This window comes from Equus asinus, chromosome 2 (assembly GCF_041296235.1).
Source record: "Equus asinus isolate D_3611 breed Donkey chromosome 2, EquAss-T2T_v2, whole genome shotgun sequence".
Taxonomy (NCBI): Eukaryota; Metazoa; Chordata; class Mammalia; order Perissodactyla; family Equidae; genus Equus; species Equus asinus.
In genome coordinates, this window is record NC_091791.1 from 125,446,608 (window position 1) to 125,730,519 (window position 283,912).

Consider the following 283,912-nt stretch of genomic DNA (forward strand, 5'->3'; position numbering starts at 1 on the left):
GGGCAGTCTTTTGTGATCCTCAAACCTGCAGTTACCCTCTCTAGGCTCAACAAGCAAACTTTCCCTTGCCCATCATACCCTTTAAAATTCTGCCTAGTCACCTGCAAGTATTTGCTTGAACTGAATATAATTTTGCTAAAAGGATCACAGCTTCCCAAATGAGAAAATAGCAAAGGCTGAGTTGCCTTCATTTCTGGGAGTCAATTAAGAAAGTGGTAAGAACACCATCTTTATTTATAACCCTTAGGCCCAGTGACAATAAATGCTTTTTAGAGGTGAGTCACTGAATCACGGAAAAGAAAATATGGGACTTGTAGGAGATCTTCCTGTTGAGAAAAACTGAGCTTCCCAGAATATAGCTCACAAACAATTTGGGGGAAGATTTAGGCAGCCAACAGTGGCATGGGGAGCAGAGCTTCTTGACAGCCTGTTTCTCCTGTGCTCAGCAGTCGAGCATCTCAAAGGAGCCCATCCAGTTCCCCTGCTTTGTTCCCTGTGTGGAGCATGTGCCCCACTACAGAGACCTCTGGGTGGTGGAAAATGCATGGGATTTGGGGACAGAAGATCTGGGTTCAAGTTGAATTTCTGCTTTATGCTCACTGTATGTTTTTAGGGAGGATCCCAGAACTCCATGAGCCTGAGCAGCCCCATCTCTCAAACATCCTTATGGTGGGTAAGAGGGTGAAATAGTAGGTAGGAAAGCACCCTATAAACAGGAAAAGCACTATTTATGTTTTTATTTTCTAAAATTTAGTTTTTCTAGGCCATTTCTTCATTTAGAGATATTGCATGCATGAGAAATGAGGACTCTTTTTCCTCTGGCAGTGACCCAGAAAAAAGGAGTTGGACCACAAGAAAGAGTGCCCCTGTGTGTATAGGGTCTCCTGGTAACATGTAGCCCCAGAAGTCATTTTGATCCCTCGTTTCCCCTCTTGTAGGTAGATGGACTTCTGTTCTACCACAAGCAGACCCACTATAGCCCTGGAAGCACTCCTCTGGTGGGCTGGCTGCGCCCCTACATGGTGTCAGATGTTCTTGGAGTAGCTGTGCCATCTGGCCCACTGACCACCAAGCCAGAATATGCTGGACACCAGCTCCAGCAGATTATTGAGCACAAGAGGAGCCAGAAGGAGGGCGTGAAGGAGAAACTCACACACAAGGTCTCTCAGAATGGACACTATGAATTGGAGCACCTGTCTACCCCCAAGCTGAAGAGCCCTCACCATACCCCAGACCACCCTAGTAGCCTCATGGAGAACTAAAGAAGGCAGCCTCCTTTGGGAGTCACGGGATGGTGCTTGGTCCCAGAAGGAAGGTTGGGGAGGAGGACAGTGACAAGAGGGGACTTCATTTTAGAGTGGACTTTCCAGAGCCACTCCAGCTGGAAACAACTTGTCTCCTACCTGAAATGCTGGCTCAAACAGTTGGGGGAGATTCCCAGGTTGGGTGGTCTTTGGATTTGAGCAGCAGCTTCTATGAAAAGTGTATCCCAGATCCACAATGTAAATATATGTAATTCTTAAGATAGAAAGTTGTTTGTGGTCCTTAAACTTTAGGCAGTCATGAATCTCCCCCGCCTTCCCCCCAGACTACCTAACCATGACTGTTCAAGTCTTGGCTCATTTCACTCTGTTTTTAGCACTTAAGCATTCTGCTGAGTTTCCAGTTGCTGCTGTTGGTAACGTCATTTTCTAAAAGGTCTTACCAGGAACTGCAGTTCTTGGTATTTAAATATATTCCCTCCTCTGAAAGACAAGTGTGATTTTCTTTGGTTTAGACACTGCCAGAGATAAAATACAAATGGAGTTCATTCACTGCTTCAACAAATTTTTGAGCACCTTCCAGAAGATAAGCCTTGTCCTAGGCCCCTGTCATGTAGATTGGTTTATGGAGATGGACAGGACTTGGTCCTTGCCCTTCAGGAGCTCACGATCCAGTCAGAAAATAAACCCACCAGCCTATAGAGTGTGTCAAGACGGTGAGATGATTGCTTTAGTGCAGAAAGATGCCTAGAGCACTGGGGCCGGAGAAGAGCAGAGGAAGGTTTCACAGAGGAGGGACAGAAAGGTGCTCTGCAGATGAGGAGTGGAGGAGTTTCTCATAGAGGCAGGAGGGTATGTAGTTGCACCCCTCCAGAGCAGGGCAGAACTTGCTTTGGGACCTGAGGTAGCTTCAGCATGGCTCAAGTATAAAGTAGGATTAGAGAGCAATGGGAGAGGTGGCTGGAGAGAGAGATGGGCCTGATCATGAAGGGCCTGTGTGTTATGCAGAGGTTTTAGATTTTATGTCATGGGTGAAAGGGAGCCAATGAAGAGCTTTGAGCAGGCAAGATCCATTCAGATTTGTGAACAGAGCTCTTTGGCAGGAGTGGAACATGGTGTCTAAAACTAACCAATTAGTTTCTGTTCTGTGTTCAGGAAATGTACCCCATTTCCTGTGGCCTCAGTGTGCTGCCTACACTGCTTCCCACCTTTCTATGACTTCTCTTATTGGACAAAAGGACTTCACTATTCCACTCCAGTGGTACTAGTGTCCTGAGGACAAAATTTCAGAGGGATCCAGGTCAGATCTTGTCTGACATGTGGTTCTTCCTTTATGTTGATTAATTCTGGGAACAAATCTGGGCAGAAGTTGTGGTTAAGCAGTGCTTAATTACACAAATTCAGCCTACGGATGGAACTAGCCTTAGGGCTGGGCTCTTAGAGAGCTGCTCAAGCTGACTCTGTAAAATGGAAGAAGGAAGAAACTCCCATTGCCCCCACCCAATTACGATCCTGCTGGCTGCAGATTTAAGCATGCCTACATCTATAAGCTCTTTCCTGAATTTAGGTCAATTCTGTAATAGGAACATGATGTTCCTCTTGCCAAGAAGCATGTTGTAGGCTGCCTAGACATTTAGTCTCTGTTTGATGATCTTCTGAATGCTCTAGTCTGTGCTCTCAGCAGCCAAGTGTGTCATTTCAGGAGCTGTGCATACTTATCAGTAGAGACTCAGCTTGTTTCTGCCCAGAAATAATCAGTCTGAAAGGACTACTTCCCCAACGACACTCTCTGGGGACAGATGCATGAGTCAAAGAACATAGCCAAATTTATCACCATGCACAACTTGATATTGTTAAATGGTAGCTTGAAGGATGTATCTCAGAGGAGTGCCCCTTATATTTTGAACTCAGGAGCCAGTATTACAGACCACTGAAAATATCTGAATAAGCTCCTGGTCATATTTCTTTGTGAATTATAAAACCACCTCCTGCCACCTGTTTCAAAGATGGTTGTTTTAAAGTTGCTGTAATTGGATATTAGTTTTCTGGCCACCCTTTTGAACAGCTCCCAGTTTCTTTTTTGTGGAATTAACTCTTCCCCATGCAATATAGTCTGGTGGGACTGTAACCTGGGGGAACTGCCTCCTTTAGTCAAGTGTCAGGCTCATGACTCAAGATGGGCCAATCACATGCTCCTCACCAAGAATCTGTGTCTTGAGCAGAGGAACAAAGAGGTGAATCAGTTGGAATTCAATTATTTTGCCCATGGAAAGGCAGGAGGTGTTGTTCTTGCTATGAAACCTGTGAGCATCCAGTAAATTCTATGTTGCTTAAATTAGCCAGAGCTGATTTCTGGGCTGGCAACCAAAACATCCTAACCAATACTATTGCCCAGTGTATCTACACTCCTTGCCTTGGCTGGAGGGCCAGCTCGTCATGAGTTAGTAAGGGACTATTAGTTGAGATCACCTGTTTCATCTCAAGTGCCACTGGAATCCATGTACCTAGAGCAAACCAGGACTTTTCAACCAGTCAATGCAAAATAAGTAATCTTGGTTATTTCAATGCTAACTCCGAAAAGCCATGCTGGGTTCACCTGCATGGAAGAGTTGGGTGTCCACTTGATCCACTTGTGTTTGGCAGTGGTTTCTCTACATTCACTATTTGTCCACTAGCTCACTTTTCGCTCATGTCTCAACCCACTGAAATCTGACTTTTGTTCCTATCACTTCAAGTGCTCTCATCGAGGGACTGGTGGTCTCCTGTTTTCCAAATCTAAGGGACATTTCCCAGGCTTTCTATTACCTGACTTCAGCTGCCGTGTATGTGCAGACGCCTTCCCTGAGCTCCAGCCCTGTATATATATATAACTACATACCAGTCAAACTCCCAGTCACCTCAAACTCAGCATATCCCAAACTGAACTCATTATCTTTCCTCCTCAGTCCCCCTCAATCATGCTCTTCCTGAGATTCTTGTCCTTGTTAATTGCATATAGTCACCCAAGCTAGGAACCAAGGAGTCATTCTGATGATTCCTGTCCCATTTCTTAGCTTTCATGGCTAGTGAGTCACCATGTCCTTTAAATCCCACCTCTCTCTTCTCCATTTCCTCTATGACCTAAGGCCTTAATTCAGGCCTTCATCATTCCTCTCTGCAACAACAACTAGCAGAGTGATCCTTTCCATAAAGGCAAATCTGATCATGTTACTTCAGAGACTTCCCATTGCTTACAAGGTAATGTGAAGTTTCTCAGCTTGCCATGCAAGTTTCTTCATGACCTGGCCTTAGTGTATCTGTCCAGCCTCATAAATTACTTTGCTTCCTGTGCTGCCTCCTCTCCAGCCATGCTGGTTTACAGTTGTCTGTACAAACACCTGTGTTTCATACTCTTTTTTCCCCCCTACACCATCCTCCACACTCTGATTTCATTCACCTGCTGAATATATCTACTCATCTTTGGAAAACTTCATTCAACAGATACCTATTTGAACCTTGACCTCTCCATGTAGAGTTAGCCATTCTTGTCTTTGTGCCCTCCTCATCCCATTCATATCTATTTCCCAAAGTTATCAATAGTCCACAAAATCACCCTTTGGTTTGATAATTCACCAGAAGCACTCAACTCACTGAAGGCTGTTATACTCACGATTACAGTTTAACACAGTGAAAGGAAACAGATTAAAGCTGACCAAGGGAAGAAATGCATGGGCCAGAGTCCAGGAAATTTCCAAACATGGATCTTCCAGTTGTCCTCTCCCAGTTGTGGACAGCATTAACTTTCCTGGTAACTGTGTATGACAATACTCATGGTGTAGTGCCAACCAGAGACTCTCACCTGAGCCTTGGTGTCAAAGTTTTTATTGGGGCTTTGTCACCTAAACCTGGTTGGTTGACCTCAGTCTCCAGCCCCTCCAGAGTTCTAGCTGATAACACATGATCCTCTCCTTCTCCCCCAGTCACATTGCTGGACTATCTGGTGTGGCCAAAGACCCCCAAGTAACAAAGACATTTATTAGGCAGGACATTCCAAGGCCTTAGAGGTTACTTCCCAGGAGCCAGGGGCAAAAGGCCAACCTTTCTGTGCGCAAGGTTGAATTCTTTATACCACATACTCCCTCTATTAGATTGCAAACTCTTTGAGGTCAGGGACCTGGTCTTATTCAGCTTTGGATCCCTGGTGCCTAGCATTATGCCTGGCATTTGTTGTATCAATAAATGTTGGTTGAGTGAATGAAATGATGAGCTGTCTAGAGGAGAGCCCCTCTCCTCTCCACTGCACAGAGGAGTAACCCTGGAGAGAAGGCTGAATGGAGGTGTGGTGGGTTGCTAACAGGTGGCTGGATATACTGCAGACTTCTAAGAACAAGAACTATATTTAGTTCTGTGAATGCAATTAGGAAAGCCTAAAAACTTCTCACTACATTGGAGGAGGGAAAGAAACAATCTTCCTAGCTATAGAATTCCTTTCTAAAAAGTAAATGAGTAAAAACCTCACTATATATATATATATATATTTTTTTTTTTAATGAAGGGTTTATATTTGGAATTATTTTTTTAAAATTCTTTCTTTTTTTAAAAAAAGATTTTAGTTTTCCTTTTTCTCCCCAAAGCCCCCCGGTACATTGTTGTGTATTTTTTTAGTTGTGGGTCCTTCTAGTTGTGGCATGTGGGATGCTGCCTCAGCATGGCCTGATGAGCAGTGCCATGTCCGCGCCCAGGATTCAAACCGGTGAAACCCCAGGCCGCCGCAGCAGAGCGCAGGAACTTAACCACTCAGCCACGGGGCCGGCCCCTGAATTATTTTTGTTTTATGATTTTCTGAGGAAGATTCACCCTAAGCTAACATCTGTGCCAGTCTTCCTCTGTTTTCTATGTGGGTTGCCGCCCCAGCATGGCCACCAACAAGTGGTCTATGTCCACGCCAGGGAACCAAACCCAGGCCGCCAAAGTGGAGTGTGCTGAAATTAACCATTAGGCCACAGGGCTGGCCCCCACCATATTTTTTTTAAGTAAATGTGGTCTTCTGTTTTATGCCTTCTGATGTACAGGGCAGGAAAAGTAGATAAAAGCTTTGAGATGTTAGCCAGAGTATGACTGCTTGTTTTGGTAAGATGAGCTGATTTTTGAGTCCCACCCTGTCTTGGGATTCTGTGATTATACTCAATCTATAGATCAAAGAAGAAACAGATTAATTTTAAAATTTTGTTTCCCCATCATGTCCAACTGAGAGGTTTGATTTTGGGCCTTGATTTAATTGTGACTCACCCCCACCACCTGTATCCCCCATCCCCACCCCAGCAGAGGGTCCAGCATCCAATGACAAGGCAGAGGTGAAGAAGAAAGGGCCTGGGCGAGTTGGGAGGCTGGCAGTAGTGAAGGTGAATTAAGAATGGGCTCAGGATTCTTCAAGGCAAGGGAAAACAGGATTGAAACAAAAAACCCACTAATTGGGAAAAAATATTTACAAGTTATATATCCGACAAAGGGTTAATCTCCATAATATATAAAGAACTCACACAGCTCAACAAGAAAAAATCAAACAACCCGATCAAAAATTGGGCAGGGGACATGAACAGACATTTCTCCAAAGAAGATATATGGATGGCCAATAGACACATGAAAAGATGCTCATCATCGCTGTGCATCAGGGAGATGCAAATCAAACTACACTATCACCTTACACCTGTTAGAATGGCAAAAATAACCAAAACAAAAAGTGACAAATGTTGGAGGGGTTGTGGAGAAAAAGGAACTCTCATACATTGTTGGTGGGAATGCAAACTGGTGCAGCCACTATGGAAAACAATATGGAGATTTCTCAAAAAATTAAAAATAGAAATAGCATATGACCCAGCCATCCCACTACTGGGTATCTACCCAAAGGACTTGAAATCAGCAATTCCAAAAGTCCCATGCACCCCTATGTTCATTGCAGCATTATTTACAATAGCCAAGATGTGGAAGCAACCTAAGTGCCCATCAACTGATGATTGGATAAAGAAGATGTGGTATGTATACAATGGAATACTACTCAGCCATAAAAAAGGATAAAATCGTCCCATTTACGACAACAGGGATGGACCTTGAGGGTATTATGTTAAGTGAACTATCATAATCTTAAAAAAAAAAATGGGCTCAGGAGCTAGCCCTGATGGCCTAGTGGTTAAAGTTTAGCACTTCAGTGGCTCAGGTTCACTTCCCAGTCATGGAACCACCTGTCTGTCAGTTGCCATGCTGTGGTGGTGGCTCACATAGAAGAACTAGAACAACTTACAACTAGGATATACAACCGTGTACTGGGGTTTTGAGGAAGGAAAAAAAAAAGAATGGCCTCAAAAAAAAAAAGAAGGTAGCAAGTATCTGAGGGAAGGGACAGAGTCCCCTAATGTGGGATATATGCATTTGTTTCTCACATCCATTCCAAGTGATGGTGATTGTTTTGAGGAGGCTAAAAAGTGGCCAGAGACAGCCTAGGGAACTGGGAGGTATGCTTCACTATTGGGCCCAGCCCAAAGGCCTTCTCACCATCTTGAGGGACAGTGTGGAGCCGAAGAGGCAAATTTTGAAACCTAGAGAGATCTTCTGGCTAGGGCTTCACACAGACTATCAGCATTTGTAGCAAACTTCCTCCCTTCCTCTCTCCCAGTGGGTTGCGTCCTTCATGACTTCTGTATCTCCCTCTGCTTTTGCCCTTTAGGTTTTCTCTGCAGCACATAGAGGAAATAAAAGATGGAACTCAAATCTGTCAGTTCTGCTTCTCATTGGCAACTTTAACAAAAGCTTTTATAAAGGAGGAAGTTAAAACTGGCTCAAACAAGGTTCTATCTGTGGACTTAATTTATCCATTCTGCTCTGGCCTTCCCATTAACACAGATAAGTCAAAGTGAGTGAGAGCAATGTAACTCAGATGTAATTCATTCTTATATTGAATGTTTTCTCACAAGCAACTAAATATCCAAGGTAACCAAACCTGTTTGACATTCTTTGGCAAGAATTAGACCTTGTTAGCCAGAAAAGGACAGATCCATTCTTTCAGCAAACATTGATGGAGCACCACCTACTGTGTACTGGATATTGTGCTAGGTTCTGAAGAGAGCAATGATTAAGACATGGTCCCTGCTCTCAAGGAGCTCATGGTTTAGTGGGAGAGACCGACAAGGAAGCAAATAATTATAATTCAGAGGGTTAGGTAAACTCTAGACAAAGGTATCGGATATAATAGTAACACAGAATAGTGACTGATTAACCTGTGATTTGGGAGTGGTGAGTAGGCGTACCAGACAAGAAAATTGTGTGAGACAAGAGCCAGATCATTTTACTTTAAAAAAAAAAAAAAAAAAAAGGCAGAAAATAGCAATGGGTATGCACTGGTCCCTAGAGTATTGAATAATGGGGGAAATGTAATCTATGTGGGATAAGATTTTTCACCTTCCTTACCAGCTCACCTCTAGCCATCCTGGTGTTTATAGATTTGGCTCATGAGTAAATAAGCAAAAAATTTTCACCCTAGACTTTGGTTAGAAGTATGACCTTATTTATTCTGTATCTGTTTGTCTTTTAGAAAAATGGCAATAAGAATGTTTTTGGATCTTTTATAGCCAAAGCATGTCTTTAGCACTACACATCTCATTCATACGCAGTAGATACTTTGGAGCAATGTTTGAGAGGAACTTTGGATTTTAGAAGTAAAGGTGTTTTGGGGGAGAAGTTATAAAATTCCAATCACAGCTTTGGAAGTATCTCTATACTTAGACCTGAACAAAAATTAAGGTAGCAGAAAATGCTAAGATAGAGGTCTCAGAGTTAAGGTGACAGTCTTCACTGATTCAGTCATTCAACACCCATTTATTAAGGACCTGCCTACTAGGTACTAGGCTCTAGTCCCTGAAGGTCCAGGGGCCAAAAAGACAGATGTGGTTCCTGCCTTCCTGGAGCTTACAGTCTAGGAGGGCAGTCAGACACTAGGCTGATGAACATAGAAACAAGTGCACACTTATAAACTGTGATCAGCTCTGTGATAACATAATAAACATAATAACAACATAATAAAGGCCATATATGACAAACGCAGAGCTAACATCATACTCAATGGTGAAAAGCTGAAAGCTTTTCCTCCAAGATCAGGAACAAGAGTAGGATGTCCACTCTTATTCAACATAATATTGGAAGTCCTAGCTACGACAATTAGGCTAGATAAAGAAATAAAAGGTATCCAAATCAAAAAAGAAGAAGTAAAACTGTCATTAATTGCAGATGACATACTATACATAGAAAACCCCTAAAGACTCCACCAAAAAACTGTTAGAACTGTAACCACAAGCCCTCCAGGACCAGTCCAACTGACTCCATCTCTTATCAACAGAGTGACTAAGAATTGCCTTTCAGAAAACATGCAAAGTCATATAGCCAGAGCATGCACAGAAGAAATCTTGACCTGAAATGACTGCAAAACCAAAGATCTTCCTTCCTACAGAACCCAAGGACTGAGACATGACCGGAACTTGACAGTTGGGCTCTTATCAGAAGCAAGGGTCCCTCATTCAGTAAGATCCGGTGTTGAAATTCTTTCCCCACCTGATCATAAATGCTTAGAACCCTATCATAAAAGTTTAGAACCTCATCGTAAATGTTTAGAAGCTCACCAATCAAAACCTGTCACATCAGCATTTCTGTGTGCCAGCCTGCCCTTCCCTTCCCTCTTAAATTTAACCCCAAATCCTGAATCGAGGAGACAGATCTGAGGGCACATGCCCCCTGTCTCCCTGCAGATTGATCTCACAAAATAAAGCTGATCTCTTTTCCCAAAGGCTGATGCTGTAATTAGTTGGCTTTTTATGGGCATCAGGCAAGAGAACTCCAATTTTGTGTGGTAACAGAACTAATAAATGAATTCAGTAAAGTTGCAGGATACAAAATCAATATATGGGGGCTGGCCACAGGGTGTAGAGGTTAAGTTTGGTGCTCTCTACTTTGGTGGCCCGGGTTTCTGGGTTCAGATCCTGGGCACAGATCTACACCACTCGTTAGCCATGCTGTGGTGGTGACTCACATACAAAATAGAGGAAGACTGGCACAGATGTTAGCTCAGGGCAAATCTTCCTTAGCAAAAAAACCAATATACAGAAATCTGTGGCATTTCTATACACCAATAATGAACTATCAGAAATTAGGAAAACCATCCCGTTTCCAATTGCATCAAAAAGAATAAAATACCTAGGAATAAATTTAACCAAGGAGGTGAAAGACCTGTATACTGAAAACCATAAGACACTGCTGAAAGAAATTAAAGAAGACACAAATAAATTGAAAGATATTCTGTGCTCATGGATTGGAAGAATTAATACTGTTAAAATGTCCATACTACCCAAAACAATCTACAGATTCAATGCAATCCCTATCAAAATTCCAATAGCAGGGGCTGGCCCCGTGGCCGAGTGGTTGGGTTCGTGTGCTCTGCTTTGGTGGCCCAGGGTTTCACTGGTTTGGATCCTGGGCACAGACATGTCACTGCTCATCAAGCCATGCTGAGGCGGCATCCCATATGCCACAACTAGAGGGGCTCACAACTAAAAATACACAACTATGTACCAGGGGACTTTGGGGAGAAAAAGGAAAAATAAAATCTTAAAAAAAAAAAAAGTGCTTTAAAAAAAATTCAAATAGCGTTTTTTGAAGAACTAGAGCAAATAATTTAAAAATTTGTATGGAACCACAAAAGATTTGGAATAGCCAGAGCCATCTTGAGAAAGAAGAACCACAAGCTGGAGGCATCACGCTCCCTGATTTCAAACTATACTGCAAACCTGTAGTAATCAAAACAGCACGGTACTGGCACAGAAACAGACACACAGATCAACGGAACAGAACAGAGAACCCAGAAATAAACCTACACATAAATGGACAATTAATTTATGCCAAAGAAGCCAAGAACATACAACGGAGAAAGGACATGTCTCTTCAATAAATGGTGTTGGGAAAACTGGACAGCCACATGCAAAAGAATGAAAGTAGACCATCATCTTACACTATACATAAAAATTAACTCAAAATGGATTAAAGACTTGAATGTAAAACCTGAAACCATAAAATTTCTAGAAGAAAACATGAGTGGTAACCTCCTTGACGTCAGTCTTAGCAATGTTTTCATGGATCTGACTCCAAAGGCAAGAGAAACAACAGCAAAAATAAACAAATGAGACTACATCAACCTAAAAACTTCTGCACAGCAAGGGAAACCATCATCAAAATGGAAAGGCAACTTACTGAACAGGAAAAGATATTTGCAAAATATACATCCAATAAGGGGTTAATATCCAAAATATATAAAGAACTCATACAACTGAACAACAAAGAAACAAACAACTCGATTAAAAAATGGGCAGAGGATCTGAATAGACATTTTTCCAAAGAAGATATACAGATGGCCAACAAGCATATGAAAAGATGTTCAACATCACTAATTATTAGGGAAATGTAAATCAAAACCACTATGAGATATCACCTCACACCTGTTAGAATTGCTATTATTGAAAAGACAAGGGGCTGGCCCTGTGGCCAAGTGGTTAAGTTCTTGAGCTCCACTTTGGTGGCCCAGGGTTTCCCAGTTCGAATCCTGGGTGTGGACATTGCACCACTCATCAGGCCACACTGAGGCAGCGTCCCACATCCCACAACTAGAAGTACCCACAACCAAAAATACACAACTGTGTACTGGGGAGCTTTGGGAGAAAAAGGAAAAATAAAATCTTTTTTTTAAAAAAAGATAAGAAATAACAAGCATTGGATAAGACGTGAAGAAAATGGAATCCTTGTACACTGTTGGTGGGATTGTAAATTGGTGCAGCCACTATGGGAAACAATATGGAGATTCCTCAAGAAATTAAGAATAGCACTACCACATGATCCAGCTATTCCACTACTGGGTACTTAGAAGAAGAATATGAAAATACTAATTCGGAAAGATATACATACCCTTATGTTCATTGCAGCATTATTTACAATAGCCAAGACACAAACAACCTAAGTGTCCATCAATGGATAAATGGATAAAGAAGATGGGGTGTGTCTGTGTGTATAAATACTACTCAGCCATGAAAGAGAATGAAATCTTACCATTTGTGACAACATAGATGGACCTTGAGGGTATTATGCTAAGTGAAATAAGTCAGAAAAAGAAAGAGAAATACTGTATGACTTCACTCATATGTGGAATCTAAAAACAAAACAAAATAAATGAACAAACAAAACAAAAACTAATAGATACAGAGAACAGATCCGTGGTTACCAGAGGGGAAGGGGGTGGGCAAAAGGGGTACAGGGTCAATTGTAGGGTAATGGATGGAAACTAGACATTTGGGGGTGATCACTTTGTAGTGTATACAGATGTCAAATTAGAATATAAACTGAAATTTACGTAACAAACAAAAAAACCCAGAGTGCTGTGAAAGACAGTAACAGGGAGTCTAATTCAGTTTAGGGAGTAGCCAAGGAAGATATTGCTGAGGAATTCACTTTTGAGCTGAGACCTTAAGCATGAGTCAGATTTGTCTGGTGAAGGAGGTGGGAGGAAGGGGAGGATAAGCTTTCTAGACAGAAAGCTGAAACCTATGCTTTAAAAGCAAAAAACAAAAGTACAACCCATAATACCCCTTCCTCTAAGGTTCCCTCTTTCTAATTTATTTTCCACTTTCTGATTTCAGTTCATGTTAATTTAATAAAAACGTGATTTTGTCTGTCACTTACACTCCCCCAACCCTACCTTAGCCTTTCTTTTGAGGCCTTGCAGCCACGTATTCAAAAATGCAAGGAGGCTATGTCAATACATATGGATCCACGTAATATATATATATATTTTGTAAAATGAGGATCATAATTTCAGCCATCTCATACTGTGATGGTGCGATTAGATGAATGAAAATCATTTGGAACAGTGTCTAGCATGTGGTAAGGACCCAATAAATGTGAACTTATTATTTAAGTGTATGTGTGTACTAATTTATTTACTGAGTTTCCTATTGATGGCCCATTATGTTGTTTCCAATCTTTTGCCATTACAAACCATTTTGCAGTCTCTAAGATTTGATGGAGCAGGATGACAGTACCATACTTGATTTTGTTGGTTTGGGCCTGCAGTTAAAGGCAAGTCTTTGTACTCTGATTCTCCTCAGATTTACCTCCTGGAGCAAAGCCAGCCAGCTGCCTTGCATTTGGTTGTGTTACCCACATCTCTGCTCCGAAACTTCCAAACATTGTCCTGTTAGGACCGTGATAGGCAACAGTTCTGGAGAACTGTTCCCTTACACACCCACACACACAGCTGTGCCTCTGAAAACACTGCTGAGTTCTCTCTCCTAGCACATTCTGTTAAACCTCTCCCTTTATTAATTCTCCTCACTCAATCCCTGCACTACGGGTTAGAATGCCTGGAGTCGTTCTAGCTCAATACTAATTAATTAGCTGTGTGACTTTAGATAAATCACCGACCCTTGGTGTCCTGAGGATCACTGGACAAAACAAGTGTAAAAGTGTAAATAATGGATTGAGAGACTCCATCCTCTCCTGTGTCCACTCAGTGGTTTGTACTATTCAGGACCTGCCATTTTTTACTTCAGTTTAGTCCTAGAGACATTTACTTGCTTAGAGAGAAAAACTGTATTTAAGTTACTATTTGAAAAATTTTTGGTGGGGCTGGCCTGGTGGCGCAGGGGTTAAGTTTGCACGTTCTGCTTCGGTGGCCCAGGGTTCACAGGTTCAGATTCCAGGTGCGGACATGGCACCGGTTGGCAAGCCATGCCGTGGCAGGTGACCCACATATAAAGGGGAGGAAGATGGGCATGGATGTTAGCTCAGGGCCAGTCTTCCTCAGCAAAAAGAGGGTTGGCAGCACATGTTAGCTCAGGGCTAATCTTCCTAAAAAAAACTTTGTGTGGGGAAAAGGTTAGACATCCACATGCAAAATTTAGACACACACTATGTTGTTAGAAGCTAAGGTAGTGGTTACTCTTGAGGAGAGTAGTGACTGGGAGGGGACATAAGGAGGGCTTTGGAAAGTTGGGAATGTTCTATTTCTGTTTTTTTCTTCTTCTCCCCAAAGCCCCCCAGTACATAGTTACGTATTCTAGTTGTAGGTCCTTCTAGTTCTGCTATGTGAGACACTGCCTCAGCATGGCTTGATGAGTGCTGCCAGGTCCCTGGGCCACCGAAGCAGAACATGGGAACCCAGCCACTCAGCCACCAGGCTGGCTTGGGAATGTTCCATTTCTTCATCTGTATGCTGGTTACATGGGTGTGTTCAGTTTATCAAAATTCATCAAGCTGTACATACACATATATTTTCACTTTATGTCTGTTATACTTCAATAAAAAGTTAAAGTTAAAACTTAAAATGTACAAAAGAGCATATAGGGAAAAGTCTTCCTCTCCCTTCTGTTCTCCAGACTCCCAGTTCCCCTCCTGGGAGACAATCACTGTTATCTTTCTTGTGTATCCTCCCAAAGCTTTTCTATGTGTAAATAAGTTTACAAACATATGTTTAGTATTTTTTTCTTGTACAACTGACACCATATTATGCACATTATTTGAGTCTGGCGTTTTTCACTTCATAACATAGCTCAGGGATCGTTCCATATCCTTACATGTGGAAGAGACCACTGTCTTGTTCACTGCTGTAACTCCAGTGCATAGCCCAGTGCCCGGCATATAAACGTACTTGTTAAATAAACGGACTGTCTTCCGGAGGAGCGTCTAGTTGCAATATTGAAACTGTAACTCCGGTGTAGGGTGATGAATTCAACCCAGAGTCAGCCTTTTTGGTGCAAAGGATAAACTAACCTACCTGACAAACAGATCCAACCACCAGGGGTTTCTTCTCTAACCAAGGGCAGCCTGAAGTTCCTATTACAACGACGCAGAAACACGAGGTGAGGTCAGAGGTTGCTTTCATAAAATCCTGCAAGTAGCATCAGAGCCCAGAGCACCTTCCTCAGTAGTCTGAAGACTCCTCGCTTGGGTCTCTCTCCCTCGCTTGGGTCTCTCTCCCAGGGCTTCAGCTCTTGTGACTAGCTGTGGCACGCGTTTGTTAGTTGGGTCCCTTTTGGAATATTTATTTTTGGTCTGGAATGATGCAAAAACATACCAGACCCAGCTCTGACTTCCCTGTGCTCCCCTCCCCCAAAGTGACTCCAAGACTGTACCCCGTAAAACCCCTAAGCTCTTTGCTGCGCCGGCGTGAGTGAAAATCAAGGTTTGCAAAAGCTGCATGATTCCTGAATGAGGTTCGAAATCAGATGCTCCTTTTGTGAAGGACTAAAATTAGCTACACTGGTGATGGATTACAGGATGCGGCCGGCAAAGAGAGAGAAGGCCGCGATTATTGGGTCTGTGCCTCCACTTGAGCATCCTGGACCTCGCAGGCAATCTCTCCAGGGTCTTTCACTCAGCAGTGACAAGGAAATAGATGAAGATCGTGCATTCCTCACGTAGGTGGTAGCAGCAGGTAACCCCCGGCGAGGTGCCCGTCAGCAGCTAGTTTTCAAACGAATGTACTGTCTTCCTCCTTCACCGAGCTTAACCTCATAAAACTCAGACTCCTTTCTTCCTTCTTCCTCTCCGCAGTCCAGAGACGCCCGAAGCCCCTCCCCCGCCCTGGTTCCTCTAGGTCCCCCCTTCCCCCCGCCGGACCGCCCAGCTTCCCCCACTCACGCTCCTCTCCCTCCCCTCCCTCCCCCTCCGCCCGCGCCGGGTCCCTCTCTGTCTCCCCCTTCCGGACGGCGTCCTCGCTCCGCGGGGCCCTTCTCGCCGCCTGCTTGTGAATGAGACTCTCCGTTTCTCAATGGAGCCGCGGGGGGCTCGGGCGGCCGCGAGGCGGCCGCAGCGTTGGCAGTGAGCCGGAGTGGGGCGCGTTTCCCTCGCTCCCTCCCGCTCGCCGCCGCGGCTTTTGAGGAACCGGGCTGAGGGGCGCCGCGCAGGTCGCGGGGCCCGCATCCCCGAGGCCTCCTCGTCACGCTCTGGAGGAGCGGGAGCGCCGCCGAGGAAGCGGGACGCCGAGGCCGGCAGCCTTCAGGAAATTTCCGCCGCGACCCTTCGCTCTGGGCTTAGAAAGTTCTTGATTCCCTAGTTCCTTTTTTGATCCCGATTGACTGTTAGCTCCTCTTGCACTTTTTTTTTTTCCGGGAGAGGAGGCGGAGTGTGAGGAAAGGAGCGAAGAAAATAAAGGATTTCCGCCCAGAAGAGAGCGACAGTTCGGAGAGCTTTTTCTTAAGGGAACGAGCGGCGTTGGCGGCCGCCAGCCCCGCGGGCCCACCATGCGCGAGCCGGCCTCGGGCTGCTGAGGCGCCGCGACGCGGAAGCGGAGGCCGCCAGCCCCGGGCTCTCCGCGCTCCGGACCGCGGGTGTCCGCCGGGCGGCGGCGGCGGCGGCTGCATGGAGCCCGCGACCGCGCCCCAGCCCGCCATGCCGCCGGAGCTGACCCCGGAGGAGGAGCAGGTAAGCGGGCCTGCGGCCGCGCGGTGGGTGTGTCCGGACCCCCGAGGCCTAGGCGGCGTCTGCCGCCGACCCGCGCTCCTCGCGCCTCCGGGCCGGCGCGGGCCTCTGCCCGCCGCGACCGCGCCCCAAGCCGTCGTCCCCTGAAACTCCGGGCGCCGCTGGACGCTGCTCCTGGCCTCCTCTGTCCCTGCGGCTGACGGGCCTCCTCTTGCCCCCTCCCGCTCCCGGGTGGCAATTAAAGTTCCTCGAACTGGGGGGCCTCCCTTTCCCTCTGTCAAGCCCTCCCCGACATTTGCAGGACACCTACTTGCCTCTGGCCCGTCTACCCCTATAAATTTTGTGCTGCTTTCCGTGAGGGTTTGTGATTAAAAGGGCAGGGAAAGCCCCTGCTCGCGGAGAGGGTTCCTGCGGGGACTGTCTCCTCTCCCGAGGAGAGTGGCGATAGGCTCTGGTGCACAGATGCCCCAGACTTCCCGACGAGCCCCTCGGGCTTCTCAGAGGGCCGTGGCAGGCCTTCTCGCACAGATGCTGCAAGGTCCCTGCTCCCGAAGTCCCTGGCGGTGACTGCCGTATTCAGCTGTCGGGCTGGGCCCATCCCCTGACCCCCACTTCCATTCCCCCCGTCTCATCTCCCTGTCTCCATCTTTCTGAAGCCGGGATTGAGCTCCATTGTCCCCTAAATCTTATGACCCTCCGTTCCCAGAAGGAAGTGGTTTGTTGTGTCATTCTGGGGGCTTGGGTGAGGGAAAAGCCCAGGGCCCTTAGAACTTTCCCTCTCCCACATTCCTGCTGGGAGACATGGACCGCTCCTTGTGAGGAAGATAGGAAAGTCTGCTAGCTAAGATTGGGACCCCTAAAGGCTTTTTGCTGTCTCTTCCTTGGCGCTCCCATACCTGGCCTAAGCTATACTCAAGTATAGCCATAGTCTGATTCCATGTTTTTAAAAAAACACCTGAAAGAAAAAGATGAACCATGCTGGTAACCCATTTTAAGCTCTCCAGCCCTTGCTCCCAGGGACCACATTCGGTAGCACAGTCTTTGGTATGAAGACAGTCTGGTTTTACACGCTAATATTGGTTAATGGGCTTAAGACCTGATTTTTAGAAAGTCCTTGACTTTTCTCTTCATTTGCGGAGATGACATTATTCATATTTGGCCTCAGACCTCAGTGTTGTCTTTTGATGCCTTGAGATAAAATCAGCATGGAAAAAAAACAAAAGAATTCTGTTGCTGTGTACAAGTGGTGGTAGCATCCTGGTAACTGCAGTTGTGTGTTAATAAAATTTGAGTTAGGGCCTAGTGCAAGCAGGTGGCCAAGGAGGCCATCCTGCCAGAATTAGGGAATTACTTCAGTACTAAGGTGTGATGTGTTAGGTTGCTATTAAAGGGGCAAAACTCTTTCTTTCACTTACTTTCCTTGGGCTAGTCAGATTTGAAGTTTCTGTATTTCTAAGACTGAAAGGCATCCAGTATTCCACTATGAAAGTGACATTAGGTTGCAAATTAAAAAGTTAAAACTGAAGAAAGTAAATACTACAGTGTTGGCTTTACTTTGTATATAGTGTATACATACATACACACACGTGTGGTTAGTAAAAATCTTTTACCTTGAGTGAATGTGATCGGCATTAACAAGAACTGGATGGAAACAGTAAAATAGTTATATATTAAGATGAAGACTTTTTTTTGGGGGGTTTTTTTTGGTGAGGAAGATTGACCCTAAGCTAACATGTGTGCCAGTCTTCCTCTATTTTGTATGTGGGACGTGGCCACAGTATGGCTTGATGAGCAGTGTGTAGGTCCATGCCCAGGATCCAAACCATCGAACCCCAGGCTGCTGAAGAAGAGGGCGTGAACTTAACAACTATTGCCTGCTGGGCCAGCCCCTGTATGGTTTGTTTTTAATCATACCTTTTCTTCCAAAATGCCGAGTTTTCTACAGGCATTTCAGAATGTTGAAACACAAACATAAAAGCAGCATAGTTCCAGTTATTGTAATGCCTGATAAAATTTCATATTTTAGTTTAATATCACATAAGAGTACTCTAAACTGTCAAGATTTCTTAAAATATTTAAATTAAACAGCAAATTTGTGTTAGTCTTATCAAAATAGTTCGTCATGGGGAATGACACATTCACTCCATAGTGCTGCCCCATTGCTCACGCCAGTTTTAGAAGTCACTTGGAGTTGATTTTGAAGCTTGTGGCAGAATCTTTGAAGTATCTTCAGTGTTGGAAAAATCTTGTACTTTTGAGAGTCAATTTGATTTTTGGAAGAAGCAAAACATCTTTTGGAACCCTGTTTCATAAGTAAAGTAAGGGACCAAACTGAGTTGAAACAGGTTCAGGCCAAAGTGAAATGCATTTAGGCCCTTTTTGGGGTGTGTAAACTGCTCTAAAGATGTTTCTGGAGCAGATCCCTCCTGAATGGTATCTCCTTCTATATGGTCATGAAAATCAGAAACCTCGAAGTTTCCTTGGATACTTTGTTCTCCCTTAGCCCCTGAATACTATACATCAGGTTTTCCTGAATATCTCTTGAATTCATCAACTTCTTCCACCATCCCCATCCCCATCCCCTTGGTCCCTCAAGCTATTGTCATACCCTGAGGGAATTTTTGTTTCCTACCTGATCCATCTACCTTCTTTAGCTCTTATTGCAGAAGCCAAAGGCAAATTGCAAATCATCGTCCTTCAGCTTCAGCCTACCTGCCCCCCCCCCCCGAAATAAGCATTCATGAAACTCTTCAGTGGCTTTTCTTTGCTTTTGGGATATTACAGCTCTTGAATATGGTCTATAAGTCCTCGCAGTTGTGTAGTCTAGAGCCCTAGCTAATTCTCACAGCTCTTGTCTTTGCTCCAGGCACACTGGCCTTTTGGTCTTATATTTTTGCTTGTTTCCTCCTGTGGCAGGATCTTTGCACAAGCTACTTTCCTCTATCTGGAAACACCGTCCACTGTTAACTCCCTCTTCATTCTTTAGCTCTCAGCTTTCACTTCCTGGGGAAGCCCTTCCTTGGGCTCCCCAATTAGGTTAGATCTCTGTTACTGGCTCTCAGAATACCACTTACTGACCTTTACATCATTTATCACAAGTTTACACTATTTGTGCAGTTGTATGACTGAAAGTTCCATGAGAATTGGAACTGTGTCTGCTTTTGCTCACAATCATATGCACATTGCCTAGCATAGTAACTGACACTTAATGGACAATCAAGAAATACTTGTGGAGGGGTGGGCCTTGTGGCATAGTGGTTAAGTTTGGCGTATTCCACTTCATCGGCCTGGGTTTGCGGGTTTGGATCCTGGGCATGGATGTACACCACTTGGCAGCCATGCTGTGGCGGCCACCTGCAAATAAAGTAGCGGAAGATTGGCATAGATGTTAGCTAAGGGCTAATCTTGCTGAAGCGAAAAATGAGGAAGACTTGCAACAGATATTAGCTCAGGGCTAATTTTCCTCAGCAAAAAAAGAAAGAAAAGAAATATTTATGGCACGAATGAAGAGTAGTTCTGTGTGTGATTTGAATACAGACAGCATCATCTCCTTTCAGAGTGGCTTATAAAAATAAGGACATTGTTCATTTTGATATATGTTTTGAAGGTCATCATTATTACTTCATAGTCTCATTTCCTATCTAGGTATGTGTTGGACTATTATACCAAATCCTCGTTTGTAATTTTGATGTTTCTTTTATTTTTTCAGTTTTCAGTAATTATAGAGCCTACAATTGAGTTACAAGGAAAAGTATGATTTGCCTTTAAGGAGCTTACATAAATGACAACAGAGTAATAACAGTAACTGTTTCCTAATCTGCTGCTTTGAGTCAGGCTCTATGCTGGCATTTCACATACGGTTAATCCTTATAAGATTGGAGTTATTACCTCATTTTGCAAATGAGAAGACTCAGACTGAGAGAAGGAAATTGCCCAAGGTCGTATACTAGCAAGCGATAGAGCCATGGTTTCCACTCAGCTCTAGGTAATTTTGCCTCCACTGCAAATGTTCCCTCTATTATATTACATAACTTCTCATGAAGCAATTAGCCAATTTAGTAAGATGCCTACATGGGTATATAATAGCTAATTTTATGAGTTTTAGTATTGATATACATGTTTGGTTTTTTTTTTAAAGATTGGCACCTGAGCTAGCATCTGTTGCCAATCGTCTTTTTTTCTTTCCCTTCTTCTTGCCAAAGTCCCCTAGTACATAGTTGTATATTCTAGTTGTAGGTCCTTCTGGTTGTGCTATGTGCTATGTGGGACACCACCTCAGCATGGCTTGATGAGTGGTTGCAGGTTTGCACCCAGGATCCCAACCAGTGAAGCCCTGGGCCGCTGAAGTGGAGTATGTGAACTTAACCATTCAGCCACGGGGCAGGCCCCTACGTGTTTGGTTTTGATGATGTTTCTTAAAATATGGTTTAAAAAATGCAGACAGAGGGGCTGGCCCCATGGCCGAGTGGTTAAGTTTGTGCCCTCTGCTTCGGCAGCCTGGGGTTTCACCAGTTCGGATCCTGGGCGCGAACGTGACCCGCTCATCAAGCCATGCTGAAGTGGCATCCCACATGCCACAACTGGAAGGATCCACAACTAAAAGTACACAGCTATGTACTTTGGGGCCTTTGGGGAGAAAAAGGAAAAATAAAATCTTAAAAAAAAATTGCAGACAGAGAAAAAATGCGGAAAACCTTTACTCAGACCTATGTATTGCCACCAGAAACATATCATACAGTCTATGCAAGAAATTGTGATGCAGTTACTCTTGGGAAAAAAATTTGTTCCTTAAGGTAGAATTGACAACCCTCCATTTTGAGGTGTGGTGACAATAAAAATGTAATTTTTCTATATCTTCTTTTTCTTTTGTACAAGAGAAATAACTATTCTTGGAGACAAATATGATGAATATTATCTCTGCAAACTATAAAGACCAAGCTGTTTTTGTGTCAGGAATATATTCTTTTTTTTGATATGTTTATGTGTAAATATAAAGTCCTTTCTTTCTTTCTTTCTTTTTTTTTTAAGGAAGATTAGCCCTGAGCTAACTACTGCCAATCCTCCTCTTTTTGCTGAGGAAGACTGGCCCTGAGCTAACATCCATGCCCATCTTCCTCTGCTTTATACATGGGATGCCTACCACAGCATGGCTTTTGCCAAGTGGTGCCATGTCCGCAGCCAGGATCCGAACCGGCTGAAACCCCGGGCCGCAGAAGTGGAGCTCGTGAACTTGACCAGTCGGCCATGGGGCTGACCCCTGCTTATTATTTTCAAAGGCTCTAAAGAAAATGCCTATTTTGGAGTTGATGTTCTTTAGCACTTATAGCATTGTTGTAAGGATTAATAAACTGATGCATGTAGAGCACTTAGCCTGATGCTTACATAGTAAGCACTAAGTAAAGTTAGCTGTCATCGTGATATTCTCTGTCTTTGCATAGTGAAAGATTTTAGAGCCAAGTTAGTTTAACCCAATCCCAAGGGGAAAAAATATTCATATTCACGCTGGGGACCATCACTTAGCATGGATTCTCATGAATGACCGAAAATAGTTATTTTGCAACTTTATACTGTAGTTTTCAAAAACCTATTCTAATTCCGTTCTGTGGTTTGTGTTCTTATAACGGAATCTTGTAAAGCTAAAAATTTAACTGCCCTGCAGTGGACTTCAGAGATTTTTAGCATCTTTTTAAAGTAATTTTATTGGGATTATAATGGTTTATAACATTGTGTAATTTCGGGTGTACATTATTGTTTATCAATTCCTGAGATTTTTGGCATTTTTCCCAAGGGCAGGGGTTTTATCCTGGTTCTTGTGGCCAGGAACTTCCCTTTTCCCACAGCCTCACATGTCCTGTGCTAAATGTCATCTGTCCCCCTGGAAATAACCATACATCAAGGACTAAATGATTCATAATGTTGGGTTGAAGCCTTCCAGAGAGGGAAAAATGAAGAATTCTCATTATTTTCATTATTGCCAGTAACTAATGATATTGTTGTTGGCAATTAGGTAAAATCTCATTTGGATGTGAGAATTTTACTCGCTTAAAATCTCTGAGCATATCAAGAGTCTTGGACTTAGTTTTGTGAATGTTAAGGGACCTGGAGGGGCCAGCCCTGTGGCCAAGTGGTTAAGTTCACGCTCTCTGTTTTGGTGGCCCAAGGTTTTGCTGGTTTGGATCCTGGGTGTGGACCTAGCACCGCTCATCAAACTACGCTGAGGCGGCATCCCACATAGCACAACTAGAAGGATCTACAACTATGTACTTAGGGGCTTTGGGGAGAAGAAGAAGCAAAAAAAGATTGGCAATAGATGTTAGCTCAGGGCCAATCTTTAAAAAAAAAAAACAGGACCTGGAGGTTTTTTTGAAGTAATTTGACCTTTATTACTTATTAATGAATTGGAAAAGTAAGACAGACCCTGCTTTAGAAGGGAGCTGAACTCTTTTACAGAGGTAAAAGTTAAAACTCATTGTAGGTCAGTACATTTGAGCCTCATTTTCTGATTTGTATATCTTTATTGTCTTGGAAAAGACATAGTAATGTTGGGATATTCCAAGTTTGTCTTCTAAATAGTAAGCCCCATTTTATAGCAGAATAGCTGGTCCACTGCAGTGTCAAGATTAGGTGTCATAGCCCCTGACTCTAATAATTTGTTCAGATACTAAAACCTCCAGTGCAATTTCAGCCATTTCATACCTGTTCTACCATCCTGCCTTGATGTTTCAGACAGTTGGGGGTACTTTATTTTCCAAGTCAATCACTATCACATTTCCCCCCTATGTACACCTCCCCAAGAGCTCCTTGGTTGCCCTTTCTGGCCGCTAGAATAGTCACCATTTTTTATCCCTCTTCTTTTGAAGTAGGGGTAGATGTTCCTAAACAGTAGTTTAGGCTGTGCTCTTCAGTGCTGGAGCGCCTGTACCTACTGCACTGAGCTCTTTCGTATGATTTTGAAAAGACCTCTTGAGACCCTGACTTAGATGGCATGAGGATGGGGAACCGGGGTGGAGGCAGAGGAGCTCCAGAGCCCATGGGAAGAGTTGTTTGTTTATTAAGAATTGGTTATCTCTTAGGTCCAAACTATAAAATGATGAGACCAAAACAGTAGAGTAGAGGTGACGTTTTCTTTAGTTTCTGCTTCTGAGAAAAGCATCCCATTTTCCTCTGGGAAAGACAGTTTCTTTTTTTTTTTTTTTTTAAGATTTTATTTTTTCCTTTTTCTCCCCAAAGACCCCCGGTACGTAGTTGTATATTCTTTGTTGTGGGTCCTTCTAGTTGTGTCATGGGGGACGCTGCCTCAGCGTGGTCTGACGAGCAGTGCCATGTCCACGCCCAGGATTCGAACCAACGAAACACTGGGCAGCCTGCAGCGGAGTGCGCGAACTTAACCACTTGACCACGGGGCCAGCCCCAGACAGTTTCTGTTATATGTACAGATTTCCTCTGAAATACCAAACCTGTCCAAAACACATGTGCATGGTTCTTGTCTTTTTATCCAGCACAACTGGCACACATCTGACTAGGCTTATAGAATTTTATGAAACCAGAATTTATTCTCAGAATTGATGGGCAGATTCTAAAGAGAGCCATCTATGACTTTAGTACTGAAGTGTCTGGGGACGTTAATAATCCATTAATTACTTATTCATTGCTTGAACTATTGGCTAATCTTTATGTTTGCGTTTGCTTTTATATATATCATTATTACATGATATACATCATTATTAAAATCAATCTTTAAAAAAATAGGCTTTTTAGGGCTGGCCCAGTGGCACAGCGGTTAAGTTCTTCTGTTCCACTTCTCAGCGGCCTGGGGTTCCCCGGTTCAGATCCTGGGTGCAGACATGGCACCACTTGGCAAAAGCCATGCTGTGATAGGCGTCCCACATATAAAGTAGAGGAAGATGGGCATGGATGTTAGCTCAGGGCCAGTCTTCCTCAGCAAAAAGAGGAGGATTGGCTCAGGGCTAATCTTCCTCAAAAGAACAAAACGGAAAACCAAATATTTGGGGCCGGCCACTGGGCCGGGTAGTTAAGTTCCTGTGCTCCGCTTCAGTGGCCCAGGGTTTCAACGGTTTGGATCCTGGGCGCAGACATGACACCACTCGTCAAGCCATGCTGAGGGCATCCCACATGCCGCAACTAGAAGGACCCACAACTAAAAATATACAACTCTGTACTGGGGGGCTTTGGGGAGAAAAAGGAAAAATAAAATCTTAAAAAAAAAGGCTTTTTAGATTCTCTACAGTGACCATAGACATAGACATTGACACTGACATTTTGGGCCAGACAATTCTTGGTTGTGGTGGGCTGTTCTTTTATAATTAAAACCAATAACATTTTGTAAAAAATGCTGTGTGCTCTATACTTGTTTAGGATTATGTATATATAAATATGTATGTATGTATATATGTATATGTAAATAATATGTATATGTAAATCCCAGTATTTAAGATTAATGCAAATCTGGCCTTTTTGTAAGCAGAACTATTTATTTACAAGTCAAACCTGGGACTTCTGGGAGGTGACGGAAATGAGTCTTAGGTAAACTTTGGGAATGTCTAGCTTCCTTTGTGACTCCAGGAGTTTCATTTAATAATTTTGAGTCTGTTTTGTCATCTTTCCTTCAGAAGCTTTTAGGAGATGTGCTTAATTTAAGTAAGCAGAATCCCTTACAGTTACAAAATGCTCAATAAATAGTTGTGATAACAGTATTCTTGCCTTCCTTGCTATAGGAAACCATTTTTTTTTGGATAAAAATAGGAAGAAAAATTAAGAATCTGACTTTATAGCAATGAAATGGAAGATTTCAAGATAGCCTAAGACTTCTAACAGTTATCAGGCATGAGTAATGTATCTAGAAGATGATAGTAGGCTACTTGTAGCTCATGTTATGCTGTTACCACTTTTTGTACCATTCATTGGTCCATTGGTTTATTTCTTCTTTCTAGGTTGTAGATTACCTTTAGGCGCACTGATCATCATCATCTTTTTTTCCACATAAAACTATAAAAGGTTCTGGTGATCTAAAAATCACTCATAGAGTGCAAAGAATGACAGTTTATATCTTCCATATCTTATTTAAACAGACTTCGTGAAAAAATTCTCATTCCATTGTTTATCTCAGTGGTTCTCAACCAGGGTGATTTTAAAACAACCCTCCCTCCCCTCCCCTCCCCCAGGGAACATTTGTCAATGTCTAGAGCTATGTTTGATTGTCATGGTTGGGGGGGCATGCTACTGGCATCTAGTGGGTGGAGGCCAAGCATGCTGCCAAATGTCCTATAATGTATAGGACAGCCCACCACAACCAAGAATTGTCTGGCCCAAAATGTCAGTAGTGCTAAGCTTGAGAAACCCTAGTTTATATCTGAAGAATTTTGTAGTTCTTAGGAACAGAGTTACAAGTTCCTACTTTTTAGTTAAAGATAGGTCTTTGGTTAACACATGTAGTATTTATTCAAATATGTGTCCCCAAATACTGGTTTCAGCAATTTGACTTCACGTACTGAAAACCTCTAGTTTAAAACTTAAGTATCTTGCAGCATAACCATCATAGAGGATAAAATGAGCCATTTCCACAGCCTTTGCAGAGGTTTTCAGAGATGGGGAGATTTTCTATGACAAGAAGAACGCTACTGAGCCCTGCCATGGAATGATAATAACGGGAAGGGTTGTCTTTGCTTTCCCCTCCACGTGTTTCTGAGTGTTGCTATGAAGTATCTGTGTTCCTCTGGTGAGTGAGCCGATTATTATGTATCCCTTTTTCCTTTAATTATGTAGTCCCTTTTCCTTTTCTGAGAGGAAAGTTTTACAGATAACAGCAAAAATAGTTCATTCATTCATTCAGCAATCATTCATTGTCTGTTGTTATTTGCCAGGGTCTTGTTCAGCATGGATTGGGAGCTCTCAGTCCTTGCCCTCTAGTAGTTCTATCTAAATAGTTCTTGAATTGTGGGCTACCCACCAAGGAGGAGGACCTCTTAGGCACAGTGAGGGCAGGGACTTGATCTTCTTTGCATCCTTAGTGCACATTGTGAGTTCAAAATATGTTTGCTGAAGAATGAGTGAACTGTATTGACATTATTTATTCCTCACACAACCCATGAAGCAGGTTTTGTTTTGCCTAGATTGATTATCTTTATGCTATAGGAATGAGGTCCAGAGGCTTTCAGTAATTTACTGAGGAAGACATCACTGAGAATCAGACTCTCCTGACTAAATGCAGTGCTCTCTCTAGTAAACTTCTGTCTTAACCAGTGTTTCTGTGTGTGACACAACTTTATACATATCTTCTAGAAACAGCTGTCTCTTGGCATTTGTGGGTTGAACATATTCCTGGTTTCAGCTATTTACAAGTTTCCCTACAGAGATTTGGCTACATTGTTCTTAGTTGCTTACTGCACATTTACTTGTGAAAGAAATTATATGCTTTAATGGGATTGATGGACTTGAGGGTTCATATGGGTCTCTGACTGTACCTCTCAGAATGTTGTAGGTCTGTTCTTTGCCTTTATAAAACCAGTCTTTAATTTTCTAAACGGAGAATTTAATCTTTCAAATATTATCATCAGCATAATGGGGAAGTATATACGGTATATTTGCTGATCAACAACTAGGATGAGACTGCAGTTTAGAAAATTTTTTTTCTATGATACCTTCACTTTACCCATCTTTTTGTCCATTCTTAAGCTACTAGATTTTCTTTCTCAACTGTTGGGAAGTATAAAAGTTGAGAGAGAAAATTTTTCCAAAAAAAGGTTTTTTTTCCTACTGGTTTTTACTTGCTATACTTCCAAAATTTCTCTTTCTTAAATTCATAAAGGGAAAAAAAGAGTTACTGAGAGAAAGGCCTGTTTGAACATAATACAAGAGCAGAAGAAAACAGTTTTATTTGTGAATGGCCGTTTGTGTCACTGAGACTTTCGCTCTTCCATGCCTGGAAAACTCCCAAAGTGAAGAGAAAATGGTATTTCTCGCTAGGTCAGGGACTTAAAGGTGATTTAGCTAGCAAGATTAAAATATATAGGATTTTCCAACATACTTTTTAAAAATAAATCTTTTTAGATTAGGATTTTAAATGTTTTAGAGAAACTATTTGACATTTCTTGAACTGAATGCCAGTGAGCCATTTGTTTATAGGTAAAACTGAGCATTATTATGAAATTAAGTTATCAGAGACATTAAAAAAAAAGGGAAAATTATCCATTCTTTTTTCCTTTGGCCACCCAAAGCATCATTTTCTTTTTTAGTTGTTATCAAGGTAGGGAAATGCTAGTTTTGGAGGTGATTTTGTGAGAAAATTGGAAGCAACTGGAAACTTGTGTTTTTGCTCTTCTTTTTTTAGATTTTATTTTATTTTTTTTTCCTTTTTCTCCCTAAAGCCCCCAGTTACATAGTTGTATATTCTTAGTTGTGGGTCCTTCTAGTTGTGGCATGTGGGATGCCGCCTCAGCATGGCCCGATGAGTAGTGCCATGTCCACGCCCAGGATCCGAACCGGTGAAACCCTGGGCCACCACAGCGGAACCTGAGAACTTAACCACTCGGCCACAGGGCCGGCCCCGAAACTTGTGTTTTGAATGAAACTGTTAGGACCACTTGAATTTGGAAACAGGTCACAACCTCTAATTGTTGTCGTGCTGTCCTTAAGTACTACAAGTATTGGTAAAAGCCCACATCAGAACTTGTGATGATTAATGTCGCTAAGTGCTACCTACTAGGATGGCTATAATTTAAAAAAAGGAAAAAGGGAAAGAAAATCAATATTGGCATTATTGCTGGTAGGAATGTAAAATGGTGTGCCACTGTGGAAAACTGTTTGGTGGTTTCTCAAAAGATTAAACATAGGGGGCCAGCTTGGTGGCATAGTGATTAACTTCACGCCCTCCACTTCGGCAGCCCAGGGTTCACGGGCCTGGACCCTGGGCGCAAACCTATACACCGCTTATCAAGCCATGCTGTGGCACCATCCCACATACAAAATAGAGGAAAACTGGCATAAATGTTAGCTCAGTGACAGTCTTCCTTACCAAAAAAAGGATTAGACATAGAACTACTATATGACCCAGCATTTCACTCCTAGATGTATATCCAAAAGAATTGAAAGCAGGCACTTGAACAGATACTTGTATGTCCATGTCTTAGCAACATTATTCACAATAGCCAAAAGGTAAAAGCAACCTGAGTGTCCATCAACAGATGAATAGATAAACAAGATATGGTATATACATACAATGGAATATTATTCAGCCTCATTCAAAGGAATTAAATTCTTTTTTTTTTTAAAGATTTTATTTTTCCTTTTTCTCCCCAAAGTCTCCTGGTACATAGTTGTATATTTTTAGTTGTGAGTCCTTCTAGTTGTGGCATGTGGGATGCCACCTCAGCATGGCCTGATGAGCGGTGCCATGTCTGCGCCCAGGATCCAAACCAGTGAAAGCCTGGGCCTCTGAAGCGCAGCGCATGAACTTAACCACTCGGCCACGGGGCTGGTCCCAGGAATTAAATTCTGATATATGCTAAAATATGGATGGACCTCAAGAACGTGCTTACTGAAATAAGCCAGACACAGACGAATGTACAATTCCACTTAGATAAGGTACCTAGAATAGGCAAATTCATTGAGACAGAAAGTAGAATGCCAGGGGTTGGGGGGAGATGGGAAGGGAGAGTTATTGTTTAATGGGTACACAGTTTTTGTTGGAGATGATGAAAAGTTTTGGGTATAGATAGTGTTGGTGGTTACCCAACATTGTGAATATATTTAATGCCACTGAGTTGAACACTTACCAATGGTAAATATGATAAGTATTATGTATCTTTTACCACAATAAAAAAAATAATGGCTAAGCACTATTCTAAGTGCTTTACAGGTTTTAATTCATTTTAATGAATAACGCGACTAGTGAGGCAAAGGAAAGAGAATAGATGTTTCCACTCATAGTTGAACTGCTGATCTTGAGCCTAGAATCTCTTACCATAAGTACCATTTCTTGGTTACTGAATGTTATCTATGCTCATAATTCGTTAGAGTGTGAATTGTCATCTGTTTTAAACTCCTGTGAGATGCAGTTGAGGTCTACTATGTAGGAAAATAAGGAGTTTTCTGTGTAGGACAAACCACGAGTGTTATGATACAAGTGGACCCATGTATATAACATCTTCCTCTCCCTTACCCTGTTCCCAGGCTTATGGGGTGAATGACTTGAAATATTGTTGATTTAGAGCAGTGGTTCTCAAACAACATCAGCATGCCCTGGGAGCTTGTTAAAAATGCACATCTTCAAGTCCCACCCTAGACCTACTGAATCAGAAGCCCTAGGGGGTAAGGTCCAATAATTTGTATTTTGACAAACCTCCAAATGCAGGCTTGAGTTTGAGAACTAGTGATCCAGAGAATAACTAGGGTGATGTGGTATTGGTTGGTGAACCATCTAGAAGTGAGTTTAGACATTCAGGTTCACTTCAGGAAGAGAAGGCCTGGATTTACAAACTGGTTCTGGAACTCTAGGTATAGAGGTAGTTTGAACTGGATGAAAGCTCCAGGAATCTTCTGATTCTAAACTGTAACTGTGCTATTCCAAGGGAGAGGAACAGCAAGGCAAAGTTCTCAAAGACTAGCATTTACCATGGTTTCTCTCATCCAATGAACGAGCAGAGCCTCTATCTACTTCAGAAATAGAAATGGAACCAGGATGTCTGCATGGTTGAAAACAGGGCATTGAGGGGCCAGCCTGGTGGCACAGCGGTTAAGTTCGCACGTTCCACTTTGGCGGCCCGGGGTTCACCGGTTCAGATCCTGGGTACAGACATGGCACCGCTTGGCACGCGATGCTATGGCAGGCGCCCCACATATAAAGTAGAGGAAGATGGGCACAGATGTTAGCTCAGGGCCAGTCTTCCTAAAAAAAAAAAAAAAAGAAAACAGGGCATTGAGACACCTGATGTCCACTGCAGATGCCATTCCCTAGAGAGATGCTTGGCTTCCAAGGGAGTATTGAATGAAAGGAGACACAGGCTGTTCTGATTCAGCCAGGAAAACCTGCCAACTTTGACAAGGCTATTCCATAGGGAAGCGTGTGTTGCTCCAATGTCAGTTGCCCTGAGAATCTGGAACTAGGAGTTACCAGATTTTACTGTCTGGGTCCTGCCAGGGAGCTGAGCCTGGTTCTAATTAGAATTGAAAATGGGGCACTGTATTGAGGACAGCCAGATTGCAGGCAGCTTTTCCAGGCATTTTTCTTTGTAGGTTTTCAAAGGTCTTCTTAGGTACAATAAGCTAATCTACTTGTACTATTTTATGGGCATGAATAGCTTTGTCCCTGAGTTTATCTGAGAACCTCCTTGGATTTGGAAGTATTGTTTCAGAGAGTTTGAAGTGGTTGCGGTCTGATGACTGATATTGCTTAATTGCAGTCTTCTGGCCAGCTATACCCTTTTGAGCGAGGAGCGGAACTGTGGGTCATGTAGACATTTAGGAAGAGTCCCAGTTTCTTGAGTATGTAACAAAGACTCAGGATTCAGTTACCTAGGGTACAAGTTGTGGGGCTGGGTCTCAGGAAGAAAGCAGGGAGCCAGTTAAATTTGGTGTAGATTAGCAGCATAACTGAACTAAGTGGGTTCATCTCTTGTTGAGTGTGGAGCCAAGAAACGCGACCAAGGCAGAAGTAGGTGAAGAAAAGGTTTATTGCTTACACAAGCAGTGGAGAACACTGGCAGTAGCTCCCAGTGCAATGTTCTCCTTGAGCACAGTGCTGGTAGAGACTTTATGCACAAGAGAGCAGAGGATAACAGGTTTATTTGTAACAACTGTGTAACAAATGTGCTCATTCAGGGTGCAAACATAGCAGGTAAACATGCTACTACATACGTTGCACCATCTGAAAATGGCTGCTTGCACTTTCCCAGAGAAGGAGAATTTAAGATGCTAATAAGTTTAAGGTAACTTTTGGACGCTTGGAGCTGGAACATCTTGCAAGGGTCTTGCTGCAAACGTGTGAGTTTCTCTGTGATAGCAACATCTGCAAAACAAAGCACATAGTTTCTTGCTGTCTGGAAAACATTTGACAAACCATGTTAGTTATTGATGAGATCCTCAGTAACCCTTTCCTTGCCTGGTTCCCTGGTCATAGCAGCAGCAGGTCTATTCTGCAGGCCAGGGCCAGATTAGCAACACATCTGACATGCCAGGTCCTAGAGTTTTGGACTAGAAGTCATCAAGTCACTCCTGTCAGATCTATTTGACATTGGCATTGGCAAAAATGAATTTGAGGCGGGGCGGGGGTTAGGGGGGAGAGGGAGATGAAGATCAAGGGAGAAGAGAGGTGAAGAATGTATTAGTTGTTAGGGAGTGGAAGCAATTGTCAGGTAGCTTCAGTTGTGTGAAGGAGAGGGAATATAGAACCAGGAAGGAAAGAGCTAGTTACTATGTTTTCAAAGCTTCTCGTGGTTTTGATTTTTCTGGACTGATTCTAATTTTCCAGTTACCTTAAAGTTTAGCAATTAGAACTGAAGACAGTATTGCAAATGAAGTCTGATAGACCTTCTTGTTTTAGACTTACTTGTTTTGGACACTGTGCTTCTGTAACGTGCTCCAAATTCACAATAGTAATTTTTGGCAGTCTTAGCAAACTATTGACTCGTAGATTCAAGTCCACATCTGACATGCTTCTGTTAAATTTCATCTGGTGCTTCTAAAATTGATTTTCTTGCACTTACCCTTCTTAAATTTCATTTTATTACATTTAATGTTCACTGCCATTTGTTGTCTTATGTGCCAAGTACTTTACAAGTATTACCTTTTCTCCCCTCTTGCAACAATCCTATGGGGTATTATTCCCTTTGTATAGATGTAGAAATTAAGGTTCAAAGAAGTAACTTGCTTGCATTCCAAATAGTAAATGATAGAACCTGGTATTCAAACCCTTGTCTGACTCCAAAGCCTCTTGCTTTGGAATACCATTCGCCCATTGTTCCATCCTGTTTTGATCTTTTAGATCCATGTTCTGTTTTATAATATATTTGTTCTCTTAGTTAAAGGTCCTCCTGCTTTATGGTCAGCATGACCCAGTTCCCTTATCTCAGGCATTTGTAGCAATGGGATGGCACCAGGGACGGATGCAGAGCAAATCGTGGGAAAGAGTGTGGGCTTTAGAGTCACACTTGGTTTTGGAATCTTGGTTGTATCATTATAAATATTGTGACTTGGTAAGGTCCTTAACTTGTCTGGGCCTCCATTGCCTCATATATAAGTCATATATATATATGTTTTGATACTTACGAATGAGCCTATTGGAAAGGTTGAGTAAAACATGGATGCCAAGAGCTTGACTCATGGCTCAGCATACTGTAGGCTCTCAAATAAACATTAGTCTATTTGACTCTCTCCTTTCAGGGAATTCCTTTAAAATCCTTTTATTTTTTATATCCTTTAAAATATTCCCCTGCAGATCCTATTCATTTTTTAAAAAAATGTCTTTGGGTATAATTGTTTATTGTTTCCTGCATGGCTATCATATGCCCCACCAAGTATGGCAACATGCTTGGCTATAAAAAGTAGTGGTTAAAAACTGTACCACAAATTTCTGTGTGATTATTATGGGTGAGTTACTTAACCTCTTTCTGCTTCAGTTTCATCATATGTAAAATGTAAGTAATAATAGTACCTACCATAAAGATTTGTTATGAGGATTAAATACGTTAATATATATGAAGTCCTTGGAACAGTGCCTGGCAGATAGTGCTGTCTAATCTTTGCTACTATTAATATCTGTAAATTACAGATAATAATAACTACTTTGTAGATTTATTATGAGAATTAAGTGTGTAAACTGCCTAACATTTTACCTGGCAAAAATATAACAAATTAATAGAAGGAAATCTTACTGTCCACAAAGATATCATGAAATGCTCATCAAATGCCTTGCTGAAGTGTAGATCTGTTCTGTGTATCAGTGATTTTCAAACTTTGTCATGCACAACAATCACCTGGAGATCCTGTTAAAATGCAGATTCTGATTCAGCAGGTTTGTGGTAGGGCCTGAGAGTCTGCATTCCTTACAAGCTCTTAGCTGATGCCAGTGCTACTGGTCTGCAGACGTTACTTGGAGTAGCACTCTTGTATAGTACACTCCTTTATTTTCAGTCTAATTATATTCTTTCTTGAAAGACTTGTTTTCAGTAAATCTCTTCTGGTGATCACTACTCTCTTTTCTAAAAGCTCAAAGCCCACCTTTTTAAAAAAGAATCTATTGTGCAGGGCTAGGTATATATCAGTCATGCGGTTTAACAAGGATTGATGTCAAGGTTCTCAGTGACTGGGAATTTCTGTAGCCCTCAGTAGATGCCCCCTCTTTGAAATTAGGATTGTGTTTGCTCATCCTCAGGCTTTGACACCTTGCTCATCCTTGAAGTTCTGCAGCAGGGAGTTCATCAGGCTCCCCTGGAGTTGTCAGGATCATCAGGTTTTACAGTTTTGGAGGCCTGAACTGATTTGGAATAATTAGAGGCTGTCCTATTTTGAGCTTCAGTTCTTGCTTTCCATAAGGCTTCCTCTCTTCAAGCTGAAGATTGTACTTACTGGTAGAGAAATGGAAGAAGTAGGAGTTGTTCTAGACAGTTCTGACAAACCCTTTTTGTTATCCTTAGCTTTATTCACAGGTCTTGGCTCATTCTGGACTGTGACTTTCCCTGTATTTTTCCTTTGGGTCAGAACCACCGCTCTATTATCTTTTTTACTTCCCTCTTCCCTTGTACATGTGTGTTAGTGGCTGTCCTTTTAATATCCATACTCCTTGGAGAATGCTATACAACTATACTAGTCTCTTCAGATTTTTCCCTTTTAAAATTTGAATTGCTATCATTAGTTGCATAATTCATTGTCAGAATCTCACTTTTGAAGACTTCTTTAAAAAATACCAGCATCTCATATATATATATATATATATATATATATATATATATATATACACAATGGAATACTACTTAGCCATAGAAAAGGATAAAATCGTCCCATTCACAGCAACATGGATGGACCTTGAGGATATTATGTTAAGTGAAATAAGCCGGATAGAGAAAGGCAATCTCTGTATGACTCCACTCATATGTGGAAGTTAAACATGTAGACAAAGAGAGCAGATTAGTGGTTACCAGGGGAAAGGGGGTGTGGGGGGTGGGCACAAAGGGTGAAGTGGTGCACCTACAACACAACTGACAAACAATAGTGTACAACTGAAATTTCACAAGGTTGTAAACTATCATAATCTCAATAAAAAGTAAAAAAAAACATACCAGCATCTTGGGGCTGGCCAAGCAGCATAGTGGTTAATGTTACATGCTCTGCTTTGGCAGCCTGCAGTTTGCAGGTTCTCATCCTGGGTGTGGACCTACACACCGCTCGTCACGCCATGCTGTGACAGCATCCCACATAGAAAAAACAGAGGAAGATTGGCACAGACGTTAGCTCAGGGACAATCTTCCTCAAGCAAAAAGAGGAAGATGGGCAACAGATGTTAGCTCAGGGCTGATCTTTCTCAACAAAAAAACCCCCAGTATCTGCCTTCTCTTTAGTTTTTAGATTATGAGACTTTAATTTTGTGAAATCTACATTTTTTAATTTTTATTTTTTGCTGAGGAAGATTAGTGCTGAGCTAAATAACATCTGTGCCAGTTTTCCTCTACTTTGTGTGTAGGTTGCCGCCACAGCATGGCTGATGAGTGGTGTAGGTCTGCGCCTGGGATCTGAACCCACAAACCCGGGCTACTGAAGCAGAGTGCATCAAACTCAAGCACTATGCCATGGGCTGGCCCCAAGTCTACATTTTTAAAGCACTCTAACACAATGGATAAGAAGGTGGGCTCAGAGCCAGCACAGTGGCATAGTGGTTAGGTTCACATGCTCTGCTTTGGTGGCCTGGGGTTCACAGGTTCATCCTGGGCATGGACCTGGCACCGCTTATCAGGCCACACTGTGGCAGCATCCCACATAAAATAGAGGAAGATTGGCACAGATGTTAGCTCAGTGACAGTCTTCCTCAAGCAAAAAGAGGAAGATTGGCAACAGATGTTAGCTCAGGAGCAATCTTCCTTACACACAAAACAACGTGGGCTTACCAGAGTCAGAAAACTGGCTTGTGATGCAGCCTCCACCACTTTTCTTGTTTTGGACCTTGAGCAAGTTACTTAACAGTTGGAAATTTTAGTTTTCTCATCTGTAATATGGGGATAATAAAGAGTATCGACCTCCTAGGGCCATTGAGAGGACCTGACAATCCCATAAAACTCAGTATCTGACTGGTGGTTAGGACTCAATACCCAGTAAATATTAGTTATTGTTAATAGCTAATTTTGTTAAAAGTCTGGTGTTATTTTAAATCAGCGTAGTAAGGTTTACATAATACCTTCATAGATAGCCAGTTATTTGATCATGTGAAGTAGGTGGGTGCTCTCCTTTTTTGGAAGAGGAAACTATGGTGTGAAGAGTTTTGACTGGCCTGAGGGCACATGGCTGTGGCAGAACTAGGTCATTAATTCAGGATTACTGGTGCCACATCTAGAACTTGCTCTCTTAACTGCCTTCTGACAACACTTAGCTATTGGCTATCACGTTTTCAAAGATTACATGATTACTCTGTCTTTGACAGCCTTTTAATTTTTCAACTATTCTGTCTTCTTGGTCTGGATTAAGAGTGCAGTATAGTAGTTCCCTCATCCTTTTAGGATGAAACTGTCAACAAGAATTTATCAGATTTTCTGCCCCCTCCACACTTTTAAGATAAATGTGACATCCAGCAAATGACGACGTGCCTGAAGTTCCCTATCTCTAACATCATTATCACCATGCCAATTTTAGGATATGAGTCAAGAAAACAATCCATATTCTCCATTATTGAGCAGCCTAAAGGGTACTCCAACAGCTGGATCATGTCCATTACTCTTTCATCCTCATTCAGAAATTCTCTGGTGTGGTTTGTGGATTTCTACTGGGGAATATCATTTTAAGACACACTGCCGTCCCACTTCCCCTTTTAAGATTTGAATGAGATTTGCCCAACTATTGGCATACTGCATTCTCACATCCACTACACTGAGGTTTTCATGGGTAGAGACCATGTTTAATTTATTTTACAAAATTCATAAACTTTATTTCGGATATCCATGTTTGAAGTTAAGATATTGGCAACTTAATTCTCAGATATTTTCTTTTGTGATTTAATAGTCACCTCTCCCATTGCTTTTCTTATGTCATTCCTGATGTTCTTTCCCAGTTTTATCCAGGAATTTTTCTCTTTCTCTGTTTTCGTTTTTTTTGAGGAAGATTAGCCCTGAGCTAACGTCTGCTGCCACTCCTCCTCTTTTTGCTGAGGAAGACTGGCCTTGAGCTAACATCCTTGCCCATATTCCTCCACTGCATATGTGGGACGCCTACCACAGTGTGGCTTGCCAAGCGGTGCCACATCTGCACCTGGGATCTGAACCAGCAAAACCCAGGCTGCCGAAGCAGAACATGCGACTTAACTGCTGTGCCACTGGGCCAGCCCCTCTGTTTTAAATTTTAAGCTCTTGTAATCAGATTGACAAGTGTTCAGACAAACATCTTCTTCCTACTCCCTGTGAACAGCATTCTTTTAGCAGGCCGAGAGCCCATCATCATTCATAGGTTTACTCATCAGAATGATGCCGTGAGCTGTGCTTGGTGTTGAGTATGCAGTTGTGACCATGGAAGACTTGGCCCCTGAACCTCCCCAAGCTCACAGTCTAATGGGAGCAGGTAGACAATTATACAAGCTTTTATAATACTGTGTGCCAGACTGGAAGGCAGTCAAAACTTTCAGGATGAAGTGGGATTTAGACTGACACCTAAGGGGTGAATACGAGAAAACCAGAATTGGGAGTAGAGGAAGGAGAAGAATATTTCAGCACGTTATGGAAAATCAACTCCAGTTTATTGACAGCCATTCATATTCCTCCTTTTTTCCTAAAGTCTCAGCCATCAATTGGAAGAAGAGATTAAAATTGTCCCCCTCCTCCTAGGTCCTCCAAATCCTTTAGATTTTTTTCCCCCAGAAAGACTTTCCTGGTTTCTTCTGGTTGTGTGGTTCACCCCCTCATTAGCCAGCTGGAATGGGTAGCAGTTGGCAAGCTGCTTTCAGGTTCTTCCTTATAGAGGGTGACCAACTACACCCCACCTCCCTTGTCTCCCTCTGGGAACCTGGATGACTTTGTTCTTGCTGATGGTAAGGAGCTTCCTGTTTATTCTCCAGATTTCTGCTTTTTTCTATGTTTCTCTTCTGTTACATTCTTCTGCCCCTCAACCTCTTGACATGAATTTTCTCCTGTGACAATTTAAAAATGTTTACTTCCCTGTTTTCTTGTTGAATTATTTCCTCCATTGTCTCTGGGAGTTCTTCATTCTCTTTGATAACCTTTGGAGTATGGATTTTAAGCCTGAGAGGAGAGATGCCAGCTTTTGTTTAGTAAATATGCTGTTGGCAAATGCCTCCAGAAGGAAAGTGAGTGTGGCACAATTCCTCCTGTGCCGTGGAGCATCCCGTTTAGGGCTTGGGTTTTTTAAAAGCAACTGTAACCTTTCACCCTTTTGTAGAGCTCCCTAACTCATTCCCTTTAGCCCTGATAATGAAGACTATCAACAAACTTATCATTGGGTGCCATCATTTAAAATACTTTCTAAAGCATTATGTTCAGATATCCCTCTTATATATGTTTTAGTTAAAGACTATATAAAACTAATACCATTTATTTTTGGAGTAGATAGTATAGTCACATGATTTAAACTTTAAAAAGTACAGAAGAAAATCTGGTAAATATTCTCCCTCTTACCATGTCTCTTAGCCACCTAGTTCTTCTTTGAGACACCAATATCATCAGTTTCTTGTATATCCTTGCAGAGTAATTTTGTGCATAGACAAACACATAACATATATGTTATCTGATAAGGTGAATGATGTGTGTCTTGTATTTCTTAAGGCCACTTAGTAGAGTGGAAAGACTATAGATTTTGAAAAGACTTGGATTCAAACTTCAAAGTGTCAGCTCTGCCTTTATTAGTTGAGTGACCTTGGGCAGCTTGCTTAAGTTCTGTGTGCTTTAATAATACTTAGCTTGCCAAGGCTGTTGAGTATGATGTATTTACAGTTCCTTCTTTGGCTCATTTTAAATGCTTCACAAATGGTTGCTACCTTTATTATTTCTTGCTGGACCATATTGTTTGACCTAAGTGAACTGGGAGGGGAAAAGTCTTGCTCTCACAAGTGAATGGATTGAATTGGCTTCTTTACTGTAATATGTGACCAGTGCTCTCTCGCACATGAAAGGGAACCATGAGCCAAGGGAGACAGAAATAACGTTTTGAAAGGAATAGAACATTTTTTGTTTGTCAGGTATTGGAGACTGGCTATTCCTGGTCTAGGGCCTTCACACTTGGCTGGTGGGGTGCCGATAAACCCTAGCCCTTTACTTCTGCTGGTAGGAAGTCATTAACACTGAGGAGCTGTTCATGTTTAATAGCTCAAATTAACTCTGGCCCTTGAGTATTGCTTAAAGCTTTGGACTCTTAGGGGAAGCTTCACTTGGTCAGCCCTGCTTTGGGTTTCCTGCTGTTCAATTCCCAGTGTGATGTCAATCCTTTTGTAGCAGTTAGCTTGCTTTCTTTTTGCTTCTTGCACAATGCTTGATGTAATAGATGGAAGAGTCTGGAATTTCGGAACCATTCCCATTTGGTTTCATCAGGAGGATGGTGCTAGGCCTTTCTTCATGGTTATCTGGCTTTAGTGTTTTTGATGGGATTGGTAGGGCTTTGAGTTTGAAGTTCACTTGGTCTCTTAATGGATGGAAGAAAGAGATTTTATATCTTGCAACACATGGATACCAGAGTAAAGAGAGCTGATAATGTGGGGATATATTTTAAAGTGAGAATTTTTTTTTTTTTTGGAGGAAGATTAGCCCTGAGCTAACATCTGCTGCCAATCCTCCTCTTTTTGCTGAGGAAGACTGGCCCTCAGTTCACACCTGTGCCCATCTTCCTCTACTTTATATGTGGGACGCCTACCACAGCATGGCGTGCCAAGCGGTGCCATGTCCACACCCAGGATCCAAACCGGTGAACCCCGGGACCCCGAAGCAGAGTGTGCACACTTAACCAGTGCGCCACCGGGTCAGCTCCTAAAGTGAGAAAACTTTTGAATACTTATTGTGCAAGGTTCTGTGCTGGTTGTGAGTTCCCAAAATACTGTTATCCAGATTTCTGGGAGTAGTCCTTTTAATGATTTATCTTTCATAGACAAATTACATTTGCTATACCCTCTTTGAAAGGACTTGATATTATTTATTTATTTTGAGGAAGATTAGCCCTGAGCTAACATCCGTGCCCATCTTCCTCTCCTTTATATGTGGGACGCCTGCCACAGCATGGTTTGCCAGGCGGTGCCATGTCTGCATCTGGGATCCAAACCAGCGAACCCCGGGCCGCCGAGAAGCTGAACGTGCAAACTTAACTGCTGTGCCACAGGGTCGGCCCCAGGACTTGATATTTAGTATATTGATAGAGAAGACTTAATTGGGGAACCAATGGAAGGTAGAAATGTCTACCCATTTGAATATGTGAGTTTAGGAATTGTGTCATGTTTCATTTATTATAGGAACTGTGAAATACAGAATTTCTTATAGCCAAGGCCTGCACAAGGAATCAAAAGAAGTTTTAGAGACATTAAAATACTCCATAGGTTCTCTTACTTTTTGAAGGAAAGCATTAGAAATCAAAGACTAAAGTGAAATAATTTTTAAAAAAGTTTAGTCCATGGAAATAGAGTGAGTAAATAGAGACAGTGAAGGACAGGTGAGTTGAAATCAATTAGACTTAAGCGCACTGTAAATACTTAAAAAAAAATAAAGTGAAGTGGGTCTGATTGCTGGCACTCTCCACTGCCTTCCTGTGTGTATTTTTCAGCTGCTTTATGAGCCAGGAACTGACCCCAGCTGGAGGTAGACTAGGAATGCAGATGATAAACCACTGAAATGTTAACAGGTTTTTTCTTGGTTAATTGATCTGTGGTATACTCTTTTAATGAAAAAAATTGTTTTTCTTTTTTAAAAGTAAATGAAAAAGGCAGTTATTGCCTTTAAGATGACAGCCATTTATTTACAGTTAGAAATGGCTGCACAGATTTGGTTTTCATTTCCGACTTTTTTGGATTAGAAGTTTGGAGGGCTGCACATTGGAGGGTTTTTTTTTTCATTTTTAGAAAGTTTTAGTGGTGGTAGTAAGTATAATTTAAGTAATATTTGTGGTAACTTAAGTAAATAGAACTACTTTGGATTTAATTTGAAATTCATGTATATTTTTCCATTTTATTTTTTTCTAGAAGAAAAGTAATAAAAAATATGGAAACAAAAGGATAAAAGATTTTTGGTTCTATGTTTTACAGATTAATGCTATGGTTAGGGTCTCTTAGTGTTTTTAACAGAAAACTGTCATGTACTTTGATGGCTGCATAATGGTCTATTGTATGGACATTCCATAATTTATTCATTTCCCTATTTATTGTTCGTCATTTAGTTTATTTCTAATATTTTGCTGTTAGAAACAATACTACAGTAAATAGCTTATATCCAGTATTCATTGCAGCATTGTTTCTAACAGCAAAATATTAGAAATAACATGTATCTATCTCTTTTTTTTTCCCTTTTTTTTAAAGATTGGCACCTGAGCTAACATCTGTTGCCAGTCGGTTTTTTTTCCTTCTTCTTCCCAAAGTCCCCTGGTATATAGTTGTATATTCCAGTTGTGAGTGCCTCTGGTTGTGCTATGTGGGACGCCACCTCAGCATGGCCTGGTGAGCAGTGCCATGTCTGTGCCTAGGACCCGAACCAGCGAAACCCTGGGCCGCCAAAGCGGAGCACGAGAACTTAACCACTTGGCCACAGGGCTGGCCCCCTATCTGTCTGTCTTTTTACCATCATGCTGATATTTTTGTACAGTAGATTCCTAGAAGTGGTGGTGTGGGTCATAGGGTTTGCACATTTTAAACTGTGCTAGATAAGTGCCAAATGAATACAAAGAAGTGATATGAATTATATAGTTGCCACATTGTGTGAAAGCGCACATTTCCCATATTGTTGCCAACACTGTATATTATCAATCTTTTAATTCTGTCACTTGATACAAATGATATCCCTTTTATTAATTTGTCTTTGTAAATATATACATTTCATTATTTAGCTTTTGACTAGGTTGTACATGGACGTGGTTTAAAAGACATAAAATTTATAGTTTACTCTCCCACCCTGTTTCCCAGCCCCAGTTCAGTCCTCAATCCAGAGGTGACCAGTATTACCAGTTTTTTGTGTATCCTCCTATAAATATTTTATGCATATACAAACAAATTCATGTAGTATACTTTTCCTATTAATTGGCATATCACTTGTATCATATATATACACAAAGGATTGTATACAAAAATCCTATGTATACATAGGATTACTTCTGGATTTTATTCTCTTCTTTAAAATTCCTGTCTTTATGCATCAGGTTTCTTTTTATCTTTTTGCATTATATGACCTTCAATACAACGTTACATAGTAGTAGTAATAGAAGGCCTCCTGGCCTTCCCATCTTTAATAGGAAAAAATTTTTTTAGTGTTTCACCATTTAATATGATGATTGCTTAGGTTTCTGTTAGATAATCCTTACTAAATTAAGGTAGTTCCCTCTATTCCTAGTTTGCTAATTTTTTTTTTAATCATAATGAGTGTTGAATTTTATTCAATGCATTTGCAGTATCTGTTGAGAAGGTTATATACTTTTTCTCCTTTAGTATCTGTTAATATAGAAAATTGCTTTGATAAGTCTCCTACTGTTTAACTGTCTTTTAATTCCTGGAATAATCCCTCTTTGGTTATGGTGTCTATTTCCTCTATTACACTGCTCTTTCTATAACATAAGAGTTGTCTATACCGTGAAGATTGAATAGAACATGGTGTAAAAGTCATCTGAGCCTCTTGGCTTTTTTTTTTGTAGGGGATATTTGACAACTCTTGTTTTTTAATTTACATTTCTTTGATAGTCAGTGGCCACTAGTAGTTCCAAAAGTAAATCTTTAACGTTCCTTGGTTCTTTCTCCTCTTGTCTGCCTTCTAAATGTTAATGTTTTTCAGAGTTCTATTATTCATCATTCACTCATCATACATATTTATTAGGAGATATTATTAGAGATATTTATTTGTGCCAGGCACAGTGCTAGGAGCTAGGTGATTAAAATAGACATGATCCCTGCCTTCTCAGAACTTCCCTCCCTGCTGCTAGGTTGTTCCCTTCTAGTCTGGCTTCCTCACTGCTAACAGAGTCATTTTTAGGGGAGAAGGAAGGAGCAAACTTTTCACCTCATTGCTTTGCTTAAGTATCTCTATTGAGTCCTTCATATCTATAGGATCATGCGTGGAATCTGGAGCATAGCATACAGGGATCTTCCCAGTGTGGCTCAGCCTCCATTTTTCTCATCTCCCACCATTCTCCTGGACATACCAGCTACATTGTATCTCCAATAATCCCTGTTCTTTCATCACTCTGCCTTGATAACATTTTGTTTTTTCTAACTAGAATGCTTATCTCTGCCTGGCAAATTCCTACTTGTCCTTCAAGGCACTCCTCTAAAAAGATTTCTTTCTAAAATTCTCCTAGAGAGAGTTTGAATCCTGTAGCACTCTGTTCATAGATCTGTCCTAGAATTTTTCAAATTATATGATGATGGCGTATTTATACATCTGCCTCCATATTTAAATGACTGTAAACTGCTCAGAATAGAGTCTTTATCTCTAAATTGTGTCTCCTCAACAGCTACTATACTCTTAGCACAGAGTAGGCCCTAAACAAATACTTGTTGTGAATGCTTTACTGACTGACTACATGACTGGATGCCTGGAAGAGCCCTGCTGTCCTGCTGCCTTGAAGGGGAGTGCTACTGCTGCTGGTTAGGAAGCTCGCCAGAGAGGAAATGACTCTCCAAACTAGAACAGTGTATACTTGAATAGTCCCACTTTCTTCTCCCCTTCCCCCAAGATTTGTGTGTGTGCGTATCTGTGGTGGTTGTGGGGACATTTACTTAGAAATTTATATACATATATTAGTATTTTTTGTTGACTTTAACTTTTAAATTATTAAAAACGTGAGGACAACTGTGTAGGATGATGGGATTGTGGGTGACCTTTTCCTTTTTTGCAAATTTCTTTTATTACATTGTTCTATAACGTGATAAAATCAGAAATTTTTCTTAAAACTTTTTCCTTCCCAGATGCATTGAAACCCTATTTAACAAAGCATTGGCTCTTATAAAATCACATTTTAAGAAAAGGCAAAATTTCCCTGATCAAATGAAAATATTTGAGATAGACCAGTAATTATTAATTCAAAGGGACTAGGTTTATTTCCATGTTTGGCACAATAACAAAGGGCTAATGGAAAGGTTGTAGTTTTTAGTTTGAAAATTGAACAAACCTTACCTTGCTGCATTATAGCAAGCTATTGTGTCTTAGTTCAAATTCTGTTTCCTAGCAGGTTGATATGGACTAAAGGGATTAATAGACATAACAAGGTAACAATTCACAATGAAGGAAAGATAGGAAAACAGGCATTAAAAGAAGGTAGTTTACTAATGCGTCTGCCACAGAAATTAATGGGGAAATGGCATATTTGCTGAAATACAGAGGGGACTTCAAATTTGTTAAAAGGCAGACACTGAGTCTTACGTTGAATCATTTTCCTTATTTAGGTATTCAGTGCAGAGTGACTGACTGCATTTTTTGCAAGGTGTTTGTCCTGCACAAAGTTCTTCCTTTATTATAATGAGAAATAGTCTCTAGTCAGTTTGATGCTGTTAAAAAGGACTTGTGCTCAGGATGGCAGTGTTAATCCCCAGAGCTGCCAGTGTAGTCTGAGGTATAAATAATTCTGGACCCTGCTTCTATATTGATACAGAGTCCTAAATGAGGAGGAGTTGTTCCTTTAGAAACTATCATCTTGCAGTTGAACACATACTGGAGGTTTCTAATTTAAATTTATGCTTTTGGATAAAATGGATTAGAGAGATTTGAATTGCTACAGGCTAAAGAGGAACAACAGATGTAACTTGATTCTGAGGAACTTTGTTTGAAAGAAATTTCCATGCGAAATGACTGGAGTAAGGAAAAAAAAGAGAATGACTGTTCATTCAGAGACTACCTTCTGCGTACCAGGTACTATGGTAGATGCTTTTCTTTCATTGTCTCCTTCAAGCCTTATCTTTTCAGATGAGGAAATTGAGGCTCAGAGAGGTTAAATGACTTACCCAAATATCACACAACAGTGAGTTAGAGGATGGGTTCTTTCTGATGCCCAAACCTACTAGACTGCTAGAGATGTTCCTTGGTGGTTAGGTGGCTGACATCCCAGGAGTCTTATTTTTTTTTGCTGAAGAAGATTCTCCCAGAGCTAACATCTGTGCCAGTCTTCCTCTGTTTTGTATGTGAGTGGCCACCACAGCATGGCTGATGAGTGGTGTAGGTCCACACCCCAAATCTGAACCCACCAACCTGGGCCACTGAAGCAGAGTGCACTGAACTTAAAGCTATGCCATGGGGCCAGCACCCCCAGAAGTTTAATTTAAGAGCGAGTTTCTTATAGGTCTGGCTTGTTACTTCCTCCCACATTGTCTTGGAATCCAGGATTTAAGGTACTGCCTGTGGAACTGAATGTGCCAACACATTTTACTTGACGTTTTGGAAGGCCAGCCCCTTGCCTAGAGCTCATCTCAAAATTGTAGCTGCTCTTGGGAGTTTGATGTAACATGAAGACTATGTTGTTGTTTTTTTCTCCCTATGCTGTATTTTAACAGCAGTGAATGGGGTCCAGGGTGTAATCTACTTAACCGACAGATTTCTCAGCCGTTTTATAGCAGGTTCTCTAGTATCTTTATCCTCATGACCATAGGCAGAAACTTGTTTTTATTTATTTAAACATGATTGTGGGAGAAGTAATTACAGTAAGCTTTTGACTACGCTGAAACAAATCTTACCCATACCTGAAAAGCTGGTTGTGAGGAGGGTTGTAAGTGGTAATGTTAGTTTTTCTGTACATCAGTTTAGATCTTTTCCCAAAGGAAGGTGAAAACTGTTTGAACTGTGACTACTCTTTAGCTGACAGGTGTTAACAACTTGTGGTTACTCGTAAGCCTAGATAGATTCAAACTATTGACTTTGAGTTGAAGTATATTGTAATTTGGCTTATTCTTTCACCAGGAAATACACTGATTATTAATTTCAGGAATTTCAGTTATCCCTTTTGTTGAAGAGTTTATTGCTCATTAAAATATCGGGGACTTGTTTTTTTGGTAACCAACAGGACCACAAATTGGTCTCTACTCTGGTTGTGCCAAATCCATGTGTAAACGGGGAGAAATCTGATTAATTGTGTAGAGAAAGGCTTGTCTAGAGAAAGAGCATCCTTTCTGACTTCTTTCAGAGGTTTATCTCTTCCACCAGAGGGATGGGGAAGCAGGAGGGTGAATCTGAGGCTGAACATAGCAGGTGGCGTGTTGTGTGTGTGTACTTGTATCTGTAAATATCACATCACTGTTTATAGTACACTGGACTCTCTTCATGTAAGGCCTAGTCAGGCCAAATCAGGAGGAATTGTTCCCGAGCTTAAAGCCAAGAATAACATCCTGACCAGCAGGGGACAGAGGTCAGCTCAAGGCAGCAGCTCTTGGGGGCTGTAGGACATTGAGAACCTTGAAGGAACTGAATTTAATAAGAAGGGAGCATGGAGCTGGCCTGGTGGCACAGCGGTTAAGTTCACACGGTCTGCTTCTCGGCAGCCCAGGGTTTGCCAGTTCGGATCCTGGGTGCAGACATGGCACCGCTTGGCAAAAGCTATGCTGTGGTAGGCATCCCATATATAAAGTAGAGGAAGATGGGCATGGATGTTAGCTCAGGGCCAGTCTTCCTCAGCAAAAAGAGGAGGATTGTCAGCAGTTAGCTCAGGGCTAATCTTCCTCAAAAAGAAAAAAAAGAAGGGAGCCAATATGTACTTTGAAGGTAGTATGTGAAACCTGCATGTCTCTTAATTGGGGCATGTCTTATTTATGCGAAATGAAAAATCATCTTAACAGTTGGATATTTGATGAGTTCATATCACCTCCTGGTCATTTAACTATATTTTCCCCTCATGCCTGCATTTTGATTTGTCTGTTTGTTGTTTGCGTTAGAAAAAGGGGAAAAGTGTGTTCTGTTCTTCTAGTGTTTTATTCTACAAGCAGCTTCAGAGAAGCCCAGGAGAGGGCTGGATTTAAGAGATCATATGTTAATTTAAAAAACAAATACCCTTTACAAAATCTGAGGACCTTCCGGACTGGCTGAAGTTTTGTTTCTGGGATCTTTCTGTGCTCACTTCTCTTCTTTTCCCTTCCATCTTTCCTCATTCTGATGCTGGCCACTCACTCCACAGAGGCAACTCAGACTGTTTTCTAGTGGAGCATTCCACTTTGTCCTGTTGTCTTCTCTGGAACTCATTTCTCTGGTCTGACTTCAGTTGGTTTTGGGCCAGAATGATTGTCTGAAAGCTTTTCTTCATGGCCTTTATTTCTTGGCTCTTTTAGTGCACTTTGCCTGATTGTTTTTGCTGGTTCTCTCCTTTTCTGGTGGTGTAAGTTATACTGCCTCCATTGGAAGGTTCTAAAGCTCAGGTGCAACCTCAGGCCTGTTAGATTTTACTCTGGTTTATAAGTGCCTTTTTCCTTTCCTAGAAATTGGAAGATGAATCAGGTGCTCTGTCCTGAGATATTGCTGACTCTTCTGGGACTCTAGTTTACTACTTGTTTAAACACATATGTAGCAATTTGAATTGTACTTGTCAGATAGGACTTGTTGCCAAGCTTCTGAAGTAGGTCATTGCTGTTTTCTCCTTTTCTTTTTCAGTAGAAAACTAGAGATGAAGAGAGAATTACCTTGTCCGTGGTCACATAGTAGGTTGGTCTTACATCTTTTGAAGCAAACATCATTTTTGTATTATACTTCTTAGCACAGATATTAACAAATAGTTAATAAATACGTCTTAACTGTGAGTTGATTGATTGATCAGTTACATTTCAGAATTCTCATCAAGTTGATCACATTTTGGACCAACATGTGAGTAAAGTTTCTAGATGGAAGGAACCTAATAGCCGTGCAGAAAGTACTTAGCAATTTAGAATATGCGTGAAAAAAATCCCAATGTAAATCTTGTTCTAAAATGAGGAAACAATGGGGGTAGTTTGGCTAGAGCAGAAACTGGTTATAAATGTAAGGAAGAATAGGGTGAGAGAGGGTGAAAGAACATGGGTTAATCAAGAGAGAGGAATAATTCCAGAAATGGACATCTTGCCAGCTTGGGATCAGACAGTGAAAATGAAAATTTCCCACCCTTTCCCCAATGTTAGGCTCTCTACTCCTCTCAAACCACTATCCAGAGGGGCCGTTAATGACTGTCTGGGCACTAGTATCCGGTTTTTGGGTCTTTCGGCTGCCATGTGAAGCATGAGGAAGTCCTGTGGGATCAGTCTTTAGAAAAAACAGTTGGCCTTTTGATTTGTTAAATTCATCCTAATAGTTTTGCCTCTCTCAAGTAGTACTGCTAATGCCAAAGCCAAAACCATTTTCTTTATGGAGGAAGATTAGCCCTGAGCTAACATCCACCGCCATCTGCCTATTTTTGCTGAGGAAAATTGGCCCTAGGCTAACATCTGTGCCCATCTCCCTCTACTTTATATGTGGGATGACTGCCACAGCATGGCTTGATAAGCGGTCTGTTGGTCCACACCCGGGATCCGAACCGGCGAACCCTGGGCCACCCAAGTGGAGTGTGCGAACCCAACCAATATGCCACCAGGCCGGCCCCCCATCCACCTTTTTTTTTCAACCTTAAAAAAATCAAACTCTGCTGTTTTTTTGTTTTGGGGCCAGTAATTTGCATCTCATTTGAGAGCCTTGGTTTCCCCCCTCATTATTTCTTCATGTATCCCTGTGCTAAGCCCTGCTCTCTGAACCTGTCTCTGGCTTCTGGCCTCATTGAGTTTTATGAATTTTAACTATGTATTTCGGGTTTCAGACCTGTTCCCAACTCTTGTCTTCCTCTGCTCCCTGTAGTAACTTTGGGTTGAGACTTGCTTGGGGAAAGGATGGTATTTTTTTTCTTGTCTTTTGTTTCCATAAGTATGTTCTCAACTTACTAATTACTCTTTACTTTCTTTGTCAAACAGGCCACCAAGCAGTTTCTTGAAGAGATTAACAAGTGGACAGTTCAATACAATGTTTCCCCTCTGTCTTGGAATGTGGCTGTCAAGTTCCTCATGGCCCGGAAGTTTGATGTGCTCCGTGCCATAGAGTTGTTCCACTCCTACAGGGTACGTAACTCAGGGATGGACCAGACCTGTGGCAGCTGGGCTCTCTATGTTGCTATTCTCTCTGCCATACTCTATACAAACAGTGGTTTTCTGAGTGTTTGCCCCACTCCCATAAAAAAAAAGGTGTGTCAGTATCCAAGAGCCCTGCTTTGGAGTCAGAAAATCCTTCTGAAGAGATACAAAATCTCCCTAAATTTAAAGATAAAAAAAAGGAGAGGGGGGACAGAAAGCGCTAGGATTAGTTTAAGAGTGAGGCTCACACCTATCTTGTGGATCACTTCATTCAGTGTTCGTTCATTTATTCGACATATATTTATAGTATACATACTATGTTCCAGGTGCAGAGAGTATCATTTAGAAAGAGAGAGTAAACAATTATAGAAATGTTACGATAGGCCAGTACTGGGTTCTATGGAAGCACATTTAGTTAAGAGGAAGCCTTCTTGAAGGAAATGACTTCTAAATTAAGATATGAAGAATGAGTAGGAATTGGACAGGTGGGGGAGTATGGCAGAGAGAACAGCATGTTCAGATACCTAGTGGCAAGAGAGAAATTGAGCTGAGTAGAAATGCTGAGTGGGAATGGGGGGCATGGCAAGAGATTGAGCAGCAGAAGTGAACTAAGCTAGATCAGAGAGTATCTGCTTTTTAAGGGCAGAGAAATTCGTTGAAGGTGTAAACAGCAGAATGACTCGATCAGACTTACATTCTAGAAAGATTTTTCTCACTGTGCTTTAGAGAATGGATCAGAAGGGCTATACTGGAAACAGACCCATTAGGAGACTGTTGTACTTACCGGGAGAGAGACGATTGTGGTATCATTAAGCATGGTGTCAGGAAAGATAGAGAAAGAGTGGGCAGATTTTAGAATTAAAATCAGTTGGACAGGGTTGCTTAAATTGGAAGGAAAGAGGGGTCAAGGGTTTTGGGTCTCTGACTTGAGTGGCAGGGTAAATGGTGGTGGCATTCACTAATTTAGGAGACACTGAAGTGTGGGCAGGTCTGTGGAGAGAGAAGGCCATGAGTTCAGTTTGGCCATGTTAAGTTTGAAGTGCCATTGGGATATCTATGTCCTCTAAGCAATTGGAATATGAGTCTAGGGTTCAGAAAAGAAATCTGGACTGGAAGTAGAGGTTTTGGAGTAACCAAAGTAAAGCTGACTATTGGAGCCTTGCCAATGAGTGAGATCATCCTGGGAGAGTGTGACGAATAGGAAGATGTGTAGGGCAGAACTTCACCTCAGACTTTTTGCTTTGTTTGGTCCAGTATTATTTTAAAAATTGGATTTGAATGCTTTAGGTAGAGCATGCACTCTCTTGTGATCCAAGTACTAAATGCTGTCTTCACTTGCCACTGATCTCAAAAGGCATTTGAATTTGATTTTAGGGTTAGATTGAGGAAGAATGTACACAAAGACCTATCTTATTTTATTCACCAGCATGTTCCTAGTACTCAGCTCAGTGCCTGACAGGTAATAGTTACTCTACAGATATCTGCAGAAGGAATGAATGAGTCAGTGAGTGAATTGAGTGAGCAAATAAATGAAAAAAAAAAAAAAAAAACGCACAGAAGAAACTTAGAAAGAGTAGTTGAAGAAATAAGAAAACCAAGGGAGTATTCTCTATCAAAGGTAGAAAATGTCTCAGGAAAAAGGGCATGTGAATGGTCAACCTTGTCATTTAAAAGGGGGACTGAACATGCCCGGTGGATTCGGTGACAGGAAGGTTATGGTCACTGGAGCAGGAGCTCTCAGTGGTGTAGTTAGATTGGGAGTAAATGAGAATGCAGTAGATAGAGTGTGAAGGAACTGAGGGTGAGCTTAAAGAACCTAGCCATGGAGAATGAGAAGAATGTGATCATGGTAGTTACTGTTGGGAGGATGTTGAGGGAGAGATGGCTCCGGCTCCTATTTAAAATAGGAGAGGCCTCTGCAGGGAGGCAGTGTGAGGATGTCTGCTTCCAGACAGTTTTCGGGTACATGTTTTAATATCCTGGTGCAATACCAGTGCTGCTGCCTGTTTAAGAACTTTGACCTTGCACCCTAATGGTACATACTGGTTGGTCTTCAGGGTCAGGATTCTCACTGATTCAGAGGAAAATATCCTACCTAAAGGGCTGATAAGATAGCATTGGACAAGAATTCTGATAACACTCTCTGTTGACTGGAAGGAGGGTTACAAAGGAATTCATGATTCAATTAGTTAACTCTAAAGTCTCTTATCTCTGAGATTTGGTGGTTACATAAAGCTGTCCTGGATATACAGTATTTTCATATTGATTCATCTTGCTGTGCTTTGTTTTTAGGAAACACGAAGGAAGGAAGGCATTGTGAAGTTGAAACCTCATGAAGAGCCTCTTCGTTCTGAGATCCTTAGTGGAAAATTCACCATCTTAGTGAGTCTTTATGGACCTCTCTTGTACTCTCCTTATTTCCTTTTGTAGCTGTTGTCCTCTTTGTACTTTGTTCTTGGATACCTTATCCTAAATCTAGAGTCTCAATAGTCAGGAGCAGATGTGAAGCAGTTGTGCAGTTTGACACAAAATTATTCTAGTAATAATCGAAATTATTAAGAATCAACTGTACAGTAGATTTAGGAAAGTTTCTTCATTGGTTCATTAAGGTTAGTCAAGGCCTTTGGGCTGAGTATACAGTGTGTCAGAGGCCCATCCTTCCTTTTTTAATGCAAGCTCTCCCCACTTAGAGACCACAGCCTTTCAGTTGAGTATACAGTGGTACTTTTAAGGCAGAGCATAGAAACCATGGTCAGTTGTATTCCATTGTTTTCTCCTGCTGTTTTTTTTTTTTTTTCCCATCCTGCTTGGGAAGTTAGCTAAACTGCCAGTGTAGACCATCCTTTAATCTCTCTGCAATTGAAGAGTTAAGAGAATGTGGTTTTTTCCTACTACAGGAATATGATCCAGGGGGTGCTGAGAGTCAGACATGGGATGATATGAACTTTCTTCCCTTTTTGGAGCAATTGATGCAAGTCAGAGAAGTATTGCCAGCATCTGTTTTCTTCAGATCAAACCTTTGTCCAGAATATAAGAAGCCTTAGTGACTGTTGTCATTTTCTATTCAATTTCTAAATGTTTCTTGCTTTTTATTTGCTCTAGAATGTTCGGGATCCAACAGGAGCCTCCATTGCCCTCTTCACTGCCAGATTGCATCATCCTCAGAAGTCAGTCCAACATGTGGTACTTCAGGCTCTGTTTTATTTGCTAGACAGAGCTGTGGATAGGTGAGCATAGACACTATCTTTTAGGCATTCTGTATCCAGATGGGAAAGCGGCAGTCCTTGATTTGATTAAACTCAGCAGTGCCTTCACTGTGCTCCTAGGATGTTCCCTGGGCAGTGCTATGAATAGAAAACATTCCATGTCCTTAAGGGCTTGGCATGTTTCCAGGTACTATCAAGATGGTGGGTATGCTGTATGTTTACCTGCTTGGCTCTATTTTAGGATAACAGAAGCTGAGAAAACCAATTAACTAGCAGTCCTCAGTGTATTGAGAATTACTTAATTGAAAGAGAGTGAAGGGGAGATGACCTGTGCTGGTTCTTTTTGCTCATTCTCCCCTGAATGTTGATTTTTGAAACCCCCTGGGGCCTTAGTTTCTTTGTCTGTAAAATAGGAATAATGCCATTTATCTCAGAGGATTTTGAGAATCAGCATTCAGGAAAGAAGAGTCTAAAAGTATAAAGTTAAGCAAAATTATAAACAGGTGCATACGCAAAAAGAACTAGCTCGGGTCATTTCTCCCTCCCCCTCTAAGGTAAATGATATTATTACTGTTCTACAGACAAAGAAACTGAAGCCCCATGAAGTTATGTGACTCTTTTACAGTCATCTCATATTGGTGCAAATAGGTCTAAGACCCTGGTTTCTTCAGTGTTGGCCAAAGCTATTTGTACCCTACTCTGTTGGCTTTCTGCCATACTTTCTTTCTTCTCTGGTGCTTGCCATTTACAGTTTGTTATTGCTCCACATGTCATTGGTTGGTCCTCTGGGTTAGAAGTGATATATCGAGAGCCGAGACCTGAGATAGTGAGAGACAGCTGTGCACAACTTTAGTCATGCTGTGGACTTAGTGGATGGAAATAGTCAAAGGATTGTCTGAGGTGGGGTTCTCTGTCTAGTTCGCTTGTTACTGCTTCATTAATGTTACTTTGATAGTACTTAGCTTCTGTTTTTGATGCTCAGTGGGAGATATATCCGAACCACACACACAGCATTATTATTATTATTATTTTTTTTTTTTTTGAGGAAGATTAGCCTTGAGCTGACATCTACAGCCAGTCCTCTTCTTTTTGCTGAGGAAAATTGGCCCTGAGCTAACATCTGTACCCATCTTCCTTTATTTTTTATATGTGGGACGCCTGCCCCGGTGTGGCTTGATAAGCGGTGTGTATGTCCACAGCCAGGATCTGAACTGGTGAACCCTGGGCTGCTGAAGCAGAGCACATGAACTTAACCGCTACACCACTGTGCTGGCCCCAGCATTATTCTGAAAAAGAGAAGTTACTAAGGAGAAAGGACCATTGGTCTCAGAGGCCCTGTACTGCCCAATCAGAAGTGTAGAATTTCTCAGATTGGTCTTCAGGCATAATTGCCAGAATATAGGTTCCTTTGAAATGCTTCTTTAGCTCAGAAGAATGAATGAAAGCCTCCTTTACCAGAAAATTCAGTATTGGCCTTTCTCCTTGCGGAGCTTAGAGAGTCAGAGCTCTCAAAGAGGCATGGCAGTGGCCAAAGCTTGCTCTTTCTGGTGTGACTATTGGATCTCACAGGAGGACCACACACATAAACATAATTAAAACTTTGTTTTCATGATGTCCGTTCCTTTCTTAAAACCCTGTGACTCCTCATTATTCAGAGGGTACATATAAAATAAATAAATATGAACCCATTTTTCCAAACAAAATATTCTCACTAGTAAGGTTGTTGTCCCACGTTACCTTGAGCCAGGATGAAAGAGGAGGAAACCCCTCCTCTTTGCTAAATCTTGCCCTTTCTTTAAGGCCCAGCTTCTATGACTGGCCCACTCACCACTCCAACCTGTCATAAATAAAATTCTTTTTACTCTGACTTTAATAACACTTATCAATAATACCAATCACTTTGTATTTAATTATATACAACCTTATGATGTCATTTATCTTAGAGTGTTGTGTTTTTCATCTACCTCTAGATGTAAGCTCCTTGAGGGCAAGGAACCTTCTTTTTTACCATTACATAATGGAAAATTCCCAAATCTCCATGGGTGGAAAGGAAATGGTATCATAAACTTCCACATACCCATCATCTATCTTCTTCAAAGTGATCTATTACCAGTCTTGTTTCATTGATAGCCTCCCTCCTCCCCCTTGATTATTTTGAAACAAATGTCAGAACTTTATTTTAAACTTCTTGGTGTTCCTGGTAGCATCCAGTTCAGGAATCAAACTCAGTAGGGAAGCAATTATTACTAGAGAAATAGCTATTAATGTAAACCTCATATTCTGTACCCCCAAAAATGAAAATCCTATTGCATATGTATTTATTTCATGTGCCTTCACAGGATGAGTGATTTTTAGGAATATAGATCCTGCATCATTATGCACCATAGCTTCTATTTTATTAAATTCTATTTCCCCTTGCAGTGACTTCTCTGTTTCAGTTCCCTGCCACAGGCTGGAGCTGTGAGAGGAAAATCTATAAATTCGGTAAATTTGGCCCTTGATGAGCTTGTGGACAAATGGGAAGTCTCTAGATCTGGATAGTTTACTCAATAATTGTGCCACTTGTTTAAGAACGTCTTTGATCTTGGTGAATCATAATCTCTCTGGGGTTCTGAAAAAAGGAGTCAAGATTTAGCATTAACTGTAACACATTAGGGGTCATTTGAAACCAAATCTGCTGGAGAAACTTGGGTCTACCTCAGAACTAGAGATTTTTGAAATGCTACATCATGGAGGGGATGCATCTGCCTTTGATTTTGTTGAAAGGGTGAAGATATGGAGGCTTCCAGGAGGTGATACAAAAAAGTTAAGATAGAAAATAACATTGAGACCCCTGATTGCAGGATTCTGTTTTGTGCTAAAAAATTTTCTCAATTGTAAATAGATATGAAAACTTGCCATCATCTGTGAATAGTCCAATCAAATAATTTATTTTGGATGTGCAGATCAGAAGCAGATAAGCATCTGGCTTGGTGGAAGAGTGCAACTTTAGAAGTCTTTAGGCATTAAGGAGATTGGACTGAGGAATACTTTTCATATCTTCATATGTTCTTAACTGCATTCTGAGAACAGACTCATCACCTCTTAATTAACTTTTTAAGATGCTTTCCAAAGACCATTTGTGGGTTTGTTTTCTTCCTTCAAGCCATAAGAGACAAATTCACCATCATTGAGCTTAGAGTTTTGTTTTTCAGTTTCTCACAAGGTCTTAAAAATATTTTCTTAGTGATGGGATTCCAGTCCACTGAATTACTGTTCAGTGACCATTTATTTTATACCTATTTGCAAGGACTGTGCTAGGGACTGTTGAGGGTAATGAGGTGAACAAAACACATTTTTGTCCTCTAGAAGAGAATCAGATGGCCGCACAAAGTGGGAGTACTTTAAGAGCCTCAAGAAAAATCCACAGGAAGATTGATGGGGCTTCAAGGAGATGAAGGATGGTAGTACATTTGATTACAGTTATCAGGCAGATCTTCTTGGAAGAGGAAACTTTTGAGCTGAGCATGGAATGTTATAGAATTTGGATAAGCAGATTCAGAGACATGGGAGAAAACCGTTCCAATTTTGATAACCTAGATGCTCTGGAACATTCTCAAACCTAAGAATTTGAGACTTGATAAATCTAACTAAATATGCATCAATAAGTATAATTCTAATTCTAATTCCAACCCATAGGGTTTCCTCCCACACCACTAAGCAATTCTCCAACACTAGCTCGGTGTTCTACAATTCAACTCAATTCTGACACTATCTACCTGGAGGTAGTGTCAGATTCCACAGGTTAAGGGTTTTCAGTCCTACAAAACTGCCCCTCCTTCAGATGCCAGTGGCAAGTCCAGGTTGTCTTCTGTGCTTCTGACCAACAGGCTATAGATTGGAGGTTCCGGTGACCCCCTCCTTGGGTTTGGTGAATTTACTACAGTGGCTCACAGAACTCAGAGAAACATTTTACTTACTAGATTACTGGTTTATTATAAAAGGATGTAATTCAGGAACAGCCAGATGGAAGGGATACATAGGTCCAGGTATAGTGAAAGGAGCATGGAACTTCCATGCCCTCTTTGAGAGGACCACTCTTCTAGCACCTCTTCACATTCACCAACCCTGAAGATCCCTGAACCTGTCCTTTTGGTTTTTATGGAGGCTTCATTACATATGCATGGTTGATTAAATAATTGGCCATTGGTGACTGAATTCAATCTCCGTCCCTTTCCCCTAGGGGAAGGGAGGGGAGGGACTGAAAGTTCCAACCTGCATCACCTGGTTGGTTCCCCTGGCAGCCAGCCCTCATCCTTAGGTGACCTAGGGGCAGTCCAGAGCCACCTCATTAACATATAACAACAGATACTTTTATCACTCTCCTCACTTAGGAAATTCCAAGAGTTTTAGGAACTCTGTGCCAGGAACAAGGTTGAAGACCAAATATGTATTTCTTATTATAAATCACAGCATCACAATAAGTGTAGCTGATTCCAAAGATAAATCCTCTTTTTGTAAGACCAGTGTTCAGGGAGGCAGTTATTTTGGTCCCACGTGTGTCCATAGTTTCTGTATCTGTGTTTTTGCCCCAGCCTTTCAACCTTCCTTATGTGTCTTATAAATATTTTATTCAATGATTGATTTACAGCTTTGAAACTCAGAGGAATGGACTGGTGTTTATCTATGACATGTGCGGTTCTAATTATGCTAACTTTGAGCTGGATCTTGGCAAGAAAGTCCTGAATCTGCTTAAGGTAAGGCTGTGAGAGGGCCTCCTCAATTCTCCTTCAATGGTTAGGAGACTTTTTTTATTTGGGAGATTTAGGAATGATGTAAACTTTCATCCATTATGTTCAATTTAAAGATCACCTGTAAGTGATGACTAATATCTGCTTCCTCAGAACAAGAAATGATCTTAAAAGTAAAGTGAGAGGAATTAAAACAAGAAATGTACAGGAACATTCTAAGTCATAAAGGTAGAATGACCCTTTCCTGGAGTTTTCTAGAATAAGAATGAATGAATTAACTAGGTAAGGCCAGAGTTAGTGAAAAATGTCAGCTGGCTAGCGCCTTTTAGACTTTTTTGTCTCAGTCTAGTCAGAAATATGTTTTACATTGTGACTTAGTATACAAAAGAATGTGCACACTAACTAGGTACATACATGTAGAGCTATATACATAGATAGGTTCTTAATCTCTTATCTCAAACGATTAGGTCCAGAGGTGTTTTTTAATATTTTAAACTTTAAAAGATAATATGATATGTATGCCACTCTATAATCAAACACATTAATATTTCTGCAATGAAATGTATTATTGTTCATAACGAGTAGAGAAGAATAAAGGCTATAAAATAGGATTTCGGGCCTGATTTTGCTGCCCCATGAATTTTTGCACCAAAGTTAACAAAAGAAACTTAGGGTTTTCAGAGCTGTTTAGACTTCAGAATCCAAAGATAAAGGTGTGTAGATTTGTGTGTACTTATTTATAAAACAGAAAAGTTTCACAAAACAAGCTTTACCCCTACTATGTGCAGTCACTTTGATTACTCAATTCTATTTCATATTTTTAAAATGTTAGTCATGATGTCCTAAATTAATTTCAGGACCTACTGAGTGACAATGTGCAGCTTGAAAAACATTGATCTAGGAGTCTGTGCAGTCTTTGTTCCAGGACCTCACTTGGGAGTACTATGGAACTAGATTTTTAGAGGTGTTTGTATTACTATTATAGCTTTACAGCAGAAAGTATATAAAGAGGGTATTGTATACTGCATGTTGTTTTCTGGGACTTGCGTTTTTCATTCATCATAATATTACTAAAATTCCTACTGTGGCATGTAGCTGTGATTCATTCCTTTTTATTGATGGTTGAAGGATTCATACCTTTTAATTCCTCATCTGTTGATGAATATACCAGTTTATTCATCCACTCTTCTATTGATGGCTCCTTGACTTGTTTCCTGATTTCTGCTGTTATGAGCAGTGCTGCTGTGAACATTCTTATACATGTCTTCTGGTGCATGTGTGCAAGAGTGTCTCTGGGGCAGTGTTTCTCAACCATGTTTTCGTTATTGCCTCAGTAAGGAGCCTTTTTTAAACATTTCCTCCCCTAACTGTTCCTCTTCTAATGAAAATTCTAATACCACAGATGTACTGTATATATCTTTAAGAACTGAATGTATATCTGTACTTTAAACATAAAAAAGAGTATGATGGGGTTTTTTGCCCATTCCCCACTCTGTTCAGAACTAATTTTACCCCCTTGGGGATGATATCACCCCCATTGAGAATGCATGCTCTAGAGTATACATCTAGGAGTACAATTACTAGGTCATAAAGTCTGTAAAGATTCAACTTTATAAAATAGTGCGAAATTGTTTTCCAAAGTGGTTGTACCCACCTGCCATGTGTAAAATTTTCAGTGATCCACATCGTCTTCAACACTTGATAATATCAGACTTAATTTTTTCCCATTCAGTTGAGTATAAAATAGTATCTTGTGGTTTAACTTGCATTTTTCTTATTAGTGAGATTAATTATCTCTTCATATATTTATTGGCCATAGATGCTTTCTTCTTCTGCAAAATGACTATGAGTTTTACCCGTTTTCCTATTGGTTTGTCTATGTAGTTTTTCGTATATTATTAATACTAATCTATTTGTGTATACATATGTGTGTGTGTATATACATATACACACACTGTCTCAGTTTATAGCTTGTTTTTTCACTTTTTATAAAGTCCTTTTGACTAACAGAAGTTCTTAATTTTAATATGGTTAAATGTGTCTGTATTTTCTTTTTTGGTTAATATGTTTTGCATCTTAAGTCCTTCCCTATTCCAAAGTTGGAAAAAATATATTAACTATTTTCTTTTTTTTTTTTTACTGCTCTACCACTGATTCTGCCATGTGTATTAACTTTTTAGTTTTCTTTTTTATTGTGGTAAAATATACATAACAAAATTTACCATTTTAACCACTTTTAAGTTTACAATTCAGTGGCATTAAGTATATTCACAATACAACCATCACCACTGTCCATTTCAGAATGATTTTGTCATCCCAAACAGAAACTGTGTACCCATTGAACAATATCTCCCCATTCCCCCCTCCTCACAGCCCCTGGCAACCTCTCTTCTGTCTCTATGAATTTGCCTGTTCTAGACTCTCATATAAGTGGAATTGTACAATATTTGTCCTTTTGTATCTGTTCTATTTCACTTAGCATGATGTTTTCAGGATTCATATATAGCATGTATCAGAATCAGAATTTCATTCCTTTTTTTCTTTTTTTTTTTAAAGATTGGCACCTGAGCTAACATCTGTTGGCAATCTTCTTTTTCCTTCTTCTTCTCCCCAAAGCCCTCCAGTACATAGTTGTATATTCTAGTTGCAGGTCCTTCTGGTTGTGCCATGCGGGATGCGGCCCCAGCATGGCCTGAGGTGCGGTTCCATGTCTGTCCCTGGGATCTGAACTGGCGAAACCCTGGGCCGCCAAAGTAGAGTGGGCAAACTTAACCACTCCGCCACGGTCCGGCCCCATGAATTTCATTCCTTTTTAAGGATTAATAATATTCCATTATATGCATATACCACATTTTATTTATTCATCTGTTGGTGGACATTTGGGTTGTTTCCACCTTTTGGCTGTTGTGAATAATGCTGCTATGAACGTTGGTGTACAAGCATCTGTTTGAGTCCCTGCTTTCACTTCTTTTGCGTATATACCTAGACGTGGAATTAACTGGATCATATGGTAATTCTATGTTTAACTTTTTGAGGGGCTACTTTCTGTTAAAAGTTTAAAATTTGCTTTTGTCATTTAAGATCTTAATCCATCTGGAGTTGATTGTTGAGTGTAGTATGAGATGTAGGAATCTGACCTTTTCCCCCCATATGGATAGCTAATTTTTTTCCATTTTTACATATTAAATAGTCCCTCCTTTCCACAACTTAGACTTTCTATTTGTCAATTTTAACGAAGTCACAATAACCTGTTAGTATACCACAGACAATTTAATAATCATCTAACCGTCTTTCTGTATTTTTTAGGTTGTTTTCAGGTTTAAATAATGCTGTTATGATCATTTTAGCTTTTCCTCTTAAATTATTTTAAGAACATATTTATAAGACTTGTATTATTTGGTTAAAGATTATGAATGTTCTTATATCTCTCTTATACATCACCAGGTTACTTTTCATAAAAGTGGGAAAAAATTTACATTGTAACCAACAAGTATGGATATCTATTTCCTTGAACCATCCCAGCAATGCACTCTGTAATTTTTTTCCTTTTTTGAATTTAGGAATTCTTAAACTGATACTTCCTTTTTTCTCTTGCTTGTTTGTTTGAACTCCTTTAATAACAAAGTTGTATCTTTTTTTCAAATGTTTTTATGCTGTTTGTGTCTTCTCCTTTATTTGGTTCAAAATAATGAAATACTCTATGTTTTGTTGTTGTTTTTGCTATATAACTTCAAAGAGGCTGAAATAAAGTCCTGTTGTTTTAGAATCTATATCATGTTCTTATTAGTGACTTAGTTGCTCTGTCATTGGGAAAAGATAAAATTTTAAATATAATCCCCTACCATCCCTATTCTCATGCAAATTGTAGACAGAAATTTATTTTGAATGCACACATTCAAATTTATTTTGAAGTCTCACACTCCAGACTTCTATTTAATGTGAATTAATTTCCAGCAGTTACTGTGATGAGGATTTGGATTAAAATATGACACTAGAATAAAAATACTAATAATGTTTGACTTCTTAAGTTGCTCTGAGTAGATTTTCTTCATCTTAGTAAATTTCTTAGGATTAATTCTGGTTTTAAATTTTAAAAAGTCATAACCTATTTTAGTTGCCATCATATGGATTCTTTTTTTTTTATTGAGGTTATGATAGTTTACAACATTATGAAATTTCAGTTGTACATTATTATTATCAGTCATCTTATAGGTGCGCCCCTTTACCCTTTGTGCCCACTCCCCACCACACTTCCCCCTGGTAACCACTAATCTGTTCTCTTTGTCCACGTGTTTATCTTCCACATATGAGTGGAATCATACAGAGTTTCTCTTTCTCTATCCGGCTTATTTCATTTAGCATAATACCCTCAAGGTCCATCCATGTTGTTGTGAATGGGACAATTTTATCATTTTTTATGGCTGAGTAGTATTCCATGGTATATATATATATCTACCGTATCTTCTTTATCCAGTCATCAGTCAATGGGCTGCTTCCACATCTTGACTATTGTGAATAATGCTGCAGTGAACATAGGGGTGCATAAGTGTCTTTGAATTGTTGATTTCAAGTTCTTTGGATAAATACCCAGTAGTGGGATAGTGGGTATTTCTATTTTTAATTTTTTGAGAAATCTCTTTCCTTTTCTGTAGTGGCTGCACAAGTTTGCATTCCCACCAGTAGTGTATGAGGATTCCTTTTTCTCCACACCCTCTCCAACATTTGTTATTTTTTGTTTTGGTTATTGTAGCCATTCTAATGGGTGTAAGGTGATATCTTAGTGTAGTTTTGACTTGCATTTCCCTGATGATCAGTGATGATGAGCATCTTTTCATGTGCCCATTGGCCATCTGTATATCTTCTTTGGAAAAATGTCTGTTCATATCCCCTGCCCATTTTTTGATTGGGATGTTTGATTTTTTGTTGTTGAGTTGTGTGAGTTCATTATACATTATGGAGACTAACCCTTTGTTGGATATATGATTTGCAAATATTTTTTCGCAGTTGGTGAGTTGTCTTTTCAGCTCAATCCTGTTTTCCCTTGCCTTGTAGAAACTCTTTAGTCTGACAAAGTCCCACTTGTTTTATTCTTTCTATTGTTTCCCTTGTCCAAGGAGACATACTGTCTGAAAAGATCCTTTTAAGACTAATATCAAAGAGTGTTCTGCCTATATTTTCTTCCAGAAGTCTTATGGTTTCAGGTCTTACCTTCAAGTCTTTGATCCATTTTGAGTTTATTTTTGTGAATGGTGTAAGAGAATGATTTGTTTTCATTCTTTTGCATTTGGCTAACCAGTTTTCTCAACACCATTTGTTGAAGAGACTTTCCTTTCTCCATTGTATGTTCTCAGCTCCTTTTTGAAGATTAGCTGTCCGTAGATGTGTGGTTTTATTTCTTGGCTTTCAATTCTGTTCTCTTGATCTGTGTGCCTGTTTTTGTACCAGTACCATGCTGTTTTGATTACTATAGCTTTGTAGTATATTGAAGTCAGGGATTGTGATGCCTCCAGCTTTGTTTTTTTTTCTCAGGATTGCTTTAGCAATTTGGGGTCTTTGGTTGCCCCATATGAATTTTAGGATTCCTTGTTCTATTTCCATGAAGAATGTCATTGGGATTCTGATTGGGATTGCATTGAATCTGTAGATTGCTTTAGGTAGTATGAACATCATCATATGGATTCTTAACAGTTTATTGTTTTTTTTTTTTTTTGAGGAAGATTAGCCCTGAGCTAACTGCTGCCAATCCTCTTTTTGCTGAGGAAGACTGGCCCTGAGCTCACATCCATGCCCATCTTCCTCTGCTTTATATGTGGGACACCTACCACAGCATGGCATGCCAAGCAGTGCCATGTCCGCACCCAGGATCCAAACCGGCTAATCCCGGGCCACCGAAGCAGAACGTGGGCACTTAACCGCTGCGCCACTGGGCTGGCCCCCTAATTATTGTTTTAGATGAATCATTTAAACCCAACAATGTGGAATTTACCCCCTGAAGGATAAATCTTTATTTTTCTGATTATGAAATACATGGCTAAAACATATAGGTTAAAAAAAATTTTCATTAATGCAGACACATATAAAGTAATACTTACTAATATATACTGAATGCTTTGCATACTGTTCTTAGCTCTTTTTATGCTTTAAAATTCATTTAATCCTGACATCACTCTTATGAGGTGTGATGGCTATCACTATCACTATCCCCATTTTACAGTTCTAGAAACGTAGGCCTAGAGAATTTTAAGAAACTGCCGAAGGTAATACAACTAAATAGTGACAGACTAAAATATTACTTATACTCCCACCCCTTGGAGATTATCAGTCTAAAGAGTTTGGGGTATGTATGTCCAGGCTTTTAAAATGGTTATGTATGTATGTATGTATGCACACACAGGATGAGGGTAATTTATTATTTTTTTCTTTACAAATATTGAGTTGTACTATATCCAGTGGTTGTAACTTGACATTTTTTACTTAACAGTGTATCTTCCTTCATCTTTCTATGTCAATACTTATAGCTTTTACTAATTTTTTTCCCTCATTTTTTTTAATGGCTGCAGAATATTCCTTTTATGGATATACTAAGCAGAAAAAAATGAAGTTCGTGCTGTTTTTCTTTTAGCTATACAATAAATATTTATTGGACAAAATTATTAGCAAGCAGCACAAAATCTGTTCATACAATGTGTGTGGTATCCTTAATGAAATCCCAGTTCTGTGTTTCTCTAGATGCTTCAACTTCGGCATGAAAAGTTCTCTTCAGGCAGACACAACAGTACCCTGAAGGCATACTGTTAATGGCATTGGGCAGTTAAAATCCTCCGAAGTCAACCCCAGATTTCACTGTAACCCTAAGTGCCATTCTAAAAGATACAGGATGTAGTTTACCAGATCTCTGCCCTGTTTCTAAGGGAGGGGAATATCCCCAAAATATCTAGGCAATTCACATATATCAAATGTCACCAGTTTCAACGATAAGAGCCCATTTCTAACATCTGTTATATAAAGGAATGTCTCATATAATAGGAATAGCTTCTGAAGGGCTTACAGTAGCTGCTTTGGGAGGGTCACCTTTCTGATTAAATGCCAGCTGAGCACTCCTAGAATGTAAATTCTTGTTCATATATTTAGGTAAAAGAACAAGAATGTAAGCTCCATGAAGGCAAGGAATTTTTGTTTGCTTTGGTCACTGCTGTACCTGGCCCATACTAAGTCCTCAAATATTTGTTGAATGAGTAAATATTTGCTGACTGCTGAAGTATTTAAGTTACAGACATTATAAAAATAAACATGTTTTGGCCACCAGCATCTTTTTTTTTTTGAGGAAGATTAGCCCTGAGCTAACTACTGCCAATCCTCTTCTTTTTGCTGAGGAAGACTGGCCCTGGGCTAACATCCGTGCCCATCTTCCTCTACTTTATACACGGGATGCCTACCACAGCATGGTGTGCCAAGCGGTGCCATGTCCACACCCGGGATCTGAACCAGCAAACCCTGGGCCACTAAATCAGAACATGCACACTTAACCGCTGCGCCACCGGCTGGGCCTGTGGCCACCAGCATTCTTAATACAACTACAATAGTAAAAAATAGATTGGAAACAGTCTTATTTTAGGTAGTTCAAGAGCTTAAAAGGAAGAGAGGGAAGCATCCAGGTAAGAGGATATGCACACTAACTTTCCAGTACTGGATATTAGATACTTTCACTGATTCTATCAATCTTTGTGCCATTTTTTTTGTGTTGTTATAAAGGCTTCAGTGAGCATCATTTTACACACATTTTTTTATATTGGCCAATAATTTCCTCAGGATAAATTGCTAATAATCAAATTCATAGGGTCAAAGAATGGAAACATTTAAATTTTTGATAAATATTCCCAAATAGCCCTCTAAAAACTTGATTCAAATTTACATTCCCATCAACAGTGTTTTTCACTGGTTTTGTCAACATTAATTTATTTGGATTTTAATCATATACATGTTTTTATTTGGTGTTTTTCTTATTACTGATGAGCTTTAGCATGTTTTCATGTTTATCATCAAGTAAGTATTTCTTTCAAAATTTTTCTTCTCATATACTTTACCCATTTTTCTATTGAAGTGTTTATCTCTTACTCATTTATAAGACTTGTTATTAAGAATATAATTAAGTATGTGTTACTTGCATTTTTTGCAGTTTATAATTTGTTCAATTTTATGGTGTCTTTCATCATACTACTATGTTTTCTTTATTTTTCAAAAAATTTTATATACTATACTATATATAGTATATATATAATATTATATATGATACATAGTATTTTAGATAAAATAATTTGCTTTCAAATAGCTGTCCTGGGAACACTTACTAACTAATACATTTTTTCTATTCATTTAGGATAATACTTTTATACTAAATTCCCTTGTGGTAGGTGTGTCTATTTCTGGACTCCCTGTTCTTTTTTTTTTTTTAGATTTTTTTTTACTTTTCCTTTTTCTCCCAAAGCCCCCAGTACATAGTTGTGTATTTTTAGTTATGGGTCCTTCTAGTTATGGCATGTGGGATGCCACCTCAGCGTGGCTTGATGAGCCGTGCCATGTCCGTGCCCAGGATTCGAACCGGTGAAACCCTAGGCCGCCGCAGCGGAGTGCGTGAAGTTAACCACTGGGCCATGGGGCCGGCTCCCTCCTTGTTCTTTTAAATATTTTATTTTTCCTTTTTCTCCCCAAAGCCCCCCGGTACATAGTTGTGTATTTTTAGTTGTGGGTCCTTCTTGCTGTGGCATGTGGGACACCTCCTCACCATGGCCTGATGAGCAGTGCCATGTCTGCTTCCAGGATCCGAACCAGTGAAACCCTGGGCTGCCAAAGCAAGTGAGTGAACTTAACCACTCGGCCATGGGGCTGGCCCCCAGACTCCCTGTTCTGTTCTATTGATCTAGACCAACATATGCACTGTTTTATTTATTACAGCCTTATAATAAAGTTTAATATCTTGCAGGACAAGCTTCCTAATAATCCTCTATTTCTAAAAGTTGTTTTGACTATTTTTGCTCTTTTATTCTTTGACATACACTTTTGTGTGCTTTTATTTAAATTTTTACTGATATATAACATGCATACTGAAAATGAACTTTATTTTATAACTAGTTTTTGTTTTTTAACTATAAAAGCAATTAAAAACCAATTCAAGGAAAAATACCTGACCTCCTTCCTCAGACGTGCCTGTGCCATTCTCCAGAAGTAACCTCTTTGTCAAAATTGTAAATTTGATGAGAAAATTTTTTTAAAAAATTACCATCTCTGGATTAGATGAACTTTAGAGTAATTCAGTCTGGTTCTGGGAAATAAAACACTGAGATTTTATTTGCATATAATGAATTAATAAATTAATTTAGAGAGAATTGACATCTTACAGTGTTATCTTCTCCCACCCAGGAATGCTATGCTGCTGCTTTGTTTTTTTTTTTTAAGTCTTTTGTTATGTCTTTCAATAAAAATTTTAAATTATTTTATTTATCACGCATGTTTCGTAATGAAGTTTATTTCTAGGCTAAAAAATGAATATATATATTTATTTACATATAAAACATAGCAGACACCAAGGATAAATCATCTTTTTTGTAAGATCATTGATTTACAGGGAGAGAGTTAGAGGGGGAGAGAGAGTGTGTGTGAATGGTGTTGGTGTGCACAAGTGATATTATAAATCAGACGTTTTTACTGTTATACTTTTATGCTGATATTATTTATAGGGTGGCTAATTTTTTTCATATTTATCTTTTATACTTTAATATACTATTATAATCAGAAAAAATTTTCATTGTACAAAATTATGGACAACTCACACCAATATACATTAAGAAAAAATATTGTCTTTGATATCATGCAGAAATAACCAATGTTGACATTTTGGTGCATGGTACTTTCTTCTAGATGTTTTTCAATATGCTCCTAATTATGTTTATACAACTTCAATACACAATAAGCTCCAACAACTTTATTTTATGAACATTTGTAATTGCTGAGTAAGTCTATCCTGTACTTACTATAATTTGTTTAATCATTTCTATGTTTGATATTTGGTTTTTTCTCATTTGTTATAATACACAGTATTTTCAGCAAGCATTTTTATATTTCTTTGCACATCAAATAATTTGCTTGAAGTAGGTTTCTAGAAGTAGAATTACTGGAACAAAGGATATAAACGTTTTAAATAAGGTTGTAAAAAATGAAAGTAATACAAAGTATTATAGAAAATAAAATAGAAAGAATAAAATTAAAATGACTCATAACCCCACTTATCAGAGATAAATTCTGTTGAACTTTTGATATAATTCTTTACAATCTTTTTTCTTTGTGAAAGTATATATGTGTGTGTGTAATTTTTTAAACAAAATTGAGATTATAGTTTTGATCCTGTTTAGTTTAATTAAGATTACATTGTGAGAATTTTTCAAAGTTGTAAAAAATTTTTGAAATTTTCATTTTAAAGTTTATGTAATAATCTTATAAGATATACAATTTTTGTTAACCCCTACCCATTTTCAGAACATATATATTCTTTCCAGTTTTAAAGTATTTTTAACTATCCAAAATACAGGTGCAGTAAACACTTTTGTTTATAAATCTTTATGTTTCTGGTTATTTCCTTAGGGTAGAGTCTCAGAAATAAAATTCATTGATCAAAGGATACACACATTTTAAATAATTTATAATGCCGATGCCTTCTAGAAGGTGTTAGTAATTTACCGTCCCATCAACAGTATATTTGGGTGCCATACAGTCATTTAAATGGACTAGGCCTGAGTCTGTAGGTCTTTGCTCTGAGGAAGCAGATGTAATGGCTTCCACTTTCTATTTATCATTTTGTAGAAATATGGGTATTCCTTGAGACTGGTTTTCGGTCTGGCAGTTAAAGGGGACTTGGCTCTTTACGCCCTGAAATGAATTGTTGCATCTTTGAGGGAAGAGATAAAAGGTAGTTTCTCAGACTTTAGAGAAGATGTTTTTGGAGAATTTTGTTCTGGATACTGTATAGTCTTTATAAGGAATGTTTGTGGACCCACGAAATCAGTAGAACTGAAGAGTAGCCAGAGAGTGACATGTCAAATTGAGAATCAGTGTTTTGGAAAAGAATAGGGAGAAAGTGGTAGAAGATAGTGAGATACAATTTTCTCTTTTTTTGAGTCCTTGGGAATAATTTCTTCCCAGTTATAAGGGCAATATTACATAGTATCCTTGCCTATCAGAAGGGCTGAAATATTAAGAAACTAAATGAAACCAACAGCTGGGGATTAGGAATGAATAATTTTTCATTCTTAGGCTTTGTGCAGATCAGGATGTCTCCGTTCTTTTAGACCTCACTTGCCCTTGTACCCTGATCATATTTATTGACTGAATAAATGAATGCATAAATAAAGAGATGGGTAAAAAAATAAGGGATTATAAATACACAGATATCAGAATAAAGGAAAGATTATGAGAAATTTTTTTTCCTCTTCAGTTTATTCATGATCTGATTTTTCTGTAAAGTTTTAATAAGCAGAACCTAAGGATACACACGTATGTGCTGATACAAGTCAGAATAGTTTTTGATCCATAAAACTTATGTTGACAAGAATATTATATCATTACTTTTAAAAGTAAATCTGCTTTTAATTTCTTTCTTTTTAACCATTTTTTCTCTGGCAACTGAAGTGAAACCTGAATTAGGCTGTAGACTTCCCCTGCTGGGTAAGAATGGGGAGAAGAGCGGAAAACCTCCACTTTGGGCTTGAACAGTCACAGGTTCCATTAGGGCTCTGTTGCAGTGCCCTAACTGGTATCTTTAAATCCTCATATGTGTTCTCTACAGGGAGCATTTCCAGCTCGTTTGAAGAAAGTATTGATTGTGGGAGCACCCATATGGTTCCGAGTGCCCTATTCCATCATCAGCCTCCTCCTGAAGGACAAAGTCCGGGAGAGGGTAAGGCAAGCTAGCTTTATTTTATTTGGAGGTGGATAGATACATTCACATCTCTACTGTTGAAACCTGCCAGTTAATTTTCTACCTTCAAAAAAATCCTCCTAACTTGTCTTCCAGAGTACTTTCTGTTTCTGTGAGTGTATTCACTTGTATTCTCTGCTTTATTCTTTACTCACCTCAGTACAGGCTGCCTTTCCCACTGTAACTACAAGTTCCTTGAAGTTAGGAACTAGGCGTAGTGGCGCTCCCATTCCATAGCACCTTGCATAAAGAGAGTACTGAAGGAATGTGTCCCATGGTTAACTTAGAGGTAGCTACTACTTCCAAAATTTAGCCTAGTGCTATACAGTTGTTAGAAGTTGTTAATATTTAACAACTTCTAATATAATTGCATTAGTTGAACTAGTGTTTGAATTTGTTCATCTGGAAATATCATTCAGTCCCTTTGACCACCTACATGGTGGAAGAGTCGCTCACTGCATCTCTTGCTACTTTTATTCCTGGCATTTTCTCTTAAAACAGCTTGTCGCTTTCTAACTTCAAAAGTGTTTTCTAAAATTATCTTAATTCTGGTATCATCCCCTGAGTGTTCCAGGATTGAAAGATTATGGTTTCCCTCATTCACGTCTCATCCTTGGAATCCTCGAAAGAAAGGGCATATGAAACAGTGACATAGTAGGATAGGATTATGAGGTTATAACATTAATAACAATGCAGATCTTTATAGCTAAGATGACTTAGGTTGGAGAGGGAAAACTGAAGACATTTGGTTCTGTGAACTACTTAGGGACCTAGTGAATCTGAGTAGGAGAGATCTTTCCTGAGATAACTCTTTGAGAGGACTCCTTAGGCAAGTTCTTACACTTGAATTATATATAAGTGTAAATGCATGTATAAACTCAGAATATATTGAGCACCTTTATAGTCCAGGCTCTGCGCCCTGGGAATTAAAAATTGACTAAGACAGTCCTTACCCTCAAAGAGCTCATGGTCCTGATAGGGAACATAGAGAAAGACGTGCAGGCAGAGGACTGTGGCTCTGCACAGAGGAGAATATTGCCTTAGGCAGTCAGGGAGGGCTTCACAGAAGAGGTGCACTATAAGCTGACCCTTGAAGAGGCCGAGGAGGAAAATGGGGCATTCCAGGAATAGGCAACAGCAAGAGAGACAAGCATCCTCATTTCACACGGATTCCAAGAAAACCAACTAGGCTAATTTGGTCTAGTGTGGCCGTGTCCAAGCAGAGAGCAGAATTAGGTATTATGATTACTTCTCTAGCATTTTTCTTTGGGCTACCTTGCCTCTGGGTGGCTGGTCTTGTCTTTTATTTCACAGAAACCTGTCTTTGAGAACACCTATACCGAGCTGTGAGTAAAGCATAAGATAACAGGCTTAGAATTGGTTGTCTTAGTAGGGGCTTGACAAAAATAATCACTACCTATGCATTGTTAGTAGTCAAAAAGGCAAATAGTCGCATGAGATGGTACTGGGAAGCCTTGTTAATAGTATAAAGCCTTTGTTCACCATACCTTCCTTTCAGAAGGTATATAACAGGGCCCCTAATTCCAGGAGGGAATTTGATATACATTCTGGGAAGTCAAACCTTTAAGAAATTCATAGGACTTCAATCCCAAGCAGATGAAATGCAGTCTACTTCCTTTACAGGTATACCAAGTATTTCAAGCAAATGTCATCATGTTCTCCAAACCTAACATAAGCACATTTGTTCTTTATCTTCACTATCTTTATGTCTACCTTCCCCCACCCCCCCACCCCCACCCCGCATACTCACATGGTTCTTTCTGGCCTTCCAGATTCAGATATTAAAGACGTCTGAGGTCACCCAGCACCTGCCCAGGGAGTGCCTTCCAGAAAACCTGGGTGGGTACATCAAAATTGACCTCGCCACTTGGAATTTCCAGTTCCTACCCGAGATGAATGGCCACCCGGATCCCTTCGATGAGATCATCCTGTTCTCCCTCCCTCCTGCCTTAGACTGGGACTCGGTACATGTTCCGGGTCCCCACGCCATGACGGTCCAAGAGTTGATGGACTATGTTAGTACCAGGCAAAAGCGGGGGATATATGAGGAGTATGAAGACATCCGTCGTGAGAACCCTGTTGGCACTTTCCACTGTTCCATGTAAGTAGGAAACGTTTGGGGTACCGATCGGTTACCAAGATGCTTTTGGCATGGGCTGCCAGCAGCTCCTTCCACACTCACTTCCTTAACAGAGGCTTTTCCTTGTGTTAAGGAGCATCACTCTTGCTTAGATGAAGGTTTCTCTCATCCAGAAAGAGTCATCTGCTTTGGTGCTTGTTGCCAACATCCTATGCTCTAAAATTTCTGAAGGTCTTTGGTACTAACAAGGAACCCTGTAAAAATGGACACATTTTTTGATATTTTCTTGAAATGAAAGTGGTTTTAGGGAAAAAACAATGTAGGCTCAAAATGTAGGTTCTCTATTCCTGTCCTCAGGAACGTGTGTCTGGTCCTTTCATTTGGGCAGTTTCTCCCTAGAGTGTTTATAGTATAACATTACTTTCTGAGGTGGGGTGCTGGTGCATTTAAAATAATCCACAGTCAGGAAGAGAGAAGAGTTCCCTCTTGGAAGTTTAGCCTCATGGGATTTTCCTTCTACCCAAATCCTACCACCAAACCACCTGGCTAGTTTATAACTGGTTCATAACTACTTGATAACTATTGTTGGCAATACAACATAGATTATTTCTCTTATTGTTGCTCTCATTTATCTTACCATATTTTCATTGGCTGCAGCAGAACTTTCTTTCTCTCCAAGTTGAGCTCTGTCTGTTGAAAATTGGGGGAGCAGTCCCAGTGGGTCTCAGGCTCAAGTTCTGGCTTTGCCAAAAATCTCCACTGTGACTTACACAAGTTATTTCCCTTCTCTGCACCTTAGTTTTCCTGTGCGCACACATCTCTGCACCCAGTTTTCCTGTGTGTAATATGTGATGTTAGAGTCTGATATCACCCTCTTTTGTAGCTTAAATGTTTTAGGAATCTGTGCTTGTGTGAGTACCTCTTCCTCCTCATAATTCCTATCCAGCTTAGTCAGTGTGCTCTAAAGAACACTGAGAGATAGAGGCTTTTAGCAAGAGGAAAGAAGAAAAATAATGAGTTAGGGAACAGATAAGGAAAGTAAGAGAGACGAGCACTTGAGAAAAGTCAGTAAGCAGATAAAGAATGCAAAGGAAAATAAGAGGAGAAAGAGAGAGCAGAGCATATATCAAGTGGGGAGAGTAGTCTTTTCTCCCACACAGCTGTTTCTTCTCTACCAGCTCCAAGACCCGTATCTGCATCCAGTCTTTTTCCCAGCCAGACAGTTTTTTCCCGTTGTTGTTGTTGTTGTTTTTAAGATTGGCTCCTTTTCCCGTTGTTTTGTTTTTTTTTAAGATGGGCACTTGAACTAACAACTGTTGCCAATCTTTTTTTTTCCTGCTTTTTCTCCCCAAATCCCCCCAGTACATAGTTGTATATTTTAGTTGTGGGTCCTTCTAGTTGTGTCATGTGGGACACCGCCTCAACATGACCTGACGAGTGGTGCCGTGTCCTCGCCTGGTATCCGAACCAGTGAAACCCGGTGCTGCTGAAGTGGAGCATGCGAACTGAACTACTTGGCCACGGGACCGGCTCTTCCCCTGTATTTTTGAACCAAGGAAGTAGTATGGAGCAGGGAAGAGTGCTAGGCTGCTCCAAGAGGATACACGCTTGTCCTGGGGATTCCTGACCTTGCTCTGGTTGCTTCTGCAGTGAGGCCCTTGAGATGTCATTTCTACCATTGTTTCCCTTCCCCCTATTCAAGAAGCAGGCTTGGCTTGACCTCTTGGCATCCCCCAAACCAGCTATTATCTTATAATCAGAGAACACACCCCAGTCCCATGGAAGGACTTCCTAATTTTGCCTCTTGCTTGAATGAATGAGCCCCCAACTTCAGGAGCTAGAACCCAGAATCCTCATCAGCTCTAGTCCTCTGTCTTACACCAATAATGTGTATTAATGAAGTAATGTGTAATGAGATTCCATTGCTGTTTTAATTTACATTTCCCTAATAGCTAATGATGTTAAACCTTTTTATGTGCTTATGTGCCATCTGTATAGCCTCTTTGTAAAATATCTTTTCATGTTCTTTTTCACCATTCACTAAAATAAACTCAAAATGGATCAAAGACCTAAAGATTAGGCCTGAAACAATAAGTCTTCTAGAAGAGAATATAGGCAGTACACTCTCTGACATCAGCTTCAAAAGAATCTTTTCAGACACCATAACCCCTCAGACGAGGGAAACAATAGAAAGAATAAACAAATGGGACTTCATCAGACTAAAGAGCTTCTTCAAGGCAAGGGAAAACAGGATTGAAACAAAAAAAGAGCCCACTAATTGGGAAAAAATATTTACAAGTTATTTATCCGACAAAGGGTTAATCTCCATAATATATAAAGAACTCCCACAATTCAACAACAAAAAAATCAAACAACCCAGTCACAAAATGGGCAGGGGACATGAACAGACATTTCTCCAAAGAAGATATGCAGATGGCCAATAGACACATGAAAAGATGCTCATCATCACTAATCATCAGGGAAATGCAAATCAAAACTACACTAAGATATCACCTTACACCTGTTAGTATGGCAAAAATATCCAAAACCAAGAGTGACAAATGTTGGAGAGGCTGTGGAGAAAAAGGAACCCTCATACACTGTTGGTGGGAATGCAAACTGGTGCAGCCACTATGGAAAACAGTATGGAGATTTCTCAAAAAGTTAAAAATAGAAATACCTTATGACCCAGCCATCCCACTACTGGGTATCTATCCTAAGAACCTGAAATCAGCAATTCCAAAAGTCCCATGCACCCCTATGTTCATTGCAGCATTATTTACAATAGCCAAGACGTAGAAGCAACCTAAGTGCCCATCAACTGATGATTGGATAAAGAAGATATGGTATATATATACAATGGAATACTACTCAGCCATAAAAAAGGACAAAGTCATCCCATTCACAACAACATGGATAGACCTTGAGGTATTATGTTGAGTGAAATAAGCCAGTCAGAGAAAGATGAACTCTGTATGACTCCACTCATAGGTGGTAGTTAACATATAGACAAAGAGAACTGATTGGTGGTTACCAGGGGAAAGGGGGGTTGGGGGGAGGGCACTAGGGGTGAAGTGGTGTACCTACAACATGACTAATAATGATGTACAACTGTAATTTGTACAAGGTTGTTAACTATCATAATCTTAATTAAAAAATCTTTTCATGTTTTTTGTCTATTTTTCTATTTGGACTTTTTTTAACTGTTGAAATTTGAGAGTTCTTTATATATTCTAGATACTGGTTCTTTGTTGGATACGTGGTTTGCGAATATTTTCTTCCACTCTGAAGCTTATTTTTTTTCCTCTTAATAGGGTCTCTCGTGAAGCAAAAGTTTTTTATTTTTTTATTTTTTATTTTTTTTGAGGAAGATCAGCCCTGAGCTAATTGCTGCCAATCCTCCTCTTTTTTTTCCTGAGGAAGACTGGCCCTGAGCTAACACCCATGACCATCTTCCTCTACTTTATATGTGGGATGCCTACCACAGCATGGCTTGCCAACTGGTGCCATGTCTGCACCCTGGATCTGAACTGGTGAACCCCAGGCCGCCGACGTGGAACGTGTGAACTTAACCACTGCGCCACCCAGCCGGCCCCAAAAGTTATTATTTTGATGAAGTCCCTTTAATCAGTTTTTCCTTTTATGGATCATGCTTTTGGCATCAAGTTAAGAACACTTTGCCCAGCCCTAGATTCCAAAGATTTTCTCCTGTTTTCTTTTTTTCTAAAATTTTTATAGTTTTATGGTTTTTTTTTTTAGAAAGATTAGCCCTGAGCTAACTGCTGCCAATCCTCCTCTTTTTGCTGAGGAAGACTGGCCCTGAGCTCACACCCATGCCCATCTTCCTCTACTTCATATGTGGGACGCCTATCACAGCATGGCGTGCCAAGCGGTGCCATGTCTGCACCCGGGATCTGAACTGGTGAACCCTGGGCACCAAAGCAGAGTGTGCGAACTTAACTGCTGCACCACCGGGCCAGCCCCAGTTGTATGTTTTACATTTAAGTCTGTGAACAATTTTGAAATAATTTTTGTATAGGTGTAAAGTTTACATTGGTGTTCATTTTGTGTGTGTGCGTATGTGCCTATGTCTGTCCACTTGCTCCAGCACCATTTGTTGAAGGGTATCTTTCCTCCATTGAATTGTCTTTGGAACTTTGTAAAATATCAGCTGGGCTTATTTGTGTGGGAAGAGGGAATTTTTTTAAAGAGCAGAGCATAACATGACAAACAACTATGTTCCTATCATCAGAATTGATACAATTTTTAATATTATATTTGCTTCAAATTTTTTTTTATTATAATAAAAGAAAATTCATTGTAAAGTTGAATCCCTTCTAATTCTCACCATCAGCTCTCACCTCCCAGAAGCAGCTGCTCTAGTACTATGAATATGGTGTGTTTCCTTCTAGGCCATTTTGTTTATGCTGTTACATATACATTTGTACCCACGAACAGTATAGAACATTATTTTATATGAGTGGTCTTTGTAATTATTTTTTTGGTTTTAATCAATATATGGGTAAATAATTTTTTTAAAACCAAGTATTACCAAAGAAAAAAGCGATGACAAAATAAACAGCAGTCTTCTACCTTACCCTCAGTTCCACTCCCTTAGTCATCCATTTTCATCTCTTGTAGCTCTTTATTCTTGTATTTTTTCCATAATTCTAAATAAAATGCTTATAATATTTGTTATTGATTTTTATGGTAGGTAAGCATTTAGCTCTTACACCATGTCTCCAGTTCCCTTTTGACTGTTTTCCAACATAATTATGTCACAATTTTTTATTAAATCAACATTCACTATTTACATTACTGTGACTAATTTTTTTATTGCAGAGCTAAGTGGGCTTCTATGAAATGGTCATATATATTAAATCTTATCAATTCCATTTTTTGTTTCTTCTGGAGTTACTATCTAATTTTTTCATTTGCTTTTAGTTTTCTATGTACCTATACTTATTTTTTTTCCTATGCTTAATCAGATTTATTTTATACCATCATTATGTTCCAACTGGTCAAATATATCAGGTAATTAATTGATTTCATTATTTTTCCTGGAGATCTCACTTGTAGAACTTTTTGGTTTTTTGCTCCAGTCTAAACTGTGGTTGGTCGTTACCTGGACTCGCTCTTCAGCTCTCATCCTGCCATTTCCCCACCCTACTTTCCTTTACTGACTCTTGTTTCCTGGGTTCCATGTCTTTTTCTTTCTTTACTTATTTTTCTATTTTGCTAGAGCATAAAATTCTAGGTTGGAAATAATTTTACCTTAGAATTTTTAAATCAGTGCCATTCTAATGCTGCTAAATAGTTGGTGTTATTCTTATTCCTTCTCAAGTCTTTGTAAATGATCTTTTTTTTCTTTGGATAGTTTCAGATAATCTATCTTTCTGTTTAAAAATTTCACAATGATCTGCCTTGATGTCTTTTTTTTCATTAATTTTACTGAGTGCTTGATAGGTTCTTTTACTCTGAAGGTTTGTGTTCTTTAGTTCTAGGTCTTGTTTTTACATTATTATTTTTTTCATTCTTTCTTTCTTTGTATTATATCAATTCTCTCTCTCTAAAATATTCCTATCAGTCTGGTTGGATCTCCTAGATCAGGGATTGACAGACTTTTTCTTAAAAGGCAAGATAGTAACTATTTTAGACTTGTGGGCCTTTATAACCTTTGTTGCAAGTACTCAACTCTGCCATTGTAGTGTGAAAGCAGCCAAAGATGGTACTAAACTGATGGGCTTGACTGTGTTCCTGTAAAACTTTTATTTACAAAAACAGGCTAGGCTGTAGTTTGCTGACCACTGTCCTAGAACAATTCCCTTATTTTCTTTAATTTTCTCATTTTTCATCACTTTGACTTTTTGTTTTATATTCTGGGAAATTTCCTTAACTTTCTCTTTCATCTCTTCTATTAAAATTCTTCTTTTTTTTTTAAGGTTTTATTTTTCCTTTTTCTTCCCAAAGCCCCCCAGTACATAGTTGTCTATATATTTTAGTTGTGGGTCCTTCTAGTTGTGGTACATGGGATGCTGCTTCAGCATGGCCTGATGAGCGGTGCCATGTCTGCACCCAGGATTCAAACCAGTGAAACCCTGGACTGCTGAAGTGGAGTGCACGAACTTAACCACTTGGCCATGGGGCCAGCCCCTCTTCTATTAAAATTCTTATTTTGGATGTCATTTTTAATTTCCAAGAGCTTTTCTTCTCTGGTCCTTTTTCATGGTATTCTATTCTTGTTTCATGTATATAGTATCTTTCTCTCTGAGGATATTAATTATACCCTTTTAAAACTCATTTTCTCTTACTGACTCTTTTTTGTGCTTGTTTTTCCCTTTGTATATTTGAATTGGTCTCTTTGGTGTTAGGGGCTTCCCTTAATTACCTAGAGATCCTTAGCTGTCAGGTCACACTTAGTTGTAGGGTTTTTAAAAGCTGTTTGGAAGTGCTGTTTGCATGGGTTAGCGTCAAATTAAAATGATCAACTAACTTGTTGTTGGTGTAGTCCAAATGACAGAATTCTTTTTTTTTTTTCTTCTCCTCCTCCCTAAAGCCCCCAGTACATAGTTGTATATTCTAGTTGTAGGTCAACAGACTTCTTTTATGTAGGGCTGTTCACTTTCTCCAGAGAGGAATTCTCCACTCTCTTGCCTGGTAGGTTCTGAACTTAGATATGAGTGTAGGACAGGCTAGGACAAGGAAAAGGGGGCAGGGGATTCTCACTGTCTATCATTCAGATTTTCATTTATTCCTGTTTTTAGCCTGGGTGTCACCTTGCCTTCCAGGATGTGGGAATTTTAAGGGTAAGGGTGAGTCATTGTGTTTCTCTGTAGGTAACTCTGTGGGTCCTAGCTTTCTACACTTGGCCAAGTCAACCAAAATTGTTCCATCTGTTTTCTCTCTGCCATTGGGGGTTGAAATCTCTCTGTCTGTTGATGTCTCTGGTGTCACTACTGACTAGTTTCTTTATTGTCATTTTAGTGAGGCTACTAGGTAGAGTGGAGTCAAATGTGTTGTCTACCTACCATGTTAAACTGGAAATTGAGATTTATTTTGAACGTCTTTTGAGAAATTAGTAGAAAATTTTATTTGCAGTTCGTTTTTTGGTGCTGTACCATTTTTCTCTTTTGAGAATAAAGATGAATGAATTTATTTTGAATGGAAATAAAGATATTTCCATTCAAAAGAGAAAAATGGTACATACTTATCATTAAAAATGTTAAATGAGGGTCTGGCCCGGTGGCGCAGCAGTCAAGTGCCCACGTTCAGCTTTGGCGCCCAGGGTTCTCCGGTTCGGATCCCGGGTGCGGACATGGCACCGCTTGGCAAGCCATGCTGTGGTAGGCGTCCCACATATAAAGTAGAGGAAGATGGGCATGGATGTTAGCTCAGGGCCAGTCTTCCTCAGCAAAAAGAGGAGGATTGGCAGCAGATGTTAGCTCGGGGCTAATCTTCCTCAAAAAAAAAAAAGTTAAATGATATGGAATTATATAGACTAGACAATGAAAAGGTCCTATGTCTCCACCCCCAAGAGTAATTGACACCCACCCTTGTACTGCTAGAATTTGTACATAACACATGTACATTGTCCCCATTTTCTTTATTTTAGCTTGTCTGTTTCATTTTCTGTAGGTCTCCAGGAAACCTAGAGAAGAACCGCTATGGAGATGTACCCTGCCTGGACCAAACTAGAGTGAAGCTGACAAAACGAAGTGGCCACACTCAGGTAGAAGGATAAATGCTGTCTTTTGAGGAGCACTGAGGGAAGTTTAAACCTCTTCCAAAGTGAAGCTTACTAGTACTGTAGTAGAAAGAACATGGACTCTAAGCCAGAAAGATAAGGTTTGAGTTTTAATTTTGCTATACACTAGTCTGTTACCATAGGCAAGTCTCTATCTGCCCATCTCACAGTATTTAGTGGAAATTAAATGAAATACTTTATGTAAATGCTGATACCACAAGGGTGATCGTATATTGTAGATGCTCAATAAATGTTCAATTATTTCTCCTTAGTTGTAAAACCATATTCATACCATCTACCATATTGATGAGTGAATATGCATCAGTACAAGGCAACTGATTTAAGTGACCTCTGAATTTTCCATTTAGAAGATCTGAAAAAATTTTGGATATACGTATCTGAAGAAATCTAGTATATATGTAGATATCTAAGGATAGAGATGAAATGGTCAAATGACTATATTACTTTATGTATTAATTTGATATCTGTACATATTAAAATTCACATATATAATAGTATAGATATTTAGTGAACATGTTATTCAGACTCTTCACATGCACCTTTTTTTTTTTTAAAGATTTTATTTTTTTCCTTTTTCTCCCCAAAGTCCCCCAGTACATAGTTGTATATTCTTCGTTGTGGGTCCTTCTAGTTGTGGCATATGCACCTTTAACATCTGTCTCTTTTCCTATTTGAGCTACTTTTTGAGTCAATCTAACACAGTTTTCCAGAGTACATCATTTTTATTTGCTTTTAAGTACATGCTCACATGACAAGTACATTGTCACTGGAAAGTTTATCCTAAACCAGGAAAATCTACTAGCATAACATTAGTATAGTTTTTTCTTTTCATTCATCCTGTATCTCATGCATCCTCTATAGCATAATCATTTACTTATTACTTTTTAAAGTCCTCTTTAATATAATTTGTTTACAGTAACATCTAACACTTAGAATTTTGAGGTCATTGACTAAAATAGGTGTTATATTTCTTCTTTTTCATTCTGATATAACAGTTCTCTCTGGTGACCTCAATATGCATCAAAAAACCACATTGATTGAGGTTGCTGTTCAAAGTGAAGGAATTTAAATAGTGCGCCTTGAACATGAGACACATTATAGGGACTTGTTATATCTGTCCTCTTTTTATGGGAGATAACTTTTGAGAAAATCATTGCCTTGTATTTGGGCATGTATGTTACATGGGTTGGGACCCTAGGATCGTGATTTTAATCTCCTCTGACCCTGCCGTTTGAAGTGCACAGACTGAATTAATAGCCCTGTCTAGGATCCTTATAGAGGGTTTTCCTGCCAGAGCATTAGCTAAGAGTGGCTGACTGAGGGCAAATTCATCAGTGTTATTGAGATCATCATAGGGGTAAGCTATGAAGGACTTGGGTATAATAGTTGAGTTGGGGCTCTAGGGTCAGATATCTGTATTTATCTGTCTTGTTGACTGACTGCTGTGTCTCCAGTGCCTATAACAGTGCTTGGAAGATATCAGACATTCAGTAAATTATCTGTGACTGAATGAGTGAATCCCAGTGTACTAGGAGACTATTCTAGTCATCTTATAATTAATCTGAAGATCATCACTTGAGTTATAATCCCTCTCATTACTGCAAACATTAGCAGAGGCTTTATATCCACGGTAAATAGAGGATTCAGGTTTATTAGTGAATTGTTCACCAGATTTGCTCCTGGAATTATAAAGCTATTAGTCATGGTTTCTGTTGAACATGGCCTATAATATAGTGTGCTTGGTTTGGTTCTTCCTGCTATTTCAGTTTGCCCCCAAATCTATACTTTATTTCTGAGGTCATTTTCTTTCTTTCTTCTTTCTTTCTTTTTTTTTTTTTGAGGAAGATTGGCCCTGAGCTAACATCTGTGCCCATCTTCCTCTATTTTATATGTGGGATGCCTGCCACAGCATGGCTTGATAAGCAGTGCTAGGTCTGTGCCTGGGATCTGAACCGGCGAACCCTGGGCCGCTGAAGCAGAGTGCGCAAACTTAACCACTACACCACTGGGCTGGCCCCTCATTTTCATTTTTAATATCTGATGATTCTTCTTAAATTGCTGATTTTAATTCCCAGTGCTCTCAGAGACAAAGATGCTGAAAGCTGATATCCTTAGTTATAAAGCAAAAGTAAATCTCTTTTAAAGATGTGACATTTCAAAGCATGAAGGTAGCTCCAAGAGTAGCAACTTATATGTTACTTATATAATAGTGTTGATTGGCATGTACCAGGCAAATCCTTGTACTTTTCTAAAATGCTTTCTGGCCTAGGTCCTGTAGAGTATACCACTTGAATGTGCTAGGCTGGGCACAGGATGTGCTTTGGCTGACTATGGGTGGACCCTGGATTGAGAAGCACCTGGTTGGGAGTGAGTGAGGCTTTTAGCTTGCTGGATCTGCTGCAGATGGTCCATTAGCTCAGTGAAGATATGTGGGTCAGGGTAGAACACTAGTAGTATGAGGTCAGTACCAGCTGCTGTGGGAGGAGAGAAGAGCAGGAAACTCTTGACTTAATAATTAGTGGGAACAACAAAAAAACAAACAACCTGATGAAAAAATGGGCAGAGGATCTGAACAGATATTTTTCCAAAGGAGATCTACAGATGGCCAACAGACACATGAAAAGATGTTCAGCATCGCTAATTATTAGGGAAATGCAAATCAAAAACTACAATGAGATATCACTTCATGCCTGTCAGAGTGGCTTTTATTAAAAAGACAAGAAATAACAAGTGTTGGAGAGGACGTGGAAAAAAGGGAACCTTTGTACACTGCTGGTGGGGATGTAAACTGGTATAGCCACTATGGAAAAACAGCATGGAGATTCCTCAAAAAATTAAAAATAAAAATACTGTATGATCAAGCTATTCTACTTCTAGGTATTTATGCAAAGAATAGTAAAATACTAATTTGAAGAGATATATGCATCCCAATGTTCATTGCAGCATTATTCACAGTAGCCACAACTTGGAAGTAACCTAAGTGCCCATCAGTGAAGGAGTGGATAAAGAAGATGTGGGATACACACACACACACACACACACACTGCAGAATAATACTTAGACATAAAAAAAGATGAAATCTTGCCATTTGCGACAACATGGATTGACCTTGAGGCTCTTTATGCTAAGCAAAATAAGTCAGATGGAGAAAGACAATTACTATATGACTTCATTCATATGTAGAAGATAAACAAACACAAAGATACAGAGAACAGATTGGTGGTTACCAGAGGGGAAGTGGGGAGGGTCCTGGGCAAAAGGGGTAAAGGGGCACATGTGTACAGTGATAGATAAAAACTAGACTTTCGGTGGTGAACATGATGCAGTCTATACAAAAGTTGAAATGGAATGATGCACACCTGAAATTTATGTAATATTATAAACCAAGGTGACCTCAATTTTAAAAAATTAAACAAAATTAAAAGTTTATGTCTTAGAACTTTTTTTTTTTTTACAGGGGAAGATTTGCCCTAAGCTAACATCTGTTGCCAATCTTCCTCCTTTTTTTCTTCCTTTTTCCCCCCTAAAGCCCCAGAACCTAGTTGTATACAGTTGTAAGTAGTTCTGGTTCTTCTGTGTGAGCCACCGCCACAGCATGGCTACTGGCAGACATGTTGTGTGGTTCTGTGCCCAGAAAGCAAACTTAGCCCACTGAAGTGGAGTGTCCTGAACTTCAACTGCTAGGCCTCAGGGCTCGCTCAGGACATTTCTTGATACATATAAGCAAACATTATTTCTGGAGAAATATCCAGCTGTATTTTTTCATTTTAAATAAAGACATTTGATTCTGAACAAACAAAAAACCAAAAATAAATAATTAGTGGGAGAATAAGTTGGTAAACTGACTGGCGAACAGACACATATCCACATAACATGGTTTTCACCATGAGATGGAGATGCTTTCTGAAAGTAGCTATGGGGTACAGACAGTTCAGACTGTCCTCCAAGTGATAGGACCCAGTGGAGAAAGGGTGATGGACTGGGGAGTCATTCTGACCTCTCTAGAGTAGAATGGAGTATGGGTTTTCCCTAGTTTGCTATTGAAACTTTTTTTCTTTTGTTCTTCTATAACCCTCCACACCCTCTGCTATCCATCCTAATTGCTAGATACGCTCAACTAGTTATATTATGACTTGAAACTGTAGCTGCATCTTTATTTCTTTTTTATCAACTCTGATTAAAAGATGTTGGCAGAGATCTTGTGAGGAGGTATAATAAAAATAAGAAAAAATTAAATCCTATTTAATTTCTCTGATGGCTAATGATGTTGAAGTAAGTAAGAATGAGGATGCTGGGAGATGGGAGAACGCCCCCAGAAGAGAGTAAATCAGGAGCTGTTCATTGAAACGCCTCCAGATTGGGCTGTTGCTTTGTGTTAATTCACATAGTAATGGAGCCTGGGTGTTTGGCCCATGCTGTTGATGGTACTAGGTATGAAGTGTAGCTTTCTTCCTTCTCCAGGCACACTTTGCCTTTTGTGTGTGGCAGCATGGACAAGATGTTCCTGCTCAGGTTGCTTGGCTTGCTTCCCTTTTGGTTCTGAGCTGTGGTGCTGCAAGTCCTAATGGACTCCATTTTTGTAAATAACAGCTTTATTGAGATAATTCACATACCATACAATTCACTCATTTACAGTGTACAATTCATTGGTTTTTAGTATATTTGCAGAGTTGTGCAACTATCATCGCAATCAACTTTAGAACGTTTTGTCACCTGAGAAAGAAACTCCATATCCTTGGCTATCATCCCCATTTTCCCCCATTCTACCTACTTTCTGTTTCTATAGATTTACCTATTGTGGACATTTCATATAAATGGAATCATACAATATGTAGCCTTTTGTGTCTGGGTTCTTTTACTTGGTATGTTTTCATGATTTATCCATGTTGTAGCTTATATCAGTACTTCACTCCTTTTCATTGCTAAATAATACTCCATTTTATGGATATACCACATTTTATTTATCCATTCATCAGTTGAATAACATGTGAATTGTTTCCATTTTTTGGCTATTATGAATAATGCTGCTATGAATATTTCTGTATAAGTTTTTCTATAGATATATGTTTTCATTTCCTTCAAGAGTGGAATTGGTAGATCATATGGTAAGTCTGTGTTTAACCTTTTCAGGACCTACCAGACTGTTTGTTTTCTAAAGTGATTGCACCATTTTATATTACCACTAGCAGTGTATGAGGGTTCCAGTTTTTCCACATCTTTGCCAACATTTGTTAGCTATCTTTTACCTATAGCCATCATAGTGGGTGTGAAGTGGTATCTCATTGAGGTTTTTTTTTTAATTATTATTAAGATTATGATAGTTTACAACCTTGTGAAATTTCAGTTGTACACTATTGTTAGTCATGTTGTAGGTGCACCCTTTCACCCTTTGTGCCCTCCCTTCACCCCCCCTTCCCCTGGTAACCACCAATCAGTTCTCTTTGTCTATATGTTAACTTCCACCTATGAGTGGAGGTACACAGAGTTCGTCTTTCTCTATCTGGCTTATTTCACTTAACATAATACCCTCAAGGTCCGTCCATGTTGTTGTGAATGGGACGATTTTATCCTTTTTTATGGCTGAGTAGTATTCCATTGTATATATATATACCATATCTTCTTTATCCAGTCATCAGTTACTGGGCACTTAGGTTGCTTCCACGTCTTGGCTATTGTAAATAATGCTGCAATGAACATAGGGGTGCATGGGACTTTTGGAATTGCTGATTTCAAGTTCTTTGGCTAGATACCCACTAGTAGGATGGCTGGGTCATAAGGTATTTCTATTTTTAATTTTTTGAGAAATCTCCATACTGATTTCCATAGTGGCTGCACCAGTTTGCATTCCCACCAACAGTGTATGAGGGTTCCTTTTTCTCCACAACTTCTCCAACATTTGTCACTTTTTGTTTTAGATATTTTTGCCATTCTAACAGGTGTAAGGTGATATCTTAGTGTAGTTTTGATTTGCATTTCCCTGATGATTAGTGATGATGAGCATCTTTTCATGTGTCTAATGGCCATCCGTATATCTTCTTTGGAGTCTCATTGAGCTTTTGATTTGCATTTCTGATGGCTAATGATGTTGAGCATCTTTTCGTGTGCTTATTGGCCACTTCTTTTATATCTTACTTGGAGAAATGGCTATTCTGATCTTTTGCCCATTTTAAAATTGGGTTGCCTTTTTTACTACTTGGTTGCGAGAGTTCTAATAAATTCTAGATACAAGTCTCTTATCAAATATGTACATTCTATGGCTTGTTTTTTCACTTTCTCAGTGGTGTCTTTGAAGCACAAAATTTTTCAGTTTTAATGTAGTTGAGTTTATCTGTTTTTTCTTTTGTTGCTTGTGCTTTTGTGGTCACATCTAAGAAAGCTTTGCCTAACCCCAGGTCACAATATTTAATCCTATATTTTCTTCTAAGAGTTTTATAGTTTTAGGTTTTACATTAGGTTTGTGATCCATTTTGAGTTAGTTTTTATGTATGGTGTGAGGAAGGGGTCAACTTAATTTTTCTGCATGTGGATATCCAATTGTTCCAGCATCGTTTGTGGAAGTGTGGTTTTTAATTGGCCCTTTCCCTGTTCATTTTCTGCCTGACAAGAAGAGAATATCCACACCTTGGCTTTTATTTACCTAGTACATTATTTTCCTCACCCAAATGGTGTATTCCATGCAGCTGCAATGATATTTCCATTTTTACCATTAGACAGATTACATCAATGCCAGTTTCATGGATGGCTACAAGCAGAAGAATGCTTACATTGGTACACAAGGTAAGTTAGTCTGCCCCTCACAAGTTGGTTTTGTGTCATCTACCTGTGATTCCTTGCATCAGATGATAGCATAATTTTTAAAGGAAATAGTAACTTGATGTGATGTTGTGGCCACTAGATCCTGGCATTTCATAAAGATTGGGGATTTTTGAGGAAGACAGAGGAGAAGTGTAGAGTTTTTGTACCAGATATTGCTGGAAGCTCACTGCATAGAGATAAACTGGAGATTTGAACACACAACACTACTACAGGGTTTTGGACCGTGTCTTAGTGGTGCCAGCCCAAGGGAATGGGACATCAGAACTCACGGGCTAGTGAGGTGCTCCTAATGTCCAGTAGGAGGCCAGGAGTGGCAGTAGGACTTTCCAGAGATTGAGGCCAACCTATGAATGGGTGTTGCTGTTAAGGGGCTTTTGCTGGTCTCTGTACTGTCAAAGAGCACACCAGCAGTCTTCTGATAGGGATAGTCTGTGCTAGGTCTGACAGTGAAGTACTGGGCTTTAGGCAGATTTCAGACGAAGTTTCTATAAATGCTCCTGTGGGCCCCAGTACTCCCTTTTGACCTGGCCTCTGCCATCTCAAGGAGAATACCAGGTTGCCTTGAAATCGGGTGGGAAGAAATCACAACATAAGAGGACATAACAGGCCACCATATGGACTTAGGGCCCTTTATCCACTGCAGAGCATGGCCAGCAAGAGATCTGGCAAATACCCCCTGAACCAGGTGATCAAACTTAGTATCACCAATAATGGACTAAACATATATTGTATTCTTCCTGTTGAATCCAGTGAGAACTGTACAACATAACTTATGTTGTGTGTTGCCGGTTTTTAAATCTGAATCTAATCCTGAGACACAAAGCAGACAAATCCAGATTGTGAGACATACTATCAGAAAACTGGCTTAGACTCTTCAAAGTTAATGCTGTGAAAAACAAAAAAAGGCAGAGAACTTTCTAGATTAAAGGAGACTAAAGAGATATGATAACCAAAGGCAATGCACGATCCATGATTGGAACCTCAATTTGGAGGAAAAACCCGTTAAGGACAAACTATTGGGACAATTGGAGACTGTGTTTTAGATACTATTATTATATCAGTGTTTAACTGCTTCAGTGTGATAAGGATATTGTTCTATAGGAGAATGTCCTTGTTCTTCTGAATACTTGCTTGAGTCACATATATTTCATAATGTCTTAAACTTACTTTTAAATAGTTCAGTATAGAAGAAAATATGTGTGTATGTATATAGAGAGAAGCACATGTTACAAAATGATAGCTTTTGAGCTAAGGAATGTCTGAATACATTGTACTGTTCTTTCAACTTTTTGTAGGTTTTGAATTTTTCAAAATAAGAGAGAAGTAAAGGGAAAAGGTACTTTGGATACTTGGTACATTGGTAATTGGTCTGATAGTCACAGGTTTATTTTCTTCCCCTAGAAGGGACCACTCCCTCCCAAAGGAGTCCTTTTAAGAGCCTGAGAAGAAACAAGAAAACTATCAGGAAAGATTTTTGTTAGGTATAGGATATGATATGATTTGCCTGAGAGTAGGGGCTTTGTTGAGGAGGATGGCCATGGCATGGATGGGCTTATGGAGGGTAAGGATTGTCTCTAGGGGGCCTCAGAATGCTCCTTTCTCCAGGTTTAGAATGCAAGGGCACTGCTTAGAGTTGCTAATTATGCAGAGATGGTTTCCTTTAGGCTGGCTCTGAAGGCCCCTGTTTCAAACTCTTGCAGGAATATGAGAGAGATTTCTTGAGTCAAGCACTGATCACCTTTAGAATGTGTCAGCAGTCTGTTAGGACTGGAACATGGGGTCTGTGATGTTGAGAAGGCTGGTTTGATTTGCCTGGCTAACCTTCTTCTTGGCTATATTCAGTATTCTGATTCTTACTCATAATAATATCTCTACTAATGATATCTATCATCTATTGAGAGTATCTATTATATATCAGGTATATAATCTCCATCTAATTATGGAGACTCTGCAAGGAAGGTTTATTAATCCATGAACAAACTGAAGCCCAAAGAGGTTACGTGACCTTGGGTCACACAGCTAGTAAGTAGCAGAGTCAGAATTTGAACGCATGTCTGCTTGGTTCAAAACTCCTCTCAAGCCAAGTCAACAGATTGTTTCACCCATGTCAGCATAAACCACAGACTTTATTTCTTTAGAGAAACCTACTGTTAAAGAGTCTTATCTGGGAAGTGCAACTTTCCCTTTTAAATCTCTCTCTTTTGCCTTGAGGAAATTATGACCCTTCTCAGCCTAGCCTGAGTTTGAGTGGTATCTGTGTTATCAGGTGCTCTAATTGGCAACATCAATTTTGCCAGTGGTTTGAATGTGGAAGATTAAGTATATGAGAGCTGCTGTGGTGCAGGATAGTGGGATATAGACAAAGCTGGGAGTCGGAGATGGAGAAACGGTGTTATTATCTCCTTGACATGCATACTTTGGTAATGCATATCCATTGTAGAAAATTTAGAAAATGAAGCTGAAAATCACTCCTAACCCTAAGACCCATAGATAATGTTAACATTTTGCAGCATCTCCTTCTAAACATTTTTCTGTGCATACAAATAGATTTAGATAAATAAAATACCCAACAAAAGGGGCTCTTTCTGTACTTTATCTCCTTTTTCATTTGATGGTATCTTGTGAATACTATTCGAAAGCATGAAATACAGATCTTAAAACATTACCTTTCCGGACTGCTTAAATTGGGGGTATGCCATAATTAAACTGATCCTTTCCTGTTAGACATTTAGCTTGTTTCCAAGACCTCACATGCTTTTGGCAGTCTCCACTTCTACAAAGACAGAATTCTAGTATTATAAAATGTTCATGCTTGCCAAAAAGCTTTAGTAAAAATGGTAGTGAAATCAGCAGACATGCAGGACAAAATCATCCCTTTGTACTGCCCTCCTTCCCTGAGAGCAGGATAGGAAGAAGCACTGGGAAAGTATAAGAAATTCTCCTGAATTGTTACTCCCTTGATTGAAAGGGAGTTTGTGGCCGACAAGTATCTTCAAAGATCCTGCTGAGTCCCCAGCCCTGTGCAGGTTCTAACTCTAAAAGGAGAACTTGACGGCCTGGCCTTTGCCCTCAGTACCATGTCTACTGAGACATGATTAATTCTCACAAAGTAAAATGACTGGTATAAGACCATTAACATTAAATGGTTAGGCTGTTTTGATCTAGCTGTGCCATCAAGATCTGAGAGGAGAGGAAGCCCTATAAGGAATGTGGTGGTCAGAGAAACCTTGAAGGAAAGGCAGCACTTGAAAATGGGTAGAAAGTGAATGGCATTGGAGGTGAGAGAGACAGCTTGAGCAAAGGAATAGATGTGGAAGTGAGCATCGTGTGTCTAGATTGTGATGAAGCAATTTCTTAGAAATATTAAACTGTCAGGGCATCCAGAATAGACTGGAAGAGAAAGACTCCTATTCAGAAAAGTAAACCAAGACGGTATTACGGTAACTCAGACAGAAGATGATGTGGTCTTCGTGGTAGTGAAATTGGGCAGGGAGACCAGGATGGGGGTAAAGGGATAAAAACCAAAGATATTTTAAAAGCAAATGTCTCTAGGACTTGGTAACTGCTTTTGGAAGATGAAGGAAATGAGTAAGTCATAGTTGACTCCAGCTTTTTAAGACTGAGTGATTTCAGAATGCCAGTACTGTTAACAGAGGTAGGAAAGTGGAGCAATAAAGCTAATTTTGAAGGAGACTGAATTGCAAACATGTTGAGTCTGAGGAGATGATGGGACATGGAAGGGCAATGGTTCAGTAGGCAACTGGTGATTATAAGGCTTAGGTGAAATGAAAACAGCTAGAGACACGTACACAGTTGACACTGTTAGTCTGGATGTGATAGCTGAAGCCCTGGTGATAAGGCTCTGCCAGGGTATGTAACAGTGCTTCTCAAACTGTAACCTACATACAGCTTCACCTGGGGATCTTGTTAAATGCAGATTGTGCATTTCTAACACTCTCCCATATGATGCTGGTGCTAGTGGTCCAAGGACTACCCTGAATAGCAGGCGTGTAGTGAGAGGAGCAGGGAGCCAGCATCTGTGCTTTGGTGTTAGTAGTTGGGAGATAAACAGAAGAACCTAAGAAGGAAAGAAGAGCTTCCCAAGGTCATGTTTCCTGTCTTCTCCTTTCATTCCAGGCCCTTTGGAGAATACCTATCGTGATTTCTGGCTCATGGTATGGGAACAAAAAGTCTTGGTGATTGTCATGACCACCCGGTGAGTTCATTCCTTTTCTTCCCACTGCCCTCTGCATCTACCCTGTCCCCAAGCATGGATGATTCAAGAGGGGAGTTTAGCTGTTAGAAACAATGAGCATTAGCAAAGCCAGGGCAGAGTTTGGGATATCTTAGCTTTTTCTTAGCTGACCCAGAGTTAACACAGCCACAGTCTGGTGGAGATTGGTACATCTGACTTGTCAAAGCTTTAGTCTATGGCTCTGGTGACTCTGGGCCAATTACAGACTATTCTGAGGTCCTGGCCTTATCCAGCAAAGGAAGTATTGGGAAACATGGGGTAATGCACTTTTAATCTAGTCTCTACTTCCAAATGGCAGCTGTCTTCCTGGCTTCTGAATTACCAGTTTCCTTTGCTCTCCCTTACCCTGCTACTTTTCACCATTTTTCTGCTGGTTCATATTTCCACCTATAGGAGAACTACAAAAAAGAAGGGAAACATAATAGGTCAGGCAGGAAAGTCTTGATGAAAGGATTATTTTTGAAATTTTGGTCTATATATCTGCCAAAACTTCAGGAATTACTATTTTGTAGTATTATCATTATGATAATTATAACCTATTTCAGATGAGGAGAAAAAAAATTAATGAGAATGTTTGCTCAGTTCGCTTCCTCGTGGCACTGTTACAGCCACCTTTGGTTTGGAGAGGAGGTAGAGGAAGAAGTACCACCTCACAGTGCTTTAGAGCCACTGAAGAGTAGTGAGGTGAACTTGAGGACTTTACGTAAACTTCCTGCCAGCATCCCAGGAGCTGTGCCTTTCCCTTTCTCCTCTATCAGCCAAGGACCCTTATTGAGGAAGAGAATGAACAGTGGCTGAGATAACAGGGCAGAGAGATGAGTCTGGCCCACCATGCTGTCTCTGCTGTCTTTCTTTGTCCACTCAGTATTTATCCCAGCTATGTGAAGAGTACCAAGAGGTATCAGGAAGGTGGCCAAATGATGTATCAGGCCTACTAAATGAGTACATGCACAAACTTTAGCTGTTGTTACATCTGTTTAGAATGAAAGTTTCCTTCCTTTTCTGCCGAGAAACAAGAGTGTAAGTTAGACAGAAGCAATGCAAGAGATGACGTTGCTGCTTAGGAGTACAGCAGGTCATGGGGAGAGCAGGGTTACTGCTGCAGAGAGGAAGGATAGAAGGCTTACCTTGCTCTGTGTGTCTTCAGCTTTGAGGAGGGCGGCAGGAGAAAGTGTGGTCAGTACTGGCCTTTAGAAAAAGACTCTCGGATCCGATTTGGCTTCCTCACAGTGACCAATCTAGGCGTGGAGAACATGAACCATTATAAGAAAACAAAGCTAGAAATTCACAACACAGAGGTAAATCCAGGTTTCTATTTTCTCACTTTTTTGAAGCTGGGGGAAGACCTTTGCTGTAAAGAAAATCTCCAAAGGGAAGAGGCAGGATTCCAGGGAGTTTATAAGTTACTTCCGTTTTTCTGGGAACAGGGTTAGTATATTCAACTCAGAGCCAGTATAGCCATATTATCTCAGCAGAATAGTGGCGTTACTTAGGAATAAAACTTATAAGAAATCTGGATCCTACAACACAGGATTTCTGCCCTCTGTAGACATTTAACCTTTCCTTTGGGTTTGTAGAGAAGTATTATGGAGAAAGTTGAGGGTGGTAGGCAGGAACCTTGGTAGTGGGAATACTGGGGGGTTGAGAATCTGGAAAAGCCAAAGGTAGTCAGGGGCAAGCAGAAATGACCTCATTAACGTTTGCTTCTTTTTTCATCCAAGGAACGGCAGAAACGCCAGGTGACCCACTTTCAGTTCCTAAGCTGGCCAGATTATGGTGTCCCTTCTTCGGCAGCTTCCCTCATTGACTTCTTGAGAGCGGTCAGGAACCAGCAGAGGCTGGCCGTCGGCAGCATGGGAGCGCGCTCCAAAGGGCAGTGCCTTGAGCCACCCATTGTGGTCCATTGCAGTGCAGGCATTGGCAGGACAGGTAATACATCTGATGCAGCTCTTGGAGCATCCAGAGGCAGCAAGGGTTGGGGAGGCATAACAAAGCTGTTAGTTGCCAGATTGTAAGAATTTGACCCACTGGTGCCATGAAAAATTCCTCTTTAATGTCCTTTTTTTATCCCTAGTACTAGGTATACTGGCTAGAATGTACAGTTCACAAGCCGAGTCCTCTAGGGTTGATGCTTTATACATCCCATCAGCATGATTATCTTCTGACCCCATCACTATCACCTGGGTGTCCCAGAGAGCTCAGCTGGGCTGTTGCTTCCTTCTCATCCCCCTCCCTGGGGAGATCGCCACCATACGCTGTGCTCTCCATTCTGGAGCTAGTTAGCAGGTTTTGCCTTAAGGGGACATGCATTGCAGGGACTGCTGGACTTTCTAGTTCAGAGGTCCCTTTGGGAGAAAGTCAAGAAGAATATGTTTGTGTAAAGTCTCTGTGGAGAAGTTGTAGAGAATCTGAAAATTAGGGCCCAAGTGTGAGAGTGCTATTGTTATATCTTTCTGGAATTGAAGCAGGCAGTTCCTCTATGTCACCTTCCCACTTACTCTTCCTGTTACCCCTATATATGTCCTGAGAGACAAGAGGCCTTCTCATTTCTCTGGCCTCCAACACTCCCTGTGACCTCCTCCTCAAATCCTTTTAGGCCTAAGGCCAACTGGCCTCCTGCATGACGCACCTTGCCTTTGAATTCATTCATCTAGTCCTGCCTGAGTTATTTGGTAGAGGGAGGGAGAGAGGAGAAGTAGACCAGGTATGACCACTTCCTTCCTTCCTTCAGGTACTTTCTGCTCACTGGACATCTGCCTGGCACAGCTGGAGGAGCTTGGCACCCTTAATGTGTTCCAGACGGTGTCACGCATGAGGACCCAGAGGGCCTTCAGCATCCAGACCCCTGAGCAGTACTATTTTTGCTACAAGGCAATCCTGGAGTTTGCAGAGAGGGAGGGCATGGTGCCTTCCAGCCACAACCTCCTGGCCATGGAGGATCAGTAACTGTCCCACGAGCCTCCTACCTGCTGGCCAGCCTTCCTTAAACTACCCTGGACACTGCTGAGCCTATAGGTTGCCATCAGTTATGCTGAAGCCATGGACCAAACTCTTTCTTGTGTTTCCCGGCACATGCGTGCTCACAAGGCAGTCTTTCCCTTTGGCTAGATAGATATGGTGAAATTGCTGCTAGAAAGGGCCAGCAGCAATGTATTCTTAATTCCTAGCACCTGCTATCGAACTGTGCCTTATTAAAACCAGATTGTGGCTATCAGTTTTTGCCAGGGGCCCCGAGGTAAGTGGGGGAAGGAACCTCCTCCCCCTTTCCCAATGCCATTCTCCTTCTCGAGGTTGCTCCCATTCCTTCCCTTTGCTAGAATTTGATGGGGAGGTTTGGTGAGCATCCACCTTCCTTCCCAAAGAGCTTGACCATGTTACATATTCTAGAGAACGTCTTGAGTGCCAAGCACGTTTATACCTAGGGCGTGTATTCCAGTCTTTTCTGTCATTCTGTGTGTGTGTGTATGTGCACTTATGTGTATGGGTCCATATGTACGTGTGTATATAATATATATTGTATGTGATAATATGGTTGTATTCTATAAATACATATACACAGAGATACTCCTTTGTAGAACTTCCTGGGGCTTGTGTTGTAGTTCAGGACTCCTTACTTCTTGGACTCTGCTGTTTATCCTGCACTAGCTGTGGTTGGAGTTCATGTTCCTGTTGTCAGACCACAGAGTGATGGAAGAGGACATGCACACATCCACTCTCCGTGCTCCTGCCACAGGCCCTCACCCTTACGTAATGACTTATCTCTTTTCAGAATGCTGCCTGTTGGAGCCAAGAACACTGATTTGTGGTGACACTGGTTTAATTCAGCATGGATTACCCTATCTAATGATTTTTGTCTGTTTACTTTGCTGATTTGGGGAATAGACCTCCACTGTGATTCCAGACCCTCTCTTTCCTCCTCCCCATCCCTTGAGGATTGGTGTCTGGGGGTAGAGATGAACTCACTGAGCAGCCAGAGCCAAAAGCAATCAGTATGAAGTCTTAGAAGGAAAGAGAGGGAGCTGAGGTGTGAGAGAGAGGAAACTACCGTGAGAATCTCTCCTTGGGAGAATGAGTTGGTGCCCTTTCTTCTTTTGCTAGAAGGTTCCTTTCCTTATGCAACTTGGTCCTGTCCACTCAAATGCCCATCTCTTTCTGTCTACTAGTGTGCCAGACCCTGGAGCTCAAGCTGGGTGGGTTTTGTTTCAATAAAAAGCATAACCCGGGCCCAGCCCCGTGGCCGAGTGGTTAAGTTCGTGCGCTCTGCTTCGGCGGCCCAGAGTTTTGCTGGTTCGGATCCTGGGTGCGGACATGGCACTGCTCATCAGGCCATGCTGAGGCGGCATCCCACATGCCACAACTAGAAGGACCCACAACTAAAGATACACAACTGTGTACTGAGGGGCTTTGGGGAGAAAGAGGAAAAATAAAATCTTTAAAAAAAAAAAAAAAAGCTTACCCCCTGGCTGGGTGAGGAGTCCCTTGCAATCACTATTTGCCCCCTACTCATCCACCCTATCCCTGTCTGCTCCAAGCCTGCCCAGCCTGATGTGCCAGGGATCGAATCAAGAGTCCCCAGCACTCCACATTCCTAAGAAAATCCCAGGAACCTCTAAACCTCCTCCCCCATCACAGATGAGGTTGGCAGCTGATCAGACCTCAATAATTTTATACTGTAATAAGCTCTTTGAATGTACATATTCTTATTTTTACAATTTTTCATTTTGTATTTAACATCAATGGACTGAGTCAGATTCAGAAAATAATTGTAAATGTTCATATTCAATATCTTACAGCGATACAGTTTTGTATTTACATATAAATATACTGACATGATCAAACCCTTTTAGCTTCATCAATGTAGTAGCAGTCTGGGGCTGGGAAGGTGAGGAGGGGGTCCAAGAGCTGATCTGGGAGGGATGGGGAGGTAGGGAGGGACTTAAGGCCTAAGTATCTGAGACTTTCAGTTCTGAGAGGCGCCTACCTTGTCCACAGGCCATGGCCGTAACTCTGGGAAGACAAAGGGAATCAGTACCAGTTGCTGGATACCAATCTTTATGCTTGGTGCTTTCCCCCCATTACCTCATTCAAACTTCACTACAGTCTTGTGAGGTACTATTCTCCCACCCTTCTATTTCTATACAGATAAGGAATGTAAGGTCCAGAGGGTTACAGTGATTTGCTCTAGAACTAGAACTCAAGTTGGTCTGCTTACAAAGCCTTTGGCCTCCACTGCATTGCTCTCTCTCAAGGGTCAAGATAGTGTTGTCTTTGGAAACCAGAGGTTTTTGTAGCTCTCCTTTCAGAGTATAAACAGTTCTTCAATTCCAGATAGTTGATCTTGAGTCCATGCTGCATGGAAGGGTGATGGATTTGGTGACTGATTCTCCCAGGTAGGACATCCTGGTGTAGTGTCCTCAGGATTGCAGGGAAACTCCATACATATGGGTAGACTGGTGTCTGTGGAAAGTTACTTGCATCTCTTAGAATGGAACGAGAAGTTTTGTCCACATAGGACCACTTCCCATGCCATGTAGCTATTCCCTGGTGACCAGTGACACCTTGCCCAGTTGGGACAGTTTTGGCCTGGAGAGTGTGCAAAATATTGAGGTGTTCTTAATAAAAGTGATAGCAGCTAACATTGGGTGCTTAACTCTGTTCCAGGTACTGTTCAAAGTGCTTTCTAAGTATTATTTCATTCACCCTTAAAGCAACCTTTTGAGGTAGGTATTGACAGAAGAAAAAGACTGTGGCACAGGAAAATTATTTTGCCGCATCCAAGAACCGAGACCATCTGACTCCAAAGTACCTGTTGTTAACTCTTAAACTAGACCTCCTCTAAGGATCCATTTCCTGATCTGCCAACAGATTTTTCCTGAGTGTCTTACCTTAATCAAGAGGTGAAGTGTAGAACAAAAGATTAAGCCAGTTCTTTCCCTGGAGAGCCTCTGTTCTCTTGGGGGTAAGCAAGCATAAGAGGTGAACAGAGATACTTGAAATCTGGGAAATCAGAGAAATATGTAGGAAACAAGATTAATGATAAAAGATCTGGAGAAGGTAGTCTTGAACTGTCATTTATTTGAAAGGGCTGTAACCCAACTGCTCTGTAAATCTAAAAGTTATACATGAGCTCTTCCTTACACATCTGAGGATTGGTGAGGTTATCACTTGCAAGAGCTCTATAAAAATGCAGATTCTTAGGTCCTGCCCAGTAGGTGGTTAAGTGAGTGACAGGATGAGCCAGGTTTCAGAACTACTGTCTTAGTCCACTGACTCTGAGGAAGATTAGCAAATTGATATCTCCTACATCTGAGAGAAAGGGATCAATAGCTTTCCCCTTTACTGCCAGTTTCCTTCTACCTTTTACCATTGGGAAGATAATCAATACTGTGTTAACCTACCTGTGCTATGTGTTAAAAGAGGTAAAGGGAAGACAGAGAAGGAGCCCCGAATCTGTTTAGGAAGTTAAGGCTTTCACACTGAAGATTTGGTGAACAAAGCAAGAGAACCCACAATCAAATGCTAGATTGTATGGTTGAGAACATAAGATGAAGAAAAAGTGTTTGTGGGCGAGAGAGCCTCATGGGCTAACTCAGGCTTCTGTTTCTGTTTTGACTGCTATTTTTTTTTCACCTAACTTACTCCCTCTACCTTTGGTCCCTTCATCCTTGCCCATCCCTGTCAGCTAGGATGGGACTCCTGAGGTGAAGGGTGCCCCTGCATCCTCAGCCTAGGAGGCCCACCATTGTCAGTCTCCATGTCATCATGTGCAGGTAAATGACTGGTTCTTGGGAGACTAGACTATTTAGCATCATAGATTGAGGAAGATGAGACTCCTGCCATGAAAGGCTTCCCCTCTCTAGGGACAACCAGACACATATATGGAAACCCACAAATCAGAGACTTGGAGGGAAGTGGGCCAGGTGGTATGGCCAGGTAAAAAAGCTTTCCTAGAGTGACTTAGCTCTTTGATAGTTTTGAGGTCTTACCACTCAACCCAAGCCAAGTCATAGCTTCCTTTTGTAAAAGAAGGGGCTATATTAGATGATCCTGCTATAGGCCCTCCGACTCTAAGGGTCTAGTTCTTTGTTAGCCAGTGCAAATGCCTGTAAAGGAACCAGCAGGCCCTTCTCCAGTTGGGTTAGCTCCCACTTGAAATCCCCAGGTTTGACTTGTTTTCAAAGTCTCCTCTTTCAAGCTGCTGCTACTTCTCTATATTCCCTCAGTTCCCTTCCCATTTGGCCCCCAACTTGGAAAGCAAGTCAAGTCTCCCCTGTAAACCCCAGACCAACCCATTGGCCTTTAAGGCTTATGTGCTGCTCCACGTGAGGCAGAGAGGGTGACTCTGAGTTAAGGAATGAACTGACCAAGGTCCCAGAGCTCCAGTCAAGACCATAGATTTGTCTCAGGCCTTGGTCAGAAGCTAAAGCTCTCACCAGCTTGGGAACCAGATTTTTGTCTTGTGAGGTATCCACCCCATAGTTACCATCACTCAACAGTAGTGAATATCAAGTGTTTTGGACTGCACTACTCTTAATTGGCCACAAAAAAGACTGAATCTTCTCCACAAATAGAAATCTAGCGCTCCCAGAAACCTGTTGCAGTGTTTAATCTCCCTTCACCCCTCACCATAGCTTTCATAAAATCCTTCCTTCTGTTTAAGCTAAATCTGGCATGCTGCCATCTAAAATAACCATATTTTTTCTGGCTAAGGCCAAAGTGAACATAGCTAACCACACCAGAATCCTAGCTAGGAGTGTTGGATGGAGATTGGGAGCAGTAATCCCTTTTCAACAATTTAAGGTAATATGTTCATGATAGTTGTTAGGACTAAGATGAAGATGAAAGTAGGAAAGCAAGACAATGAGATGTAGAGAGAAGGTAGTCAAAAAAGGCGCTGCGCCGCCTCCCCCACTCCAGGCTCACTTCCTTCTACCCCTCCCCCATGGCAGACCTTAGGCCTCAAGACTGGCCAGATGTGCAGCTGAGCCTAGGTCAGCCATTTCATCCTGTGGGGTCTCTGTTTTACTTTCTTGACCTTTAATGAATACTTCTTCTGTGGCCAGCAGCCAGGGGACTTAAGGAATCTGATGTTCAGGGCAGATACTGTGCTGCATGTCAAATGGGGACTTAGTTTAGATAGAAGCTAGGAGCCTTGGAAGTGGGTGAGAATAGAGAAGAACCAGGAGAGCAAGAAGACAGGAGAGATCCCTGGGAGCCACTAACATTTAGGGGAGGATTGAGGAAGAAAAACCTGTGAAGTATTGTGATTAATAGGCAGAGGTAACTGAGGACAGGCCAAGTTGTGTTACACGGACTGATGAGACTGTGAGAGTGGCTGAGATGAATGAACAGGATTTGGAAATGTAGGTTCACTGGTGGTCTTCTTGGGGGCAGGGGCTGACAGGGAGGAGGCAAGAATGGGAGGTGAAGAAATAGAGACTGCAGTGCTGGGGCTGTCTCCACTTCAACCAAAGCAAGGTCCACCTTTATCTCTTACATATTAGGCCTCCGAATAGGATTTCATTTGAACAAAGGAACCTGCTACTTTAAAAAGAAATCACCAAACAACTGATATACAAAAGGAAGCTCTATGAAAACATAAAGCCAGGTAAACTGGAGAACATATTTGTTATATCTGTTTTCTAGATTTGGGCTGGAAGTGACCCAGAGGGGTAAATTAATACTCAGTGAGGGGAAGACACTTCAAGGCAGTAAGTAGCAATCCTAAAACCCACTAAAAAATTCCAAGCCTCAAAAGCCACCCAGAAATCAGAAATATGGAATATGTACAATCTAAGCCAGCTGGTTGCCAAAGAAATAGAGTTTTCACACAGTGGGATTGTTGGGTCCTTTAGGCCTGCCCTGGGCTCTTCTCTCAGACTGCAGCACCAGAGACTTCTCGTTTGAAAGGCCAGGAGAAGAGGGTGTGGTGGCGAGATAAAGGAGAAAAAGGTCTGAGAACTCTTGACTAAATGCTAGGCATACTTTATTTTTAATCTCACAACACCCACTGAAGTAGGTATTCTTGTTCGTTTACAGACCAGGAAATTGGAAAGATAAGTGACTTGCCAAAGACATCCAAGCAGGAAGTGGCTAAACTGGGATTCTGACCAATAGCTTTAGCTTTTCCCCTTGAACCTATAGGGTACTTTGGGTTGGAGATGAGGAGCAAGTCTCAGATGCCCCTCATCTGGATGTTCCCAAGCTGGCAGTGGTCTTCTATAGCTGGCAGAGGTTCTGTCAATAGGGCACTGGGACTGACACTGACAACTTTTGGGCAGAGTCACTGAAGTGCAGGCCCTAAGTGTGTCTCAATCACCGCCCATAAGCACCCTAAAGAACTATGAATGAGGGGCTGGCCCTGTGGCGCAGCAGTTAAGTGCCCATGTTCCACTTCGGCGGCTCGGGGTTTGCTGGTTTGGATCCCGGGTGTGGACATGGCACCACTTGGCACGCCATGCTGTGGTAGGCCTCCCACATATAAAGTGGAGGAAGACGGGCATGGATGGTGGCTCAGGGCCAGTCTTCCTCAGCAAAAAGAGGAAGATTGGTGGCAGATGTTAGCTCAGGGCTAATCTTCCTCAAAAAAACCCCAAAAAACAAAAAACAATGAGTCCTTGTGAATGAGGGTGTGTGTGTGTGTGTGTGTGATATCTGTGAGACAGGGTGTCAGGTGTGACAGTTTGAGTACTGTATGTATGTCATGAGTTGAGGACACATATATGTGGTTGGGAGACAAACCTTGCTCCTTTGAGGATAATTTTGTTTTTTTGGAGAGGGCTAGAAATCATTTAGAACTATCTGGGGACAAACTGTTCTTGGAGTTAGGGAAGTAGGGAGGGTGGAGCAAGAGGGGAGACTGTTCTTCTCCAGAAGCCGCAACCTGGATCATGGTACCCTAGTATGTATAGAGACAGAACATGGGCGAATGGACAGAGCTCAGGCTTTGGGCCCAGACAGACTTGCCATGGCTACTTGACTTGGGCAAATCACTCTACTGCACAGCCTCAGTTTGCTCAACTACAAATATGAAAATAATCCCTAAATCACACAAAAGAGGCCTCCTGGGAATCAGAACCTGGCTTCCCAATGTGACTTCTCCAAGGAAACCCTCACCCAGATCCATTCACTGTTTTATCCTCACTGATAGTGTAGGGAAGAGGTGGGGTGGATGCAACCTTCAGTGCACCTGGAGGGCCAATGTTGCCAAATCAAATACTCACTTTCCCAAAAAGTCTGGGACTGGCTGTGCCGTGCAGTCAGAATACTGAGTCAGAAACAATCACAGGACCCCTTCCAAGGGACCTCTTGTGCCTGACAGCTGTGGGCACTGGGAGCTCAGAGGTGAAATTAGATAGAATGGCTGTCCTCAAGGAGCTCAGTCTAGGAGGTGTTCAGGAGGGGATTTCCACGAGGATGGTGCACTTAGGAGGGTATGAAGTGTCAGCAAAGTCTGGTTCTTTGGGAGTAACTATTCTAGTTGCAAATGTTCCTTAAGTGACTTCATCCACAGTATACTGCTGTCCAGGCTTACAGTCAAATGCTTAGGCCGTTGGCCTCCACATAACAGGGCAAGGATTGCTATGTTATCCTCTTGTATAAGACAGGAAACTGATCCACAGATAAGAAGAGACTAAGTGGGAACCATTGGAACTCAACTTCTAGACTAATATTCTTTCTGCTCTACACTCTGCCTCATCTCACATTCACAGTATCTGTTATGCCTTCATCTAGGGCAGAACCTCTTGGGAAATAGAGCAGGAATCTGAGATGGGGCTCCAGACAGGGAATCTCTGTTCTAATGAACAGTTTGAGAATGAACCTCAACCTCCATGGCCCTGCCAGGTGCTGGGCCTCCCACACAATCCTCGTCTGGCCTTTTCCCCTCCAGACCCTGGCCTTCCGTGATTCCATCAACCAAGCTACTACCCAAATTCTAGTCCCGACTCTACCTGGGATGATCTGCTGCCCTTCCCAAATCAGTATTTCTTCCCATCTGCCCTCTCCTTAGTGGCAAGTTTCCCTCCCCACCACACCCCCCAGCTGGTCCCCCCCAGTGACTCTGAGTGAAGGAAGGGTCCCTAGAGCCTTGTCTTTGTACTCCAGTTTCCACCCCTATTTCACCAGGGGTGGGGTGGAGGGAACAGGTCCAGAGCGAGGAAGGGACTTGCCTAAGGATATACCAGTCACTGGCCATGCTAAGTCTAGAACGCAGATTACCCAAGCACTAGCATCATGCTTTCTACCTTTTCACACAGCAGGCCTCTGACTCCTTTCCTTCCAGTACCCACACCGAATCAGTCACCCAGTCCCCTTGAGTCTTAAACACATCTCTCCTTTTCTATTCTTGCTTACCCATTGCCACCACCCTGGTCAAGTCCTCACTACATCTCACCTTAATTGTTGGGACAGATTAATCTAGCAGCAGGCCCACATTCTGCCCACAAGACTCTAAGGTCCTTCACATTCTGCACACCCCACCTGATCCACACTAACTTCCTTTCCTGGATGCCTCAATTAACAGGTCTTTCTTGCTTGTTTATTGTGTGCCTTGGCCCCAGGCTCAGCTCTGTTTAGCCCAGACATGTGGAGTAGCCTTTGCCCCCAAGAAACTCCTTTTGGGAGAAAGTTATAACAAACACTGCAATTGATTCAGGGAACAATCTGAGTCAGATCTTTGACTTGAGGGATGCTGAAGGTAGAGAAGTCTTTCTGGGTTGGGTGGCTGGGAGAGAGAAAAGAAACCTCTTAGCTGCCCCCACCTACCCCTTCCACCAGAAGATATAACTCTGTAATCTCCAAACCCAGTATTACAACAGCCTTTGTGCCTCACCTTCCTTCCTGTCGGGACTCCTCACTCAACCCACTCTCAGAACCCATCCAGCTGCTGGGATGTTGGACATCTTAAACCATAGTTTTGGGCTTGTGGTCCTGTGACAATGCTGCTTGCACATTCCATTGTGCAAGTCTAAGAATTTTAACCAGTTATTAAAGTCTTCCACTGTTTGATTCCATCCTTCCAACTCTGATTTTCATTACTATAGACACACTTGAAGGTCCTTAACAATGTTTTGCATTTACCCCTTTGTGCCCTTTGCTCAAAATGACTTGCTCCTCCATTTCTGCCTGATGAAATCTTTAAGAACCAACTTGAGTGCCGCCTCCTCCATGAAGACTCCCAGTTTTCCTCAGCTAGAAAGAATCCACCTTCTCTGAGCTCCTATGGATGTGTATTTGCCTTAGCTCTTTCTGTAACATATCCACGGCTAGGTGTGGAGCCCTTGGAGGGTACAGAGCATCTCATTCAGTCTCTGTAATCGCACCCAGCAGCAGATGCGGTATGAATGTGTCTGCCTCACCCACATTAGGTGCCCAGGACAAGTGCCTGTTGCCCTAAACGCAGGACTTCCCGCTTACACTGCTCATTTTTAGGCAGGCTCCTTAACAGAATGGGCCAGACACGGTTACGTTACACAGCCAGGGGAGTCGGGACATTCCAGCCAGTCGCTAGGGTGTCCCTACCCGCCTCGCTCTGCCAGGCTCCAAATGGGATGTGTGTGTGAAGGAAGTTGGGGCCGGGAGCCCCGCTAGCTCCTCTGGGTCCACCCTGCAGATCTCCGAGTCCCAGAAGGTCCCCCTCCAGTCCAGTGGTCTCAAGAAACTCGAGGCGGCGGTGCCGGGGAGATAGGGGCCTCTGCCACGGATGCGCCTCCCACGCGCGGCTAGTTTAATTAATTTATTTATAGATTCTTGGAGGTAGGGGGCGTTCAATGAAGGGGAAGAGGTGGAGCGAGGGGAGGAGGCGGGCCCAGGGTGACTGACGCGAGTGCCAGGGAGCCAATGGCCCATGGGGGGCGTTCCCTCCCATTCAGGACTCCTCGCCTGGCTCGGAAGGTATGTTAAACAGCTGCTTTTAATTTGGTCTCCCCAATCTCCGGCGTTTGGGGGGCTAGTTTGCCGGCCGGTCGTTTTGCCCAGTCCGCCACGGTGCGGGCGCCGAAGGCCCCGGTTTGGGGATAGGGGAAGCTCGGAGTCCGGCGGCCGAGGGAGGCGAGAAGCAGGCCAGGAAGGAGAGCTTTTGGCGCCGCCCGCACGCCAGTGTGTGTTCCCAAGCCGGGCCGGATCTGTGGGGAGGGGGTCGGCCCGGCCCGGGGTCGCCAGTGCGCTGGCCATGCTGCCTAGTTTATTTCACCGAGCAGTCGGTTTCGGTAGGTTTCGGGGGCGGACTGGGTTAGGGGCGGGTAGGAGGAAATCCTCCCCGCTCCTGGAATGCCTTAAAAAAAATTATGGTAAAGAAGAAAAAAGGGGAGATTCCGTACACCGACTGGAACTGGGCCCGGGCTGCGGCGCGCGGGCTTGGCAGGGGGCGGCGGCCTGAGCCGGCGGCACCTGGAGTTGGTCGGGCTGGAGTTAGCTAGCGAGCCGGGGCCCGCGGCTTTCCCCGCTAACCACGCCGGGCGAGGGCGGCAGGCGCCCCGAGGGTTTTGTTTCTGTTCGCAAACTTGTCGGAGGGGGCGGTGGGCGCGCTCCAGACAGGCGCGGGCGCTGTGGGCCCGCGGTTGTTATGGACTCTGGGGGCGGGGGCAACGCCGGACTCGCGGGAGGGGCTGCCGGGGGCTGGGGAGGCCACCGGAAAGAGACCCCCGCGCCTCGGCACTAGCCCTGTGCGCCGGTCTGGGCTCGTCAAACTCCTGGGCCGTAGCAGTAGAGCCAACATTCAGCGCCGGCACCCGCCAGGCCCAGAGCCCGCGCGGAACTCGACCTGGGGTTGTGGAAAACCTCTAGGAACTCGGCTGCTTCGACCCACTGCCCCAGCTGATCCTCTTGCAAACATGGAGCTGCCTCCTTCCCCGCCCACCCTAAGGCGGCAGCGGCGGCGGCTCCCTCCCCCTAACCCCCCGGCCGTGCAGCTTGCCCGCGGATGGGGCGGGGGCGGGGTCGCGAGCGTGTGAGCGCGCCCACGAGGGGGTTGCCTGAAAGGGGCAGTGAAGGTCGGAAACTGGGAAAACAGTCTGCACGCTCGGAATCGGGAAAAGGAAATGCATCAGCGGGCGGGGAGGGGCGCGGGGGGCGCGCCTGTCAGCCGGGATGGCGGCCACGGGCTGGAAGGCGGGGCGCCGGCGTGAACCGCGGGGTCGGGCAGGGCGCGCGGGGACAGGAGTCGCAGGGGCCCGGGTCCACGGAGCGCCGGACTGCCCTTACTTCCACTACTTGGCCTAGCCTGTTTACTATCTATTCCGGCGGCGGCTTGTGCAACCGCCCCGGGGGGAGCTGAGGGGCGGGGCCTTTTCCTGTCTCTTCCACCCACCTCGGGCTCCTCCAGAGGGCCCGCCTTCTCTTGTCTTCCACTGGCCAGACAAAACTCCCTTTTTTCCTTCTCGGCTGTCGATTGGATGACATTCCCCCGAGCTCCGCCTGTCGGAGGCCGGGCTGGAGTTTAAGTTGCTAGGATTTTTTTCCGTGAAGGGCGGTGGATTCCTGCGGCTTACGTGTGGCGCAAGGTCCCGCCCCCACTTCTGATTGGTGAGATGGGTAGTCCCGCCTGCTTTGGCGGGGCGAGCTTGGAGAGGGAAGTCTACCCCTGTTCCCCGCCCCCCTCCCCTTGCTTGTGTGCGCGCTCCGCACATGTGTAAGGCCCGCCTTTCTCCTTCGAACTGTCCTCCCGCCCGGAAGTCCCGGGCTTGGAGCCCTTAGCAAGGGCGGGGGAGGGGCGGGGAGAGCCAAGAAGGCACACAATGATTCCTCCAAGCTCAAGATCTGGTAGTCTTTGCGTCAACCAGGGTTGACGGTGTGGAGTGAATTTGGAGAGCTTAGTTCCGGGGTTCTGCAGAGTTTGGGAGGAGGGGGCGGGATCTTTCCTTCCTAGCCAAGTACTAAAGTTCTGACTATTCCCGCGCCCCTTCACTTCCCGGACATCGCCCTGAGCTTAAGCTTGAGAACGCTGCCGACGCTGGCCGTATGTTTTCTTCCCAGCGCAAGGCAGCTGGTGTCCTTGGCTTCATCTAAAACTCTGAGCAAACTAGGATTGGCTTGGATGCCTTAGGCAAGATCCGGGGCAGCTCATCCCCTGTTGACCGAGAAGTAGGGGGTGGCCCAATCCGCTTGGGTTCGAAGTGGTTCTTGATTGCCCAGGTGGAAGAGCCGTGCGGTACCCAGTACAGGGAGTTGGGGACGGCCCAGCGTTAAAGGTAGCCCTACAGCAGTTCTCCAGAAGTGCTGCTTCTTCGTAACCTCCTACAGGTTTGGCGCGGGGGTCGCTTCGGTCTGTGACTTGTTTTTAGAACTCCGTTCTGGGGCGGGGCTTGGCCCTCAGCGAGGCTGCTCCCATCTGTCGGTTACTCATGGAATTCACAGTACGCTGCCTCGTCCTTGCGGCTCAAAGCCATCCTTGGAGTCAGACCTACCTGTTGCCAGCGCTCGATTCTTGCCGTCTTCGCTGGATTGTGGAGGGAGGACAAGATACGACCTAGGAGGGGTTGCCTGGGACCTGCCACTTGGGGACTGACTAGCCTCTCTTGGGGGAGTAGCCTTTTTGCTAGAGAGAGCGGGAAAACTCTAGTCCCGCCCTCTTGTCTCCTGGCGCTCCGTGAGCGCCCCCCAAAGCAAGGTCAGCGTCAGTTCTCTGCCCTATTTGGTGAATAGATAAAAACAACCTAGATATTGCAAGCACTTTGTCTCTGTATGTTCGAGGTACTATTACCTACACAGAGAGGGCCTAGGGACTGCCATTATTACTCCTTGGCCAAGGAGGAAGTGACCAGCCGTTCTTTTGTCCGCAGCTCTGGAACTTTTATCCCTTCTCTGAAGTGTGAGGTGAAGGTTTATTTATCCTGTGACCTGTTTGGTCTCTTCCTCAATTCTTCGAGTCTGAGGATACCTCCAAATCTACCCTGGAGATCGCGAGTGCCTTAAGCCTCACGCTCCGCCTTCAGGAGGCTTGCGAGGCTTGCCAGGGCGGTGGCTCTTAGGGCCCTGCCTTTATTTTGGTTATCTCCGCCCTCTTAGCTGCATATTCAGGTTTAGGGAGTGTCGGTGTTAGGAGTGTGCCGCCCCCCTAGCTGCGAGCTGGCAACCCCTGCGGCTATTTCTCGGCTTTGGTCTCCAGTCCTTGATTCTGTACTCTACTTACTGAAAGGAGCTGTCGGCTGCTCCAGATATTTGTGCTTACGAGGACGCAGCGTGCGGAAATGTAAATTGTAAAGAGAGAACTGGATAGGAAGGCTGAGGTTCTCTTTCTCTTTTTTTATGCTGCTGCCTCTCCCCTTCAAATCCCAGGGCATCGGATCTCGGCTGCTGAGCTCGCACAACCTCTTGTTTCGGGCCCTGAAACTCTCCGCTCCAGTCTCTAGTGTAAACATTCCACAAAAGGACTGCTAAGGTTCAGCCTCCTCGCTCAGGGCGGAGTCAGCTCCTTCCTAGACGGGCGTCCTGGCTAATGGAGGCTCCTACCGGCGCTAGGATACCCAATCGGATAGTTGGGGGCGGGGCCTGGCCCGGCAGTGTGGTAGGAGGAGCTTGTCTCACTTACGGACATTTTACCCCACATCGGTTACTTACCTTCCTGGGGCAGCGAGAGAGCCAGGGGTAGCCTTCCAATGCGATGACCGGCGAGGGCGGGAGCCGACTTGTTGGGCCTGTGGCTGAGACAGTACGGGGCGGGATATGTGGAATCCTCCAATGAGACGTGAAGAGCTTCCCTGCTTCCTCCAATAGTGTTGCGGCTTGGGGGTGGGATCAGCAATTTGTCTCCAATAGGCGGGGCTGAGTTAGGGACGCTCCCCGCCAATAGGGGCGTGGAGAAGGTGAGCGGCTCTCCCCTCCCAGCCGAGGGGGAAGGGGCGGGCAGTCGGCAGACAGAGCGTAGTGATTGGCTAAACCTTTGACGGGCGGATAATGCGGCCTGTAGCGGAGCGAAGTTGAGTCTTCCCTCTGCGGGGCGGGCCGGGGGAGTGGGCGGGATTTCCCGGGTAACAGAGAAGCGGCCGCGGTGGTAGAGGCGGCGGAGACGGTTTCTCCATCTTCCCCCCCTCCCCTTCCCCCCTCGGAGTTTCCCTCCCTCCCTCCCTCCCTCCTTCCCAGTCTGGGCACCGGGGCCTGTGACCGCTTCGTTAGCGGAGAGGAGGCTGCCAGTCCGCTTCGGCGGGCCTGTGCCCCGCGCCGTTCTCGGGGCCTCCCTGCTGAGCCCGAGGCTCACGCGGAGAGGGACACGCAGTGAGGAGCGGCTGAAGCAGCTTTGCGGTGAGAGCATGCCGGGCCGGGGTCGGGGCGGGGTGCCTGGTGGCGGGTAACGCCGGACTCGAGGGCGTGTATTTTTAGGGGGGCTGACCTCCTCGGCTTCCCGTAGAGCAGGCGGGCGGGAGGTGTGTGGATGTGTGAGGGGGGGGTGGGGGGCGGAGCAGGGTAGCTCCGTGCGGGAGGGGGAGGAGAGCGTAGTCCCGGTGCGCGCGGAGGGGGCGGGCTCTCGCGCCGCCGCTCAGGGGCGGGGCGGCGCGCGCGTGCGGTGGTGGAGAAAGGGGCGGGGCCGGCCCTGCGCTAAGTGCAGTTTGCGGCCGACCACCCCTCCAGCCCTCCTGGCATGGGCGGGGCCTAGGCCGGCGGCCGCGCGCTGGCCGACTGGGTAGGGGGACGGGTAGGGGGTCTCCCGCGTGTGGCTTCGGGGCGCGGCAGGGAGGGGGCGTGAAGTCTACCTTCCTCCGCCTTCTCAGGATCCGGTTGGCCAGACGGGGCGTTCAGAGTGGCGATGCCACTCCCCCTGGCCGTCCTCCCCTCCCCCCGGTTTCCGCCTCCTTGGCAAGTGAGGCGGAGCTCGGGAAAGCCCGCTGTCGGGTCTTGCAGCGAGTCTCGGCGCCTAGATCCGACCCGCCTTACGTCTCCGTGGGGTTGGAGGGGCCCCAGCTGACTGAGAGCTGTGGAGGTGTCCGGACTTACCCTTATGGCTTACCCATGCCTTTTGCCTGGAACGCGAGGGCCCGGTGCCAGAGCAGTTTTCTCCGTTTTGCTCCATGCAGCGTGGATGGCACTGTGCAGCTCGGAGAATGGGAGCGTGGTCACTGTCCCTCCTCTCTTGGTTGTAATTATTGGGGCGAGGTGCTCAAGGTCCTTTCGTTGGAGTCAGCAGTGGAATGCTGCTCGTGCTGTGACCATGCTTCCGCAGCGGTGATGGTCGGGGGAGGGGCGGAGAGTCGTCAGAAACTAGAAATGTGGCCAGGGACAACCTTTCCTGGAGTTCCCTTGCTGTTAGTTACAGTGGCTGTCCGGGGCGGGGCTTCCTTTGAGCCAATGGGGTGGTGGGTAGTTACTTAGACTTCACCACTGTTTCGGTGCTTGAGGACTTCAAAACCAGTCTTGCTCTTCACAAAACTGAGATTTATAAAAGGAAGAGTTGGATTTACATTTTACTCTTAAAAATAATCTGTTTGTAAAAGATGGTGATTTAAAAAAAAACTCAGACTTTGAATAAAATACTCTGATTTCTTCGATTCTTGCATTTTTAAATTTCGATTGTACAGATGGTTCTGCTATATAAGCTTAATTTCACAAAGAAATAAGTTGCAATTTAGGTAACTACGCGTATAGGTATTCTTGAAAAGTCTTCTCTTCTGGTTTTATGTAATTCTTTGAACATCTACACTACTTTCTATTTATGTTGTGTGAAATGTAGTGTTCTTGCCCTGTTATATTACAGATAGTATGATGAAGTCAGGGACTAGTGTAGCCTTGTGTATATGACTTATGTAGAATTGTCCTCCAACCTGTATTAAGGAGTTATCTTAGGACATTTCAGGTTTAATGAACCATTTTAATTGAGGTTTTTGCTCTGACTTGATACATTCTCTTATTAGGACAAATTGCTAAAATGTTTTTGATAGTTTTCATGAGAAAATAAACATGGTATGAGTATGTTTGTTTATGCATTAACATCTGAGCAAGTCCTCTGGCTGATTATCTGAAGTTAAATTCTAGATTTATGCTTTGCTCAGTTGGGACTGAGAGTTTGGTGCCCTGTGCTATACTCATGTGAAGAGAGTAAGTCTCACTTTCTCAGCTAAGAAAGTAGCAGTGGTGACAGTAGCTTTTTAGTTTGATTAATAGTGGCTGTAATAGAATTGATATGGAGACAGAAAACCTGGGTGTTTTTCTTGATGCTATAAACTGACCAAGATAGTGGAGAATTTACCATTGAGGAAAGTTTGGTTAACACATACTTGTTCCACCACTTGCAGTGCTGTGTGCTGGCACACATTGAAGACCTAATTCATGCTCTTAAAGAATATGTTACCTATCGGTGAGCCAGACTTTAAGGATTCAAGTAAGAACCTGGATATACTATACTACGAAAGTTTTCATAAATGCTTCTTATCTCTTCAAATATCAGTATTATATGCTATAGTTTGTTGTCAGAGTTAAAGACCCTAGATAGATGGGCATTTTGTAATTAAGAACGTTTCATCTAAAGAGTAAGATTTTTTTCTTTATTGGAGAAGGAGGTGTGTGATAAGGAAGGAGGTGTGTAAGAATTTGATTCCTGGCAAAGCACAGTCCTCTTTACATTTTCAGTGCAAACAGACAGGATACTGGAGAGCTGTGCAAGGCAGATGTTAATGCCTGTGAATTTTAGTTGGAATTAAAATATTATGTCTGTGGCATTGACGAGTTGAGAGCAGTGCCTTAAAAGACTTTCTCACTCTTCTGGGTAACTCCACTAACCAAGAGCTCGTTAAGCTTTACTTTCTGTAGATTCTTGAAAAAATGATGGTTACTTTTTCCAAATTACGTCCACTGTCTCCTTGCATAGTAATAATAAGAGCTTATGTGGTAAGAGCCTTTACCATGTCCCAGGCACTGAGTTAGGCTCTATATGTTCATTAACCTGTTTAATCTTCATGACAACCTTGTATAGTAGGTACTATGAAATCCATGTTTTGAAGATGAGGAAACAGTGGCACAGAGAGGTTGGACAGAGGGTAAGTGGCCAAGCCAGGATCTGAACCCAGGCAATCTGGTTCCAGAGTCCATGCTCTTAACTGCACTAAAGCTGCTTCTGGTCCAAGAATAGTAAACAGAAAAGGAGCAGTCTGCTGTTTTTTGTTATGGTAAAATATATATAACGTAAAACTTACCATTTTAACTATTTTTAAGTATACAGTTCAGTAGCATTAAGTACCTTCCCATGGTTGTGCAACCATCACCACCTCCCATCTCCAGAATTTTTTCATCTTCCCAAACTGAAACTCTGTACCCATTAAACAATATCAACCCCCTTAAACTTCCCCCCAGCCCTTGGCAACCGCTGTCACACTTCTGTCTCTGTGAATTTGACTTCTATAAGTATGCCATATAAGTGGAATCATACAGTATTTGTACTTTGTGTCTGACTTATTTCACTTAATGTCTTCAAGGTTCATCCATGTCATAGCGTGTGTCAGAATTACCTTCCTTCCTTTTTAAAGGTGAATAATATTCCATTATATATAAACCACATTTCGTTTATTCATCTGTTGATGGGCATTGGGTTGTTTCCACCTCTTAGCTATTGTGAATGATGCTTCTATGAATATGGTTGTATAAATATCTCTTCAAGTACTTGCATTGAGTTCTTTTGAATATATACTCAGAAATGGGATTGCTGGATCATATGGTAGTTCTGTGTTTAATTTTGTTGAGGAACCAGCAGTATGCTTTTGAAAGTAGCTTCAGAGAAAAGATTGGGACTCAGATTCTAAAGGTGAATTGAGTCAACACCAGTTTATTGACCACCTCCTTAAATAGCTCTGGACTGACATAGGAAGAGTCTTTGTCCCCGAGAAGTTTACATTCTTAGAAGGAAAGGCAAATAAACACATGATTTTACTGCATTGGGGTGGAGGAAGAGGGGACGCTGGATAAGAAACAGGAGGGCAAAGTCTGAAATCATAGATCCAGTTGAAGGGAGTTGTTAAATCACCTGAAATCATAAATCCAGTTGAAGCAGGTTGTTAAATGAGATGCTGAGATGCACCCATGTTCATATCAGCATCTCACTCAAAGTACCCTCAGAGAGTGTTTTGAAATGTTAGAAGGGGTTGCATTGTGCTGAAATTGTCAGGTGAATTGTAGTCTCTCTTGCAGAGTTTGTGAATCCTGTTCTCTTCAGTTTGCAGACCTGTTTGGAAGATTGCTTTGCAAGATATTTAAGAATCACAGTGAAGAAATTATGGACTTGGCATATTTGTTGCTGTTACCCTGTCAAGCTCAAGAGCTATTATTAATATGGTCAAGTGTTGTTTCCTAATACTTCTTTTCCTTCACATGCCTTCCTATTTTCTGCTAAGTGAGTAGTAGAAGTAATCTTAGACTTTTTATCTTTTTCTCATTGCAGTTTAAGTAAATAATTGTGGATATTTGTTTTTTGTTGAGGTTAAAGTCAAATAATGAAACCTATCTGGCAGCACACTTGGGTAGTCTGAATCAGGGTTCTGCCAATATTACTTTATTTATTCATTTATTTTTATTTACTATTTATTATTTTTATTTTTATTTTATTTATTCTTTCCAAATACTTCAAGGAATTTTGTTTTCCTGACAGACATTTCTCTTTTTAATTATGAATTCTAATTGTCTTTGGACAGTTGTTTTTTAACAGCACATTAAAAAGCCCTTGACTTCTTTTAATTATGTAATTTTCTTTTTGGGTCTCTTTCTTCAGAAGACATACCCAGTGGGATTTGTTCTCAGTTTTGAGCAAATGCGTAGAAGTTTTTTTTTTTTTTTTTAAGATTTTATTTTTTTCCTGTTTCTCCCCAAAGCCCCCCTATACATAGTTGTATATTCTTCATTGTGGGTCCTTCTAGTTGTGGCATGTGGGACGCTGCCTCAGCGTGGTTTGATGAGTAGTGCCATGTCTGCGCCCAGGATTCGAACCAACGAAACACTGGACCGCCTGCCGCGGAGCACACGAACTTAACCACTCGGCCACGGGGCCAGCCCCCCCCTTTTTTTTTTCTTTAAAGATTTTACGTAGAAGTTTTTGTCCTCGTATATTTGCAAGGCAACTACCTGATACAGGTTTTCCTCAGGGAGAGCTGTGCTCACAGTCCATCTAGATTGGGACTTAACTTTCTTGATGGTCTCAGTGCCTATGACAGTTCTGGCACACAGTAGGTGATAAATAAATAGTTTACATGCTGAACTCTAATGGCATTTTAAAGTTTACTAACTAGAGGCTACCTCTGTTTAGTGGCACTTGGCTTTAGAGTTAGTTAAGCATTTATTGGTAGCAGTTTCTAACTGATACACCTTTTTTTTGCCCTTCCCTTCTTTTGCTTTTGTATTCCTCACCCCCTTTCTATCTTGTGTGCCTGTATGTTATTTGTATTTACCAGCATCATGGTAGTGGACACCACCTCAGTCCTGCTGGTATCCTCCAGGATAGGCTTGCTGACTTGCGGGCTGTTATACAGGATATACAGGTCCACAATACCTTATCTGTAACTCTGAAATGGAAGAATTTTTGTCTGTTTGTTAGTAAGTTTCATTCCACAACTAATTTGGGGGCACAACCTGATCTAGGCTGTCCCACTTGGTGCAGAAATTGTGAATGTGCTTGGTTATGGAGAAAGCTATCCTGTGCACTCTATTACCTTTCTAAAATCCAAACAATGCTGATAATGCTCAAATTTGTCTCTCTAACTAGGCACCTCTGCCCTGTACTATAGACTAACGTATCCAGAGGCGCTCTTCATATTTCCTCTTGGATATCTAATAGACATCTTTGACTTCTCTCATAGTAGTCTTTTTCATATGTTGTCTGTTGGCAAATTCTATTTGCTCTATATTCAAAATACTATCCAAAATTTGACCACTTAGTACCACTCCCAACCCCCACTACAGCAGTGAGTGCCACTATCTCTAGCTTGGATTATTTCAGTAGCACCTAACTTCTTTCTGCTTTATTACTGTCCCGCTTCAGTCTATTCTTAACACAGTAACCCACCTGGTTTCTTTTAAAACCTAGGTCAGACCATGTCGCTTCTCTGCTTCAAACCCTCCTATGGCTTCCCATTTCAGCCTGATGATTGAGTCTGAGTTCTTACTATGACCTACAAGAATGAACATGATATGCTCCCTACCTACTGCCCCCACCCCATTACCTCTCTGACTTCATTTCCTTCTAGTCTCTCTTTGCTCCATTCTGCTCCAGCTAAATGGTCTTTTTGCTGTTTTCTGCTCCAGCTACACGGTATTTTTGCTGTTCTTGGAAAATATGGAGCACATGTGCGCCTCAGTCTTTGTATTTGCCATCCCCTCTGCCTATGATGCTTCCCCCACTGATTTCCACATGGCTAGCTCCTTACTTCCTTTACTCAAAAGTTACCTGATCAGTGAGATATTTTTTGGTCACTCTTACCTAAAATTTCAAAAACCCTTCTGTACTCTTTCTTCTTAGCACTTGTCACTGATATTCTGAGCACTTTGTTTATTGTCTTATTTACTGTCTATTTATTTCTGCCACTAAAACGTAAACTTCATGAGGGAAGAGATTTTTGTTTTGTTTACTGCTCTATCCTCAGTTCCTAGAACAACTCCCAGCATGTAGTACGTGCTCAGTAAATATTAGAGGGTGCACATATGAATGAATGAATGATTTGATTTCCACCACAGACAAGGTGGTATGCTGAGCACACTGGGGGATACAAAGATGGTTAAAGATGTGTGTGCCCATGTCTGTGTGGGGGCAGAAATATAGCTAATAGGATATAGATGGTATAAGGTAAGTGACACGTCTGTCTGTCCTCTTAAGAACTGTCCTCTTCTTTATAATGCTTATAGCTTTAGTGTGTCTCCTGTTGCACTTAAGTCTGTTTTATATCACTCTCAGTGAATTTATAGAAACCTTGTCACCCAAACTAAGTGTTAATGTCCTTGAGGCTAGGGGTACATGTTGATTTCCTTCTTTTTTATTCTGCTGCTATTAATACTTAAACTTTTTTTTAACTTTTCATTTGAAATAATTTTAGACTTCAAAAAAAATTGCAAAACTAATACAAAGAATTGCCATATAACTTTTACCCAGATTTCCCAAATTCCTCTTACAGAACTGTAATACAATGATCTAAATCATAAAATTAACATTCCTGTACTTTTTATTACCTTTTGAATTGAACTAAATAGTTTCCTGTTTGTTTTCTACCTATAACGATAAGAACTTTCTGTGTAACAGTGGCAGTTGGACTCAATTTTAGTTTTTGAGTTTCTTTTTGAGCAGTGGTAACTAGTAAATATTATGTTTCATGACTTTTATTCTGTTTTGGATGTCTTTGAAAGAACAAAGAGAAAATATACTTAGTTTCTTTTTAATAGAATAAATTCATTTTAGCTATTATCATTTATACATCTGAGCTATATTATGAGATCTTAATGATCTTAGTTTTCCTATATCTTGAAGCATTTTGGTATTTCATCATCCTACGTATTTCATCATTACTCATCAATTATTGCCAACTGTAAGACTAAAATAATAAGAAAACAGAAGAATGATAGAAGTGCCTAGGAAGTTGATACAGTAGTAAAGTAAATAATCTGTATTTATACTTCAGTTTTCTTACTGCTTTACCCAAAGCATTACAGCATCTTTTGAGAAAGTATAAAGACATTGGGAAGACCATCTTAAACATTACATAGGATGTTAACATTTGGGGAACCTGGATGAAGGGTATATGACAATTCTTATGCTATTTTTACAACTTTTTAAAGCTTTCATTGAATATATTTGATAATCCATAATTTCCATTTGCTTCCTGTAATGGCAAAGAGAAGAAAACTAAGAGGAAGACATTATACATTATTAGAGAAACTAGTAGAGGAACACTCTAGACTGTAGTGATGATGGTAAAATGGATTGTGTGAGCCAAGTTGCAGACTGTGAGTCTTCAGATGACAATATTCTGGGTGAATTTTCTTAAATTGAAGAATTTATGAGTGTAAATATGTTAGGATGTTTGTTTACCAAAACTTACTTGATATGGTTTCTAAGTGGAAGATGCCAAAAGCAGATGTGTGTACAGAGGTGATTGGAAGGAAACATGATGCAGAAATGAAAAAAATTATTGATCATTCTAATTGACACTTATTACTCTCAAATTGAGAATGCTTGAAGTTATAGAGCAAAGATGATTGTCCGCTCTTCAACAAAATTAAAAACTAAGTTTTGAAACTATTGTGTCTGATGATGCAAAGGAAAAAAAAAAAAGACCCAAAAGTGACAATAAGCTAGAATTTTACTAGAGATGTACCTGAAGTCTGGAATCAAAATTTACAGAATGGCTTTGTTCCAAGTTCATGCATGACAATTGATGACTAGCCAGTTGCATTTTAAAGGATATTGCCTATTTTGGGTATTTATATCTTCAAAAGCAGGAACATGTGGAATAAAAATTTGGATTTGCTATTTCAGTTCTTACTAAAATTTCTAATAAAGTTGTTTTTCACCCAAATGGTAAATGATGATAATAAGTTTTTCTGTGCACTCAGGGGTAAAGGTGAATCACATGGCATAGCAGTGATATCTTTTGCATAACCAAGATGATTGTCCTGAGCCACATTGGTAAAAATTGTTGTCACGCAACAGTATGACATATCCCACCAAAACTCAGAAAAGGTATATGCCAAATGGAGTTATCATTATATTAGATCAAGGTTTCTCAACCTTTGCACTATTAATATTTTAGCCTGAATAATTTTTTGTTGTGGGGAGCTGTCCTGTGCATTGTAGGATGTTTGGCAACATCCTATGAACATCTGTTCATGAGATGCCACTAACACCCATCACCCCCAGTTGTGACAACCAAAAATGTCTTCTGACGTTGCCAGATGTGCCCTGGGGGGCAAAATATCCCCTGATTGAGGACCACCTCATTAGAAGAATCTAAAACTGAGTTTAGGGGAGGCTTGGGTATTAGATCTTGTGATGTTTTGATAAGATTGGCATGTTAATTTTGTTGAGCTTTTTTTCTAGGTAATAGGGGAAATCTGACCAGATTGCCTTTTTCTTTTATTCTGGAATAGTTTTCATTTTCCAGCAGATTTAGATCCAGAGGTGGACTTTTGAATAGGTTTTGAAGTAGACTATGGTGAGCAGTTGTACTGGGTTGAAGTAATTACATTGGCTTAATGCTTTGATAAAACTTTCTTTGCTTTGAAGAGTGTTTATTGAAGTAAACTGACCAGGACATATTTTATGCAATTTTATGCAATGCTGACCACCAATAAGATAGAATGACTTAAGAGGATTTTTTTTTATTATATAAATAAAGGAACTTAAAAATGTGTCTAATTCAAGATGATATCAATACAAAATTGAGGCACTAGAGAGTCAGTCATAAATTAAATGTATTTCAAAAAGAAAGTATTGTATACTTAGTTGTCTTAGACTCTAGAATAGGGCAGTTTGTTCCACACAATATACTTTGAGCTGATCTTGACTAAAATAATTCTGTTGTCTCTTTAAGCCAATTTGTGGCATTTAATCTAAATGAAAAGATAAGATTCTTTAAAGTTGGATTTTTCATTTGGATTTTAATAATGGAGAAATGTCTGGATTTCTAGGATGCCAGCTCTTTATTGTGATTGAAGACATATTTAGGTGGTAGAACTAGAAAATTTCGTTTTTATTTTTCTTCTTTTGAAAGCGTTAGCTTTTACCTCTGCCCTTTGAAACGTTTGTCTGAAATCTGTCACATTTGCTCCCCAGTTGTCCTCCCTACTCCAGAAGACTCCCCTGCAGTATCAGAATTACCCAGCTCTGCTGGCTTTATTCAGGAATTCTGATTCCTTTGCATGATGGTTTGGAGCTCTTTCCCAGTCTTTATTATAACACATGGCTGGATGACTTTTTAATGTTCTTCTGCCGTTGTTCACATTAGTCTTTCTCACTAGTTTCTCTCCCTCAAAGTGCTTTTTTTCCTTTTTAAATTTAGTCCTCAGAGCCTAGAGTTCTGATAACAGTGTAAGCTCCAAATCTGGAACAGTTGGAGACCATAGTGGCAGATGATAATCATGTCACCTGAAGCAGGGCTTGAAAGTAGCTTTGTGTCTGACTCTTGTGGCTCCGTCATTGGGCATTCGAATACTTCATAGTCTGAAATTACCCTGTACCACTCCGCAAGCAGGATACTATAGTCTGTCCAATATTCCTACTTCAGATTGCTCCTGTATTCCAAGGAGAAAGAATCTAGCCTCTACCTTCTTTAGCCAGCTTTGTGTCCTTGAACCAGTCACTTAATTTCTTTGAGTATCAGTTTCCCTCTAAATAGGAGGTATCTGGGTCTGCCCATCTGACAGGACTGTTGTGAGGAGCATGTCAGCTGGTAGCAGTCATGTGTGGAAGATTTGGTTGTTGTGGGGCAGGAACTCTGTCCTATTCAGTGGTGGAGCCCCAACGCTAAGCACAGAGCCTGGCCTGTGGAGACACTCAGGAATTATTTGTGGGATAAATGAATTGGTAAAGATTGTAAAATAGCTCTTTATCACTCATAAGTCTAAAGTTACTGTAATTTTCTTTTCTTTTTTTTTAAAGATTGGCACCTGAGCTAACAACTGTTGTCAATCTTTTTTTTTTTTCTCTTCTTTATCTCTCCAAGTCCCCCCAGTACATAGTTGTATATCTTAGTTACAGGTCCTTCTAGTTGTGGCATATGGGATGCCGCCTCAACGTGGCCTGACCAGCAGTGCCATGTCCACACCCAGGATCCGAACAGGCGAAACCCTGGGCCGCCACAGTGGAGCGCGCAAACTACTCGGCCATGGGGCCGGCCTGAAGTTACTCTAATATTTTAATTTCGTCCTGTGTACCCCGTATGCCCTAATTTGTCCCTAATTTTCAAGATATTAGTAAATGTTTACCTTCTCTGTGGAGTCTTTCCCAGTGTACACCTTTCTACTCCTTTCCAAATTTCTAGTACATATTGTATCACTGGTGAACTGGTTTGTATTGTTAGGTTTTCCTTCCAAGATTTTATTGAGAAAATTTTCAAATATAGAGCAAAGTTGATAAAATAGTATGGTGGACACTCATATACACATTACCTAGATTTTACCGTTACTCTTTTTTTGGTGAGGAAGATTCGCCCTGAACTGACATCCATTGCCAGTCTTGCTCTTATTTTGCTTGAGGAAGATTAGCCCTGAGCTAACATCTACGCTAATCCTCTGCTATTTTGTGTGTGGGATGCCACCACAGCATGGCTGATGATGGAGTAGGTCCACACCTCGGATCCAAATCCACAAACCTGGGCCGCTGAAGTGGAGTGAATGGAACTTTAAACACTCGGCCACAGAGTTGCCCCCTACCACTTCACAGTACTTGCTTTATCATATATCCAGCTATCCATCCTTCCATCTATTAATCCAGACTAATTTCTTGATGTATTTCAAAGTAAATTACAGGTGTTAGTACACTTTGACTTAAGTAATTCAGCATGTATATCCTTCTCTAGAATTTGGTATTTGTTTATAGCTTTTTCCTTTTGATGCAAAATTTATATGCAATGAAATGCACAAATCTTACAAGTACGTTATGTATGTTGAGATCACGCTGTATGTATTCTGTAGTTGCTCTTTTCACTTAATAGTGTGTCTTGGAGCGGTTTCCTTGTAGATGAACCCTAATCCTTCTAATTGCTACATACTTTTCCTAATATGGATGTATCAAGTTTACTTAGCTATTGATAGACATTTAGGTTTTTCATACTTTGCTGCAATAAAAATACTTAGCAAATGTATAGTATAGAGACCTAGAAGTAGAATTGATACATTAAAAGATAAGCATGTTTTAAACTTAATTAAAAATTGTAATAGATGCTTACAAGTTGCCAACCAAATAGTATATACCAATTAAAACTTCCATCAATAGTGTTTCCTGATACCCTCACCCACACTGAATATCATCATTCTCTTTTAATATTTGCCTATTGCTTTGGGATATCATTTTACTTCTTTTGTCTTTGATTACTAGTGAGGCTGTGTATGGTCTTCCCAACTAGGTTTTAAGCCTTTATAGGGCAAGGGCCAGGATCATCTACCACTTTTATATCTGCTCACTGAATATTTGCTAATTGAATGAATACTGCCAAAGCATGCCTGCTTTTGTTGGATTGAGATTGAAGAAAGGATGAATGAGCTAATTTTGTGAGCAGTTGAGGAAAGCTGAAGTTGCTCCATGCATGTGTGCCCTAGAAAAGTAAAGGGACTCATCCTTCTTCCTTCGTTTCTTCTCTTCTTCTGTGAGTGAGTGGTAGGATAGTAAGTTGGTTAAGAGTCCCGGCTCTGGAGGAGGATTTTATGGATTCATATCCCCTTTTGCCTATTACGTGTACAACCTTGGGCAGATTACTTAATCTTTATATTTAAGTTTACTCATTTATAAAATAGAGAATAACAGCACCTTGCTTACAGCATCATCGTGGGGATTAAATTAATATTTTTAAGTTGTGTAAAATGGCGCTTGGCACTCAATATATGCTGTTGTTGTGTTAGCTATTACTGTTATTCTTTCCCTTCTGCCTTCTGTCTCTGAAGTGTTAGGATTGTGGGAAATGCAAACAAAGTTGAAAAGGATCCTACCTTGAAGAAGCTTATAGACTTGAGACTTATTTAGAGGAGTGGGAAGACATTCGACAGGCCTGGGTGATAGGGTGGGGCTGGAAGGAGATAATTGGTAAGTTAAATTGTCCCCCAATCAGTAAGGAAGAATTTTGTAGGCTAAACTAAGGAATTTGGATTGCTGTGTTAAGTGGTGGGAAGCCAGTGATGGATTTGCAACTGGACTGGATTTGCATTTGAGGCAGACGACTTTGAAAGCAGTATAGAGGGTAGACTAGACAGGAGAAAGGCTGGAGAGTGTTGACAACAATTGGGGTGAGGGATACTGGGATTCTGAAATGAGGGATTGACTGTATGACTGGAGAAGAAGCACTTGATTTGAGAACTATTTAGGAAATAGAACTAAGTGTAATGATCGTTAAAGACATTGAAGTATGGTTGAGAGAAAGTACAGACTCTAGGCAGCCTCTTTGGTGTCATGGAGATGGTCTGGAAGGCAAACTCTGTAGAGGCTAATAAAGTTAAATGCTTTATAAAATCACAATCATTTTATTTTAAAAAAATGATATTTTAATAGCAAAACGACAGGATATGATCTCAGGATAAAGCATAATACTTTAATGCTTAACCTATGAAAAATGCATTACAATCCCTTTTTTTCCCTTTCTCTTTCATTTTCCTGTAGACTAGTCCATAGACCAGTATTTGCAAATCACTAATTTAGTCTAATCACCTCCTTTTGCAGATAAGGGAACAGGACCAAAGTTATATAGCTTCGAATCAAGAGTTTGGACTAGCCTCTAGGTCTTGACAGGCACTCTAGTTGTATGCTATGCTCTTCTGATCTAAATTTGATTTTCCATTTATAAGGTATTGACTTGGCTTTTGGCTACAGAAATTAGTCTCAGATGAGTTTAAGCATCTAGGTTTCAAACAAGCAGAACCCAAGACCAAACCCTGACCATGGGTGTACATAGAAGTAGCAGCCAAAAAGTCTTTAAGACTTTTCACTCTGTCCACTTCTTAGACCCATTTCCTCATCCCAAAATAGGTCAGGATTGAGTGTTCATAGTCAGTTGGCGGGTGGCTCTTAAGTATCAAATACCATGTATCAATCTATATTTCCAACCTCTTAATATGTTTGAAAAGTTTCCAAATATTGAGCTAAACATGCTACTTCATGCTAGAAAAGCCTAGGGAAACATAACCAGTTAAGAAATTTTAAATTATTTCCCTTCAGCAGCTGTCAGCAGCATATTTTCAACTCCACTTAACTGAGTTCAACATATTATCACACATAAATTTGGGAGACTTAGTCCTTTGATCTAAAGTTATAGTCAACAGAAAGAGAATATTTGTGGCTTGAGATTACAAAAAGATAATATTAAAAATGGCTGGCTTGTCAGCCCTGTGGCCTGGTGGTTAAGTTGGGTGCCTTCCACTTTGGTGGCTCAGGTTCAGTTCCTGGGTGCGGACCTATGCCACTCATTGGCAGCCATGCTCTAGTGGCGAACCACATATAAAATAGTGGAAGATTGGCACAGATGTTAGCTCAGGGCCAATATTCCTCAAGCAAAAAGAGGAAGATTGGCAATAGATATTAGCTCAGGGCCAATCTTCTTTAGCCAAAAAAAAAATTAAAAAAAAGGCCGACTTGCAAATGAAACAATTATGCTGCTGTATGTGGTCTAACTTAGGTTTGTAAGATGTGAGATAAGCCTGAGACACTATTTCAAGGCTAGGAATAGAGCAACAGGCCTGTTGAGGATGATGGTGAGGACAGAGAAGAGGTGAAGCAACTTGGGAGAGTCCTTATGAGACTGCTTCCCCTTCAGGGCTTGCATGATCCAAGGGAATAAAAAAAAGAGGGATGGGTGGGCTTAGAAATTAGGTAGACTTGTTTTTATTCATTTACAAAAAGAGCCTTGCTTCAGATGGAGGGTCTGTGGCTCGTGAGATGTCCTACTATTACTGTATTTTTTATCTTCTTACCATAGGAGTGGTATCCTTTGTAAGTTTTTTTTTTTTTCTGTGAATGAAAGAGTGGTAGGACTTGGCCCCATTTTGTCTTGGGATGACTGGAGCATTCTTTCTTATTGATGTGCTTGTGTTAGTGATACTGATGTTGGAGAAGCTCTGAAAAGACCTGACTGGATTCCTGACCATAGTATAACTAGACTTTTGTGTCCTGCAGGAAAGAAAGTATCCCCCACAGAGGGATTACTAAGCTAAGGGAGTCTGGAATCTCTTTAGTGTTAAAGAATGTTAGAACCAGAAGAAACCTTGGAAATGACCTGTTTCAACCTTCTTATTTTATAGTTGGAGAAATAAACTCACATGGAATGAGGAACTTGTTGAAATGTACATAGCTTCTTAAACTGGCAAATCTAGAACCATTGTCTTCTTATTCCTGGCCCAATGCTCTTTCCATGATACCATTTAATTGTTGAAACAATTGATATTTTTAAAATTAGATCACAATTATAGTACTAAGTTTTGAGAAGAGTTCAGAAGAAGCACTTGAATGTTTTTGTAGCATATGAATATGTAAATATTAGGAATGATGGCATTTGAGAAGACTAGAGAATAGAGAAAAGGTGTATTTGTGTGTTTTTAAATTGGAGGTTTTCAACTCTGCAGTACCAAGTTAATTTAAACTCTGTTATTATTTAAATTTTTGGCTTCAAGTTATGATAACCTGTTCACTGTGGGGGGGTGTACGAGCGTGCACTTAAACCACCCTAGTGCGCACTGTAGAGAAACCACAGTGGTCATCTCTAGGATGAAGTAGATAATCGCTCATGGGAGTTGAGCTTATACTAAATTTGGGTAAGTTTAATATACCAAACTTATACTAAACGGGTCCTAAGTTGTACTCATCATGCTGGATTGGAGTACGAATTGGTTTGCATGTCGTTGCTTTTGGTTTCTGCAGGTTTTGTAGTGCATCCCTGAGCATGAGTGCAGAATGAAGCGCCGTTTGGATGACCAGGAATCACCGGTATATGCGGCCCAGCAGCGTCGGCTCCCTGGTAGCACAGAGGCTTTTCCTCACCAGCACCGGGTGCTCGCCCCTGCCCCTCCTGTGTATGAAGCTGTGTCCGAGACCATGCAGTCAGCCACAGGAATTCAGTACTCTGTAACACCCAGCTATCAGGTAAGCTGGAGCCCACCAAGGGACTTGGGGTCATGGAGGAGCATTAGTGATTTCATCCAATTAAAAAAAAATTTTGTTAAGCATTTAGTCAGATATAAAAAAATACATATGGGATATGTATAAAATATAAAAAATAGCAAAAGCAATGTACACTATGTACTCACCACACAAGTTTTAAAAAGTTGGGGCCAGCCTGGTGACACAGTGATTAAGTTTGCGCACTCTGCTTTGGTGGCCTGGGGTTCACAAGTTTGGATCCCAGGCACGGGCCTACAAACCATGTAAGCCATGCTGTGGCAGCATCCCACATATAAAATGGAAGATTGGCAAAGATGTTAGCTCAGGGCCAATCTTCCTCACCCCACCCCACCCCCAAAAATGTTATCATGACCTTTGAAGTTCACTGTGTATCCTTCCCTGATCCGTTTTCCTTTTCCCTCCCTTCAGAGGTCGCCACTAATCTGAACTTTGTGTTTCTCATTCCCTTGACTTTCTTTAGTTTTTTAAAGTCATTTTATTTATATGTCTAGACAATAAAATTAGTTTGGGTATTTATGAACTTTTGTATAGATAAAAACGTGTATATTCTGACTCAGTGTGGTTCCCAAGACTTATCCATACTTGTGCGTGTAACTGTAATTGAGTCATTTTTACTCTGTCATGAATTATATGAACATATCCAATTTATCCATTCTTCTGTTGATGGACAGTCAGGTTGTTTCCAGATTTTTGCTATTGTAAAGGTGCTGCTGTGAATGTTCTTGGTGTTTCTCCTCATGCGGTGATACTCATAGTGTCAATCCATGATAAGATAAGTTTGTACTAGCATTTAAATCGACACACCCCCTTTTTTTTTTTTTTGCCAAAAGAGTCTTGCTATGGAAAAAAAAAAAAGCAGCTGAATTAAACAGTGTCCTTATTATCGAAGTAGTTGGTTTACATTCTGGTGCAGAGTCCTTATCTTCTTGCAGAGCACTTAGCAGGTTTGAGGGCATATGAGGAAGAGTTTCTTGAGTATATCTAGACGACAGATTGCCAGGTCATAGGGTGTGAATATTTTCACCTGTAGCAGGTAATGTCAAATTGCTTTTTGGAGTTGTACCAATTTATATTTCCACCAGCATTGTATGTTCCTGTTGCTCCACGTACCGACCAACACTGATCATTTCTCATCTGTTCACTCTGTTTTTTAAAAATGGAAGACGTTTAATTGTTGTTTGCCCTTTTTAATTATGAAAGTAAATATCACCATGGTTTAAAAAAAATGGTGTAAGATGACTTCTTTCTCTGCTTTATCCCACTGGTACATTTGTTGGGTATCCAAAATTTTGTATGCATATACATATCTCTATCTACCTGCCTAGCTATCTAGATGCACATTTCTTTTTGCACAATTTGGATCATACAGTCTATACTATTTTTCTGTTTGCTCTTTTTACTTTTTATGTAGTGGACCACTTCCCACTTGAATATATATGTTTGATCCAAGTTATTTTTTAAAAATCACTCTATTTATAATATTCCATTCCAGGTCAGTCTGAACCATAATTTATTTAACTGGTCTGGAGAGGCCTTGTTCAACCTAACTTGTTAGTAACTTTTAAAAAGGTATGGCTGGTACTGGGAACATAAATTGGCATAATCTTTCTTGAGAGCAGTTTGACAGTTTGTGTCATATTCTTTAGTTATTTTGACCTACCAATTCCATTTCTAGGAATGTATTATAAGAAACAATCAAAGAAGAGGGAAACCCAGGTGAAGTAGGAAATGTTGATTCCTTAGGTGTCGCTCTTCTTCAGGAGTCCCCCTTGTAGCAGTATAATGCCTTCATATGGGGCAGGAGGCCATGGTCAGAGGACTGCTATGTAATGAATCTGTAAGTTAGGACTTGGAAGAAAGACTGCCTGTTTTCCTTGGGTAGTTAACTTTTATCTGAACAGGTTCATGACACTTTTCCTACACTTGGGATAGTTACATTTGTTCCTATATTGGAAACTGTAATGTGCTCATAAAACCAGCCATCTCAAATATTTATAAACTCCAATTAAGTTTTGTAAAAACCTGTTCAACACATGCATGTTGGGAGTATAGAATCTCAGAATAGTAGCACTTCTTGGGAGAGAGAGAGTAGAGCTTTTAGAATTGTCTAGTTTCTTTTTACTGCTAATGTGTCTTGTATTGTTTCTGTGGATCTGTAAGGAGTTGCTCTGTTTCCCACCTTCTGCTTTGCCCACAGTAGTCATTATAAATTTGTTGGGGACTTGAAAAAAGTCTTTTTTCTTAAGTTACGCTACACAACTTACATCGTTTAGAGAAGGTTTTATGTTATTTAGTCTCCTTATTTTGGAGAAGTGGTACATCAGGTTTGTTGTCTGTAGTTGTCTTCTGTAGCGATTAACAGTTCTGAAATAGGAAAATTTTTAAAAGCTTTGGGAATTTTATGTAGCATTTCTTGCAATAAAAAAGGAAAGGGGCTTTTGCTTTTATTTCACTCCTAAACTTAAAAGAAGATGAGAAAGAGCGAGAGAGAATAGAGAAGAAATATCTTTGAGGCCAAACCACTAACAATAGGGGAGAAATTTTTGTTTTACTTCAGAAGTAGTGAGTAAAGATAAGTAAAATAAACAAAACAAAGTAAAAATCTTCTCTAATCCCACCACCACCAGATAAAATGCTGACATGTTGCTATATATTTGTTGTCCAGGGTTTAAAATCTTTTTATTGGTTATATATACTGCTTTGTAATGTGCTTTTTAAAAAATTATTTACAAGTTTAAATCCGTAAGCAGCACGTGAATACATTCAATTTATGGATTGTGAACATTTTTTGGTGTTAAAATATGTGCATCTATATCAGTGCTATTCAAAATGTGGTCCACAGATGGCTGATGTGTATACTTTCTTACTAGTCTGTAATGAGAGAAGTACAGAAATTGAGTGTTTAGAAACTTTCATGGTGATTGGACATTGTAATTATATATCTCTAAAATCTAATAATGAAAATGATGGCGTATGGATTTTTTATTTCACTTTTCCAGTAATTCATTTTTATTGTATTTTATAAAAATAGTGGCCTGTGATGGATTAGAATTTATGAAAAAAGAAAAACTGGTGCTTCACCACAGATAGTTTGAGAAGTACCAAGCTATATAATTTTTAATAGCTGTCAAGAATTCTGTTATAATATGGGGGGGCTATAATTTATTTATTTTTTTTAAGGAAGCTTTTTTTTTTTGAAGAATAGCCCTGAGCTAACTACTGCCAATCCTCCTCTTTTTGCAAGGTAGACTGGCCCTGAGCTAACATCCATGCGCATCTTCCTCTACTTTATATATGGGACTCCTACCACAGTATGGCTTATGCCAAGCGGTGCCATGTCCGCACCAGGATCTAAATCGGCCAACCCTGGGCCCCCGAGAAGCAGAACATGTGAACTTAACCACTGTGCTACCGGGCCAGCCCTGGGCTATAATTTATTCTACCAGTTCCCTTTTGTGGGAAATTTGGGTTTCTAATTAGTTATCTTTGTGTATGCAAAGATATGCATACATGTGTTTTAGACACATTTGGGGAAGAGTGCACAAGCCTTCAAGTTTCTTGTCTATGTTTTGTCCACCCCAGGTTTCTGCTGTGCCGCAGAGCTCTGGCAGTCATGGGCCTACCATAGCAGCGGTTCATAGCAGCCATCATCACCCAACAGCTGTGCAGCCCCACGGAGGCCAGGTGGTCCAGAGTCATGCTCATCCAGCCCCACCGGTCGCACCAGTGCAGGGACAGCAGCAATTTCAGAGGCTCAAGGTGGTATTCAGCTCCTTTTCTCCTGTCAAAAAGGTTCTCTCTTAACTGGCAATATTGGCTTCAGCCTATTAGTAGTGGTGTTGAAACTTTGAACATGCTAGACTAGAAGCTGAATCACAAGAAGTTTTACTTTGTTTTTGTTTTGAAACCTACTTAGATTTCCCATCTTAGCACCAGTGCCTGATCCAGAGAATATATTCAAGAAATGTTTTTGGAATGTAGGAATGCATGGTACTCAAACAGGATTGAGGGGCTATTTGCATATGCAATAAACAAAGTTCATATTTTAGATGCCTCCTTTTGAACTCTTAGTTTTTAGCAAGGTGTAAGATTTTATTGAGCACACACATGGTTGGCTACAGTCCTGAACAGTAACTGGGCCCGGTATTATGTTATGGTTTCATCTTTTTATTCCTGTTTATAAACAGCTGAATTAGCTGGCATCTTCAGGTCCATCCTTAATAAAACACATGTTCCTTTTTGGAGAAGCTTTATAAAGTTGAGGGAAGACTATAACTGTGAATGAAGTGTCAGTGTTTTTATCTGTTCTGCTGAATATGTGCTCTAGGTTTTAAGTGCTTTGAAATTCATGAGGCATCTGTGGAGAAGGGAAGCTTGTGTTCTCAGCTAACCTCTCTGCTTACTTGAGTGTTACTTTTCAAAATGTGTGATTTCAATTTTTCTAATTTTACATTTATGTAAAATTTAAAATCGAGTGTGAGAAATATAAAATTAAAGAACTATAAAGAGATAAGATGTCGAATCTTTATTTGGTCATTTCAGCCTAATTATATCAAATAGCTTGACGGATAGGAATGAACAATATACCACTGCAGGACACATCCATGTATAGTAAATACTTCAGCCTTCTGTTTTCCTCGATACTTAATCTAGCTCTCCTTGACCCTTGCCCTTATTGGTTTGGGTTCTCAGCAACTAGTTTAATATTGGCCTAAAAGGAAATTAAGTGCTACGTAAATATAAAACATACCAAAGCTGACCTATATAGAAAGAGAGATTTTGTAAAATTTACTTTGTCTATATTAGCTTAAGTAATTAAGAGTTGACTATAGTTAAGCATAGCCTTTAAAGAGAGTATGAATAATTTGGACCTGAAACTTCACTCTGGCTTTGGGAAAATTTGTGTAAGCGATATTGTTGTTTTCCTTAAACATCTTGTAGAATGATGGCTGTGTACCAAAATGTGTTATTGCCATGGACTTAGCCCTTCACCAAGTCCTGAAAATATTTTTTTTAATTGGTTTGATGTGATTTAATTCCATATTAATATCATATTCAGCAGTTAATACCTTAATATTGCAAAAGAGCTTATAAACTTGCTATTAAACCAACAAAAGTATATTTGTTTCTATAGCCTTTTTCAGCCAACCCTATCAAAGCTCAGCACCTGTTTTACTCACCTTCCCCACTTGGGTATGAGTATATAAATTGTGCTTTGTTTTATAGAAACTGTCAAGGAAGCAAGAAAGGGCTTTGGAGTTGGGGTTATAGAGTGAGTCACAGGTAGCCTTAGGACTTCTTGCTCTGTTCTTTTATTACAAGCTCTTGAGTGTAATTCCTGAGCATAGTAACTTGTGGAATTTCCTTTCTAATGAGGAGAGGTAAAATGCTTTCTTGTGCCTCCATGTAATTTAATTCAGTATTCCCGCATTGCCTTCCATTTTTGGATCGTCTTAAAATGCATTACAAGCATTTGAATCGACTTCAATAAGCTGTTTATATTCTATAATAAGGAAGTGTTCAGTGAGAACACTTAGGTTGTTTCAAGCATCAACGTTGTCTAAACTTTCTTTTTTGTCTTTGGCAGATTGATAACAAGGAGGATTTGAATAATTTGAGGCATATTTAGTGTGGTTTAGTTATTTGTTGAATGCCAGCAGCATAGATATTTGGCACATACTTCAGCAAGTTCTCTTTATAGTAGTTTGTGTTTGTCTCCCAAACAAGATTTTGAATTTCAGGAGGTTAGGGACCTTAATAACATGCCTGTGGAAGTGAGCCAAGAGAGTGCATCACCAGAATCTAAAGGTCTCTCCAAGTGCCTCCTTAAATCTGTAGCTTCTAAATGACTAGTTCTAAGTTGTTTTCTTCTAAGCTCTGGTTCCTAGAACTGTAGACATGCTTTTATAAAAAGTTGAACTGTACTTTAGGTAATGAAAGAATTTCCTCACTATTATGTGCAAGTATCATCTCCTTTATGATGTGGATGTCATGCTGGACTTTTAAAGCATAATGTTATTTTATAATTAATTTTTAACAGTGGCTAACTATGACCTTCAAATACCTTTTTCTTCCAAACATACACACATCACATGCCATTTCTTTCCTTTGGGTTTCTGCACTTTTTCTGTAGTCATTTCTTCTTTCTTTCTTTTTTGGATGTTTGTTTATTTACTTCTCCTTTGTCATATGATTGTGAATGCTATTCTTAAATATCTTCCAAAGTCTTTGTTCCTTCTGTAAACTTAATGAGTTTTATGTTCCATTAACTTGGTCATTAATGAAACATTTCAGTATGGAGCGTTCAGAACATGAATTAAATAGTCCATTTAATTTCAGCAGAAATTGTTGTGTTATTTGTAAAGTACAGAAAAACCAACCATCAAATGAGTGGGCTTTTGACCAAGTATACAGTATAATCTGTGCTCTAGCAACACTGAAATGCTCTGATTAACTGTGGCCATAGGAAGTTTGGGCAACTCTTGAAATACCATTTAATGGTTTATTTGAACATAAATGTCCTATTTCACAATGTATCACAAGAATAGAGCTTATCAAATCAGATATTTATTTCTGAAACTGTCTAAAGTTGATATTTGTATAATTTGAAATAATTCCAGAGTATATAGGAAACACCTAGTGGATAATTCCCTTGGATGTCTCCTGAGTCACTAAAAATTAAGTTTTCCTAAATCAAACTCATAACTTTCTAACCCTTCAAATCTGTTCCTCTTTGTGAATGCCCAAATAATTTACAATTTAGTGAATGCTCCCTCCCCCTTATCTCCCATATCTAGTCAGTCCCCAAACCCTGTCACTTATATCCCCTAAAAAGCTTTTGAATCTATCCTGTTCTCTCTCTTCCTTTGGTCAGTACTATAATTCAAGCCATAGTAGTTGGCACATGAGTTGGCCTTATAGCATAAGTGGTTTTCCCACCTGCTTTCAATCTGTCCTGCCCTTGCACCTATTTATTCTCAACACCCTAGCCAAACTGAGTACACTAAAATGCAGATAATAAAAATCTAAGTTGCTTTTTAACAAGATTTACAACGCCTTTCAGGATCTGGGTCCTGCTTCCTCTCCTGTCTGATCTCGTCACCCTTCCTGCCACCATTCCTTCTCTTCATCACAAATGCTCCAGCCAAACCAGACTCTCTTCAGTTTTCCAAATGTCCCGTATGGTGCCCTGTCTGGAATTTTGCCCATGCTGCTTCCTCTGACTTTCCTCACGGGCCTTTACTCTTGCTAACTTGTACTCATCCTTAGGACTCAGTTTAGACATCACTTCTTGAGTAAGCCTTCCCTTATGTCCCAATGGGTTTTTTGCGGGGAGTGCCCTTCCCATGTGCTCTCTGGGCATAGTGATCACCCACTTAGTCCACTATGTTAGGATGCCCAACTAGATGTGAATGAACTGCTATAGAGTGTGGACTGTGGCTTATTTGTTATTGACTCCTTCCTCACATTGGGCCTGGCATAGCATGTTGTAGCTTACTAGGTATTTCTGAAATGAATCAATGAACCAATAAATGAATGATAGATTAATGTGATCCTTCTTCACTAATCAGTCTCTCCAAAATTATCTAAGACAAGGCTACAGATTTTATGAGTTGATTTTTATTTTAAGCTTGAGTCTTATTATTGGCATCAAACTTAATGACACAGTCAACTCTTAACACACAACGTATACAGTGGCTGCAGCTGTCTTAACATATATGCCCCAAAACAGGAAAGGCTTTCTTCCCTAAAATTATCCTTCAAAAAGAAGGAATTGCTATACTAATTTTTAATACTTTCATGTATCTTTACAATATATTTCTGTTTTATTTACTATGTTAATTTTATTTAGGCATAAATCATTTGTGGTTTTTTTGTAACTCTTGGCTTATTCTTTTTATAACGTCGAGCTTTATCCCTGCTTCAGGTGGAGGATGCGCTGTCCTATCTTGACCAGGTGAAGCTGCAATTTGGTAGTCAGCCTCAGGTCTACAATGATTTCCTTGACATCATGAAGGAATTTAAATCCCAGAGGTAAAAGATATATCTGGTTGTACTCAAGCTGTGTGCTTGGATTGTTGATTTTGGAGGGAGGATATAGCTTATTCTCGTCTGCTGAAAGATAAAGGATGCCCTGTTTTGGGGGTTTGTTTTTAGGGTCATGCTTTTCTATTTGGTGTATTGCTTTATTGGTGAAAATTACAGTCCCTAGAGCTTTGTTTTCTCCCTATTGGTAAGTTTTTCTTGACTAAAATTTTTCTTAATACTTCGTCTCAATCAGGGAAGTAGACTGGTGATGATTAGGCTACTTGCTCTTTGAATTGGTTTAAGATATACTAATATTCTGGCGTGGTTTACTGTTTTAAGAGAGTAACTCATCTGAGCAATGTAGGTACATAATGATTTATACTGATAGATCAAAGGTTGGGTCTTGCATGGGAATTGCAGCTTTAGATTTACTTGATGGGACTATTATCATGAATGAATATTCTGTTTAAAATTCTGACCAAGCTTCTTTGAATATAAAGCTAAATGGCTTTGGAATTTCAGAGTATTTTGTGTGTTGTTAATTTGGTAATATGCAGGTTGATTTTAATCTGTTTTCTTGTTTAGAGAATCTACTGGAATGTGAATTTTTTTTCTTATTAGGGTGTTTATAAGCTTGTCAGTTTAATTTTTATTTTTTTTATCAGCATCGACACTCCAGGAGTGATTAGTCGTGTGTCCCAGCTGTTCAAAGGCCACCCTGACCTGATAATGGGCTTCAATACCTTCTTGCCCCCTGGCTACAAGATTGAGGTGCAAACCAATGACATGGTGAATGTGACAACTCCTGGCCAGGTTCATCAGATCCCCACCCATGGCATCCAGCCCCAGCCTCAACCACCACCCCAGCATCCTTCCCAGCCTTCAGGCCAGTCAGCCCCAGCTCCTGCCCAGCCGGCTCCTCAGCCCCCACCTGCCAAAGTCAGCAAGGTGAGCACTTGGAAAACTACATCATGTGAAATGTATCCCCTATAAAGACTTTTCCTTTGATGTTTTCTCTTTATATAAGACTTAGATACACAAGTTACAGTGATTTCATTGGAGAAGGTGCAGTAGTCACACCCCTATAAAATGGTTCATATTTGCATACTACATATTTAGATATGTGTTTAAATCAACAGACCAGCAACCTACAAGGATTCTTTTTCCCCGAACTTCTGCTTATTGAAGCCATGAACATCCCAACAGATGACAACTTTGTGTAGCAGTGCTTTGACAGCACAAGCAGCAGTGGTCATCTTATGATCAGATTATGCTACTGCCCACAGGGTCATCATTTTACAAAAGTTACTTCATTTACCTGATTAAGTCATATCAAGCTAAGCAGATCCCCTTGATGATGATGATGGGGTATTCTTGGTGTAGAACTGCATGGTCTAATACATAGCCACTAGCCACATATTTAAATTTAAATTAGTTAAATTCAGTTTTTCAGTTGCAATAGCTACATTTAAGGTGCTCAGTAGCCTCATGTGGCTGGTGGCAATCGTATAGGACAGTACAAATAAAGAACATTTCCGTTAGCTCTATTGGACAGAGCTGGTTTAGAAGCCTTTTTATGTGGAGCTACTGCAATAATTGTCTTTTTTGACCTTAAAGATCTATGTAGAATGAGTTTTTTCTATTTTATTTCCACCTGTTGAGCTAGTGAGCTTAAAAATTGCAAATGAAAAATTCTTCCTTGTTATTGAAAATGTAGCCACTTTTAAGGTTGTATTTAGAAAATTCGAGACTGAAATATTTGTATTAGAATGTGTGAAACCTCTATACTTCTCACCCCTGCCCAGCGTGATTTGAGTGGGGCTAAAGTGGCGTGGCCAGAGTGAATAAAGGATATAAGTTGATCAGACACCTTGTTTCTTTTTAGTTTGAACTTTCTTTCTTGTGTCAAACTATCTGTGTTTCTGAGGAGAGTAAAGACTTTTTTCTTTTTAGCCTTCCCAACTACAAGCACATAATCCAGCCAGTCAGCAGACTCCCCCGCTCCCACCATATGCATCCCCACGTTCTCCACCTGTCCAGCCTCACACACCAGTGACAATCTCCTTGGGAACGGCCCCATCCTTGCAGAACAATCAACCTGTGGAGTTTAATCATGCCATCAACTATGTTAATAAGATCAAGAACAGGTTCCAGGGCCAACCAGATATCTACAAAGCGTTCCTAGAGATTTTGCACACATATCAGGTAAGAGAGTTGCCCTTTCAACCTGTCTTAACCAGGTTACCTTCTGAGGGCATCTAGTCTAAGAACTTGAATACCCATTACTGTGTCCACTAACTCTTACTGGAAATTAACCAGTTGGAAACTGTGTGTTCATAAAACCAGTTTGATTTGCCTGACTTTAATTGCCTTGTAGCAGCCAGTTAGGATTTTTAAAGTTACCGCCTTGTGAATTGAATGCTTGTTTATCCTGGAAGTTTAGAGGATGATTTGTGTAGTATAGTTAATCCACAGTAGAAGGAGGAGAAATTTCTCTAATGTTGTGTGTTTTAAGAGTTGGTAGTGGTCCCCTGAGCATTCACATACACTGTCCTAGTTTTAAAAAGCATTAATTGTCGGCCACAACTTCCACTCCTTTCTCAGCTTGAAAGCTTCCAGTCAAAATAGGTGCTAAGAACATAGACTTTAAGTGCAGCCCAAGTAGATAACATACAGAATTCCTATCAGATGTCCTAGAGCATCTGCAAAAATGAGTCATTCAAAAATAGTGGCCCTCTAATATGATCTCTTCCCGTTTGCAATTTCCTATTAGAAAGAGCAGCGAAATGCCAAGGAAGCTGGAGGAAACTACACTCCAGCATTGACTGAGCAGGAGGTCTATGCCCAGGTGGCTCGTCTTTTTAAAAATCAGGAAGATCTGTTGTCAGAGTTTGGACAGTTCCTACCAGATGCCAACAGCTCTGTGGTAAGTTTTATTAACAAGAACTACACTATTTAGAATTATCTTAGATAAGTCAGGAAGCTGGAATCAGAAGGGGACTTTTTCTAAATGTATATTTATTTGTTTTGATAAGAACAGTAATTTCTTTCATGTGTCTTAATCAGCTTTTAAGCAAAACAACTGCTGAGAAGGTTGATTCTGTCAGAAATGACCATGGAGGCACTGTGAAGAAGCCCCAACTGAACAATAAGCCACAGAGGCCAAGCCAGAATGGCTGCCAGATCCGCAGGCACTCTGGAACAGGAGCCACCCCTCCAGTGAAGGTGAGAATGGGCCGTAGCTGCTCATTTTGACTTCCAGGAGCAATTCTAGGGGATAGATACACTGGGGTTGGTCATGTGTTCTCCTAAGCATGTTGACTGTTGGAGTCTGAATTCAGAGTGAGTTGGTGTATGTCACAGAATCTCAGTGCAAAAGAAGGTTAGAATACCACTAATTGCTCAGATTACTGTGCTTTTTTGAGTTCTTGGTTTTCTCTGTATTTTCTCTCTTCTTTCCGTTAGCTGACATCTCTTTTTTTGTTTGCTGCCAAGAGTTTCTAAGACATTAATTTTTCTCTTCTTCTGATTTGATTCCTTAAACCTGCCTTGTGCTAAGAAAGAAGATTTTTAAGCTTGGTAGTTGTTTCAGAAATAAGTTAGTGGTCTCTGAGGTCCTAAAGTGAGTAAGTTGCATATGCTTTGTGAGATCTCTTTGGTTTAGAGGCTTATCCTGCCCAAGGTTCTTTGTTAGGTTGCCAGATCTTCTCTGTATCATCCTAATTTCCAAGGCAGGTCCTTTGGGCTATAGCAGAGGGAGGTCTTAACTCTTGTTAGTGACCTGTCACATGATGCTTCTTGTTATAGTAAGCACTGATGGTCTGCCTGCAGAAAGTTAAGCCTGTTTCCTTTTTCTTTGTGTAGTCCAGGGAGAGGGCTAGGTGTATGTATTGAATGTTGCTTCAGTGAATTCTAAAGCAGTATATAACAAGGAAAAGATAGGCATGTCTGCAGGATTTTAATTAAATAATAACAGAAGCTAGTGGGATTTCTAATAGTAAGAGGTGGCGGGGTGAACAAGCAAATAACTGCAAAGACTGACTGACATGTTAAGTGTTGCTGACACTTTTGAAGGACTATTTTTTAGTATTTTTAATGGTCTCTCCTTTTGAAAGCAAGTTGAACATAGTAATAGTTTATATTTCTTCTCTTCAGTAAAGAGTGTTAGTTAAATGGGTAGCAAGAATCAGGTTAGCAGATAGGCTCTACTCTTGAATTGGTCTCCTCCCACACTTAATTACCCACAGGTGAACACACTATTGGGTCATTAGACTTCCCTCCCTGCTTTCTTCTTAGGCGGTGTAAGCAGAGGGTATGGCTCCTAAGAGAGAGTACTCTGAGGTGGCAAAGGTAGATATGCTGCTTCTCTCAAAGTCTGCTTTTCTTCTCAGATAGTTGAAAGGTGACTTTTTAAAAGTAAATTCTTGCCTGACAGTTGTGTCATGGCCTATTCATTCCCTTTGAAAGAGCAGTCTTAAATTGGTCTGAGTGGATATTGCTGAGAAGACAGTTATTTCTTGTCAGGAAGATAAACTATGCTTTTTTCATGATTTTTTTAATTGAACTGTAATTAAAGGTTAAAGATTGATGTCTGTCCACTCCAGGCCATGTACTCTCTCTATTTACAAACACACTCTTCTGCCTCCACGGCTAGCAAGACAAGGCAATGACATTAGATTTCTGCTAGTTACTTTTGGCCTATGGAAAAAGTAAGAATATTAATTCTAATAGCACAGTAATGCTGTGACCATTGTAGAGAGAATATTTGGGGAGTCAAATGATCTATGAATGTCGGGGAAAAAATCAACAGGCAAACTGAAATAGAAAAGACCAGTAGAAATCTTTTAGGCTGTAAAGTGGGTTAGTGACTTAAATTTTCTCATTTGTTGCAATTTATTAATCAGCGGCAGTCAGTGATGGAACCTTTGACCACAGATGAAAATAAAACTGAGAGAAATCTACTGTTTGAATCTTACGTGTCTGTATTTTTCCGGTTTTGCAGAAGAAACCCAAACTGCTCAGCCTAAAGGATTCTTCTATGGCAGATGCCAGCAAGCATGGTGTAGGAACTGAATCATTATTTTTTGATAAGGTGAGTAATGGATGAATTAGATTTAATATTGGCTATTAATGCCAAGAGAAAATCACCCTGTCCCCAAGAAGATTATGTTTTAGAGGCTTCAAGCTGATTAGGACTTTCTACTTTTTTTTTTTAAGATTTAATTTTTTTTCCTTTTTCTCCCCAAAGCCCCCCGGTACATAGTTGTATATTCTTCGTTGTGGGTTCTTCTAGTTGTGGCATGTGGGACGCTGCCTCAGCGTGGTTTGATGAGCAGAGTTATGTCTGCACCCAGGATTCGAACCAACGAAACACTGAGCCGCCTGCAGCGGAGCGCGCGAACTTAACCACTCGGCCATGGGGCCGGTCCCAGGACTTTCTACTTTTTAACATAGTTTCCAAGTGGTAGGTCCTTTCAGTCTACTAGAACTATTAGCACAGCTAGAGAAGTGGGAGCATTGTCTGCTTTGGTTTTGTGAAGTAGTTTGCAGCAAAATATAGCATTTTCCATGGTGGAAGACAGCTTTTTAAAAAAGCATGGTATTAGTCTTGAAAGATAAACTATTTGTGGTATGGCATATAGGGTTCATGGGAATTCTGATTTAATTGTATGCTCTCAAAGCACCCCAGGTGATTCTAATGAGCAGCCAGAGTTGAGATTATTGGTTTAAACAGAATTGTGTGGTGTGATAGTTTGACTCTCCTCTTTGGAGTCAAACCGATGATGAGCAGGCTACTTTCATCAGGATAGCTGGGAAGTGTGTGACTTCTCACTGGCAGGAACCAACCTGGGTTGATCTGGTGGTGATTTACCTTGTCTTGCGCCTGTGGGTTTTTGTAAACAGGCAGTAACATCTCCATGATTGGTGCCTCCTGATCTCTCTCTAGCTTGTTGTGCCTGTGTGAGTTGTCCTGTGGAACAGTTAAGGGTCTCTCGCTCTGACTTGAACCGTTTTTGAGGGTTGCCTGGGCACTTGATGCTTCTAAGGCAGATGTCAAAGTCCGAGTCACAACCAACAGATGACAAGGAAAGGGTCAGGGAGGAGGGACTGAATAAGTTAATTTTTTTCAGAGTGATTTTTTTTTTTTTAATTTTTGAAGTACTTGTTTCTTAGAGATATATACTGGTATATATAGATGAAATGTCTGGAATTTACCTTAAAATTCAGTCGTAGGGGAAATGGGTATAGATGAAGCAAAATTTACTGTATTAATCATTGAGGCTGGGTGAGTACATGGGATTCATTAGACTATTCTGTCTACTTTTGTTTATGTTTAAAAGCTAATAAAAATTAAAAGTAAATAAATATGGTGTATAGTACAAAAAGCACAGTGCTTTTTCATCTTTGGCTTTGAAAGTACATATTCCATATAGTATCTGTTGATTGATAGTTAGGAAAAGCATATAGGAGCCTGGAGAAGGTTGTTGATAAGCCACTTGGTCTGGTGAGGGTCTACAATCCTCACTAAAGGCCCACAATGCTAAATGTTTACTTTGGAAATGGAAACTCCAGATTGCTCATCTAGCCAGGCTAGTTTAACTTTGCCATTGAACATTTTTAGGTTTTTGGATGTTAAAATGGTCAATATTATGAATGGTGGAAGGACAAGGATCAGGTTAGAGGACAAAATATCTTACTTAAAAAGATCATTATTCAAGATTAACAAAGTTTGAAAACAGTATTGACAGAGATTCTTGCTGTAAACCTCTGTTAGGAGAGGCATCAAAAGCTTGGGTAACTCTGATACGGTCCAGAGAATCAAGCATGTGAGAAAGTAAATGTCAGGGGCTGGCCCCGTGGCCGAGTGGTTAAGTTCGCGCGCTCCGCTGCAGGTGGCCCAGTGTTTCGTTGGTTCGAATCCTGGGCACAGACATGGCACTGCTCATCAAACCACGCTGAGGCAGTGTCCCACGTGCCACAACTAGAAGGACCCACAACGAAGAATATACAACTACGTACAGGGGGGTTTTGGGGCGAAAAAGGAAAAAAATAAAATCTTAAAAAAAAAAAATAGATGTCTTATTTACTCTAGGATCTCATTTTTAAAAAATTTTTATTATGGAAAATTTTAAAAATATGTGAAATTAAAGAGAATAGTAAAATGACTCCTCATGTACCCCATCATCCAGCTTCAGCAGTTCCCAACTCCCAGCCAGTGTGCTTGTTTCATATGTACTCTCACCCACCCCAGATTATTTGGAGACAAATCCCAGAAATTGTATTATTTCATCCATAAATATTTTACTAAGTTTCCTTTTAAAATGATGTCTTTTTTCAAACATAATAATTATCACATCTAAAAAAAAACTAACATTGATTCCTTAGTATCGTCAAATAACAGTTCAAGTTTCTCCAATCTTTTAAAAGCGATTTAGGATCTTGTGATTCCTGGCTTAACTGTTTCTCTTCTGGTTGTCTCCATAAGGTCCGAAAGGCTCTGCGGAGTGCAGAGGCCTATGAGAATTTCCTGCGCTGTCTTGTTATCTTTAACCAGGAGGTGATCTCTCGGGCTGAGCTTGTGCAGTTAGTCTCTCCTTTCCTGGGGTAAGTGGAGTGTAGGGCTTAGCCCTGATGTATGATATGGAGGTGAAATAAAGCTTAGTTTGTGAGAGTATATGATAGGCAAAATTAATTTGATTGTGATGGGTCAGTTGACTCATAAAATGTCAGTGTCAAATAAGTGCTCTGGGAAGTCTTCTAGTTCAGCTATCTAGAGATGATGAAATAGGCAGAGGGCATTGGCCAAGACCAGTGGTCTCCTGATCCCCTGACTAGTGTTGGATGTTTTTAGAGACCAGTCTCTTCAAGGGTTCTAGAATCTTGACTGTTTTTGACAACCTAAGAATGATCTGAACATTGAAGCAATATTCTTTATGAGAAGAGTGGTTGGTTATTGCCTAGTTTCAGTGCAACTCTTCCATCACCACCTTATATGATCTTGGAGCACTCTACAAGAAAAAGGGAAGCCAAATACTCAGAAGCAGTGCTTCTTAAGGAGGAAATAAAAATTGTCATTGGAATTTGTCCCTTGTAGCAGAGTTCTGATCCAACACCCCATAGTGGTGTAGTCAGACCTCAGGATAACTGCATCCTGTTTCTGATTGCTCACCAGTTTTTGGTTTGGTTCTTCAGGAAATTCCCCGAACTGTTTAATTGGTTTAAAAACTTTCTGGGCTATAAGGAATCTGTACATCTGGAAACCTTTCCAAAGGAACGAGCCACAGAGGGCATTGCCATGGAGATAGATTATGCCTCTTGTAAACGGTTGGGCTCCAGCTATCGAGCCCTACCAAAGAGTTACCAGCAGCCCAAGTGTACAGGACGGACTCCTCTCTGTAAAGAGGTAAGGCCTTCCCTAGAAAGGATCAGCCCTGAATCCTCAGCTTCCTCCAGAAGGGAATGGTTCCAGGAATCAAGAATTTATGTGAATGAGGAAATCAAAACCCTTCTCTTTTTTTAAAAGAAAATGTTTTACATTTATATTCAGAACCTTTTCCTTACTAATATCTTTTGTAAACTTGCTTAAAGTGAAACTTGTAATGTTAACTGTTTCTTCCCTCCCTAGAGTTTTATCTGTCTTTTTGAGAATGCTTAATCACCAGCAAGTTTTGTTATACTTTTGTTTCACTTTCTCTTCTTTTACCCAAAGGTTTTAAATGATACCTGGGTTTCCTTCCCTTCTTGGTCTGAGGACTCCACCTTTGTTAGTTCTAAGAAAACTCAGTATGAAGAACATATCTATCGTTGTGAAGATGAACGCTTTGAGGTACAAGCTCCTTTATCATTTGAAGTTTAGGGAAATGGGAGATGCTAAATGATAAGATATCTTAAATACCTATCTGTGAGGGTTGATTTTTAAGACTGAAGAGCCAGAGGCTTACATTCTTCTGTACTAAATGCTTGTCATACTTACCATGCCTGACTAGTTTGTCACATATATAAGTAATATTTTTATGACAAATAGGACTTATCTAGGCCACTTTAACCGTTTTAACTGAAATTATCCATTGATGGCTGAATAATAATAGTTTGAATTTTTAACGGCATTTTAAAGGTTATTGTGTTTTACATGGTATATAAAATCAGTATCTTAGGGCCTACTGGTTTTCTTGAAGCTGTTTTAAATTATTTGTTTCCAAGTGTATATTGCTATTCTTAGCAGGTATCTTGACATGGTTAGCAAACCAGCTGTCCTTTGAGAACTGGAGTTCTCTCATGTTTCTGATATTGATTTGGCTCCTTTTAAAAGGAAGTTGACTTAGAGACTTAATTTTTTTTGTTTTTATTTTTTTATTTATTTTTGCTGAGGAAGATTAGCCCTGAGCTAACATCCGTGCCAGTCTTCCTCCACTTTATAAATGGGTCATCGCCACAGCATGGCTGACAAGTGATGTAGGTCCACGCTGGAGATCCGAACCCACAAACCTGGGCTGCTGAAGCAGAGCGCACCAAACTTAACCACTATGCCACCACGGGGCCAGCCCCAGGGACTTTATTTTAAAGTAGTAGAGAAGGGAAGTAGTAGAGTGAAAAAGAAAAAAAAAAGTAAAAATAGTAAAAGTTGAAGTAAAGTAGTAGGGAAGGAAGACCAAACATGAGATAGATTGACTCCATAAAGGAAGCCCCAGGCATGAGTCTACAGGAGCTGAGGAGAGGAGGACAGGACATTGTGGATATCACTCATTCATAAGGTGGCCAGGGGTTGGAGCCAACTTGATGGCACATAACAACAACAAGTAGGGAAAGGAAGAGCTGGAGTGAATAAATGAGCTGTCAGAGAGCCCCCATATCAGGAGTGGGCGTACTGAAAGTGGGCTCAGAATCCCTAATGTGTTTAATTGTCTAGTTCACTGAGAACATCAACAAAGGGGCCGGCCCGGTGGCGCAGCAGTTAAGTTCCACTTCTCGGTGGCCCAGGGTTCGTCGGTTTGGATCCTGGGTGCGGACATGGCACCGCTTGGCAAACCATGCTGTGGCAGGTGTCCCAAGTGTAAAGTAAAGGAAGATGGGCATGGATGTTAGCTCAGGGCCAGTCTTGCTCAGCAAAAAGAGGAGGATTGGCAGCAGTTAGTTCAGGGCTAATCTTCCTCAAAAAAAAAAAAAAAAAGAACATCAACAAAAAGGGAATGTTAGATGTGTCCAAAGAGGTAAAATTACATGTATCCTATTTAATGTGTTTATTATATAAAACTGACTGGCTCTGCTTATTCATATGGGTGGGAGATATCTTGGCTCTTTTTTTAATTCATACTAATTTAGCTCTCTGCCACTTATCCCTGTTCACACTTGTTTCAGCTGTCTCTGGCATGTTTTGAATGAAGAGCCACATGTTGCTTGGCCACTGGCAGGTGATTGGCCATCTCTGCCCCAGTGTTGATGAGGAGTTTCAACCATTTGCAGAAAACTAAATTATGACAGATGTTAACTTCATTGGAAAGTTTTGTCAGGCTAAAGAAAGTGCTTCTTTGTTACTTAGGTTTAGTAAGGTTAGATGATGAATTAGAAAGCAGAGATGAGCATCTTTTTTTGACAGGATGTTTCCATTCTCAACTAGTCTGCCTGCAAAAGAGAGGCAACACCCTTATCTCCCATTTCTGATTATAGGGGTGACAAAGAAGTGTGGGGTGGTGTGTGTATATATGCTTAGGATTGAGTGGGATGGGCTAGTTTGAAGGTGTATTCTTTTATGTATCAGGATACATTAGTAATCCTGCAATACACACAACCCCCAAATCTCGATGGCTTGAAAAGCAGGTTTATTTCTTGATCATGCTACATGTGCATTGATGTTTAGCAGGGGATTCTCATCAGAATTACTTGGGGACCCAGGCTAATAGACTGCTACCATCTGGCCCATTGCCAGAAACTAGAGGGAAAAGAGAGCTCAGAAGGATTTTGCACCCTTAAATGCTCTAGCCTAGAACTAATAAACATTACTTAACTTACCTGTTCATAACTCATTTGCGAGAACTAGTTACATGGCCCTGTCCAATCACTGGGAGCCTGGAATATTGATCCATTGTTTGTCCATAACTGGGGAGAAGGGGGGACAAGAAGTATTTGACAAAATGGCTACCACTGTCCCCAAACTAGAAAACTTAAGGAACACTTCTACAGACATTTGGTCGTATGCCCTTGAGACTGCTCATTTATTTCATTTTCTGTTTCTCGTTTAGAGAATCTTGTGTTAAGCCTAGGGAAAAAGTTAAAGTCATATCCTTAACCAGGTCAGCCTAGGTCCTTGCCAGAAAATAGGTGCCAGAGTTCAGAAAGAATTTATATGGTTACCCAGAGATAAAACATTCAAGTCCTTAAGGAATGATAGCCACTGCTCTTATTACTACTGGATGTAGAACAAAGCTATTACATATTTAAATATTTCAAATTAACTCTGAAAAACCTTACTCATGTTTATCATCTTGAATAGTCTTTGGGGGATTTTTTAAAAAATTATTGTTTCTGTTTATAACAGATCTTAGCAATTCAGCAAAGTTTAGGAGAAAGTGTCAGTAAGGTTCCCTCCTGTTAGGTCCCTCTGGTCTGGGGTTAGTGGTCCTAAGCAAAGCATGGTGATGGTGGTAGAAGTAATACCTACTACTTACCCATCATTTATTGGATGTTTGTTATGTGCCGGGCATTCTGCTAAACGCTTTATGTGGATTGTATTGTTTAATCTAGAAAACAATTTATTAGAGTAGGTGGAGTTATCCCTGTTTTACTGACAAGGAAGCAGTCTTACTATGGCCAGTATGGCAGAGCTAGGATTCCAGTCCAGGTAGTTTGACTCCCCACCTTATATTCTTTTTTTTCCTCCCCAAATCCCCCCAGTACATAGTTGTCTATTCTAGTTGTGGATCCTTCTAGTTGTGGGATGTGGGACGCCGCCTCAACATGGCCTAATGAGTGGTGCCATGTCTGCACCCAGGATCCGAACCCTGGGTGGCCAAAGCGGAGCGCGCGAACTTAACCACTTGGTCATGGGGCCGGCCCCCGACCTTATATTCTTGACCACTATTCTATTCTGGTTTGGGTCCTGAGCACACTTCGTCTTTTTCTTTAGCTTGATGTAGTTTTAGAGACCAATCTGGCAACAATCCGGGTTCTGGAAGCAATACAGAAGAAGCTTTCCCGCTTGTCTGCTGAGGAACAAGCCAAATTTCGCCTGGACAACACACTTGGGGGCACATCAGAAGTCATTCATCGAAAAGCCCTCCAGAGGATATATGCTGACAAAGCGGCTGATATCATTGATGGGCTGAGGAAGAACCCCTCCATTGCGGTCCCAATTGTCCTTAAAAGGTACCTGAGCGAATGTGCCCTTCATTTTTTAGTGTGCTTCATGACAGATTCAGTGGCCCATTAAATAAGGTTCTCATTTCAACCTGGTTATCCCATGAGACTTCCATTTCTCCCTGACCCTGGTTGTTGGAAATCAGGTATATCATGGGATAGTGGAGCTTCTTCATGGCGTTCTTGGTCACCAGCAGTAGAGACAAACCTTGAAAGTCCATAGTGGAATGCTTAGTGTGTTTGATGGGATATTTTAAATATAGAAAAGAACAAAGAAGAAAACTACCCATGTTCCTGCCCCTCAGTATTGTGTTGTTAACATCTTTGTTTTTTAATAAGAAAAATCACTCTTTGTCTTTGTAAAATTGATATGTATTATTTAAAAAGACAGCATGCCATTTGTAACAAGAATGTCTTCTTTCTCCTAAGCCTGCAGCCTGAGGTGTAGAGGGGCTGTTGTACTCACCTAAGGCCAAGTGTTAAGGAGGAGGAGGCCAGAGCCAGGGCTGGGCCCCAGGCTCCTCCAAGTCCATGGCACTCTGGACCACACTGCATCCCAACTAAGGGCTGGCTCCTCTCACTATCACCTGGTGAAAAGGAATTCTTTTCTGCTGCACAGTTCATAATGCCCAGATGTTATTTTTCCTCCCTAGTCTTGACCTCAAGAGCTGGCACAGCTTATGTTCCTTCTTGCCAGTAGCATTTAACTTTTGGCTTTAAGATGTAGGATATTTTCCAGTTTGAGTGCTGGTTTTGGTTTTACTCTCCTCTCCTCTTTTGGAGACTTAGGATCAGTTATTCTCATCAGAACTCCCCAAACTGTCCAGAGGAATCATACTGTGCGAGTTCTCTGCTCTTGGACTTTTGCATTTATGTTAGCTTAGTAAATGTTCTTAGAAGTCTTGCAGCAAAGAAAGGTGTTTAACTTTGTTTTAGTTGGCCAAGGAAAAGAACCCCTTTTTTAAGGGTATTCTGTGGAATGCTGTTTGAGAAATAACTGTTCTAGGTAAGATTTCTGGGTTTGGGACAAATTACTTCCCCAGAGTAAGTCCTGAGAGTAATTTCCTCATGTAACAGAGTTCAAGACTGGTTTGAATAACATTTATCCCAAGTTGCCAGTAATTTTGACAAACCTATTGTATGTTTTGGCTTTTGAAATAAAGTAAGCCTGACGTATTTCTCATTTCTAAACCTTTGTGAGAGTGGGTGGTGTTATCCCTGTTTTACTGATAAGGAAACAGTAAATGGCTAGTGTGGCAGAGCCAGGATTCCTAGCCAAGGAATTTGACTCCCTACATTATAATTCCTACATCTGAATTCCCGTCTTGTTTCCACCTCCCCATCACATCCCACTAGGTTGAAGATGAAAGAGGAAGAATGGCGAGAAGCTCAGAGAGGCTTTAACAAGGTGTGGAGAGAACAAAATGAGAAATACTACTTGAAGTCTCTGGACCACCAGGGCATCAACTTTAAACAGAATGACACCAAGGTCCTGAGGTCTAAGAGCTTACTCAATGAGATTGAGAGTATCTATGATGAGGTGAGCTGGAGGTTTCTACATCTGTGAGAGGATTCTAGTCTTTATGTTCAGCATAGCTTTGATTCCTGGAAATTACCTTTGTTATATGAAAGTGAGACCCTCCAAGACTTGTTGCTTCTTGCTTTCTAACCATCATAGACTTGTATTCCCCTATTCTTCATTGTAAATCTAAGCCTCCCCTTTACACTAAGGTGTTTTACCGGTTTCCCAATTTACCATCCTGGTTTAAGTTTACACCCACCACCTCTCTCTTCCACTTTTCTCCTCATTTATTTCTCTCAGGTGGTACCTTGTTTCATTCATACAGCTCATCTTTTTTTTTTTTTTATTGGCACCTGAGCTAACATCTGTTGCGAGTCTTTTTTTTTTTTCCTTCTCGCCAAAACCTCCCAGTACGTAGTTGTATATGCTAGTCGTAGGTCCTTCTAGTTGAGCTGTATGGGACGCTGCCTCAGCATGGCTTGATGAATGGTGCCAGGTCCATGCCCAGGATCCGAACTGGTGAAACCCTTGACTGCCAAAGCTGAAACATGCAAACTTAACCACTCAGCCACAGGGCCGGCCCCCATATAGCTCATCTTAACTTCCCACAACTTAGACACTTATCATTGATCCCCAAACTTTTCCTAATCCTTGTTTATTTAGCATACTTAACCAGGATTGTATATAGTACTGGACCTAGGATATAGAGATGAATAAGAAATTAATCCTGCTTTCTTTGAGCTTACAGTCTTAGATAGGCTAGAAACATAAATACAGTGATTGAGAACTCCTCAAAGTGGTGTGATCTTGAATTTTAAAAAACTTTTTATTATGAAAACGTCAAAAATACACAAGAGGGGAGAAAATAGTAAAATGAGCTCTTCCATAAACTTAAATAATCATCCGTGTTTTACTGATTTTGTTACATCTGTCACTTTCCACACTCCCACTGAAGTATTTTAAAATATTGTAAATTCATATCGTAAACTCCATAAATACTAATCCAGAATTTTGAAAGATGATCCCGGTTCTGTCCCATTGTCCCCTATAAATCTTCAGAGTCCAGAAGGTACCAATATTTCAGGATCAAACCATATCTCCCACATTACCTTTTTGTTTCCAGAAGTTTTGGATTGGAAAATAATAGCCATTATGGTTAATAATGGAATGTACTGCTGGTGTAGTCTCATAGGATGGTTTGTTGTTGCTGTAGATATGTCACGTTATTATGTGTCTCTCTCCTGTTAGAGGCAAGAGCAGGCTACAGAAGACAATGCTGGTGTACCTATTGGCCCACACCTTTCGCTTGCCTATGAAGACAAACAGATCCTGGAAGATGCCGCTGCTCTGATTATCCACCATGTGAAGAGGCAGACAGGCATTCAGAAAGAGGACAAGTACAAAATCAAGCAAATCATGCATCATTTTATTCCAGATCTGCTCTTTGCTCAGAGAGGGGATCTCTCAGATGTGGAGGAAGAGGAAGAAGAAGAGATGGATGTAGATGAAGCCACAGGGGCGACTAAGAAGCACAATGGTGTTGGGGGCAGTCCCCCTAAGTCCAAGCTACTGTTTAGTAACACAGCAGCTCAAAAGTTAAGAGGAATGGATGAAGTATACAACCTCTTCTATGTTAATAACAACTGGTATATCTTTATGCGACTACACCAGATTCTTTGCTTGAGGCTGCTGCGGATCTGTTCCCAGGCTGAACGGCAAATTGAAGAAGAAAATCGAGAGAGGGAGTGGGAACGGGAAGTGCTGGGCATAAAGCGAGACAAAAGTGACAGCCCTGCCATCCAGCTACGTCTCAAAGAACCTAGTGAGTGCTCAGGCTGTTGGTTCACAGAAGATGTGAGGGGTTGGGGACCTCAGGGCCTAATTGGACTTGGGACTGCTTTCTTTTATACATAGAACATAGGCAGGCCTTAGAGCCTGACCGGGGTTCAGATCTAGCTCTGCAATTTACTGGTTGTATGACATTACTTAAACTCTTTGAGCTTGTTTACCTGTAAAATGGAGGTGCTCCTTGTTACCATGTGGGGTTATTGGGAGAATTGGAGAAAATATGCACAGCACCCTGTGCAGTGCTTGGATCATGGAGACACAATTGCTGGTACTGTGGACACCAGGGAAGGGGTGTTAGTTGCCGTCAGTTTCCTAAATGGCAGATCTCTGGGTATCACAAATGTTTCAGAGGACAGAGAGGGACTAAAACATCACAGTCGGTTTCACTCTATGATAAATTAGAAATTCCTAATTGTTCATGCCTAAGACAGGTGCATATTTTCTCAGATATGTTTGGGCAGGACGTTTCTTTAACCAATAGGGTCCATGGCTCATTCCTAATAAATAGAAATACTTTATGGAAGGGAGATTGAAACTCAAGAGACGGTGTGAGACAGTAGAATAGGCAGAATAGGAATGAAGATAGAGAACTCAGGAAAAGAAAGATCAGTGAGGGTTAAGGAAGCCACCACGTGCTTTAAGTAATTCTGTGCCAGCTGCTTCTAGATAACTGTTGAGTTCATAAATTAGGTACTTGAACTGTGAGCCAAAAGCCTTTTCGTGAAGCCTTTCTTCTGTGCTTTTGAGGAAATAGCCAATCTGTGGAGTGAATTTTCCTTTTTTTTTATTTTCAAACTGTTGTAGATGTAAGAAGCCCATGTGTGGCCCTAACCTTCTCTCTTGAAGAGCTAATGACACTGGGAATTAATTCTAAAAGCCTTTATCTCGATTAATCCTAGCTTGAGAAAGACAGCTTTTGGACTTCAGTGTGGTGATTCCATCTGCTTGATAGAAATGAGAGAGAAAATGGCCTAATCCTGGCTTGACCACTGACTTAACCTGGTTTGAGGCTTATTAGTTTGGTCTTAAGTGATAATGCCAAGCCTCACACTGATCATAGCTTGTGTGCACAAATCCGTGGTTTGCACTCACAGCTTTATTTTGGCATAAAGGCATTGTTCACGGCAGTAGCACAGCCCATGCCTATGCTGTGGGTCTGAACAAGGTGAAATTCTGTGATGAAACTCAAGCCAATTGCATCTTCTTTTCTTTTTGTGAGGAAAATTGGCCCTGAGCTAACATCTGTTGCCAATGCTCCTCTTTTTGGTTGAGGAAAAGTGTCGCCAAGCTAACTCTGCCAGTCTTCCTCTACTTTATGTGAGATGCCGCCATGAGTGGTGCTAGGTCTGTGCCCGGGTCCAAACCTGCGAACTTAACCAGTATGCCCACGGGCCAGCCCCCAGCCAGTTGCTTCTTTTAAATAGTAACTGTCCTGTTTTGCTTGTCTTTAATGAGTCCATCACACTGCAGATGAATGAAGACAAACAGCTTTTGCTCTCAGCCTTTTTTCCCCTGTGTAAACTTTACAAACAGGTAACCAAATGATGACAAAGAGTTCTTTTTGTAGTCTTTTTTCATTTCAATGAACATTTTATTGAAATGCAATATATATATCTAGAAAAGTATACAAATCCGAATTGTGTAGCTCAGTGACTTTTTACAAAGTGAACACACCTGTGTAACCAGCACCTGCTCAAGAAACAGCATAACCACTACCCCCACAGCCCCCTCGTGCCACTGTCTTGATTGCCGACACTGGAGATCAGAGCTACCTGTTTTTGAGCCTTATGTAAATGTCTGTCTTTAGTAAGCTCTAGGCAAGGGTCCTTTCACTGCTCCTCGTGCTCTCTCCTAGTTGCCAAACGTCTGTTTGACAATGGATAAGATTCTAGCTGGTGGTTGAAGTGATTCATGTTGCAACAAGTAGAGATCATTTAATGCAGTTTGCTAAGTACAACATTGGGAATCCATTTTTAAATAAAAGGACTTTGACAAATGCAGATCACTTCATTATTCATAGAGGGTTAATTTGCGCTCCTATTTTTCTGTTCCCAAGAGGTTTCCCAGTGCTAGAGTATGGCTCTGTCTGCCTTTTTTTCGTCTGCACTTTACGCTTCATTAGAATAGCTTTATGAACAAGTGACCCATGTGAGGAATGCTCTTTGCAGGCTGGGAGAGCAGGATCCTCTCTCAGCAGGGGAGCCAACAACTTTTTGAAGAAACTTCTTCCCTGGGATATTTTGCTGTCCTATCATGCAGAGGCCAGCTGTACTGTAAATAAGTTGGGCATGGTCAGTCAGAGTGTCAGAAGCCGCTGTTAAAGTTGCAGAGTCACTCTCCTCTGATAGACAGCGCTGGTGATTGTAGCCACCTGTCGGATTTCATCTCTGTCTGCAGCAGATTGAGTGGGTATGTTCTGAATACCTCGGGTTTGTTCTTTCAAATGCTCTTTAGGCCATCAGTGGGATTTGCCCTGCCTTCTCTCCTAATCTTTTCTTAGCAGGGTAAGGCCTCACCTGTCCCATCTCTCCCACAGTGGATGTTGATGTAGAAGATTATTACCCAGCTTTCCTGGACATGGTGCGGAGCCTGCTGGATGGTAATATAGACTCGTCACAGTATGAAGATTCGCTGAGAGAGATGTTCACCATTCATGCCTACATTGCCTTCACCATGGACAAACTAATCCAGAGCATTGTCAGACAGGTGAGGGCACAGTGGAGGCTAGGGTGGTGAGGGAAGAAGTCCTTACCTAAAGATGGATCAGACAAAGAGAACAGGGCAGATGTCTGTTGGAAGAGGAAAGGCAGTTTTCTCTAACGGTTTATGAACATATGATTTATAGAGGGGAGTGGGAGGCTAATGTGATGTCGGGTTTCTCCTGTTAACGAGGTGGGAGTACTTCAGCCGCATACTTGATTCCTTTGCTTTGCTGGGTTTGCCCTCACAGTCATATGAGCCTACCTCAGACCTGCTGTTTTGCCCTTTTCTTGCTGACTGCCTATGGAGCAGACATTGGTCCTGATTGTAGCTGCCTGCCCTGTTGGCCCAGCTCTTACCTCATCGGCCAGGAGTGAGCTCTCAGTGGGTAGTGTTTCCTCTTCCATAGGTGTTGGTAATTCTATGAACTTTTCTCATTTAATATTTGAAGTTCTTTTTATAGGAAGTGTTTACATCTTTTATAATACTCTGCCCACTTCATTGTCTGAGGTTCCCTCTGAGTTAGATTTGTGGTTGTTTGTGATTTGTTCCTGTGGCACCCTGGCAGTTTGTAAATTTGTTATTCTTTGCAACAATGATAATTTTGTAGCAAATAGCATGTTATAGATAGGTTTCTACTCATGTACCTTGAGTTCTGAACTCCTGAAGGGATCAGAGTCTGTTGGTGGTGGTGTACTACTTCCTTTAAAGTGAAAACTTGTAAAAAGAAAATTCTAATTCTGGAGTCCACAGTGCTGCTGTGGAAAGAAAAGCTTGTTGCTCAGTGCTTTCTTGGGCTAAAATATGAAATCCTCTGCAAAGTATCCACGCTTTTGCCTTGAATTTGGAAGGATGCATGGCTCTGCACCCCTCCCACAGTATCTACTAGAGTCAAGAAAAAACATTTAACCTAACTGAATCTTGGCATCTTCAGGAAAGCTGTCAGGCAGACCATTTTTTCCCTGAAAGTCAAAGAAGTTATTAGGCCTTTCCTTAAGGGATCTGTATGGTGACTGACAGAAATCATTATATGGATACAATCTGCTGTAGTCATAATTTTTGAGAGACTAACCCCTGTTAATGTTCCCTAAATTTATATAAAGTAAAGACTGGTTACCATGTGCTAATGTTTCACTTACAAGTTTGCTGCTGCTATAGCTAGATGTAAAGTCTTTCATACTGCTGGCACAACCACCTTAAAAATCCAATGAAACTAGCTTTTTGTAAGCCCAAGTTTTTGAAACAATACATATGATTAGTCCATTTACTGGAATTACCTGGTTATGACTGATTTTGAGTCAATAATATGTAATGTCCAGTCTTTTTTTATGGAAACAGATTTCATCCAGAAACCTAAATCCAGTGTTTTTAAAACATGTTCATTCTTTTCATCTTAATTTTTCAATTGGGGGCATATCTTCTCTCCTTCTCCGCATCTCGTTTGGTATTCTCCCGGAGTTCATTGCTAACTGGAAGTAGAACATATATTTCAAGGTGAAGCCATATATTTATCTTACCTTTTCCAGACTAGTTTGAGGGATTTGTCTTAAGAATACAATAGAGTGTCTCACAGACATCTAGTACAGAACTCAAAATAAGGCCAGATCATGTAAGGATTGGACTAGGAAGGTTTTTTTGGTTTCCTTCATGCCTTTCTGGACACCTGCACCATTCTCATGCTTCCCTGTGCTGATGGACATTTGGCACATACTCAGGGCTTGTCCAACCCCCTGAGGCTTTGGCTTGCCACAGCAGTGCATCTGGCCCCACGGTATTACCTGATCTTTCCATCCAGATGCTCCTCTGTAAAAAACTCTACCAAATGCTCATTGTGTCATTTCAAATTAGCAGGAGAGAGAATCTGACCAGCCTAGCTTGGAGGTGGGAGTTGCCTAGTGGTCCCTGGATTTGTGGTGCTGCCTTTTCCAGAGACTCTAGGAAGGGCCAGATATCCAAGAAGAGGGTGTGGGTGGGGGACTCAGTGACATGGTCTACTTCCATAAGAAGGTAGAGAGCAGAAGTGTCTTCCTGGTAGAGACTATGCTTTGGATATACATTTTTTAAACAGTACTTTTTTTCTCTCAAACACTGTATCTTAAGCTTTTCCCTATGTTATCAAGTTATTGTAAGCATTATTTTAATGGTGACATTAGAATCCGTTGTCTGGACTAACTGAAATTTATTTAACCATCTCCTGTTGCTGGCTTTTCTGCTGTCAAATTACTCACCCTTCTAACCTTGCACTGTGTCCATTTATCTACAAATACACATAGTTGTCATTTAAGACTTTTTAAAATGTTAAGAATAAGTAGTTGTCATAGTTACTAGCACTTCAAAAAGAATGTATCTTCCTAAAAATAGAATGACTTAGTGGTTATGAGAATTTTAAAGTAAAATAGACAAACTAATATTGCCATTAATGTTTTGCTTTTATCTTGTATCTATTTTTCACATTCTCGGGCATTTTGATGGGTAAAGTTTCATTTGAGGGAATTTTTATTTCCCAATACTAATATTGTCATGGCTTGATGAGAATGGAAACTCTGAAAGGTTCAACTTTGTAGTCATCAGATAGCTTAATAAGATAGTCGTGAAAGTTACCAATAGTCAATCTTGATTGACCTATGTTAAAAATAAGTTAATCAACATTATATACAGTTTAAGTATTATACTTCCTATTAGATGTGAAAAAATAGGTGCTGTATTAGAAGGAATATTGGTCTAGGGTGAGGAAACTTGAATATTAGTCCCAACTCTGCTCCTTCAGCTGAGTGCCCCTGGACAATTAATTCAGCCACAGTTTCTTAAATACCTAATGAGTTTCAGACTTTGTACTAGGGCTGGGAAGATAGACATGGATCTTGCTTTCATGGTTCTCCAAGGCCCCTCTCCTCGCCTTGGCACACAGTGATTTTTCTCATCTAACAGGTAAATTTTTCTCATATATAACAGGGCACCCCCTCCAGCCTGCTTCCTAGGGTAGCTGTATGGATCAAATGAGAATGTGTGAAAGCAAATTGTAAATGATGAAGCAGCACCATAAAAACAGGAAGCTGTGGAAATTTTCTTTCATGTAAAAAAATTTTTTTAAGTTCCCTAGGACTTTAAATATAAAGCAGCATATTAACCTGAGTTGCCTATGGTTTTGCTTTTAAACAGATTTGAAAATGTTACTCGTGGACTAGTGATATGGGTGAAGATTTCAGCTTGGTTTTTCTCTAAGAAAATAAAATAGTGGTTTTATGTGGTTAATTTTCTAAAATTAACAACCGAAAAAACTTTTTGAGCTGAGTGACTGGAACTACCAAAGGAGGGTTGACTGTATGACAGGGAGAAATAGTTTCTTAGTTCACTGATGACTTGCCTTTGCTTGATTCCAGCTGCAGCACATTGTGAGTGATGAGATCTGTGTACAGGTGACTGACCTTTACTTGGCAGAAAACAATAATGGGGCCACTGGAGGCCAGCTGAACACACAGACTTCAAGGAGTCTCCTGGAGTCAACATATCAGCGGAAGGCTGAGCAACTCATGTCAGATGAGAATTGCTTTAAGGTGAGAGTTACTCATTTAGTCAAGGACCATGTTGGTGACAGTGTAAGTTGTTGGGACTGTCTCTACCAGAAGTCAAAGACGTATCAAGGTACTTTGTTCGACCCAGTGATTCCATTCCTGGAACTCCTTATACTTCCTGTGAGGTCACTTAGAGGAAATACAAAAAAACATGGAAAAGTGGAAGTAAAGTCTTTCGTGGACAGTAAACTTTCTTACCTTTAAAAAAATTGTTATACATGATTTTTACAATTTTGTATTGGTTTTTTCCTCTGAACATTTTTTCATATTATAGTGCTTTGTAAATATTATTGTTCAAAAATGTTTATACATGTAATCTGTGATCGTTGTAGAAAAGGTAGGAACTTCAGAGAAAAGAAAAAATAGTCACCTATAATTCTTCCCAGAAATAATCACTGCTGACATTTCTAGATTTTTCTATGCTTTTATATATTTTGAAAAATTATACTGAGCCAAGTGTTCCATAACTTCTTTCATTCAATTAGCAATACCTCTGGGTCTTCAGCATATTCTTAAGACAATTTGATATTTCATCTTATAGAGGATTATGTGGGTCTTGTTGGACATTTAGGTTGTTTCCAGTTTTCCACCATTATAATAGCTAATTAGAAAAGCAAATAATTGGAAACAACCTAGAGGTCCAACCCATTATGGGAATGGTTAATGGCAGCCTATTGTGTGAATACTGGATGGTGTATTTTGCAGCCCTTAAAAGTTAATTATAAATTATAAAAATACTGAAGCAAAAAAAATGATAAAGATGTGAACTGATTGCAGCTCTGTAATAAATGTGTATAGTTGAACAAAACCTGTTATGTATTTATATAAGAAGGGCAGGTTCAGGTAGCCTGGAATAAGGTTTGTAGTTGGCTGAGCAGAAAGAACTAAGCTAAATAAAAGTTTGACTTCGTTGGGTATGTTCCATGTACTTTAATGATCTGACCCCAAATTGTTCACTTAGTTATGTGCTTCTTTTTTCAGCTTTTTCTCAAGTTTCTAATCCATCAGCTATACTATTTGCTTAATTTAGAATCAAAGAACTGAAAGTGAGTTTTCTAGTTCTCTCTCAGGATCTTGACGTTCTACTGCCTGAGGACTTTCTTACTACAGGAGAGATTTCCTGAGTTTTTCGGGGTTTTAAAACTATAAATGTTTAGTATGAGTTTACTGTGTGTTTAGTTTCATGGCGAACAGGATTACCATCCCCTCCACACACAATGAGTTAACAACGTATTAAATTGTGTGGTGAGGGCCTGTGAAGGAATGGGTAGACTCACCCCATAGATAAGAAGAGTTATCAGAGTGACAGAGGGAATAGCAGGAAGAAAGGCTTAATAACCAGGATATTGTGTCACCACAGGGATCCTTTTCTTTAAAATATTTACATATAGAATAAATTCAATCGTGCTAGTATTAAGCTAAACTTAAGCAGCCCTTCAAATCCCCTACCCACCCCCGCCTCTAGCCTCCTCTCCCTGTGTTTTTTCTATGCAAATTCTGCACTGCTTTTTAAAAATCAAGCATGTTTAGCTCTCTGTATACCCTTTAAGACCCTTTTCTGTGCATTTACGTACATATATATTTAGAAATAAATGATATTAGACTGTGTGTATTCTACATCTTGCCTTTTTCACTGAATACATCTTAAGAATTTGCTCTATTTTGGTTTATATAGATCCAGCTCATTTTTTCAACTGCTGTGTCATACTTAATAGTATGAACGTGCTGTGGTTTTTAAAAAAAGTCATTCCCTTGTAGGTGAACATTGAAACAACTACCATTTTTTACCTTCTCAAATAGTGCTGCGTTGAATAGCGTTTTGTTGTACTTGTATCCTTGTGTGCATGTGTTAGTAGCTGTCCAGGGTGGAGAGAAAGAAGTGAAATTCCTGGGTCAAAGGATATGCATATTTTTAAAATTTAAATTTTAATGGATATTGCCATTTCAGTCTTTGAAGTGACAGGCTGTACCACTGTATGCTTTCAGAAGAGCATTTTTTTGCCATCCTTAGTCAACACTTGGTATTATCAAACTTCTTTATTTTTGCCAATTAGATGCTTAGAAAATTACATTAATTCACATTTCCCTGTTTCCTACTGTTGCCCATTGCTTTTTCCTCTTCTTTGTATTTCTTATTCATGTCCTTCACCCTCTTTTGGTGAGGAGGGTGTAGTTCTTTTTATGTACTTTTTTTTATGCTAACCTCTGTGCCAATCTTCCTCCTTTTTTTCTCCCCTACTAAAGCCCCAGTAGATAGTTGTGTATAGTTGTAAGTTCTTCTAGTTCTTCTGTGTGAGCCACCACCACAGCATGGCTGCTGACAGGTGAGCGGTGTGATTCCATGCCCAGAAACTGAACCCAGGCCCCTGAAGCAGAGAGTGCCAAACTTTAACCACTAGGCCATCAGGGCTGGCTCTTATGTACTTTTTAAATACGGTTTTCTCTGCCGTAATTTCTCTGAAATTGATTGGTCTTCTCCTATGTCCTTCAGTGCCCAGCTGCATGTCACTTTAGTGAGGTGAAATCTTTCTCAGCTCACTGGGGAGGGATTTTTTATTCCCACAGCATATTAACCATGTCTCTAGAATAGTACATTTGTGATTACTTAGTTGTAATGTAAATAGAGCTGTTTGCGTTCCTGTTTCCTTTACTAAATTGAGCTCTTTCAAGGAAGAAATCATCTTCTCTTGTGAGTGTGCCCCTGCCTGATAAATAGGAGACATTCAGTGACTGTGTGTTGAGTGAATGAAATATAGGATATTGGCAAAGGAGATGTGTAGAAAGGGGATCCAAATGGTAGAGGATCTTCATAGCCGTATAAGAGAAAGGTTTGAATTTTCTTGTGGTTGGTGAGCAGTGAAGCATTTTTAAGGACTAAATATCCCACTGGATTTCAGCTTTCAGGAAGATCAGTTTGGTAGCACTGAATAAGGAGGAGTAGAGGAACCAGAAGCCTGTTTACAACTGGAGGCAGTTACCAAATGTGGGTGATAGATGTAGGCTGTCTTATAATGAAGCTAGTCAAGACTTGGAGAGTGTTTGTAGAAGAGAGAGCTGGGGTGAACACGTGCTAAAGGGCCTCACAAGACAGGTGACAGGTGGAGGAGCCTGTTGGGATGAAATTGAGTTCAGTTTTAAGCATGTAGAGAGGAGACTGTCTCCTCAATATTGCTTTGAAGGGAGATTTCCTTACAGCAAGAGGACAAATCTTGATACTCTAGGTTGTCCTAGATCCAAGGGACTTTAGCAGACTCCTAGGGGCAGTTTTTTTCAAATCTGTTTTGGAAGTAACTATGTTTGTATTTGTGTGTGTGTATTAACTTTTTGTCATGTTTTACATTTTACTAGCAGATAGGAATTTTTTAAAGTTTCCCCACAAGATACTGGGAACCGAATGGGCTTCTGGTGCTGTTTGCTTACTGACTAGCTATGTGGTCTTGAGAAACCAGAACTCTGAATTTTAGGTTTTTCTCTGTGAAAAATGAAGAAGGTTGAAATAAATGATTCTCAAGCTTCCTTCTAAGCTCTGATCTTCTCCCCATGATTTGGATAGTGGTCTTTTCTGCAGCAAGCCCTTAGTTAGGATCAGGGCATTGAAAATATCTGGGTTCTTAAAGGGGAGTTCCATGTGCCATCACCATTTGATGTTGTGCAACATCACACATTTGTTTTGTGCAAAATATGACTTGATTTTGCCTCTATCAGCGTATTGCTTTTAAATATGAATTTTTAAAAAATGGCACAAATAAGCAGAACTCACAATTTCACGAGCTTCAAATATGATTGATACCGTTGCAACACATCACTTCTAAGTATGTTGCTGTTGTGTGTTTCTTACCCCACGGCGTGTGTGGTATCTTGGGTGGTCTTTATTGGGGTGGAAATGCGATTGCTACTCTCTGTTGTGTTTGATGTTTTCCTCTTCACTTTTGATAGGAGAAATTTCCCTTTTTTTTCTTTAAAGCTGTAGACTTAGTTTACATCTTTGTATATTAAGTCCCGGAAATGGTATTGTCAAGTGGGAAATGACATTGACATTTTATGGTTCTGGCTTTATGCCATATTTCTTTCTAATGAACAAAATACTTCTAAAGCACTCTTACTAACATTGATTATAGTTTTAGCTAATTCAAGATATATGAAACATGAGATGGTGCTTTTTTGCTGTAACATTTCATTTTGCTGGTAGCAAGATTGGACTTTTGCTTTTTTTTATTGAGTTCATAATAGGTTACAACATTGTGAAATGTCAGTTGTACATTCTTTCTTGTCAGTCACCATATAAATGCTGCCCTTCACCCTTTGTGCCCAACCCCTCATCCCCCTTCCCCTGGTAACCACTGAACTGTTCTCTTTGTCCGTGTGTGTGTTTATCTTCCACATATGAGTGAAATCATACGGTGTTTGTCCTTCTCTGTCTTGCTTATTTCGCTTAACATAATATCCTCCAGGTCCATCCATGTTGTTGTGAATGGGACAATTCTGTCCTTTTTTCTGGCTGAGTAGTATTCCATTGTATATATATACCATATCTTCTTTATCCATTCATCAGTCACTGGGCACTTGCATTGCTTCCATGTCTTAGCTATTGTGAATAATAATGCAGTGAACATAGGGGTGCATAAGTCTCTTTGAATGGTTGGTTTCAAGTTCTTTGGATAATTACCCAGTAGTGGGATAGCTGGGTCATATGGTATTTCTATGTTTAGTTTTTTGAGAAAGCTCCATACTGCTTTCCTTAGTGGCTGCACCAATTTGCATTCCCAGCAGCAGTGTATCAGGGTTCCCTTTTCTCTACAGCCTCTCCAACATTTGTTATTTTTTGTCTTAGTGATTATAGCCATTTTAACAGGTGTAAGGTGCTATCTTAGTGTAGTTTTGATTTGCATTTCCCTGATGATTAGTGATGTTGAACATCTTCTCGTGTGCCTATCGGCCATCTGTATATCTTCTTTGGAAAAATGTCTGTTCATATCCCCTGCCCATTTTTTGATTGGGTTGTTTGTTTTTTTGTTGTTGAGTTATGAGTTCTGCATATATTATGGAGATTAACCCATTGTCGGATGTATGATTTGAAAATATTTTCTCCCAATTGGTGGGTTGTCTTTTTGTTTTGATCCTCGTTTCCTTTGCCTTGTAGAAGCTCTTTAGTGTGATGAAGTCCCACTTGTTTATTTTTTCTTTTGTTCCTCTTGTCTGAGAAGACATGGTATTTGAAAATATCCTTTAAGATCAATGTCAAAGAGTGTACAATCCATATTTTCTTCCAGAAGTTTTATGGTTTCAGGTCTTACCTTCAAGTCGTTGATTGATTTTGAGTTTATTTTTGTGTATGGCATAAGATAATGGTCTACTTTCGTTCTTTTGCATATGTCTGTCCAGTTTTCCCAATGCTATTTATTGAAGAGACTATCTTTTCTCCATTGTATGTTCTTAGCACCTTTGTCAAAGATTAACTGTCTGTGAATGTGTGGTTTTATTTCTGGGCTTTCAGTTCTGTTCCATTGATCTGTGTGCCTGTTTTTGTACCAGTACCATGCTGTTTTGATTACTATGATTACTAGTACCTTTTGAAGTCAGGGATTGTGATGCCCCCAGCTTTGTTTTTTTTTCTCAGGACTGCTTTAGCTATTTTGGGGTCGTTTGTAGCCCCATACGAATTTTAGGACTCTGTTCCATTTCTGTGAAGAATGTCATTGGGATCCTGATTGGGATTGCATTGAATCTGTAGATTGCTTCATGTAGTATGGACATTTCAGCTATGTTTATTCTTCCAATCCATGTGCATGGAATATCTTTCCATTTCTTTATGTCATCATTATTTCTTTCAATAATGTCTTACAGTTTTCAGTGTATATAGGTCTTTCACCTCCTTGGTTAAATTTATTCCTAGATATTTTCTTTTTTTTATTGTGATTGTAAATGGGATTGTGTTCTTGAATTCTCTTTCTGTTAGCTTATTGTTAGAGTATAGAAATACAACTGATTTTTGTAAGTTGATTTTGTAGCAGCAACTTTGCTGTAGTTGTTGATTATTTCTAATAGTTTTCCAGTGGATTCTTGAGAATTTTCTGTATATAAAATCATGTCATCTGCAAACAGTGAGAGTTTCACTTCTTCATTTCCTGTTTGGATTCCATTTATTTCTTTTTCTTGCCTAATTGTTCTGGCTGAAACCTCTGGTATGATGTTGAATAAGAGTGCTGAGAGTGGGCACCCTTGTCTTGTTTCTGTTCTCAGAGGGATGGCTTTCAGTTTTTCCTCATTGAGTATGATGTTGGCTGTGGGTTTGTCATATATGGCCTTTATTATGTTGAGGTAGTTTCCTTCTGTTCCCATTTTCTTAAGGGTTTTTATCATAAATGGCTGTTGAATCTTGTCAGATGCTTTCTCTGTGTCTCTTGAGATGATCATTGTGGTTTTAATGTGTTGTATCACATTAATTGATTTGTGGCTGTTGAACCATCCCTGTGTCCCTGGTATGAATCCCACTTGATGATGGTTGTATGATTCTTTTGATGTATTGCTGTTTTCGGGTTGCCAATATTTTGCATCTATGTTCATCAGTGATATTGGCCTATAGTTTTCCTTTTTTGTGTTGTCCTTGTCAGGTTTTAGTATCAGGGTGATATTGGCTTCATAGAATGTGTTAGGAAGTATTCAGTCTTCCCTAATTTTTTGGAATAGTTTAAGAAGGATAGGTATTAAATCCTCTTTGAACGTTTGGTAGAATTTACCAGGGAAGCCGTCTGGTTCTGGACTTTTATTTTGGGGGATCCTTTTGATTACTGTTTCCATCTCTTTACTTGTGATTTGTCTAGTCAGATTATCTGTTTCTTATTGATTCAGCTTTGGGAGGTTGTAAGCATCTAAGAATTTCTCCATTTCTTCTAGATTGTCCAATTTGTTGGCATAAAGCTTTTCATAGTATTCTCTTATAATCATTTGTATTCCTGTGGTATCTCTTGTAATTTCTCCTCTTTCATTTCTAATTTTATTTATCTGAGCTTTTTCTCTTTTTTCTTTGTAAGTCTGGCTCTAGGGGTTTGTCAGTGTTGTTTATCTTCTCAAAGAACCAGCTCTTTGTTTCATTGATCCTTTCTTCTGTCTTTTTTGTTTTAATTCATTTATTTCTGCTCTGATTTTTATTATTTCCCTCCTGCTAACTTTGGGCTTTGTTTGTTCTTCTTTTTCTAATTCAGTTAGGTGTAGTTTGAGATTGCTTATTTGGGATTTTTCTTGTTTGTTAAGGTGTGCCTGTATTGTGATGAATTTCCATCTTAATACCGCTTTTGTTGTATCCCATATGAGTTGGTATGGTATGTTTTCATTTTCACTTGTCTCCAGATATTTTTTTACTTCTCCTTTAATTCCTTCAATGATCCATTGGTTGTTCAGAAGTGTGTTGTTTAGTTTCCACATGTTTGTCCCTTTCTCAGCTTTTTTCTTATAGTTAATTTCTAGTTTCATAACATTATGGTCAGAAAAGATACTTGTTGTTATTTAATCTTCTTAAATTTATTGAGGCTTGCCTTGTTTCCCAACATACGGTCTATCCTTGAGAATGTTCCATGTGCACCTGAGAAGAATGTATATTCTGCTGTTTTTGTATGGAGTGTTCTATATATATATCTATTAAGTCCATCTGGTCTAGTTTCTCATTTAATTCCACTGTTTCCTTGTTGACTTTGTGTCTGGGTGATGTGTCCATTGATACGAGTGGAGTGTTGAGGTCCCCTACTATTGTGTTGTTATTAATGTCTCTTTTAGGTCTGTTAATAGTTGCTTTACGTACTTTGGTGCTCCTGTGTTGGGTGCATAGATATTGATAAGTGTTATGTCTTCTTGGTGAAGTGTCCCTTTGATCATTATATACTGCCCCTCTTTGTCTCTCTTTGCCTGTCTTATCTTGCAGTCTGCTTTGTCTGATATAAGTATTGCAACATCTGCTTTCTTTTGTTTGCCACATTAGATTGGAGTATCGGCTTCCATCCCTTCACTCTGAGCCTGTGTTTGTTGTTGGAGCTGAGATGTGTTTTCTAGAGGCAGCATATTGTTGGGTCTTGTTTTTTTAATCCATCCTGCCACTCTCTGTCTGTTGATTGGAGAATTCAATCCATTTACATTTAGAGTGATTATTGATATATTGGGGCTTAATGCTGCCATCTTACTGCTTGTTTTCCAGTTCTTCTGCATTTCATTTTTTTTTCGTCCTGTGTACTTCAGACTACCAATTTGACTAGGTAGTTTTTTATGCTGGATTTCTTAGTTTTCTACTTATTTATTATTTCTGTCTCTATTCTACTTTTTTGTTTAGTGGTTACCATGAGGTTTCTATGCAAAATCTCATAGATGAGATAGTCCATTTTCTGATGACCTCTTATTTCCTTAGACTAAGCTTTGTGAATCCCTTTCCTCTCCCTCTCCTGTGTTGTTTTTCTCACATCTTATTCCATCTTATGAATTTGTGGTTAAAATGACAAGATTATCTTTGTTTTTGGTGTTTTCTTTCCCTTTATCATTAGTGTTTTGCTTGAGCCTTTGCTAGCCTGTTCTGATGAATAGGTATAATTTTCTGATTTTGTCTACCTATTTATCTCCTTACTCATGGCTTTGTAACCCCTTTCTTCCTTTTTTTCCAGGTATTAGGGCCTTCTTGAAGATTTCTTGTAGGGGGAGTCTTGTCGCAATGAACTCCCTTAGCTTTTTTTTTTTTCTTTTTTTAAAGATTTTGTTTTTCCTTTTTCTCCCCAAAGCCTCCACCGGTACATAGTTGTATATTTTTACTTGTGGGTCCTTCTAGTTGTGGCATGTGGGATGCCGCCTCAGCATGGCTTTGATGAGCGGTGCCATGTCCGCGCCCAGGATCCGAACTGGCAAAACCCTGGGCAGCCGAAGCAGAGCACCTGAACTTAACCACCCAGCCACGGGGCCGGGCCCTCCCTTAGCTTTTATTTATCTGGGAAAGTTTTTATTTCTCCATGATACTGAAGGATATTTTCACTGGATAGAGTATTCTTGGCTGAAAGTTTTTGTCTTTCAAAGATTTGAATATTTCATTCCACTCTCTGCTAGCCTGTAAGGTTTCTGCTGAGAAATCTGCTGAAAGCCTGATAGGGTTTCCTTTGTAGGTTATTTTCTTCTGCCTTGCTGCCCTTAGTGTTTTTTCCTTGTCGTTGACTTTTGCCAGCTTCACAACTATATGCCTTGCAGTAGGTGTTTTTACATTGACATAGTTAGGAGATCTGGTGGCTTCTTTCACCTGGATTTCCATCTCCTTCCCCAGGTTTGGGAAATTCTCTGCTATTATTTCTTTGAACAAGCTTTCTGCTCCATTCTCTGTCTCTCCTCTGTCCTGAATACCTATAATCCTTATGTTGTGTTTCCTATTTGAGTCGGATATTTCTCAGAGTTTCTTCATTTCTTTTTAGTCTTAGTTCTCTCTCCTCCATCTGAAGCATTTCTATATTTCTGTCTTCAGTGTTGCTGATTCATTCCTCCATGATATCAGCTCTACCATTCAGGAATCCATGTTCTGCTTTGGTCCTATCCATTGTGTTTTTAAACTCCAATATTTCTGATTTGTTTTTCTTTGTAGTTTAATCTCTTTTGTGAAGTAGCTCCTGAACTTGTTGAATTGTCTATCTGCATTCTCTTTTAACTCTTTGAGTTTTTTAATGATAGCTATTATGAATTCTCTGTCATTTAGGTTATAGATTTCTGTGTCTTCAGGATTGATTTCTGCATACTTGTCATTTTCCTTCTGGTCTGAGATTGAAGATATGTTTTCATACTGCTAGACAGCATAGATTTATGCTTCTGCATTGTGGTAGTGTTTGATTGCCACTTCCACTTGTTGCCACTGGGTGGGGGTCAAGAGCTGTGTATTCTGAGCCCCCCTCAATCCAAGGGACAGCTCCCAGGTGCCGGCCGGTGGGGAGGGGCTCTTTCTCCTGCAGGATCTTGGGGGCTTCTTGGTCTGCCCTTACTATCTGCTTTCCTGGGGTCTTGGCTTGATGAAGACACCCCCACGATAGCTAGTCATCTCTTGGTGGGGTGGGGCCACTTTCTCATGGGCTGTGAGGGACCTTGGAGAGATCTGTGGTGCTCCCGCAGAGGGCCGCCACTCCCTCCTCTCTTTCCTCTTGGAGGCTTCATGCAGTCCCTGGGTTGCTATCCTTCAGGGAGGAAAAGAGACGTTCTCTTACCTCCTTCTACTTCCTCGGGGGGGCCTCCAACACATCCACCTTCCGACTATGGCTGTGTGGGTCTCTCAGACATCTTTTGTGTTGTGTGGATGTCCTCTGTTGGAATATGAATGTCCTTTTTGTTGTATCTTTGAGGGGGAGTTTATGGGGAGAACTCTCTGCCTTGATGCTGATGTCACCTGGACTTTTGCCTTTTTTATCGCCTGCTTCCTAACCTTTTTGAGTATCTTCCTCATCTCTTTGATTGGAGCAAAGCTTTAGGACCTTATTGCCTCCCCACCTCCCAACCCTTGAGCAGCTAGGTTATAGCTGTGGAGCTGGTCTTTTGTTTATACTCAGATTTCTTATTTGCAGCTTATGTTCATTCAGAGCCAAGGCCAGGTTCAGCTGACCATAGAGCTTCTGGACACAGAAGAGGAGAACTCGGATGACCCTGTGGAAGCAGAGGTATGGACAAAATATATTGCAGAAACTGCATGCTGAGAGAACTGTCCTCTTCTGAGAATCTGCCCAGTGACTGTCTTATAGAAGGCCAAGGTAGTCCTTAGGCTTGTTTAAGGGTCAGGACTGGATGCTTAAAGTACAAGTCATTCCAGCCCTGTCTTTAGCTGAAGAGAAGGGCAGCCTGATGGTAGATATTTAGGGTTGGTGGCAGCCTCATCCAGCTCTTGAGTAAAGCAGTCTCCTCAGAGGAAATCTCATAGTTGGCAGCTTTCCTGTTTTTCTCCTAAAGTATACGAAACAAATGAGGTGCCATGTGCCCAGTATCATCTTGACTCTGTGTCATGTTTACTTTTTATTGGGATAAATGAAGCCAGGAGTTCTCAACCCCACAGAGTAGACAGAGTGAGTTGACTGTCGTGGCCTGGTCTAGCAGGTAATGTGAATGAGAGCTGCAAGCCACATGGATGATGTTGGGATATCGAGGGGAGGCCTGGTTTGTGGGAATATTGGCTTATGGTTGCCAGTTTTTTTAAGAGATGCCAGAAATCCAGATTTTAATTTGAAAGATACTGATTTCCAAACATTTGCCACCATACATTTCATTCTTTAACAAAACCCTCTATAGGGAGATAAAACTTGTCAGTGAGCCACCTTCTACCTATTTATGATTTCTGATAACTTTTAAGTATCTTAGAGAAACTTTGGGTTTTGCTATCTAACAGAATTTTTAAGCTGTGTTTCAGTACCAAGTAATAAACTTGTCATTATGGAAAGATTTTTTTGATGTTGAAATTTAAGGATTTCAGACATTCATGGAATTTGCTAATGAGGATGGAGTTCAGTTTTTGTGCTCTTTCCCTACCCGTATTTTGTATTTGTAATCCTAGCGCTGGTCAGACTATGTGGAGCGATACATGAATTCTGATACTACCTCTCCTGAGCTTCGTGAGCATCTGGCACGGAAACCAGTATTTCTCCCAAGGTGAGTGAACCAAGTTATGTCTCAGCAGTACACACTTGTGCACAGTTGAGGAATGGAGGCTTAAATGACTTGGTTTTCACTTTTTCTATTCATTGTTCTGTTTTCTGAGGACACTAAATCAAGGTTTATATAGCTCTTATACCATGAACTTGGTGCGTGTGCTAAGCATCAGGAAGATGAAAGTTTTAGAGAATCAGCAATAACTTCCCTTTGTTGGATAGGAATGTGATTTAAGGTTTGATGATTTGTTGGGAAGACTCACAGGACTCAGCATATAGTCATACTCACAGTGATGATTTATTACAGCAAGAGGATACACAGGTAAGTCAGCAAAGAGAAAAGGTGCCTGTGGCAAAGTCGGAGGAAACCAGGCACAAGCTTCCAAGAGTCTTCTTCCAGTGGAGTCACACAGGACACTCTTATTTCCTCTAGCACTGGATTCTGACAGTATGTTTGAAATACTGTCTACCAGGGAAGCTCATTAGGGATGCTCACTGAATCCTTAGAGACTCAGTGCCAGGGTCTTTTATTGGATCCTGGTCATGTGGGCACCCTCTGCCTAGCATGTACCAAAATTCCAGACTCCCCGAAGGAAAGCAGGTTTTCAGCATAAACTGTATATTTTGTACAAATAGTTTAGGTACAGTGAGCCACTCTTAATCATTTAGGAAATGTTGAAGACTCTCCCAAAAATCCAAGATCCCAGAACTCAAGCCAAGGGACAACCTTGTAAGCAGGCCTTTCAAAGGATGGCAGTCTTAGGCCTGCTATGTTAACTCTCTTCACAGAGTTTTTTAGTATATGGGCAAGTTGTAATGCTGGTCCTCTATCTGAGGATGAAAACAGAGTTTCAGAAGTAGATAATAGATTTTGCTCTAGTTGAGTGCCTTTCTTCCTTCCCAAAAGTTTAAAATTGAAATCTCATGTCTTATGTTTCCAGAAAGGTATTATCCCAGTATCATTAGACTTAGTCCTAATCAGAGTGTGGAAAAGCGTGGCAGCAGAAGGGCCCTGCCAGGTTCTTCCATTCACCGATTGATGTAGTGGGCTTCAAGCAGCTGCTCTGTGCCAGGCCCCTCTCTCTACAAACACTTAGTCTCTGCTTATGAAACAGTACAATAAACATAGTATCATGTATTTCTTACCAGGTTGGCAAAGTTTTTAAAAGTTTTTTAGTCAGTGTTATAGAGGGTGTGGGAAAGGGAGACGCTTCCAAATACTGTGGAGGAAAATATAAATTGATACAATCATTCCGGGGTGAGGGCAGTTAAAACGTAAGGGACCTTTACCCTAGAACTTTAGTTTCTAGTAATTTGCCTTATAGCTATTATAGCTAAGGTTCTCAGTCTTTTTGGCCTTGAGACCCCTTACACTCTTAGAGATTGAGTATTCCAAAAAGCTTTTATTTCTGTAGATTGTATCTAGTAATGTTCACTGTATTAGAAATTAAAACTGAGAAGTGTTTAAAATGTTTATGAATTCATTTTCACAATAACAATTTGAAACCCATTGTATGTTATCATAAATAATATTTTAGTGAAAAGCTATTTCTAAAGAAAAAATTAGTGGAAAAAGCAGCATTGCTTTACATTTTTGCAAATCTGTTTTGTGTCTGGCTTTAATAGAACGGCTGGTTCTCATATCTGCTTCTGAATTCAGTCTGTTTGCACTATGTTGTTTGGTTGAAATATGTGAAGAAAATCTAGCCTTACTCCAATATGTAGCTGGAAAAAGAAGTATTTCCATATCCTTTCAGATAATTGTGGATATTCTTTGGTATGACAACAAAACTCTCTAAAGTGATAGTTTCTTAAAGGTTAGTTGCAGTATCAATGAAAATATCAATGAACTTTTCACATAGTTATGTGAAAATCCATTGGTTTATTTTGTACTTTGAATGAATTTTTTTCATGCATCGTTTTATAACTTCTTGTGATCGGTTAAAAATGTTAGTTAACTAAGTTATGCAGACCTACCAAATGTTGACACATTTTCATTTTGCAATATCCAAAAAAATCACATTTATTAATATTTTCATTGATCTCATCAAACACATCTTTAACTAGTAGGAAGCTGTCAGTTCATGGTGACCAATACCAATTTACCAAAATTCAAAAGTTTTACTTGAAACTTTAAATCTTATCATTGGCAATATATGTTCAGTTGTTTTCCTTGAATTGTCAGCATCCTTTGTTCATTTTTGAGAAAATATCTGGCAAACACCCCAGGGTGACTAGTCCACCTAGTCAGTCGTTCTTTCAGGTAAAAATGGTGATCCACTTATGACTCGAGTGCTCAAGGGCTTTTCTTCAAGAATTGCATTGTATTTCAGCACACAGAGGTGCTGTGTGTGTGTGTAGTTCCCATTTATCACACAGCACATTAAGGAGATGTGAACTGAGGGGCTGGCATTTAGTAAAACATGTTATTTCTTCATCAAGGACATTCTTAAGTGAAACCAGCTTTCTTTTTTTAATTGCCAGTGCATGGCCAGAGAAGCATACAAAGATTTCTAAGGATAGTTTAGTATCACCAGCAGCATTTTTCTTCACTGTTACTTTGGCACTGCCAGCGCAAATGTTAATGCAGTGAAAAAGAGGCAAATAATGTTTTAGTATTATTATGAAAATAGTTTTGATCTCACAGACCTCCTGAAAAGGGTCTTGGGCACCCCAAAGGATCCTTGGACCAAAGAACTGCTGTTCTAAAGGAAACATGTATATAAAGATAGTCACTGAAGCAATGTTTTTAATAGCAAAGTATTGGAAACAATGTAATTGTCTAGGTGACCGCCTTTCTTTCCTATGTATGTAGGATAGCAGTAGTTGTGTACCATCTTTAGGAGAATTGGAAAAATAAGCATTCAGATAATTTTCTGTGCTATGTGGTTCAGATGAGGAGCCCTGATTGATTCCTTTTAAGGAATGATTAAATTAAGGCACGTTCCTCTGCAGCAGTTAGAGAATGAGACAAATTTGTGTGTAGTGAAGTGAAAAAATCTTCATGGCATTAAGTGAAAAGTTGAGAATAATAGAATATAAATATTTATAGTATGATCTTATAGTGTCTTAAAGAACAATCCCAAAGCAGAACTGTAGCAAGTGATTATATATGTTAATTAGAAAGGGCTAGAAGATTTTAAGTCAAAACTACTAACTGGCTACCTCTGCCAAGGCAAGTGGGATTTGGAGAATCAGGAGTTAGGGGATGCTTGAAGACTTCTACTTGGTATTCCATGTATCTCTGCACTTAAGATTTTGGTTTTCTTTAACAATGAAACCATTGAAAATTTTTTATATGTATATAAATAAAATGGTGAAAAGTGCTGTGAAAGTGTATAATAAGGAAAACTCCTTTTATGGGGGAATCATGGGAATTGGGGTCTGGACAAGCTCTCATCCTGCAGGGCTTTCCTTCTTTGTAGGAATCTGCGGCGGATCCGGAAGTGTCAGCGTGGTCGAGAACAGCAGGAAAAAGAAGGGAAGGAAGGAAACAGCAAGAAGACCATGGAGAATGTGGATAGCCTGGATAAGCTGGAGTGTAGATTCAAGCTAAATTCCTACAAGATGGTGTATGTGATCAAGTCAGAGGACTACATGTATCGGAGGACTGCCTTGCTCCGGGCTCATCAGGTAAGAACCACTAACTGGAATTTCTCTATACATCTCCCTCCCCAGCCAGGACCAGGCCTACCCCAGAGGCTTCTGATTGTTTTTCTTCCTTTATGAAAACCTCCTCTTGGATTTGAGAATTGTTGAGTAAGCGAGTATATTAGTTTGTTAAGGAGGCTGTAACAAAGTACCACGGACTGCATGGCTTAAACAACAGAAATTTATTGTCTTACAGTTCTGGAGGCTAGGATTCTGAGACTAAGTGTTGGCAGAATTGGTTCGAACTTTTTGAGAGCTGAGAGGGCGAATCACCTATTCCATGCCTCTCCTAACCTCTGGTGGCAATTTTTGGCATTCCTTGGCTTGCGGATCTCTGCCTCCTCCTTCACATGGTGTTCTCCCTATGTACATGTCTGTGTCCAAATTTCCCCCTTTTGAAGGATGCCAGTCATACTGGATTATGAGCCTACCCTACTACATTATGACCTTATCTTAACTAATTAGATCTGCAATGGCCTCATTTCCAAATAAGGCTACCTTCTGAGGTACTGGGGGTTAGGACTTTAACATACGAATTTGGGGGGATACAATTCAAACCGTAAAACCTGATGGCACCTTCCACTAAAGCTACTCCCAACATTTATGTTTCAAGTGGTATTGCTTGTATGAATTCTCTTTTTGCATGCTATCTCAATTGTGAAAGCTTCCTGGTACAGGTATGCAGGCCATGGGACCACAACCATGAAGTACAACATACAAGGCAGTGTGATACGCATGATCAACAAAAGAAACTAGGTGAAGTGATCAAGGGTAACTGGCATGCAGGCCCTGCTTTTGTTGAGGGAGACTTCTCTAAGGAGGTGATGCTTGAGGCCTGAATAACGATAAGGACCGAGCCTGTTGAAGAGTTAGGAGTTGGTACTTTCTCAGCAAAGGAAACAAGCAAGTACAAGGCTGAGAAGGGAGGAAAGGACTTGGCATGTTCCAGAAACTGAAAACATCAGTGTGGCTTGAGCCATAAAGAAAGTGGGATGCCCGAAGTTGGAAGGGTGGGCAGGGACCACATTACTCAGTCTCAGAGGCCAAAGATGGCTTGGACTGCTGTGAGGAGAATGGGAGTGTGGGCATAAAGTTGGAAGGACAGAGACCACTCAGAAGACTCCTCTGCTCCAGATGAGATGTGCTGGTGACCTGGACTAACAGGGTGGCAGTGGACTTGTAAGAATTATACAGGTTGGAGATAGAATTGTCAGGATATGGTAATGATGAGATGTGGGGAGACAAGAGAAAGGAGAACATCAGGGATGGTGCCTGGTGGTTTTTGGTTTTTGGTTTTGTTTGTTTTTCTTGAGTAAACGGGAAGTTTAGGGGTCTATTAATACGAAAGGATTGTCAGGTTGAAGGGCAAATCAAGCACTCTGTTTTGAACTGGTTACGTTTGAAAGAACTACAGAACATTCAAGTGGCAGTTGTTGGGTGGGTGGGTTAACGTACTTCTCTCGTGGTGCTGTATGTTGTATATCTCTGATTCAAATTATTTGGGGAGCTGGGCAACACCCAGTTCATCTTTGTATCCCCTACTCTGCCTTGCACACGGGCACTGATAAACATATGCTGGATACATATGGTATCCAGGTAGGAACGTAAACCTCCACTGAAGATCTGTCGTGCCTGGCACTCTACTGGGCAGGGTAGGGTGCTACCATGAAGGGAGAGTGGGTTTTAAACCCTTTGCTTTGCGCTGTCGTATTAGAAGTGGATTGCCATGTGGGCAGAAATGACCGACAACCACAACTCATTGTATCTCACTCAGGGTACATTAGAATCAGCTGGGTTGCTGGCTTAAAAATGCAGATTGTTGGAAGTGAGGAAATCTCGTAGTATCAAGTCCCCCAGGTGATACTAATGCATGCTCACACTGAGAAGCACTGAGCTCGTTCTGCCCAGACCTGTGTGGGCATTGAAGGGGCCCAACTCCTTACCTGCTCTATGTTCTTAACCTCCTTCAATTCTTTTCTTTAAACAGAGACTCCTATTGCCTTATTAATTTTTTTTTTTTATCTAACCAGTGGTATCAGCGACTTGAGCCCACATCTTTCCTCTGCTTCTTTAGGACAGAATTGGGCTTTGTATTTGAAGGGTTTTTTGGGCCTGGATTCATGTTTTTTCCCTTGTTCTGTTTTGCAGTCCCATGAGCGTGTTAGCAAGCGGCTACATCAGAGGTTCCAGGCCTGGGTAGATAAATGGACCAAGGAGCATGTGCCCCGTGAAATGGCAGCGGAGACCAGCAAGTGGCTCATGGGTGAGGGGCTGGAGGGCCTGGTGCCCTGTACCACCACCTGTGACACAGAGACCCTGCACTTCGTGAGCATTAACAAGTACCGTGTCAAATACGGCACAGTATTTAAAGCCCCATAACTGCAAAGCCAGAGCAGATAACTTGAGGGGGGTGGTGTGTGTGAGGGCATGTGCACTCACACACACTGAAGAAACAAGGAAGATGCCTTTCAAGCCTCACTGGGCCTCTCTGGGACATGGCCACCTGATCTGTGTGTGGCTGGTGCAACCTGGCACCAAGTGGGCTATATATAAGGAACGTGGATACCTTACAAAGCTGGAGCTGGAACTTTTCCCAAAGGGTTTTGGGTGTTAGCCTGCCCTGGAGGGGGAAGGAAATGCATGCAAGCACGGAGACATGTAGCTTGCTTGCACACACCAGCAGAGCTAGGACTGGAGTCTCCTAGGGCCTGACCTTCAATGAGGGAAGCGGATGCTGTTCACATTTTGACTGGATGGGCGTGCATTGACAGACTGGAGAAGGACTCAACGCTCAGATGGATTGTAACTCGGACAGTCACTGCTCCTCTCCTGTCCCCCCAAGAGGAAAAAAACTGGATTTGATTTTTTTTTTTCCCCCTGGTCACGCGAGCACATCTAGATCACCCATTAGGTTTTCTCTGGGACCTGCAGTTTGGCTTTGGGATTAACATCTTGTGGATTTGATTCCTGATGAGTCCTTGCTGCCTACCCTTTACTCTCTCCTCTGGTTCTCAACCTCAACACGTTCAAATGAGTCGTCCTTTTTAGCTCCCGTGGAACTGTTTTGTACCTGCTTCTTTACTAGTCTACCCTAGTGCCATCCACCAGCTTTACTCTCTGACACACACACACAATTTTAACTTGGTTTTTCTTTTTTTTGTAAATAATGTACATACTGTCAATTTTTTATTAAAAGAAATATGCTTTGATGTGCTAGCATAACTGCTCTAGCTTCTTGTGTACCATAGTTCTCTGTGGCTTCAGATTTAGTACCTATGAACAGATGTACAAGACATTTATTACACTTTTTACCAAAGGGAGTTACCATTGTAGTACTTTTGTGAAAAACTTGTCTTCCCCCTTGCCCCAACTTTTTCTTTTTTTTTTGTAAATAAATAAAGCTTGGTTCTTACTTAAGGAATAAACTCTGAGCCCACGTCCCCTGCCCTCGGCAGAGCCCTGTGGTGAAGCAGGGTTTGGGCTTCACTTCCTCATCCACGGCACAAACAGGACTTTGCTTCAGTTAGCAATCAGTTGCACTTGCCCAAGTCAAAAAGTCCAAATTTTTAAAATAGAATACTTCATTCTTTTAGTACTTTTTTTGCCTTTATTTCAACTGTTTGGAAATATTTTATATTCGGGTAAGTTGTTCAGCTATGTAGTTTTTATGTCTCTCTATTTTTTCTTACCCTTCTTGTAAATGGGGGTGAACAACTTAAATACCAAATCAGTACTTAAAAGAAGTGTACGTAAGGTGTGTGGTATAAATGAAGTTGGGAGGGAGAAGATTTGACGCATTTCATTAGCAACCACAAATGGAATGTGTGTGTATATATATAAATATTTTTTAATGACATAAATTTAAACTGGCAGGCATTTAAACATGAGTGATTAGGATTTTTATATGTGGTCAGCCTGGACTTTCTGAACAAAGACCACCTGAGCCCCTCCTAGTACTCTGGTGGGTTTTTTTTTCAGCAACCATTACCCTAGTCATAGTTGTAAAGTAACCAGCAGTATTTTGTGTGGTTTTGTTTGCTTTTTAATTAAAAGTCGCCACCACTACCACCAAAAAACCACAAATTGTCTTCTGGACTTTTAGAAACACACACAGACTTCTCTGATTTTAGACTGTTTGTTGCTGGAGGGTGGGTAGATGAGGGCGATCCAGGCCAGGAGACTGAGTCCAAAAGAGCCTTGTGGGAGGAGATCCTGGGATGAAGCGTGGGCAGTGCCTGACTTTGGGGGTAGAGTGCTACATACTGTTTGGGGGGAAGATCTCAGGTTTTCCTAGCAATAACTCACCTAATCCTCCGTGCTTGTTCAAGAAAGATCTTGTTGACTTGGAATTACGGGGGAGATTTATGGGGCCTGACCAGGGGCAGCCCCAGCTGTTGCTGTATCTGCACAGGGTTATGTCCAGAGTAGTTATGCTTGCAGGGCAGGAGGAAAACCCAACCCACCAGTGCAACCAAAAAGCGGGGGGAGCTTCCCCTACAGCCAGGATTTTCACAAGCAGCATTTTTATCCCTCCTGCCTTCTGACATCTGAGCTCCAAGCTCTAAACCCAGCCTGTATTATAGAAGCAAGTTACCTTTATTTTAACTTACATTTGGTATTCTGTACTTAGTCACCTTTCCATGTGATTTGCAATGAAATGTTGTAAACTTGACTTGGTCAGTATTTCCATTAAAATATCAGGGCTAATGTTGTGTATATATTTTTCTTCCTGATGATTTTATAGACAAGGACTCCCTGGCAATCCTAGCAGGGAAGAAAAGCAGCCAATGGACTATAAGGGTAATGTGAGACTGAAATCGGTGGTGTTTCTGGCATTATGGCGTCTCCAAACTCTTCAGTCTTGTGTGGTGAAATGTTATTCTCTTAGGATCTTGAATGCTATGCTGTGATCTGCCATCTCAAAACAAAATCTTTCCAGAGTTTCTGGTGATGTGCGACAATTAGGTACACACTTAAAATACATTGTAGAGGAAGCAGGTTACTAGATGCAAAGCCCTCTCTATTTATCACTGTGTCTGCCGATCAGTTTGGAAGCACCGCTCCCTTGCGATCTTTCCATGTTAAGCAGAGAGGTTTTTGGAGGTAGTCAGATCCAGAGGTCGGGCTGAGACTGGAGGGCAAGGGGGTACCCGCTGCGTGCTTCTGAGGCTGGGTGACCTGCGTTTGCAGCAGCCGAGGCTTCTGCCCGTCGTGTCTAATATTCCTCTCTCTCTGGCCCGGGCCTTTCGGAGAATCTAAGCGTCCAACTTCCCATTTTATGTAGGGATTTGCCCAGTGGCCACCAGCTCGGACAAGATAGAGGAAGACCTCCGCAGCGCTGCTTTTAGCTTTCAGCTCCCTGCTCAAAGTTCACAGCGGCGGAGTTTCAGAGAGCCGCTGGTGTTCCAAGAAAAGCTGCCCGGGGCTGGAAGGCGCCGGAACCTTTGGTTCCAGGCCGTGGACCGCGCCGGCAGCGCCGGCGGCCTTCCGGGGAGAAGAGCGGGCGCCCGGCGATGGCAATGGCGGCGGCGCCGGCCCTGAAGCACTGGCGCACTACGCTGGAGCGGGTGGAGAAATTCGTGTCGCCGCTCTACTTTACCGACTGTAACCTCCGCGGCAGGTGTGGCCCTCACGCCTGGGGCGCCAGCAGGCCGCATTCGCGCGTCTCAGCCTTGCTTTCCGGGGGGAAACTCAAGCTGCGGCCACCCGGGCTGAGGGACAGAGTGCCCGCGGCGGACAGGCCAGGGGCCCGAGAGGAGCGGTTGGGGGGGTGCTGTGGTGTGGGGCGGCCCTCTCGGCGGTGAATCAAGGGAACGTGTGTCCCCACCCGCCGGCTGGCCTACGGGCGGAAAGGGGGCGGCTTCGAGCGTGCCCACCGGCCCCTCCCACCCAGGCTCTTCGGGGACAGCTGCCCGGTGGCCGCGCTCTCCAGTTTCTTGACGCCGGAGAGGCTTCCCTACCAGGAGGCCGTCCAGCAAGACTTCCGCCCCGCGCAGGTCGGCGACAGCTTCGGACCCACGTGGGTAACGCTCAGAGGGAGGGCGGAGCCAGCGGGCCAAAGGGAGGGTCACCCTCCCGGCTTGCTCACATCCCCGAGGGCCACACCTCCAATGTCGGCCCTCTGCCCTGGACCTAAGCCTCTTGGGGCAGAGCAGCACCCTCTGCTGGGAACAGCTCCCTGGTCCCTCAGTCTTCATGGGAGTTTTCATTCCCCCCCTCTCCCAGTCCCTGGACTCCCCTTAGGAAGGACACTCTAGGACGGATCACGGACCCCTGACAACTGTGCCTCTTTTCCTCACCTTGCTGCACATCCCGTTACTCCTATCTTGTGGATCAAAGCCGAATGTCTTGTGATGCTGCAGATGCTTGGAGAAAGTCTCAAGCCCCTGCTAACCTTTAATCCAAGGAAATATGTCAAAAGGACAGAGCTTCAATCCCTAGGCCCATCTCAGTGGCTCTCTTGCAGATGGTGGACCTGTTGGTTCCGAGTGGAGCTGACTATCCCGGAAGCATGGGTGGGTCAGGAAGTTCACCTTCGCTGGGAAAGTGATGGAGAAGGCCTGGTGTGGCGCGATGGGGAACCTGTCCAGGTGAGGAGCCCTGTCCTAGGGACAGGTATGGTCACATTTCAGCCCTGGTCTCTGGAGAAGCCACAGCTGAGTGGTTCTGCCTCAGGGTGGTATCAGAATTTCAGGAAATGGGGAAGTTGCCGCTTGGGCCCCTGTATAACTGGTCCCTCTCATACTGGGACGTCAAATGGATAGCTGATGAGTCTCAACGTAATTTGTGCTAGACCAGCCCTGCCACTGACTGACCACATTACCATTCTGGGCTGGAAATAGTTACTAATCAAATATAGTAATATTGAGTACAACAGATGCATTTATTAACTCTACTAGGTGCCAGGTGCCAGACTAGTGGCTTTGCAGGACATATCACTTTTTATTTTTAGTTCTTAATAAACTAAGTTTTATTATATGTAATATATGCTTATAGGGGGAAACTTTCAAACAGTTCTGGATAATATAAAGTAAAAATTTGGGGCTGGCCCGATGGTGCAGCGGTTAAGTTCGCACGTTCTGCTTCGGTGGCTCGGGGTTTGCTGGTTTGGATCCCAGGTGCAGACATGGCACCGCTTGGCAAGCCATGCTGTGGCAGGCGTCCCACATATAAAGTAAAGGCAGATGGGCACGGATGTTAGCTCAGGACCAGTTTTCCTCAGCAAAAAGACGAGGATTGGCAGCAGATGTTAGCTCAGGGCTAATCTTCCTCAAAAAAAAAAAAGTAAAAATTTAGGTCCTCTTCCCCTGAAGGAATGGATCTCTCCTTACCGCCTCAACCCCAATTCTCCAGATATAACCACTATTAAATGTCTTGTTTATCTATCCAACTATATCACGTTTAATCTTTTTAATCCTATATGGTGAGTCTTTACGCCATTTACAGATTAAGAAACTGAGTTATGTAGAGGTTAGTTCACTTGCTCAGGTTCACACAGCTTCCATTCCAATTGGACTAACTCACAGTCTCAGGTTAGGACTGTTCCTCCTGTATGGACAGATGGCAACCCCCTCCCTCCCTCATTAGCCCCCTCCCTCCCTTGGCTCAGCAAATGTCTCCTGAGTGCCCTCTCTGGGCCAGGCCCTGTACTAAGCACTGAGGACAAAGCAGAGAATGAGGCCAACTTGTCCCTGACTTGACTTCATAGAGTTTCCCTTCAGATACTTATTCAGGGGTACAGAGTTCACCAGAAGCCACACCCAGATCTCCTGATGCCTACCCAAGACCCTTCCCATAAGACCAGAGGCTTTTCTGCTGGTAAACAGGTGCCATTTGGTGGTCATGGCACTGGCTGCCAGGGGGTTGGGGCCCTGCTTCCAGGGTTCCCTGATTTGTCAATCTTGCCCTTGCCTGGGAGAGAGGAGCCAGAGCTGGGGACCCAGAGTATAAGCCTCCCTCAGCTTATACTTCACCTGAACTGTCCAAAAGCCTCAGGCCTTGTGTTTTTCACTCCATTCCCCACCAGGGTTTGACCAAAGAGGGGGAGAAGACCAGCTATGTCCTGACTGACAGGCTGGGGGAAGGAGACCCCCGGAGGTGAGTGAGTCCCTGTGCCCTGGTTGACCAGTGCTGTGGGGGAGGGGACACCAGTGGGTGAAGAGGAGCTGAGGCCCAGAGTGATCTCAGAAACATACCCACCTTGAACACAACCATCCTCAAATCTCATAGTTTGTTTTTTAAAAGCAGGATTTTTTTTTCCTGACTATAAAAATAATATTTGCCTTCTTGTGGTAAATACAGAAAAGCACAAAGAAGTAAACAGCTCCCATTATCCCACCACCTAGAGATGACTATTATTAACATCTCATCATTCATCTCAGGAATTCTTTCAGGTGTAGTTTTTACTAGTTGAGGTTGTATTTCTTTGCTATTTTGCATTCTAATTTTTTTGATTCTATATTATAACATGCGCATTTTATGACATCATTAAAAACTCCTCTTAGACATTATTTTACTTTATAATATTTATTGAACGCTGTGTGCCCAATGCTTCCAGACACCAGGAGTATGATGGTGAGTATATGGTCTTTGACATCAAGGGAGACTCATATATGCTTATATAATTACAAAACTGGGGCCGGCCCTGTGGCCAAGTGGTTAAGTGCACGAGCTCTGCTTTGGTGGCCCAGGGTTTTGCCGGTTGGATCCTGGGCGTGGACGTGGCACTGCTCATCAGGCCATGCTGAGGTGGCATCCCACATAGCACAACCAGAAGGACATACCACTAGAATATACAACTATGTACTGGGGGGTTTTGGCAAGAAGAAGGGGAAAGAAAAAAGAAGATTGGCAAGAGATGTTAGCTCAGGTGCCAATCTTTGAAAAAAAAAATTACAAAACTGATGAGGGCTCTGAAAGAAAATACTAGGAGCTCGATATGAGAAATCTGTTCCAGACTTGGGAGAGGGGTAAGAGGAGGGTCAGGGAAGGCTTCCCCAAGGAAGTCACGTTTGCTCTCTGACGACTGAGTAGAAGAGCACACAGCCCACATGCTGCTCCAAGGAGTGGCCTGCCCTGTGTTGGCTGATGGATCTTTCTCTGAAAGGTTGGACCTTGGAGATCCAAACATGTTTATAATATGCAAACAGGGTTCTGAGACCAGGTCAGTGCTTTGTAAAGACAGCTTTTGCAAATAAAAGGCTAAGTAGCAGCATAATTCACACGGTTCCAAACTTGGCTACTTATTCTCCCTGACCGAGGTAGAATGCTCATCCACAGAACATGCCTTCAGTCTGGTGTTTCTACCGTGATCTTCTCACACATGCACCTGAGGCACTGCAGTGGGATACTCTGGGTGGTGGATCCTGGAGGCGAATGGAGAGGGGTCAGCTAGTTGCCTCCTTGGTCCTCTCACTCTAAGCCCCCAGAGTCCTCTGCCAGTCCCTTGACTTGAGGCTGCTCCCCACATTTGTAGCATGACCCTCTATGTGGAAGTAGCCTGCAATGGCCTCCTGGGGGCCGGTAAGGGAACCATGATTGCAGCCCCTGACCCAGAGAAGATGTTCCAAGTGAGCCGGGCTGAGCTGGCCGTGTTCCACCAAGATGTCCACAAGCTCTTGGTGGATCTGGAGCTGCTGCTGGGCATGGCCAAGGTACTGGACACCCCCACCCCACCCGGTCACTTTCCAGAGCCCTGCTGCAGAGAGATTGTTTCTTGGGTCAGATAGTTTGGACTCTGGGGATCCAGAATAGTGAGTGTTTCTGCCTGCCTGAGTGTTGAGAGGATTTCCCTATGTGAAAGGGAGGAGGTAGACAGTACTGAGCAGGGGGACCAGCAGGAGCAAAAGGTTGGAGGTGGGGAGGAGCTCTGCTGAGAACCCTTGGGAGATCAGCCAGGGCCTAGTTTTGTAGACTCCGCTTGCTCGAGACAGGGATTAAGGGGCAGAACCCTCCTGCAGGGCCTCGGGGAAGACAACCAGCGCAGCTTCCAGGCCCTATACACAGCCAACCAGATCGTGAACGTGTGTGACCCTGCCCAGCCTGAGACCTTCCCAGTGGCCCAGGCCCTGGCCTCCAAGTTCTTTGGCCAACGTGGAGGTGAAAGCCAACATACCATCCACGCCATGGGGCACTGTCACATTGATACAGGTAGGGCAGCAGCTGGCCAGGTTAGCTGGGGGAGGCAGGAGTGCCCTTGAAGCCCTGGCTGTGCCCTGGAAGCACTGCGTGATCCTCAGCAAGTTCTTGCTCCTCTTGGACCTCAGTTTTCCCCATCTGTAAAATGGGGCAAGGGGACTGGACTGTGGGCTTTGCTAGGTGTGGCTTCATTTATTCTTTCAACAAAATCTGATGCCCCATGTGGCCCCATGGTAGATAATAGAGGGTAGGATTATAGAGACTGATGATCACACAATAGGCAGGCACAGTTGGTGCCACGATGGAGGGAAGTATAGGGGTCCGGAGAGCCCAGAAGAGGCGCTTAACCCAGCTGGGTCAGGGGGATTCAAGAGAGGCTTCATGGAGGAGGTGACCTTTGAACTGAGTGCGGATAGAGTAAGAGTTTGACATGGGTGTCAAGTCCTCAGAGAAGAGTGACATGGGAGTTACTGAGATGGGAGCTCAAAGTGCAGGTGGAGGTTTCCTGGGGAGGATCAGGAGTTCAGATTTGAACCTGATGAGTTTGCAGTACCTATGAGGCTTATGGGAAATGCACATTTTTAACAAGCTCCCCAAGGTATTGAATCTGATGCAGCTAAAGTTTTTGAGCCACAAGAACAAGGGCTTTCTCTGATGTGCCAAGGCTGGGTGGGTAGGTCTGGGGGGAACTCCAGGCTGGTAAGGAAGGAACTGAGGCCTAGAGGTCAGGAGAGGCTATTGTGTCTCACTCAGGATGGCTGGCTCAGGCAGCCCCATCTGTTCTGGGATATGCATCGTGTGTGCAGGGGAAGAGTTAACCCCTGCTGCCTCTTACAGGATCTTCTCTGGAGATATCTAAACTTCAGGGTGAGGCTATTCCAGGGCCTGGGGCCTCCATCTGCTGAGCTGTAAAATTGACCTGATAGCCCTGTGGGTCTCCTTTCCCCACCCTCTCCTCCCACCTTGCAGGAGTGACTTGAAGTGACAGCTCTGGAGGGATGCCACGGGGCTGTACAGGGAAAAGGGCCTAGGATGGGAGGAAAGCTGGGATGACCCTCTGGAGGCCCAGGCTTGGCCTGGTTGGAGTGCTGGGAGGCAGGGGTGAGGTTGGAGATCTGTGAGGAGCTGGGGACCTTGCTGCTCACCCTCCACCCTTTATCTCCACCCTCTTCCCTGTCTAGCCTGGCTTTGGCCCTTCAAAGAGACTGTGCGGAAATGTGCCCGGAGCTGGGTGACAGCCGTGCAGCTGATGGAGCAGAACCCTGAGTTCATCTTTGTCTGCTCCCAGGTCAGAGGGACAGCTGTGTGGGGGCACCTGAAGCCCAATAGGTCTGAGGGTGAGGTTCCGAGGGCTTCTCAGGCCTGAGGGTCATGGCTCTGCCCTACCCTCAGCTGCCCACTGGGCCCCAGATACTCAGCCCTGGGTGGGGTCCTCATCACTCCTGGCCCAGCTCCCACCCCACCTGCCCCACAGGCACAGCAGCTCGAGTGGGTGAAGAGCCACTACCCTGGGCTGCATGCCCAGCTCCAGGAGTTCGCCTGCCGTGGGCAGTTTGTGCCTGTGGGGGGCACCTGGGTGGAGATGGTAAGTGCAGTCTGCACCCCCTCAGCCTCAGGCCATAGCGTTATGGCCTTCCCTCCTCAGTTTTGCCCTTTGCCTCCGTTTTGTGGCAGCCCTTATTAGTCCCTGGAATCCTAAGGCCTGGGATGCCAAGGGGGAAGAGGGTCTTAAGCATGTGACAGGCTATCTGCATGACCCAGTCCCGGGAACTTCCCCTCTGGCACACAGACCGTCCTGCCTGAAATAAGGAGATGGATACTGCCTTGGCACTGGCGGTAGCCCATGTCAGGCTTCTGGCTTCTCCTGATGGGGTGGGGTGGGCCTGAGTTCCTGCCTGTTCGCCGGCTGATGCTGACCCCGAGCACTTCCCTCTTCCCTCGTTGCCAGGATGGGAACCTTCCCAGTGGAGAGGCCATGGTGAGGCAGTTCCTGCAGGGCCAGAACTTCTTCCTGCAGGAGTTTGGGAAGATGTGCTCCGAGGTAGGCTGGGAGCTGCTGCACCTGTAGGCAGATGGTGCTGGAGCTTGACGTGTGTGATGAGGGGCTAAGGCTGCGGCTGCTCTGCCAAGAGTCCTGGTTCCCATGCCCCAGAGGCCCTTTTCCCCACAGTTCTGGCTGCCAGATACGTTTGGCTACTCAGCGCAGCTCCCCCAGATCATGCGCAGCTGTGGCATCCGGCACTTCCTGACCCAAAAGCTGAGCTGGAACTTGGTGAACTCCTTTCCGGTAAGCAGGCCCCAGGGGGTCAGGGTCAGAGTGGGCCTGGGTCCCCACCTGGCCCATTCACCTTTCCCCAGGCTTATTGTGGGGTCCCGAACAGACCACCCAACCTCCCCCAGAGAGGACATGCCTCCCCCAGGGTCACACACCAGGCAGGGGCAGGTCTGGAGGGCTCAGTTCTGCCTCAGCCCTGGCTCTGGCCTCTCTCCTCTGCCCCTGTCTCCCTGACTGCAGCACCATACCTTTTTCTGGGAGGGGCTGGATGGCTCTCGTGTGCTGGCCCACTTCCCACCTGGTGACTCATATGGAATGCAGGGCAGTGTGGAGGAGGTGAGACAGCACCTAGTAGCTGAGGTAGGGGGGTCAGGGTGGAGAGGCTGGGTATCCTTTCCTAGGCTGACCCATGCTGACCTGTCCCTGCCTGTCCAGGTGCTGAAGACCGTGACCAAAAATCAGGACAAAGGGCGGACCAACCACAGTGCTTTTCTCTTTGGCTTTGGGGATGGAGGTGGCGGCCCCACCCAGACCATGGTGGACCGCTTGAAGCGGCTGCGCAATACAGATGGGCTGCCCAGGTCAGGCTAGCCTGCCAGCAGCCCTCCGTGCTCACTCAGTCCTGCCCCCAGCCCTTGCCTTGAGCCCTTCTTTCTGCTCAGCCACTGGGCCCAATCCCTCCACTGGGCCTTCTTCTGCTCCAATCCTGGACCATGGGCTCCTCCCAACTTCTACCTGGGGGTGGGGGTGGGGAAAAAGCTGAGCGTGGGAAGGGGCCTAAACCTACCAGAGAGAGAACTCTCTTGGGGTGTCCAGAACTGGCTTTGTGTGGAAAGGGAGCTTTCTGGGGTGGCTCCTTTCTGTCGCGGCTGAATCTCTTGTCCACTCTGGCGCGGAGGAAGGGTGAGCCATGTGGCCCCTCAAGGCTGGGAGACCCAGGCTGATGGTATCCCTCAGAGTGCAGCTGTCTTCTCCGGGGCAACTCTTCTCAGCGCTGGAGAGCGACTCGGGGCAGCTGTGCACATGGGTCGGGGAGCTCTTCCTGGAGCTGCACAATGGCACCTATACCACACATGCCCAGGTCAGGAACTGGTCGCCCAGCTGAGCAGGGAGGGTGTGCCCTTGATCTGCAGAGGGTCAGAGAAGGAAGCAGGGGTCAGAGCCTGCCCAGACCTGGGGAAGAGGCTTGTGTTCCAAGGAGGAGCTGAGAGGAGAGAAGTGCAAGAGCTGGGTGGGTCAGGAGCCTGGAGGAGCCAGGACTGAGGATCCCTGAAGGAGGAGGGGCTTGGAATGAGGGGAGAGGAGGAAGGCATTTGGGACAGGTCCCCCACGAGAAGCTTTAACCAGGAGGCCCTGAGGAACCATCAGGGGTTCTGAGGCAGGGAGGGCTTTGGAAGGTGTCCTGGGATGCTTGAAGAGACTCTAGACTGATAACCCCCACCCTGGGCTCAGATCAAGAAGGGGAACCGGGAATGTGAGCGGATCCTGCACGACGTGGAGCTGCTCAGCAGCCTGGCCCTGGCCCGAAGTGCCCACTTCCTATACCCGGCAGCCCAGCTGCAGGACCTCTGGAGGTCAGCCCAGCTTCTGCCTCCTGCCACCCACCTGACCTCACCCCAGACACCTCTGTGGCTGCCCCTCCCAGCCTTCCTTCCTCCCACCCTCCTGGCCTTCCCCATCCCTGCCCTTCGCCCCTGCAGGCTCCTGCTCCTGAACCAGTTCCATGACGTGGTGACTGGAAGCTGCATCCAGCTGGTGGCGGAGGAAGCCGTGTGCCACTATGAAGGTTAGGCTCATGACATTCCCATTGCTCTCTCTAACACCCAGGGCCGAGCCCAGGGTGTCCCCTGTGGGGGACTCAGGGGTCATCCCAGGCCCATTGCCCATCCATGACTGACTAGTCTTTCCTTAGACATCCGTTCCCATGGCAACACACTGCTCAGTGCTGCAGCCGCCGCCCTGTGTGCTGGAGAGCCAGGTCCCAAGGGCCTCCTCATTGTCAACACACTGCCCTGGAAGCGCACTGAAGTGTTGGCCCTGCCCAGGCCTGGCGGGGCCCACAGCCTAGGTATGAGCTGGGAGAAGGGCTGCCCTGCAGCAGGAGGGAGCAAGGCCAGACTGAGAGGTGGAGATACTTCCCTGGGGATCTTTGTCCTGGGGTGCCCCAGGCTGGAGAGTAGCATCCACTCTGGCTGGAGAGTAGTAGTAGTATCCACTCTCAATGCCCTCACCCCCCAAGCGAGGCTCATGGAAGGTCAGGGAGGCTGCACTGATGCCCAGGCCTCATTCCCAGCCCTGGTGACAGTACCCAGCATGGGCTATGCTCCTGCTCCTGCCCCCACCTCACTGCAGCCCCTGCTGCCCCAGCAGCCTGTGTTCGTGGTGCAAGAGGTAAGTACTGGCACATCCCATGGGGGCCAGGGGATGTCCTGGGCTGACCTTAACAACAGGGGAGTTCTGAGCTCCCTAGCCTGAAACAAGTGGTCAGGCAGGGCCGGGGCTGGGGTGGGGTGCTGTTGGTTGTGGAAAGACCCTGCAGACTCAGCTTCAAGGCCCCCTCCCACCAAGACTGATGGTTCTGTGACTCTGGACAACGGCATCATCCGGGTGAGGCTGGACCCGACTGGCTGCCTGACATCCCTGGTGCTGGTGGCCTCTGGCAGGTGCCAACCCCTCACTGCTGTCTCCCATGCCTGCCCTCTCCTGTGAATCCCAGACTCCATTCCCTTGTTCCCTGACTACAGCACTGCCCATAGGAGCCCACAGTGGTTCTTGGCTGGGACCAACTCATGGAACAGGGCAGGCTGGGCTAGGAGTACCCCCTGTTCCTTGGGCCTCTCACCCTGCCGTACCCCACCTCAAGCAGCTGGAGAGGCCAAGATCATCCAGTTATAAAGCACCAATCCCCATGTCCTTCCAGGGAGGCCATTGCTGAGGGCACTGTGGGGAACCAGTTTGTGCTGTTTGATGATGTCCCCCTGTACTGGGACGCATGGGACGTCATGGACTACCACCTAGAGACACGGTGCGGGTGGACAGGACTTGATGGTGGGGTGGGAATACAGGCCTATTGGGCTCCTCCATCAGCCTCCCCTGGCTCAGCACCTCCCACTCCTGTCCCACAGGAAGCCAGTGCTGGGCCAGGCAGGAACCTTGGCAGTGGGCACTGAGGGCGGCGTGCGGGGCAGCGCCTGGTTCCTGCTGCAGATCAGTGCCAACAGTCGGCTCAGCCAGGAGGTCGTGCTAGATGTTGGTTGCCCCTATGTCCGCTTCCACACTGAGGTAGCAGGGAGCAGGGCGGTAGGTATCTTCCCCAGGTGTCGCTGGTGAGGAGGGGCCAGCCCTAAGCCTGTGTGTGTCTTTGCCTCCCCTTGCCGCCCCCCCCACCTCCACCCCAGGTGCACTGGCATGAGGCCCACAAGTTCCTGAAGGTGGAGTTCCCTGCCCGTGTGCGGAGCCCCCAGGCCACCTATGAGGTCCAGTTTGGACATCTGCAGCGGCCCACCCACTACAACACCTCTTGGGACTGGGCTCGATTTGAGGTTTGACATCCAGTTAGGTAGGGGGTTTGGATCCTCCCTGGCTGGAGGAGACTAATTGGTGGTTAAGAGGTGAGGAGGAGGAGGATCAATATTTGCTGTTCCTAACATATGCCAGGCATTGTGCTAAATGCTTTGTTTAGTCTGATACTCAGACCCAGCTGGTGGGGTAAGTACTGGATCCCCATTTCACAGATGAGGAACTGAGGCTGAGACTGGTGGGTGGGGTGCCCAGGGCCTCCTATCCTGAAAGCTGGAGTTCAGCTCTGTCGTCCCAGAGCTTGCCCTCACTCTAGTGATAGGAGCTCTGGAGCACAGGAAGGAGGCAGGGCCCCCAAGGGGGTCTGGCTCTGCCCTGCAGGTGTGGGCGCACCGCTGGATGGATCTGTCAGAGCACGGCTTCGGGCTGGCCCTGCTCAACGACTCCAAGTACGGCGCGTCGGTGCGAGGCAGCGTCCTCAGCCTCTCACTGTGAGTGGGGTGCCCACCGGGGCTGGGGAGTGGCGTGGGGCGCGGGTCTTCCCGGGCCAGAACTACAGCAGCTCCAGCCTGGCCTGTACCACTCTCCCTACCCCAGCTTGCGGGCGCCTAAAGCCCCTGATGCCACTGCCGACATGGGGCGCCACGAGTTCACCTACGCGCTGATGCCACACGAGGGTGAGCACCGTGCCCCGACGCCTCGGCCCTCTCTGAGCCTAGATTTCCAACAGTCAATGGGGAGAACTGCCGCAGTCCCGCTCCCCACCCCCATTTTCCACCACGCGTCCCTCTCTGGTCCGCGCCCAGGCTCCTTCCAGGACGCTGGCGTTATCCGCGCTGCCTACAGCGTCAACTTCCCCCTGCTGGTGCTGCCCACCCCCGGCCCTGCGCCCGCCGCCGCCTGGAGCGCCTTCTCCGTGTCCTCGCCCGCGGTGGTGTTGGAGACAGTCAAGCAGGCAAGGGGCGGGGCGCGCCGGGGGCGGGACCCCGGGCGGGGCCCGCCCACTTCCCTGCCCACCGCCCGCCTCCCTTTGCAGGCTGAGACCAGCCCCCAGGGCCGCACGCTGGTCCTGAGGCTGTACGAGGCCCACGGCAGCCACGTTGACTGCTGGCTGCACACGTCGCTGCCGGTTCAGGAGGCCGTCCTGTGAGTGGGGCACGGGGCGGGATGGGGGTGGGAGTGGGAGTCCTGCCCTCGCGGGGCCCTCATGGTACCCTCCTCTTCTTCAGCTGCGACCTCCTGGAGCGGCGCGACCCTGCTGGCCACCTGCCCCTTCGGGACGCCCGCCTAAAGCTCACCTTTTCTCCCTTCCAAGTGCGGTCCCTGTTGCTCGTGCTGCAGCCCCCACCGAATTGAGTCCCTGAGGGCGGGGTTTTGTTTGTGGAAGGCTTTGGGGGCTCCTCATTTCTGCCTCCCCAGCCTGAAGCAGGATGAGCCACCTCTTGAACAATAAATCCTTGGCTCAGGAACCCTGCTGGTAGCCCCTACTCACTCCCCTCAGCGCCCATCCTCAGGCTTTGAGGGCAGAAGGCTTTTTCCCAGGCATTTGAGGTAAGGGCCAAAATCTAAGGTTATCTGTGTGTGCAGGGTCTGGTTTGCAGCCCCCATGAGAGAGATGGAGGATACTGGTGACCACAGCCGGCTAAAAGACCACGAGCTAAGAAGCTCCTCCCCTGTGTCAGCAGGCAGGGGGCCTGGGGCTGGGTGGGTTCTGGCTTGCCCCCACTAGGAGAGGAGCACTGATTAGTCAGGGCCAGGCAGGGGGAGCAGCTACAGGCCCTGAGGAATCCCAGACTGCAGGAGCTATGGAGCCTGGACTGCCTGGGCCAGGGTCTATGCACGACCTCTGAGGGGCTGTCCCTGCAGAGGCAGACTGTCCTCTGAGAGCAATGGCCTTGAGGACTGGGATGGGGCTCAGTTTGCCTTGCTGAGGAGATGGACTTCCCAACTTGGCCATCCCAGACCTTTTCTGCAGCCAGCCCAAGAAGTGCCAAGAAGTTCAAGTTTATCAGTTTATAAAAAATACAGCATTTTTCACATTAGCTTTAAAAATGGGGAAGGTGGGGTACAATTAAAAACATCATAGTTAGTTGTGCAGGGAACAGCCATAGGGCCAGGGTCATCCAGCCCCCTTCAACCACTACCTGCTTCCAGGAAACCACACAGGCTCCCAGATGCAGCGCAAGGCAGTGGGAAGGGTGGATGCAAGCAAAGAGACCCTCCTGCTAAGAGGCAGAAGTCCCTTCAGGCTCCAAGGGTGGGGTGTCAGGCTTCATCTTTGGGGTCTGTGGTGTCTAGGGGGGGACAGGTGAGGTGGCAGCTCAGACCCCAGGCTAAGGACTGCCCAGACAGCCTTCCGGGATCCCACCTTTGTCCACACATTCCTTCCACCTACACTGCCATCCCTTCTTCTCCTGGAGAGCCCATTTCAGTGGTGCCCTTTCCCTCTCCAGAGGAGGATGCTGAGGAAGGCCCACCTGAGAGTACTAGTTGCCCCCTCCTCTTCCCTTTTCAGTGACTGGAGGGGCTTCTGGGTCCTGTTGGAGGCTAGTCCCCTTGGGCTGCTGGGCTGTAGTTTGCTCAGGGAGGCCTCTCCGTGCCCTTCGTGTCCTAGAAGGGGCCTTGCTTGGGGGTGGAGGGTCCTGGGTGGAGGAGAGACAGGTCAATGAGGGGCTCAGAGAGCAGTTCAGAGGTTGGTTAGGACCCACTATTGCCCCCCACTGTCAATGGAAGGCAGCTGCCCAAACGCCTGGCCTGGGAGGTGCAGCCAGGGCAGGGGACAGTGCAGGGAAGAGGGAGGAGCAGGGAGCCATACCTCCGTTCTGTCCTCAGGTCCCTGCTGCAGTCCCTTGGATTTCTTCTTGTGGGACTTGCCCCCTGCAGGACACTGACACTGGAGTGCAGGGTCCTATGGCCTTGGCCCCATTTCTCCAGACTCCCCCCTCCCACTCTGGGTGACTCCAGGGTTGGGGTAGGGACTGGGAGAAGGGTGCTGTAGCCTTGCAGGCAGCTAGTCCTTTCTGCTCTCTTAGCTTATTACATTAGAAGTAGCTTACCTTTGGGTGCCAGAGGTCCAGGATCCCCCTAAAATGGAATGAGGAGAATTCTGGAATCAACCTGGTTGGGGTAGGATAGTTTTCCTTGGAGAGGCAGCACTCAAACCTATCCATCCAGATCAGTGTAGCTCCTCCCTTAGGAAGCCACTCTGACTGCCCCCACCCCCTGCCAGGTCAGAGCCAACATCAACAAGTCCCCCCTGCCATGGGCTGCTCCTCTAGCTGGAACCCTGGGACTCAGGAGGGAGGGCAGCATAGGGAAGGGACAGTGTGACCCCCGGGAGACTCCAGCTCCTGCCCTGCTGTGACCCAGGCCTTTCCACCCTGTGTGAGCACGAGGGCCCAAACCTGGAACCAGATGGTCCGGCCATGCCGGTCCTGGAGGGAGCTCATGCCTGGCATGCCATAGCACCGCAGCCAGGCTCGAAAGGCAGCAAAGTCCTCCTCCCCGATCTCCGGCCCGTAGCCTTTGCCCCCTGTGGGACAGAGGAACCAGGCAGAGATCAGAGGGCTGACTCAGGTTGAGAGGAGGGGGAGCCTGGTAAGACCTGGCCCAGACCTCAGCTATACAAGCTGATGGACTGAGTCAGGGGTCCAAGGCTCTCCCTTCTCCAGCTGTGTGACCTCAGGCCGGTGTCTTCCCCACTCTGGGCCATGGCTTTCCCATCCTGGAGTGGGGTTAAGAATCCCTGCCCTGCCTGCCTCATGGGCAGCTTAGAGGACATACACACCTGACAAGTGAGGAGGTCTAGTCCATTTAGCAACAACTATGTCTAGAAACTTCCCTTCACCAGGAGGGGAACTAGGCCCAGAGAGGGGCAGGAACTGTCCCAGGTTACACAACATGCTGAGGCAGAGGTGGTTGGCCATCTTTGCCTCCCGGGCCTCACCCAACTGGACCACTTCCTTGGACACTGAGTGGCACAACTCCAGCAGGTCTGGGTTCTGCAGCTTGGCCCTGATCTTCTGGCTCAGGGTCAGCGCCGGGCTCTGGAGAAGGGGCAGGGGTAGGACCTGGTTTTCAGCATGAGGCAGGGTCACCCAGAAGGCAGCTGACCCTCTAGGGTACAGACCCAACCCCCTCTGAGCCTGGCAGGACTCAGAGATGGTTCATTCACCACCCCCCGTCCCCCCTGCCCCCCCCCAGTATTGTAAAGAAGGGGAAACTGAGGCCCAAAGCCCAGAATGGACTTGCTTGAGCTAAGCTGGAGACACCTGACCCAGCCCGTACCCTTGTTGTTGGCCTGCACTGACAGGTGTGTGCACATCCCCCCCTGCACCCTCACCGGCCTGCGCTGCTGCAGCGCCTCCAGAACCGTGCGGGCCTTCTCAAAGGGGGGTATCCTCAGCCTGCCATGGGATGGACAGAGGGAGCCATGCTAAGCAGTGGGGAATGTGGGCACACCCAGCCCACCCCAGCCCTCGTGCCCATGGCCTGCCTGCTGACCGGTACAGGATCTCTGCCCGCAGATAGTTGCCAATGCCATTGAAGAACCTCTGGTCCAACAGGGCCTCGCAGATGGGCCGGTCAAAGGCCTTGTCAGCTAGGTTTTGTAATACATTCTCCCTGGAGGGACATAGCCGTGGGGCACATGAGACCCATTCTGCCCACTCCCTGAAGGGACGGAGGCCTAGGAGGGGCTGGGACTCACCCCTCAATGGCCAACAGAGGCACTAACAGAGCCAGGCCCAGAGACCAGTATTGCATTCATCACACCTGGTGTTGGCCCTACCTGAACTGCTCGTACTCCAGCAAGACACATGGCCCGCGGCCTGGCTGCCACTCGCCCCCGAGGTCCCAGTGGCCGAAGCGGCGGATGTCCACAAAGCAGAGGGCAAGTCGGGGGCCAGGTGGAGCTGTGTAAAAGCGCAGATGGGCATGCGGTGGCAGCATATCCCTGGGTACCAGCTGGAAGGAGCCAGACATGCCAAAGCGGAAGACGAGGGCCAAGGGCTCCTGTGGGGGCTGGGCCCCAGGCAGGGGGCTCAGTGTCAGGCGCAGCTCCTTGCCACGGGCTGAGGCTGAGATGCGGTAGGCACTGCTCTCAAAGGGCACCTCAGGGTTGCGGCTGATGGGTGACTTCTCCACACACCCACCAAACACCAGCCCTCCACATGCCTCGTTCACAAAGCGGCTGGCCAGATGCAGCTCAGGGCCCTCAGGCATTCTGTGGGAGGGGTGGCCAGGCCCTGTTGGGGGTGGATGACAGCAGGTTGGGCCAGGTATGTACCTTGTGAGAGAAGAATTACCATCCCCATTTTACAGAGGAGAACCCTGAGGGTCAGAAGGAGCCATGGCCAGCTAGAGTTGGCAGGAAGGTCAGCTGGCGTGGCCACAGCCCCTGACCCCCAACTGAAAATGCTGGGAAAGCTCAGGGCACTGGGGAACTGTGACTCTGCCTTGATCATTAATACCTTCGAAGGGCTTCCAAGAATGCGTGCTGCTTTTAGAAGAAAGTCCAGATCCTTCCTGGGCCCACACTGTCATCTCATATCTTCCCAGGCTCCCCCTCATTCACTTGCTCCAAACACACTGCTCTTCTTCCCATCCCCATGACTTTGCCCCTGCTGTCCCCTCAGTCTGGGAACACTTGAGAGAGGCCCTCCCTGACCACTCTATCCAAGGTAGCATCCCTCCCCACACACACCTTTTCTTTCCCTCGTGGTATTCCCAGGACCTGAAGTTATCTATCTGCCTTTACCTCCACTCCCACCCCAGAGTGGACGCCCTGCTTGTTCACCACCAGAGCGCTTAGAACCAGGCCTGCTTGTTGCCACCACGTGCGACAGTGAACCTGACCCTGCCTGGGAGCTGGGAGCAGGGAAAACTAATGCTCAGAGGCTCAGCCACAAGCCACTGGTCCAACCAGAGCCAGGACAAGGAGGAGGGAACGCAGGGGTCTCCAGGTACATCTGTGCTGGAGCCAGGTCCGCACGGCTCTGAGGCAGGAGAACAGAGGGGCCAAGAAGGGCTCCCTGAGCTCCAGGCTATGGGGGGGGGGGGGGGGGATGGGGGAAATGGTAGGAAATGCCCAAGTCGGCGCCTCCGTCCGAGGTTAGCATACTTCGCCTCCTCACCTGGCGGAGGCGGATAGTTTGTCACTTTCCTCTTCCCCCAGGACGTTGTGAGATCGAAGGTGAAGGTGTGTGTCGGGCAGAGGGGGGCATTTAACTTGGGCCAACTCCTTTACTCCCCTGCCCCACCTCAGCGCCGCCTGGGGCCTGGCACCCGCAAGGGGTTTGTTTTGCCGGAAAGGTGAAAGTCTAGATTTCTAATTTCTCGAAGGGCGGGCGCTTGGTGGCTCGCTTCCTGGCCCCCGCCCCTCAGCCCCGTCGCCCGTCCCGGGTTAATCCTGGCTCCCTTCCTCCCCAAGGCCCCCTAATCCCATCCTCTCCTCAGCTCTGCTGCACACTGCTCCACTGCCCGTCCCCGCCGCAGGGTACCTGCGCCCGGCGCTGCTCTGGGCCAGCCGGCAGCCACTCAGGGATGATGCCAGGGTGGGAGTGCACTAAGAGCATGCTGGGAACTGTGGTCGCTCCTCCAGAGCCTACTGGGAAGTGTAGTTCTTCACTCAGGTGGTAGGGTCTGTTCGGGGTGGGCCCCCGAGCTAGGGGGTCTGGGGTATGGCAAAGGCTTTGGGGCAGTGACCTGTCTGGGAAGTGGTGGAGGAACCTGGCTTCCTGCTGCCCGGTGCTGGTGTGATGTGGAGTCAGGTCTGAGGTCCTGGGTTGCAGCTGTCTGCGTGGTTGGGAGAAGTCACTTGGCTAGTCTGGGACAGGGTAGGCACTGCCAGCAGGAAACACTGGCAACCTCTCAATGCAGAGGCACCTGCAGATGTGCGCAGGGAGCGCACTTGAGACCCGGTGGTGGTGCTAAGTATTCACGCACAGTCAGGCATAACATACAAACAGAATCATCACCACCACCTGCCGGTGGGAAGTGCAGCCAAGCAACAAAAAACAGGCTCGGAAGCAGAACCCACTTCAGGTGTTTCTGTGGGGGAGGGTCTCTCTGCAATGACATTTAGGCTAAGACTTCAGAAAGAGCCAGCTGGCAAAGAGTGGGGACAAGACAACATGCCAGCTGGAAGGGACAGCCAGTGCAAAGGCCTGGAGGTAGGTAACCGATTGGCCCACTGAAAGAAGGCCTGTGTGGCTGGAGTGTACCTCGGGGTGTGCTGGGGCCTGAAGATGTTACCACACAAAGGTGGCATAGAAAGGGCATTTTATTACAGCTTGCTAGCAAGAGGGACGATGGCTGACTAATGTCCAAAAGAACCATCTCAAGGGGGGAACAGAATCTTGAAGCAGTTATATAGGCCAGTGGGTTACAGGAGAAGGGGTTAGAAATGTTGACCCAGGAGTTGCCACACTGGATCTTTCACTTTTCATTGATAATGGCTATCAGCGTAGACTCTCTGTTCGGGGGTCATCACATTCCTAAGGAACTCAAAAGAACGAAGTTATCATCTTATCGCCCCTGGGAGGTATATGCACAAGCAGAGGTCATAACATCTACAGAGCAGGTGGGTCTCCTGGCCGGTGCATATCCAGCTGGGTTAGTTAGTCAGAGATCCTTCAAAGTTACAATATGGTTTCTTTTCTACAATAGGGTTTCCCTTATGTCAACCTCGTATTCAGCCAGTATCAAAGACACACAACCAAGGTCAGGTCTGGGCAGGCTCGGCAGGCCTCTGTAAGGTGTCTGCATGTCATTGTCAGTGTAGCAGGCCTGGTGCCTGACCCGTAGCCATAATTTGCCCCTTCGTACTACTTCTGCTTCCTCCCTGCTTTGTCTATTTATTCATTTATTTTGGCAGGAGTATTTTTAGGTAAATTAGACAAATTATGATATTTCATCCCTAATCTGTTACCATGCATCTCTGAAAAGCAATTTCCTACAAAGCCATGATACCTTTATCATACCTAATAAAGTTAATAATTTTTTAATGTCATCTAACACCTAGTCCACATTCAGAACACAGAAGAGGGAGCGCTACTTGGGAAATCAAGCTAAATTTCCCTCATTGTCCCCAAAATGTCTTTTATAGCTGGCTTGTTCAAGGTATAGTCCAATCAAGGATTATATGTCTCTCAAATAATTTTTAATCTAGATGGAATTACCCCAACCCACTTCGCCCCCTTTTTTTTGGTTTTCATACCGTTCTGAAGAGTCCGAGCCAGCTGCCCTTTGAGATGCCCGATCACATTCTGGATTAGCTGAATGTTTCCTCAGGTGGTGTTAACTTGTTCCTCTGTCTGTAGTTTCTCCTGGACACTGGGAATCAGATCTGAATACCTGGCTATGTATCTTCAAGGATACCTCCTACGTGCTGCTCTGCACTCCAAATTGCATCACATTAGGAGGCGCCTAGCATCTGGTTGTCCCACTTTAGTGAGGCTGAAATTGATCATGGATAGGGCTGTGGCAGCCAGACCTCTGTGTTGTAAAGGTATGTTTCACACCTTGTGACCACTAAGTAATCTATGGGGTGACTTTGTTTTGCTGGTCTCCTGTTGTTTGTTTAAATTAAGATATAATTTACATATAGTGAAATTTAGCCTTTTTCGAGTGCGAGTTTTGACAAATACATATACTCACGTAACCACTGCCACAATCAAGAGAGAAAACATTTCTGTCACCCCCCCCAAAATTTGCCCATGTGCCTTTGTAGTCAACACTTCCACCCCACCCCTTGGCAGCCACTGATCTGCTTTCTGTCCCTATAGTTTTTGCCTTCCCCATAATATCATATAAATAGAATCTTTAGTATGTAGACTTCTGAATCTGGTTTCTTTCTCTTAGCATAATGCATTTGTGATCCATCCACATTGTCATGCTTATCTGTTCAATACTTTTTTTTTTGGTGAGGAAGACTGTCCCTGAGCTAACATCTGTGACAATCTTCCTCTATTTTGTGTATGGCACACCTCACAGCATAGCTTGATGAGTGGTGTGTAGGTCCATGCCTAGCATCCAAACCGGTGAACCCCAGGCCACTGAAGTCAAGCATGCAAACTTAACCACTATGTCACCAGGGCAGCCCCTTTGTTCAATACGTTTTATTGCTGAGTAGTATTCCACTGTGTAGATGTACCAATGTGTTTATCCATTTACCAGTTGAGGGACATTGGGTTCTTTACAGGAGGTGATTCTTTAGCACCACGCAAATACCCAGTTTCACACCACATCCACCTTTCAGCTAATGACTTTAGCATCCTTGATGATCCTTGCCTCAACCAAGTATTTAATTGGGAGTTACAAAATAGTTAGTTTCTAATTCTGTCAATCCTTCTACATTAGCTGGTATTTTTCTGTAAAGAAGAGCTTTACCTCATTGACTAAGGCTATTTGGTTATCTTGAAATACTAAAAAAACAGGATAAATTCTGAATTCTTTCCCCTTAATTATCAACTTCAGACTAAGAATTCAGTGCAATAACAACATCCAATGGTGACAAATTAGGATTGATTTGGGGTTTTTGGGAGGGGGCTTTTTCTTTTAAGAACTCTTTTCTACTATGGACTTACGGATTTTTTTTTACATTCAACATCTTTAAATTCATTGCAGTCCTCATCTTCCCCCCAATTCATTGAAAGAGTACTTTATTAGGCACTGGGGCTATGCAAACATGGAAACACAATTCTATCTTTAAGAAACTCAAGCTGGGGACCGGCCCTTGCCCGAGTGGTTAAGTTCATGTGCTCCGCTTCAGCAGCCCAGGGTTTCGCCTGTTCGGATCCTGGGCACGGACATGGCGCCACTCATCAGGCCATGATGAAGCAGCGTCCCACATGCCACAGCTAGAAGGACCCACACTAGAATATACAACTATGTACTGGGGGGATTTGGGGAGAAGAAGGAAAAATAAAAAATAAAAAAATTTGAAAAAAAAAGAAACTCAAGCTGGTACAAGAGGCAAATAAGTAAATACACGATTACAACACAATGTTACACCAACAATGAGAAGTGTCTGCGGGATTCTGTGACAACACAGAAGAGGGAGCACTGCTTGGGAAATCAAGCTGAATTATACATTTGATGAGACTTAGAACTTTCCTTGTGACTTTTGTCTGCCATTTTATTTTTGTTTTATTCTGTTTTTCATTTTTGTTTTCTTTCTTGCCCTTCTGTGGGTTACTCAAACATTTCTTAGAATTCCAGTTTGACCTGTCTATATTGTTTTTGAGTGGATTACATTGTACATACAGCCTTTGAAGTGGTTCTCTAGGTATTACATTATACACTGTACTTGTCACAGTTCACTTGTGTTGACGTTTTGTCAGTTTGAATGAAGTGTAGAAACCTCACCTCCTTTTACCCTCTCCTGTTTATAATAACCTTAAACATTTCCTCTACATACATTGAGAACCACATTCAACAGTGTTAGAAATTCTGCTTCACCTAACATAATTAAAATACTCAAGAGGAGGGAAGTCTCCTGCATCCATATTTTCACTCTTTCCATTGTTCCTTCCTGATGTTCCAAGATTGCTTCTGTTCCTCTCTGTGAAGACATCCTCCTTCAGCCTTTTTACGTTTAGGTTAGGTCTGCTGGTGACAAATTACATTAGTGATTCTTCATCTGATAATGTCTTGACTTCTCTATTCTTGAGGTAAATTCTGCTGAATACAGAATTCTGGGCTGACACTTCTTTTCTTTCAGAGACTCAAAAATGTTGTGCTTCTTCCTTCTGGCCTTGATGGGTTTTGATGAGAAACATGCTGTCATTCGAATTGCTTCCCCATAGGTAAGGGGCTGTTTCTCTCCTGCTGTTTTCAAGATCTTTTTTCTTCTTTAGTTTTTGGAAGTTTGATTACGATCTACCTTGGCATTGATTTCTTTGGGTTTATCTTGTGGGGGCTTCATTCAGCTTCTTGAATCTGTAAGTTTATGTCTTTTGCCATATTTGGGACATTTTTCGCCATTATTTCTTTGAATACTTTTTCTGTCCCACCCTCTTTCTCCTCAACTTCTGGGACTCTTGATGATACTATTCTGAATGGTAGACCTTTCGGTATAGTCCTACAGGTCACTGAGGCTGCTTCATTGTTTTGTTATTGTTGTTTTGGTTTTCCAAGCTGTTTTCTCGCTATTGTTCAGATTGGGTAATTTCTATTGATCTATCTTCAAATTCATTGATTCTTTCTTCTGCTGTTAAGTCCATCCATTGAGATTTTTACTTTGGCTATTCTGGTTCTCAGTTCTAAAATTTCTCATCCAGTTCTTTATATCTTGTTTCCTTGCTGAGACTTGAGGCATTTTTGCCAGATCTGCTTTAAAATCCTTGGCACAGATTTCTAACATCTGACTCACCTTGGTGTTGGAACCTATCTTTTTTCATTCGGAATTTTCTTGGTTCTTGGTATGATGGAAGATTTTTTTTTATCCTGGACGTTTGGGGTATTATGAGACCCTGGATCTTATTTAAATCTCCTCTTTTAGCAGTCCTCCTCTGACCCAGTGCCTGTGGGGAAGGGGGATGCCACTTCCTTACTGCCACATGGAAGTCTAGGCACCCACTTAGCCTTTGCTGGCAGGGGTGGAAGGGGCGGCAGCTTCTCTGTGGTGTGTGGCTGGAGCACAGCGGTTACAGTCTGTAAGTTTCTGTCTCGCTGGACTGCCCCTTTCCCAGACCTTTGGCTAGAGAGAGCAGGCTTCTGTTGGGGCTTTGTCTGTGTATTGGCATTTCCAGGTTGCTGGCTTCTCCAGCAGCCAGCCCAGGAGATGTGACGCAGGAGGAACGTCTAAGGAATGCCCTGCAGTGGTGTTCTCCAGGTCCTGAGGATCCTAGCCAGTCTGCCTTTTTCTCTCCACCTTTCAGAGTCTTCTTATGTTTGTTTTATATATAATGTCCAAGGTTTTGGCTGTACTCAGTGGGAGGAATAGGGAGAAGCGCATGTGCTCTATCTTTCCAGAAGCAGAAGTCAGGGGTGGAGGCAGAGCTTATCTTTTTGATGCTTAAATTGTCCCATCTTTGGCCAGCGAGACAAGCTGGCTCCTTTGGACATGACTCTTATTCTTTGCTAGCTTCCCTGCACCCCAAGATGTTCCAGGCTCACTGTGTGCTCTCCCCGCCCCAGCCCTGGAATCCGTCTCTTCTACAAGGAGCCCTGGCTGACCTAAGCCAGTGCTAGGTGGCCACTTGTCTTAGTCAGCCCGGGCTGCTATAACAAAATACCATAGACTGGGTGGCTTAAACAACAGACCTTTATTTCTCATAGTTCCAGAGGCTGGGAAGTCCAAGGTCAAGAAGCCGGCAGATTCAGTTCTGGTGAGGGCCCTCTCCTGCCTTGTAGACAGTCGTCTTCCTGCCATGTTCTCATGTGGCCTTTTCTTGGTACATGCTTATGCAGAGTCTCTCCATCTTTCTCTTCTTATAAGGGCACTAATCCAGTCATGACAATACCACTCTCATGACCTCATCTAAACCTAATTACTTCCAAAGGTTCCACCACCTAAAACCATCTCACTGGGGGGTTAGGGCTTCAACATATGAATTCTGGGGGGCACAGAAACACTCCATCCATAACCCTATTCCTCTTGCCAATGACTGGTTCAGGCATAGGCCCTTCTCTCTTCCTAAAGGTGATGACAGGAAGACAAGGGCGCTCCCCTTTCTCTACTTGGGGCATCTAGCACTGAGGCCACCCACTTGCTGCCAGCCTAAGGACAAGGCCAGTACCGAGAGGGCAGAGCCAAGAGCATCAGAGGACAGGAAGCTAGAACCCTGATTTTCCTGTCTACAGACAAGCTGTTTCACTTTGGTCCTCAGTCTGCCTCACCCCTGACCTGCCTCAATCAGCAGCTGAGAAAATGAGTAGATGGGGCAGGGAGGTCCATGTGTCATTTCATCTCTCTCACAAAAACCTTTGATCTAAACCCAAAAAGAAACCCATGCACACACTCCTCTACACTTCTGTTTATTCTTCCTGCTTGTTAAAATCACTGACAAGTGCCCTTCATGGGGAAGGGAAGGCAATACTGGGCAAGTCGTCAGGATCCCGATGCTGAGTTCTTAAGTGGGAACCTAGGAAGCCAGAGGTCTGAGGCCAGGCCCTTAGGGTCCTGGAGCTGGGGCCACCACCTGAAGAGAAGTTCGGAGGGCAGCGACAGGGATAGGGCAGCTCCACATGGGCCCCAAACACTCTCCTCCTCAGCCCAGGGAGCTCATCAGGGTCTGGGCCTGCTTCAGTTCTGCAGGGGGAGAGGTAGGCAGTCAAGTATAATCTGGGAGGGCCCCTTACACCTCTAGGGACAGCTCAGCCTCACCTGCCAGCAGGACTTGGAACTTGTCTGCTGAGAGAGACATGGCAACAGGCTGGGCCGGGGCACCCGGGACAGCTGCCACCTCCAGCCGCAGGTGGACCATGGGCTCATCCACGGACTGCAGCAGGCTGGAGCTCAGGGTGTAGTCCACCCGCCAGCCCACACCTGCCAGCCTGTTCACTGCGAGACAAGCCAGGGAGGTCCTCTCAGAATCACAGCAGGAGAGCCAGGCAGCCTTGGCCCCCACCCTGGCTCAGCCCTCAGCCCTTCAAGGCTGCGTGGCCTTTGAGAAGCTCTCATCTCTCTGACCCAGGGCAGGTGGCAATAATCGGGTGGTCAGGCTATCCAGAGCAGATCTCAGAGGAAAGAAACCTGGCTGGAGTCAGGAGCCCCCACTCTGCGACTGCTTGCCATGTGACCATGGCCAAGTCTCCTGAGGACAAGCACCTCCCATGCTGCATGTACCTTCTAGGATGGAGCCCAGACCCAACCCTGGCCCGCCACTCACTCACCACGCAGGCTGCTGGCCCGCAGGTGCTCCTGCAGGGGGCTTTGCTTCTCCTCATAACAGCGACACAGGCTGGCTGCATGCTCTGGGGGCAGAATGGAGGTGCCCTGAGGCAGCAGGTTGGGACTGGGGCTGGGGCTGCTCAGAAGGCGGGTCTCAGACTCCTGGCCCAGAAAGGGCAGGGCGCATCTTAGGGTCACACGTGTGTGGCCTGGCCTGCTGTCCAGCAGCTGCTTGGCCCACAGGTTACCCAGCGGCCGCCCACATGCCCATACCTTTGGGCAGCCCTAGCTGCTGCAGTTCGCTGGACAAGGACTCGCCATCCACACTGTGCTTGGCCGCGCTCGAGAGGATGAAGCTCAACACTGCCACCGTGGCCTTCACATCGCCTGACTCTGGAGGGAGCCGTGGGTGGGGTAGGGGGGGCGTCAGTGTGGCCCCAGCCACCTCCTTGTTGCCCCACTATCTTCAGCTCAGGGGCCCCAGGCCTCCTTGAGCCAAGAGCACTGCTGCTGCTGGCAGAGGACACGGGGTGGGACTGTGGATGTCTTTCTTCCCCTCATGTTCCTCCACTGAGGAAGGCAGAGTAGGGCAGGCTGCTGCGAGGGAGGGCCTCTGTGCCAGGCCTCAGGATGAGTACTCAGGGTCATCCCAAGATCTGTGGGTCAGTGAGGTACTCACCAAACCTGGCGTCAGCAGTGAGCTTCAGGATCTTTTCGTACTATGGGGAAAGGAGGCCTCAGGGGGTGCCAGGCCCTTGCCCACCAGCCCCCCGCCTCCCAGCCTGGATGCTGTGGTAAGGATGGGAGGGATCCAGGGAGTGTGGGAAGCAGATCCCCCACCTCCCTGGGCCTGGTGCAGTTTCAGGGCAGTGGGGTCACAGTTTCGTGGGACAGTGGGGAGCTGTGCCCTGCACTCACATCAATCCCCTGTCCCAGAAGCTCCTTCAGCACCTGGCTACACAGCAGCCGCAGCTTCACCGAAGACTGGAGGGAGAGGCCTCACATCAGCCAGACTGGCCCACCCCCCACGCCAGGGGGTGGGGGGTGCTGGCTCAGAGAGGGCTGGCCATGTGATCAAAGTCACACAGCATGCTAGGACAGGCTGAGAGCACTGAGGCCCCAACACCAGTAATCTCACCATCCTCCACCACCACAGCCCCCCTCCCCAGCCCCTCCCTTCCCCCTCCCCCCAAGTAGACCCTGTGCACTCAACAATCTTGGCCAGCGTGCTGATCTCTGCCAGGACCCAGTCGGGACAGTCCAGATCACCACAGAACCGGAACCTCTGCACAGGAGTGAGGCAGGCAGTCAGGCTGGAGGACGGAGGTGTGGCCAGGATCTGTCTATGTCTCCCTACTATTGCTCCTCAGGGAGCAAGAAGGATGCCCTCTGGCCACCTGTTCTCCCCTATTACCAGGCTGATAGAGGATAGAAATCCCTCTCCCTGACCCACCCTGCCACCACCCTCGTTCTGATGGCAGGCATTCATCTGCTCAGCAAACATCGCCTGGGCACCTTCTCTGTGGGAGATCCCATTCCAAGTGCTGTGGGTACAGCACAGAACTAAACAAAGTCCCTGGTCTCATGACACATGTCACCTCTCTCATGGGCTCCAGCCACACTGGCCCCCTTGCTGTTCCTCAGTTACATCAGTACACTCTCACTGGTGTCCTTGCTGTCCCCTCTGTGGATTGCTCTCTCTCACTTCATTCAGGTCTCTGCTCAAGTGACAACTCTTCCAATGGGCCTTCCCTGACTACATCTTTTTTTTCTTGGTGAGGAAGATTGGCCCTGAGCTAACACCTGTGCCAATCCTCCTCTTTTTGCTTGAGGAAGATTAGCCCTGTGCTAACATCTGTGCCAATCTTCCTCTATTTTATATGTGGGACACCGCCACAACATGGCTTGATGTCTGCAATCAGGATCCGAACCTGCAAACCCAGGCCGCCGAAGCAGAGTGCATGAACTTAACTACTATGCCACCAGGCCGGCCCCACCACACTTTCTAAAATAGCCCCTTGCACAAGGAAATTTTGGGAACCAGTGGATACATTCACTACCTTGATCATGGTGATGTTTTCATGAATATATACATGTCAAAACTTATTGAATGTTGATTATATTTCAATAAAGCTGGTTTTTTACTATTATTATTATTATTTTTCCTTCTTCTCCCCAAAGCCCCCCAGTAAATAGCTCTATATTTTAGTTGTGGCACATGGGACGCTGCCTCAGCATGGCCTGATGAGTGGTGCTAGGTCTGCGCCCAGGATCTGAACTGGCAAAACCCTGGGCCACTGAAGTGGAGCATGTGAACTTAACCACTTGGCCATGAGGCCGGCCCTTCAATAAAGGTGTTTAAAAAAATAAAGCAGCTCTTTACCATCATGCTCTAGCCCCTGGGCCTTCCTTCTTGATCTCCTTAGCACTGGTCACAGCATACATCATGTTTCATCATTTATTCAAGGTCTGTTTCCTCTGTTTGAGTGCAAACCCCCCGTCAACAATGTCTTACCAAAATCCTCCATTCCCCTGATCAACTGTCCTTTGTCCTGTTTGCCTGGAAAAGCTCCAACCCACAGCAATACACACGTCCATTTTCCCACACCTCAATCTGGGCTGCTTACAGATGCTGGGAAGAAAACCCCACAAACCGAGGACATGGCACATCCAGGTTCTCCCGATCCTGCCCTCACTGCAGCCTGGCAATGCCAGCCCTCTACTCGGCCCCACATTCACCGTATCAGCCACTTCAGACCCGCCCCAGGACCAACCCTCATGCTCCTTTTCACCTGCCACTCCCCACACCCCCTGATCACATCCGACCCCACTGCACTGGGGCTTCTACGTGGGCCTCCAATGAAGTCCTCTAGCCATGGTCACAAATGGCTCTCTTGTCACTAAATCCAGTTTTCCTCTTCCTTAACTCCTCAGCAGCATCTGACACAAACCCATTCTTTTTCTTGAAGCACCATACTCTTCTTGACTTCTCCCTCTGGCCTGGCCTTGGTCTCATTTGCTGGCTCACTCTCCTTTCTTCAATCCCCAAACGGTCATCTCTGCAGACCACCTGCTGTCACGACTCTGGGCCAGGGGACTGAGGTGACGGCGGTGTTAAGGACAGTCTTGCACTTCTTTCTCTATTTCAGGAGGTTTTAACTTTTTTGTGCCATGAACTCATTTGACATCTGGTCAAGTATATAGGCCTTTCTTAAAACAATGTTCTTAAATGCATAAAATATATAGGATTGCAAAGGAAACTAATTAAAAGTTATCAAAATATTCAATACAAATTGGTGATATGGTATACGTTTCAAGTCTAATAACCATAATTTAGAAATGATGAGCATAAACAATGCCAACAGCTGTCATGTGATATGAAATATCTCTGATTTCTATTAGTGACACAGTTGGAGGTGCTGCTAATAATACTGGGGTTTGTTGCCAATATCCATGATGGAAGGAAATTCTAAATTTCAGTTAGAAGTCAGAGAAATTTAAGATGTCAGATGTTTCCTAAGTTTATGGGCCCCTTCTCCCCCATGGAAGTCTTCTACCATCTGTATTATTTACATATTTTACCACAAGAATGTGTTCCTTGTGTAATTTCTTAAAACACTAGCATTTTCTCTAGGCTCTGTTCTAGGCCCTCTCTTCCCAACTCACACTGTCACGGAAGAGGTCACACATTTTTAGGGTTCACTGATCATCTTTGTGCTGATGACTCTCAAATTTTTAACTGCCACTGTAGAGTCTCTTCCGAGCTCCAGACCCTTAAATCTCGACTGTCTTGCAGCCAGCTGCACCGGCGGCTCCCACACACCTCACTCAGGCTGTATCACAGCAGCTGGTGCTCTTCCCACTGAAACCTGCTCCCCGTCCTGGGCTTCCCACCCTCTGAGCACCACCACCTGGGAACCGAGCCCAGACGCCTGCCTCGCCTTTTTCCCTCCCGCATTTAGCCCCTGAGCCTTGCGGATTTCCCTCACTTCTACCTCCACTCTCTCTACCCTAACTCAGGTCACACCATCTGCTGGGAGTCTGCTGCCCCAGCCTGGGCTCTCGGCTCCCCTCTTGCTCCCTCTACAAGTCAGCCGGAAGGATCTTTCTAGCTTCCCAGTGCCCTTTTCCTAAAGTCCAAACGCCTTTATGTGCCTCTCAACACCCAGCAAGATTTGCTCTTTGCTTACCTGTTCAGCCTCATCTTTCACTAACCTCCAGTCTATACTCTTCCAGCTAGGTGAAACGCATTCCTTCCCAGGCAGCCCTGCTCTCTCTCATCTGAAGTCTGTGAATATGCTGTTCCCTGTCTGAAGATACGGCATCCCTCACCCGGCCCCCATGCCTCCCGACCCCTGGTACACAAACTGCGCTGCACCCAGCCAGCTTTCTTCCCCGCCCCCAGGCCCTCCGGTTGATGCCGTCCTCAGGAAGCCTTCCTAAGCTATGCACAAGGTGCAGTCAGGTCCTTCCCCTCAAGTCTGGACTAGGACCGCCAGTCCAAGCCTCCAGCTTTGCCCTTCCCTCCTGCCACTGCAGTCCCAGCGCGTGGCACAGTGCACAGTATGTAGAGAGACACTCAAATCTGCTGAAGGAATGAACGGATGGGTGAATTGGAAAGTCCCAATCCAAAAACTCCTCCTTTCCGGCTCTGAGAAGAGCGAAGGGGCTTCCTAAGAGTGCGGAAGGCTGGACCGAATTCTAAGCCAGTTCTTCTCCCAGTCCCGCAGGAGGGCTGGGAAGTGGGCACCCTCGGGAGGTCCTCTTGGGGCAGGGGAAGGCCCGGCAGGGCTCCTGCTCCCGACCAGCCCCGCTTCCTGCGTCAGGGGACGGGGGCCCTTCTTTCCTGCCAAGGAAGCACCGGGACTCCAAGCCGGCGGGCCGGCCTGCACTGCCTGCAGGGGAGGCCGGGAGGGGGCTCTTCTCTACCGGACCCCCGGCCCTCGGGACGGCACCCAAGGCGTTTGCTGAGGGGACAGCGCAGGCTCTCCACCTCCTCGCACCCGGCGCCCCGCGCTTCCTGCAGCGGCAGCAGGGAGATTTGGGGGATCCTACCCTGCCCGCCCAGCATCCCCCGCCTCGCATCGCCCAGCATCCCTCACCATCGCGCCAGGAGGCCCGGACCAGGGAGCCGCTCCTTCCGGTCGCGCCTGGTCAGCTGACCCCACGGGCACGTGACGCCGGGCGGGGCCGCCTCGGCGTGGGGGCGTGGCCGGCGGCGGCCTCCCGAGCCGCCAGGGGCGGAAGGCGGGGGTCGTGCGTCGTCCTCAGAGCGCTTCCCCGGGCGCGACCGGCGCCGACCACCAGGTAACGGAGCACACATCCAAAGCGGGAGGAAAGAAGGAGTGGAAGCCATTTAACTTGTTCAACTTAAGGGAGCAGGAGCTCTGGCGCCCTGACTGGCCTTTAAAGTAATTCCCTTGTGAGAGGGTGTTGGGGTCATTTCCGTGTTTTCCACCAGTAAGCGATGGCATTGTTTATAGCTGTGGGCTGTGGCAAAAGACCTATTTTTAAAACTCTATTAAAACATAATACGCATACAGAAAACTGTACGTATTGTAAATAGGAAGCTGAATGAATTTTCATAAACTGTACATACACCCTATGTAACCAGCACCCATATAAGGAAACAATGTTACCAGCACCCCAGATGTTTCCTTCAAGGGTATTTGATTTCATTTTGATGAATCGCCTTAGTTGCCCAGCAAAAAGGACTATTAAAATTGACGTGCACGTTCAGAACTGTTTCCCTATGGCTTTGCCAACGTTAGATGTTTATCTTAATTTTTCCCAGTCTAATGTGAGAAAAATAGGTTGTCTTAAATTGCATTAGTTTGCTTACTGCTAAGTTGAGCAAGTGGATGGTCTAGAAAAACGAAATTTCCACTATTCACGTGAAGAGGTAAAAACAAACACAAAACAGCAACAACAAAAATACACTAGAGAAGAGACTAATAAACGAAGACGACATTGAGCAGTTTGAGATGGTTCCTCGGTTCTCTCCCCTCCTCCCCGTACACCAGGCCCAGCTGGTTTTGTTGTCGTGGCCTTGCAAGCTTTGAAGGACAGATAGAGCCTATGACAATTAAAGTCCTCCATAAATAGATAGAGCTGGAAAACTTCCCAATTCGTGCTAAAATTGATCTCATGTGTAAAGAGCTTTTTAAAAATGGTAAATGTCAGCGTGTTGAAGTCAATAGTGTGTTAAAATACTACACCGTGTCAAAGAAAAATTTTATTTTAGGAATATAAGAGGGCCGGCTCCGTGGCAGAATGGTTAAGTTCGCGCGCTCCGCTGACCTGGGAGCGGACATGGCACCGCTCGTCAGACCACGTTGAGGCAGCGTCCCACGTCCCCCAACTAGCAGGACCTGCAACTAAGATATACAACTGTGTACAGGCGGGGTTTGGGGAGATAAGGCAGAAGAAAAAAAAAAAAAGATTGGCAACAGTTGTTAGCCCAGGTGCCAATCTTTAAGAAAGAAACAAAAAAAAAGAATATAAGAATGATTCAACTTGTATTTCATCATATCACTAGGTTAAAGAAGAAAAAAATTGATAGATTTGGAAAACCACTTTTTATTAAAAGGGAGAAAAAAGAAAAATTAGGAATAGATGAAAACTGCCTTAAGTTGGTAGAGTATTTGAAAAACAAAATAGTAACCAACAAACTTAACAGACAGGCACATTATTTAAATTTGGAAATAAGGAAAAAGGTGGGTGGCATGTCTGTTTAATGTCATTCTGGAGCGTTGTCTCACTGATTTGTTCCATAAATACAGGTTATTTAGAGTGGTGGTTCTCAAACTTTAGAGAGCATCAGTGTCGCCTGCAGGGCTTGTTAAAGCAGAGTGCTGCCCCCACCCCGGCCCCGAGGCTTCTCATAACATGGACCTGGGATAGGACCTGAAAATTGGCATTTTCAACAAGTTCCGGGTGAAGCTGATGCTTTCAGTTTGGGGACTATACTTTGAAAACCAGTAATGTAAGAAAATGTACCTGAGAAGTTGTATGTTAACGTATAGACTTCTGTCCAGTAGAAAAGATCACCCGAAAGATTGCAGTTTTATTGCAGTATAGGGCATGAACAGGTTCGTCTCTAACTCAGCACGTGCTTCAGAATGTCTTTCCTGCTTCACTAGAAATACTCTTTCTCAAAATGTTCCTTGAACGAGCTTTATCATCTTACTGATTCCCTCATTAATTAAAATATTTGACACACATTCCTTCATTATTTGTGTGAAAATCATGTTTTTCATTTTTTGTGAATTAAACTTGGACACAGTATACGAGTGTACTAGCCAGGACAGGAGCACACAGATCCTAGCATACTTTCATACTAGGCGTATTCCCAGTCAAGTCAGGAGCAGGAGTAATGTGCTATCATTACTGTGACCCAATACTGTTCTGTGTTAAGGCCAGCAGTTCTCAACTGAGGGGGATTCTGCCACTGAGGGGATATTTGGCCATGTCTGAGATGTTTTTAGCCGTCATGACTAGGAAGTGCTACTAGCACCTCGAGGGCAGAGGCCAGCGGTGCTGCTAAGCATCCTGCGATGCACAGGACAGTCCTCCATGACAAAGAATTATAGCCAAAAATGTCAATAGTGCTGCTTTTGAGAAACTCTATTCTAGATAAATAAGACATGGGAAAACTTTTAGCATGAATGTTGAAAAATAATAAACTAGTATTTGTAGATGACAGTCTATCTAGAAAATCTAAGAGAACCACCTGAAGAACAATTAGAAGTCACAGAATGCCAGGAGGCCAGTGGGGACTGTACTTTGGAGTGGAGTGGAGCACTGCGCGTAGACCAGGCTCTCCAGGTTCCCCTGGGGCAGAGGTATCAGAGACCCGCAGGTGAGCACCTGCTTGTCCTCGTCTCACAGGGGGAGACGGGGAGGCTTCACAAGGAGGTGGAGGCAAGCAGGGGAGGCCAGGCCACGTCTGTTGGATCCCCTGCCAGCCTGAGAGAAAGCCAGAGGTCAGAGCTGGGAGGTCTTGAGAGCCCTGGCCCAGCCCTGGTTTCACTGATGGAAGTGAGGCTCAGGGAGGGGAAGGGTTAACCCAAGTCACCGAGCCTGTAAGGGGAGGGCCCAGACGACAACCCAAGAACCCTGGGCTAGTTGAAGACCCTATCATTTTGCCCTGCAGATCGTGGCTGGAGTCCAGTCCATCCTCTGGTCAGGATGTGATTTTTTGGCCTCTGACACCAAGGCCCACCTCACCTGTCCCTCTTCTCACTTGCAGATGGCTGCCACACTTGGGCAGCCCCACATCGCAGTCGAGCATCTCCTGAGGGGGTCTGAGGGGCTGGGTCCCAGGGTCAGTTCCTCAGGCAGGACCAGGTGGCCGGTCCCAAACAAGTCCCTGTGCACCTTCCCCATCAGCTGGGCCTTCCTGCACTGCACAGCCCTGGGGGATGGATGTGGGGGGATTCTAAGGACGAGCCCTCCCTGAGACTGGCCACCTCCTTGCAGCCCCCACAGCAACACTGCCACCCCTAGACCTACCCACAAGTCCCATGTCCATCTAGTCTGCCTCCCCAGGCTTCAGAAACACTGGGCTTTGTACCCACCCCACTCCTCACACTTGGTTCCCGGCCTAGCAGGCTGCTCAAAGGGGGACTGGTTCCACCTGTTGGAGAAAGGTCTTCAGAAATCACCTTTTTCAGGATTATTTTCTCCTTCATTCATTCCTTTACTCACCAAATACCCACTGCCCACATCTCTATGCCACGCTCCGCGGGGTGATAGGTCAAGCAGAGTGCTCGTCCCAAGGAGTTCCCCTGTTTAGACACAGACAGACAGGCAGACGCTCAGACCATGATGTCCTCTGGTTGAGTGGGCACCCGGAGCTGGGGGGAAAGGGAAGGCCTCACTCATAGGAAGTGATGGTGGGTGTGAATGTGGAGGGGGTGGGCGCGGGTATCCAGGCAGAGGTCCCAGCTTGTGAAACGGGGGTGGGGGCACGGCCTGCTCTGTCTGGAAGGCTTCCTGACCCTGCCACTGTAGGCCCTGGCTGGACAGGTCAAGGCTTCATGTTGACTTTTTAAATGATATTTAACACATTTTAATTGTATAACTAAACATGATTATTGTACTAAAAATCACAAAATACAGAGAAGTTAAAAAATATCAGTAAACCCCTTCTGTCCCCAAATAACTTCTCCAACAGCTCTTTCTGATTTTTTTCCATGCATATGCAGCTGTGACATAATAAACATGTATTTGGTCTCTGCCCTCAGTTCCTGAAATGGAGCTCCTAAATCTGTTGGAGTTCCCTGGGTGATAGGAGTGTCTTTTGTTCTAATGAGGTGACTCTGAGTGGGCTCCTGCATGGCTCCTGGATGGGAGCCGGTCACCAGGAAGACCAAGCCATGATTAGATCTTGGGAGGGGCTGCAGATTGAATTAGCAATCCATCACGCCTACAGGATGAAGCCTCCATAAAAATCCCTGATCCTCAGAGAGCTTCGGGGTCAGCGACTACATCCGTGTACTGGGAGGGTGCTGCGCCCTACTCCATGGGACAGAAGCTCCTGCATTCAAGACCCCACCAGATCTCACCCTATGTATCTCTTCATCTGCTGCTCATCTGTATCCTTTATTACTGAGCATAAGTGTTTCTCTAACTTCTGTGAGCTGTTATAGCAAATTCTCTAACCTGAGGAGTGGGTTGTGAGGACCCTGATTTGTAGCCAAGTTGGACAGAAGTGTGGGTAGCTGGGAGACCCACTGCTTGCAACTGCCATCTGAAGTGGGAGCAGTCTTGGGGGACTGAGCCCTTAACCTGCGGGGTCTGGTGCTAACTCTAGGTATGTAGTATCAGAATTGAATTGAAGTGTAGGACACTCAGCTGGTGTCAGAGGATTGGCTGGTGTGCGGGGAAAATACCCCATACGGGGACCGGCCCTGTGGCCGAATGGTTAAGTTCCTGCTCTCAGCTTCGGCAGCCCAGGTCCTCACTGGTTCGGATCCTGGGCGTGGACATGGCACTGCTCATCAAGCCATGCTGAGGCAACGTCCCACATGCCACAACTAGAAGGACCCACAACTAAAAGTATACAACTATGTACTGGGGGCGGGGGGTGGTTTGGGGAACAAAAGGAAAAATAAAATCTTTAAAAAAAAAACCCATACATTTGATGTCAGAGTATTCAGTGAATAAAGGAATAGAATTTTTCCTTTTAGGGATTACAAATATAAATTTCATAAAATGGTATCCTCTCCTATGTTCTGTATTGGAATCTAATTTGTCACTCAGCAGTGACTAGGGGCAGGCTCTGAACAGGTTAGGAATTGTGTGGGCCCTGCCCTGGCTCCCAGCAGGGGTGAGAGCACTGGAAGAGGAGTCTAACTATGTTGCTGGTGACCTTGGACAAGTCTCTACCCTCCTCAGAGCCTCACTTTCCTTAGTCAAATTAAGGGCAAGAAGGGGTGCAGGTAGGACTAGATCAGTGGCTGAAAGTCAGAACCGCCACACAAAGCTGTGTGGACTGTGAACTGCACAACTCCAGGGGAGGTGTGTTCTCATCATAATCTGTGTGAATGGAGCCCCCAGAGCTGGGCAACAAGTGCACTCTGCCCAAAATGTGGTGTGTGAACCTGTTGGTACACAAGATGATTGAAGTGGATACAGACGCATTTATTTTTACAGTTACCTTCTATTTATAGTAAATGAGACTGATTTTCCCCTTATGGTATATCAGGATCCCCTGAAGGGCTTGTTAAACCACAGATTGCTGAGCCTCACTCCCCAGAGTTTCTGATTCAGTAGATCTGGGGTGAAGCCTGAGAATTGCATTTCTAGCAAGTTCCCAGGTAATGCTGATGCTGCTGATTCATGGACCATACTTTGAGAACCACTAATCAAGTTGCCTTTTCAAATACATTTGTTTAGGCTTTAAAAATGAGTTGATTTAAAGCACTTGAATAGATATTTAACATCACTAACCATTAGGGAAATGCAAATTAAGACCCTGGTAAGAGATCACTACATAGCTATTAGAATAGCTGAACTAAAAAGTAGTGACAATATCCAATCCTGATGAGGATGTAGATAAGACTGGATCTGTCATACATTGCTAGTGGGAATAGAGAATGGTGCAGACACTCTGGAAAATAGTTTAGCAGTTTCTTTAAAAACTAAACATATACCTTCTATACAACCCAGCAATTGTACTTCTGGGCATTTATTCTACATTGCTAGTGGGAATAGAGAATGGTGCAGACACTCTGGAAAATAGTTTAGCAGTTTCTTTAAAAACTAAACATATACCTTCTATACAACCCAGCAATTGTACTTCTGGGCATTTATTCTAGAAAAATGAAAACTTATGTCTGCACCAAAACCTGTAAATGGCTGTTCGTGGAAGATTTATTTGTAATAGCCCCAAACTGAAAACAACCAAATATTGCTCAAATGGTGAATAGTTAAGCAAACTGTTCTACATCCATACTATGAAATACTGTTCTGCAATAAAAAAGGAACAAGCTATTGATACATGCAACAACTTGCATGGGTCTCAAGGGTATTATGCTGAGTGGGAAAAAAAGGCCAATCTCAAAAGGTCACTTAGTATGTGTTTCCATTTATATAACTGTCTTTTGTTTTTTTTTTTAAAGATTGGCCCTGAGCCAACGTCTGTTGCCAATCTTTTTCTTCTTCTTCTTCTTCTTCTTCTTCTCCCCAGAGTCCCCCGGTACATAGTTGTATATTCTAGTTGTGGGTCCTTCTGGTTGTGCTATGTGGGATGCCACCTCAGCATGGCTGGATGAGCGGTGCTAGGTTGGCGCCCAGGATCTGAACCGGTGAAACCCTGGGCCACCAAAGCAGAGTGCATGAACTTAACCACCCAGCCATGGGGCTGGCCCCTATATAACAGTCTTGAAATCACAAAATTGTAGAGATGGAAAGCAGATCAGTGGTTGCCAGGGGATAGGGAGGGAGGAGCAGGTGTGAGTACGAAGGAGCAGCAGAGGGAGCTCTTTGTGGTGGGGGAACAGTTTTGTATCTTGATTATAGGTGGTTACATGAATTTACATATGTGATAAAATGACATAGAACTATACGTTTGGCATTGTTTTGATATTGTACTATACTTTGTCGAATGTAATCATTAGAGGAAACAGAGTGAAGGGTACATGGAACCTCTCTGCACTATCTTTGAAATCTCCTCTGAATCTATAATGATTTCAAAATAAAAAGTTAAATTAAAAAATGAAGAATTGGTTTCAATGGAAATATTAAGTAAAAAATAATACTTGATAGTATCGAGATCTGCATATACAGTATGCAGGTCTGGCAAAAATTTTGATATAGTAAACAACTAAGGATCTCTGATGCATCTAACACACAACTCCCCCAATCCAGGCCCTGCGCGAAGCCAGGCCACTTGCAGGAGGCTGGGGCTTTGGACTCTGCTTCCATCTTGACAGAGGGGTAGGGTTGCCACATAAAGTACAGGATGCCCAGTGAAATTTAGATGTCTGGTAAGCAAGGAAGAATATTTTTAGTATAAACATGTCCCATTCATTATTTGGGACATACTAAAAAAATTATTCCTCTAACTTATTTAATATATTTAGTGTTGTTATTTTTTTAAGCCCTTGTCTGCTATTTCTAATATCTGAGCCATTTATGGGTCTGCTTGTGTTGACTGGTTCTTCTCTTAATTTTAGGATTTTTTTTTTTTTTTTTTTTTGCTTCTTTACACATCTAGCAAATATTTTTTGATATGGTGAACATGCATTGTTATGATTTGGATTATGTTATCTTATGCTAAATAGTGTTGAGTTTTGTTCTGGCAGGCAATTAAATTACTGATGGCTTCACTTGATTGTGTATGTCAAGTCTTGGTTTTAGGTTTTCTTAGCATATGTCTTTTTTCATTTTGCCCCTCTTCCTAGGGAATCTTCCTTACTCCCAAAGCATAGCCTTTTAGGCCCTCATGTGAATGTCTGGGATGTTCACTGAGGCCTCTCTATTCTGACTGGGTCAGGACTCCAGTGTCTCGCTGGCATTCTGTGACCTCTGAAATAGCTCAGCTCCCCAGCAGCTGTTCTCTGCTAGGTCTTGCAGAGTCTCAGTCTGCACATTCATAGTTTAGGGTTTGACCAAGGACCTGAGGAGAACCTCTATGAGATTTCTGGGGCTCCTTCTCTGTCAACTCCATCCTTCCTGGTACTCTACCATGCAAGTTTTATTAGCCCTGAACTCCAATCTTCATTTCCTCCACCAAGCAAGATTGATGCTCTCTACTTGAACTCCACTTCCTTGTGCCATCATTAGAGGCTTGGAAATGTCTCCCAGGCAGAAAGACGTGAAACTCACTTCATATGATTCCCTTCTCTCAGATGTTGTAAACTTGCACTGTCTATTGCCCAATGACTGAAGACAATTTTTTCATTCATTCTGTTTAGTTTTTTAGTTTTATGATGGGAGGTGATAATCAATACAGGTACTCCACCATGGGCACAATCAGAAGTGCTATTATTATTTATTCTATTCTAAAAGTAGAGAAAACAAAGACCAACTATTCTAAGAAAATGGGAAAGATATATGAAATTTCAAATAAAAAGAAATGCAAATGCTTCTGACACATACAAAAAGATGTTCAACCTCAGTGGTAATAAGAAAGATACAAATTAAAACTACACGGAGAAACTCCTACTTACGGAGTAACAGGGACCAGATTCACCTCCCCCCTTGAACAACAAAACTGGACAGAATATATAAAACAACAATTTTCAGACATTGGACAATAGCTAGACCAGAACTGTGATCACTAAAAGAAGATGAACCTTACGGTTTCCTCAGTTTACTTCTGGGAGCAGTTTACAGGCTGAAATACAGGGAAGGGAATCCAAACAAAGCCCAGTTGTCCTACTGAGTTGAAGAGATAGAGATGGGAGTTTAGGAAGATGAAAGTGGATAGAATTTGTGAGGCAGAGTACCAAAGAGGAGGGAGCTTCAGCAAGAGAGCGTGAGTGAGCACAATCTGGAGAACTGCAGAAGTTTCCTCAAGTCTTTGGCTCAGTACTAACATATACATGTGTGAGAGGAAACTACAAGTGTGGGGAAAAAACTACCAGAAAGCAGAAGACTAAACAATTCCCAGAGCTTGCAGGAGACTAGAAACGATTCCTATTTTTACTAGCCAGAATAGAAACACCTCCTGGGGCCGGCCCAGTGGTGTAGCGGTTAAGTTCACATGTTCCGCTTCTCAGCAGCCCAGGGTTCACCAGTTCGGATCCCGAGTGCAGACATGGCACTGCTTGGCAAAAGCCACGCTGTGGCAGGTGTGCCACATATAAAGTAGAGGAAGATGGGCACAGATGTTAGCCCAGGGCCAGTCTTCCTCAGCAAAACGAGAAGGATTGGCAGTAGTTAGCTCAGGGCTAATCTTCCTCAAAAAAAGAAAAGAAAAGAAAAAAGAAACACCTCCTAAAACACAGGACATTGAATAGAATCTTTAGAAAAGCATTGCCTCAACAGTTGGGCTCAAATAGCACTAGACTAAAGGCTGCTCTGAAACTGTCCTAACAAAGCTTGAAAGCAAGCCTTGAATGGATCCAGTTTATTTCAAGTAACTTAAATTGCACTGGAACAAAGTCTGAAACTATTTAAAAGAAAACAGCAAAATCCAGCATCTACAACATAAAAATCACATCTATTACCCAGTCAAAAATTGCCAGGAATGCAAAGAGGGAGGAAAATAGGAATTACAACCAGCAGAAAAATCAATCAATGGAAATAGACCCTGAAATAACAAAGATGATGTAAATATCAGATAGGAACATATAAAAATAGCTGCTATAAATATGCTGCATATGTTTAAGAGGGTAGAGAAAAACTTGAACATGAGAAAAGATAAATGGAAGATATAAAAAAACCCAAATGAATAAAAAAGTCAACAATGCATGGGATTAACAGGAGATTAGTCACTGCAGAAAAAAAGAGGAGTGAATCTGAAGGCAATGAACTTGAATAGAAGCTATTGAAAATGAAAGGTAGAAAAAAGACTGAAAAAGATGAAGAGAACATCTGTGATTTATGAGTCAATATCAAGTGGTTTAACATACGTATAATTGGAATCCCAGAAAGGGAAGAGAGAGGGTCCGGAAAAATATTCAAAGAAGTCATGGCCATGGGGGCTGGCCACGTGGCTGAGTGGTTAAGTTCACGTGCTCCGCCTCGGTGGCCCAGGATTTTGCTGGTTCGGATCCTGGGCGCAGACATGGCACCACTCATCAGGCCATGCTGAGGCAGTGACCCACATGCCACAACTAGAAGGACCCATAACTAAAATATACAACTATGTACCAGGAGACTTTGGGGAGAAAAAGGAAAAATAAAAAAATCCTAAAGAAAAAAAAGAAGTCATGGCCAAAAATGTTCCAAATTTGATGAAAACTGAAATCCTGCAGATCCAATATACCCCAAGGAGAAGAAAACCACACCAAGGCATATCATAATAAAATTGCTTAAAAAAAAGGGATAAAGAAAATCTCTTCAAAGAAGGCAGAGAATAAAGGCCCATTATGCACAGAGAAACAAGGATGACACCAAACTTCTCAGAAACTATGTAAACCAATCGATAACTGCATGTTATCTCTAATGTGCTGAAAGAAAAAATCCCCCTAGAATTCTATATTCAGGAAGAAAATCTGTAAAAAATTAAGGCAAAATAAAGACGTTTTCACACAAACAGAAGCTGAGATAATTAATCACCAGCAGATCTGCATACAAGAAACATTAAAAGAAGTCCTTTAGTCGGAAGAAAGATGATACCAGATGGAAATTTGGATCTACACAAAGGAATGAAGAGCATTGACATGATAAATTTAAGAGTTTTTTTCTCATTTTCGATTTCTTTAAAAATGTCAGTGGGGCCAGCCTGGTGGTGTAGTGGTTAAGTTTGTGTGCTCCACTTTGGCAGCTTGGAGTTCGTGGGTTCAGATCCCAGGCATGGACCTACACACCACTCATCAGGACAGGCTGTGGCAGCATCCCACATACAAAACAGAGGAAGATTGGCACAGATGTTACCTCAGGGCCAATCTTCCTTGCCAAAATAAATAAATAACTATAAATAAATAAAAACTCCTTAAAAAATATTGATAGTTTAAACCAAAAGTAATAATATATTGTGGGGTTTATAACAAATGTAGAAGTAAAATGATGGCAAGAGGGGCTGGCCCCGTGGCAGAGTGGTTAAGTTTGCGCACTCCGCTTCAGTGGTGTGGCCCAGGGTTCTGCTGGCTCAGATCCTGGGCATGGACGTGGCACGGCTCATCAGGCCATGTTGAGGCGGTGTCCCACATGGCACAACCAGAAGCACTCATGACTAGAATATACAACTATGTACCGGGGGCTTTGGGGAGAAAAAGAAAAAAAAAGATCGGCAACCGATGTTAGCGCAGATGCCATTCTTAAAAAAAATGATGACAAGAATAGCACAAGGACAAGAGCGGGGAATGAAAGTCCACTGTTGAGAGTGGCCGTAATCTCTGCATTTCTGCCGGGAATACTTCCTGCTCCTGGCAATGGGAGGGGGCAGTCTCCGAGCTTTCCACTTGGCCCTTTCTGCTATAATAGCTCATATACACAGGTTAGGGAATAAATGTGAGAGCTCTGTTAGCTGCTAAGCATACTTATCTCAATTACATGTTTAGGGAGAAGAAAGGTGACAACAGGGCGGGCTACGGCCCTAGTGGATGCGTGAGCAGATTGTCTTCATCCAGGGCTTCATTTATTACCTAGCCTCCACATGTCTACTCTTACTGGGGGGCACGATGGCATTGTGAGTCTCATGGTGCCAGTGTCAGCTCTGATCTTATATTAAAGCCCTCAAGGGGCTGGCCTGGTGGCACAGTGGTTAAGCGCGCACGTTCCGCTTTGGTGGCCCGGGGTTCACTGGTTCGGATCCCGGGTGCAGACATGGCACCTCTTGGCAAGCCATGCTGTGGTAGGCGGCCCACGTATAAAGTGGAGGAAGATGGGCACGGATGTGCGCTCAGGGCCAATCTTCCTCAGCAAAAAGAGGAGGATTGGCGGTAGGTGTTAGCTCAGGGCTAATCTTCCTCAAAAAAAGTAAATAAAAATAAAGCCCTCAAAAGGTTCAGATGTACCCTTTTTCACCAGATATAGTTACTTTGGTAAATGACCACAGATCTCTTTGGGGAAGGATTGAGGTAATATTTATTGAATATACTTGTGGTAATGTTGCAGGATCTTTTCTCAAGAATACCCAGCCTCCTCTAGATCTCAATTGTCTCGGTCTGGAAACTAGGCAAGGGATTGCAATTTTTTGTTGCAGCCTTCTGCTTGCCAGATCTTGGTTTGGTTTTGTTTTTCAAGTCAAGAAATGCCTCTGGAATATCATCAGTTTTTGGCCAATGCCACAGGTCCCTGACGATCAAGGCACTCTGGTTCTTACTCCAGCCTTGCTGCCAATTAAGTTCATACATCCACCTTTTCATTAATGGTTAACTCTCACCACCTGGCTTCTGTTATTCCGGCATCCCACCATCCCTGCAGACACTAAGGCGGCTGGATTCACAGCAGCATCTCCTACTGTCAAGCCTGGCCTACAAAGAGCTAGTGCCATTGAGTCTCGAAGATTCAGGTGCTCCTCACTGGTGCCATCATTGTTAACTTAGGGGCATTCTTCTGAGCCCTCCAAGGGGACATAGTTGAGCGATGGATTCTCTGCTTGCATATACTGTAATAAAACCATTCTAGGGGCCGGCCCCGTGGCTGAGTGGTTAAGTTCACGCGCTCTGCTTCGGCGGCCCAGGGTTTTGCCGGTTCGGATCCTGGGTGCAGACATGGCACCACTCATCAGGCCACGCTGAGGCAGCATCCCACATAGCACAACCAGAGGCACTCACACCTAGGATATACAACTATGTTGGCGGGGGAGGGGTTGGCTTTGCGGAGAAGAAGGAAAAAAAAGATTGGCAACAGATGTTAGCTCAGGTGCCAATCTTTAAAAGAAAAAACCCGACAATTCTAACATTCCTATCTCCCTGAACCTTCGGACTCCTTTTGGGATACTTTGGGAAAGCAGCTGTACAATCTCCACCTACTTTAACTGCTGTAACCGTCCTGTCTATGCTTCAAGGAGCCATTCCAGCAGTGTGTCAGAGCTCCAGGTGTCCTTGCCAGGACATTAAATCCTTAGTCACAGGAGAGTGTTCCCAGGTCAATAAATTCTCATATATGCAACCTTTTATTCTACCCTTTGTCCAACAACCTCGTCTTCCCCTACACCACCTCGCCCAGATTCCTCCAGTACATACGGGACAGTTCCTGCAACTCTTTTGGTGACTAAATCATTTCACTCAGAGCAGGATTGTCCTTGCGACCTTGGGTCATGATGAGGACTGACTCTAGTTATTGGTCTGGTGGCAACGTGGGGAGGCAACGAGGAGAACACACATCATGGTTCTGTAAGGATCCAGCTCAGGGAAGTTTTTGCCTAGTCTGCAGGCAGGGGAGGCTGCTCTCCTCTAGCAAGAGGCGGCGCTGCTCCTTGCCTAGACCACTCAGGGGAAACTGGAGGCTCAAGGTTCTCGGGTGCATCCACTCAAACTCCCCCGTCCCAGGGATCAGGATCCCAGGACTTTCCCATCAGGATGGGAGACCCTCTACCATTGACCCTTCAGTCTCCGAAGTTCTGCTGTCCTTGTGACTCAGCTCTGTGTCTGATTTTGTGCCCATTCTACTCTCCAGGGGCAGGAGAAGAGAGTTTCTTTAAATCTTGTCTTTGGCTTTGAAGAGCTTTTGCTGGCCAAAAATAGAATATTTCAAGTATCAGAAAAAACCCTGCAATGAATTGAAATACATCAAATATTTTAGCAGTCTGAGTGCTCTGAGTCGACCGTTGGCTAAGTCAAGCCTGCTGTTCTGTTTATTTAGAAGAAAATAAGTTGATCACCTTTGGAGGATGCTATTGGATGAACTTTTAGTCTAAAAACTCTTAAGTAATGGAAAAGAATCAAGTATTTTTCTGCCTTTCTTACACAAACTATACTTTAGTGTTACCAAATATAAGAGTTGATGAAGGAAAACTCTTTTTTTTAATTGAACACCTGTAATGTGTCAGGCACTGCCGTAAGCACTTTCTTTTTTCTTTTGGTGAGGAAGATTGGCCCTGAGCTAACATCTGTTGTCAATCTTCCTCTGTTTTTTTTTCTCCCCAAAGCCCAGTACATAGTTGTACATCCTACTTGTAAGTCCTTCTAGTTCTTCTATGAGGGATGCCACCACAGCATGGCTTGATGAGCAATGTGTCCAGGATTTGAACTGGTAAACCCCTTTTGGGGACACTTACCCTACATCCCTCATGACACTCTTATCCTGTTGGCCAGAACTAAGTCACATGGTCACACCCACCTACAAGGGAGACTGGCAAATATAGTCTTTATTCTGGACCACCTTATGCCCAGCTAAAAATACGGGATAGTATTACTAATGAAGAATGCGAGGAGGAGTATTCCGGGACAACTGGTGGTCTCTGCTCATGCCCTCCCCTTTCCTATCCTGTCCTACTGTCCTCCAGGAAGCCTTCCCTGACACCCCAGTACTTACGAAGCCCCTCTTCCTCTGACCACTGTAAGGAAATTTTGAATAAGAAAAAAGTAATTGAATGTTTCCACTGGAAAACTACGCATTGTTTTGATTAGAACACACCTTTCTGGTGCTCTGTATATTTTTTTCCGCAACCCTTTTTTACAACTATGTATGTTGTAGATGACAGCAATGCAAAATAATACTTGTCTATAATCATGCGAATAAGTTGCCCACTGGAGATTCAATTGACTCCCCCTGCCAATGGACAAAGCAAATTTTACATGTGTACATTGATTTCAACATTTCTTTAGTCCACATAAATTTATGCTTCTTCAGCTTCTCTTTGAACTGGTTGTAACATCTGCCTGGTTCCCTCATTCATAGTGAGTTAAACACAGTCTTTTTTTTTTTTTTTTCTGCTTTTTCTCCCCAAATGCCCCCAGCATGTAGTTGTATATTTTTAGTAGTGGGTCCTTCTAGTTGTGGCATGTGGGACACCACCTCAGCGTGGTCTGACGAGTGGTGCTATGATGTCCATGCCCAGGATCCGAACCGGTGAAACCCTGGGCTGCCAAAGTGGAGCATGTGAACTTAACCGCTTGGCCACAGGGCCGGCCCCTAAACACAGTCTTTAACGTGTGTTCATTTTTTATCTATATGAGAATCATGATTTTCCTCTTTTTTTTAAAAACTATCTTGCGGCAACACTTACAGCCTGACTGGTAAGGGGAGAATCCAGCCAGAGGTTCCAGCAGGACAGATGCCAGCCTGGGCAGAAAAGCTGGGGAAGGAGTGGCATTGGGGGTCAGGCCCCTGACCAGGAAGGAAGTGCCTTAGGAGATAAAGGGCAGGTCTGGGGCCAGGTTTCCTACTTGGGGCACCATCATTCCCAGTGGAGAGGGACAGGCAGCAGGTGGGGCCTGAGGCAGAGCAGGGAGGCAGTCGCTCTGCCTAATTCAGCAAGGAGATTTACTTGTCCTTGCCCCTGACAGGGGCTCACAGAATGATTCTGACCCTGTCGACCTGCTTGGAAGATGTGGGGTAATATCCTGGATACCTGGGTAATGAGGAAGGGGGCAGGGCTGGATTCTGAGACTCTGAGACCCTTCCCAGACGAGGGGTAGGGGTGGGGTGGGGGGCTTGACTGGGTCCCTGAGGGAGGGAACTGGAGGCTCTGGAATGTGGCTGGAGGGTGGGGGGAGGAGTCTGTCCTCCCTCCCCGTACAGGAGCTGACTCACCTGTAGATCTTTGCTAAGGCTCTTCTCTCGGCCTAGAACACCCTTCCTGGAAGCACAATGAGCCGGAAGATGCTCAGTATCCTTTCTCATGCTACCTCTCCTGTCTCTCCTCAGAGCCAGCATCTGGCCACCTTACCTAGCACAGGACGTGGTGGAGGGGAGGGAAAGGGGGCTGGAGCTGGTCTTGGGAGTGAGGCAGGACTAAGGTCAGCAAGGCAGGCCTGGTGGCACAGCGGTTAAGTGTGCATGTTCCCCTTTGGCGGCCCGGGGATTGCCAGTTCGGATCCCAGGTGCGGACATGGCACCGCTTGGCAAGCCATGCTGTGGTAGGCGTCCCACGTATATAAAGTAGAGGAAGATGGGCACGGATGGGCCCGTCTTCCTCAGCAAAAAGTGGAGGATTGGCAGCAGATGTTAGCTCAGGGCTAATCTTCCTCAAAAAAAAAAAAAAAAAAAAGCAAGGCAGGCTGGAGCCAAAGGACAGAGGCCTCCAATGCCCCTAGAGAATTCTAAATTTGGCAGAGGATGTGGAGGGTCCCAGGCTTCCCCACATTCTTCTCCCTGCTCTTCCTGTGAGCACTCCATTTTGTCCTGGTCAAGTGGCCAGAGCCTCAGACCATCACTGCAACCCTTCTCTGAGAAACAAGGTAACAGATGGGAGATTAAGGTCTGGATTTCGCAGGCACTTGCCAAAGGGCTGTGGTGCCACCCCTCCTCCAATGGGGGTCAGGAGCCCAGAAGAGAGTGTCAGGAAGGGAGGCCAGCTTTGCATCCATCCCTGCAGCTGGAGAGATCTTACCTCTGGAAGGTGCATAGGCAAAGCTGAGCGTCTGCTGGCTTCACTGCCATGGATTTAGGCAAATGTCTGCCTGGTCAGCCCTGGGAGGACCTGTCTGTCCTCTTTCTCGCCTTGGGTCCCACCTTGCCCACTGCTGTCCTGCTCTCCACGTCCCACTGGGTCTCTATACACCCTCTCCTCTGGCTCTGGACTAGGGACACAAGATGGCTCCCAGTGCAGCCCCCTCCTCCTGTCCCTTGGAGTCACCATAATGAAGCCCTGCAGAAAGCCACTGCCCCCAATTATCACAGAGAGAGAGGGGGCTCCTCTCTGTACTCAGCTGTGTTGGGGGGTGGGGGCGTGGAAGGAGCAGAATTCTAACCCAGAACAGCTGGAGTGTAACCCGGTTAGACTGTGGTCCTGTCAGGGCTGTCGTGCTTGGAGGAAGAGCGGGGCACTGTCTGGGCCAAATGCCAGGAAAGGTCCTGGCTGAGGGGCTGGAGCTGGTCCCTGAGAAGAGGAATATTACCCAACCCTTGGCACTGGACTCGAATCCTGTCCAGGAGGTTGTGGATCTTCTAAAAGTTCTTTTCTTGAAATCTGTCTTGATCTGAGGCTAGAGTTCCCATTCGGTTTACCTCAGATATTAGGATGGGTTATTCCAGGCGTTGGGTGGCCTCTGATGGGAGGGAGGCCCATACAAGGGAGGAGCAGTGAGAGGGGCCAGGTCTCACTCAAATGCAAATTCCAGTAGTGACCCCATCATAGACTGAGCCCCAACCCTGGGCAGACCTCAGCCCTGACCTCCAGCCCTTGACTGAGCTTTCTTGTGAAGTTGTTCCTGATCAAGAGGGACTTGGTGCGGCGGCCAGCCCTGTTGCCAAGTGGTTAGGGCTCCGCTTTGGCGCCTGCCTGGGGTTCACCAGTTCGGATCCTGGGCGCAAACCTATGCACCACTCATCAAGCCATGCTGTGGTGGCATCCCACATAGAAGAACTAGAATGACTTACAACTACGTACTGGGGCTTTGGGGAGGGGGAAAAAAAAAGAGAGCCTGGGTGAGAAGAGCGAGCATATGCCTGGCTCCCACTACTGGAGCCTGATCCCAGACCCCTCACCCGTGCTGTTTCTCCCTTTAGGCGCGTTCCGACCCTCATCCCTCATCCCATCCCAGGTAACTCTGGCTTCGACCACTGCTGCTAGGCAGGCCTCAGCCCTGGGAGAATCTCTGGCAGAGGTCCAGGTCTGCTAGAGCCCTGCCCCTGGCTTTGGCTCCAGCCCACCCAGGGCTGGGGGAGCGTCGGAAGGGTGCTGTGGTGGCCAGTGTCCTGGGGCTTGAGCAGCGTTCACTCTTGGACTACAGCCATCAGAAACCAAATCTTTCTGGCCCTGAGGGAGCCTGGGAAGGGAGGGGCCCTGCCAGGCTGGGCAGGAGTTGGGCAGAGGGTGTTGCTGCTGCTCACATCCCCTCGTGTGGGACACTGACACCTCTGGAAATAGAGTCTTCCTGGCATCATCAGGTCCATCAAGTAAGACTGGGCATCCAGGCAAGGAAGACAGAATGATGGTGCCAGAGTGGGTTGGTTGGCCTGGGGGACTGTGTCATGGTCCCACAGAGTAGGGGATGCTTATGGAAGGGCTTGTGGGACAAGGAGGGCAATGAAAGACGGAGGCAGAAGTCACCAAAGATCAAAGCCTTCCTCCCTGCCCTTGGGAGGGCATCACACCCCCACTGGCCAGGCCTGGACCCTTAACCTCTTCACCCAGAAGGGGCTGGGGGGCAGACGGCAGCCTCTGGGTGTGCAGACAGAGAGGTGCAGGTTTACAGAGCAGAGGAGCCATGACTGAACAGTGGGAGAAGGGCTGGGCGGGGGAGGTTTGTCTGATCCTGGGATATATGTGTTGGGGTGGGGGCAGGTCATGGAGGAATTTTTTTCCTTAGAGAAGGGCAGCAGTTTGGGAGAAGGGGCATATGCAGGTAGAAGTTGCTGGGTGGTGGTAAGGGGCAGGAGGGGAGGGTGGAGTCTCCAGTCTGATTTCCTGCTGTGAAGGGTTCCAGGGATTATCTCCCCACCAGGGGGGTTCTGCTGCCCACCCTGAGTGACCTGGGGCAAGTCACTGACCCTCATGGAGGTCACACATAGGCCAGGAGCCTGATGGGAGAGGCTTTGGAAGAGCTGAAAACTTCCTGTGGCTCCCAGAGGTGAGCTGTGGAGCACCCCCAAGCCAGCTCCCATGAAGGCACCAGCCGCGCACCATTCCAGGCCCTCAGGCAGCTTGAAGCTTCTTAGGGCCGCCCCAGCCCTTCTGCTGTGTCTGTCGGGGTGTGGGCAGGGGAGGGAAGCAGGGTGGGAGGGAAAAAGCAGGAATGGCTGTAGCAAGGACCAAAAGGAGGCTCCCGTGGAGAGTCCACACTGTTCTGCGTCTGCCCCACCTCTTGGGCTGGATGGGAAGGACCCCTCTATCCAAAGCCCACTCAACTCCATACTCAACATCCCAAGTCTGGGTCTTTGAACAGGATTCCACAAGGGCCCGGTGTGGGTAACAAGCTGAGGGCTGTTCTCTGATCTGCCCTCCTCCACACTCCCTACCCGGCCTGATGGAATGGCACTGAACTGCCTCAGGAGCTGGGACAGGGGATGGGGTGTGGCTGCTAATGTCACTGCCTCCCACTAAGTCCCATCCCACCTGGGCCCACAGAGCTCCTGCTGTGGTTAGCACCTCCGCCATCATTACAACTCTACTGTGACTGCCCCTGTCACACAGCCACCCTACCCATCACCAGCACCACCAACACCCCCACCCCACCGGGACCATCACCACCATTGAGACTCTCGCCATCTCCATGAAGAGCACCCCAGCTCACACCTGAAGACGGGACAGGACTGGTGTGTGTTTGTTTTTTAAAGATTGGCCCTGAGCTAACATCTGTTGTCAATTTTCTTTTTTCTTCTTCTTCTCCCCAGAGCCCCCCAGTACACAGTGGTATATTCTAGTTGTAGGTCCTCCTGGTTGTGCTGTGTGGGACGCCACCTCAGCGTGGCTTAATGAGCGGTGCCATGTCCACTCCCAGGATCCGAACCTGCGAAACCCTGGGCTGTGGAAGTGGAGCACGTGAACTTAACCACTCGGCCATGGGGCCAGCCCCTAGACAGGACTTTAATTCTTCCTCAATAGGTTTCCAGGTCCATAACCTCTCAGGCCATGGGGCAGATGTAAGGTCCCCATTCAACAGGGTCTGTAGCCCAAGAGGAGGAAGTCTTTGCTGGAGGCCACTAGGCGGGTCGGCGCAGCAGGGCCTCGTGCCTGAGCTGTGCAAAGGGGCCAGGCAGAGCAGCTCAGGGGTAGCTGGGGGCTGTTGGCTAACCACAATTCACAGCTGGGCAACGATTCCTTTCTTGAAGGGGGAGCTGAGAAGGTGCATTTGCATCTGTTGCCTGATTCTGGAGGCTTGGAAGCCTGAGGAAAAGCCTTCAGCATGGGGGGCGATGGCTTACAGCTGCTCGGATTCTCCTGGCTGGTAAGTGGAGGTGGGGCAGGCTGGCCTTGGGGATGTGTCCTACACTTCACCCATTCTCCTGGCGGGGTAGGGTGTTGGGGGTCCTCCTCCTCAGTGAACTCCCATGGCTTCCAGATCAGGGCTGACCTTCCTTGTCCTCACGTTAGTCTGGCTTTGGTCAGCCTGGGGATCCTGAGACAGGACCAGGATCCCCTCCTCAGTCCCCTAGGCTTTGGGCTCCCTGAGGATACCCAGCGTCACCCATTTGGAAGAAACTGGCGTGGGGCTGGCCCTCCCAAGGGGCTCAGTGCACACTTGTAGACAGGTGTGGCATTAACCCCAAGGCTTTCAGAGATGCCCTCCCACACACGCATGCACGTCCCTCAAGAAGCATCCTGTGCTCTGGGAATGTGGTAAGGTAATAGCCTTGTTCCCTGATGGAGGGTTGAGTAGCAATTCCCAGGGCCCTTGAGCTTCCCTGGCAGAGAAGACTTCCCTTGTGGAGGAGGCCTGCAGTGGGGTGGACTGGGATGGGAGAAAAGAGGGGGACCCTTAGGTATGCCCCTTTACCCTCAAAGTCCCCCTTCCCCCTTCCTGGGTGGCAAGGCATGGTCCCCCTGTCTCTGGTGGGCTAGGACCAGAGAGGAGAGGCTTCTGCCCAGGGTAGCTCAGTGATTTGGTGGCAGAGCTGGGGCCAGGGTTTGCTTTTTTTTTTTTGAGGAAGATTAGCCCTGAGCTAACTACTGCCAGTCCTCCTCTTTTTGCTGAGGAAGACTGGCCCTGAGCTCACATCCATGCCCATCTTGCTCTACTTTATATGTGGGACACCTACCACAGCATGGTGTGCCAAGCAGTGCCATGTCCGTACCCGGGATCCGAACAGGCGAACCCTGGGCCGCCGAGAAGCGGAACATGCGAACTTAACCGCTGCGCCACCAGGCCGGCCCCTGGGGCCAGGGTTTGGATCTCCTCAGGCCCCCTAAAGGAGGGAGGTTGCAGGGAGGCAGGTGTCTGAGAGGCTGTGGGCCAGTCCCACCCGACAGGGTGGCTGGCAGAACAAGCTTCTCCTGGTTTGCAGCTGTCCTGGTGGTCTCGGCTTCTGCCCTGCCCCTTCTTCCTGCTCACAGAGGCCTGAACGGTCTCCCTTGGCCTCTGGCACATCTGCTTTGCGAGGCAGCAGAGAGAAGATAATCCTGTCATTGAAACCCTTGGTGTCATTCCTTCTCGGAGCCTCTCCCTCAGCTGAGAGGGCAGGGGGCACTCCTGGCATAAGAACCTCCGGGGACCAGGAAGCTCCTCTAGCCTTGCCCCAGGCTTTGGGTCCCCACTCAGACCAGCCTGCCCATTTGGGAACTGCTGGGGCCTCAGGCAGGGCCACACCAAGACCAGTTGTATCATCAGTGGCCAAGCCTGCAGCCCACAGGGTCCCCAAGTCCCAGCCAGCGTCCGATGTGTCTGGACCTGCAGAGAAGATCTTGGTCCCTGGCTCTCCAGAGATTGCTGCCACAGCACTGTAGCAGGCTTCTCCTGGCCCAAGGCATCTTGGGGTTGGGCCAAAGTCCAGTGAGCTTCCTGGCTTGTCCGTGACAGTCTGTGCTCCTGCCCCTGCAATCCTGAGGATATCTGTTACCTCTGGGCCAACCCGGCAGCCAGCTGCACCCACATCTGGATCCCTCAACTGCTGGCCTGGCCCATGGGCAGGCCCACCTCCAGCCCCAAGGCCTGTAAGCCATCTACATCAGCAGCAAGCACCGTCAGGCCTGGGGCTTCCACACTTCTATCTCCAAAGGCCCCAGAGAAGGCTGTGTCCTCAGCACCCCAGGGCCCACTTGTGTCTACATTGATGGATAACACGTTAGCTGCCACAGAGCCTCCTCTCTCTGTAGCTCCAGGGTGGTCAGGCTGGACACGGACTCTCAAGCCCTCACAGTGGCCTCAGGGTCACCCAGAAATAGTCTCATGTCCAGTCTGGGCCCAGGGCCCTGTGGTCCTTTAATGTTGCCATTGCCTTCTACAGCACCCTCTTCACAGTCATCATCTCTGTCACTGCCACTATTGTCCCCGCTCTCATCCCCATCACCCGCACTTCGGTGTTTGTCACCAATACCTTCCTCACCACCACCATTTCAGTCAACATCACCAGTCCTGGCCCCAATTTCCTCCTTCATCCCCAGAGCCAAAACCTCTCCGGACCCTTCTGTGTCTGTGCTCCCCACCACAGGCACAGGCCTTCTCATCAACACTTCCAGCCTCCAACCTGCCCTGCCTCTCTAGATGGTTCCAGGTCCGGCTACTCTTCAGTGGACAGTCCAACCTGGGCCAGTGGTCCTTGCCAGCCGAACCCCCTTGACCACCCTCTCCCTCAGATGTGACTCCAGCCTTCCCTCTGGCTGTCCGAGAGTCCCTGGGGGTGCTGCCCCCGCCCAGTCTTCTTCCCTGCCTCATCCTGGCCAGGCTGCCTCCTTGCAGGATTCAGGAGACTCCTCCCCAGGACCCAATTGTGTGACCTGCTCCGTGACTTTCAGGATCAGCATTGAAGCCTTCTCCACAGTGCTCAGGAACCCTGCCTCCCTGGAGCACCAGCTGAGAGAAAACCTCTGACACCAGGCATGGGCTGCTTCCAACACCTCCTTAGGAGTCTGCCCCCAGCCTGTCCCCAGCCCGGCCTCGCCCACTCACCTTCTGAGCATCCCAGGCCTCTGGACCACCTCACATCCCCTACTCCCTCTCTGCCTGGAGAAGGCTGATTCCTCGGGGAGGCCTCCCCTGATGACTCAGACCCCTGACCTTGCAGAGTCAGCATTCCTTCCTCTGTCTTTCCCACACTGTCCTACCCGAGCCTGCCGCTCCCACCAGACCATGAGCCCTCTGAGGGCTGCTGGGCCCAGAGCTGGGAACTTACAGAGGCTCTGGGATTGTTGAATAAATAAGAGAATGACCGAACAAACACCCACCCCATGCTTCTCCTTGGATGTGGGGAGGAGCATGTGCGCTGTAAGGTAGGAATCTAAGTAGAAAACAGACCCTGGGGCCCGCCCGGTGGTGCAGTGGTTAAGTGCGTACGTTCTGCTTCGGTGGTCCGGGGTTCGCCGGTTCAGATCCCGGGTGCGGACATGGCACCACTTGGCAGGCCATGCTGTGGTAGGCGGCCCACATATAAAGTGGAGGAAGATGGGCATGGATGTGAGCTCAGGGCCAGTCTTCCTCAGCAAAAAGAGGAGGATTGGCAGGAGTTAGCTCAGAGCTAATCTCCCTCAAAAAAAAAAGTACAATTTAAAAAGAGAAAAAGAAAACAGACCCTGTGCCTTGCGTTGCTCCAGAGGAAGGGAGAGCCCAGGCAGAAATCCTTCCAGGGAGCAGGTGTGGAGAGAGGAGTCTCCTGGGGTGGAGACCTCGTCCACCCGGGAACTGAATGAGGATTCAGTGTGTGTCCGCCTGGCACCCTCTGCCGGAGCACCATCAGGGACCAACAGGCCCTCTCTGCCTGCAGAGTGATGCAGGGTCCCCGCAGCCAAAAACAACCCACCTGCAGCCTCGGAACCACGGACAGAGAACATGCCCTGGCCTCTTGCCTGTCATTCAGGGGACCACTGTATCTGAGTCTCTGTTCATTAGTTCATTCATTCATTCAGTTAATTCATTTGTTCATCCAACTAACTGAGTGCCTACTGTGCCAGACACTATGCTGGGGGAACAACAGTGAGCAAAACAGGCATGGCCTCTGCCGGAGGAACCTGCAAGCTGGAGCGGGGGGGAGACAGAAAGACGAATGATCCAACAAATCCAGATGGAACTGTGATGGTGACAAGGCACAGAAAGGAGATGTCACAGACAAGATAAGCAGAAGACGGATTCAATTGCTGGGGGGAGGGGAGAAAGGGGAATTTTATGTTTTTTTGGTTTTGTGTTTTTTTGGGGAAGACTGGCCCTGCGCTCACATCCATGCCCCTCTTCCTCTACTTTCTATGTGGGACGCCTACCACAGCATGGTGTGCCAAGAGGTGTGTAGGTCCGCACCCAGGATCCGAACCGGCGAACCCTGAGCTGCCAAAGCAGAGTGTGTGACCCTAACTGCTGAGCCACCGGGCCGGCCCCAGAAAGGGGAATTTTAACTGGGGTGGAGAGAAGGCGGCCAGATGAAATGGGCAGGGGCTTTCTGGGCAGAGGTGAACAGCCTGTGCAACGACCCTGAGGTGAAAAGGTGGACTGAGGCTGAGACTGAGGCCAAGGGCACGGGGGAGAGGGGTGTATGGAGAGCCACCTGAGCCAGCGGACGGAAGAATGGGAGATGGGGGGGGGGCTGTCATCCAGGTGAGAGCGGATCAGCATTGGGCCAGGGTGGCAGCTGTGGGGATGCAGGACAATTGAACTGCAGAGTGATTTTCAAGAAAACAGCAGAAGGAAAGGCCAAGGAAGGCGGTGTGTTTGTGCGGCAGCTGGAGCCACGCTGCAGTTTTCAGTCGAGAGTGATTAGCAGGTGTTCTCTGGCGGCCGTGTCGGGGATCGCTTGGGCAGCCTGGGCAGTTCAGGTGGTCAGGGAGGAGGCAATTGCAGGGGCCAGGCCAGAGACACTGAGGGTGGGCGAGGGTGAGCTGATGCTGCTGAGAAGTGGGGGCACGCATCATGGCCCTCAAATGCCTCTGCCCATCCTCAGCTCCAGCCCGGCTATCACAAGGCCTCTCCAGCTTTGAGGGCGTTGGCGTCCTGCTCTTCAGGTGAGTGACCCAGGTGCTGGGGTCCAGCCCCAGCCGAACAGGGTCTCCTGAGGGATGGACGGCGTTGGCAAAGGAGGAGGCAGAGAGACAAGGAGTTTGGTGTTCAAGTCTAACTTTATTTTGTTTATGTATGATTTATATAGGGCTCAGGGTATGCAAGGATGATTTCATGAAACAGTCCCAGTACATATTTTTGGCTCGCGTAAGCAGGTTTTTGCAAGGTAGACAATAGTCCTAAGAGTAATTGATTGCAAGGTAGACAATAGTCCTAAGAGCAATTGATTGTGTGTAGGCTCAGGGGGAGTCAAGCTTCTGTAATTCTTTACTTCAAGGAGGCTACCCCCAGCGGTCTCCTGACTCAATGGGCCGTGGCAACCACCGTCCTCCCAGAGAGATCTGTGGGGGCTACAGATTTCTTTGTTCCCTCTCCACGCCCATCAAAGGACAGGTCAGAATGTTCTTTTCCTAGAAGATGTTTTTCCCTAGAATATTGCATTGTATCATTCTCATTCCCAGGGCCGGGCTGACTTCCCCTGAAATAACCCCAGGTGTAGAACAGAGTGAGCAGAAGCAGAAAAGTCAGAAGTACCAGGGAGACTTGTTGCAGGGGCAGCCTGGTAGAATCCCTTGCGGGTCGCCGTGCGTCCCCTCATCTCTCTCCCGGACCGTGTCACAAGGCAGAGGCTTAACTTGTAAGCTGACGGTTCCCGGCACCCAGGCTCTCAGGGTCCGCCATCCGCCTGCCAGCCAGTCTGTGCCTTCTCAGCCCCCCTCAGCACTGGCCAGACCTGCCCGGCCCCCACCATGTCCAGGAGCACCTTGGAAGCCAGGAAGAGCCCTCAAGGCGGGGGCGGGAGGCCCACATCTCGTTCTGCCACTGGCTGTGTTGTGTGACCTCAGGTGACCTCCTGCCTGCTCTGAGCCCCAATTCCAGCTGCAGGATTTGGGCAGGGGTGCCAGGGTACTTCCCTGGGGCCAGGGGCCTGAAAATGACATGTTTACATGTTACAGATGCAAATCCCCTGCGGTGAGGCCCTTTCTGCTTCGAAGCCTCTGGGGATTCTGGGGGAGAACCAAAGCCAGATTTGCCAGCGAATACCAGCCCTGCAACCTCCTAAGAAAGGTTGAGAAAGTCCGAATCATCACGGACCCGGCTTGAGCTGTGAGCTCAGTGTGGACCTTGAATCCTATAGACAAATCCCTCCCAGTGTAGGAATTTAGAAGCAAGCTTGATTACTCCCAGTGATGGAGAGCTCACTGTCACTCTCTCTCCAAGCCTTGCTCCCACCTGGTTAGAAAGTTTCTCCTTTTAATGAACTGAAATCTCCTTCTATGACTTCCCTGCCCTGGGTCTGAACAGTTTTGTCTTGCCAACCCCAAGATGGCACAGGACAAAACGCACTCGGGAAGGATGACGGGAAGTGATTCTGGATCCGGAGCCTGCTTGTTTCCGGGTCTCTCCCCACAAACTCCAACTCTGTGCTGAGGCCGGGCTGCCTCCTCAGGACATGGCCAATTCGTCCATGTCCCACAGGCTTTCAGATTCCTTAGGCCTGTCACCTTCCTCTCTCCAGAGCCCCTGCTCCTTGTGATGCAGCCAAGGATGTTTTTCTCAGTCTGGCGCAGGCTGACTTCCTGAGAGCTCACAGCCAACTGCAGCCTGGCTGTGCCCCAGGCTCTCCCTGGGAAGGATTCACAGTGTTCCTTAGAGCCAACTTGTTGGGGTCTCCAAGGGGACTTGCTTTCCCTGAGCATGTGCTTTGTGCTCTGCTGGCTGTGCCATTAGTCCTCTCACAACCCTCCAGGAAAGCAGTCAGTATCCCCATTTTACTGAGGAGGTGGCTGAGGCCCAGAGGGGTGACATCACTCAGGGAATCACCCAGAGAGGCTCTTCTCTGTGTAGTCCATGGCTTCCCCAGTGAACTTCCCCCTCTCGGGACGCTGCCAGGTCCCCATGGGGACCCTCCCTGCCCCCAGTGGATCCCTGATGAGGATGTGGCTCTGTCCACATGCTCTTGTTCGGCGGCCATGCCCCGGGCCCCTCTGCCTGTGAAGTCCTCTGGACTCTGTACCGTGAGGTGAAGGCCAGGGGGCAGATGTTGGGGAACCTGTCCCTGGAAGACAGCAGCCTTGCCTCTATGGTGAGTTTGTGCTCTGGCCACTCCCACCTCCTACCCCAGTGCCTCCTCGCCTGCCCATGGGGCATGCTGGGGGCTCCCTAGAGGGGCCCAACTCCTGCCCTGGCAGGACATGGTGGGTGAGGAGGCTCCTGGGGCTTCCTGAACTCCCACCCATGGCTATGCAGGGTCCGACCTAACTGACCTGGCCCTGGAGACCATCAGCATCCATGAGGCCCTTCCTGCCCCAGCTCCTCGTGCCCATCTCTGCCCTCTCTGTCCTGCTGGGAAAGCAGATCCTCCGACAGGTGGGGCAGCCTCTTGCTCTCCCTCCGAGGTCTGGGACGCTCACTTTGTCTCCCTTGACTGCAGGCCTCCACGGCTTGCGGGTGAGGGATGAGGTGGCACTCCATGGGGACAGTACCCAGCTGTGGTACTATGGAGGAAGGAAGCATGGAGGGCACACAACCCTGCCCCGTGGGCCCCCATCTGAAGCCTTATGCCTTGCCCAGGAGAGAGGGGATTGTCTGAGGGAGGTGACAGCTCTGTCCCAGGAGGCTATGGCCAGGCTCCGTAACCAGTCAACCTACCCAGACACCCTATCCAGGGCCAGCACTAGGGTGAGCAAGTGAGGCACCCTGGAAGCAGTATTTAAGGAGACTCTTGCTCTCAAGGTCCTGCCTCACCCTAGGCACCTGTGCCCACCCCACCGCAGGCTGGCTCTCAGGAGAGACAGCTCCCGGCCCAGCCTGACCTCCAGGACTCCCCACAGGTCATGCCCATGGTGTCAAGATTCTCTAAGGTGCATCCCCAGGAAGGCCCCCTGCTCTTCTTCAGGTGGGTCAGCTTCTCCCTCCTGCCTGGCCTGCCTGCTCCACTCCTGGAGGCTGCCCTGGGGCAGAACGGGCAGCTCCATACTGGGACCGCAAGCCAGGATATGGGAGGCAGGGGCTCAGGAGCCAACCAGGGGAGGACTTTGTACCGGTGGCTCCTGCTGGCCATGTAAAGCTCTGGCCTAGGAGGTAGGGAGCCCCATGCCTGAGGGTGTGCCAGTGGGCTGGATGCTTGCTTCTAGAAACATGTGCTGGCAGAGCCTGTGACCCCTGCACTCTCCCCTTGTACTTGCCCTAGTAATGCAGATCAGTGGGTGGGCATTTACATCGAATACAGTTCCAGACCCCCATCGGCACCCACCCTCAAGGCTTGGCCAATCACATGGCCCGAAATGTAATGGATCCCACCCTCCAGAAATCCAGCGTCATGGCCAATGGTGAGTCAGGACTGGGATTTCTGTGTCTTTGGCCAGCAGCCTCTTAATCTCTCTGGGCCTCAGTGTTCCTCTTCTGGAGAATAGATAGAATTTCATTTCAACAACAAATGCTCATGAGCCAGGGCCACAGAGAGAAATTGGAAATGCAGCCTTGGTTGGGGAGCTAAATAGAGATGAGAAGCTGGGATCAGAGAGACAAGATGGTCCAGCCAACTCTTACTGCCCAGGATCTCGGTTAATCTTCACATAAGTAACAAGATCTGTCTCAAGTCAGGGGCAAAAGTGCTCAGCTCTACCCGCCGTGCCAGAGCTGCAGGAAGCCCAGTATCTCCTCTTGGGACCTCCCCCCATAGGAAGACTTATGCAGGATTGTGCAACCCAAAAAGGACATCAGGTCCACAACACCCTACTCAGGAGAGTTCTGGGTCCAAGCAGTCCACGCCGGTGACGCAGCCTGGAGCTGCTCTTGGGAGCCCAGTCAGCTACAGAAGGCGATAGTCCACCTACCGTGCTGAATCCCAGCCCTGCCGTGGTCCCTGCAGCCTCTCCAGGGGGCTCGGTGCTGCAGACTCTGCCCCATGCCCCATACACAGCTGTCCCTGGGTGCCAGCCATCCAGGGTACAGTGGGATTGGTTTGGGCCTCTGCCCTCTGCAGGCTCAAATCACTCTCCCTCCACTTTCCCAGGGATCCAGCCCCCAGCCCTGGGGCATGTTTCCTCTTCAACCTTCAAAGCTCAGAGGGCCTGTCCTGCCCCTGTTAGCGGACCCTAGAGCTGCCCACCGGCCCTCTGAAGGAGGACTGCGATGTTTATGTCCACGAGCCCCTACAATGACCCCTGCCACAGCACGGTTTTCTTACACTTCTCCCACGAGAGCAGGGAAAGGTAAAAATAAAAACCCAGAAGACGTAAGTCGAATTATCAGCTCCTGCTTCACTTACACCAACTCTGGGAGGGAGCAGGCTGGGTATCATCATCCCATTAGATAGAGCAGAGCAAGGCGGCATGCTTTGTGTGTGGGGGCCAGATAGGAAACGTTTTAGGCTCTGTGGGCCCTAGGATTGCTGTCACCTCTACTCAGCTCCTCCCTCGTAGCAAGAAAGCAGCCACAGGCAACACGTAACCAGATGAGCGTGGCTGTGTCCATGCACAACTTGATGGATATGGGAATTTGTATATCACAACTTTCATGGGTCACAAAATATTATTCTACTCGATGTTTTTCAACCATTTAAAAATGTAAAAACCATTCTTAGCTCACGGGCCATACAAGAACAGGGAGTAGGCTGGACTGAGCCCCAGACTGGATTTGACCGACCACTGGCCGAGAGCATTAAAGCCTGGGGTTGCAGCCACTGGGCAGAGCTTGGTCCTATCCCAAGGCTCCCCGAAGAGGGGGGGCCTAGGCAGGTAACCCCCATCACTCTAGGGGAGAAGGCAGAGCTGGTGCTGTATGAGGTGTGGCTGCAGATCCTGGACCAATCCTTCACCAAGGCCTTGAAGGACAAAACCAGCCCTGAGGCCCAGGAACTTCAGGGGATGCTAACGAGATGGGTGAGGTGGTGGGTGAAGAGGAGGAAGGAGCAGGAGACTGGAGCCTCATGGAGGGGACCCAACAAGGCTTTGGTAGAGCTGTGACCCTCTTTGTCCTCTCCTGACCACCAGGTGATTACTGTCCTCAGACCTCTACAGAGCTTTGGCCAAGTCGTGGTAGAAGGGTTCCAGTAAGTCCATGGGGCTCAGGGCTGGACTCCGGGGGTGGGGCAGGAGGCTGGCAAAGACAGCCTCCCCGAGTCCCCCCAGCTTGTCCAGCTCCCTGACACCCTTGATGATCTTCCTGCCAGGCCAGACTCACTGACTTCCAGGGTGAGTGCCGCCTTCTTCAGGGCTGTGCCAGCCCAGGCCCTCGTGCTCCAGGGTCTGCACATCCTGTAGGAAGCTGAGGGCCTCTCAGTGGAGATGGTCTTCTCAGACCTTGGCCAGACCTCTCCCTCTTTCCCTCTGCAGGCCCCTTCCCTGTGTCTGTGTCCTCTATCTGCCTCCTCCCTCAGGCTCGGTTCCTTGCTGCGCCTGCCTGCCCTGCGTCTGAAGCCTGCCTCCCCTGCCTGCCCTCTCTTCTTCCTGGACTAGCCCCCAGTTGGCTGCCCTTCAAGACCCAGGCCTGGCCCTGCCTCCTCCTGGGAGCCCGTCATGGTGGCCCCAGCTCCCGTGTTCTGTTCCTGCTATGCCTTCTGGGCCAGGACCCCATGCCGGGACTTCTCTGCAAGCCTAGCTTTGCTTTCTCAGAGGTCTGTGATCTGGAAGGATGGGAACCCATCCCGTTCTGCTCAAAGTACCCTCAGCTCCAAAGCCTTGGGTCAGCCTGACACCCCCACCTCCAGCTATGCTGTGGCTCTCACCATCCTGGCCTCCTGCTTATTTTCCTCATCCTTGTCCTGCTGAGTGCCTGGCTGGGCCAGGTGCTCCTTCCTGGAGGGCAGGCGGGACCTTTGACCCTCTGAGTCAAGCTGAGGGGTCAGCTGGCCCCTTTATGACTCACTCCTCACCTGAACCCATCAGCCGCAATTGAGGGGTTTCTAGCCAGGTGGGCTTGGCCTGACCCAAGTGATCCCCACCCTTCCTGTCCCAGGTGCTAAAGTGGAGGGACTGCTTTGGAGCATTTGGCCTGGGGACCCTGAAGCCCTGCCTTCGGCCTAGCCACGCACGGCAAGGCCCGAGGACCCTCTCCAGAAAGGCGCTTGGAGTGGATCCTTCCTGCTCCCCTGGGGGCTGCCCTGCCCTGCCCCCCCCACCCAGGCCCCCGGCCCTGTGCAAACATTTCCCAGTGGGTGTTAGCAGAGCCTGGGTGGTGCAGTCAGTATGCCCAAAAAGCTCACCTCCTTTGCCCTAGGGCACGACCCAGGAGTGGTCAGGCAGAATCCTCCAAACCGGCCCCACTTAGCCCCAGTCCAGTCCTGGCTGCCCTCCCACAACCCTCAGAAATGATGCTGGGGGCAGAAGTGGGGTGACAGAGACCGAACTTAGGACCCAAATGGCAGGGAACCAGGAAGGGGAAATGGAGACCCACAGAGGGGACCTTGCCTCCCCCACCGCCCCCAGGCCCTGGAAGAGGTGGGGACATATGTGGCCCTAACTCAGTTACCTTGATGACCCCAGGGCCAGGTGGATGTGGGGGAGGGCAGGCAGCACTCTTCTGGGTGCACACAGACAGTTCTTCCTGACTCCTGGCTTTTGCCCCCTTTTCTCTACCCCCAGGTGACCCCTCATGCTACTGCTCCCTCCACTGCAACCCAAACTCCAAACCTCTCCTTCTCTGCCAAACTTGCCCTCAGCCTTCCAGACAGTGCCTCAACCCAAGAAGTGAATCCAGAGCCAGAGAGGGCAAGGCACCAGCCCGAAGTCACACAGCAAAGGGGGCTTCTTCCCTCCTAGGACACCCAAGGACCTTGTCACCCACATCAGGGAGGTCAGCTGAGCTTTAACCACAGGCTCCCCCCACTCCCCAATGTGCATAAAGTCTCACTGCCCTTTCCATACTCACTCCAGGCCAGGTCTCCGCCAAAGGCTTCACACACACATTTCTCCACCTCATTTACAGACAAGGAAACTGAGGCACACACAGCTAGACAGTGATAGAACAAGAACTTAGGCCCAGGTGAGAAGCCCCAGTCTCTGCTTCCCCTCTGCTACGTTCTCACCCTGCAGTGACAGGAACCATGCTCAGGGAGGAGGAGGAATGAGAGTCAGAGCTCCCCCGTGGGGCACAGAGGTTCAGAGAAGGGAGCGGGCGGAGGAGGAAGGCGCGTGGGTCCAACGCTACACCTACCTGCCCACAAGGACTCCCCACAAGGCAGGCGCTCAGGTCAGGCCAGGGGATTGCCTGGCACCGGGGCCTCTGGAGCAGAACATGGCAAGGCAGTGGTCTGGCCTCCCTCCTCTAGAGCTGTGCGGGGACCCACATCCCCACAGAGCATGCAGGAAGGAGAACAGCTCCAGCTCCCTCAGGAGGACTGGGGATGAGGCACCCTATGCCTGGCCCGGCACGGTGGGGTTGGGGGCACTATGGGTCTAAGGAAGAGGAACCAATCTTCTGGGGTATGGAAAATTCAACGACAAGGAGCAGGTGGGAATTGATATCACAAAGTTTTTTGTTTCTAGACGCTCATTTAGACAATCATGCAGCATGAGGACAGCAGAGAGGCCTAGAGTAGAGCCTACAGGAGGAGGTCAGGGCAGAAGACTGACAGGGTCAAGTGTGGGAATGGGGGCTTCTGGGGGCAAGGCCCAGCCCCAGACCAGAAGGCTTGGGTGCTGGTGGTCAAAGCGAGGCCTGGCTGCTACACAGCAACTCAGAGCCACTGGATGTGCGGGCTTCGCCAGGAACAGTGTGGGGCCGTACGGGCAAGCCAGGCTCAGGGAGGTCTGGCAGCGAGGCCAACCCTGACAGCATCCTATTGGTCTGAGGGTGGGAGGCAGGCTTGGCAATCTCCTGGATACCCCAGGTAGGCAAAGGCCTTGACCCACAAAACTAGCAGCTTCTGAGCCCACCAGGACACAAGAAAGATTTGGCAGCAGTGGTGCAGGGGGATGGTGGGGACTCAGGTGTAGTCTTGCCCTAAAGTCTCCCCCACCTGCAGGAAAGCCAGCAGGCCCAGTGGGACCCAGGAGCCCAGGGCCCAGACCGTAGGCTTACCCAGTAAGATGCCAAAGAGGGTCGGCAGGAAGGTCACCACGTAGGGGTTGACGGTAGCTGGTGGTAGGTTCCTCTGCACTTCTGTAATATGCAACCTCTCATTCATACCCCTGAGGGACTCCTGCCCCACAAGGCTCTACCCCAGCACCCTGAAGACCACCTTGATATATGCACATATGCCAGGTCAGTCCCCACTCTCCCTGAACCCATAACTTCTGACTAAAGGGCTAGGGCAGGCCAGGGTGGAGAAGGGGGCCCTGGAAGATGCTCCCCTGACTGCCATGATGCCTAAAACAGGAGGAAAGATTGTGCCCACCTTGTTCTCTCAAACTACCTCCATGAGCTTGGGAGCTCTGGTAGGTGACATGGGAGAGGAGGCGGCGGGATGAAGGGGGACAGAGCCTGAGGGTGAGCTCTGGGCCCCTCCTCTCTTTGGGATCTGCTTCCCTGGCCCTCCACAAACCAGGCTGTGTCGTGCCTTGTGTGAGGCCTTGCACCAAGACATAGTTTACACACATCTGGTGAACACGGTGGGTTTAGGGAGGTGGCGTAACCCTCAGAGGGGGTAAAGGGAAGGAAACCCACACACCTAGTGTGGCCTTTCTGGAGGTGACACGACAGTACCTGCAACATATAAGGAGAAAGAGTTCACTTGGAAAGATGAGCCAGCCAGATGGCCATCAGGCTGGACGGCCACCACCAGGGTCTGCAGGACTGTGGGGAGGCCCGGCCCCAGGGCCCCAGAGCCAGGAATACCAGCTCCCCCATCCTGATAAGTGAGTCTTTCCTAAGGAATTTTCCCTATGGGCAGGGTGGGGTGTGCAGGACACTCTTCCCACAGGCCCCACCAGCATTATACAGACTTAATTCTCACAGCAACCCCAGAGCTGAGCAGCCCCATTCTCCAGATGAACAAACAAAGGCTCAGAGGGATGAAGATGCAATGCTGTCCCCTCCTCCAGAACTCAGCGCATGTTAACAAGCAAGTACTTCTCAAGTACCCAGGAAACAGGCACTGGTACCCCATCTTATAGCTGAGGAAAGGGAAGCACAGAGGTTAAATGACCAAGTGACAGGGCTGGGCTCAAAACCCTGCTGTCTGACTCCACAGTCTGTGTTCTTGACCACATCCCACGGCAGGAGCTTAACCAGGATCTGAACCCGGAAGGCAAAACTCTGCTTCTTCCTTCCACTACCCGGGGACAGGGCATGCAGCCCCAGGTCTTGGGAGACAGCTGTGTGAGATACAAGCCAGCCCAGCCCAGGCCCTGTTGGTTTCCCAGGGCCTGAAGGCCAGAGAGAATGCTTTGAGGCCACCCCCACTACCCTCCTGGGATCCTCAAATCAGCCCCTGCAGGAGGGGGAGGCAGGCAGGGGTGGGCTCCAACAAGCCTTGGGGGGAGGGGTGCAGGAACAGACCACCTGCCTGACCTTCCTGCCCCAAACCCCGTCCAGGTACCCTGCAGGGGAGAAGGGGCAGCTGCCCACCAGGCCATTGTTCACTGGAAAAGGACTGATGGGAGGCCCTGGGACTCGATCCCAGCAGGAGAGCATGACCCCTGGCTACCTCCAGCCTGACCCAGGCTTACCAAGGTGAGCCTCGTAGACAGATGTGATGCCCCCAAGTGGCTCTATAAACTTCCTGTTGAGGATAGTCAAGGAATTAGGCAAGACAGTCTTGTTCAGCTGAGAGCATGGCAGGCACAGGAGGGGCCAGAAGCAGACAGAGGTCAGCTGGGCCCAGGCAGGCTGGGGAGGGAGCCCAGGTCCACGGCTGGTTGGCTGGGGCTGTCAGCCCCTGGGGAACGTTGCCAAGCCTGGCTTTGCACTTGGGCTTCTTCCTGGAACTATACATGCCTTGACACCGGCCTGAGGGAGAGGAGGCACTTGTAGCTATACGCAGGCACCTAAACATGGGGGGCATCATGCCCAAAGACCACAGGGGCAAAGAGCTTGAGGAGACGCACACCATTGACAAACCCCTGTCCACTCACACCAGACCATATCCCTGCCCTGAGCCCACTGTCTTGTTGAGGCTTGACAAACAAATGTCGGTGCTGTGGGGAGGGGGCCTAGCCCAGCCCAGGACACCCAACAAAGCTGTCTTAAAGAATCTGCCAAGGAGATTCATCCAGGACAGGACTCACAGGTCCACGGCCCAGGAGCTACAGGCTGGGTGTATCCATGTGCTGGCGTGCCTTGGCTGCCGCTGTGCACAAGATGTCTGAACTGGTGGGTGATTGGGGCGGGGTAGGAGACATGGAGAAAACTGCCTTCTTTGAGGGCAACAGAGAAGGGAAGATAAGTAGGGAGGAGCCCCCAGACATCCTGCCTCAGGCCTTCTTCCACCCACCCCCAAAGCAGGCCTCTCCCTACGTAGTCCGGGTGGCACTATTCTCCTTACTGTCAGCAACTTCCCAGCTGAGTTGGCAGAAGCTAACAGAGCCCAGATTCATCAGGAACGTTGCACAGGTGACATGCATAGAACAGAATAGAGGAGCATGGGAGCCCTGTCAGGCCTGGGGCCTCCAACAAGGTAGCTGCCCTAGCCATGGGCACGCTGTGTGGGAACCTGACACAGGCCTCCAACACGAAGGTATCCAAGTTCCAGGGCTGGAGCCAGACTCCCCTCAGGAGCAGGGGATACAGTGGGATGGGACATCGGTCACCTAGACATCACAGGGGCTTTGAGGCCACTGGCTAGCTGGAAAAACAAACACAGGAGCCCTGCTTGAGGGTACGACTGGGCCTGGACTACTCAGACCTGCCTCTGACAGGGGCAGTCCCATCCTTCTGGTCAGATTCCAGAGATGGGAGCCCACCCACACAAGGGTGGGGAAGAGGGGAGCTGTAGTCTCCCCAGAGTCTCTCACCCAAGTGCACCCCATAAGAAGGGACACAAACACTGGATATTGCCCCCAGCAGGCTGTGGCCTCCTGGCTTGGTCTCCATGTCCCCCGGTTGAGTGGGGATGGGGTTCCTAGCAGCTAAGGTGGGAGAGCAGCAGGGTCCCCAGGGTGGGATAGGAACATAACAGGAATAATGAGCACTGGGGTTCAAGGAAGGCCACTGCAAGATGTGCTACTCTGGCATGCGGATTATTTTGAGCTGAAGATAATAAAGGCTCAGAAGACACAGGAAGAACATTTGACCTTCCCCCAAACTACCTAAAAGAATTTAACATAGAAGGCCTGTTCCTGGAAGGAGCTAATACCATAAGGTAACTACAGTATAATGTAAAATAGGTGTGATAGAAAGGCACCAGGCAGCCCATTTTTGGCCCAGCAGAAACTCGTTCAACAAATATTTGCATTTCCACTTCCGTGTGAATTGCCTTCCTCCCTTCTGAAATCCCAAACCACTACCCCCAACTTCCACCTGTCTTTAACTGAAGATGGTATTTAAGGTGGCAGCTTTGGCCATTTTGGCGAGTCACTCAGTTTTCCAGGGTTTCTCCCATATATGCATGTAATTAAACTTTTATTTTCTTCTGCTAACCTGCCTTATGTCGCTTTATTTGACCAGTCATAAGATCCAGAAGGAAAGGTGGGGGATTCTCCCTCTTCCCCTACACAAGCCTCAGGTGATTCAAACTCTTGGCACTTCACATGGACCACACCCTCTGTTCTCCAGCTTGCAGGACTGAATGAGTTGCATTGGATTTTGAGCCATTTTTTCTGGCCCTGTCCCCTCCCCCTCCTCCAGCTAGTTCCCCGCACTCCAGCCACACCTGGGTATTTCCCTTTTCCAAACATACCCGTAGGCCCTTGCACATGCTGTTCACCTGGCTCAGATGGCACTCAACACTTGTTTTTACCTACTTCTTCCTACTTGTCTTCAAGGCTCACCCATTTCACACAGCACCTCTTGGGACCCAAGGACACCTACTCATCCCCAGGCAAGACAGGCCCCTCCTGAGTTTCCAGTGCCCTTCTCTCAGGTTCTGTGGCTGCAGTGGCCATAATATGTTGGAGTTGCCCATCTCCTGGCCTGTCCCTTTCACAAGCCAGGGACCTCTTCTGGCCCATATGCATACAATACTGGGACAATGGCAGCTGCACTCTAGATCCTGCCCCATGCAAGGCCAGGCTCCAGCTGTTGGGAGGCACAGGAGGAAAAGCGTCATTGGGCTCAGTGAAACCCACAAAGATTAGGGTCAATGCCAGGCAGGTCTGACCAGCCCTAGCGGACTGGCTCCTGGCCCAGATGGAATGTGAAACCACATCCAGGAAGCCACCTCAGCAGACCTGAGAACAAACCTCTGTGGGAAAAGAGCTCAGCAGGCATAGGGTGTCTGCAGGGGTCCTTAGCCCAGCTAATGTGTGGGAGGGGCCGTCCCTTGTTGGGATGCAGTCACCAACATGGGTAGGGGGGAACAGCTTCTGTTCTACCTAGACTTTGGCGGGCACACCCTTGGTCCTGGGAGAGGGGCATGTGCTGGGGCCTGGTGACTGGGCAGTGGGCTAAGGCCGAGAAAGGGGGGCGCTTTCCCTGAGCAGGTAACTGGCTACCCCGTGGGCATGTGACAAGGGCCCACCTGGCCAGAGCCAGCTGGCATAGGGTGTGGAGAGCCCCAGCATCTTCGGGGGCAGGAACAGGGAGAGCTGCAGCCTGTGGGCAGAGGGCTAGGCACCTGGTGATGACCAGACCAAGCTGACCCTGACCCACCTCCTCCAACACAGCCAAGCCCCAGGTCCAACAACAACCCCAATGCTTTAATGTTTAATGGCCTGCCTCCAGGGCCCACAGCCTTATTACAAAACCTTAAATGGGCCAAAGGCCCAGTTTGCAAGCCTCCAGCTGTTCAGCACTCTGCAAGGAGGTAAGCCACAGCAGGCTGGCTGATGGGGTTCTGGCTTGGGGAGTGCCAGGGTCTTCAGTACATCTCTTCAGAGACTTCCCAGAACTGAGGGGTTGCGCAGCCTGTCCCTTCTAGTCCCTGAGTCCCTGCAGCTGCTTGGCTTCCAGCAAACACACAACTTTCTCAGGATAATGCACCATGTGGCAGAGGCAGCTCAGGAAAATCACTGGTGTCAATTCAGGACAGGCCTGGGGCCTCCTGAGTTGAGAGCAGGAGGCCCAGGACAAGGATGCCAGCCCCAGGCTGTATCCTTGTGCCCCCTGTCATGGGGAAGGGGAGGGGTAGGCTCCCTCAGGGAGCTCCCGGCTGGGGGTTGGGGCCCAACCCCAAATGCTGGGGCTATGGCCCTAGGCTTTCTGGGGGATGACCCTAGAAAGTGTGAATCACACACACGTACAATGTACCACTCTGAGAAAACCAAGTCCTATGACATACACAGACTTTCTAGAGGAAGGTTCTGCTTGCCTCAGCCTCACATTCTAGACCCTGGCTGAGATCTAGGCCCCTGTCCTGGGCAGGGAGCAGAGAGCAAACCATAATGGGTGTGTTAGGCATTACCCCCACAACACCCTGCGAGGTAGGCTGCGTTGTCCTATTTTACAAATGGGGAACAGAGGGTTCAAGAGAGGAGGTGACCTGCCCGGTTACACAGCAAGGAACACAGGAGCCAGGACTCAAACCCACATCTGTTGGACTCCAAAGCCCACATTTTCTCTAAGGAAGAAATAGGAAGGAGTCCTTTCTAACAAAGGCCTTCAAGTTAAAAGCTCAGGGGCTCTCAGCCCAACCTGGGGGTGGGGGTGCAGGGTGAGAGCTGGAGGAACTCCAAGGGCATGTCCACTCCTGACCCCAGGCAGCCGAAGAAGGGAGGGGGAGGGAGCGTGACTCCCAGACAGCACCTGTGACCAATGCTACAGGTGGTGGCTCTGGCTGCCCAACAGCTGTGGGTGGGGCGTGGGCCGGTCTGGTCCTGAGGTTTTGTGGCCCCAAGTGGGCAGTGCCAGGCCATTGAGCCAGGCAGTTTCCAGCAGGCTACGGAAGCGGGCCCTCAGTGTGGGGCCGGGTGGGCTGGCACTGGCAGCAGGAGTAGGTGAGGCACCATGGGACGCTCCCCCAGCAGTTGCCTCTGCTTTCTCTGGGCCAGGGGTTGATGGCTTCCTTCCCGGCTTCCTGGCCTTGGGGACAGGTGACTTCCAAGCCAGGGCTAGGTTCTCTGGCTCATCTCTGGCCATGGTGGGTTCTGAGGAGGGTACAGTTCCAGCCTCAGTGTCCAAGTCACCTGGAAAATGAACACAGTCAGGTTACAGACCTTGAGACCCTCAGGTCCCATTTCCTGGCCTCCAAAGCTGTCTACACCAGTGGTTCTGCTCTGTCCTGGGCCAGGACAGTCCAGGTAAGGTCACAGACATCAGGACCCTTCCCCGCATGTAACCACTAGCCAGAGACCGTCAAGCCAAAAGGGGGGGTGCTTCTCCCCAGGTGACACCAGAACTCTGTCTAATGAGGGCACTGCTCAGAAGCTGTTTGGGTGCAAGGACAAGAGGAAAGAGGCCAAACAGGCCAGATCTGATCCGAAGACCCACTGTACAGGTGGGGAAATCGAGGCATGGAGAAAAAGTGGCCTGCCACACATTAGAGTACCATCATTTTTTGGCCACTCCAGCCCCAGAGCTGGAGCAGGAGCCAGAGCCCAGGCAGGGACTGGCCTGAAGGCAACGCCCAGAGGGAGAGGGGTGGAGGAAGAGGCGGAGGGGATGGGAGAGGGCTCCTGATCAAGAGCACGCCTGCTTGGAAGGGAGGCTGCCAGGGGATTACTGTCTAAGGACAGTACAGAGGGCAGCCCCCCAAGGAAGCGGGGAGGACCCACAGCTGAGGGAGGGAGGGGGAGAAGGTACCAAACTCCAGCCAGTGGCAGGAAGCTGGGCCCCAGTCACTTCCTTATCAGGCCCCAGACTCTTGCAGACTTGGAGCAGGAGGGGACTGTGAAGTGCCAGGGCCCCACGGCCCAGCAGGCAGCCCAGGAGAAGGAGAAATGGACCTGTCCCTCTCTGGGCCCAGACCACCCAAATGTACGGGGAGGAGATTGGGCTGGGGGGCCCTCTGAGTGACACCTGACACACCCCCACACTTTCTTACTCAGGAAGGGAATGCTCACACTTGCATTTTCTTTGCACCTCATTGGGACAAATGCCCCAACTTAAGTGCTCAGAGGGCAGCAATGCTGTCCTCCAGACCTCAAGCTCCACATCTGCACTCACTACCTCGGGCCCCTTCTCCACCCCAACCTGGAACCTGGACACGGGGAGAGCCCAGGGCAAGGCTGCCAGGAGGGGAGGGGACAAGAAACACTACGGAGACAGCCTGGACAGAGGCTTGGTGGTGGGAAGGCTGGGGGGCGGGGAGAGAAAGACTACAGGGCGGGCCTTGGGCCTCGATGCCAGGTGTTCTAACACAGCAGAGGCAGTGACGGACACCACCTGGCACCATCAGCAAAGTCCTGGCTGAAGAAGTGAGATTGTCCACACCACGAAACACTGCAGCCATTCCTGAGAGCAAGGTCAGGCTAACTGAGCCGACGGAGACAATGCTCCAGGCCATAAAAAGAGCACGCTGGAGAACGATATGCACAAGACATCATTTAGTGCCACAAAACAACATTCCGACTTACGGGCACACTTCAGGGAATGTAAATCCCTGGGAGGATTGTGCACATTCACAAGGTAACAGTGTGTGGGGGGGACCCCTGCCAGGGTTCAGGAATGAGGCGCTGGGTGAGTGGGTGCCATTCACTGAGATGGGAAAGACTGGATGGAAGTGAAGCTTAAGGGAAAGCCCAGGAGTATGGTTTGGGAGGAGTTAAGGGTCAGAGAGACACCAGGTACAAAAAGCCCAGCAAGCAGTCAGTTATTTGGGGCTCAAGCTCAGAAGAGGGGAGACACAGACACAGGGGGAAATGATCTCAGGTGGAGAAGACCGTACCAAAGACGGAGAAGGCACAGCAGAGGAGGAGAGGGACTCTGGGAAGGTGCAGGGCCAGGGAAGGTCAAGAGTTTCCAAGGAGACAGAGCAGTTGGAATGTTCAGAGGCTTACAGAGGGGACTTTGAAGGCTCTTAGTGATGCTGGGGGCAAAGAGCGATGGGGATCCATAGAGCCCACCCTGGGAGGCCAGCCCCTCCCCTGACACCAGTTCTTGGGCCTCCCCTGCCCTTTCCAGAGGCCCTGGAATCCCTTAGCTGTGACCACTCACACACCTGTCACGCGCTCACACAGCTCCGGTGGCTACTGGGGCTGCCCCATGCTCACCCAGCTGGCGGCGTACACAGTCACGCCACTGCAGGCCCAGCAGGTCAGGGTAGATGTCAGGCAGCTGGCGCAGCGCCAGCAACTTCAGCATGCGTGAGGTGCAGCCGTGCAGGGCCCGCTCCCGCAGTGCCCGCTCCTCCGACAGCGTGGTAGGACGCAGCTCCACGCGATGCTCCTGCAGCACATGGTCCACGGAAGCAGGCGGCAGCCGAGGGAAGAGCCGCTCCTTTACCAGGTGGATGGGCACAAAGATGGCGCCGGCCCGCACCACATGGGGGAAGGGGCACTGCTGTGTGCACACGAAGCTCTGCAGCTGGGATAGCAGCTTGCCCAGCAGCCCCTGCACACCCTGGCAGTCCTGCCATGCTGCCTGGCCCCAGGGCCCAGCCATCTCCAGCCACTCACGCAGCTTCTCAGGTGGAGAGTGGGCCACTGAACCTGAGATGGCGTCACATAGGGACGCATGCAGTCCTGCAAAGTGTTGCTCTGGGGAGTCTGCTGTGGTGGGGGTAGAAGCTGGAGCAGGGCCTGCAAGTGGAGCCGGAGCTGGAGCAGGTGACGGAGCTGGAGCAGGGGTTGGGGAGGCCATGGCTACAGCTGGAGGGCTGGGCAGTGCCAGGTTGAAGCAGGCCACAGGCAAGGGCTGGGTGAGAATCTGTAGTCCAATGGGCACAGATGCAGGGGTGGGTGCAGGCTGTGCAGGCTCAGGGGCTGAGGTGGGTGCAGATGGGACCACAGCTGCAGGCAAGGGTGCTGGCCGGAGGATCTTGAATTTCCGGAACATGAAGGCAACGGAGCTGTGGAAGTTGGTCCTCGGGGTGGCCTCTGTGGTCACTGGCATCCCAGGTAGCCCAGGTGCTTCTGTGACTGTCTTTTTCAGGCCTGGCGGATCCGGGACTGTGTTCCCCATACCTGGCATGTCTGAGACTGTGTTCCCTGTGCCCGGCACATCCACAGCTACAGTGGGCTTGGCATGCACCACAGGACTAGGGACATTGAGAGGAGGAGCCTCTGCCACTGGCTTCTTCACACTCAAGTCCAGTGCCATCTCCTCCCTAAGTGAGCAGTGTGCCCTGGAGGGGGCCTCCTGGGCAGGCAGGGTTCCCTTGCAGTCTTTGTCATGGCTCTCACTGGGGGCTGGGGCTGGGGCTGGGTCAGGCTCAGCTGTGGCCTCAGGTGCCTGCACATCCAGGTAGTCACGGTAGGGGGCCAGGCTGAAGACATTGTCGATAATAGGCATGGGTGGAGAGCTGGGTGGCAGCATGCCCTCATTCTGTGGAAGAGATTGGCGCTCCTCAGCACAGGGAGGGAGAGCTGGTGGGGTGCGGGGAACAGGACTGTCTCCGATGACAATGGGTGCCCCCAGGTGCTCATCAAGCTGGGGCTGGAGCTGCTCTTTCCTGCAGCTGGGCAGCCATATCTTCTCCTCGGCTTCCTGTACTGGTTTCTCCGTAGGCCTCATAGGCTCTGAGCACGGCTGGCGGGCAGGTAGAGGCTGGCACGCCCGCTGGAAGGCACTGGGCTGTGGAACAGCCTGCATACTGTTCTGGGAAGGTGGTGTCCCTCCAAGCCCTGGGGATGCTCCATAGAGAGAGAGATCATCCCGCGCATAAGGAAAGCCCAGTGTCTGGGGGGCAAAGTCCAGTGGGCAGCGTGGAGCGAGAGGTGGCTCCAGCTTGAGGCCTGGTGAGGGTGCTGGGACGGGTGCAGAGGGGTAGGAATAAGTGTCCAGCCCCACTGGGGGCATATAGGGTGTCTGGGCTGCCTGCTGCCTCAGGTAGGGGCTGCTCAGTCCACCAGCTGGGTACCCAGCCCCCTTGTGAGCTCCCAGAGGCTGCACTGGGAGCACTGAGCTATAGCTGCCCTGCTTCTCTGGGTGGCGACAGGCTGGAGGGCAAGGCAGGGCCTGCGGGGGGTGAGGCAGCAGGCAGTGGGTCGGCACTGCATCCTGGCAGGCTGGTCCCAGGGGTTGGGCCAGCTGGGTCCAAGGACTCGGGGGTCCCTCGGACAATGCCTGCTTGGAGTCCCCAGAGTAAGGACCTGCATACTTGGAGGCCAGGAAGCCTGTGCTGTGGATGGTCCGATACTTCTCTAGGAATGCTTGGCATGGAGAGAAGCTCACTGAGGAGTCTTTGCCAGATCCCCCAGCTGGCACCCCACGCAAGAAAGAGCCATCCAGGGATTGGCCCTTTCCAGGAGCTGGGGTCAGAGAACAAGGGGAATTGGCCGAGGGTAAGAGGGGCCCAGTCACCAGCGTCCAATCAACATCTAGTGGTCTCTTCGGTGGCCCTTCCCCCAGGCAAGGGGAAAGCCCATAACACAGAGGGTTGCGGTAGACAGGTTTGGGTGCAGCCAGTGGTGGGCCTGGGTAGGAATGAGCCTGGGGACTGAAAGGCAGGAGCTCAACAGGGCCAGAGTCTTGTACCTTCTCAGAGCTTTCTGCTGGTGGGCGGTAGAGCAGGCAGTTGCTCAAGAGACTGTCTGTCCGAAGTGGGGGTCCTGCCATGCTGGTAGGGTACAAGGGTGGGTATGGGGTCCAGGAAGCGAATCGTTCTGACCCTGCCTTGGGAGCACCCCCCACGGGACAAGAGAAGTAGGCACCCTTGTAGCTGCAGGGGTCCTGGTTACCAGCAGAGGTGGGCAGGCTGTGCCCAGGCCCGGAGTCTGCCTCTAGGCGGGGCAGCTTGCCATACATCACAGGCCCCAGCGTCCCCAGTGGCCTCTTCTCCGCCATCACTGTGAAGGCTTCAAGCCCTCCGCGGCCCCAGCTACTCAACTGCCGACCTGGGAGAGAGAGGGAGAGAGGCAGGGGCTGTCAGAAGAGGCTATAGGCAAACAGGGCTGCTACTCTCACGGGCTCACTGTCACACCTAAGAGCTGGGCACTTTGCAGGTGCTCGATAAAGACAGTACGAATGAATCAAGGCACGAGCCAACAACGCAGAGCTTCCCAAGTCCATTTCTGAAGCTGCAGAACCTCTGTTTGACAAATTCTTGTGTTGCAGTCCTATACATACCCTCCACACCCACTCCAGGAGCTCCTTCTGTTCAGATTTCCTCCACATGATTCCTAAGACCCCTCCCTTGGGGTTTCAGACTGCAGGGCAGTCAGGCTCACTTCACTTGGCTATCTCCATATACAGGTGAGGAAACCCATTCACCTCAAACTCACTGATGAAACAGATGGGCCGGGAGGCAGGCTCCCCACTTCCCACCACAAGCTCTTACTCCAAGATGCCACAGAGACCTCAAGATGCCCACAGCAGCCAAGATGTGGACTCAGCATGATCATAAATTCCGACTTCCTGTGGCCCTCTAGATCTCTCTGATTTGCCGGTCTTTTTAAAAACGGCAGAGCCAGGCCTAGAACCCAGGTCCCAGGAGTGATACTGATGCAGGGCTTGGTTTGGAGGGCGGCTTCCAAGGTGAAGTGGCTGGAGGCAGTGCTTCCTTCAAGCCCCACCCCCAGCAGGAGAGCCAAGGCCGTCCAGCAGATGGTGCTGTGGCCCTGCAGGAAGATCCCAAAAGTGTCTGGTAGGAGAGCCTGTGTCCCTTCCAGCCCTTCAGCTGCAGTTGGCTATTCCAGGCCCAGCACCAGGGACAAGCAGGTGGGGAGGTGGGAGGATGTGAATACCAGTGAAGGAAACCCCAGGGCCACAGAGCTGGCAACTACCCTCATTGTACTGATGGAAAAACTGAGTGCCAGAGAAAGACGAAGGCCCTGAAACAAGGCCAAGCAAGGTCTGGGACCCAGGCCTAGAGAGGTCAAGTGTGGGTTTCCTCAAGGCAGCAGGCACCCAATGACTCATAAGGGGTCATCTGAGGCCAGTCTGCCAGGGCCACATTGACCTGCCCTCTACTTCCTCAGCACCCTGTTCCCCAAAACCCTCAGGTGGCTTAGAAAGGATGAATCAGCTCAATCTTGCTATGATTAGGCCACGGGCCAGGTGTCCCAGGTTTCCATCACCAACAAGCCAAGACCAGCCCACCCTTGGAGCCCCTCCTCCTTTCTGGTTGGTGGCCAGCAACAGCCACAGGCTGAGTTAGACAGCACATTCTGGGGACAGGAAAAGCCAAGGGTAGTATGGGGGCCAATGTCTACTCCCAGCCCAGCCTAACTACACTAAGGAAGCCAGGCAGGACCCTCAGAAAGAAAGTTGGCTCATCTTCTGGTCAGAATCTGACACCTCAGGTCAGCCTAGAGCAGGGGATGTTCCGGAGAAGACAGGAAGGGGCATCAGGGCATGCCCTATGGCAGGGACCCTACATTCCAGAGGGAAAGCCCCCAGCCTGCTGAAAGCAACTTTGCAAGAAGGGGTTGTATGGCTCTGAGGTGCTGAGCCCCCGCCTCTGTCTTCAGGGAGCTCTGGATTAATTAAGTGCTGGTGCTCGTCTCCCCTCCCCCACATGCTCCTTGGGGCCTGCTCCATAGCCACCTCCAGCCCCGGGAGTCCTTCTCTCCTGGGCTCTGCTCATTGTGTGCCCTTTGCCCCAGAGACTTCCTGAGACACGCCCCAGGACCCAGCCAATAGAGGTGAGGCCACCTGGGACCCTCAGGATTCTTTGGGGGAGAGATGGGGGCTCCAGGGAGCAGCAGAAGACTATGAAGGGTATGAGGGTGACCTTACCACCTGCCAGTAGGAGATGCAGAGCCTATTATACACTCCCTCACGTGAGGTCCCTCCCCACCCAAGACAGTAGCCAAAATGTAGGTGCCTCTTTCCCTGACACACACACATACTGAGGAGGGAAGCAATGGCTTGGAGAAGGGCAGGACCCCAGGGAACACGGTCACATCACCCTCTGGGCCACCAAGTTGTCCCCTGGCTGGGCTAGGAGGACCAACCTCGGCCAGAGCCCAGGGCAGGGTACAGGAGAAAAGCCCACCACCGCTGTCCTAGCCCTTCCCTAAGCAGCAGGGGAAGATGCAGCCCCTGGCCCAATTCCCTGTCCACCTCCTGGTGGGTCTCCGGATGACACTGGGAAAGACCAGGAAGAAGAGAGTGATCCTGCCCAGCTGTGGCCAGCGTCTGGACTCTCCTGGCTGAACCGGGCCCCCTCCCTGTGTTCTCACACATCCCCCAGCTGAGGTTCTGGGTCCTGCAGACGCCACAACCAAACCAAGGGCAGCCCAGGCTCCAGTGGAGGGGGAAGGGTCGCGCGGTCGGCCTCTACCCCCTTTCCTCTACCTGCCCCGCCCATAACTCTCGTGCCTGGGGCCCTCAGTCGAGCTGGCTTGGGGGCTGCCGCCGCACCCGACCCCGCGGGCTTCCGGGTGTCCCCATGCGCTGCCCGCAGGCGCTGGGGCGCACGTGCACCCCGGCAGGCTGAACACAGGCCGCCGCCACGCATGCAAACCCGTGCCTGCAAGTACGTGCATGGCCCACGTCTGCACACACCCCCCTCCAGAACTGCGTTCTCCCCTCGCTCGGGCCCCTGCACACGTGTGCACGCAGGTAGGCCCGCGCACCGAGCCCCACGGACCGACACCCAAAGACTGGCGGGAGGTCCGGAGCAGGGGGCGGCCGGCCCCTGAGTCCAGGCAGCCACCGCCTCAGGGCGATCCCGCCAGCCTGGGCTGCAGCCAGAGGGTGAGTCAAGCCGTAGCGAGGAAACCGCAGGGCTGTCCCGTCCCAGCAGGGCGCGTCCAGGGCCCCGCGGCGCCTCAGCGCCCGCCGCCCCCCAGGCCCAGCTCCCCCGCCCCCTCCTCTCCGCGCGGGCAGTCCACGTGAGCCGGGCCCCGCGGGAGGCCCGAGGGCTCGGCCTGAGCTCCTTCTCGCCAGCCCGGTGCCGGGGCCCCGGCGGAGCTCCAGAGCGCTCCCGGGCCCCGGGAGCCTCGAAGTCCGAGGGAAGTTAGGGCAGCGTCGCGACCCCTACCCGGCAGCCCGCCCGCCAGGGGCCGGCGGCAGTTAGGAGCCACACCACCTCGACCGAGGCCCGGCGCGCTCCATCCCCGGGCCGGTCGGTAGGGGCGCCCTGGAGCAGCGCCACCCGCCCCTTCTCCACGCGTCGCCCGCAAACTCGGCCCAAGTTTCCGCGCCCGCCGAGCGGGCGAGCGCCTACCTGCAGGGCGCCAGGCTTCCCGCTGTGGCTGCCCGGGGCCGCAGCCGCATCCTCCAGCGCCGCCCAGGCTGCGGGTCCTTGTCCGGCCGGGCCCTGCGCGGGAAGTCGCGGTGAGCAACAAGCCCGGAGCCACCCTCCTCGCTGCCGTTCGCGCCGCCGCCGGGCGCCGTCTGCGGTCCCAGGCGGGGCGGGCTGGGGGCGGGGCGGGGGCGGGGCGGCCTGCGCGGCGGGGGCAGAGCTCGCCGGCGCTCTGGGAGCCTGCTCTCCCCTGGGCCCAGGGGTGCCGAGGACCGGCTTGGGCCCGCCCTCCCCGACCGGGTCCTGGGCGCTGTGCACTGTGTCTGTACCCACTGCACTCCGCGAACCATTGCCCGGCGCGCCCATCCACGCCTCCATTCAGTCACTCCCTTAGATCATTCATTCATTGCCACTTTCTAACTCTGTTACCTTGTGCGTGCCACTTGACCTCATGGAGCTTCAGTCTCCTTATTTTGGTAGAACTGGAATTATATCATAGTGGTGGTGTTATAGGGCTTAGAAGAGGTCGTATCTGACACACAGTAGGTGCTCTGGCTCCCTTGGCCAGTAGGGGGCTGGAGAAGGGCTCTTTAGTCTGTCCCTTCATCTCTGTGCAGCCAGTGAGGGCAAATTCCAGACGAATGTATCTCAGCCACTGTTAGGGCACCACATCTGTCTGAAGAAGGGGTGATTCCCCCATCCCTGGAGTGAGCCAGGAATGAGGGTGCTGGGGGGTTTGCTAAGTGGCCTCACTGGCTACCTCTGAACTTTTTTGGCAAATCTCCTTCAAAAAGACAGGCCTGAGCACGTGTAGCCTGCGAGGTGGGAGGGGTGGAACATTCCCAACCAGGGATGGTATGTTGCCAAGAGAGGGGTTGGAGAGCTGTCTCCATTTGCCCTGACTCTCTGGGCCATCTGATTTTGGATGAGAAGCCCCTCGGTGCTGCTCCCTTCTCAGAAGAAAACTGGTCCCTCACAATTCCTGAGCTGCCCAAAGACTGGGGACAGATGTGTGCAGTGGAGGAGGGGGGAAGGTCAGAGCAAGTTCATGGGGCAAAACCACCCAGGCCATCTGCTCAGATCCCAAAGGTCAGAGCTGCCTGAGTCAGAGGGCAGAGCAGGCCTGAGGCCACAGATTCCAAGGGTCAGGAAGCAGCTGGAGCAGCAGGAGCTGAGGAGGAGGTGCTGGACACTGCAGGTAGGAAGTGGAGGTCACCTGGGGGGAGGTCAGAGGGTATCACTTAGTTGGGAGCTGGAGGGTCCTTAGAAATGGAGTCTGGAAAGATCTGGGGAGCAGAGAATCAGAGAGTTGGGGCTTCCCCAAGGTCACACGGCAGGCTGGGATAAAAACTCAGATCTCCTGGCTCCCAGCCTGGGGATCTTCCTGCTGCCACACCTTAGCATCAGGGAAGTTCATTTGTGTGCTGACAACTAGGGGTCATGGCCCAAGACTCAGGTCACAGGCTGTTCTTCTCTCTTGCTACTTACCAACTCTGCCCTCCCATCCCACTCCTCCAGCATAATACCCACTCCCCCACCTCTGCTCTGCTAGTGGGGGTGAGGAAGCCTGGTAGGGTGGAGGACTCCCAGGTGGTGTGCTTAGGCGGCCCAGTGTTCTCTCCAGTCTGCGAGTCCAGGAGGAGCCTAGGGACCAGTGTTCTGCGGCCCCATGGAGTCTAGTCTTAATTCAGGGACACTTCACAAAGAGAGCAGCCCCCTCAGTCGGGGTCTTGTCCATTCCTTTTTGGCACCACTTTAACACCTTGGACTACAGAAGAAAGGACATAGGGTGGGGGACTTGGGAGCCACTTTGTAACTTTCTGAGCCTCAACTTCCTCATCTGTAAAATGGGAACCCTGTGACCTACCTCATAGATCAAGGTGAGTGTTGGAGAAAATCAGTGTGGGAAATTGCTTGTAAACTGTACAGAGCTCTGGAGTGTCAACTGACTTTGAGCTCCAGGAGGTCCTGACCTTGTCCTTTTTCTCTCTACCCCGAGGGTCATGTGCAGAGAGGTGGCCATCAAGCCTTTGCTGGATGAAGGAAAGTAATCAATATAAGGTGACCGCCTTTGGAGCCTGCATGTGTTTATTAGGCTGTGGTCTTGGAGAGGAGAAATAGTGTTGGGGCTGGAAGGAACAGTGTGAACAAAAGTAGAGAAGGGAATAGTGTGTCCTGTGTGGGCTTCCTGGGTGGAGTTAACAAAAGTGGTATGCGAAGCCTGGGAGGAGGTTTCCCACTCATCACCACACCAGGTCTGCACCAGCTCCACAGGCACACGCTCCTCCTCTGTCCCACCCTAGATGCTGGTTACTCCTCCTGGCTCCCTGGGAACGTGAGGTAAAAGGTCAGCTCCCTGAACCTCAGCTGTTACCTACGTGGTTATTAATAACAACATCACTCCCTCTAATGAGGCCAAACCTCCTATTTACAAATCTCTTTCCTTCCTCTGGGGAGCTCCTCCTCATCCCAGAGGAGGGAGATGTGGCGCTGACAGCCACCCTACAGGCAGAGAAACAGAGAAGTGTGGCACCTGTCCCCAAGGCACGCAGCAATGCTCTCCCCAACCCTTTCAGACCCAGCTATAGATATTGCTTCCTCCAGGGAGGCCCCTGACTGACCCCTGTTACAGCACTCTCTACCCTCTCGACTTCCTCATCCTTCCCCTGCTCCCACCCAGCAGAGGGGTATCTCAGTGTTGGTGAGTGGGCAAGGCAAGGAGCTCTGACTTGGAGCGTGGACCTGTGCCAGTCACTTGATAGACATTATCTCGTTTAATTCTTACAGCCACATGAGACAGGAGTTTGAAAAACAAGCAAACTGAGGTTTGACCTACTGATCTGTGTGGCCTTAGGCAAGCCCCTTAACCTCTCAGTTTGCCTATCAGTCAAATGGGCATGACTAGAACATGTCACAGGGCTCCTGCGGATCCAACGAGTTCACAGCTTGCTTTATAGTAAGCCCTCAACCAGTGGTACCCCGGGGCGGTGCCGGGGGTGGGGGCAGCTTGCCCTCAAAGCCACGAAACGGAGGAGGTGGGATTCCCCTACAGGACTGTGTGGCCCCAAACCCTTCTGAGAGGAAGCTCAAGCACTGTTGGTGGTCAGGAACCCTCTGCCACCCAAGCACGCAGAGCCTGAGGGTTGAGCTGTACCAGTGGCTGTCAGCCTGGGCTCAGAGCATCTTAGGGGATCTAGGTTGGATAGGACCTGGGGGTGGGGTCGGTCAAGGGATCTGAGCAGAGTGAGGTGTCCTGGCAAGCTTCCTCCTGCAGGGAAGACCAGGGAGGCATTAACCTGCTGCTCTGCCAGAATGAACAAGGAGTGGGGAGCCCCCGGACTCTTAAGGAGCCCCACCCCACCTCCAGAGGAAATCAGAGTCTCTCAGAAGGGGATCCCAGAGACCGAGAAAGGGGGATGCACTTTCTCTGGGCCCCCCTGGAGGATTGTGCCTGCCAGCCTACTGGCTAGAAAAAAGGCCCACACACAATAATTTGGGGACTTTATTGCAGGGACAGGGGGAGCTTTTGGATTAATTCACAGCCAAGGTGGATTGCCTGTCCTTTCCATCCTTCCTTCCACCAAATATTGAGATCCCTGCACTTTATGCTGGCAGTGAATGGGCCCCAGGTGCAGTGAGAGAGACAGACGTGAAACAGACCATGGCACTCAGTGTGATGTGTGCTTGTGGGGATGGGGCTGCCATGGCCCGAGAGAGGCCTGAGGAATAGGGTCTGTGGCCTTGAGTCAGGGGAGGGTCCCCCATTCTGGCTGTGCTGGAGCCCAGCCACTGGGAGATCTGGCTCGGTGCTGGAAGCAGTGGGAAGCATTCCATCCCCATCTCCAGAGAGGTCTTTCTAACGCCCACATCTGTCCCTGACACCTCCCAGCTTGGAGCCTTCCATGGCTCCCCAGGGCCCTCAGGATGTAGGTCCCCACTCAGGCTTCTGCCTGCCTCCTGATTGACCATCTCTAACTGGCTTGCCATTGCGGTCCCCAGAGTCAGCCAAAGTTCCTTGCTGGGTCACACCTCCATGCTTTGGAATATGCTCTCCCACAGCCTTGCCTGCTTGTCCGGCTCTTTCTTTGCTAACTCCTGTTGGTCTTCAAGACTCAGCTTAGGTTCCCTCCCCCAGGAAGCCTTCCAGAGCTCCAGGATAGGTTTGGTCGCCTCCTCTGAGACCTCATAGTACTCATCTTCATGCTAACCGCAGCTTCCCATGTTAAAATTGCCTGGTTACAAGCCTGGCTCTCCTACTAGACTGGGGAGGGACCTCCTGCAGGGCAGGACCTGGGTCTGCCTGATGCTTGGACTCCAGTGCCCAGCATGGGGCTGAGCCGGGCGGTGATTACTGTGTGAAGAGTTAATGGTGAAGGAGGACTCTGTACTTCTGAAAGGGGAGAAAGGCATAAAGACATCTCCAGGCCCAGAGATGAGAGCCTGAAAGGAGCCTTTGCTGCCAAAAGCTCCCCCAAAGCCCCTGTGCGCCCCGTCTCAGACTCTCAGGACCCAGGACACCAAACCTCAGACCAGCAACAGCCCACTGCCAACCCCCATTTCAACATGGGAAAACTGAGCCCCAGAGAGGGCCAACCATGTACCCAGGGCCTGGGGCAGGCCTGTGTAGAACCCAGGTCTCCTGAAGGCCTGTCCAGTCTGTACACCAGCTTCCTTCTTGTTCTGACACTGCCCTTCCCTCCCCATCGCACCCCCAGACCTGGGACAGAAAAACACCTGGCTGAGCTCCACCTGCAGGCCTCACACTGCCTGAGGCCCCCTCCTTGGAGGGCCCCAGCCTAGGGCTGGGGCGGGGGGAAGGGAGGGGGGAGCTCCCGTGCAAAGGGGAGAGGCTGATGCATTTGGTCCTCAGTGTTGCAGGAGGCTGCTCCCGCTACCCGCGGCCTGGACTGCTGCCAGCCTCCCTAATTGCCTCCTTTCCTTTCCCCATCCAGGGCCTCTCCCTCGGGATCCCCTCCCCCGGCCTCTGTGCCCTGGGCAGAGCAGCACGGCTGTTTCCAGGATGGTAGTTTGGGCCTGGGCAGGCTGTACCCACAACCCTGACTCCTGCCCAATGCCCACCTTGCTTCAGTCGGACATTGGCCTCTATGTGGAATCACCTTCCTCCAGCTCCCCAGTTCAAAGGTCTTGAGGGGCTGCCAACCCAGCTCCTCCTGGCCCTGCCTGGGCCCCCTCCACCAGTGCCAGAACACCCTCCCCTCCTATTGTGGGCAGGCCAGGTGGCAAGTCCATGGAAGCCTTCCTAAGGCTGGCTGGGGCAGTGGGGTCTGGGCCAGGTGGTTGGTGCTGTCCCCTCGTTAGTGGCCTGCTGGGGTTTCTGTCACTTAGGGCTGGTTACTAGGCAGCAGCATCCGAGGGCTCAGCTCTGGTTTCGGGCTGGCACAGCAGCTGCTGCTGATGGGGGAGGTGTGCCGCCAGGCCAGCTGAGGCCAGGGTCATGGTCAGGAGGCCTCAAGCTCCCAGGAGGGGAGGGGGTGGTGCCTCAACTCTGCAGCCTCCGAAACTCCTTGTCATCTCAGCTCACACTCACAGCCCTGCCCCAGTAAAGGGGTTCCCAGGATCCTCCACACAAACACCTGTTCCGAGCCCACAGGTTTCTGGGAGGTTGAGGGGGGGCTGAACGGGAGGAGAGAGGGGCACTTTTCCCTCTTTAGGGACTGGGGGTGTGGCTCTTTGGCCTTACTGACCACCACCCCATGGCCTGAGGTGGGGGACACAAGGCGTCAGGTTTCCACTGTGCAAGGCTTGGGCCCTGGGTCTAAACCCTGCACGGCTGTCAATAGTTGTTGACCCTGGACACGCGGGTAGAATGGGACAATGACCCCTGTCTCACAGGCAGAGCGCAGTACATACAACGCTCAGGGCAGCGCCTGGCACGCAGCCTCCCCTGCACACCTGTTCACCCGCTTCCTCCAAGCCCAGCTGTGTGCTCAGCCCCAAGCTTCCCGCATTGCAGATGGGCAGGACTGCAAACCTTACAGATGCTGACAGCCCACACACAGGCCACCCAACATTGCCAGGTGACCCAGGAACATGCCATCTTCATGGCTAAGAATAGCCTCGTGCCCCCACCTGCCCCTTACTCCCTGCCATCCCTGCTGACTTGTATTTTTAAAGATTTTTATTTTTTACTTTTTCTCCCCAAAGCCCCCCGGTACACAGTTGTGTATTCTTTGTTGTGGGTTCTTCTAGTTGTGGCATGTGGGACGCTGCCTCAGCGTGGTCTGATGAGCAGTGCCATGTCTGCGCCCAGGATTCGAACTAACGAAACACTGGGCCGCCTGCAGCGGAGCGCACGAACTTAACCACTCGGCCACGGGGCCAGCCCCTGACTTGTATTTTTAATTTAACACCCATATAGCCTTTTATGTACTAGGCACTCTTTTAAAGCTTTACAAATGTTAACTAACATGTTTCAGTTCTTTAATCCATTTAATGGATTAAGTCACTTAATCTGTGTATTTTATTAATCCATTTAATGGATTAAATGAGGTAATGCTGAGGTGGACCCTGGGACCCGTGGTGGGACAGGGACCCAGCCACATCTCTCTCCCATGCAGGAGTGGCTTTGGCTGTGCTGCCGAGTTGGACGCCAGTCCTGCCTCTTGCCACAAAGCCGGGCTGGGCTGGTGTAACTGCCTGCAGGTCAGAGTTTCAGGAAGAGCAGTGATGGCTAATTAAAACTTTGGCTCAGGGAGGCCCCCTTGGGGCAGGGATTGCCTCAGTCAGCTCCCTTGGGGTGGTCCCCTAATTGGACCCTGGGCTCTAGTAATGATGCAAACTTACCAGGCAGAGGATAACAGGCCGGGGGGAAGGGGCAAGGGGGAAGGAAACAGGTTGGCAAAAAATAACACCCCACCTCCCCTGCATTGTGAGGGTAGTGACTTGAGAGTCCTCAGTCTGTCACTTAGTTGCTGTGTAACTTTGGATGAGTTGCTTGGCCTCTCTGAGCCTCTGTTCCTTTTGAAAAGTGGAGATAATAAAAACTCCAGCCCTGGAGGGTTGCTGTGAGAAGATATGTGCAGAAAGTACCTAACACAATGCCTGGCTCAGAAGTAGGGACTCATAAAATTGGAGAAATTATTATTGTTGTTAAACCAGTATTACTACCAGAGGCCTTTCATACCCACGATCTTATTGAGTTCTGAGAGCACCCTGGGAGGGAGAGGGTGAGACAGCATTCAGTGTGTGTCTGTGGGAAGGTTAGCCTCCCGCTTTCCCTTCTGGTAACCAACCATTCCGGGTCCTTAGCCCCGTGGTGGGGGTGGGGTGGGGTGGGGGTGGGGGTGGAGGAGCAGGGGCTGCAGCACTACCAGAGGTCAAGCAGAAGGTCACAGAGCAGTCTGGGATGCAGATGAACCCGAGCCTGCAGAGTGTTGAGGCCTAACTAGGCAGAAAGGAGCAGAGAGGGCATGCTTGGCAGGGGCAACAGCCTAAATAAAGGCCTGGACACCAGAGAGAGTGCAGAGTGTGGTCAGGAGCCACGGGAGTCAATAGGGCTAGAGCTGGGTGGGCCGAGACACCCAGGCAGCCAGCTTTGGCCCGTGTGGATGACAGCCACACACTGCCCTGCGGAGGCCTGGAGTCTGGCCCTAGGTGACCAAGATCCCCCCAGCTCCAGGGTGCTGAAGAATTACTGAGCCAGAAAGGTGGGCTGTGAAGAGGGGAATCTGGGGCAGGGAAGAGCGTTCTACCCATTTCCTTTCTGGTTACAGCAAAGTGGCCTGGCTAGCTCCCCTGCCCTCCATCCACGGAGCAATGGCATCCCCCATCTGGGAGGCCTCCACTGTCACAGCATATGAGTCTATCTCCCTGGGCTCTCCAGGCCCCACGAGAGGCTGCACAGTAGGTATTCCCAGAGGGACAGGGCCCAGGCCAAGGTCCAAAAAGAGCCAGGGCTGGCATGGGGTGGGCCCCAGAACCCTCCAAAATAACCCAGCTCAGTGACATCACCTCTGTTCTCACAGGCTCCTCCAAAGGCAGCCAGCCCCACGTCTGCCTGGGTGGCAGCGGGGGAGGGGCCCCAGGACAGGGCTGTGGCCCCCCTCCTCCTCCAGTAGTCCCCAGGGCAGATCAGTCTGCCCCCAAGTGCTCAGTGGACAATTCCAACAAGTGTGGCATCAGAACACAAGTCCTTTGGTGAAGAGAAAGCCAGGGCTAGGGCCGAGGTGTGGAAGAGACTAGGACGCATTTCACGGCAGCTGGTCAGCTAGTAAATCAACAATTCCTGAACAAACAGCCAGCTCTGGCCCTGGGCCTTGGCCTCTCTCCTTACCTTCCACTGGCAGCCCCCTTCATGCAGTCCCCACCTCCTGTTGACTAGGCCATCTGTAGCTCACTGGCTCCAATTAGCTCTGAAATTAGCACCTCATCAGGCCTGTCTGCCCTTGAACAGCTCCCCTGGGCACAGATTTCAGGAGGTCTCCATGACCTCAGGGCCCAGGGCTGGGACAAGTGCAGGCAGGCCAAGGGGCCAGGCTGTGAGGCCCCTGTCAGTCTCCCTGCACCCACAGGTACCCTCCCAGCATCCCCTGATACGGGCTTCCCAGCACAGGGCAGTGGAGCCAACTGAGGCTGTCTCAGGGATGGGAGTAGGGGCTGGAAGGCAGAGGAGCCCCACCAGGCATGGCTTCTCCCAGCAATGCCTGGGACCTGCTCTCAGCACCCTTACACCTCCTTACCACCTCCACTCCTTCAGGGCCCCCTGGCTGGCTGAGAGATCAGGGAGAGGGCAGGAGGCCAGCCAAGCCCCCAAGGTCTCCTAGGGGAGGAAGCAAAGCTAGTTGGGGTCAGATCAGGGAGCTGAAGGTGGGGCGGTGTGGGGGTGGCCTGTGGCTGGTGGGGTGAGAGAAGGCCTCCTGCAGGACACAAAAGAGGGGGTGAGACGTGAGTTGCTATTGGAGAGTGCTGGGAGCATAGAACAGTGGAGGGTTCTGGGGTTGGGGACAGGCCGAGATGTCCTTGGACTGAGCTCAGTTTCCCCATCTTTAACCTAGGGACAATAAAAGTAACAGCCCCCAAGTTCCAGAGAGGATTACAAGAGACGGGCTGTAGGGGTGAGCAGTAGCACTATGGGGGTGGGAGGCAGGTGGCAGTGGTACCCCGGCCCTGGGGCAGGAGGTGAGCATCAAGGGAAGCCCCTCTTGTCTCCCTCCCTAGCCTTGGCCCAGGGAGAGGGGTCTGCATGAGGGGTTGGGGGTCCCACCAAGGTACTGCTCAGACTTGGGGGAGGGAGAGCATGTCAGGCCTGGGTAAGCAGCATAAACAGCAGTGCAAGGGACCCAGACAGACAGGAAGCCAGTCTCACCCAAGCCGAGGCCTGCAGACTGAGGCCACCTGGGGCTGACGTGGGGCTGTGGTCAGTCATGAGACTCCAGCCCCAGCAGCAGAAGCAGCAAATACCCTGCAGCTGGGGAGGAGGCTTGGCTGGGGCAGGGCTTGCCTTCCCCCTACCCCCATGAATCTCCAGTTCAGTCCAGAAAAGTCCCACTGCTTGGAAACTGCTGCCTCGCTGTCCTGGCGCTGAAACCTCCTGTTCGTGTGTTCCTTGGAGGAAGGGTGCCTTCTTAGAGATGCTCTGCTGAAAAAAAGGCACCAGCTGTCTAACCTAGACCTGAATCTCAACTTGCCACTCAGGGCTGTGGGACCTGGGGCAAAGCCCTTCACAGGGTCCTTGGTTTTGGGATGATGATCCTGCCCCAGGTTCGTGGTGTGGGTCAAGTGCCTAAGTTCTCATGCACCTGATGGGGCCTGGGAGGCAGTAAGCACATAGTGAACCTGTGTTCCTCCTGCTTCCTGCAGAGCCCTCAGGACTCAAAAGCGCGGGGCTGAAGTCTGCTTTCCTTCTGGGGAAAGAAGTTCTATGAGTCACAGTGGGAAGGCCAGAAAGCCAACCTCCCCCTCCCCCATTCTCTCCTCCCTTCGAGGCTCAGTGCTGGAGGGATGGGGACAGGCAAGTCCTTCCAGTAAAGTCCCCTGCTTTCAAGCCTCCAGCTCCCAGCCCTTCTGCCCCCGGCCCAGCTGGGCCCATCTTCATCCCAACCCCAGCTCATCCCAATCCCAGCTCCCAGTCCTGGTTCCCTCCTCATTCCTATCCCAATAATGAGGCAACAACCAGGGCACATGCCAGGACAATCCTAATAGGGACAGAAGGCCTTGAGATGGGTCTGTTCAATTAAGGGGAAGGGACTTGGAAACTCCATGGCTTGCCATCTCCAGCAGGCGAGCAGAGGGGCCGTTGCTGCCCCTGGCGTGGTCCTCCTTGCCCACGGTGATCTTCTGAGTAGCACCTTCCCGAAGTCCACGGCAGGTGCTATGTTGCTGACATGCTAACCACAGCCCAGTGGAGGGCAGGAGTGTCAGGCTGTGGTCAGTCTGAGCCCCACCTGTGACAATGGTCCTTGTTTGTTCCCAGAAGGGGCAGCATGGAGCCATTGAGGACAAAGGGCCTGTGAAGGCATTTTGGGGCAACTGGGGAGACTGTGCCCACTGCTCAGCTGGGCTGTGGGGCTGGGGGAAGTGGTAGGGAATGCTGGCAAACCCGAGAGGTAGATCTGGGCCTGGACGTGAAGGCCTCCCAGCTCCCTCGGGCCGACCCACCCGCAGCCTGAGTCTGCTCTCCCTGAATAGCCCTCGTTATTTCTCAGGGCCTGCACAGGCCCGTGGCCATCTCTCATCCACTCCTGCAAACCCTCTGGTCCCCAGCACCCCTTTGGACTTTGAGGGGGATCCCTGATTGGCTGATCCCATGCACCAGGGTCAGTGGGGTGGAGTGCTACCCGCCCCCCTGCAGGGCTGTGGCTGGGAGCCAGTCCCTGAGGAGCCAGGACTGTCACTGTGACCTGATATGCTTCCACCAGGATGCCGGGCTCCCCATCCTGTGACAAGTCGAGACAGGCCTCACAGAGGGCCCTGCTTGAGCTCAAGAATATGCTCCTAGGGCCAGGGGGCCCACACTCTGTGCTGGAGGGGCTGGGGAGGGTCAGTGCCCCATTCTCAGCTCAAAGTCTGCTTCTGTTACTGCTTAGCTGTGTTGCCTTAGGCAAGTCACTTCACCTCCCTGAAGCACGGTTCACACAGGTATAAAATTAGGATAATTGTTACCCATCTCATGGGACAATTGGGCAGACTAAGCGAGGTTGTGACTATGAGGAACCCAGCCTGAGCTGGGGTCCAGCAGTGCTCAATGCTTCCTGGGAGACGTGAACCCCAGGGGTGGGGAGGACCCCAGCTGGGCTGTGTGGCTGGGGGTGCATGTGCATGTGGGGGACTGTCTGGCCTGGGACAACCAAGAGCACCCCCACCCCCAGAACAGGCCTGCCCAGGGTGCTTACTGCCCGCCCTCCTCTACCCCTCCCCATTTCCTGCCCCCACGCCCGCCTGTGGACTCTGTCCAGAGCTGTTGACTCTTCTTGTAACTCTTCAGAGCCTTCCAGCCCGTGAAGTTTAGTGGGCTGTAGTGGACAACAATCTCCTGAGCCGCAGGTTACTAGGCCTGTCGTGCAGAGGAGGAACCCAGGTGAAGTGGCCTGCTCAAGGTCTCACCGCAAAGCAGCAGCCAATCCAGGAGTCAAGCAAGCCCAGGGGGTCCTCACTCCCAGCCCTGTGCTCCTGCCACCACGCCCTGAGGGGAGCCCTCCCAGCCAGGCAGGACTCACAGGAGCTTGGAGGACCCAGGAGGAGAACGATGTTGCACTCACGCAGGAACACACCCGTGCGCTGACAGATGCGGACCTCCAAACATGGCTTTTCATCCATTCTTTCTCCCAGTCATTCATTTGCTCACTCACTTGTTCATTTTTCTCAGCGTCCTGCACTCTGCCAGGCCTGTTATGTTTGGGTCTGCACTGACCTCTGTGTGTGCCCACTTGGCCCAGAATAAGGAGGTGCTAGGAGGGTGGGTGTTGGGGTGGGGGTGTTCTATCACCCACTGCCCTCCCTCCATGTTTGCTCTCCCCGCCCTGTCCCCAGCCCTTTCCCTCAAACCCACTGCTCTGGGGTTTACAAGTTCCTCCACCAGACTAGTAAAGGTCAGTTTGCCTCCCGGCCGCACCCCAGCCTAACTCTGTGACCTGAGGGAAGCGACTGGACGTGGGTGGCCCATTTTTGTCTCTACCATGGGCTATTTCACCTTTCTTATTTTCCTATCGTGGAAGGGAGGAAGGGGATCCTGAATGAAACGCCCAGTGCTCCCTCACTCCGACCTGCCAGGGACAGGCTGGCCCTCCCCTCTGGACAACTGCCCTGGACAGCCCCTAGGGATGGGCAAATTCCCAGCTCATCCAGCTGGACTCCCTCCCTCCTCCCCAGCCCAGAGGAGGAGGAGGAGGCGTGGGATGACCCACCCCATCCTCAAGGTAGTCCCATCACTTTCTGCGGGGGGGGGGGGACCTCTGCAGGCGATTCCCACTGGGCACCCACCACCCTCCTACCCCTTCCAGCCTCTGCCTGCTCCTGCAAGGCTTTGAGGGCACCCTGTCCCCTCCCTCCCTATTTCCCACCTTTGTTCGAGCCCCACCAGCCTTCTCATTCATAATCCCCTCTTCTGCCAGCTGTGGCTCCTATGTGGGTCCATGCCCACAGGTGCGCCCGCCTCCTCATCCACTCCTTCACTTCCAGGTCAAAGCCCAGGCTGCCAACGCCCACCTTCACCAAGCTGGAAGACCAGAACGACCCAGACAGGGCTGAGTCCCGGCTACGCCTTCCCTCAGTTTCCTTATCTATAATTTAGGAATAAAAATATCTAAAGGGATGTTGTGAGACTAAATTAGAAAACCAATGTATCTGGTGTCCAGGTCACTAAAAAGAGGAATGAACAGATTAATAAATGAACAAACCCTTGACTCTGCTCAAACTTCTTTTAAAAAAAACCCCAAAACCCTAATTAGCCAACCCAGATGCTCTCTTGCTCATAGTGTATCACTCGGGATTCCCATCGTGGGCCCCGGCTCTGTGTCTTTGAGGTCCCACGCACTGAATGCACTCGCTGAGGCAGGCTGCCCAGAGGAGGCTGGTCCAGGCCCAGAAAGAGGCGGGAGGCTGGGTCAGGAGTCAGGACGAGGCCTGGAGAGGCCTGATGGGCCTTCTCTGACCCAGGAGGGCCTCGAGCAACAGCCCAGGGCCCGTACTGGGTGTGCGACCCAAGCACTGCGGCCTGAGAGGCCTTAAGTCTTCAGCTTTCAGCAGAGGCTCCACACAGGGCTGCTGCCAGCCCACATGGACTGGGAAAAGGCACACTCTGGGCAGACAGAGTCCTGTACCAGGGCACCTGACTTGGAAGTGGAGCATCTCAGGGGCTAGGTGCCATTTTGGCTGGACACCCTTGTGCATTGCCCAACCTGCACCTGGCAGGAACCCAGTGACCCCTCCACCCCCCCCGCCCCCCAGCAACTCTGAGGATGGCTTTTGTTTCTTCAGGACGACTTCTCAACCAGCAGCTTGCCCTGTGCCCATGGCCTCCAGGCCCACTCCTCCCCAAGCTGGACATACCCCATCCCCTTCACGCCCCCACCCCGCAGACCCCTCAGCTCCTCAACACTGACTGCACAAAGAGCGTTTCTCCATTTCAGAACGATGGAGAGGAACAACATCCCAGCTCAGCACAAGCAAGGCAGACAATTAAATGGAGGCCATCTTGTTTAAAAACCCATCAGCAGGGGCCGGCCCGGTGGCGCAGCAGTTAAGTGCACACGTTCCACTTCGGCGGCCTGGGGTTCCCCGGTTCGGATCCTGGGTGCGGACATGGCACCGCTTGGCAAGCCATGCCGTGGTAGGCATCCCACATATAAAGTAGAGGAAGATGGGCACAGATGTTAGCTCAGGGCCAGTCTTCCTCAGCAAAAAGAGGAGGATTGGCAGCAGATGTTAGCTCAGGGCTAATCTTCCTCAAAAAAAGAAAAAAGAAAAAACCCATCAGCTGTTTCCTGTCCTGCCACACTCCACTCAGGTCACAGCTTGCTGACATCTTCTTCTTCGGTTCCTCCCCACTCCCCTCCCCTGTCTGAAATGCTTATTCTTCCATTCCCATCCGGTGCAATTTAGCCCTCCACCCCCACGCCTGCAAACCAGATATGTCCACATTTCTGAGCCCGCCCAGGCGGCTTGCTAAGCCAGGGACAGCCATCAGGCCAGACCACAGCAGCCTTCAGCTGCAGTTTATCTCTGAACAAGCTGACCCATTCTTAGACAGTGCTCCCCTGCCCACCCACGTAGAGAAATGGACAAAGAATGATAGATTTATTTTTCTGGGATTTTCCTCTTCTTCCCCATGAGTTTGGTCACTTTCCCACCTCATCATTTTTAATCCATTGAAGCCAATCTCCAACACGTTTTAGATGTGAGCATGTGTCACAGGTTTATCACAAACTGGTCAACAAAGGAACCAGTCAAGGAAAACAAAACACAATAGATTCCTCCAGCATCCTGGTAGAAGCTGTGTAATGAAGTGACATGGAGCACAAACACGAGAGCCAGGCTGCCTGGTTTCAATCCCGTCTTGCCCCTTTCTAGCTGTGTGACTCTGAGCAAGTTTACTTAACCTCTCTGTGCCTCTGTTCCCCGCTCCCCATGAACAATGGATAATAATAGGACTTACCCTGCAGGGTTGCTGTTGTTGTGCCTGAAATCTACTTGAATTCAAGTTAAGTGAATTAATCTATGGACGCCACTAGCACCTTGCCTGGCATACAATAAGCATAATAAGAGTGTTAGCTATTATTATTATGAGTAAGTTTATACAGGAGAAGAAGAAGGAATGTTAGATAAGGTTGTTTAACTACATGCAGTTCTGGTTAGCTTTACGGGGCTGTAAAGCTGTCACATTCGTATCAGCTGATGGGTTAAACCTGGGTCATACCAACCAGGACCGTCCCTCCAAATTGCCAGGTGTGGGCTGTTAATCAAAAATATCAGCTGCAGAAGTTATTTTTTGTTTTTTTCCTTTTGAGTGAGTCTGGGATATCTTTCCCAGACTCCAGCCTGCATCTTTTAATCTAGCAGAGCCTGGGGAATAGGAGGTGGCAGAGAGGAGGAGAGAGCCGGGCAGCCTGTTCCATCCCAGCCAGGTGGTGCTGGCAGGGCTGGTGGAGGGCTCTGATGCCACTTAGAGATGGTCAGGTGGAGCTGTTCAGGGAGGCCTGGGACTGGGCAGCTGAAGGGCTCACCTGTGTTCTCAGCCATGGGAGCAGCTCTCAAGGGCCAGTCATGGTTCCTGGCCACTGGCCACACTGTCTTCCGAACCCTTGGCCTGCCTGGAGCTCATTCCCTGAGTTCCCAGAGCCCTGGCAGGCCCCAGAACCCTCTGCCCAGACTTCTGCTGGCCAGAGTGTCCCGTGGAGGAGGGGAGGCAGGACTGCAGGAAGACCCAGCCAGGCTGAGCTGGGAGCCAAGAGGGGCTTGGCAGCTTCCCGAGCGCTGGCACAGTGCCTCTGCTTTCTCCACCCCCACTGCCCAAGCCACTCAGGACCTGACACAGAGCATTCAGCTAATAAAGCCACGCTAATGTTGCCTGGTAAAAGCAAACCCAAAGATACAAGGTCAAGGTCACTTGGCATTTAGTAGTTCTATCCAATAGAAAAGTAATACCAGCTATGCTTTTTACAATTTTCTAGTAGACATGAAAAAATAAAAAGAAACAGGTGAAATTAATTTTATTAATGTATTTTATTCAACCCATTTTATCCAAAATATATCACACATAATCAATATATGAAATTGTTAATGATATATTTTACATCCTTTTATTTCTTTGAAATTCTGTGCGTATTTTACACTTCTTGCACATATCAATGTGGACTAGACACTGTATGGGAGAAAAACAACTTTTCCTCTACCCCAGTATGTTCAGTTCCTGGGGCCTGCAAACTAAATCAACAAAAGACAGATTAACAGGAGGAAAAAAGTGTATTTTGAATGCATATATAAGCCAACAAACGAAGTAGCTGGCTCGTTAAATGATTAAAGCTAAAGGCTTACAAAGGGAGGAGGGAGAAACAGCTTCTGTGGGAAAAACAAATAGATTTCTTCAGGAAAGACAAATGGGTTTTTAGGCGAACAGAGAAGATAAGAAGGTTTGTGATAATATTTGTCTATACAGTATGAATGCCCTCTAGTCCTCTTCAGGGCCATAAAACTCCTATGGAGAGCGGATTTATGGCAGCCTCATTTCCCAGCAGTTGCTGCTTTTAGTCAGATAAAGGGAGCTGAGGAGACTTTTTTCTGCATCGTTGAATCTCAAATGTCTTTAGCTTAAAATAATCTTCATGCCAACTCTGGGGTTTCCAGTGGGTCCCCACAACACCTTTCAAGTGCTCAACAGCCACATGTGGCTAGTGGTTACCTCCCTGGACAGCGCAGGTGCAGAATCACCGAATCGTGGAGTCCTGGACTGAGCAGCTCCTAGAGATCCCAGCATGCCTCCCTTCTGCGGCCTCCCTGACCAGACTCCGCTTGAGCGTCTCCCAAGCCCAGGTGCCCACTGCCTCCTTAGGCAGCCTGTTCCAACCATCAGGCTCTGAGGTGGAAGATGTGGAAGTTGAGCGGAAATCTCCCTCCTGGTTGTGCAACCCAATACCTTTTGCAAAGCTGGCACAAACCGGCCGTGAGGGTGGCAGAGAGGAACTATGATTTTCATTTAACCCAGAAGGTCGGGGTCCCGCAGCAAGTCGAGAGAGGGGGATGCCAGCATACTGCAAAGTCATCCTTCCTCTGCGCGGCAGAGTGGTCTCCAAGGCCCCCTTGGAGGGGAGTGTCTTCGTTCTGAAACTCGCGGCTCTGCGAGCCCCACTACACCGCTAAAGTAGAAAGCCCAGCTCTGAGCCACACCCCAACAGGGGCAGCCCCTCGCCCCGGGCTCAGGGTGCGTCTCTCCTTTCCCCAGCTGGAGGCACAGAATCCTAACACAGCCCCCTGGTTTCACAAGTGGCGAAACTGAGGCGCAGTTTCTGCGCGGCAGCGGCAGATCCCCCACCCTGGAGCTGAATCCGGTTTCAACCAAGTCCCCAGGGGCCTCCGGAAAAAACCTGGAGGCCTTCCTGCCCTGACGGCCCGGGGAGGGAGGCGCCTCGCCAACCCTCTGCTCCTCGGACAGAGGCGGCGGGCGGCCGGGCGAGGGCCGCCGGGACCGGGCCGCCGGGGCGGGAGGCTCCCGGGACCCGTGATGTAACTCGGGGCCAGGCTTGCAGGAGAAGCCTCCGGGCGCAGCCGCCGCTTGTTTACCGGAGCGGGGAGTTTGCGGGGGTGGAGTCCCGGCCGGCGCGCCCCGCCCCGCCCCCGCCCCGGGAGCCCCGCCCCGCCCCGCCCTGGGAGCCCCGCCCCTCCTCCGCCGGCCTCCGGGGGCCGAGAGCCTCGGAATAGAGGTGCGAGGTGGCGGCGTGTCGCTCGGCGCGGGCGGCGGTGGTTGGTCGTGCTTCAGCCTTGGACGTTCTAAGACCCCAACTAGTGGCGGTGCCAAGGGGTGACTGTGAAAGGGCCTGAGCCCCCAGAGCAACTCAAAGTAATGTTCAAACTCAGTAAAACCTGGAGCTTGGTAGGCCCGCCCAGCTTCAAGACAAGCCCTCCTGTCTGAACGTAGTCGCACTCCTGTCTCCACTGCGGTGGTGGCAAGTCCCTGCATCTCTCTAGGTCTCAGTTTCCTCATCTGTACAATGGGGAGCAGGTGTCTACAGTCTCTGATTCTAGGCATTGCTGGGGCACTTCTTTGGGCCCTCCCGAAGTCTGCCTCAGGGGAAAAAACTCCAGCGTTTCCCAGAGGCCCTTTTTGTTTTTTCCTGAGGAAGATTGGCCCTGAGCCAACAACTGTGCCAGTCTCCCCCTACTTTGTATGTGGGTGACCACCACGGCATGGCTGACAAGTGGTGTAGATGGTGCCTGGGATCCAAACCCACAAACGAGGATGGCGAAGTGGAGCCGCTAAACCCAACCACTATGCCATGGCCACCAGGGGCCTTTTTCAATTTTGCTGGCATGGAGAGTTTGCTCTTGACTGGGAAAAGTTGTTAACACTTGGAGGTTGAAGGGCAGAACTGCCCAGGGCTGGGACTCAAGGTGGCTTCCGAACTCTCTTACTGCAGCCCCTCCCAGCCCCATACTGCCTGGCTCCCTGGGGCCTGTGGCGGGGAGGAGTGCCCATGCTCACAGCGCCCATGCCAGCTGAGCTCTCAGGTCAGACACAGGCCTCACACCCCCAGGGGGGAGGCAGAAGTAAGACAGTGTGTGACTGGGTGGCAAGGGTCTGGATGGAGCCCAAGGTGGGGGCAATGCTGATGCCAACAAGAACCCCACGGCCAGGGCTTCCCATCCAGACTCTCAATTCCCTGGTGAGAAAGGTGGGCTGAGTCCAGATGAGGGATCTGAGGCTCAGAGAGAACAGGGTAGCCCCAGGTCATCCTGTGAGTTGGGGACAGAGCTGCCACTAGGACCCAGACCCCTGCTTCCCAGTTCCCCATGCTTCCCCTCCTGAGACAGCAAGAACTCTGTGAGCAAGAGCAGTCGGGAGGGCCACGTCTGAGCTGGGAAAGGCGGGAGGGTCAAGATTTGGAGAGTGTGGGGGACGAGAGGGCTCCCTGAGCTTGGAGACAAGAAGAGAGGGGAGGGTCCCCTGGGGAAAGAACAGCCCGGGGAGCTGCAAGAAGCAAGGATACAGAAAGCCTGAACAGAGAAGAGGGTCTGGGGGTCAGTCAGGGACTAGCGACTAGTCCAGGTCAGCGAGAGTCAAGCGAAGTTCTTGAGTAGGGAGCCGGAGACCACACGCAGGATGGGAGACTGTCAGTGTTGGGGGCAAGCTTTCCGGCCCTTCACCACTTCAGGCTCCCCCATTTCCCAGCGCTTGGGCATGTTCTCTTCCCTCTGTGGGCCTCAGATTCCTTATCTGTAAAATGGGTGTCAGCTCCCTTTTCTGCTCGTGGCTGAGAAGGTGCTTTGTGACGGGGCTTTTCATACTTGAGGGTGTGAGGGGTTCGTATACAGAAGTGACAAAGAGAACAGGGTCAGGGAGGACCTCTTTGAGGGGCTTCTCCCTCGCCTGGATTCCCTGCCCAAGAAAGAGAGGCTCCATACACCAGCTCCCCCTAACCCTGCCAGCATGTCTGGGAGGCCCCCGGGCTTAACAAATATTTGTGCCTTTGATCTAGTCGGTGGCTGCTGGAACATTCTGTCCTGCTGCGCATTCATCCAGGCTTCTGCCCCAGGCTGTGAAGATCCTGCAAGAGGACAAAAGTGCAGGGTCAGGACTTCTGGGTCCTTCCTGCAACTCCTGCCCTGCCTATTCCTCCTGAGCCCACTTGTCCCAGTTCATTCCCAAAGTTTAGGACTCAGTGCTAGGCAGTGTGCAGGGATGGGGACATGTGGCTCTAAAGAGCCTCTCCTAAGAGCTAGGACTTTGGGTCAAAATGTCAGCTCAGCTTCTGTCCTGCTGTGTGGTCTTGGGTGAGACTATTACCTCTCTGAGTTGTTTCCTCATCCCTGAAATGGTGGTGAAATGGTTTGGGTCAGTGCCTGGCACTTAATAAACTGTTTTATTCCCTAGCGTTCCATGGTGTCCACCCAAAAGTTTGGGCCTGCCCCGTTTAGCCAATAAAAATAACAAGAGTAAAATGTTTCCAACATTTATTGAGCGCTCTGTGCAATGGTGTGCTGGTAAACGTTTAACAACCAGGTCTGTAAAAAAAGGTTCTGTTTTGCAGCATTTGCCTGATTTCTGTGTTGTTAATATTATCACCATGGCCCTTTCAAGCTTTTGACGCGACATCACTGCACGTGGAGCTGGGAGCCGGTGAGGACTGGCTCCAGCACAGACTGTGTGTGGGATTGGCCACACAATCTGCCAGGCCCAGTGCAAAATGAAATTGCCTAGTTCCTTGTTCAAAAAGCAGGGGGAAAGCTTTGTCTTTATTTCTGCAATTTCTTTCTCAACCCATCACAATTTTTATTTATTTATTTATTTATTTAATGTTGCGCTCCTTTCAGCTCAAGGATGCTCACAGGGCAAGTGCAGACCCTCACTGGTTGGGGGTGGGGGTGGGCAAGCCCCAAGACTTGACACACACCTGTGGTCCCACTGACTACAAGGTAGCCCCTCCTCCCAGCACCAGACAGATGCCCCAAGAAGTCAAGCCAGGCATCTTCCCTTCCCAGAGGCCTGCAGTCCCAAGCCATGTTCCAACCTCCAAGTCAGAATACGCTAGGCACCAGATGGGAGCAGGAGAGAGGTTTGCCCTGTTCAAGTGGGCCTGCTGAACTTGCCATATTGCTGCCTGTCCAGGGAAGGATGGCCAGTGGTCGTGGGGTAGGCAGGAGGAAGAGGCAGGCAGGGCCGGGGCCCTGGAACTTGAGGGAGCTGGCAGCAGAGAACTCTTTCCAGGGAGGCGGCAGGAGGTCCCAAGCCCCTGGCACAGGCTCTATTACCCCATTGGGCTTCACAGTCAGAGAGAAAATTACGAAGAACTTCAAGATGCCAATTGATCCCAGTGTATTAAACCCAGCTCAGCGCCCTTCTGAGTGCAAGGCCACATGGGCTGCTCTGGCCTCCTGCCTACCCCACGACCACTGGCCATCCTTCCCTGGACAGGCAGCAATATGGCAAGTTCAGCAGGCCCACTTGAACAGGGCAAACCTCTCTCCTGCTCCCATCTGGTGCCTAGCGTATTCTGACTTGGAGGTTGGAACATGGCTTGGGACTGCAGGCCTCTGGGAAGGGAAGATGCCTGGCTTGACCCATGAAGCTGGCCCTGGCTGTATGCGTCATCCAGGTGAGAGAAGAATGGCCCCACAGCATCCTCGCGGAGGAACTTCAGTCCCCACATGAGAGATACCAGGGAATCCTGGGTGGAGGAAAGGCCAAGGAGACTCACAAACCCTCCCTCCTCAGAGAGAAGTCCCCCCATTTAGGGGGAGCACTCATAGGACATTGACACTTGGCAAAAACTTGTTAAACAAAACAAAACAAAAATATAGCCTTGTTATGAAACATTTATCATCAACCATCTTCATTGTCTCTTCCATCTCATATTTGCATTGTGCCACTTTTCTCTTTTTGATAATACTTTCTAAAAATGTATCTTTGGCTTCTAAACAAGTGAAAGATAACATTTCAAACATCCAATTCACTGCCCATCTGTGTAATATATAATTGGTTGCATTCATTGGTCTATGGAGCACCTGCAACTGTAAAAGTTTTCTCCATACTGATGTTTGTCCTGGGGATTGAAGCCAAATATTGACCCAGTTTTAGCAAATTTAGAGCAGCAGCTTCTTGGCTTAAAAAATATTTCCACTTACCAAGAATGGTTGTTTGTTCCCTTGAGGGGAGTGACCGTGGTGTCCCAGGCGTCCACTTCCAGATAAAGAGAATTTGAAGGGGGCACTTCTCACACCACAGCAGCCCCAGACCAGAGTGGGATGGGGTCAATTTCTCACGAATGGCCAGCTGCTCTGGGCCAGCTGCTGGAGGGGACATCTCACCAGGGAGGAGGGCCGGAAGGTGTGGGCAAAGGACGGAGGACCCCACAGCCTGTTGACACAAGCTCAGCCCTCACTCTGCGTGCTCCAGAGCTCTGTCTGGATGGTGACCCTTTATGGGAGCCCAGGCTCAGCCCATGAGCTCTCATGCTGTGCTGCATTGAGAAGGGAGAAAGGGGACCTGGCTGTTCCAGGTAAGCACTCACATGCACACACAAATATCCAGACAGGAAGCCGCCCAGGAACCTCAGCCTAAAGTGCGTGTGGGTGCATTGGCCACAAACCTTTTTACAGCACACTGAGAAAACCTGCCTGATTAAGAAACAGTAGGCATCCCTCTAGCATGATCTGCAATTGGCTTCCTCATAGAAACTCAAACCATAGGGTGTTTTTAGTCTAAATCAGGCCCTTCTTACTCTTTGGTGATCTTGGGCAAGTCCCAGAGCATATCCAAGCCTCAGTTTCTCTGTCTATAAAATGGGAAAGTGGGACCGGCCCTGTGGCGCAGCTGTTAAGTGCGCACATTCCGCTTCTCGGCGGCCTGGGGTCTGCCAGTTTGGATCCCAGGTGCAGACATGGCACCACTTGGCAAAAGCCATGCTGTGGTAGGCGTCCCACGTGTAAAGCGGAGGAAGACTGGCACAAATGTTAGCTCAGGGCCAGTCTTCCTCAGCAAAAAGAGGAAGATTGGCAGCAGATGTTAGCTGAGGGCTAATCTTCCTCAAAAAAAAAAAAAGGGGAAAGTGATGCATGTCTTTAAGGTTGTAGTCAGGATTAAACAAGATGCATGTGTGTATGTTTACGTTTATGTCAGACACAAAGCTGGCACTACAATAAAAGATGGTAATGGGGTGGCTATTATTATTATTATTAGCAATCAAATAGTGCAGACAGGGTCTGATTCACTTCTGGGTTCCTCGTGCACAGTAGGTGGTACTGGGGAATGTGAATTCAACTATTGGCCCTAGCTTGGCTTGTAGGGGTATGGTCACAGGCAGCAGAAGGTGGAGGTGTGAGTGAGCTGTGCTGGGCCCCTGGCAGCCTTCCTCCCCAAGAAACAGTCAGAACTGGGGTAGGGGACATGCGGGTGGAAGGTCATCCTCAACTAGCAACCTCGTTTCACAGATGGAGAAACCGTGTGTCAACCTGCAGGGAATGCGTTAGGCTAATTCTACTAATTTTGGAACCTAACCAGAATAGGATCTAGGGTGCAAACCTTGGATGCTTGCTCAGATTCCCCAGCAATCTGCTTTATTTCTCTTAGCTGGCATGCCACCAGCACCAGCGACTCTCTACTTTTAGAATTAGATAAAATACCACATCACAAGGCATGAATCTAGCCACTGAGGTTATTGGTGATGAACCCCAAAGTAGGGGTGAGTTTGTTCCCCTGGGGTGAAACTTGGCCAATGGGAAATAGGAGGTGGGAAGCAGCTGGACAGATAAATTCTCCCTCTTTTCTCTCTCCTTGGACTGATTCTTGAAACCCTGGGGACACACCCCCATACAGAGCAACATGCCTGCTGAGTGACCTGCTGTGTCTCAGGAGGCTTGTTGTGAAGCTGTGGCCAGCACTGTAACACGTCACACATTGCATTTCACCTTTCCTGGCCTTACTTTCTTTCTCTTCACCCTCACTGCCCTGGGCTTGCACCTTCCAAATAAGGCATTAACACCTAATCCTTGCATCAAGCTCGGTTTTTCAGAGGACTCAGGATAAGATGGGTAGCATTTTCAACTTATTCATATTTATTATAAGATTATTCAACATAAAAGATCCCATATAGAATTATTCCAACTATTTAGATAAAAGTCTCTATTCAGGGTCCAGCCCTGTGGTGTAGTAGTTAAGGTTGCACGTTCCGCTTTGGTGGCCAGGTGTTTGCAGGTTCAGATTCTGGGTGCGGACCTATGCACCACCCGTCAACCCGTGCTGTGGTGGCAACCCACATACGAAATAGAGGAAGACTGGCACAGATGTTAGCTCAGAGACAATCTTCCTTTGGAAAAAAAAAGTATTTGGTCATATATATATCACGCATATATATTCCTTTGGCACAGGAGTAAAAGGACCACAGTACCTTAAGCTCTAAGTGGCTGCCCATGGTGATCCACTTTGCTAGTATAGATGCCCTCTCTTGTGCCAACAGTGGTGGCTGCCTAGAATGTTATTCTGCATCAGGTCTAATTTGAAGCTCTTCATAGCAATATGCAGAGACTCTTGCCAGAGATTTGCCCTTTATTTCAAACTTTTTTGTGCACGTTGCTGAGAGACAGCATGCACCTAGCAAGGGGGTAAAACAGCTCAGAGTTCTTATCCTCTGCAGTGGGGAGCTCTCTTTTTGTAATTGGTTCCTGCGTGGAATTTTTTTTCACACTAATAACCAATTCTCCAATACCAACTGGGTGTCCAACAATTCAATTCAGTTCTACCTAGAGTTAGTGTCAGATCCTACAAGTTAAAGGGCTCAGTCCCGTAAGACTGCCCCCACTTGAGATGCCAATTGCAAATGGGGTGCCCAGGCTACCTACACTTCTGCTGAGCTGACTTCAAATTCAGAGGTTCCTGCAACTTCCCCACCCTAGGTTCAGTAACGCTAGAATGACTCACAGAACTAAGGAAAACACTTTACTTACACGTTTACTGGTTTATTATAAAGGATACAAATAAACAGCCAAATGGAAGAGATGCATAGGGCAAGCTATAGGGGGTGAGGCACGGAGTTTCCATGCCCTCTCTAGGTGCACCACCCTCCCAGCACCTTGATGTACTTACCAACTTGGAAGCTCTCTGAATCTCATTGTTTAAGAGTTTTTATAATCCAATCTCCAGGCCATACCACCTCCCTAGAGGTTGGGGTCAGGGTAAGAGTTGGAGCTGAAAATTCCCGCCCTCTAATCATATATTTGGTCTTTCTAGTGACCAACCCCCATCCTAAAACTATCCAGGAGCCCTACCTTGAGTCATCTTATTAGCATAAATTTGGGTATAGTCAAAGGAGCTTGTTATCAATAACCAAAGTCATTCCTATCACTCAGGAAACTCCAAGGGTTTTAGGAGCTCCATGCCGGGAATAAATATAAATATATGAACTTTACATATATATTACATATATATCACATATAAAATATATTATGCATAAAATATGTTATAGCATAAATATTATATATAATATTTTTTATCATACCACAGGGTGTCCCATTCATTTCTTCACTATGATTGGCTATATGCAAATTAGCTAAACTTTAGGTATTGCTCTTGAATCCCTCAAATCTGGCTGTAGGTCTGATAAATATGCAGATTAGGCACCCCTCATATGTTCTTTTTTTTTGCTTTTTTTAAAGATTGGCACCCGCCTGAGCTAACAACTGTTGCCAATCTTTTTTTTTTTTGAGGAAGATTAGCCCTGAGCTAACTGCTGCCAATCCTCCTCTTTTTGCTGAGGAAGACTGGCCCTGAGCTAACATCTGTGCCCATCTTCCTCTACTTTATATGTGGGACGCCTACCACAGCATGGGGTGCCAAGCCGTGCCATGTCCGCACCCGGGATCCAAACCGGCGAACCCTGAGCGGCTGAAGCAGAATGTGTGAACTTAACTGCTGCGCCACCAGGCTGGCCCATAATCTTTTTATTTTTCCTGCTTTTTCTCCACAAATTCCCCCAGAACACAGTTCTATATTTAGTTGTGGGTCCTTCTAGTTGTGGCATGTGGGATGCCACCTCAGCGTGGCCTAACGAGTGGTACTATGTCCGCGCCCAGGATCCAAACCGACGAAACCCTGGACCACCAAAGTGGAGTACGTGAACTTAACCACTCGGCCACGGGGCTGGCCCCTGCCCCTCATATGTTGATGCTGATAAGATGTTGTGGTCACCATATCACTGGGACTTGGGAGTCACAATTCATGCAGTCGTTTACTCTATATAGTGAGTTTGCTCTGATGCGGGCTCGGTGAGTCAAGGAGTCGAGAGAAAGATTTCTTGGACTCTCAAGGTCTGGCAGTAGTGCTCCTTTATTCAGAGAATAGCATGGAGTAGCATGGGGACAGGACCCATGGGCGGTAAGAGCTGCAATGGGTTGAGGGTAGGGCTAAATTTATAAGGCATAAGTATGTGTGTTACTTCTTTACAAGATAAAGGAAAGATCATGAAAAAAATTGTTAAAACAGTATCAGTGCAGGTGGGGTCTGGTTATTGGGTGGTCCTATAACTCTAGATAAGAATCAGATCAGATTAAGTCAGGATGTCCTATGCTTTCCTCCCCACCCCGCAGGATGATATCAATCAGTAAGTAGGGCAGGACACCTTGGGCTTCCATCCCTGGGGCAGCCTTGACCTTCATCATACTCTAGTTACACCCTCTCCTCGGATCCTTTAGACTGAGGACCAGGTAAATGAGAGATGAAGGCACTGAGACTCAGAGAGGACAAGCAACCAGCCTAAAGGCCAACAGCAAGGCAATGACAGAGCAGAGTGGAACACTAGGTCTTAGGCCTTCAGTGCTGAGCCTCTCCTCTGCAGCTAATGACTTATTCCTGTAGCATGACATTCCCTCTGATGACTGTGCAGGCAGGTCACAGTCAAGCTGGTGTCCTCCTTGCCAGACCCAGTCTTTTAACTGAGGATTGTCAGAACCAGGAGGGACCTTACCACGCTGCTGTGAAGACAGAGAAATTGAGGCCCAAAGTTACACAGCCAGTGGTGGCAGAGCCAGAAGCAGAACTCACACCAGCTTGGCCTAACCCCAGCTCGTAGGCTGGAGCGCTGGGTGTGACTAGGTTGAAATCCCAGTCCCACCACTTATTCCCCGTGCCTTGGGCAGATTAACCTCTTTATGCCTCAATTGTTGCATTTATAAAGTGGGACTAAAAATAGCACCCACCTCAAAGGGTTGTTCAGAGGATTAAATTAGATAACATATACAAAGGTTTAGAGCAGGCCCTAACATAAAGTACATGCTCAGTAAATATTACCTACTGCTAGTTTTATTATAATCATGTTGGAGACGAAAAACTTTTCCTCTACTCATTTAGCTTTAGTGATTGAGGATCTGTGAATTAAACTGACAAAACACAGATTAACAGGAGAAAAGACAAAGTTTACTCACGTACATACACAGGAACTCACAGAAAATGTGCCTCAAAGAAGCAGTTAGAATTTCAGGCTTGTATACCGTCATATTTTGTTTTCCAGCTTTATTGAGATATAATTGACATATCACATTGTGTAAGTCTAAGGTGTACAGTGTGTTGATTTGATACACTTATATACTGCAAAATGATCACCACCTTAGTGTTAGCTAACACCTCCATCCCGTCACATAATTACCATTCTTTTTTGTGATGAGAACATTTAAGATCTACTCTTTTAACACTTTCAAGAATACAGTACAGTATTGTTAACTAAGATCACCATGCTGTACATTAGGTCCCTAGAACCTATTTGTCTCATAACTGGAAGTTTGTACCCTTTGACCAACATCTGTCCATCCCCTCCATCCGTCAGCCACTGGCAACCACCTCTACTCCCTGTTTCTATGAGTTTGGCTTTTTCAGATTCCACATATAAGTGATAGACAGTATTTATGTTTCTCTGTCTGACACTTCACTCAGCGTAATGCCCTCGAGGTCCGTGCATGCTGTCGCAAATGGCAGGATTTTCTTCTTTCTCATGGCTGAATAATATTCCGCTGTTTATGTATGCCTCATCTCCTTTATCCATTCATCCTTTGATGGACCCTTAGGTTGTTTCCCTATCTTGGCTATTGTAAATAATGCTGCAATGAACATAGAGGTGCAGATTTCTCTTCGAAATCCTGTTTTTGTTTTCTTCAGATAAATACCCAGTAGTGGAATAGCGAGATCATATGGTAATTCTATTTTTTATTTTCTGAGGAACCTCCATACTGTTTTCCATAGTGGCTGCACCAATTTCCATCCCCACCAACAATGTACGAGTGTTCTCTTTTCTCCACACCCTCACCAACACTTGTTATCTCTTGTCTTTTTGATGACAGACATTCTAACAGGCGTGAGGTGATATCTCATTGTGGTTTTGGTTTGCATTTCCCTGATTAGTGAGGTTGAGCATCTTTTCCCATACCTGTTGGCCGTCTGTATGTCTTCTTTGGAAAAACGTCTATTCAGTTCTTCTGTCTTTTTTTCTTCTTCTTCTCCCCAAAGCCCCTAGTACATAGTTGTATATTCTAGCTGTAGGTCCTTCTAGTTTTACTATGTGGGACACCACCTCAGCGTGGCTTGATGACTGGCGCTAGGTCTGCGCCCAGGATCCAAACCCGTGAAACCCTGGGCCACCGAAGTGGAGCATGTGAACTTAACCACTTGGCCATGGGGCCGGCCTCCATCTTCTGTCTATTTTTAAAGTGGATTGTTTGTTTTTTTTGCTATTGAGTTGTATGAGTTCTTTATATATTTCGGACATTAACCCCTTCTCAGATATTATATATCATCTTAAAAGAGGAAGGGGAAAGAGAAGGGGAGAAAGGGAAGTTATGGGAAAACAAATGACTTTCAGGAAAGATAAACGGGCCCTGGGGAGAGTAGATGGGAGACAGGATAGTTTTGTGACATTTTCTGTGTAGGTGATTTCTTATCCTGGTCTCAGGAGTCAATCTTCTTTGGCTGTGAAACTCGCAGAGAGCGGATTTACGACATTTCAATTCTTTTGGGAGGCTCTGCTCTTAGGCAGATAAGGGGAAGTTCAGAAAAAAACTTCTTCCTGAATCTGTGGATTCTCAAATATCTTCAGTTCAAAATAATCCTTATGATGTAGTGGCATTTTTGCCCCCCTCCAATCATTACAGGGGAGAGGGCAGGGTAGAATGGAAGAGGCAGGCCCAGGCTGGAGGGCACCTGTCAGTTTTCCAGCCATCTTCCAGGCTGCCCTCCCTGGCTGAGCTTAGGGTACTTGGGGCCTCTGCTCCTTATCAGAGCTTGCTCAGGGCTAAACTAGAGCCATTCCATTCCCCCTGCCCCCGGCCCCCACCTGGTGCAATGGGGTAGCTGCAGGCTCCATTGCGTAACCTCATCCACACGTAACTGAAGCTGAGGTGGGGGAGGGGCCGCTGCTGGGCTAGGAAGGTCAGCCCAGGCCATTCCTCTGTCCAGGGAAGCTGACCTCTTTCCCTGCCCTCTTCATGGGGTCGAGGAGCCCCAGGGTAGAGAACTGGCCGGGTCCGCCTCTGCAGAGCTGCACAAGCCAGTGGCATATTGAGCACTTTTAACTCTCATAGTGGACCATTCTTATAATTTTTTTTTATTTATTATTTTTTTTTAGGAAGATTAGCCCTGAGCTAACATCTGCCACCAATCCTCCTTATTTTTGCTGAGGAAGACTGGCCCCGAGCTAATATCCATGCCCATCTTCCTCTACTTCATATGTGGGATGCCTACCACAGCATGGCTTGACAAGGCACCCAGGATCCAAACCAGCGAACCCCAGGCCGCCAAAGCGGAATGTGGGCACTTAACTGCTGCACCACTGGGCCGGCCCCAAGTGGACCATTGTTTAACACTTCCCTCTTCTACATGATTAACAGTAAAGATCACGAAATGAAACGAGTATATTCCATACTTAACTAAAGTTTGCATTTATCAAACAAAAATATTACACCTCTTACTTTGCACTATTTGGCTATTTAAATTTTAAACACAAAACCTCCAAGGTACCACACAGGGTAGCAGCATCGAAGGCACTCAGGTTCTGCTTCTTTGTCTTTATAATCACTGTGCTAGCCTCGCCATTTAGAATCCAGAGTTTAAGTAGGACTAAGCCCTGCAGGGACTGGAGACAGGAAGGACACGGCAAGCCCAGAAGGGAGGGGGGAGCCACAAATGAGGCACGTGTGTGCAGCCTGGTCTGCAGGTGTATGAGAGGGAATTCTCTGAATGAACGGTCATGTAGAATAACTATTTATTAATGAATAAGCAGTAAAAGGTGCTAATTCGAAGTTTATTATAAAAAATTTAACAGTATTTGTAGCAACTGTTTAGAACTTTGACCAATAAAAGACTTTTTTAGAGAGGAGTATTTTCTCACTGACATGTTGAGAACTGGCAGCACATGATGAGAATAAAAGGCAGGTAGACTTTATTCTGTTTTATTTTTGTTTTTAAATTCTCTGCATACAACGTTCTGCCTGTTGCCTGCTCTTGGGGAATGTAGCTCCCACTGTCCTGACCTTTGTAGGTCACTAGCATAAGCTGTCCCCACTCTCATGTCCACCCCCAGGCCCTGTCACCTGTCACCCATGAGCCTGAGGCTGGCTGGCCACATTGCCGGGATGTCAGGCCCCAGGATTGAGACTGCCTCCTGCTTTTGCTGGCCTCCAAGACCTGCCCCGCCACCCCAGCCTGGCCGACAGCCTCCTAGACCTTAGTTCACTTGAGACAAGCTCTTTGAGATGGCTCAAATAGGGAAACTGAGGCTGTGATGGGGAAGGAAACTCTCCTGGGGCTGAAGCTGAGGGCAGGAGCCTGACCCAGCTCCGAGGCCCCCTGGTGACAGCTCAGACCCAGCTGCTTCCCTGGGACAGTCAGGCAGGAGGAAGGGGAAGGGCTGGGGCCCGGCAGGGTTGATTTGCATCTCCCTTGAATAGGCCCCTGGGGCCTCACACCCAGGGCAGGCCCACCTATAGGATCTGAGGACTCAGGAAGGTCCCTTCTGGACCCTACAACCTCCAGTGTGCAGTGTCACAGAGCAGCACTCCCTATCAGTGCCTGTCCGTGGAGCAGTCTTGCCCTGCCTGAGCCTGGTTGTGAAGCTGTTCTCCTGGGAGAGGCGAGGCCAGCAGCACAGGAGGGCCAAGGTCTGTTGGTCAGACCCCAGACACTTCACTTGAACAGCAGGTCTGGGCCTTGAGAAAGGGAGCCCCTCACTCACCTGGGTCCAAGAGGCACTAGAGGGAGGTGAGGCCCAGCCCTGAAGAGCCCGAGAGGACTGTGGTGTTCTGGTCTGATGCTGGGCAGTGGGGATTTCCTTGGCTGGGCACAGATGGCCTGGAGATGCCAGTCCTTCCTTCACCTGGCTGTGAGGATGAGTTGACTCAGGTGACAGGAGTTGGATAGAAAGAGAGCTCAGGGAGGAAGCCAAGGGCCAACTCCTGATGTCCAGAGGAGAGGCCTGTCCAGGGAGCTGGCTATCCACGCAATGCTCAGACTTCACGGCTCTGTCCCCCGGTCCCCTGCCCTTTCTCCGACAGGCCAGCTGGGATTGAGGGAAGAGATGCCCTTCCTGGCCATCCTCCCAGAGTAGGGTCCTGTTCCATCAGCTGGGGCCTCTCTGGGGGGCCCTTCCAGGAGCCCTTGCAGCCCTGCTGAGGGGCTACTCTCTGCTTGCACTCCTCTGTGACAGAAAACTCATTAGTTCCCCGAAGCTTGATCAGTGCCCCTATCTCTGCTGAGAGAACATCTTTCTTCTTTTCGAGCTGGAACCTCTCTCCCTGGAACTCACCCCACTAGCCGGCATGGCCTCAGAGACTGTTGTAGGGCCAAAAAGCTTTTCCCTTCTTTCCTTCTAAGTTCTTTGGCTGGTCTCATAATTAAACTGACATAAGACAGATTAACAGGAGAAAAATAAGTTTCGTACATACAGGAGCCCCATAAAAATCTGACTCCCTAGGGGCCAGCTGGGTGGTGCAGCGATTAAGTTCACACGTTCCGCTTCAGCGGTCCGGAGTTCACCGGTTCCGGTCCTGGGTGCGGACATGGCATCGCTTGGCAAGCCATGCTGTGGTAGGCGTCCCACATATAAAGTAGAGGAAGATGGGCACGGATGTTAGCTCAGGGCCAGTCTTCCTCAGCAAAAACAAGGAGGATTGGCAGCAGTTAGCTCAGGGCTAATCTTCCTCAAATAAATAAATAAATAAATAAAAATCTTAGACTCCCAATGGTGATCAGGTAATTGACCATCCTGAGCTCAGAAGAAGTGGGCAGGGATCTGGGGCTTCACAGCAGAGGAAGGCAACTCACAGGAAGGTGAGAAGAGCAAATCTTTGGTAAACAAATGTTCACCCTGCAGATAAGTCTTTCTGATATAAAAAGTGATCTCTGGTAATAGTCCCCTTCCTGGTACAGGCCCCCTATCTAAATTCTTTTTTTTTTAATTTTTTATTATGCTATTTATTTGTTTATTTTTTTGAGGAAGATTAGCCCTGAGCTAACTGCTGCCAATCCTCCTCTTTTTGCTGAGGAAGACTGGCCCTGAGCTAACATCCGTGCCCATCTTCCTCTACTTTATATGTGAGACGCCTACCACAGCATGGTGTGCCAAGCGGTGCCACGTCTGCACCCAGGATCCGAACCGGCGAACCCTTGGCCACCAGAAGTGGAACGTTCGCACTTAACCGCTGCACCCTGGGGCTGGCCCCTCTAAATTCTTTTAGGCAGTTAAAGGGAGGTAAAAAGCTCTTCCTGAATCTGCTGCGCCCCAATTATCTTCAGCTCGAAATAATCCAAATGCCAAAGTGGCACATTCTGGGGTGGCCTATTGTTCTCCCTGTCACTGTCAAAGCTGGGAGGTCTGCCCCATCAGTCCTGCTTTATGATCAGGTCCTTCCACTCTCCCCAGGCCACCACCTCTCAGCTGTCTCCAAAGTCTGTTCTCTTTTTGTATTACCTCATACTCTGGGGGGAACAATGAGCTCCCCATCACTGAAGGGATACAAGCCAAGGCTAGAGGCCTGCCTATCAGAGGTCTCATAAGTGTCAGGTGGAAGCTGGGTCTAGATCCTCCTGGTGGGGCCCCAGCCCTGGGGGAGGTGGGAGGAGAAATATGGGAGGCAGGGAATTTAGGATCACTTCACACTCTGAGAGGTGAGGCTCAGAACCATCAGCCAGCTATGTTGTCTTTGTTTTTACCCTTCCCAAATGGAAGTGAGGAAATACCTCCCGGAAACAATGCCCTGCCAGCCAGCTGCCAGGTGGTGTTTGTCCAGTGAGTTCAGGACTCCCAGACACTCAGGGAGTGCAGAAGGCCCAGCCTGGAATAATCTGGGAGCACTCCACACAAACACACACACACACACACACCCCAGCTCTGGCTCAGCACTTCCCCAGACACAGGAGGACACTTGCCCTGCATTTGGTTTACCCCCATCCCTCCCACAGGGGACTGTAGACCACTCCCACCCAACCTCTAGAAGAGGCCAGTGAGCAGGGGCATTTCTCCTTCACCTAGACTCAAGAAACCACTTCCTGAGGCCATAAACAGTGACCCAGGCAGAGAGGAGCTTCTGGGCTCTGGATGAGCTTTGAAGGCAGGACGGATGCTCAAGGGGTCAGGCACGTAAAAGCTATCTGCAGTGTGAAGAACGGGCAGGGCTGAGACAGAAGGAAGGTCGCCCAGGGCCCAGCCAGGTACCAAAGCCTAGGCTTGAGATGGGGGACACACACCCACCGACCCTCTCCACCACACCCACATACCCCCAGGCAGGGTCCCTTACTACCATGTCTCTCCTGGTCTCACAATAGTCCCCTGTCACAGCTCATTCCTATCAGAGACCTGGGGTTTAACCCCCTCCTTCAGCCTGGCCTCTCCCAGAGCCTTCAGCCCTCTCTGGGAAGAGCCGGGTAATCCCTAGGACAGGCTGTGGTGGAGTCAAGTTCAGCTCAGAGTTCTGGGTTTCACATCAGCACTTGGTCTCAACCACAGCCTGGCCTGCTTGGTTCCCCCTGTGGGCAGGTCACTCTGAGGTTCCTTCAACATGGTCTCCAGTTCTTGAGGGGGCGGCGGGCTCCCCTCCAATCCTTATCCTCATATTGATCTCACAGTCCCACCCACCTCAGATCTTACTTCTTCTAGCGTCCCCCCTCAAGATGGGGGGGATGGGGCAGGGCAGGGTGCCCAGGCCAGCTCAAGGACAGACTCAGGACTAACAGCTTTTACAGCATATTTTACGAGATTTGGTTTGAGACCCCAGCCAGAGGCTAGAACACTCCCACCAGGGGCTCAGGTAAGGCAAGTGAGGCACCTAGGTTGTAAAACTTAAGGGGGCACTACCCTCAATCAAGTGCATGGTCAGCATCTCCTTAAATTTTTTTTTCCCTAGGCACCTTGCTGGCCTTACCCTAGTCCCAGCCCTGACCTCAAGGGAGAGGGATAGAGGAACCTAGTCCTCTATCAGGACTAGGCCGGCAAGGAGGAGCACAGCTCCTTGGTGCCAGAACCCAGGAGCTCCCGGCTGGCTCCAAAGGGAGAGAGGAGCCCCCACGCAAACACAGGCAAATGTTATGCAAATCAGCCTCTTGGAGGTTTGCTAGAGGTGAAGGTTGGGAGGGGAGGGCGCACTGCGGGGAGGGTGCAGGAGTGGTGCAGCACTCACTGCACAAAGGGAAGGCTGAGGCTCTGATGGGAAGGGGAGATGTGGGACAGGTGTTGGAGGGAGGAGAGGAGTGGGGCAGAGGAGGCAGAGGAG

At 46.0% G+C, this 283,912-nt stretch overlaps 7 protein-coding genes and 1 long non-coding RNA gene across 40 annotated transcripts in view; 4 read left to right on the plus strand and 4 right to left on the minus strand.

The window, feature by feature from the left end:
- SNUPN (snurportin 1) overlaps positions 1 to 1,531 on the plus strand; it is a 17,523-nt gene extending 15,992 nt beyond the window's left edge. For all 8 annotated transcript variants that reach the window (XM_014841413.3, XM_070497606.1, XM_070497602.1 and 5 more), the window contains one exon: positions 939 to 1,531. In XM_014841413.3, the coding sequence (XP_014696899.2) occupies positions 939 to 1,262 (324 nt within the window). In that variant the 3' untranslated portion in view covers positions 1,263 to 1,531. The remainder of the gene's footprint in view (positions 1 to 938) is intronic.
- Positions 1,532 to 16,035: 14,504 nt separating this feature from the next.
- On the plus strand, positions 16,036 to 93,587 carry PTPN9 (protein tyrosine phosphatase non-receptor type 9). Of its 2 annotated transcripts, none has more exons than XM_014841400.3 (13): positions 16,036 to 16,748; positions 49,027 to 49,170; positions 51,475 to 51,564; positions 52,285 to 52,409; positions 57,019 to 57,124; positions 68,955 to 69,065; positions 70,880 to 71,208; positions 78,823 to 78,916; positions 85,663 to 85,729; positions 89,906 to 89,984; positions 91,171 to 91,321; positions 91,745 to 91,952; positions 92,755 to 93,587. In XM_014841400.3, exons 1-13 carry the CDS (start codon positions 16,686 to 16,688, stop codon positions 92,967 to 92,969), a joined length of 1,782 nt encoding a protein of 593 aa, XP_014696886.2. In that variant the 5' UTR covers positions 16,036 to 16,685; the 3' UTR covers positions 92,970 to 93,587. The 2 variants fall into 2 exon arrangements, with proteins under 2 accessions (XP_014696886.2, XP_070353760.1); XM_070497659.1 differs by lacking the exon at positions 16,036 to 16,748 and adding an exon at positions 47,713 to 47,758.
- Positions 93,588 to 95,908: 2,321 nt separating this feature from the next.
- On the minus strand, positions 95,909 to 108,130 carry LOC123276023 (uncharacterized). Its single transcript, XR_011498283.1, has 3 exons — positions 107,952 to 108,130; positions 106,581 to 106,663; positions 95,909 to 96,020 (listed from the first exon to the last, which is right to left on the minus strand). It is a non-coding gene; the product is annotated as an uncharacterized lncRNA (long non-coding RNA).
- Positions 102,876 to 171,323, plus strand: SIN3A (SIN3 transcription regulator family member A). 3 transcript variants are annotated; one of them, XM_070497624.1, is made up of 21 exons: positions 102,876 to 102,917; positions 122,536 to 122,757; positions 126,379 to 126,555; positions 130,724 to 130,830; positions 131,490 to 131,772; positions 132,778 to 133,029; positions 133,598 to 133,750; positions 133,891 to 134,049; positions 135,827 to 135,916; positions 138,311 to 138,429; positions 139,018 to 139,228; positions 139,535 to 139,651; positions 142,946 to 143,184; positions 144,532 to 144,715; positions 145,946 to 146,519; positions 149,082 to 149,251; positions 152,626 to 152,799; positions 163,380 to 163,472; positions 164,357 to 164,451; positions 167,876 to 168,083; positions 170,250 to 171,323. In XM_070497624.1, the coding sequence occupies exons 2-21, from the start codon at positions 122,569 to 122,571 to the stop codon at positions 170,478 to 170,480; spliced, it is 3,825 nt and encodes a 1,274-aa protein (XP_070353725.1). In that variant the 5' UTR covers positions 102,876 to 102,917; positions 122,536 to 122,568; the 3' UTR covers positions 170,481 to 171,323. The 3 variants fall into 3 exon arrangements, with proteins under 3 accessions (XP_070353725.1, XP_044620261.1, XP_044620259.1); XM_044764326.2 differs by lacking the exon at positions 102,876 to 102,917 and adding an exon at positions 102,933 to 103,231; XM_044764324.2 differs by lacking the exon at positions 102,876 to 102,917 and adding an exon at positions 106,967 to 107,261.
- Positions 171,324 to 173,511: 2,188 nt separating this feature from the next.
- On the plus strand, positions 173,512 to 185,501 carry MAN2C1 (mannosidase alpha class 2C member 1). Of its 6 annotated transcripts, none has more exons than XM_014841398.3 (26): positions 173,512 to 173,721; positions 173,995 to 174,120; positions 174,568 to 174,691; positions 176,128 to 176,198; positions 177,577 to 177,754; positions 178,061 to 178,250; positions 179,420 to 179,526; positions 179,713 to 179,823; positions 180,187 to 180,279; positions 180,409 to 180,525; positions 180,754 to 180,849; positions 180,949 to 181,094; positions 181,471 to 181,594; positions 181,966 to 182,087; positions 182,214 to 182,299; positions 182,426 to 182,581; positions 182,794 to 182,904; positions 183,044 to 183,176; positions 183,434 to 183,538; positions 183,639 to 183,795; positions 183,912 to 184,055; positions 184,414 to 184,523; positions 184,630 to 184,709; positions 184,839 to 184,987; positions 185,069 to 185,178; positions 185,262 to 185,501. In XM_014841398.3, the coding sequence occupies exons 1-26, from the start codon at positions 173,615 to 173,617 to the stop codon at positions 185,386 to 185,388; spliced, it is 3,180 nt and encodes a 1,059-aa protein (XP_014696884.2). In that variant the 5' UTR covers positions 173,512 to 173,614; the 3' UTR covers positions 185,389 to 185,501. The 6 variants fall into 6 exon arrangements, with proteins under 6 accessions (XP_014696884.2, XP_070353733.1, XP_044620271.2 ...); XM_070497632.1 differs by having other exon boundaries at positions 173,513 to 173,721; positions 180,775 to 180,849; positions 182,807 to 182,904; positions 183,082 to 183,176; XM_014841396.3 differs by having other exon boundaries at positions 173,514 to 173,721; positions 182,807 to 182,904; positions 183,082 to 183,176.
- On the minus strand, positions 181,519 to 192,388 carry NEIL1 (nei like DNA glycosylase 1). Of its 16 annotated transcripts, none has more exons than XM_070497702.1 (10): positions 190,533 to 190,671; positions 188,822 to 189,278; positions 188,536 to 188,655; positions 188,375 to 188,438; positions 187,979 to 188,078; positions 187,437 to 187,564; positions 187,089 to 187,116; positions 186,848 to 186,909; positions 186,510 to 186,674; positions 181,519 to 181,640 (listed from the first exon to the last, which is right to left on the minus strand). In XM_070497702.1, exons 2-9 carry the CDS (start codon positions 189,253 to 189,255, stop codon positions 186,519 to 186,521), a joined length of 1,092 nt encoding a protein of 363 aa, XP_070353803.1. In that variant the 5' UTR covers positions 189,256 to 189,278; positions 190,533 to 190,671; the 3' UTR covers positions 181,519 to 181,640; positions 186,510 to 186,518. The 16 variants fall into 16 exon arrangements, 12 of the variants coding, with proteins under 12 accessions (XP_070353803.1, XP_070353773.1, XP_070353787.1 ...); XM_070497672.1 differs by lacking the exon at positions 190,533 to 190,671 and adding an exon at positions 189,504 to 189,739 and having other exon boundaries at positions 187,820 to 188,078; XM_070497686.1 differs by lacking the exon at positions 190,533 to 190,671 and adding an exon at positions 189,504 to 189,737.
- A 4,612-nt stretch (positions 192,389 to 197,000) lies between these two features.
- COMMD4 (COMM domain containing 4) lies at positions 197,001 to 203,122 on the minus strand. 2 transcript variants are annotated; one of them, XM_044764483.2, is made up of 9 exons: positions 202,925 to 202,980; positions 200,253 to 200,347; positions 199,083 to 199,154; positions 198,788 to 198,853; positions 198,549 to 198,588; positions 198,143 to 198,262; positions 197,872 to 197,952; positions 197,363 to 197,539; positions 197,001 to 197,287 (listed from the first exon to the last, which is right to left on the minus strand). In XM_044764483.2, exons 2-9 carry the CDS (start codon positions 200,256 to 200,258, stop codon positions 197,247 to 197,249), a joined length of 603 nt encoding a protein of 200 aa, XP_044620418.1. In that variant the 5' UTR covers positions 200,259 to 200,347; positions 202,925 to 202,980; the 3' UTR covers positions 197,001 to 197,246. The 2 variants fall into 2 exon arrangements, with proteins under 2 accessions (XP_044620418.1, XP_014696875.1); XM_014841389.3 differs by lacking the exon at positions 200,253 to 200,347 and having other exon boundaries at positions 202,972 to 203,122.
- A 36,102-nt stretch (positions 203,123 to 239,224) lies between these two features.
- On the minus strand, positions 239,225 to 250,173 carry C2H15orf39 (chromosome 2 C15orf39 homolog). 2 transcript variants are annotated; one of them, XM_044764476.2, is made up of 3 exons: positions 249,989 to 250,173; positions 243,927 to 246,710; positions 239,225 to 241,901 (listed from the first exon to the last, which is right to left on the minus strand). In XM_044764476.2, the coding sequence occupies exons 2-3, from the start codon at positions 246,658 to 246,660 to the stop codon at positions 241,534 to 241,536; spliced, it is 3,102 nt and encodes a 1,033-aa protein (XP_044620411.2). In that variant the 5' UTR covers positions 246,661 to 246,710; positions 249,989 to 250,173; the 3' UTR covers positions 239,225 to 241,533. The 2 variants fall into 2 exon arrangements, with proteins under 2 accessions (XP_044620411.2, XP_070353751.1); XM_070497650.1 differs by having other exon boundaries at positions 243,875 to 246,710; positions 249,989 to 250,169.
- Positions 250,174 to 283,912: the final 33,739 nt, after the last annotated feature.

Excerpts from the sequence above, each read along its gene's own strand:
- MAN2C1 (XM_014841398.3), top strand. The coding sequence starts at position 173,615 with ATGGCAATGGCGGCGGCGCCGGCCCTGAAGCACTGGCGCACTACGCTG. Across the intron at positions 183,796-183,911 it reads ATGTCCGCTTCCACACTGAG|GTGCACTGGCATGAGGCCCA; the intron begins GTAGCAGGGAGC and ends CCTCCACCCCAG. Across the intron at positions 185,179-185,261 it reads CCGGTTCAGGAGGCCGTCCT|CTGCGACCTCCTGGAGCGGC; the intron begins GTGAGTGGGGCA and ends CCTCTTCTTCAG.
- NEIL1 (XM_070497672.1), bottom strand. The coding sequence starts at position 189,603 with ATGAGGGGGAGCCTGGGAAGATATGAGATGACAGTGTGGGCCCAGGAA. Across the intron at positions 188,439-188,535 it reads CGGGCAGAGATCCTGTACCG|GCTGAGGATACCCCCCTTTG; the intron begins GTCAGCAGGCAG and ends ATCCCATGGCAG. Across the intron at positions 187,565-187,819 it reads TAGACCTCCTCACTTGTCAG|GGGGCAAAGGCTACGGGCCG; the intron begins GTGTGTATGTCC and ends TCTGTCCCACAG.
- COMMD4 (XM_044764483.2), bottom strand. Across the intron at positions 198,589-198,787 it reads TTCTGGGACAGGGGATTGAT|TACGAAAAGATCCTGAAGCT; the intron begins GTGAGTGCAGGG and ends CTTTCCCCATAG. Across the intron at positions 197,953-198,142 it reads GCAGCTAGGGCTGCCCAAAG|AGCATGCAGCCAGCCTGTGT; the intron begins GTATGGGCATGT and ends TTCTGCCCCCAG.
- C2H15orf39 (XM_044764476.2), bottom strand. The coding sequence starts at position 246,660 with ATGGCGGAGAAGAGGCCACTGGGGACGCTGGGGCCTGTGATGTATGGC. Across the intron at positions 241,902-243,926 it reads CTGTGTACGCCGCCAGCTGG|GTGACTTGGACACTGAGGCT; the intron begins GTGAGCATGGGG and ends TTCATTTTCCAG.
- PTPN9 (XM_014841400.3), top strand. The coding sequence starts at position 16,686 with ATGGAGCCCGCGACCGCGCCCCAGCCCGCCATGCCGCCGGAGCTGACC. Across the intron at positions 85,730-89,905 it reads TGCTTACATTGGTACACAAG|GCCCTTTGGAGAATACCTAT; the intron begins GTAAGTTAGTCT and ends CTTTCATTCCAG. Across the intron at positions 91,953-92,754 it reads TGCAGGCATTGGCAGGACAG|GTACTTTCTGCTCACTGGAC; the intron begins GTAATACATCTG and ends TCCTTCCTTCAG.
- SIN3A (XM_070497624.1), top strand. The coding sequence starts at position 122,569 with ATGAAGCGCCGTTTGGATGACCAGGAATCACCGGTATATGCGGCCCAG. Across the intron at positions 122,758-126,378 it reads CTGTAACACCCAGCTATCAG|GTTTCTGCTGTGCCGCAGAG; the intron begins GTAAGCTGGAGC and ends TGTCCACCCCAG. Across the intron at positions 139,652-142,945 it reads GTGAAGATGAACGCTTTGAG|CTTGATGTAGTTTTAGAGAC; the intron begins GTACAAGCTCCT and ends CTTTTTCTTTAG.